Source organism: Phaethon aethereus (assembly GCF_964289735.1).
Source record: "Phaethon aethereus genome assembly, chromosome: 10".
NCBI lineage: Eukaryota > Metazoa > Chordata > Aves > Phaethontiformes > Phaethontidae > Phaethon > Phaethon aethereus.
The window spans coordinates 1,792,115-2,040,775 of record NC_138586.1 but is presented as its reverse complement, the minus strand read 5'-3'; the positions used below and the strand labels follow the sequence as shown (position 1 = coordinate 2,040,775).

Sequence of the window (248,661 nt, the reverse complement as noted above, 5' to 3'; positions counted from 1 at the left end):
CCCTGTCCGGAGATGTCATTAATGGAGCCCCTGGGTAGCACTAAATTATGTGCGAGGCTGAAACCACTCATCTGTAATCAGGCAACAAAATCAAACTTGTTTAATGGTACATACAGACAGTAAAAATAAGGCCGGCGTAACCGCGCTAGCAACACCGATAACAACAGCATGACACATCCTTGAGCAATTCGGCTGCGCGCTCGCCTCCCCAGCCGGCTGGCGGCACGCAGAGCCGGCGCTGCTGCGGCACGCAGGCCACACGCCGCTAGTCAGCCCCTTCTCTGCGGCACGCAAAAACTTCTTGGTTTTCTCCATCCGTTTCCTTTTGCCCCCGCTGATCCTGCCCGCACCTGGCAAGCCCGCTGCGAGTACCGCAGCCGGAATCCAGGCTGGGGCAGGCGCTGCAGGCGGGATACGTACCTCGCACGTCAAAGCCCCTTTAGCATCCCCTTTGCAGTCACCTTTACCGTCACGGCAAACAGCAGGCGCCTTCGGGCGGCGATTCGGCAGGACCAAACGCGGTGGCTTTGTGGGGAGCCTGCACGCTCGCAGTCTTTAGAGAACGGGCACGAACCGTCCTGGGAGCAGAACCAGAGACCTTGGCACTCACCACAGCTACGAGTATTTATTGTATTTGCTCCTATTTTCTTTTCCTGGTCCAAAGACTCTGGATTTCCTTTGTATAGCGTGAAACCACCGCAGCAGCAGGGCTGGCCAGGGACTCCTCTCTTGCCGCCCTGTATCTGTAGGGGAGTGAAACTTTGAGGAAATCAGTGCGTTGGTCACACATTCCCTCAAAAACCAGCCTGTAGGATAAGGGCTCTGTTAAGGCAGGCGGCAATGTGGTTACAGCTCCCCGCGACAGGACGAGACAATAACCCTCCCTGTTCCTGACCCACCTCGCGCGTACACGCAGCACCCACCCGTGTAAGGGGCACCAGTGCTTTTGCCTGTTGGAGCAGGGGTCTTGGTGGCTGCCACAGGCTTTTGTGTCACTTGGGTGTCCCCTCCGCAGCTGGCCGTGGACGCCAACGCGACGGAGCTTGGCTCCAGCCAAACCAAAAAATAAATTACGAGATACAAATGATGCGCTTTAGGTTGGATAAGGCAGCAGGTGACAGAGTCTTTTACAATGGCACTATTAGTGCGATTTGCCTGTCTCATTCTTTGCTGGATTTGGGCCAGTGAGGCTCTACTGGAGGCTTCCGTGTCCGCTGGGAATGGGATGGGGAACAGAGCATGCCGTAAGGCCGCTCGGTTTTGGCACAGGAAAAGCACTGGTCTGGCTGCTGGGGAGTTAACATATGGCAAATGGCACTTCTTTGCATTTATCCAGCTTCCAAACAGAAAACAAAGAACTAGCATGACAGCACAAATACGTGGAAAGCAATTCCACTTTAAAACGTGCTAAAATGCCTTGGACTCAAAAAAAAAACCAGCAGCCTGAGCTGCACGGGAGTGGCTGATGGTAGAAAAGCTATCAAATGTCCAGGTCAGCCGGCATGGAATTGATATTAAAATGACCTGGGCAATGTGGCTCAACAAAGCTCTGCTCTGATCTAGACGGGCCAGCTCTCGCCCGGGATGGAGAAACAGCCAGCGACTTTCTGAGATAACGGCAGCAGCCACTTCCACTTTCTGTAAATGACTTATTTGTTCAAACCTGCTGCTCTTTTCACACTTTGGCACCGTTTTGCAGTGAATGTGATATAGTATCAACCCAGCCCATATAAAACCTGCCCTAAAAATCACTGTCTTTAGGAGGAAGCGGTACGTCCTCTTAAATGGCTGAGCTAAACTATTTCCAAGCATTTCCAGTCTGGATCAGCCCAGTCACGACACCCGTGGATCACGTGCTGCTTTCAGTTACACCTGTAACAAGCCTGTGGTAGGTGATTGGGGTTGTTTATCCAATTTATACCAGTTCAGAAAACAGTCAGGAGGGGGATTTCATCTTTTTTTTTTTTTTTTTTTAAACCTCGAGTTCTAGGGAAAAATCCCACGGGTTCAAAGGAGGCTCTGGATGGCTGCTGTACAGGTAAGAGGAGCCCTGGCCCTGCTGGCACGGATGATGGCTGTTGCGTGTCTGGCGTCACCGCCCAGGGCAAACCGCGCTGTGGGCAAGGGCCACCTGCTTTCTGATTCCCTATGAACCTGCGAAGGCTCCAACGCGCCCATGCACACCCTCCGAGTATTTGCTTCATGAATAAAAGCTTCACAGCTTTTGTAAAAGTGAGCTAAAAAGAGAAGCAAATATACCAATACATCCTCTTAAGGCTGCTCCAGATGGAAAAAAAGAGAATAAAACTTCTCTTCTGAAGTTAACTTCCACCAACTTCCAGGGCCAGCCAACAAGATACCACTGCGTTTCTCGAGCCTGGGTTCTCGGAGGTTGTTCGTAAGCCAGTTTAGTACCATGGTTTATTCTGAAGAACCTAGATCCTAGCAAAAATGTGTGTCTGTTCCCCTCCAGACAGGCTCTAGCTGCGTACGTTACGGCTCTGCTATTACGGCAACGGGGCAAGAAGGCGCGCGGGTACGAAGCCCGGCGTGCGTACAGCCCTCGTCTGCGCTCGGGACGCGGGTACCGGCTCTTCTCCACGGCTGGGAGCCGCAGAGGTCGCCGGCGGTGACACGCGCCCGGCAAGATGCGCCTCACCAGAGCGCTTTTTCAAGCACTGATGTTTTCTTGATGAGGCAAGTGTTTCTGCAAGGGTTTAACTTTTTAATACTCCTAAATGAAAAATGAAAACCCCACGAGTGTTCCTGTCTCGGGAGATTCCTTGTTGCCGCTGTAACTAGCGCTGAAAGAAGAGGAAGGTGGCTCCGCGTCCCTCGGACAACGCGCGTGCCACCGGCCTGGCTTTGGCTGGTGTGTCGACAGCGGAGGTTTGGAAATGGGCCCTGGGGGGCTCTTGGAATGGGGAAACATTTTGGAGCTGCTGCGCGGCCCAGCCTGCGGAAAGGGCTGAGCACAGAGACCCTGTCGAACCTGCAAGAGGTAACAGATTACTGTGGCTCTGAAAGGAGAAGGTGCAAATCTTCACCAGGATGCATTTTGCCTGGAGCGAGCTGGAAAAAAAAAGGATGTGAACATTAAAAGCATTTAAGAAATATCACATATCTCTTTTCCATAGCAAAGGTAAGAGATTTAGGCAAATAAACAGAGCTTTGTAACTTGTACCTGCAGTTTTGGGGAGACTGTATTTGCAGTTAAACAGCTACTGTCCTTCCTTAGCAGCAAAGGGATGCGAAACCCGTGGTGGGCTGTGCTTAGAAATGCTCTCAAAAATGCCCGTTATTCCCGCTGCATCCCCAGCAACATGCAATTCATAACCCAGCATGGAGGGTGCGTTGCATGCTTTGGAGGATGCCGACCCGCTACTGTAGTTAGTGCAAAATCTGGTGCTGCTTCTCAGCTACAGAATAACAAGAAAATTTATGGTTTGGGGTAGATTGGGATCTGTACTCCCAGCACCGTCAGTCAGATTGAAAGTCGGATTCCTTAAAAAGGAAAAGCTCGGCTGTAATACCAGAGATATAGACACACGGATAAAAGAGAGATGGCTTTGACGTACGTTCATACAACATTCCTGTCGTGTCACAACCATATCAGCCTAAAAGCCTTGCTCAGTTACAGTTCCCAAGCGGGGCTGGGGCCTGACCGCATCGGAGCAGCATCGACAGACCATCGAAACAGGCAGAACCAATGCAGATGTTCCATCTAAGGTCGTTGCCCTACTGATCATCGTTCATTCCGAGGACCGAATTCTCTACTTTGACATGTACGTAATAAAAGCTTTGGTGCAAAACGGTGGACTTAGGCATGTGGTTCAGCGAATTTCTGAACGAAGGTCTCAGAGATCAGCTGGCCACATCTGTCCTGGTGTGCCCCTACTGCTACCTCGGAGGGTCCGCCCTGTTACCCAGAAATACGGCCTGAGCGAACCTAGCACCCCACAAGACAAATTAATTTTAACCTGGGTTTCTTTGGTTTTTGTTTTATGCAAGCAAAGTTCATAGCAGCTGGCGGAACGCTGGGTGGCTGGAGAAAGCGGAAAACGCAGGGATGCTGTCACTAAATGAAACACGTGAGCCGACTGTCAACTACGGGCGGCCGCGGCGTTCCCGGCCGCAGGGTGCTCTTCTCTCCGGCCACCGCCAGGAAAGCAAGCCAGGGTGGGAGCGCGTGGCAGTGGAGGTCGTTGATCGCTTCTGAGCACGCTTTGGTGGTGCTCCCGGTCCCAGCGCACGAGCCGGGTGATTGGGTTTCCTCCCCGTTCCCTCTTTGTCGGGGCTTCGTTTGGTACCTTACGGAATGCGCGTGGCTCGTGCGCTCTCTGACCACCATCCCTCCTTCCCCGCGGTTCACGTTTGCGAACTCGGAGGGGAGAGCACGGGACTGTTTTGGCCCGCGTGGAGGGCGGCGTGGGTGGGAGAGGTGCTCTTCACCGGGAGGCTTTACAGGGAACCGCGTTTTGGGGCTGCTCTCCCCAGCAGCCTGTGCCAGTCTTCCGCGTGACTTCAGCTACGCGCTACAGGAGAAGCAGGACCGTTTGGGCAGGTGAAGCCCAGCACGGCACCGACGTCCTCTTCGCTGCAAGCAATAATGTAAGCAAGAGAAAAAAAGCTTGGCTTGGGGTATTGCTGAAGCAGCCGGCAAACGTGAAGCTGTGATGTCTGGGGTCTGGGTGAGCCTGCTCCTGAACCTGCTCGAACTCTGGCCCCGCGGAAGCCTTCACGCTCTCTCATCTCTATCCCGTCTCTCTCCCTTTCTCCCGGAGCAGAGCTGCTTGGCTTTTGGGGGGGGGGTTTAATTCCCTTGTCTGAGTGGTTTCCTAGTACGTGTGGGCTGCAGACGCAGTCGGTCCGTGTGCCAGCAAACCGGCCGTCGCTCACCCGGACCCGCGCCCGCGGGGCAGCTGGGAAGGAGCGGAAAGTCAGCGTCGTCACTGCAAACGTCGCTCTTCGGCCGCCGTTTTTTACAGCGACGCGGGAGGTGTGCCTGCGTGTCTCCACGTGACGACGGGCATCGCTCCCACCCGCTGCCTGCGTGTCTCCACATGACGACGGGCATCGCTCCCACCCGTTCCCAGCTCTGGACGCCGTGGTGCGATAACCCCAGTTCTCTTGGCTGTATTTTTGGGCTGTCTAGAAATACGTGACTCGACCGTCTTACCTGTGAAAAGCCCCTGGGTTTCTGGAGAGAGCACTTTGCCTCTCGAACTCACCCGGTTCTGTCTCCTTGCGGGCACCGGCTCCCTCCGCGCCGAGCGAAAGCCAGGGCAGGAACCTGCTCATCCCCTCGGCTCCAGCGCTCGGCAGCGCAGCGGCGTCTGGCCGGGCTCCCTCCCCTCGAAAACCCACCCCCTGCTCTACGTCCACGTGCTGCGAGACGCTGCTCACGTCGCTCACAACGTATCTGCGGTTACGTGCCTGGCCGAAGGCTCCAGCTGTGCTCCAGCGCGGGAGCAGAACGCGTTTTAAAACCATGTTTCGCAGAAGATTTGAGCCGAGCTCCACTTAGAGCAACCCCCGCCAGCGCCTGCACGGCCGCATTTTGTCAGCGTTGAACCTCCAGCTACTCGTCAATCATTTCGCTCCGTTCCGACGGAGGAGACAACGCAAGGGGCAGGTGGGAAATTTCCGGAACAAACCTATTTTTTGGTTACGCACGAATGTCTTTGGGTCTGTTGTGCTGACAAGCTGGAGCTCCACCCCAGAGGTTCGTGCTCAGCCTTCGGGAAAAGTGAGACCGCTCTGAGGAAAATGATTTAAAATGCCTTCAGATGCCTTTTCACTTCTTTTTATTTAATTCCATAAATATTTTCATAAGGCTCAGTGTCTTTACAACACTTTTTTAAACACTTTTTTTGTTTTATACACACAACTTTGACACTTGTTTGACAGGGTCAAACAGTCCAATATAAACAAAATAATAAAACTGGCAAGTGCGGATCAGCTGGGTTACCAAAATCCTTTTTTTTTTTCTTTTTTTTTTTTCTCTTACTGTTAAAACCCCAAAAGCACTAAAATATCAGTATTTGGCTTCAAACTAGAATTTTAAAAACCTTTTTTTTTTTTTTTTTTTTTTAAATTCTCTGCTACAAGTCCCTGTCGTCATAGTGCCTTTAAACTCCTACAGCCTCTTCTTTTCTTCTTAAGGAAAAATAAGCTCGGTGATGCCATGCAGAACTTACAATAGCTACTAAATATACATGTTCCCTGAAATGTAGCTGCAATGAAAAGATGACAGAGCATAAAGAGAACAAAACCAGAAACCCAAAGCACCACAGTGTACTATCAATAACATTGCACTGGACGGCCAGCGACCGTCCGGAAACTGAAACAAATTTCAAATATATTTCTCTATGTATTGTTTTCTATTTACAACTGTTAGATGCACCTAGGTTGGTTCTTGTTTGATCTTTTTGGAGAGGGTGGGGAGGCGAAAGTCTTGAATTTAGATCCTCTGTTCTAGTGTCTAGGTCAAGGGGTAACGCATGTCATTTACCTAGGGAAGAGGGTACTTTTATTTTTTATATATATATATAGATTCAGCCAGAGAAATACCGTAAACATGTAAGTTTGTTACAACTCTCTTGTTTCTGCATGTGGAATGGTGAGTGGGTTCCTCCTGTCTGGCATCGAAATGAAAGTCTGTATCAGATGCTCGGTCAAAATCGCCCCGATCTGATTGCACCCGCGCTGCTTCCAGCGCGCTCAGACGCAGGAGGCAGCCCAGCCCTGCTCCCTACGGGGAAAGCCACGGCCGGGGGTAAAAGTGGGACCCAGTGCTGGTTCTTCTTGTGACAATGCTCCGTCTCGTGCTGCACCTTGGCAATTTACGGAGGGGAAGAGCTTTCTTGAATGCCATGCCCGAGAGCCAAGCCCCTCTTCCCTCTGGAACAAGCGCCTGCGCCTGCCGCGCCTGCCGCCCGGCTTCGGCAAGCGCTAGCAACGCGCGTGTGTTTTGGCTTTCCGTTTAAGAAAGAAGCTGCGAGTCCAACAAGTGGCCTTGTCAGATCAAGCGAGTCTTGATTTATGATGCAAATAATGGTGTGGCGGTGGTGTTTCTTTTTTCCTAGTGCTGAATATTTAGGAAGCATCTTCTCATAAAAATTATGGATGTCTCATTCTCACTCTCTGAGGCACAAAACAGTAAATGAACAGGCTTAACTAATGCGCTTGTTACTTTTCTTTCCCCCTAAGCAATTAAAAAGGCAAAGGAATAAGTGAAATTTTCATCATGTTGACAACAGTTTGTAATCTCTCTCTCTTTCTCTCTCTCTCTCTCGCGCCATCTCTCCAGCCATTCAGAAATAGTAAAACATTTCAGTTAACTTCTTTAAATACCCATTCTGTTAAAGAAACCACATAATATTTGCTACATAGTCAATATTCAAATCTGGCCGTAAAAATGCAAGGATACAAAAGAGCATAAAAATAAGTTCTGATATAAAACCGGGCTGCCTCCTGTTTGGGATTCCCGGTGTTTCGTTGCTGCCTGTCGCAGAGGGGCCACTTCCTCTCCAAAACACTGATCTGGCCTTGCTCTTTCTTTATTGACAGTTTCAGGATTACTAAAAAAGGCTGAGATTATTTTTGTACTTAAAAAAAAACCCCAACATAGCCACTGCCTATAATATGCCCTGAAATAAAACAGGCTCCATGGAAATACTGAAATCACACTCCCTGCTCTTCCCATTCCCTGATATTGCTTGGGGTAGGAAAAAAAAATGGATCTCCACACTAGCTGGCCTGGGGTGCTTATGTGGTGTATCGGATTGAAAATAAAATGATAAATGCCCTGATCAATCACTTCATCCCACATTTTCAAAGGAGCTTGCGGAATAGCTCTGCTAAGTTTTTAAGTTCATCCTCTAAAGCTGGTTAAACAGTCTCATTTGCCCTAGAAAAAAAAAAAAATCATCCTAGTGCACAACGATTTGTTTTACAAGCTTAAACATAAGCTTTTGCGCTTGCAAACGAACATACTTAAGGCTGAAAGTGTAGGAAGTGTCTTTGAAAATAGAGCTATGAATCTCCAGAGGGAGAAAAAGAGAGAGAAAGAGACGCGGAGAGCTTAGCTAATCACTCCCGCGCCCGCCGACACGGGTACCCCTCTGCCGAACCACTGAGCCCGGTTCGATATTAAACTGAGCCCCGACTTAGATTAGGTCACGTAATCGTGGGCCTGCAGCTCAACTTCTCAGGTCACAGCCCTCTCTTTCCTGAAAGGCAGCTCTCCGCTGCACCTTGGGTGCCTTAAATACCAGGGAAATACTTCCAATTCCTCAGGCAGCGACCCGTCGGCTAACGGGTCATGACCGGCGGCTCCCGTTCTGCTCGGGACCTTACAGGGACTAGAGGAGAGCAGGCAGTGAGCGCGGTCACCGTCCTGGCTTTTGGCATCACTGCTCCTGTAAGCGGCGATTAGCGGTTCATTAACGCGGTACTGTGCAGGCCTGAGTGTGGCCAACAGGATGGGACCTTAGTTCCTGAAGGAAGAAAACTGGCCATTCGTTGGAGCCCAACAGCCAATTTTCCTCTAGCTGGAATGGAGGGCATGAAGCCATCGGGTTTTAAGCTTTTTATCTTTGCACGAAAAACAAAGATAGGAGTGGGCTTTTCAGAGTCGTGTCTCAGCTTAAAAAGAAAAGAAATCAAAAGACAACCCCACAGAAATAAAACTAAATGCAAAAGAAATAAAAGCCCCTGATATTCTTTTCTCATTCTTACTCCGAGCGTGAACAAATCACACTGAATTGAGAAAAAGACAGTGCTTAAAAAAAAAGGCAAAAAATAAATTAGCTGAGGAAAACCCATCTCTCGCTTCCTAAATAGCTGATACCCCTTCTGCTTGTTTTCGCCTGCCCACAGCAAAACAGTTAAAGCCAGAGAACTACTGCGCAGCGGAGCAGGGTGCACAAGGGAGCACATCCAGACAGGCACGAGTCAGACCAGAGAATGCGGGATGGGGACGGGGAAAGGGTCGGTGCTCTTCATCGGAACGGTAACTCCAGGGACAGCCAAGGACGGGACGGAGAGGGAGGGAGAGGGAGCAGAGAGCTCCCGCACTCCAAAAAACAAACAACCCCCCCCATAAATAAAATCAAATAAAATATACACCAATGTAGTCCACGAGGAACTTCGATGACGAATTCACACAAGCGAGAAAGCTTTCTGGGATGCCAATGACGACTTGAATGAAAATGAAGAAAAAGGAAAAAAAAAAAAAAAAAAAAGATGTCCGACCAATGGAATAAAATAAAATAGGTCACATGGTTAGAAATCATTGGTGCTTCCTAGTATCTAGTAGCAGATTGCTTCCCAAAAACAACAAAAAAAGTTTTTGGTCCTTCTATATATATACATATATGTATATATATTATTATTTTTAAAAGGGGGGTGTGTGTGTATATATATATATATATATGTATATATATTTAGTTGCAACAGTGCTTCTCCGAAAAAAGGTCCATCTATAAATATAATTTTATTTATTTTTATTTTTAAATTTTAGTTCTTTTAAGTTAAAATTCTCCATCTCTCTAGGTATTATTTTTTGAATGGTGTTAACCTGCTGAAGTTTTGCCAGAATGGTGCCTGGCTGCGTCTGGGTTCGGTGAACTCGAAGACCTGGGACTGGGATATGCCATCTGTCACCATGTATTGTCCCTGATTTAATGGATCCTGGGGTGGTGGGTAGGCTGGAGGAACCGACTTGGAGTAGCTCACACCTGCATCGATGATTGGGGGGAAAAAGAAACAGATCAGTCAAAGTGCAATTGGGTCAATAGTCTTTCTTCGGCATGCTACGGCTTCTTATCGCTTAATAACCAGGGTCCCAAGCAACAGGGAGACGTGCCAGAGACGGCAAAGCAACGGAGCAACGCAGCAGCTGCCTACGCTCTCAGCGCGGAGGCTGCCTACACTGGACCACGAGTTGAAGATCTGGAAAAGATCCATTACTTTACTTTTGTATTGGCAGAGTTCTGCCTGCCCTCATGGAAAAGTCCTGCGTGGCCTAAGGAGGCGCGCACGCCTGGCCAGGCCGTACGCGAACCCGTCTGGTCCGAGGAAGGCAGACAAGCGCATCGCTCGGCCCGCTCGCGAGCGTAACACTTGGTGCTTCCAAGCTCGTTTTCACCCGCCCTCCCAGCTACGCCTGGAAAGCGCCTTTGCCCCAACACGCGCTGGCGACCATCCCCGAGCAGCCTCACCCCGAGGACCGCTCGGCACCGGTTCCTGCGTCGCAAGGGAGCAGAGCTGCTTTGGAGGAAGCGCTACGCTGCAGGGACCCGCACCGCCTCAGCGCTACTCTGCCTATACGAAGGGCAGCTCATTATTTTCTTTAGGAGAGTTTGTAGGACTTTTCCATAGGGTTCATTTTAAATTTACCAGTCTGGTTGCAGCCAAAAATGGCTGCACGCAACGCAGAAAAGGCCGATTCTGCTCAATCCAAACTGGGGGCGATGGACGGGCTGGCAAGGCTACGCTTTCAGGTTCTAGATGCACAAGTCCCTCATACGCGAGTCACAGCTCCCGTGCAGGAAGGGGGTGAGGGGATGCTGCTCTTCCAGCTTTCCCACGGAAAGGGGAGCTTCCGCAAGCTGGGACCTACACAGCCCGTGGTAAAGGATGGCGTAGGAAGGGCGGCTCTGGGCAGATGGAGCAGACCAGAAGGGAGACACGTCGCCACCAAAGCGTAGACTACAAGGAACAGTAATACAGCTACTTCTGTACTTCCTTCCCGCAACACCACTGATGAGGGACAATCCCTCCTTCAGCCTCAGGGCAGCGTGACCGGCTGGAAACCACAGCTCCAGAGAAGGGCAGGAAGGAGGGAGGAGCAGGGCTCTGACGCAGGCTGCGGTAAGCTCTGGCCATCTCTGGATCCCCTCTGCTGCATGCAGAACTGCTCTTCCTTCTGCGGGGAGGGCAGCCCCGGGCGCGTGATGGGTGGCAAGCTTCGCAAGGGCCAGCTCGAGGCCATCGCCTCCCCTGGTCTTAACCGCAGGAGCGAGGCGACTCTACCCAAGCAGATCAGTGTCCTCATCTGGAAAGCGGGATGGCATCACCCACCTACCTCACACGCGGGTTGTGAAGCTAAATTAATTAATGTTTGTAAAACACTTTGAGATCCTCGGCTGGGAAGGTGCTAGAGAAGGCAAAATACGGTGATTAGCACCCAGGTACCACAGCAACGTGTGTAAAAGAAATGCGACTCTTTGCATTCAGTTCGCGGTTCCTACCGACACACAAACACATGCTTTGCGGGACCAGTGCCGGCCGGCCCGGGCACAAGGAGGCTGCACACAGTCAGGTACTTACAGACAAAGGAAAAAGCCTCACAAAGTGCACTCACGGAGCTCATCTGACAACTTTGGAAGTTGCCGCATTATAATTTAGGACCTCTTTTCGATGCAAAGCTAAGGCTTTAGTATGGCTTTAGGAAAGAGAATTCATTCGCTTCCCCTTGCGCCAGCATTTACCAGTCAAGGCTTGTTAAAATCCTCAGAAGGTCCAGACCAAATCGTGATATCATCTTGACTATGTCTAACTGATTTCTCCTCCTTTACAGCACATACCATCAAATCATGCTGTCCACTGTAGGGAGTAACCAAGACCTTTCCTTACGGTGGACAAAACCCACTCCGTGATTCATACTTATTACCCTTTAACAAATTCATCACAGTTAGTATTTCAAACTTACTTGAAAAGAACCTGGAGATGTTCTGCACTTGTATCTGCATGCTGGAATAAAGTTACTCATCAACAAGTTTTCTACTCTGTCTTTCCCAAGCTCCTCTCTCCCGCAGAAAGCCTGCAGAGCAGGGTGCAGCCCCAGAGCCCTTGCCGTCCTGGGGTCAAACCTGGAACAAGGTCAGTTCTAGGATACCCGAGACAACTTCTGTACCATCCTTCTTGGCAGGCCCCCACCGTCAATTTGAATTTACCACACTATGTGACTTAAGCCGTAAGGATAGAGCATGGGTTTGAGCTCATCTCTGCCCTACCTGTTCCATCCCTTCTTCTACCCCTGTCCTGCTCTGAGTTGCCTTGTTGGAAGGAAGGTCAATGTGTGGACAGTGTAACCAACTGCAGAATCTGCTGTGGAGGGCGAACTCTAGCCCTGGCCCAGGCAAGACTGCAGACATTCTCCTGGAGGCCACCAGCTCTTGGTGCCTTGTCTACTTTTCCCAGCAGAGACTGGTGAGGAATTTTAGAATCTGGGGGAAGGTTAGCATCTGGTACAGGTCCCTTACATGGCTAGAGTCAGGAAATACATCTTCTTCTGCCTGGTAAGTGGTTTGGATCTTCGCCTGACCCAGAGGACCAGGAATTACTTCAAAGGCAAACAGGCCTTGTGCCACCGAGATTGCTAACGTTCTACAACACAAAAGAGCTGTGAATCTAAGGCTGCTCCTAAGGGACATACAGCAGTTGTTTCTAGCTTTGGTAGACCTTAAAACCACATTGCTTTAATGACATGGCCCGATGTCTTCTGCATCCTGTGGCCGCAGAGTGGCAGTCAACCTTGTGATGCATCTGGTCTGCCATGCCGAGCTGGGCTGAGCTCTTTATTGTCTCTAAACCAATTTGTGGAGGGTGAACTAATGCATTTTAATCATGACACAGAAATGCTAAGAAATCTCCCGGATCAGCAAAATGTGACGCACTTGGAAGGCTGCAGATGTAGATAAAGGACAGTCTGGCTGAAGTCCACTGACATTGATGGAGTTACACTGCAAAGAATGTAATCCATAGTCTGTCTTCTCCAAAAGAGAAAAAGGCAGACTCCCCTGGCCAGATCACTAGCAAACCCCATTCAGTTCTTTCCCAAAAATGCCTTTTTGGTCCAAACTCCTAAAAAATGTCTATCCATGCTTGAAACCATCACACACTGCCACCTCCCTCAGTAAAGAAGCTCAGACCCAAATTCCCAAAGTTGTTTGTGTGGCCCTAGGCTACTGGCATTAACACCTAAGCTGGATGAACATCAAAAGCTCCTGGCTGGTTCTACTTGAATAAGCAGCCAAAGGTGTGCATATTTATCATATTTATCATATTATCAAATGGCCTCCATGGCCTGAATGATTCAGACTGCGGATCTCGGTGGCATGCATAATTACCGTGCGCTTGTGGGCATGCAAGTAAAAACATCTGTGCTCCGGCAAGTCAGGCTGATAATGCCACAAGAATACATTTTCTTACGAAACTCCAATACAGCACTTTGCAATAGCTTGAGGTGCCCCAAGAATGGCTTTTTTAGTTCACTTTTGGACATACCCACGTTCTTGGCAAGGTGGAACACAGGAACTGCGGGGGGGGAGGAGGGAGATTCACCTAATCTGCACATCTTCAGATGCTGAGAAAGGGCAATTCTGGGAGAAAGTACGACAGGGTGGTATTTTTCTATTCTGCGGCTTGCTCCCTCATCAGAACTCGGGACTGCTGTGCAAAATTGTCTCTTGAGGGACTTTTTTTTAATATGCAAAGCCATAAGTCCAGTGCAATTGAACAGAAAGAAATGAGCAAAGCTCTTTTCTGATGCAATTTTGGGCTGCTGGGCGAACGGAATTCAAAGCGCAAAGGGAAAGAATCGATAGATAAGTAATGATTTCTAGACACAGCTGCTGCGCTGCCTTCCCAAGGCGTAAGAAAGCAGCTGTATGCCAATGACCAGACTTGGAGCTCCTTCTGCTGGTTCATGCATAATTCTGCACTGTAGCAGAATCTAAAGGCTGCAGCTGCATAGCAAGATCGTTCGGCAGGGTGGGGGTTGTGGAAATCTGTTCGGAATGAGAAAAAGAAAACTCCAGGGTTTATAATTTGGCTAGACAAAACTGGTGAAGAGAGATGCTGCGCTGTCAGTTGAAATCATGTCTTTTTTTAGTACTAGGCAACATCACTTGGCATCTTTCGGATTTCTCAGCTCAGAAGAAAACAATTAAAAAGATTTAAAACTGTCTCTTTTTCCCCTTCTAGTTCTTTTTTCAAAGTGCCTCTTCTATTTGAGGTTACATCACGACTTCAGTAGCACTTGAAGGTTGAGCATGCTATCAACTCACAGGCAATCCACATGGACACGTGCAGACAGACCCAGTTATAATATAGCAAGACAGCTACATTAACACTGCACCTTTCCAGAGTTAATACAGAACACACAGAGAATTCACTCAGGTTTGCCTATATATAATCATGGAAACTTGCCTTACAAGCTGTTTATTCCATCCTCAACCTTTAAGATTTTAGCTTGTACTTTGATCAGGAGCTATTTCATAGGCTTTTCTTCTACCTAGCTGCCTAGGTATCATGCCGTTCATTAGCCAGAGTTGAGTTGGAGACAATAAAATATCACCACCTGCTTTCTCTACTGGCCGAGTGGAGGCTGCTGGCAGGAAAGGAAGCAGTGCTGCGCTGGGGAACCTTTCATCTCCCTCCCATCTCAGCAGCAGCTGAGCCAACTTGCATCCTTCAGGAGCCGTGCTCAAAAATCCCGTAAATTCCGTTTCCTCCTGAATACTGTAACCCCTACACAACGTGGGGCAGCTGGGAACGTACCTCAAGAACACTAATTGTGGTGCGGTTAATTACTCCTGCAACAGTGACAAGTTAAAGAAATAAGAAGCAGTAATGCCTGAACAGGTACAGCCCTTCGCCTTTCATCAGCACATCTCACCAGAGGATCTCAAAGCACTTCACCACTATTAACGTTAGCAAACTACGCTGCGTCTGATAGCAGTTCTGTTCCCCAATTGCAGACCTAGTTTATACAGCCAGAGGTGCGGATGGCAGCTGTGCCCAGGAAGCATCTGCCTCCGAAGGCAGTCCTGAGCAGCCGGGGACTTCACCGATGACACTTCCGTGCTGAACTACCAGACGCAAAGTTCGTCATACTCGCCCAACTCAAGAGGAATTCAAGTGGTGCATTAGCCGTGGCTCTTTACACAGCCAGGGATTCTACTCAGCGGCCTGGCAGAGGTGGGTATTACCAGGGATGGTAGCGGTGAGGAGAACATGCCTTGGCTCCCTTTTCTAACCACTAGCCTAACTTCTCTGTTTGGGAGGAAGAGGGAGAGAAAAGGGCTAACTGCAGCTTCAGAAATGCAACCGAGGAAAACAGTGGTCTTGTGTCCTTGCTATTCCACAGCCAACCACAGTATCTACAAATACTGAGGTAACTTGACCTTCCTGAGTCTATTCATCAAGTCTGCAACGGCAACCCAATGTCATTAGACTAGACATTAAGATAATGATTGCTCATTGTGATAAGCAAAAACTAAGCAAGGCAAGATGGAATAAATCATACTAGGGCTTTATCAATCAAAGCCAGGTGAAAACTAATTTATCCCATCTTATATTTATGGAGCCTCCCTCTCCTCCAGCGTTCTGTACACTGATAGCAAAGATCACTCCATCTGTTTCCTTGACAGGAATAGATCAGTTCGTCCATCACTGCCCTGAAATGCAGCCTCTTCTGGGTAGCAACACTGCCCCTTACCTAAAATACCTCACCACACCCAAAGTGCAGGAGTATCTGGGCTGACAAACTTATTTCAATTGGAATCTCAACATGACGTTGATGTCAAGATCTTGGCTCTTTCAAACGAGGGCCAATGGAAAACCCAAGAGGCCTGTTCCACATCTCACCAAAAAACTCCCCTGGAGAATCTGCTCAGCAGCACGTGCCTGTTGCCAAGTCACCGGTACCATCCTTAGAGGTTTCCTAGCCAAGAATTTATTCATGATTTGCCTTAGCTTGTACATCTGATGGGATATCAGATGCTACTACTGACTCCAGCTGGGTTACTAAAGCCTTGAGTGAGAAGCCATCTATCTATACTCATCAATGAGACTAGTGCTTGTGGACCCAAAGCACGAGTGCTTGGGCGAGCCGCAGCTGGGCAGCGAGTCAACGCCTGCGTTTTGGAGGCTTTGGGTAGGGTCTGTATTTGACAAGCAATGGGCTAAGCCCTGTGATTTCTCCGAACCTGTGGGGAAATACCACCGAGAACATGATTAGCTCCATTCTTTCACCTGCGCTGTGGGAAGCTCTGTGAAAAAAATGGAAGTGACCCTGATTATCTGAAAATGCAAATGCCCCTCTTTGTTTTAAAGCATAGACTAACTAGCTCAGTCTCTTTCAATCTCCCTGAGGCTATGCCTACGTGTGTGACTAGGATGGGGAAACATGTCAGGGCCACGTCAATCTTGTTAGCAACGAAGATGCAATAAAATAGGCTGAACCACTCCGGAGAACCACAGGCGGTACCTACAGACTGTGTTACCCAGTAAGACCAGTCCTCGACAGCTGGCTGAGGCCAGCACAAGTATGCTAACACACAGTCACCTCGTTTTGCTATGCAGACTTACTGGGGGAGAGCCTGAAGTGCCGAAGTTTGAGAAGTCAAAGAAAAGCTGTTGGGTGTTTGGGTCAGGGTTTTTATGACACAGTTGGCCATGAGCTCAAGTGATCAGAAAGGAAGAAGTTAGCAGGAAAATTCCGTGCCTCAGAGGGTGTTTTACTGCAGGCCAAAGCAGTTCCTGCTGGCTGATGATTTAACTCCTGCTGGGTTTGCATAGCTGGCTATTTATGGGCAGATTTAATGACAGCACCCTCCTAAGCACAGGGCTAGGGACAATTGTGAAGGAATATATATTCCCTCCTTCTGCAAGTCGCAGACCACCAGCTGGAGACTCGTCTGGGCTGAGGGCATCTGCCTCGGTGAAGCTGTGGCACGGTGCAGAGGAGGATACACAGGACAGACAGACGGGCACGAAGGAGCTGGCTCATAGCATGCGTCTGAAGAGCTCTCCTGGGGTGGGAAACCCTCTCACCTAGCACTAAGGTCACATCTTTAAGTTTGAACAGACATTTCATTTTGCAAAATGTTATAATTAGGGGGAAATGGTGCTTTAAAGAACGGGGTCTCCTTCCCGAGCACTGGAATCCCTCTGACACGCCTGGCTGACAGCTTCTAGGAACACGAGCAAAAACCCCTTACGTGCCCATGCCGTCCTGCATGGGGACAGACGTGGCCAAAGCTGGGGATCAGACAAGTAACTGCATGTTTCTGAAAGCTGCAAACACTAATCACTGAAGGGGGGATTAAAAGCGGCCAGCAGAACATAAGCCGGTGATGGACAGAGGCCCTAAAGGAGCCTTCTGTCTTCAGACACTTACAAATGGAGAAAGCACCCTGGATAATCCTGTGTCTACGTTAAGGATGGACCGGAGATCCACAAAGGATCCATTTTCAAGGGAACTGCAGGCTTTTTGCCACTGCTTTAGTAACTAACGGGCACAATTTTGGAAGTGCAACTCAACGCTGTCTTAATGTCGCAGTGTCAGCGCAGGCAGCAAAGGTCCTCAGCGGTACCTGGACTTACCTGCAAAGAAGTTGCACACTTGACTGGCTGTAGCTTAAAAAGGGCTGTGGGGTTTTTTGTTGTTTTTGTAAGTCAAGACAAATAAATTTCTCTGTACTTTGCTATTTCTAGGAGACACCACACTGAATTCTATTCCCAGTTACCACACTGACATTGAAAGAAGCTAAAAGGCAGTAACCGAGAGGCAAAACCTTGAACAATCAATGCAAAAAGAAAAAAACTAACAACAAACAGTCCTTTTCTCTATCTGTTGGTAAGGTGCAGAGCCAACACTACCCATTTACTTTATGTCTAATGGACTTAAAGAAGGCCAAAAATTGGTTTAATGCTGTCTTAAGGCACCTGGTCTAATACCATTACGTTTTGGCCAATCCAATAAGTAGTGCAAATCCTAATATATTGCTGAAATCTGACCTTGCGCATCATTAAATCGCTTTGGAAGGAAGCCTGGCACTGCATGCGTGCACACACCTCTGAGCCGGTGTGAGCCTTAGGAGGGGGTTGCCTTCAGAGGGGCTGACTTGTGCCCCACAGAGGGCCCTGATTTTGGGATCAAAAACTTCTCGAAACACTGAGAGCTGTGTTCTCTCTTAATCACCTGGATAAAGCTTCCGTTAGTTTAAAAAGCTGAGTTTTAAGGTTTCTTCTCCTGCTACCAGCTGATCTCTCAGCGTCTCTCCCTCGCCTGCTGCAGCGAGCAGTACTTTAAGCGCTTCCTTTTCAAACGCACACCAGCCAGCTCCAGAGAAATACTTCTGGGAGGTGTGGTACAACTGTGCATGAAATAAGTAGCAGTTTATACTATTTGAAAAATGTTTTTCTGCTTCACCTCTAACAAAGTTGATTGCATTTTCCATTTCACCTCCTTCACGGCTTTTCTCCCTTCCTTAAGTATTCTGTGACAGGGAAATTACCATGGTTTCTCATTTAAGAGGTGGAGGGAACAACGGAGATAATCTAGAAACAAGTCTGTAACAGGCATCCACTGACATGGGAGCAGAGCTCTCGGCACGTCGGTTGGGCTTGGAGTCACCACGCCCTGCTGTAGCCACTGAGACCCCTCCTGCAAAGTCCGTACATTTAAATGAGTAAATAGTTCAGTCGAATGCAGTGGAAGTAATCCTGCTCCTAAAGGGCTTCACTGCTTTCCAGGTAGAACTGATGCTCCAAAACCAACTTAACGCCCCTTCCAGTGCTACTGTTGTGCTGCGGGAGGCTGCGCGGGGAGGGCAAAGGCAGCGCACGGTGCCTGCAGGCAGCAACCTCCTGGCGCAGGCACTCCCGTCTGCCCGCTCCCCGCCCCGAGAGCCGTACCTCAGCCCCAGCAACACAGCCCCAAGTGCCTGCCAAGGTCTTTGGCAAAAACTTTGTTGGCAATGGATGTGAAATGCATACGGCAAGATTCAAAAAATTGGTCACTAAAAGCCAACTCTCAGGAATTTCCTCCTGCCTCCCTCTTCTGAGCAATGCCACCAGCTCCCTGCTCCAGCAGCCCTGTGCCCCTCTTTGGGGCATGGGCACAAGACACACCGCAGAGTAAGAAAACTAAGAGCTTTCAGCAAAACGTTCAATGCCGGTACTTAATTAATCTGAGACTGGGCTATGATTACCACAATGTAGGACAAAAGAAACAGAGCTACTAATTTAATGACCCTATTTGTTGTTTTTCAGATTTCACGTCTTAAGTAGAACAACCAGGCTTCACTTAACTTGATGCTTGGGGTCTGACTGAATTTCTGTCTGACTCGAGGACTTCATCTCATTAAAAGAACTGCCAGTGTTATAGCATAAGCTCGTTCTTCATAAAAGAAGTGCTGACTGGTGTTTTAGGAGCTAATTAATTTTATAGTCAGAGAAGTCTAAGCTAATAGCCCCTCCTTTTTCACCTCAGAGAGAAAGAGAGAGAAAGAGAAAGAGAGAAAACAAGAGAGCAATTGCCGTGTAAGAAATAAGTAATGTTAGGCATGTTACATTTGTCAGGATGCAAGTCCAGTGATTTAAGTGGGAATACTGGTAGACATGCTCAGGCACCTTTGAACTGTGTCACTTAATGACTGAACAGTACAATTATTAATTAATCGATACCTTAATTAATAGTACAATTAATTGAACAGCAAATAGTAATTGAAAATGGTTTTGTCGTGGCCATCACACAAGCCAGTTTCTCTAATTTTCCAGTTGCCATCATCTCCGTGGTTGCCTCCGTGCTGAGGGACAAGCATGCAAGTGGTGAGGGGCGAACCCGCAAAACCGAGCTCGTGACGGTGTCCGCTACTGCCTGAACTACATGTACGTCGCGTAGGATACGCATTCCCTGGGCCCGTTTTTGGGTGCGTGCATACTTCGAGCTTAGAAAATCTGGCCAGGAGAGTTTTTCAAGAACATCTCAGAAGACAACAGAGGAAGTTAGTAGAGAGAAGACTAATGACAATGGAGAGACACAGCAAACCAAGGTGTTTACAGTTGGCCTAGCGAACCACTACTGGACCCGCAAAGCCAGTAGACAACAAGCAGGTGAGGCAGAAAGCAAAGAGCTCCTTCAACTTTTGCAAAAAACAACCCAAGGCCTGTACAGAGCAGGGATGAATCCGCCTGGAACTGACTATAGCCAAGAGCTGATGAGTTCTCTCGAAACCAGTTTATAGGTCGAGTTGTGCCACGGTACTTTGGTAACGAATCGATACGTCTACGACTTTGTGAAGCTTTGGAAAACTTGAAAAATGACCTCTCTGACTTTCCCTCCGTGTTTACTATTTCAAAACCTGTAGCTGCAAGAGTTATTGCGAGAGATAATGAACGCTGGCTCTTTCGCCAGTAGAGACTCTGTTTAATATCTAGCATGGCATTTATTAGCTGGCTGTAGCCTGCCTGGGTGGGGAAATGAATCTAACATCGGAGAGATATAATGTCTTTACTAAGATACTTTATTTCCTAGAGCTGATGCTACTGTGCTGTCCTTGAAAAGTTATAGGTAGCCCCAGGAAACATGAGTGTCCCCTTTCCAGGACAGGAAAGGGGTAGACCCCTCACCACCTCCAGTATTTCAGCCATCTTTCTTTTTTTTGCTCATGGGAGACTTTGGGAATTAGCAGAACCCCTACACATCTCCGCACTCACTCCCGTTTCAGCCTGAGATAAACAACTGAGATAGATTTCTGCCCCCAGGGACAGCTTCTGGCCATCAGACTGAAGACATGAGATCAAATTCATCTCTGGTGAAATTCCACTGGCTTCGACCACATTAGACCAGAGATTAATTTGGCCCACAGATACATTAAGAAAGGATACAAAGCACAAACGGTGTTTTATAAAAAAAGAGAAAGGGGAGGGGGAAATTCAAGGGGGATGCTGGATCCTAACCCAGCAGGATTCAGCCCAGCCCGCTCCACCCTCACATCACCAGGCACAGTGCGTGTTGCCGGTTACCTTTTTGCTTACTGACTTTCTTTACTGTCATTGCCGCTTGCCGCTTTTGATTTTCAGAAATTTCAAAGCCTGAAAAAGGGAACACGGCAAACACAATTCAGAAGGTTGCTTACAAAGCCTCTTTTTCTTTTGGGGAGGGGGGGATGTTCTGCACTGTTTGGCAAACACAGGACGCCCTAGGTGGCAAAGTATCACCCAGTGAGCTGCGTACACGGGCGGGTATTTTACTGAAAAGCCAATCTTCCTTGAAAGGACAGGCCTCTTTATAATCTCACTTGTGCAGGGGCTGTATGAAAAGCACGATTAGACCCATTATTATTTATACAGTATCATAAATATGCCCAGTGCTTTACAGCTGAGCAACAAACTGAGCCTGAACTGACATCGGTTACAGTCAATTTATGGGCTGATGCCGAGGGAAGGGCACAGCTGGTAAGTCGTTGACTTCGCTGCCCTCCTACCCTGCACCAGACATGCTTAACCGGAGCAGAATGATGCAGCCAGGAGACTCTGAAGTCAGAGAGCCAAAGACTTCCTTCTCCCACAACACCCATGGAGGTCCAGGCTTGAAGCTATGGGCAGAATTTGTCTGTTGAGGCCCAAAAATAACAGTAACTGAATTGGAAAAAGACCTGCTTATGACTATGAGCAACCAAGGACATTTGAACAAGGCCGAACCATAATACTACTACAAAAAAAAAATGTGGGCTTCTGCAACAGTTGGGGCTAAATTAAAATTACCAACAATCTCCTTTCAGATTCATTTCATATTCCTCACCTATCTTTTCATCTTCTTTTACCATCTTCCTTTCTTCTCTGAAAGCTCTAAGCCATCGTAACTTCTCCTCCAGTTTCTTGGCAAAGAATAAGTGCATTTCCTCAGTCTCCTTGTTATGAAGTTTGAAGGCATTCTTCATGCTGACATTAAAGTCATCATCTCTCCCATCTTCTATATCCACCACTTCATATTTATCCATGTCTATGCGACCTTTGTAATACAGAATATCTCTTCGTATCAGATCCTACAGAGAGAAAAGGAGAGATGGGTTGATTGTAAGATACTTAGAGAGCCTGAACTCTGCAGGGAATTCATGGGAGGGCTGAAGAAAAGAAAGAAGTAATGGTGAAACCTGCCGGATTCTTCAAGCCTCATCTGCTGGGAGTACGTTTGTTGCTGGCTAAACAAACAGGGTAGATCATAGACATGAAAGAACAAAATACAAATCCTCATCCTGCAAAGTTTTGCTTGTAGGCACGAAGAAATGCCTCTGAGTAGGGAACATACTTCCATGGGAAGTTCTGTTCCACAGGATGAGAAACCAGAAAATACATGCCGCTGGCCTGATGGGCTTCCTGTGCTGCAAACGAGGCTGTGTAGAAGCACAAATCTTGAGAAACCAGCTCGGGCATGTTTGGCAGTGCAGACCGGGTACTGCAGGTCTGTCTTTTCCAAAGATCTTCTCAGAGTCGAGGAGATGGGTCTCTGCCCCTTCGCCTTGGAACCCACTCCCATTCATACACAACTCACTGGCGAGGAAATCGCCCTGCTTCTCCGTTCAAAGAACTCCAGACCTACCTCTGTCCCATTACACCCTGGTTTGAACCTCCTGATCCAGCTTAAATTTTTTCTTTTTCCTTCCTTGATGTTTATAACCTTTACAACCCAACCTGTTCATCCTCATCTCCTTTCTAAGTTGATTATTCCTGCCCCTTGTTTTTCAGCAACAGCTCATTTCTCTCTGTCAGGAAGGGAGAAGAAAAATAGTCTTTGTTATTAATTTTTCAGAACTCGTATGAGAACACCCACAGCTCCGTGGCCCAGCGCAACCTCCGCTCTCTGCCGGCAGCAGCCCGCGCAGCGGTTCTGCGTATCGGCTACCGAGAGCGCGGAGGGTGCGCGGTCGCAGCAGCTGGGAGGCCGGTAGCGGTAGCTGGAGATGGTACTAAAAAAAGTGTTTTGAGATCTATTGTGTCAACTGCTCAATCACAGATGAGACATTGCGGATGCCGATAAACTGCAGTAAAAAATAGATAATTTCCTGTTTTCCTCCTTACCCTCTTTATACTTATTTCGACTTTGCCCATCAAATTTTGTACTGCCTTTATTAGAACTATTCCCAATTTGTACTCGTGTAAGAGGAGCATTGGCCCCACAGCTCTATATCTTTATAGGAACAGATAACAAAAAACGATCATCAGAAAATAGAATGTTAATTATAGAGTCATGACCACATAAGGCAATTCAAATTACAAGGCATACGTATTTAAAAAGCCAAATTTAGCAACACACAATCAAGATTTCCTTCCTCTATCCACTCTCAAAAGCCAATATTTAGGTGTATTAAATTAATTTAACTTAAATACTTTTTGATTTTTGAGAGTGCCCTAAAGATAAATGCTGTGTCAAAGGATTCATTTAAGAGGAAAAATAAAATCAATATACGGCATTTATTTACTCAAGTAAAATTTAGTAGTGAGTTTTTTTAAAGATAAGTGGTAGGTATTATTTTAAACAAATCATTAACCTTGGAAAATAAACTGTACATCATAATTTTGTAGCAAACTTGCTCATAGATCTGCCAGGCAGTATTAACGGTCAAGACACTGGGCACTGTCCAGAAGCTCGTAGCCTTTAAAACCTGCCTCCTTCCTCTGGAATGCTCTGGGGCGGGGGGGAAATTCCATTAACAAACGTATCGTACAAGTATCTTACTCTAGTATGCAGGCTTTGAGTAGTGATGCTGTCCAAAACATACGAAAAGGATATTTCAGGCTAAATATGCAATAGAAAATCTTTTCTGTTTTGTCTTAACTGGGAAAATTGCTTCTTTCCTCTCGCTCTGTGCCCAGTGAAGGGCTGAGAAAACGCTATACGCGTTACACTAAACCTGTTCAGTTAAATAAATACTGTGCACTTTGTTTAAATTTTGAATCTTGGGCCAGTTCTTAGAAATAGCATTTATCTTCACCACATTCTCAAAAAACTCGGTAACAAATCTCACTGGAAAAAAGACGTGCTCCTTAAATTAGCTAAATACCTAAATACCAGCAACTGTTCTTCCCAGACAGAGGGAACCGACTCACGGCCGATGAAAACTCCCGAAACAGAACACTGAACGGGCTGTCCTTGTGAGCGAGATGGGTGAAGTGGGACCAAACGTACTCTATGCAATATTCAGGATTATGTAGAGATTTGTCCATGAAAGGTGTTACAAGAATAAACAATCGCAATCCTCCTTCTCGCCCGGCTCTGGAAGTACAACACTCTGTGCATTAGCTTTTTTCTTACACATACAAAATACATTTTTTCCTCTCTTATCTCTCCAATTTTGATTTAGAAAACATTGCAAGCTATTTTTAATCGCTAACGCCAAGTGAATGTTTTAACAGCTTTGTGCTGTCGTTACACTTCCAGAGGACAACGCATCGGGTTTGGACGTGTCTGACCGAACTGCTCCGTGCATTTCCCCTCCAAGGCTGCAGGAGGAACAGTCGCTGCCTCCCACGAGGCTTCTGCAGGGTGTTTTAGAGGCTCACGTGTTTTGCAGGTGTTGCTGAGTATTGGATGGGAAGACAACGGTGTTGCTGAGTATTGGATGGGAAGACAACGGTGTTGCCTAGGAGTTACTGAAGGAGCCATGAGGAGATAATGGAACCATACAAGCGCTTTTGGAAAGCAGACAGAATATTATTGCTGGTGAGAACGCAACAGCGGGAAAGAACAAGCTCAGCTATCATCGAGACTGTTTGCAGAAAGCACACGAAGAAGAAACGCCGTGTTTTTGTCCTTGAGCGTTGAGCAAGCACATGGCGAATGAGGGAAAGACGGCAAGCACAAAGCTCCTGCCTGCCACTTCTTTTGCTTTCATTTGGAGAAGAAACTTCAGCAACGAATCCAGAAGAAATGAATCACCTTTTCTCCCACCGCCCTCCCCAGAGCTCTCAGCCTCCAGCTTGGCAGGAACGTTCTGATGGAGAAACAGCCCCTGGAGTGGGGGGCGGCCCAGAGGAGAGAAAGAGGGAACCGTTCAAAGAGGTACAGAAAGCCGAAGAGCTCAGAACAAGTCCAGGCCTGACATTACCCGAGTGCGGGTCGCTGCCCTGTGCCGACGGCGCAGTTCCTTCGTACTTCCACAAAAGAAGGACCATTCCCCACTCGTTGACTATAAACTCCAGCACCGGTACCCCAAGTTTTTAAGAGACGCTTTCGTTTTCACTGAGTGGTGGAGCACGTCAACATCTCGGTGAATAGCACGTGTCTGCACATGAAAGACACTTTGTACGCGCCTGGTTTCGAGAAAGTTCAGTCCATGTAGCAGATTAATAACTGTAACTGGATAATTTCATTTTTAATGGGTTAGGCATTTCCTACTACCACTTCTCCTTTCTTCTCCTCTTCTTGCCAACACTCGATAAATGGATATTATTTCCTAATTGACTAAATTTTAGCACCCATAGTATGGGAAACATAATTATTTGATCGGTGGATATTTTATCACATGTATTCGTATGGCTCTTAATGAATAACATATATTACTTAACTCCTTAGTGCAGCATGGGCAAATGCACTTGGCTTACACTGTAATTGATTTCGATAAAATTTAGGAATTCATCTGGGCTACAAGAGTCGTACAGCAAGCAAGGCCAAACCCCTGTTTTAAGGAGCTTTTTATGCACGTGGACAAGAGAATAAAAATACAGGGAACACGCAGGCAATAAAAGCGATGCTGCTTTCTGTGATTTCTGCAGGATGCAGACGGGAAGCCCGTAGCAGTGTCGAGCAATGAACCTCGCTGTTCCGTACACCGTTTTGTCGAGCGCAGGACTGTCTTTCCTTTGCTCGAGCACGTAAGCTGCATCAAAGAAGCAAACAGAAGATAAAGGAAAGCAGATGTGTGGCTAAGGGTGAAAATGGATTATTTAAACAGACGGGTGTAAGCGCTACGTGTCAGAAGGACAAAGCAAATACATATACGCAAAATGGAGATTTATCAGCTGTGTAAGTCGTCGCATTGTTGGAAGGAGCTCAGGCTTAGGGGAGGGCAGAAATGGCAGCTAGGACAGGCTGCTGCTATTGCTCCTCACCATCCCCCGGGATACCATAGGAGGGAATTGGGAAGAAATTACTGAACTATAGAATTTAGTTTAATTTATATGCTGGCTATATAATTATAGTATTATATATTATCCTGGACACAGTTAAGCCAGGATGATGACTAGCTGGTTTATGCTGTCCCATTTTGGATGTCATACAAAATTTTTTTTTTAATTAAATCAGGTAAGAGCAAGAAAATGAAAAAAGACCAAAAAAACCCTCTCAAAACCTGATCAGCGGGGGAAGACCAAAGAAATGGAGTTGTTTAATCTAGAAACGACATCAATAAAAGGGAATGTGCTATTGGTATGCCAATATGTGAAAGCTGCGGCTTTTCTAAGGAGGCTGGCGATCAATTAGTCTCCATTTTGACTATAGCTTGTCTTAACTTACCACAAGGGAGAATAGGATTAGATACTTGGGAAAAGATTTTTCTAGATATAAGAATAATTAAGCAGTAGAAAAGACAAAATAAGGAAGTCTTGGGACAGCACTCCTTGGAGATTTTCAAAAATAAGGTTAGACAAACATCCATCAGAGATGATCTGAGTATACTTAATCCTGCGAAGGGAATAGCTAATCTCCTGGGGTCCTTCCCGGCTCTGCATTTTGATGATATCTAAGAGGAAGGCGACAGATGGAGGAGAAAACAGGATGAGAGCAGGTAGGATTAGTATGGACTTCAGGGGCGGTGCTGGGAGAAGCCCCAGGGCGCAGCCCGGGGCAGCCGGCACCAGGAGCAGTGACATAAACCCGCGGTCTCCGCAGCCCGCATCCAGCTTGCATCGCGTGGCTCTTAAGGAAATGGATGCATCTAGGTCATTTGCACTTATTTGTCTAAATATGATCTTTTTTTACCCTACAGCTTCTGCGATTTCCTTTTCTTTCCCTAGCTGAGGTTAATTAAGCTCTTCTGAATAATGCCCTACAGTCTGTTCACGTAGTATGTACGAAGGATTCACAAGGAAAAGATGAAGCCAAAAAAAGTAATATTTGATGGGAGCAGAAAAGAAAGTTTTGACGCATTCCGTAAACCTACCACAATTCTGCTGTCTGCCTTTGCTCTGGCGGAGGCTTACAGCTGAAGTGCCTGTGCCTGCGGTAGTGGCTGTGCTCAGGGGGATGTACCTGTCTGCGTGACCTCCTCAGGCCGCTTTCTCCTGCTCTCGCTCTGACTTAAATATCCCCACTGCACTGTCGGCGCTCTGAAGGGGGAAGGTGACTTTCTCTAACGGTGCTTGAAAGAAAAAAAATCTCATTTGTGACCATCGTAAGGAAACCAAGCTGTACTTCCACTGGCAAACCTGAAGATCTGAGGGTGGGATGTGGCTTCCACAATGAATTATGCACCTACTCCCAAATTATTGCGGTGCGTATAGATATGTGCAGAAAGGATCGCACCTGTAAATCAGACTGTTCAATAGCTCTTACTGTTAAATTGACTTCTAGTTGTCCTTAGTGCTGCCTTCTCCTCCTGCTCTCTAGCTTTCATCGATCACTTTTTTCCTGCCATGAGTACCCCAGGCCATAGCTATGTGTGCCAGACCCTGTAAGAGTCAAACCCTCCCGTGATGCTGCAGAGGAAATATAAGATTAATCACAAGGAGGGCGATCTGCCTGTGCAGCCGATTGCCAGTGCAAAATTAGTTAGAATTAAAAGCTATTCAATGGCTTAAGCAGCACAAAGCACATAAGGAGGAAATTTTCCCCTCCATCAGAGGGCACAACTCGAGAGGACCTGGCCCGGGGTGTGTCCGGGTAATTTGCTCCTGCTAGCTTTGTGTGCAGCCATCTTCATGCTTTTCAGAAACTCCTCCTGATTATTCCTTAGAGGGTGGCGTGCAAGGATGGACAGGGAGGTCTTAAGGAAGGGTTATTATTTTAGGATGGCACATTTTTTCCAAGTGCTACGGTTTACTCTATGCCAGGTCACACTCTACTTCTCATGCGTAAAACACATCTGTAAAACACAAGCGGAGAAAGCGCCATTTCCAGCTGTGAATCATTGGATTCCTCTTACGAGCTGACAACAGAGAAGATGCCAACGACAGAGTAATCCACTACAACCTTCTCATTGCACATGCTATTGGTCCTCCTGGTTATCAAAATCCTGCGTATTCCAATGGCAAAGTAGTTTCAAAACGCCTTAGGGAGGAATTATGCACTCTGAATACGTGGACGCAGCCGGGGCGCAGCAGCGCAGCTCCCGGGGCTGGCAGGGACGGGCTGCAGGCCCGGGGGAAATGCAGTTCCTCCCTCAGTCCTTCCCATCTCTATAATGGGATGATGATAGTTGCTTATGTTACAGGGCAGCTGGGGGCTGTACATAAGTAACCTGTGAAAGACACCTTGAAAGCCTTTGATGGTGGATCTGTAGCAGCTCACAGCCCTCTAAGAACAGCTTAGCGTTACACACGCTTCGGGATTCGGAGCTGGCAGACACGGCATCGCGCAGTTCCCTCCGTCCCCCCCGCAAGGCAAAGGGTGGCCCGAGCGCTGCGGGGAGGTAACGTGCAACAGGGTGGCTCGTCACTCCAGCCCACCACAGCTTCACAGGAGACCATCCCAGTAGAGGTCTGCTCAGGTATTCTCCTCTTGCGCCGAGCACGGGTGACAGCGCGAAGTCGCATGAGGGGCTTCTCCCCTCACTCCTCCCTACCCGAGACCTTGGCTTGGAGCGCGGAGATGAAGCAACAGCCCTTGCAAGCGCTCCCGGGGCTGGAAGGCCGAGAGTATTACACGGCGTACACACAGCTAAAGCAAAGCCGGGGCTTGCCTGAAACGACTAATCGTTGAAAGGTAACACAGACAAGGCAGCAAAGCAGCAGCATGCTCAGTATAAAATGCAGGCTATTTTTGCCAAGAAGATGACGTGTTCTTCAGGTATCAAAGGAGAACGGGGATCCAAGGATGAGGCTGAAGAGACACCCACCTACAGGTAAGCTCTACAGCTCCGCGAACAGTTGATGTTGAAACAGTCGGTGAATGGTGAATAGTTGATGCTGAAATTGGGAAAAGACTAAACCAGGGTCCATAACAACCGCACCCAAACACCAACCCACGATTTGGAAAAGGCCGAGGTTTGGAAAAGGCCAAGCTGCCTTTCGCATGAAGGTGTGGGTCTCAGCCCCCTCCCTGATGATTTCTCATTGACCTGGCCTGCGGCTGCAGAGCAGAATGGAAGAAGCAGAGGGAACGAGCAGGGTTTTTCCATTTACTCCTGAAATTTGTCCCTATTTTCCTGCCTGCTCTCTACCTTCACTCTGCCCGGCCTGCCGTGAGCAATGAGAGCGTGGCACTCTGCCACTTCGCCACGTCTTTGGGTATCTCTAGTTAAAAAGGCTTGCAACGCTCTTTGACTTTTAAAAAAAAGATTCAGAGCCCACATTTTTAAAATCTAATTTACCTTAAAGTGACCCTTTGAAGAAAGCAGCCCGCCCTGCTTTTGATGAACACCAAGGACACAGTTTTACGTAGAATTTGTTCATTTAACTTCACGTTGCTGTGGGCTGATTTTTAGGACGGGACAGTTACGCACCATTCTCATCGGCCTCCCCGGAGCCCGAGTGCATTGCAAAACTGGGCCTCTCTTCTGTCCAAATGAGACCCTAAAACTCAATGAACCCTTCTGAATGCTTTTGTCCTAAATATTCTTGAGATCAGAAAATAAATCTAAGCCCTGCTAGATTTGGATGCCAGTGGCCGCGAGCTTTGCTATCACCCTGTCGGACACAGCAGTTTGGGCTGAGCCAGCCTTTAGGAGCAGGGAAATGGGGTCTGCACAGCACAACCTGAAAATGCAACGATCGTGTTAGATCACAGGGCTGGATCGTATTAGAAGCAGGGGGATGTGACACCACCTCCGCGACACAACCTCGGCCACTCTCTTCCTACCGCAGACTTCCTAGGATGGGCCAAATTATTTGTTACAAGTTTCCCCAGAGGCTGCCATGGGAAGAGGGGAGCCAAAATCTCTGCGATACCAGTTTACGTAACTCCTCCTCGCACAGCTGTGCTGGGGAGGTCGGCAGATTCCTGCCAAATTATTCAGCAGTGTCTGTCTCCTGAGTTTGGAAAGAGATGTTTGATTTATCCTTGCCAGCTCCATGGAGCTGCAGTGTGGGATCCGCGTGGGGGAGGACTGGAGCTGAACGCATTTTGTGCAAATGCTATTTTCATTCAATGTATTTAGCGGAAGATCAGTGGCATTTTGATGCCCTGTTCCACCTCAAGCCCAGTCACACTGGCTGCAGAGCAGCAAGCCGAGGGCAAGTGCATATCTGAAGAACTGGGAACAGGAAGAGACGGGAAACCCTGCTGCAGACACGTCACTTGGCTTTTCTCGTCTCTGGTTTGCTCCCAGGAGCTTAAAATTGGGCTGCTGAAAGGCCACAGTAGGAGGACGGTTAGATTTTCAGCTCTGGAGGTTTCACTTGTGGGCCAAATTTACACCCACTGCAATTACAGGGGTGATAAATTAGGCACAGAGTATATTGTAGAGCTAAACCTGTTCCCTATCCAGAAAAGAAAACACAGATTGTGAAGGACTCTAAATTCAAGCCCTTTCTGGATTTTACCACTGAATTAGCAACTAACAACCTAAAGCCTTCTCCTGCCCTCCTCCAGCTGGCTCCTCTGGCTGACTCTGATGTTCTTCTCCCTACACCTCCTGCGTTCCAGCGTCCCCTCTGGAGCTGCTCTTCCTCCTCTGCTGTTGCACGCCGGGGAAGTGAAAAGGCAGCTCCTGCCTCCCCGAGGCAGCAGAACGCCAGCAGGTCGCTGGCTGCGGTCAGTACAGCCCATCAGCGCGAGGCCTCCTGCAAAACTGCGCTCAGGGCACACAATTAACACGTGCGTATCCCTGCAAAAGCGTGACCGAGCAAATGCATTCAGGGCTAGCTATTTTGATTATTAGAAGGAGCGTTTTCTTTTCGCGAATATGCCATATCTGAAAGCTAAAGTACTTTTTTTTTCATAACTGTTTTGAATATATAACCAATCAATTGCTGGAATTCATCCTTCGTGTTCAGCTACCTGCCAGCCAGGGAGACTGACAGGAGGATCAAATTCCTGGCAAGGCTCTGTGGTCTGCACCCACAGAACCCTTTTATCTGCAGACAGCACCGACTGGATCAGCTGGGCACGAACGCGGACCTACCTCAGTGGGGCTGTGGAAACACTGTTCCTTAAAAACTTCATCTTACCCTTTCCTTTGGCTCTTTGGTCACCTTCACGCCCGTCTCGTGCTACCTCGCTAGCTGGAACAGCAGCACGCCTTGCCTGTCAGCGCAGCACGCTGCTGGCTGGGAACAGTGAAACACAGCCTGACCCATTTTCCCACCCCGCTGCAGGCTGGAGCCAGGCCTGACCCAAAGCGCGGCATTTCATGGAGATCTGCGTTACTGAGAGGAAAAGAGAAGGGGTGGGAGGTGCTGCAAAAGTCAAACAGTGTTCCTTGTGAGTCAAAAACACACTTGAAGAAATAAGAATTGTCCCAGTGCTGCTTTGTGTTTGCAAACAAGATTTTTGGCTATCCCTGTAAGACCTATTTAACCTGTAATAAAAGCAGGGCCGTTGTTCTGGTGCAAAGATTACCTCAGTGTTTGCAACAGAAGCGATACGGGAACTAGACCTTCTTACACTAAAAGGGCTCAGAAATGTCTCTTTTATCTTCCCATTTGGAAACTTGAACTGCAATGGAGTTTGACAGGATTATTTTATTTACTCTATCTCCTATAGCACAGCTATTTCTGGCTGACTGTCTGGCTATTGCTATTAAACTAGTCTCATTTTGCTTCTCATCCAACCTGCTTTGCTCTCAGAGCTCAAGGGAAGACAGGAATAGCAATAAGCCACACGCTGGAGTTTGCGTTGCCTCTTGATTACAAGAGACACATAAAAAGTGCAAATGAAAACTAAATGTGTTTCATGCAGTCACCGATCTTTCTGCGCTGTCAGAAAACACTAAACATGGAACCCCATCAAGGACTGTTTGACTACTGGGACAAGAAAAGCGTAATTTGGTGCAGAAACTCTGTTAACCCTTCATACTTCATACTGCCATTTCCAGCCTAATGCCACAGCGCTCTCGAGCCCACTGGGGAAATTCAAACTGTTACCCAGAACAGAAAAAAGAAGATCCTCATCTATTACATGATAAGCACCTCGAGCATCCCCCAACATAACAAGCTATGATCATAATTAATACCGTGTGTCTCAGTCCTGGATGTTAAGTATTATGATTTGCAAATTTAAAGCATCTCTGTGTCAAACTCTCTCAACTTCAGGGGGATAACAAAACTAGATCCTGTGCCTTGAAGGCAACATCTTTTAATGCCACCATCATCAAGGATTGACTTCATTTCTTGGTAATTACGGTTAGCATACTGGAATATGTATTGTTCTTTCCCGAGTGTAGACATATGGTAAGTCAAACTGAGGCCAGTCCTTGCTTCCTACACAGTTTATTCCCTTCTTCCTTTCCAAAAGGCATTTTTGCATTAGGGGAACCAGGGACAGTCTCTTCTGAAGAAAGCACGACCTTGTCCTCACGCACACTGCTATGTCCCAACCTCTGGTTCAGGAAACACAGATAGAAAATTCAGTAGGAGAGTCTGACATAAATCCAATAGCTGCAAGTTACCCAGCTTTGCAAAGAAAATCTAAATCATGAGCTCTTCCAGCGACCCTTTATCAGGAACTGCAGATGTCCAAACTAACTCAGTGCTCCCTTTCTGACACAGGTTCTGGAAGTGTTCTGCAGTACCTACCTACATCCACTGGTATTTCAGTATTCTATTTATTGAACACCGAAAAGGTTGACATGGCCATTTCATCTGATCGAACTTCTCACTTCCTAGCACCAGAAAATAATCAGTGGTGATACTAGGAAGTGACCAGCAGTGCCTCTGGTGGCAAAACCTAAGCCAAAGAGATTTATTTGTAAAGCTTGGAAACAAGTTTTATTTGCGAAAATTTTCCTACACAAGTTGCTTTGCGAGGTGTTTGCCAGAAATGAAAGCTGGCTGCCATGGTGTCAGCTTCTCCAACTGCTGCCACCGCTCTTATTCATGCAGCCCTCGTAAATCTTAGTGCAAATTTCCTGCTTCGAAGAAAGACTTAAATATACCCATACTGGCGGAGATAACATCTGTCAAGCACATTTGAATGCAGCAGTTTATAATTACTCATTTTCACAGCCTAGGTCTCTGTCTGAAGTCCTGTCAGTTATCCACAACGCGGTGGTCACGGAAATGCATTCAGGATTTCTCAGTCCGAGGGAGCGGAGCTTATGCTGGCAACCAGGGAAGGGTCTGAGCTTTGTCCCTGGATCTGACCAGTGCCATCTGCCTGACAGCTGAACTACATTAATGACTGGTTCATTATAGTCATATTAATATAGTCATAGAGGTCAATATAGTCATATTAATGACTATACTAATACCTGGTTCTTTGCATGCAAACAAACCTTCAGCCAGGAAATCACCCAGCTGCCCATTTGGAAAGACAGACCCTTGGCCCAGCTCACATTGCAAAAGGAGAAATCCTAGGAGATGCAGCCAGCGGGAAGACAACAAGGACGTTCACGTTCAAGGAGCTGCTCCCACCGGCAGCTCTCAGTCCATCCCACCCATTTGCTGAGCCGCAGATCACCTTTATGAGACGAGTGAGCAATAGGATAGACGGGGGTGATTCCAACCTGCAGAGATCTGGGAACACCCACAATTTCAAAAGGCCAGGCTGATGCTGAAACCTTGTTTGAAATATTTGGGAACAACTCATAAATACAGTGAACGTGATCAGTGAGCTCCTGGCTGTCAGATGGCTGGCCAGGCGTTACTGATGACCTTCCGTGGGCGCATCAAGCAGGGCAACACCTAGGTGGTAATCTCAAGAAGAATCACCCTGAGAGTTATCCTCCCTCACAGAAATGTCTTGGCCAGATGTCCAACAAAAAAAGGCCACATAACCTTGAAACATTTTCAGACATCAACAGAAAGGGACGGCAAAGCTTGTGGAGAGTAGGCCATATTCAAAGCAGACGGGTTTATCTGGAAATACGTTAACTGCTGCTGAAAGCAGATAGCTGGATACTAGAAATACCTCCGCAGCCAAGAGAGCTTATTCCTTAGACACAGGCAACACTCGACGGATCAGTAGGAAAGAGGAATACGGTAATTCTTGGTAGCATATGATAGGAGTCCTGCGGAAACCTTCCCGGGCCACCTGCCTGCAAAGCGGACAGACCAAACCTGATCCAACAGACAAATGGTAGAAATAAAGACGGTTTTTGAGTGCGGCCTGTGCCTTGTCTTTAGAGCAGACAGAGGACAGAGCAGTTGAACTGGAGCAGTCTCCGTTGTTTACTAGCCGATAGCAAAACTGCTACGAAGAGACCCAAACTTACATGGGGGCGGGGGCACACGTTACTTTGCACACAGCGCTCACCTTAAATGATGAGCACAAAACGAGTTGCTACTTTGGCTATAGATAGAATTTTTTAATACTCCGCCTGGGCTCAGCAGCAATACAGCCAGCCCAAAGGACCAGCAGCTTGCGATACAGCCACCAACAAGGGTCGCGGGCATGTACGCAGCCGTGTGCTCTCTTGGGACTGATACACCCAGCACATTGGCTGGCTGGAAGCACAACGCTGCTGAAATTTTTGCAGCAGAAGAAAAACTGGCTTTCACTAGCTCTTGTCCAGATATTAAAGGAATTCATACAGCATCTTCCTGGACCTAACAAGCATCCACCGGTATCAGCGAATGCCCCTAACACCTCACCTTAGCCTACAGGAGCGAAGCTGATTCCAGCCAGTTTCGCCACGCAGAAACTATTTCATCTTCCACTGCACGAACTAGTGAGCAGGAATCTGACAGTCTTTGCAATGCCAGCCCACTGTGTAACAAGTTTTGCAGAAAATGGAGTTCAAAGGGAATGACAGAGAATACCAACATCCAAAACTGTCACAGAGCTTATGATACCGAACTGTACCTGTTCCAGCAGAAACTTGTGTATCAGTGTCTGTCAAGCCACAGAATCCATATGCATTACTAGGGGATTCAAGCGCACAGAGCTGTTGCAGCTGCAGACATCTACCAGGGAGACAACAGGTAATGAAGGTGAGGATGATGTGCAGATAACTGCAATGAAGATCTGGAGGAGTGGGAGATCTTGTCTGAAATACATGCTTGTCTCCCAGAGCCTCTCATGGCATAGCATGCTCTCTTCAAACTAAAGTAGCTGTGATATATTTAAGTAAGGAGTTGGTTTTAGCTCCTTACTTCTATTAAAAATATCTTTTGACCAATAGAGGGTAAAATTCAACCATTATAATGAAAAAATAAATGTATTCTCAAATAGACTGTGTCATTATTAAGGATGATAACACCTACTCATTTACTACATCTGAAGAAAACCCATATATGCAGAAGATTTTCTGAAGAGGAAGATGCACTGAGATGTGCCATTGTAAGTGGTACCAAAGCTGAAAATTTTTATCAGGCTCATTGACTAAACAAACCTCACGCAAAACATAGGTCAGGTCGTCTGTGAATTTTTTCATTGCCTGTGTCTGGAATAGGAGAGGTGCTGTTCAACCTGCTGCTTTGGAAATCTCTAAAGGACTTAATTCTCCCTGCACCCAAGGCAGAGGAGTTGGCAGCCCTGGGCCAGTCTGAACTCTGAGACCTTCTGGAAATCTCAAACCTCCCCTTCTGGACTCAGACAACTCCAGTTCCCTGAGGGTTTGTTGAAGTGCAACATGAAGCATATTTCAAGCTCATGCCCCTCTCAAGCACTTTAAATCCCGTGACCGGCACCAGGCTGTGCTGCAGATGAGCCCAGGATATGGTGCTCTGCCCAGCCCTGGCCCAGCGGAGCGGGAGCACCAGCACCCCTGCAGACCTGCTGTCTTCTCCCTGCTCTTGGGGATGTGTGGGGCATATTTCATATCCCTGAGAGAATAATTTTAAAGCATGGAGTAAGGAAGGCTGGCCTCAGCTTCCCACACCATGTTATAAATGGTGCTTCACTAAGAAAGCCCCAGGATATAGTGCTCTGGCTCTAAAGCAGAGGTTATCCTGATAGACGGTTGCCTGTTGGGGTCTGTAACAGCAAAGCCTGACACAAGGGTCAAGACAACACAGGTTATAAATCTTTCAGATTTATTTTACATAGGATGCATGATCCCAAAATGTGAGCTAATGCTCCTCTGAATTCCATACTCCGACAATCTTTATTAATAATGTTCAAGGAAAGTATTATCAAGATGGGAGAGTCCAGCTCTAACCCTATCTCCCCTCCTACCCCAACTCTCTGAAAAATAACAACTGCACTTTGATGCTGGAAAAAGAGATGGAGAACGAGAATCTACAATGAGGTGTGAACCCTGGGCCCATGATATCGAGCTCAGCAGATGCGTTACCACCCTCCGCCCTGCCACCCTAAAGCTCAGTGGGCACACTGTCCCACAAGACCTCGGCTGGTGGCGGAAGAGCCTGCCAGATCCTGACATGGAGCCAATCTCTCTGCCAGGAAGACCCAGACAACTAAAATCTGCAGGGCGTCTTCCCGTGAAGGAATCTCTTGTGCAGCATTGCGACACACACACCACAAAATGCCTTTTGAATACGTAAGGGAAGAGGACAGTGTCACACCAACGCAGTTCGCATACTGATACAACCTCTCAAGTCCCCGGCAGCCTGCTGTGAATTGCTGAACGCTCTCTGCTCATACTGATGGCCACGGAAATCCCAGCTCTGATTTTCCCAGGAGTTAAGAGAACGCTCGATACCTCTCTGGATCAGGTATCTGATCAGTGCAAGCCAAACTGGATGTTGCCTTATGAATCAGAAATTCAGGGTCACACTCAAAGTGTAGGAGGTCAAGATTAAAAATTGAAACCAGCTGTGTACTTGCAGACTCGTTTTGACAGTTCTCTGAACATCTGACTCCGTTATTGTTGCTCTGTGGGGTTTTTTTGTTTGTTTGTTTTGTTTTGTTTGTTTGTGTGTTTTTTACAGAGCCGGGAGAGAAGTAAAAGGCACAGCAACGAGAAGGGTTAAAATAAGCACATGCATTCCAGAAGGCAAAATTTCAGTCAACCATGACTCAGGAGAAGAAAGTGCCACCCACAGAACTGCACAGGCCGCAGCTCCCTGTACCACGGCAGCGGGCAGTGATGCCGCGGTGAGTCAGGAGCCACCCACGCCCCCACCCACGCCGCTTCCTGCGGCGGCAGGGCACTCCTCAGAGGGCTGCCACGCGGCGCGGGTCTCGCTCAACCTTTCCTTAGCGTATGAGACGTGGCAGGAACACAGCCCTGGTGTGTTTGGCCAGAGACTTCTGCAGCTCACCCTCGCTCCCACTTGAAGCCAGGCCAGGGGATTCCCTCTGCGCAGTTATCTGTATTTCTGCGCTGAAAGTGTCAATGAATCCCCATCTGTCACAAGACAGAGGCACCCAGAGCTTAGGAGCTCAGTCACTTCGCTTCGGACAGTTGTGATGGTAATGAGCTGGGATCACCTTAGCAGGACTACAGCAATACAGCTACGATGCTGCTGCTTAACACAGTTGCTGTGAAAGACAGTTCACCCGCTGCTGTTAATACTGCAACACATTAGCATCAGTATTCTTCACTACCTTTCTCTACCTTCATGATGGGTTTTGTGGCAGAGATACGCCCTATAAAATCCAGCACAGCAGCTACATGAGGATGAGGCTCAAAATACATTTCACCAAGCGACAGCACATAAACCCTGCTACAGAGCAGGCTGCTGCCTGATATTTCTTTGAGAGGCAGCGATCATCATTTTAATACAGTAATTGAGTTGTCTGCCCAAGTGCCATGCTTCATAGTTCATATAGAAATTCTAGAGCTATCTAATCCTGGATCATATGCTGCAGCCAAAACCCAAAAGTAGGAGTGAGGCAACAAGCCGAACAGGGGGCACCTGAGAAAAGGGCATGAAATGAACAACTGGAGGCTGGATTTCCCGTGAGCATAAAAACGCCTCTATCATGGTATACTCACCGTCCTGTAATTCAGTATTTCTAGCATGTGGACTGCCCTTCCTCGGTGCTATTCCATGTCCTCTTCTGCACGTGTAGCAAACAGCCACCTTGCCCTAAAAACCACTTTGGACTGGAAAGCCTGTCCGCAGCATGTCCTTAGCTGTGCTGCTTTCTCCCTGGATGTCCTTACCTTCTTGCAGAGAACCATCTGGTGATCAAAGAGAAAGAAAACACGCTGCTGGTTCCGTCCATAAGGCTGGTAAATCCAGGACATCTCTCCCGTGTAGATCAACTCTGAGCTGCGGTCCAAGATATCGTCTCCCTAGAGGGCACAGAGAATGAGGCCGAGTGAATCGCCGCTCCCAGCCAGGGCAGTGGCTACATTTCCCTTTGCGGGATGGGGAGAAGCAATAATTAAATAAGATGTTGGCCCTTCTGCAGCGCTCAAAGCCACCCCATCTGACTTCAGACCAGAAACTAGAGATAGGGGATAATTCTGAAGGAAGAGAAGTGAAGTAAGTGTGGACACTCGAAGCACGGTCATTACGGTTCACATTGCAATGAGGAAAAGAGCTGCTCTGGACACTGACCCCGTTCCCCCCTCTCCAGGCACCCCCAGACCCTGGATCTCGCTGCAGGTGCTGGTGGCGTCCTGAGAGCGAAGCGCCTTCCTCCTGCCCACAACAGGGCAACTTTGCATTCAGGGTAACAAATTCCCTGGCACCCCCTCCCTTTAAGACAGCATCCCAAGGCACGTCCCCTCCTGAAATCTCAGGCCAGCTACCGAAGATCATCTACACTGGGATATCAATTCCCCCACCCAGGAGGCTGCCGAAACTCACCCCTCTAGATTGTCACCTCTCTTCCCACTCGTTCAGGCAATTACAGTCCCTTCTCCCATAGCTCATTAGAGCTCCCCACCTCCAAAAAACTGTCAGGACCACCCCAGCTCTCTGGCAACCTCCAGCCCCCTCGGCTGGCAAGGCCTCCCCAGCCGGCTGCCAGAATGCCCTCACCCTTTCTCTGCCTCCAGCTAACACTTGTTTTCCTCTCCGATTTTTTTTTAAGGATTCATGAGCAGATGGTCTTGAAAACACAGCACTCACTCTCCCACTCTCCGAGAGAACAAATGCAGTCACCCTCCACTAATTGGGATGAGCTGGACTTTTTAAAAAGTTAATTAAAATCTATTTATTAAAAATAGGCGAATTCACCACCACCTGCCCTGTGGGCATCTCGGTGCATCTCTCACTCAAACACCACAGAAGGACTCAGGATGACTTCAGCTAAAAGGTAAGGAGCAGGATTCAAGAGCAAGTGAGAGAAAAGCTTTTTTTTGGCTCTGAAACTAGTGCAGTTCTGGCTTTGATGCCAATGTAGAACCAATTTCTGGGACAAGACCATTCCAAAATCTCAGCAAACAGCTTGTAAAGGTTCAGCCAGCTCTGGGGGGCAGCTAGATAGACACGCTTCTCTGGTACCGCTTACACTTGTAGGTGCCAAAGCAACCGAGAGTCATCCCCACTCCTAATTTCTTGGTGAGGATTTCAGACTGCTGTTCAGGTAAATGTGTAATTAACCTCTCAGCATTGATTGGAAGCGACTGCCTGAGTCCCTGGGCCCTGTGACAACAGCAACTTCATTAAGTCGCTGCATCATCATGCTGCAGCACAGACTTTCAAATCGCCTTAGCGAGGTCTTTATCCACCTCTCTATCTCACTTCCGTGGCTGTGGTATCTGAAGGCCTAATTAGGGATCACTTCCCGGGAACACAGAGGGTCATTCCCAGAGGGGATGGGCCGTGCATCATGCAGTGTCTCAAGAGTGCGATGTTAGGGTCCCATTTCAGCCCTGATACCTCCTGGCCAGAAATCGGGGACCCGTGCGCTGCTGTGACAGCTCAGGTACACGCAAGCCCTCGCACAAGAAGCCTCTGAAGAAAACACGTCGGCTCCACAAACTGTGGGCTTTCCTGGTTAAACACGAGCTTATATGGAAAAGATTCATACAAGCCTATGGATGGGAGCTTTTATGAGAGGGGACAAGAAGTCTACAAGAGGCTGGCTGCTAAAAACAGAAAACCAGTTTTGTCTTTTACTCCCGTAGTAGCATCTCAAGCCTGAGGACACACGGAGGACTCTGTAAACACTTCTACTTGATTAGCCGAATCCAAACTGTGTAGTCCCTGCAAGCAATATAAAACAAAAAAAAAATTCAAAACTGAAATGATAGGATTTGTATTGCATTTTTTATGTTGGGAAAACAATTTATATATACAGTCTAGAGGCTAGAAATAGATGCCTTAGAATGCTGGGTTAACAAATTTGGAAATATATATTGCAAATAGTTTTGGACTAGCGCAGGGCTGGCCAGCCTTCAGCCCCCAAGAGCAGCATCTCCATGGCCCTGCCTGTTCCTCAAGCCCTCGGCTGCTACAGCAGTACACCGGCGTGGATGCGCCGCTAGAGCCTCCTAGAGCGGACGCGATGAACCTTGAAAGGCATTTTTTTTCCTGACACAGCTACTCCACCTCTCTGAAGAGCACGAACTGCCTTCTGCTAGTGGAGCCTTGCTACCGGAGCGGCTCAGGGGGTCAGCTGCAGGGTGGTGCGCAAGGAGGGAAGCGTTTGCTTTTCTGCTCCACTGCTACCCCAGCATGCCTCGATACTTGGTCCTGACTTGGGGCAGGCTTTCTGCAAGGCCCCTCCCAGTCCTAGGCCTGGATCCCTCCAATCCTATACAAAACTAGGAAGACGTTTTCTTTTCCTTTTCCATTTTTTGCCAAGCAACTCCCGGAGAGGCAGGATCACCTATATCCTTCTGTAAGTTAAGAGAAAGACTGCTAAAAAACGAAGAGGCTAAACTTTTAGTTACACTGAACTGGCAGATGTCCTGACTTCAGCAGAGCACAGCGGCAAAACGGCCAAGAGAAGACTAGATGACCTCCTGAGGTCTCTTCCAACTTGAGTTACCCTATAAGCCTATAATAAAAAACCTCAGCCCTCGCCAGCCTGCATCAAGGGCTTCCAGTGTGCATCCTGCTACCTACAAAGAGCAGCAAAAAGCAAGCCGACTCCTCTTTTCTTCATGCAGTCACAGGCAGAGTCCAACTACTTGGTGTGCAGTAAGGGGAGCAGGTCACCCAGAGCTAGGTTGGACGTGTGCTTCATGCTCCCTCGAGCCTGCCAGCGCTAGAACGGGGCTAATCCTGACTGTTGCAGCAGAGGGTCTGCTCCCCAATTACGCTACAGGTGACGACCACTTTCTGTAACGAGGAACTGGGAGGAACCGAAGGGTTTTTACCAGTGTCGTGAAAGAAACGCTGTTGGGAGCACGAACACGAGGGAAGGCATGGCACCGCAAGCTGCGGCACGTTACACCCCCCAGTCTGCCCCGCTCCTTCTTCCCATGAGCAAGCCCTGAGCAGGTGCTGTCCCAGGCTCAGAAACGCTCACCAGTCCATCGCACCCGCTCCCCTGCGCCCGAGCCCACCGCCTGACATGGCTCTTTGCTGTCACCGCTGGGCACAAATCCCCTTTACTAGTTAACATTCAGCGAGCAGGGCTCTCTTCTGCCTGACACTGCTGTTCTTTAATTAGAGATTGACAGGCTGATTAGCACTCTGGGCTATGGAAAGATCAGAAAAAGGAAAGCGAGAGAAATGTTGTCCTTTTCATCAGGCTCATTTTTTGATACCTTCTGTTGCTGGCGGGGGGGGAAGGAAACCAGAAGAATTAAAAAAAGAAGGATCTGTTTCAGTCCCTGATGCAATTTTTTTTCCCAGGAGGATTTCTCATCAGGCTGTCCTCACTTTGAAAACACTCCGTTGGTTGCACACATCTTTTTTTTCCATGTCATTCTTGGATGGAATAACGTAATATTAGGCTGAGGCCAACTATTATATATTACATAATTAAGGGCACCAAGTCTTAATTTAAAGGACCCGTAAATAACAAGAATGGGAAGACATTTAAAAAGACAGTGCTCATTATATTTCTCGATTACATATATTTTTCCCTTCATGTAAATTTAATACTCTTGAAACCTGCCAAAGTGGCAACCCATGGGAATCTTTGGTAGCAATATCTAGTTATCTACATAAACCAAAGTAATCTGTTTAAATAGCAAGTTTAAACCAATCCAGGCTGATGAGCAAGGCTCTCTCCTGTGCCAAACATCCCACCACTGGCTCAGGGACCTCCGCACATCCCCTCCCAGGGAATGGCTGCCAATTGCCGCCCTCCTCTGAGAAAAACCTGGGCTGAAAGGGAGGAAAGCATTGCTGGCAGCTGCCACGAGGGCTGGAGAGGGAGCCCGAAACGCTGCAGGGATCGCTGCTTCATTTTGTTTTGACGTGGTTCAAGAGCTGTATGAAAAGGCATAAAACGGAGCAATTCTGTGCCGAAGCGCAGACCCTTTTTCCATCTCCACATCTTCCGTAACGGGCGCTCAGCAAGGGTGCAGCCGCACTCGAGGCTGCGGCGGGCACCGCAGTCGTGCCCAAGCAATGGGCAAGCTGGCAACGCCTGCCCAGGAGCAGCGCCGCAGCGAGCTGGGCGCCGCAGCACGCTCGCCGGCATGCCTCCCGGGGCTTGCAGGAGCCGGAAGGAGGGCAGGAGAGCGGTCAACAGGCTCCTCCGATGGCTGTCCAGCAAAGGCTGCCCAGGAGCAGGCAGGGAGAGGACGGCAGGGACGTACCGCTCCTTCACTCCCGCTGCCTCATTTGCGTGCCTGTAACTACAGCACTGCCCAAACTGGGCTTGCAACGACTTAGAAATGATGATGGGCTTTGTGGAAATAACCTCTTTATAGTACTGGTGTGTGTGTGTGTACATACCTAGATATTACCCACTAACCTTTGAGATCTGTAACTCTCTCTGAGGGCAAGAGCCCAAGAAGGGACTGAGCGTGTACAGGCTGCCCAGGACGGGCTCTGTCTGGCCTGTTTGAAGTCTGATCCCGAGGAGACTTCACAGGCTGTTCCGAGCCCGCTCCAGCTAACTTTGTGTGCCAGCTTTGCCTCCCTGCCTTTAAATGTCACTGTTTTGATCTGAGGGTATTTAACGACAAGTAGGGGGATGACAGTGAGCGAAGGGAAAGAGAGGTTGAACATCAGGAAACACTTCATAACGAGGAGAGCTCTCAGACGTCAAAAGGTCTCGGCGGGAGGTGGTGGAAGCCCTACATTCTGCACCATTAACAACTGAAAGGACAAAAGGCACTAGAGAATTCGGTGGAGGCAGGGGCAGCACCTCTCTAGGTCTGTTTATATATTGGAAATTCAGGGTACAAAATAAAGAAGTGAGTCATACACGGCAACAGTCCAATCCAGGCTTTTTGGTCAAGACCACATTCCTACAAATTATACAGGAACACATTTCAACATGATTTGGATTATTTCTAATTTACAGCAGTCAGTGAGATCAGAATCTTCCCTTAAGATTCTGCTCAGTCATTACTTGTATAAAGCTGCCAATAATTCCTTAAGACTTCACGTCCTGGCTGCCACAGCACGCTTATCAGCTGCTACTAGTCAGGCCACCCTTTCTCGGTCCCATTCGCAATTTAAATCATCAGACCCTGCTTATGTGACTTCTTGGGGAAAAAAAAAAATAAATCTGGCCTCGGGTAACTCAAGGATATTCACATTTTTCAAAGGCTGACCCTGAAATTCACCTTCACGGGACCATGCAGAAAATCTTGAGGGATAAAAAAGATTCCTGAAACACACAGGCACAACTCCATGGGATTCAATAAAATCCCTTCTGCTTAAATATTAGCTAGGACATGCCACCTACTTTTTCTATTTGTTTTAGGATCAGCAATATGTATACATTGCCAGTAACACCCTCTCCTTGCAAGAAAACGTGTACACATGCTTTGTATACAAGACATTTCAAATATTCACTCAGTAAATATTTTTTGTTTGGTTTGGATTTTTTTCTTCTTCTTTAAAAATCTTTTTCCAACATCTCATCACAAAACGCGGGTAAATTTAGAAATGCAATTTCAAATCAGAGAGTCAACACCGTTACTCTAGAGATGTTGAGGAAAAACAGACCATTTCTCCAAATGGAAGATTTCAACGTGCTTAAACATTTAGCCTTGGCTGCTGCTGAAATAATTCACCAAGTGCAACGTACAGTGGGAATGAGGGATTATCTCTATCTTGTGCGCTGGTTGGATTTCTAGCAAAAGAAAATCTGAACTTGTAATATTTTCTCCTAGTTCCTGCTTTCTTGTCCTTAGTGTTTTTTTTCAGATTGTCTCAAGGAAGGCTGTGCTGTACACACATGGGCCCATGCTGCTATCGCACGCTCGCACTGCCGTGCGGCTGGAGAGGTCAGGAAGCCACTGTGACACACAGAGGGAGCGCTTTTGGGTACAGGCTCTAATTAGAGCAGGCATAGGGCCACTGAAAGATGGGAGACTAATGCTGTGGGTTCCTCTCCCAGTTTCAGTGAGCACTTACTACAAACTGCATAAGCATTTGTAGAAGCACAAAGTTGACAGCAGGTCGCTCTCCTGGAGCGTCCTCCAGCAAAGACGAACCGGGAGTCGTGGTCTTCTACTCTCTGACCCAGATAATAAATGCATGTTCCCCACAGACTGGAAGAGGCTAAGGAGACATACCAGGAAATCCCTCTTCTACTCCGTAACTGTCTATGTGTAGAAGATGAGAGCCTGAACTCCTACAGGCGGCATAAGAAATCAACCCCGATGGCCTGTGTCCGGGGAGACACGTCCTATAGAGGGACATCAGCTGAGTGGGTTTTTGGAGGTTAGCAGCTTGGGTTTGCAATGCCTGAAGAGAGTATCTGCACAGATCTAGGACGGATCTAAGCACCTGTCCTGCACAAGCACTGCTTTTGATTTCTCCCGCTCTCTTCCTGCATTATATTATAGTTAACCTCTGAGTATTTTGGGTTTTGTGCATGCTTCTGGCCATTACATGGACAGCTATGAAGTGGGGGCTGGATCTGATGACTCGGAAGTTACTTTAGAGGAAAGAATCAAGCTGTGAAGTCCACTGCTGGATCTAGCTGTCATCCACTAGTGTTCTCATCACAACTCTACGACTCTTCTTTATCCGAAATACAGAATAAAAATGTGAAGAAGGGTGTTTTCCTTTGAATGGGGGCAGTAGCTGTATTCCCATCGAGTCTCCGAGCAGCAGCAACAGCAGGTTTTGCTATATTATGAGAAGCTACGGGATGTAGCTGCAATATTGTGCTTAAAATTTGGAACAGTTGAAAAAAGCCTGGAAGAATGATTTGGCAAGTGCCTGAGGATAGGATGGAGATAAAGAACGAGTAGTGCTAAGCAGGAATGAATTATCAAGGATATGGCTAAATAAAAATGAATTATCAACTGAGCTAATGGAAGAGAAAAAGAAGCTATTCCATAGATCCTATGTGGAGGTCACCTTGGCTTTCCACTCACACATGAATATTCACTGACTTGGAATTGATCCATCCTTAATCTAGATTTATTTACAATGACGGTCTCGGCATTTCTTACAAATGACACGCATTAGCTCATCACATGGAACATACTGAAGGCTGAAGATGTATCTGATGGTCCTGTGCCTCCTTGAGAGCAGTTTTCCAGTTTTGAAAATGAGTCTGCGTGTCAGTGAGAGACCAGTTTCTTCGCAGTAAACAACAATAAAACAATCAAGCAAATCATCTGCATTCTCTGGTCTCTCAGCCACAGTCATAATTTAAGAACCGGCTATGATTGCTGCATTTGTGTGTTTTACCATGAGATCCAGGGTTGAATCCAACCTTCATTATAGCAATGAAACTAATTCAGTCAAGGAGGATACACAATCAGAAGGTGATACACCTGTATTTCTATCCCTCTCCTCCCAGCCTTCCTAGATCTCTTCCAGAAAAAAAATAATTAAAGGATTAATGCGTCTTTCCCATATACTAATTTACACAGCATGATCTCATGGACTTGAATGTGGAGTTATTCCAGATCATCATAACTGTGAGGAAGAAGAAAGGCTGTTCCATCACTTCAAGTATCTACTTGCTAAACACATGGATCAATGACAACATAGAGAGGGATTTACAAACACATTTGTCCTCGGTCTGCTTCAAAAACCCTATTTACAGATTACATTCATCCAATGATTTTTAAAAAAATCAGGGATGAAAAGGAAAACATCATTTAGGTATAGCTTGTATTTTAAACACATGGAAAAAATGTAGGAGACTGAAGGCCTGCTAGTGAGGAATCCCTCTGCTGACTTTGCCTTCCCTGTGTTTCTCAGCTCCTTAATTATACGATCACTACACATAGGGTTGGTTCAGAAATATCTTTAAGTGGGTACTCATTTAAAATGTGCAAATAGCATCTCTAACTTCAGCTTAATGTTTTGGCTTCTCATCATAAAGCAACAACCAGAAGAGCTTTCTCCATTTTCATAATGCATTACAATTTCTAGAGCTTTTTCCTACCTCTTTCTCTGCTTCTTCCCCAATGACAAAGCACAGAGCCAGAATGCATATAGAGTTTGATCCAAATCTCACTTACTCCCAGGACAACAGCATTGCAAGCGCAAAAGTTACTCCAGATTTCCACTGATGAAATTGAACTGGACCTTAGATTTTCTTCAGAGTACCATTAATGTTTTACATCTTAAGTACCATCTCTAAAGTCTGTAAACATGTCTTCTCTGTCCCAAGCTTAATCCCAAGACTAGCTTTTGTGAGATGAACTATGTGTTCTTGGATAATTCAACAACTGCATGGAATATACTTCTCCCAGGTTTATAGCACTTAAATCAGGGCTGAGCATTTACTGTACCTCCCAGTCCAGAACGGAGGCCTGCCACTGAGCTATCTTGTCAATGTTCTCCAATCTCCGCTTCCGCTCATTGATCTGTAGAGTCACGTTCCTCATGACAGCGAGAGCAGCAGCCACATACCTGTAGTCACTGTTGAACACAAAAGAAAAGTCCATGAAATGGAGCCTGACGTGCAGCGGAAATGCACAGGAGTCTATCATTAGTAGCAGCATAATCTCAACAACCTTGTAGAAAGAAATGCAGGCAGAATTTGCCACTCGTTACTAGGATATCGTATTTTTTCCGTCAGCAATGTATTTTTGGATCATCACAAAAGAACAGCTCGCTTGAAACTGAAATTGGGCGTGTATGAGACAGAGAAGCCAGCCAGCTCCTCAGCTGGCTTGCATCAGTGCCGTGAGTACACTCTAGCCTCTACCAACCCAACGTACAACAGTTGTGAACGTTGCTCTTTAAAGTCTTAAGGTGCTCAGCTAAAGAGCACGCTAAAAGAAAGTCTCAACATTTTTATAGCCTGTGTCTTTGGGCCTGGATTTTTCAATTTCTAAAGCAAACATTAGAAAATATTTTTCAATTACACGCGAGGCCAGAGCGCCTTCCAAGCCATACAGTACTCCAAGAGTGCCACAGAGCATTTATCCCATGGCATTCACTCTTACTGCAGACTTCAGGTGAACAAAACAAAGCAATTCTTTTTTTTTTTTTTTTTTATTTCTTCCCCAGACAGGCCTGTGAGTGTAATAACAAAGAGTGAAAATAGCCTCCCGCCAGGGCCAGCAAAGATGATGATCAGTCTTTTCAAAAAGTGATGCTGAAATCAATGCTATTGATTTCCACCCTGTGCCTTCTTTTCCATTCCAAGGAACCTTAATGTTCATTTCAATCGGAAAGACAGACAAGGCCAGCTGCTGTAATGCCACCATAATATATTATTAACTTAAGGGTTGATATTGATTGCTGACTAATGAGAAAAATGATGATCTCAGGCAGCTGCAGGGGGAATGGCTTTATTGATTATTGCTAAGAATTGCACCGGTGACAGCTAAAATAGGGGTGAATGCTGTGAATTAGATCCATTTCCCCATGTGATCCAAACAGGATAAATATTAAGAAACAATGACAATATGATATACAACAGAATATTATTTGCTCTTTTGCCACCCTTTCTTGGATGAAATCTTGAGAGACGTTTTCAATTTTTATTCAATTCTTACATCAAAACTCTAGCTGAGGTTAAAAAAAAAAAAAAAAAATCCTACAAATTCCAGAACGTCAGGACTGGTCCTTCAGCTAGGTAAAGGAGAGTAGAGGATGGGCTGTCTGACATATCTGTCACGATACACAATGAAGAAGTTCTTGTGCCTTCCTTTGTGGGGCCACCTCTATGAAGTGAGCACCTGGCTGCGTAAGGGAGAAACGGAGCTACGCCAGGGAGACCTTAGTCTGGTCTTCAAACGGTCCATGAGTTCTCGCAGGGAAATAGGTAAGTCACCATGGCCAGAAAGGATCTGTAGAGGTAGGGAGAGGTGTCGGGTTTAGAGACAAGTCACTAATAATCTCCTGGCAATTATGCTCACGCAAAGAAGGGAGGCTGATGTCACTGCTAACACCCGTTAGCAGTCTCTCCTCTTTCTCATAACGTGTTCATATGCTTCATAAGTCCAGTTCATTTCTGAAGCAGTAACGCTCAGGACACCAGCAAGCTGTGCTTAGGACCTTCATATATTTAATTCATATTAAGCTGGACTAAATCTTTAAGAGGTGAACAGATGTGGCTTTGTGAAAAATTCCAATGAGCCAATCTCAACACAATAAGCAATTGAAGGGAGCCAGGCTCTGAAAACACCCCCATGCCTGGCTCCATGCGGAGTGGGCCGGTGCCAATCAAGCTGGGTTTTATCTTGGTAATGCTAATTCACTAATTCTAGTGTTCTGTTTGAAGAGAAAACCCCCTGCACATTTTTCTTTCACGTAATAATGAAGAAAGAGTCATGACTGAACTTTTTGGGCTCCTAGCCCATGTACGTGGCAGAGCTGGCAGAAACTTAGAAGAAAAAATAACAGAAGCAAAGCATTTGTCCAGTGAAATGATAGTACAATAACATTAACTATGAAATTAAGGTAAATAAATTGTTTGTCAATTATATTTGGGCTGCAATGACCTCTTTCCAGTGCTCAAGCAGCACACAAGTCTAGACTCTTGCCAAATATCACATGCTAACATGGGGGAGAGTGGTCAGGTTTCCGGTTTCAGCTCTGTTGTCCCGACCTGGCACAGGGAAGATCCATAGTCTACAAGCTCGATATTAATGAAGAGGAAGAGAAAACCAAAAAGAATATAATGTCCCACTGCTCGATATTAATGAAGAGGAAGAGAAAACCAAAAAGAATATAATGTCCCACTGTTAGACGAAGCTAACATACTTGCTTTCATCGGGACCCCGGACGTTTCAGAGTTATGTCTTACTCTGTAAATGGTTCAATTGATTTGAACAGTATTTTCTACATATTAAATTCTAATCAGAGTGCCTAAGACACTCCTATTCCAGCCAACGATGAGCCTGATTTCATTGGGAGTATTAGTCCACTCTGTAATTTTCTAGCTTCTGTTTCAGACTAGCAATCGAACTGCAAGCACTGTCAAGCTGCAAGCGCATGAGGACAACTCGCCACCTGATTAATGGGCCCAGCTGAAGCTCCCCAGTTGGCTTCTCAGTTTCTCTCGTTCATACCTGACCCCGACGGTACCCCAGCCTGCAGGTACCTGGTTTTTCCCCGTGTCTGATATTGTCACAACATGACATTCCCCAAAGATTATTTGCTTTTCCATTCTCAGGCATTGCTCATCTCAGCCCCGATCCCAAAGCCAGGATTACAGGAGCAGAAAGGGTTTGTATTTCAGGCAGGCAACCAGGGCAGCCCGGGTTTTCTGCACAGCCTCAGTGCGGAACCATCCGGTGGTAGGACGCACTCTCTGCGCCTCACTTTCCCCATTCGTGGCATTAAGCTTGTCTGGGTTGCCTGGAGGATCGGTCCCTCCCAGGCTCTTTGAACGCGTGAATCGGAGGAGCTAGACCACAGCGAAGCATGGTATAAGCCACCCCATTTCTGCGTTATAACGCCGTTCCTCCATGAGCCAATAAACTCTCCAGGGTACGTCTCCGCTAGCAGAAATACGTCACACTCCAGGGCTGAGGTAAGGCACAGGTCTTTTGCTGGCTCTCCGTGCAGGCATGAGTTTCATATCGGCACTGTGTTACAGCTGCAGGGGGCTTACTCTTTACTAATGCAAGGCAAGCACATATAATCCTGCTTTCCCTTTTCAGAAAATGAAGCAGCAAGAGAAATAAAGTGTCCATTGCTGCATCCTATCACTGACACAATCCAGTAAAAGAGAGCTTTCATTCTGAATCAACTAATTGTTGCTTAACCACAGGAAAGGTCCGAGTCTCCTCAGAATATAACTATATCTGATTACTTAACAACATGTTGATTTTAAAACATCCCAAAGGAAAGAGAAATGTACTCCCAAAATAATTCAACCCTTGTGTAATCACACTGTCCACATCCCTTTTGGTATTGCTACCAAATAACCCAGAGAAGGTCATTTTAAACACAGACCTCTTCCCTCTGAGGCTGCTTATGTCTTCCCATTGTAAAGCTGCATCTGAATTCACACTCTAAGTACTGTGGGGACATCACATGGCTGGTAAGGAAAAAAAAAAAAAGCCACAACATTTGGGATCCTAGAGCTGGTTTCTGATACCCTAATGTTCCCATGAGTTCACTCCAAGTTTGGTTTGGTCTCATTATGAGGGGAAAACCAGAAATTGGATCTGGAACCAAACGCATGTGCAAACCAGTGATGTTGAACTGGGCATTCAGCTAGTATGAATCAAACTTGTGAATGGGGTCAAAGCAAATCAATGCATCTCTCTGCTCATATCACGCCTCGCTGCACTTTTAGAGCTGGGTTTGGGGAAAACCAAAAATATCAAACACTTGCAGAAGTTTCTGAAAGATCTGTGGTCTTTTTTGTTCTCTGAAGCACTTCCTTTTAAATGGGTTTTGGAAAAAGAAAAGTGGCAAGGCAGGAGTAGATCTACTCTTAAGGGGCCCGATTCTTCATTCAGCTTATTTTTATAGCAGTATATCACAAGTGATATCATAGGTACTACGCTTCATTTACGTTAGGTCAGGGAGTAACGTTGATTGCCCTCAGCAGCAGCAAAAGAGATCCTGGAAATTTTGGGAAGTAATCAGACTGCTGGGTACTCCTCTGAACTTAAACCCAATGGCAAAATCAGAGATGGCATGAGGTTGAAAAGTAGAGCAGGTTCTGAATTCTCCCCAAATCCGAGCATATTCGGGTTTGAGTTGCGGATCCTGGCCCCCTACTTGCTACGTGCGGAGGTCCTCTTCAGGATAAAGGAATGAGCCTTTCTGACCACTGAATGCTAATTAGGTAATTTTTCTTGCATAACCGGTAGCATCAGAAAGTACATCCAAGGGTAATTAGTTCACCTGTCTGATTATAAGAGAGATGAGTTTGGCTCCATTGAGAATCAGCGCTTTGAGGAGCTTTCTAACTGTCTGCTGAACCATTGCCCTGCTTCAATTTATACAAGATGTCATGAAGAGAAGAGCTGGACAGAAAAAACCCAAGCCCTGTGTGCGTGCAGAGGCCATGTAAAGAAGCAGCGAGCAAAATCCTCCCACCTAACAAGAGACCGGCGTACCTGTGATCCTGCGCGGTGTACTTCAGTAGCTCTGCGAGCTGCAGGGGGTATTTGCAGATCTTCTGCACTGGCGTCAGAAGGAAACCATCTATGGCAATATCAATCATCTGCTGCAATAGACGACACGCTTCGAAGAAATGCTGGTACCTGCTATCTTTCATCAGCTTGGAAAGCTCCATGCATGCGTCCAAATGATTGTTACAGTACTCCGAATAGATCCAGAAGCCGTCTTGCTGTGAGAGGCAGGAGAAAAGGGATGCGCACAGAGGGGAGCGCGTCAGACAAGTGCTGCGAGCAGTCAAACACCCGACTCGCCAACAAGAACACACTACAACTAAACAAGACAGAATACCCCAAGCAGGAGGAGGAAGGACTGATCCTAGGGTACTTTTCCTGCTTGGAGGTGCTGCATGGTTGCTCTGGGGGAAAAGGGAGGCAGAGGGACACCTGCATACTGACACACTGCTGAGGTCTCTCTAGGTACAGGGCATGTTAAAGCGAACCCCTGAGCAGTGTTGTGGGTGTTCTCGGTTTCAAATTGTGCAGTGGAATTTTCTTTATAAAAGCTGAAGGGAGAACCACACGCAGCTCTGGCCTTTAGTAATACAAGATGACAACCCTGTTGTTTCTACAGCTCTTTCCCTAAAAGATCATGAAGCACCTGGCAAGTGTTTAGGAGCCGGGTATATTTGAAATTCCCTTTACCAACAGGGAACCCACAGCATCCACCACTGTGTGGATTTCCCCAGGACCAGAGAGCCAGAAAACAGCAAAGACTGGAAAAACAAACACAGGGAAACAAAACCCACACACACGTGTGCCCACCCACCATTTGCACTGGTCTAACAAGCTTTTTTGTGGTAATTTTATTGGGATCTCCCTTTTTCTGCCTTCACGGACCACAGATGGGGCCATGGCAGTTCATCACCCTTAACTCAGGCTTGATTCCTGTGGGCCACATGAACAAGGCAGACAAAAGGTCCAAGAAAGATTACACTGGAAGGGAGCGACAGACACAAACTGACTGCCCAGTATTAAGACTGTAGTGGAGACAGCCCAGATATAACACCAGGTGTTGTAGGGCAACAGCCTGAGATGCTACATCAGGTTGTGGCTGATGCCTTACAAATTACAGAAAGGACAGATTCCTTTTTTAAAAAATACACTTGACCAGCAATTCTTATTTCTCAGTCCCATAAGGGCCCAAATAACCTGCCTTTCTGGGAACAGAGGAGCCCGGTTTCTTTCCCATCCCCACAGCTGACCAAGAGCCAAGTGGTGACACCTCTCTTCCTGAAGCAGATGAGGAACAAGATGCTTTGCAGATCCATGTAATGTCCTTAATTCCCTGATCCTCAGTTTCCCCAAATGGCTAAACAGTGATAATTTATTAGGAGTTTAGTAGGCAGCTTTCAGTCCCTATCTGATGACAGATAAGTGTCAGATATTCCTCCGAAAAACGGTAGTAATTCTTAGTGTTGTCATTATAAATGAATTGACAGCACAGCCTCAAGACATGAAATTTTAGCTCCTGATTCTCACCAAGATTTCCTACATCTTTTTAGCACAGAGGTGGAATATGATGCTGCTTTGGAAGCAAGCAGAGCAAGCAGGCTCTGATAAAAATGAGCAGTGTTACCACCATGCAACCTCTCAAAAAGAAAGCTGCTTTTCAGTTAGAAGACCAATGATGCTTAAGAGATGCTGTGAACCTTTTTAGGGATGCCCCGCTGAAGTTTCATGGATGTCTATCAGAAATTTCTCTAATAAGAAGTGAACTGTTGCCAGCTCAGCCCTGACTGTAAGTAATGAGGTAACACAGTACAGGATTTGCATCCCGGGTTGGAGCACCTCATACATAAGCTTTGATACAGCACTTCATTCTCCCTAAAGGAAAGCCTAGAACTGCAGGACTATAATTTTCTTGACATTTCCTGACATATTTACGACACTGGCCAATTTATCAGCTCCTGTAGTACATGGCTTATGTAACAGTACGATGGGCTGGGCAAAAGCCTCCAGGACTATATCAGCTAAAATGTCCCGTTCAGTGTGCACCGAGCGTGAGCGAGTATCTGCTGCCCTGCTGCCACCCGGGCAGCAAGAGGCTCAAGCTGGCACCTCCCCAGCCAGCCCAACAGCTCTGCTCTTCTCTCAACTGAAGGGAAGGCAACTGAAGCTGCTTGGGTTTTTCATCCTTTGCAAGGGCATCTCGGTGCCACAGCGAACAGCCCAATACTCTATTAATTGCCCTCCTCTACTTTTTTTGTGTAATGCACAACTAAGGCCTCTTTTTACTTCTCTGGACTCTCTTACCTCTTCCAACCTTCTGGTCATCCATGACCTGATTAGGATGGCCTGTGAGTGGGTTTAAGTCATATTCTGAAGAGCAAAAGAACATGGGGAGTAGGTGAGGGACATCGCACCTACATAACGTGATTAAGGGTGGACGTGAAAAGGTGTTGGGATTCAAAGGTACTGGAGGGTTATCCAACTATATGCTTCACTTCAAATTCTCCTTTCCCTATACCTCACGAAGTAAATGGATGGCCACGGAGTAGTCCCTGATAGGTAACTAGAACAGTATTGATGCACAAAAGTTATTCCGAGGGGTTCCTGCCTTCTGACTTTTTCTGCTACCCATCCCTGCTGCCCCCAAGCCCCCAAACCAATCCCAAAACTCCCAAACAAAAATGCCAAATTAACTTACGTGTTCAAGGAAACATGGTCCAATTTCACTGAGATGGGGGTCCTCGTTGTTGTACTGTTTTTCCAAGTCCCGGACAAAACCCATCTGAAATCTGTAGATATCTTCAATGTTACCAAAAATGATCTTTAGCTGTTCATCACTGAACATATCCCTCCTCTTCCGGCACTGCTTTAAGTAACCCTGTAAGGAGTAAGAAAGAACAATCCATAAAATAACCCAAACACTTATACTGAGGCTGCTCCCAGATTATTCTTGAAGAAGGGAGTAAGTAAAAACAAAATCCACTTATTAAGACATGACGGTCTCCATCAACTCCTGTTTATGAATAAGCATGCAATACGCAAAACATGTCTTGAAACACTACGAGTCCTTGTTTTTGACAGACAACATCTCATCTGCAACTGTTGTTCCCACCGCAACCTACAGCAGACCCACAGCACTGCCCTTGCTAAGGACATGCCGGACCCAGTCTGCACAGGGCTTCACAGACTGCGTCGGGAGGTGCTGGAGACAACGTGTGTACAGTGCGCTGGGAGGACAGTGCTGGGTTCTGCCTCGACGTCCCTCGGGATTTTGCATGAAGCAGTTTTGCAAAGGGAAGGTTCCCCAGGAATCTCAACCAGTAGAGCCTGAAATGGCTCAGTCCCTGCCTGTGCAGCAGAGAACAGCAGAATTTGTCTGATTGCCCCAAAGCGGTCTGTTACAGTATTATACGCCTGTTCCTTCAAAAATCACTGCTTTGCAATATCCAGGGTGGCTCCTGCAAACCTTGCTGCTTCCATGTCCTCTTCAGTGGTGCATGGCATTACAGAGAAAGCTGTGAGCGGCTGTTTGATCTGAAATCAGGCCCACTCTGATTTCTCCTTTTAGCCATGGCAATCAGGACAAGGAAGCTGATAATCATGCTGAGAAATACACTATTAATGTGTGGTTGCATGCCCTTGGCCTAGGAAGACGGTATGGAGGACGTAGCCATCCTAACCGTTTCAGCACCAAGTGGAATGCTGAAGGAAAACACTCTTGAAGTATTCCCTGACTTGGGAGGCAACGTGGTTTATCCCCCCCATTATTCATGTTCCTGAGTCTGAAACAAAAGTGAGAGGGATGTTGTCCAGTGAGTGCAATAATAAAAAGATCCTCCTCACTTATTCTTCATCTGCCCGTGATACCCGTTGGTACTGAGCCTGAGCCTAGCTGGACATCATACGAACACAAATCGGTAGGCAAGCACTGCTCTGAAGGCCTCCTGACCTAAAGACCGAGTGGGTCGATACTCTGGCAAAAAGCACAACACACCAAGTTCTGTCTGCCTCCCTGTTTTGCTGACCCTGCCTTATCCATGAACTCGCCATCCCAGTTCCGGCTGCATCACAAGGACTTCTTCAAACACGCTTGCCTGAAGCACATGTGGTCCAGGGGACGGGGTGACACATGGAGGCTCTGGAAGCCTGGGCTGAATTTCTGGCTCTGCCACCGACCTGTGTGACATTGAGCAAATCACGTCATCCCCCCCGTGCTTCGCCTGTCTGGACGATTTAAACTAGGAACTTTGCAAGGCCAAGTATCAGGTGCTACGCTGGCCTGGTCTGGACTGCAGCCTCATGATTGAAAAGAAGTAACACGGGGGTCATTGTGCGATGACTTTGCCTGCCTTTATTATACCGGAAGAGGAAAAAAAAAAAAGAAGGGAAAAAATGCCAACAGCTCCAGTTGAACGGCTATATTTGGGAACTCTAGATGCTTAGTCACACAGACGAACCGCCAGCTGGTGACACACAGCTGCTGGTCCACAATGCGAACTTTTGGAACGCTGTAATAAACTGCCCTTCAGCCTCACCATGTGGTTCCTGGGAGGGAGAACTTCAAAGAGATGAATGATAAATGCAACTTTGGCCGACCTGGCAAAGAACCAACGTCTGCGATGTCCAGCTTAGCTAGAAGGACACCATTACACTGAATTTGCTGGCTTTTTCAGCTGGGAAGCGTGGGTTATGGATTACATTCTGCATTTACTAAATCTAGGTCTCTCTTCTTCCAGGAGCTCCTTGATGACTCATTTCTCTGGGTTTCCCTCTCTCATTTTTCAAGGCCAGGAGGAATGGGAGCAGGCTGGTTCCCACGTTGCAAGAGAGTTGCAGGGCAAATAAAAATTCAAATTAGCAAGGAATAATGCAGAATATATTTCCACACTGCTTTTCATGTTTACTTGCTGATCTCAGAGCAGCTTTCAAAAAAAAAAAAAAAAAGGAAAAAAAAAGAAAAAAGATGTGCACCTGCCCACAAGGCCAGGCTCTTTTCGACACTGGCTTTGATGCTAGCAGCGCCGAACGACTGCCGCAAGCCGTTTGTGTTAGAACCTTTGCCCCGCTGCACGCTGCAGGCTGCCTGCAAGCCAGCCTCCCCTCTCACCTACTGTTCTGTGAAATCAGTCACTGGGTGATTTATGTGAACATCTTTCAGCCCTGGGGTTGCTATTGGCTGCGACTACCGTCTTGAATATTCCCTGTCCTCCCTGCGCTGGTTCATCACTTTGCCCGAGTCACGTGTTTCACAGAAGCTGAAGCAGCACATTTCTGTACAGGCACCTAAAAAACGACGGGGAAAATAAAAGAACACATGGAGTTCCCAAGCCTTATCCTCTCTCCAGCTTGTGCGTTTGGATGGTTGGTTTCCAGCACAAGCCAGCAAAGGGGAGACTGAAGATTTATATATACTACACATATTATATAGATAAAATATAGATATATATAAATATGCAGCAAGAGCCAGCTAGAAGGCTGCTGCATAGTTTTTCCAGTAAATTTACTTCTGTTACATAAAACAATGTCATCTTCCTTCTGCTCATCCCGTCAGGTTTGCTCAGAGAAGGGATAGCTGACTGATGAGCAGATGTTGGAGAGTGTTTTCCTCAATGAATACCTAAAAATAGCTGTCAAACTGTCTCTCTTTAAAGTACTTTTCCATGTAGTCCCTGAAGTATAGGTCAAAGTTGGAAAGCACTTGCGGGAGGTTAAGTGCTAAGTTTTCTCCACCCCAGAGTGGGTTCAGAGACAGCCAGGAGAAGTGGCCGATCCATCCATCCTCCTTCTTGTCCGTCTGAGAGCAAGGTGAAGGAGAGAATGAGGAGATGATAGCCACAGGCACGATAGCAGGCTATAACTTCAAAGGCAGCTGTGATGATACCCCAGTTTTTTTCCATCTCCGAGCCAGTTTGGGGCCTGTCTACACTGCCCACTAGACCATCCCTCAGACCGGACCAGCACCATTTGGACTATAAAAACACCGTTCTCTAGAGCAGTGCTTATAGCACCCAGGTGAGTGTTGTGCTGATATGCACGTACCAAGAATAAGCCCAAGAACAAAGTTGAGACTGTTTGAATTGAAAAGGCAAACTAGAGCCTTGTCTGGTCCCAGGCAGTCAGGACTCTAAAGCACTTACTCAACTACTGGTCTACAGCAAGTATTGAATGTCAGGCACTGTGATTGCACCGGGGCCCACCTAAAATATAAAATAAGGCCCCGCAGGAACACAAGCCTGTTCCTCAAATGGGCAAGAAGCAGCCAGCTCCAAACCAGAACAAGGTGTCCACAAGCAGGCTGTGAAAGACAGCTACAAATTGCACATTGAGGAATACCTATATAGTGTATATATATCCCCACTGATGCAAAGAGCTTTCTTCAGAGTTGCCGTCCAGTCTGGTGCCCATGGATAAGAAACTGTTCATACAAAGGGGCCAGCAGCTCCTCAGATGTGGTCCTCTGAAGGAGGGACACATTGCTGCCAAGAAGGTTTTATGCTGCTTCGCTCTGAGGCAGTACAAAAAAAGTGGGTTTTATCCATCTCTGAGAATGAGTGAGGCTAACGCCATCCAGACCACGTGAAAAGTTGTCCCATCAGCCCTGCACAACAGACTCAGCTTGACACGCTAAGATGCAATGGGGATGTTTTCCACGCGGCACTCAGAGTTGCCCTGGCACCAAAGCAAAGCTTAGGTGGAATCCAGTCAATATCATTAAAAAATAAATTCAAAGGGAAATTACTTGGAAAACAGCAAAACGCAGCACTGGAAGTTGGCTGGCCTTTCTAACCTCCCACCCCCAAATTACTCATAATACGGAGGTTTCCTTTGATCTCCCACGTGCCTCACTGTTCCTGTCCAAGCTCTGTCATTTCTCCCTCGAACACCTCCTTAAATTTAGGCTTGTCTTCCTAATCCATATGCTGGTCCAAATCCTGCTTGTTTCTCAAAGCATGGCACCCTGCTTTTCGTAGCCTTCCTGCGTCTCGTTCTTCCACCTGCGCTCCCTACTGCGCGCTCCAGCTCCAGCCACCTTCCTGGCCTCTGCTCTCATGGAGGCAGCCGTCGCGACCGAGCGCCTCGCCTGCTCTGCCACTGCCACTGGTGCCACGTCACGGACAGACCCTGCGCCCTCCGGCATCCCCCCAGGACCAAACCCCAGGTGGAGGGGCGTATCTTGTCAAGCCTGGAGGTGACCACACATATATGTGGTGCTTTACAGGACAGCGAGTGAGCAGCACTGCCTGCCAGTCAAGCTGGCTATGGCTACCCGTTACAAAAGCCTAGTTTTCAGTAGCTTATTATTTTTCTAAAAACTCTAATCTCTAAGCCTGAAATTCCTACTGCTGGATATTTTCTTAAGGCTAAATTATTTTTTCTTTCTTTCTGGTGACATGTCAGAATAATGATCCATCCACTCCTAATAATGCAGGCCAGGGAAAACTCCACATTTTACCTGTAATAAAAATCTTCACAAAACGGTTTCACCAAGCAGCAGCCAGTCCTTTATACTCTAAGCAAGGGCACAACAGCAGCAGTCATCAGGGCAGTACGGCTTTGCCGTGACGAGGAATTCCCCTCCAAGCCAGATGCTTCACGCAGGTCTTGGCTTGCGCAGGTAATTTTCATTCTGGTGCTGGCCAGCTTGTGAGCTCCTGACTTGGCAGGACTAGTGCCATGGGTATTATGAATAATAACATGGTGTATAATAACATAGTAGCAGGTAATAGAAATACATCCTGAAGCAGAAAAAGAGCAATTGGAGGGCTCTTAATCACTTAGCAGAGGCTACGGTCCTCTGATAACAACCCACATGTTAAGGTGCCTCGCTGGTATTAGGATTTGTTATTTATTATAGCTCAGCAACAAGAGTATAACTACACACTGCTAAACTCAGTACTAAATCAGGTTCAGCCTTCGCCACCCAGCCAGACCTCCTCCTTTATCCCCTCCAATACCTCATATCGCTGCCGTTTGTCCTGACACCGTAAAAGAAAGAGCAAAGGGAAAAGGGGAATTTGCCACTGTCAACAGCACTTCTGCACCTCATCAGCAGTTGTCTGGTGTCTACTTGTTCTTTGGCACAAATAACACCTCTGTACAAATTCATCCAGTCGCGCTGGGAGCAGCTCAAGCCGGCCCGCGTCTCTCCATCTCCAGCCCCGCTCCTCTCATGCGCAAACAGAAACAGTCATGTCATGCTGAAACGCCTGGGATGACTGAGCTGTCTCCAAGCCTTCTCGAGGCAAATGGATTGCTCTGATTAAACTGAGCACAAGGAGGCTCTCTCCAGCAAGGGGCAGCCCATCATTTTGCAGATAAGAATGCCATTTCAGTCCTCCTCCTTCTTTAAGAGGGGCAGCTGAATCACTTCCTGGTGCTCTACCTGGATTTATCCCCTCAATACCATTTTGCATCATACAGAGCAAGGCAAGAGCCTTTGAGATCTCTCTCATATCTGGCACATATCATTAGGTGCTGTAAATCAGCACTACCCCACAGATTTCACTGAAGCTATACCTATCTGTACCTCCTGAGAATCTGATTTGGCAAAAGCATGGTGACATGGTTGGGAAATGCAAGTTAAGGTTTATTTAGTTTTTCAACAGAAAAGTACAAATGCAGGAGAAGAAACAATATGTGGAAAAGTTCCTGCAGTTCTTCCCTTCTTCAATGCAAAGCCCTCTGACTGAAATAGCACAGTGAAATTAAGCTCATTTGTTTCCAAATTGAAATCCCAAGACTCTTCCATATTTAAAAAGTGTCATAGATGCTTTTTGGATGGCTGCTTTGCCTTGTCAATAGAGAAGTAGCAAGTATGAGGGGAGGAAGACATTCTTCTAAGCAGAATTCACAAGGGGCTTCAGCACATTGACTCTGCAAAGACTGGGCACAGGCTCGCGAAATCCTAAACACTCAGAGGGATGAACTGAAAGCCACAGACTTTGATTTTAGTGCTAACAAACTTCTGCCTCTTAGCGACAAGTATATGCTCTACACACATCGCCCAAGCTGTCCTGCAACGCTCTCCGGCGCAGCTGTGCATTCTCCTTTCCAGACACCCAGTACCGCACGCACTGCACTTTGGGCTTCGCTTGTGGCACTAATTCTGTACGCTGCAGGGCAGTAAGGGGTTGTAGGGGTTAACTGTAACATAATCAACAAAAACCAAGTTGAGGATGTCAGGGGTCACTCACCAAAGTTCATTTGCTTGCCAGTTCCCTTACACTGGATAAACGTAACACATTTCATTTCCCATGGTGAAAACACTTTGCTCTCAGTCTTACCATAGGAAAAGGCAAATGAGGGCCATCCTGAGCCAGGGGAAATTGTGAACCCAATGTAAAAGACACAGATGAAATGGGTAACTGATTGGTTTAATTACAACCTAATTTCCTCAATCACAAGTTCAAAAGTAGATGGCATTGGGTTTTAATTAAGAGGACTGCTTGAAGGATCTCAACCTCATCATTTTTTAGTCAAAGAGGTATGGGAAAAAGCTCAGAAAAATTGTACTTTTAGTTAATACAAACTAAAGGTAATTATCAGATCCCGCAGAAGATTCTCAGAAGTATCAATATTTATTGACAGATGTTGCTCCTCTATTAGACCAGTACTCAAAACACACGGCATCTTTTTCCCCCATCATCCAAGAACAAACCCAGTCCTGAGCTCTCCACAGCCCATCCCATGTCCTGCTGCAGTACCCCACCGTCACAACCTCCATGTACCTCGCAAATGTCCTTGAGGTGCTTGATGTAGTGGCGCTCCGTGCTCATGATTTCATTGATGACGTTGGCTCTCATCTGGTCTCGGTTCTGAACGGTCCTGCCGAGACAGAGGCAGTCGGCGCTTGGATCCAAATGGCCATTCTGCACATCGCTGGTTCCCTCCTCCACTCCATCTTCTTGGTTTACCCATAGCTGCGAGGAGAAGAGGGAAGAGCAACAGGCTTATTCAGGAACACATCAGGAAGCCGACGAGTGAACCAGAATGGTTCCCCGCAGATTGCCGAGTTCCTCTCCTAAGCAAAGGGATTTCAAGTGTTGACAGTTTCGATCCCAAATATAAAATAATCACGTGAAAGGGTACCTGGACTGTTGGATGCTGTCAAGTGCTCTGAACCGAGATGTAAATACGTAAACCAGACCAACCTAAAGAAAACTGCAGTTACTAATGTGAAGCACTGCTTGTCCCAGTTCCCGCACACCATCAGCTGGGGTCTGTCCCAACAGGAAGAAACCTCTGGGAGGAGAGATAAGTGCTTTACAGGTGACTGGTTTAAGAAAGTCAAGATACATCTGGTTCAGAAGCCTGAATGAATGTGAACATCAGCCCAGGCTAACTGGGTTGTGGCACTGAGTTTTCCAAAAACTTTCCAGGCCAGAATTTGTGAATGAGCATTGATTTTCATTTCACAGCAGCTTTCCTCATCATTTCACATGAAGAGCCTTTCTCGTTCCGGCAAATGCCCTATCTCAGCATCCTAAGATCGTGATCCCTAAACCGCACTGAGATCAGACCGGCTGAATAAGTCTCCTAAAACCTGGGGGAGCTGAGGGCAGCTTTGGATGGGGTACCAAGCAGCCCTGGGCATTGAATACTCTAAATTGGAACAAATTGCAAAAAGCAATGAAAAAGGATCGCTGCATTTTCAGCACACTGAATTTTCCTTCCACCATCAAATAAAAAACATATATTGACCTCGTAAACGAAAAGATAATGCTGCCTCCTGTCTCCGTGTCTCTGAACAAGGCTGTGCTCTGCACACGACATACGGATCAAGTGCCTTCTTTTGCTACCTTCTTCCCATAATAAAACCTGCTTAAAATAACTCTAATCAACTCAAATTGGGCTCAGCCTAGTTTGTAAATTAACATTAAATAAAGCTTAAACCAGACAGAAATACTGCTATCGTACACAGATCACCTAAGTTGTTATGTAAATGAAGCAACTTTTCTCCTCAGCATTTAAAGCCCCAGATACTGGAGACTTTCAAACATAAAAATACATCTACCTATAAACAGTAAAACTGTCCACACAAACAGCGTGGCGTATGGAAAACAAACTGCATCGTTAACCTGATCTTTCAGTCTTCTTTTCAGTGTTAATCGTTTTAAATACTTTCCCATTATTTAGCTTAAGTTCAGTTTTAAACAGATTTTAAAGGGCTGTGTTCCTGTAAATTAATAAAGTAAAAAACCTAAACCTGCCCATGCTCCTTCCCTGCTTTCCTAACCAATACCATGTTTTGCTAAACCACTTCTTACAGCTCCCACGTTTTGTCATCCTACAGCAAGTTATAAAGGCCAAGAAGCCAAGATTTTTCAAGAAAACCCATCTCTTCTCTAGCAGAATGACGCTGCAAACTTAGGGGATTAAAAAAGCCGCAAAGCAATAAAAAGGTGGACTTTTCACCCTGCCCACGACTGCGCCCTGTGTCCGGGACCTATCAGGGACTTCAGAGGACAGCATGTGGGGCAGCAATGCCTGTTTCAATGACAAGACAAGTCAAAGTCCTCTTTGCCTGCAGTGGGGCAGGACCCACGGGGGACATCGACCCCATGCTGAGCGTTGCAGAGAGCTGCTGACCCCAGGCAGCGCCAGGCACCCTTCCGGGCAGGAAACCCAGTGCAGACCGTTCGCCTGGAAGAGCGAGGGGCAGAGCCAGGATGGACCCGGGTGTCCTGCCTGCTCTGCCCACACGATCTCCTGCCTGTGCCCGACCCCGCGTTGCCAACATGGGACCTCCTTTTGCACATCAGGAGACCAGAGGGACGCGCCGAAGCCTGCCAAGGAGGTGAAATAACCCCTCCTGCCACCTCAGCGCTGCTCCCGTTGCACGAAGGAGCCATCCTTGAAGCACAAAGGCTTCATAACCTTTCCCCAAGACAGCGCAGCCGAGAGTCAATTTAACGTCTTAGGTGACAGAGCAGAAGTGAAACCCAGCGAATGCGGCTGTCGGCTCTCGTTCCTTACGTCATGATGCGCTCCAGGGGCAAGGGGTGCGTCCGGGCACAGAGCGGCCGCGCGGTCCTGCGGCACTGGCAGCACCCAGGGTGGCTCGGCTGCGGTCAAAGCAGGGCTGGTCCTCAGGACGAGCAGCCCTGGGTGCTGCAGCAGTGACCCCAGCCAGGTCCAGCTATGCCAGTTCAGACAACAATTTGTTTCATTTAAAAAATAAAGCAGGAAAGAGCTAATCATAGTAATGGAGGGTGGGGGCAAGCCTGAAAGCATGAATCCTAAAGGTTTTGAAACTCTAAGGCAAATAGCAAGCTTGCAAACTTTCATGATTTCTGAAAAACCTCAGAATTTGGTCTGCCTTTTGTGCGCTGCAGGAACACTCCCTACTTCCACATCTGGGAATCTCAGGAGTCCTGCTTTATTCCTTAATGAAATTTTTGCTCCTTCCTGCAGCATTCATGTTCCCAAAAGGAAAAAAATTACAGTTCTAGTCTAGATGACTTCTGCTTTAGATTAAAAACAAATACAACTTTATTGGTAACAGAGGAAGCCGAATGTGCCTTCCACCCCGCGCTCTCCAGCCTCAACTGCTGAAAGGACTAATCCCACTGCGCCGTTCAAACACTCCTGCTTTCTGCCTTAAACTCTAAATTTCTCTGTAATTCAAGCGAGGATCATTCTTCCAGGGATCTTTTGAAGTTTGGACCATGACTTACAAAAGATGAGGTACATTGGCAGCTCTGCTGCTGACCTTGGGCCAACCACTTAAACTGGTGGAGGCTTTCCCCATCTACAAAAAGGGATAATCTACCTTACCAATGCGATTTTTCATGAATATTTTTGAGGTTGACAGATGTTGAAACGGAGGGCACGGAAAAGCTCGTACATACTTTGAAATATAGGCTTAAATGCATCACTGAGGGCTGACCACACTCTCATACTCATCTGTGAGCGACAATCAGGATAGACGGACCTTTGGTCTGATGCAGCATGGCTGGTTTTGTAACTTCAGCTCTCAGACCCTCTTGTGCCTGTGCTGAGAAAGAGCCGGGCTGTGCCGGCGCAAGGGAAGGTCGCACCGAAAGCGTTAATTGTGTCCTCTGACCCAACACCCTGCCAAGCCAGCTCCTCTCCGCTTCACTGACCTGCTCGCTCAAACCGCGAGGATGCCGTGCTGCAGGCAACCGTAAGGTGGAAGAGGCAAACTGGGGGGGGCACTGTTTTTTCCCCAGTAACTTATTAAATGTCATATTTAGTCGATTTAGACAATGCTGCAAAGGTTCCTAGTTTAGCCCAGGCCACAGTCGCCTGTAAGTAGGGTGCTCGCTACGTTTTAGACACACACGACTCTCCCAAAAATGCTCTCCTGCCCGAAATGCCTGACCTCGGATAACAGCTGAGACGCCACTAATGGAAAAAGGGCTCTCCCTTCCCCAGCTTCTCCAACATGCACTGGACACAAGTGCACAGACGTACCTCCCTCTCAGTGCAAATACCTCTTTTTTTACAAAAGAAACGTCAAAACTCTAGTTTTCTCCCAGTTTCACCTCATCTCCCCAATCTTCCCTGCTCAGGAGGTGGCTACCAGCCCTGTGAAGCTCCCGTGGGGCTTCTCACCGAGCAGAGATGGGACTGGGGTTCCCTGGCAGTCCGTCAGCTCTGCTGCTCACTTGGGTTTCAAGAAGTGTCTCTAAGCTCCTGTCCTGTCCTCCTCAGCAACTCGGGGCTGTGGCTTGGCACCGACGGGGGTCTGGGATACCAGCCTGAACTACTGCATCCAATCCCACTTTTTTTTTTTTTAAGAGTAAATGATAACAGCTGTTCAGCAATCAACAACCCTACAATAATAAATCAGCCTTCAGTGCCTTTTTAAATACCTCTAGAATGCAAAAAAGCGTGGGCTCTGAATTAATACGGCACTGTGCGGGTCTCGCCCACACCATTAAAAAGGTCCAGCATGCCAAACAAGGATGCCTGCCTTAAGAACCATCTCAAATGCTTTATATTAGAGAATTAATTAAAAGAAGCCAAGAAAAACTATAGGAAGAAAAAATGCAAGTTCTATAATTCTAGACCTAAGTGATGTTTCACACTGAAAGACCACCCTACAGGTGGAGAAGAACAGGCTTATCATGAGGCTCATAGTCCTTCTTGAAAATTCAACCCTAATTAGAAGGTCATGGCCAGCTCCTGCAGAACATAATAATTTGCAGAGGCAGATAAAAGTAAAATAGTCAAATAAAAAAAGCCCCTTTTGCCTAAAGACCCAGTTCGGGGAGCCAGAGCAAGCCGATCATTTCGTTGTGCTAGTTAATATTATATGTGATTTATATAAAATCTGTAGAAATGCGATGTATCAATTTGCAGCTATACCCAAATGGCACATAAAATCACCAAATGGCACCGTTCCAACATTAGCTGACCTGTAATTATTATATATTTAGGCTGCTGAATGCATACACTGTATAGAGAGGGCATTTTACTTGAATAGGCACTGAGGGCCGATAGTCTCATAATAACCAGAAAGCATGATAAAACAAACATTTTACCAGCCATCTGGATTATTAATCTCCTTCCACTGGATATTCACAAGGACAAAACTAGCAGATAATGTGCCATCCTGGATTCTAGCTCACAATTACGTAATGTGGCAGACTAACGATACAGGCAGATCCTTGCAGAGAGCTGTTGCCATTCCACTGAACCTCTGCTCACCAGTGACTTTACAACAAATACCAGTGTGCGCAGCCCGACCTTCACCAAGATCCGGTACCCGACGGTGGTATCACAGCGTCACTAGCCCTGCAACAACTGCAAGGGAGCATAGGAGACTCCAACAGCCCCACAGAAATAAGCTGCAGCACAGAGCCTCGGGACTATTTTACCCACCTTGCCACGCTGCCCCGCTCAGCAGAGCTGCTCCGTGAGCCGCCGAGTTTGCCCCCTCTCCCTTCTTCTGTAAGCTGGTGGTTAGCTAGTGCTGTGCCCTTGCTTTCAGCCACGTGCACTGTATTATATGCATGCTCTGCTGGACTCTACACTGGATTAAAAAGATCACTTGCTTATTTGCAATAAAGTAGGGCTCACGGAGCAGAGCTTTGCATAAGTAAAACAACATCACTCTCTGCAAGTCAATCCAGTGATCCAGGCACAGCCTCTCTCTCTCTTCTTCCTCAGGAGGCAGCACAGACTGCCCTGCGCTCTACAAATGCCCAGGAGCAGATGCTTCTCCCTTCCCTGCCTTCGGAGAGGAGGCGAGGACCTGGCAGGTGGCACAGGGATGCTGCCTGTCCCCCCAGCAGCCGCCCCCGCCAGCCCCAGCCTCCCTGCCCTTCTGCGGCACAGGGCAAACGTGGGACTGTGGTTGGGATGCTCTTTGCTGGGAAACACAGACCGTCTCCTCCCTGTATCCTCTTCCAGGATGAGGAATAGGACATCTAGCAGTAGAAGCAAAGTCAGTTGAAGCAAGTTGTTTTTCCCTCCTGTGGTCCTACCACTGTTTTCTCGCACAGCCTGAATTTTTCCTTCTGTAATCTGGCTCCAGCCTTACCATCCTTCACTTCCTTCCAGGTCACAGGCTCTTCGATACCTTCTCTTTCCCTCCCGCAACTCCCGAGCCTCAGCAAACCCACTTCCAGCTCTTCCTTGCCCTCTAAAACTCTCCATTCCCAGCCTCAGAAGTTCACTTTACCCAAGGTTAGAAATATTCTTCACTCATTTCTGGAAAAAGAGAAAACAGCATACTCTACAGGGACAGCTTCAGACTCTGTATCCATGAAAGGTGAACAAAAACGGCTCCAAAGAACCTGCCCTGTGCTTCCTCCCTCTGCTTCCTGCAGCCTGAATGCACAGACTCCCATGGGCTGGAGCTCCACCACGTAGCGTGTAGCAAAAGTCCTGCGGACACTGCAAGAAACTGGATGTGCTACACTACAACCACCAAAATGCTGGGAGCTGGGGCTCAGCCCTCCCCATCTCCTAAACGCCAAAAGCCCCGGCGTGTGATGCTCCAAGTGACGTGCAACAAGGGAGAGCGGAAGCTCAGCTGCTCCAGCCGCGCATTGCGGACCCCCGCCCCGGGCCAGGCAGCCGCTGCTTCACTCCGGGGAAGAGTCTTTCTTCACAGTCAGTTCGGCAGAGGACAGGGAAGGGGCTGCGAAGACTTGTGCCTCATTTGCCTGGTTCAAAGAATGGCCGCAAAACACTGGATTTGCACCTGCAAGCCAGCTTGTACAAAAGGAAGCGCCCAAGCTCCAGCATTTGAACCTTTGGGGGCGGACGATGCTGAGCTGAGTGGCACGAGTTGTCGTGTTAACAGCAGCTGCAATTAGCACAGGCAGCATTTGGATGCTAAAATGCTGCCTGACTTTTAAAAAAAAAAAAAAAAACCAAACACAATTTGTCTGCAGTGCATCCTGTCACTGTGGCGTGCTGCTCGCACTGTGTGTGATACCTCTACCAGAAGCTATTTTTATGCTGGATTTGCCACGGGAGAATAAAATCTGCTTTACAAGGCACTGACTGCAGCAGACACTGCAGCACATTCCGTTTTGTTTGTCCAACAGGTGAATGCTACTTCAGCACCATCCCCTTTTCCCTGGAAAATCTCACCCAGATGCCACTGCGACTCGTGCTAATGCAACGGCTGCAGCGGACAGAAACGCAGGTGAGTGAGATGCTGTTCTGTCAAGATCCCTAAATGTACCGTGCGATTTTAAAGGGGGGAAAAAAGCAGACAGGGCTCTTGGAACAACACTTGCAATAGGGAGCACAGTCACAACTCCTCCGAGTAAAAGTTAAAACCCACCTACCCAGTAAAGCAGACGAGCTGCTAGGCACTCAGACGGGACTCAGGTTTAGTCTCCTACTAAACAGTGCCTTAGAAGCTTACATCGATTTATCTAGCACTTCTCCTTTAGCAGCAGAAAATAAAGTGGGTCAAAGGCAGCTTTTCAGCAGGAAAATCAATCTAAAATTTCAACACTTGGGGAAACCTAGGCGATGATGAGAGCGAGCGAGGAGCATTGCTGCACTGATCCACCCCTGCGTTTCCTCCTGTGTAAGAGGTACAGACCACAAAGCATTTGTACACCATCTTTGCTCAAGCCTTTGGAGGACCATTACTCTTCATTTCTGTACGAGAACTCAACAGTCACCGGGCACTACAAAAAGTTGTTGTAAAACCTCCTCAACCCCAGACTTACGCTTTAGCTTAGCTTAGCAAATATAAGGGAGGAAAAGTCACTGCTGTTGAGGTGAGAAGAAATGTATTCTGGAAACTCAGTCTGCCTCTTGGTATCCAAAGAGATTAAGGAGGGCTTTATAAGAGAATAAATCCCCCTTCTCTGCGCAGGATGGGTGCATTCTGCCTTCTCTCTTCAGAAAGATTTCACAGCACTAAACATCTATAAGCTTTCATTTTTTTATTTCTTTTTCAGTGGAAATATGTCAGAGCCCAAACACGATGCCATTTGATTTCCTGTGTTTGGAGTGTTTGAATCTCACGTGGGCCATTTTGGAAATTTGATGTTGGTCTCTGCAATCAAAACTTTGTTTTGAGACTTATTGTATTTTCTAAAGGAGACCTTAAGGTACAACAATTGATCCATTTGCAGTACTGGAGTATTATTCTGTGCTGTAAATTCCTCCCTACAAACACTAAGCCTTTTTTTTTTTTTTTTTTTGTTTAAGTGGATGTGGATGCTGGATGTGCTGGTATGCAAAACTGATTTGTACCACACCATGTAAAGACAGCCCAAGGCAAGGCCATGCCATCCACAAAGGACACAAGAGCAGCAAGTAGCATCACCACTACAAGTATATGAAATCCTGTTTAAAATTCCTGCTGTTTTTTTCCAATTCTACCTCCCAACCTCTCAGACCCCTAAAAGTTGACAGGACATTCAAAGACACTGTGCAGCTAATCACAAGATTGATGGTGCACCCTGTGGTTGTCCAGCATGCTTACTTGACAACATGCACTAAAACACAACACAGATACCTTCATCTGCCCTAAACCCAGCTCATTATTCAGCCTTAAACCTAGTTCTGGACTTCTCATCTGCCCCTCTAACGACTTACGGGTTTTCATAACTTTTTCCATGAGCACAGCATCTTCCTGCAGGAAACCATCCGCCATTGCTTACTAGATCCAAATTTTACTTCTCCTATGCTGTGCTTTTCTTCTTCCCCAAAAGGCATCGCTTTATCATCCAATTTCTCCTTGAAAGTTCCTGTGTTCCCAAAACTCTATGGCTTTCCTCTCCCCCCCTTTCTTCTAGCCAAGTCTCCAGCTACTAAGAGGATAACTGCAGGTGTTATGCACAGAGACAGTTCCTGTACGTGCAGGCAATTCAAGCGCGGTTTTTCTTTGTGACCCCCCCAACTATGCGTGTAAAAGAGGCCAGGGGCATCAGCAGGTTACTGCTTTCCTCGGCACTTGCAAATGTGAATTTCTCCTGCTAGGAGATTTTGAGAGTGCCAAATGCTTTGCCAAAGATTTTCATATGATCTGGCTGGAGAGCAAGAAGCGTCAGACGTCTATTGTAAACTAGGTTTCCAGCCCAGTTTTGTCCTCAGAAGTGACTCAAATGACTTTTAGAGGAATCTGACTTTGCAGTGATCATCTGCTGCACCCCCTGTTAGTACCTACAAGTGCCTCAGACCTGCAGTCTAAAATATCCTGAAATTAATCCTACTTGGTTTTATACCTGTCTGGTCTGTCCTGTCATCTCTTGCTTGAACTGCTTTTCATACTCTGCTATGCAACATGTTGTTCCCTTTTCCTCCTGTACTTGCATAAGAGAAATACAGATATAAAGGAAAGCAATTATTTTGCAAGTAAAACTAGAAACACCCAGGCTAAATCAGGCAGTTTTCTGGCATCATCTTAAAAAAGCTGGGCTCAAAGTACAACAGAGAAAAAAACCAGCCTCCTCATTATGAAAGAGTGATCAGCTGAATAAGAAATACAAGAAAAAAAATGGAGAGAAGAGCAAAGTAAAAAGTGTTCAGGTTAAACGCTCTTTGACAGGACCCTGAAGGATCATAAACCTGCCGCAGTGATCCTTCAAGCGAAAGAGGGGTTAGAGGCACCTTCTCTAAAGGCCCCAAAGGCTTTGCAGGCATCTGGTTCAAATTACTTACCGAGAAAGACAGAGAGTGAAGGGGGCGGGGGGGGGAATATGCAAGAATAGAAATGAAGAGGCAAGCGAGCGACCTCAGCCAGCAGAGCAGGGGAGAACATGACAGCCCAAATGGCAGTTGTTTTCTCGGCACAGGACAACCAGCGAGTGGGCTGCCTCGTGGCAGCACACCGAGAAGCGCTGCGTGGAGAAGGCAGCTCTGTTTTGTAAACCCGAGTGGCGAATTTTCCCCTTCAGCCTCCCTTGCAGAGCTGCAGACAAACTGTGCCAGAACTCCGCTTGCATTTTTTTTTTTTTTTTAAATGCCTGGTGCTTATTTTTAAATATTAAGTATCATTCATGGCAGCAAAACCACGCAGTTTCCTCCTTTGGGAGCGCATCGTTTGGTCCCAGGGCAGGTGTCTGGTCCCAGCCCGTGCTGGACAAGTGTCTCACAGATGGAATAACTGATCCGTCCTCTTGCAGAGCCGATGGAAGGATTGATTTCGTTGAAATGAAGTCAAGCTGTGGGGCTGTGACATTAGACAGAATGGGCAAGAAACTTGCCTGGTAAGGCCATCGTGATCCTAAGCGCCGCGGTTCCAGGATGTTGTTCAGACATTTGTGTACAACAGTCTGAGATTCATCGATTCCTCTCCTTTGTTTTTCCCAGCTTCTAAAAATCAGCCTGCCAGTCTTTGAAAAGTGTAGGGAGAGGTGGAAAGTTCAGCCAAGCTGAATGATCCATGGTTTTGGGCCTTAGACTAAATGGGCTTGTTTGTTTAGTTGTTGTGTGTTTTTTTAGAAAACAGGCTAGCACAAAACAAGACTGTTATTAAACCTAGCGTGAACAGTACATCTACGACATCACACAAAAAAGGATATTAAATCTTTTCCCCTGAATCACAAAACAAAACAGCACTAGTTAATGCACTGAGAAGTTAAACTGGCCCAGAATATTTCAGTCTCCAAAAAAATAGACAGATTTTTCTAATACAGCCTTTTCAGCCAGCAGCACAGATGAGATGTGCTAGGGACAGAGATGAGAATATTTTCTGCAGTAAGATTATCATCTCCATCACACCTGATACAAATGCATTTTCCAAACTTATCTCCACTGGCTGCGGGGTCAGCCTCACGGTGTCCTGTTCAACAAAATACTGAAGACTATTTGTTATTCTGGGCCAGAATAACAGCATAAACTTTTTCATGCAGGCAGCCCAGGCTCCAGTTCCAGTCACCGATCTCTCACTCTGAGCACTGGCCAAACCTAGGAGAAACACAAGAGCTGCATCATGAGCACCACAGGGAAACAAAAAATGGTGCACTGGGGAGGCAGAAACGAGCAGAGGTCTGGGTTCCCTCGTCGGTGGTCATTGCACATCACTAGGAAACAACCAGGTCATGTATTTTAACCCAATTTTCCTAATCCATAGGGCTATTTCCCAGATGAAGTGATGTAATCAAACAGGGATGCTGATGATGTGGGGCTGCCCAGAAGAGGGAGGGTTTAGAGGGAGAGTAAGACAGGCAGAGAACCAAAGCAAACATGGCATCTCCTTGGGATGCGGCATGGTCTTCAGCGTGCGTTTCAGAGAGAACAGTCTTCCCCTCGGCTGCCACGGAGCTTGTCAAATTGCCTGGGAGGCTCAGAGGAAAGTCATCTTTCACACAATTTCACAAAGCAAAAGAAATCTTCATTTTTTGAACCATATCCCCTAAGCTTCTAAGGGAATTAAATCTCTGACCTGCCTATTGAACCCTGCGCAGAAGGGAGAGGAGAAGGAAGTGCACAAGGTCAAAGACGATGTCTTGACTCCCTGAGGAAGGCTCGAGAGCGCCCAAATAATGTGGCAGGAGCTGACAACAGCAAAAAGGGCATCTCCTCGTCCCTTTGCTTTCTTAACAAATACTGAGCAAAAAAAAATTAAGTGCGCAAATCCTTCTTGTTTGTGAAAGGCCAGATCGCCACCGGAGGTGGCTGGATACAGCAAAACCTGCTTCAGCAAAAAAACAGGGACACGCAAAATGGTTCCTTGTCCCCTTAAAAAAACAATAACCAGAGCTGGTCACGGACTAATTAGTGAAGTAATTTTACATCCAAAAGTGCTGAAGAGTCAAAACGCAGCACTGCTTTTGGAAAGGGGAGGGCTGACACCTCCCTGTGCGACACACAGACCAGAAAGCTCTTCCGAATGCGGGTCGCTTGTAGCCAGCGTGAACTGGCCAGCATGTTTGGCCCCACCAAAACATCTGCTCATAGCCTACACAATACTTCACTGGTTTTCCAAAGAAGTGCTTAAGGAGAGAGGCTACAACATGTTGAGACAGACAGCAAAGGCCACCCCAGATCCCAAGGGCATAAAAAGCAGAGCCAATACGTATTCCAGCCTCCCTCTACCCCGCTCTCATTTCTTTTGAAACCTTATTTGCCATTTTCAGAACCCATTTTTCAGACAGAAAACAGACACACTGGAAATAAGCATCAACAGTAACAAACACAGACACCAGTTCAGTTCACCGACCGCTCTGAGCGGCATCGGCAGCGATTCATTGTAGTGGTAAAAAGAAGAAAGTCACTCACCCTCACGAAGCTGGCGGGAAACCATCCTTCTTCATCATCGATCTGACCCCACCACCAGTCCTTGTTGGAAGCATCCAGGACCTTGATAACGTCTCCTGCTTTAAACGCCAACTCCCGGTTGGCCATGGTGACGTGATCCCATACTGCCTCAGCACTTACAATAGAACCACCACTGATCAGCTTTGAAAACAGAAAACCAGCAGTCAATAAAAGCTCAGTTCCCCGACACAAGCACATGCACAGCAGCAGCACAGACAAAAGCGCTCAGCCAACGTAAACCAATTTTCCTCCATTCCAATCCATAACAATTTCACCCTCACGTGATGCCATCCAGTCTGCAACGATTTCTACGGACCGCTGTCCTGCTCCTAACCATGCCACGCCAGTGAGCACCGTGCGGATGTTCAGCACCTCTCAGGTCCTACACCCCGGAAAAGCAACACCCACCCTGCCTCCGCCACCCCATATTTATGAGCATGCACATCATCAAGGTACATGGCTTTCCGGTACAATTCAGTTAGCATAATATAGAGCTGGGAGGTCCCAAAAATGGCGGAGCCAAGCGATGGTGTCCTGCAAAGGAATTTTCGTTTTGGAGCAAGTTTGCTCACTTAAGGATCAATTGTCAGCTCGAGGCTCAGAAGGCTTTCCATGCAAATCCAAGCAAAGTTTCCAGACATATTTAGAAGAACACTTTTTTAAACTGAGATTTCAGTATTTTTTTAGTGCTGGTGATGTACTGACATCCCTTCCTTTCGAAACCTTCGCGTGTGCTGTGTACAGCAGATAAGGGCACCGTGGCACCCCGCTGACCAACAGGTCAACCTGGAGCACAGCCCAGCTCCACGGCCCATTCCAACCTCGCGCTGCCCACAAGAAACCTGCCAGCGCTGGCTGCTGCGACAGCCTTCAGGGTGCAGATGCCTGCCCACTAGAAACTGGACTGAGGCCAGACCTGTGTCCGACAGGACCTACTGATCGTCTCTCCACATGGAGCACACGGGTGCCTTAGAGCTGGACCAGCACCATGGCGGGGACCTAACCAGTGCTCAGTTTCCTTGTGAGCCGCCTGGTTTTGTATATATAAAACTCCTGCTTAATGCTCGCGGGAAGGACTCATCCGAACACTGGTACTTGTGCATCCACAAGACAAATCATCGATCCTTGCCTAGGACACCTGCTGCTCCTCAGAATGATAGCAATGTATTTTTTAACAGTATAATAAATTGTGTTTATGTTTTGGCCACTGCAGGAATTCTGCACTGAACAGTTAAGACTGCCCTAGCAAATACAGATTTTACCTATACGCTTATTAGCTTGTCAGAGCCATCCTGAACCTTGTTCATTAATTCTGCCGTCTGAGATGCACTGAATATGTACTTGGGCTCGCCTCCAAATCAGAATTTCAGCTCACAAAGAAAGAGCTCAGCGCTGCAACCATTACAGACCTTCCACATGGCAAGACTTTAACAGCCACAGATACCCTTTCAATTTAGGCAAGCAATACAAAGCATAAAGACAATAACCCGTCGCAGCAGTTATGTAAGTGCAGAAGCACTGGGAATGGTTAGAGTGCTCTTAACGGCTCTTTTATGTTTGGCTTAGCAAAATGTCTGCTAATAACTACCTGCACAGTAAGAACGTGCAGTAAACCTTCTAGCACTGCTGCAGGGTTCTCAGCATAAACAGAGCATTCAAGTCCCTACGGGCCGTTCAGTCAACAGATTTAAGGACCCGATTTACCCTTTTCCTTGAACTGACTTTCCTTTAAGGAATCAAGGTCCTTAGGTTTGTGACAATTACAGTTGCAGTTTCAGCTCTTCAATTATTAGAGTCAGTTGTACATAAAGCAGCAAGATCTAAGAGAGCCTAACTTGACACTTAGTGCCTTTCATCCTCAAAGCCAAAACGTATCTAGTCAGCGGACCTCCGGTTCCTGCAGCAGATAAAGTAAAACAATGTTCTTCCTACTTCCATTTTGATAAATTGTCCCTTCTAATTCAAAATTAGCTGTAAAAGAAACACGACTTCTTCAGATGTCATATAGGGGATTTCTACACACGAGCCTCACAAGATCACCTGATAGCAGACAGAAAACAAAGTATGAGTTAGTAACGAGCTCTCATTGAAGAGTCAAGCGATGGACCTAATCGATGGGCTGACCTTACCACAGAGGGCATCCACTGTATTAGCGTGGATTTATCTGACGTTTGGGCTTTCGATACAGAGCAGCAAGGAGCCAGGCACCAGAGGATTCCATCCAAACTGGGGGCAGCTGAAGCCAGATGGTGTAGGACCCTCAGTTCACCCTAGCTCTGGGCCCTCACTTAGCAAAGTAGGGTAGCTACATCTGGAAAAATAAGTTATCAAGATTGATTTCTATTTCCAGTGCAACAACTGGACGCTCAGCCCAGGCAGTGATGTGCTTCAGTGCTTCCTCACAACACCTCGCGTTGCTCTAATTCAAGGTTTCATAAAAACGGATCAGTTTAAACTACAAAGAACCCCAAGACAGATCTGGAAGGAATGAAGACTTCACAGCTGAAGACGACCCCCTTAATATACTCAAGACCAGTTAACAGTCATCTGTTCTTCCGCCAGGAGTGAGCTCTTCTCCTTCACTAGCGTTTCCCCTTTGCCGTGTTCATGCACACTGTGCCCCCGCGCTCCAGCCTGTGGTTTCCCGGGTGAAGCGAGCTCTGTTCTTTCAGCCTTGTCTTGGCAGACGGCTCTTCCTTCCCCTGAGCGTTTCACCAGCCCTTTTAGCCATCTAGACATTTTACCTGCATCTTTCTTGAACACAGATGACCAGAACTGTAAATACCATTCCCAAAGAGACCTTACCAGAGATGTGTGAAACAGCATGAAGTATTTATTCCAGCATCACAGAAATCTTGCAGTAATACGTAACATTTCCCCTTTTTCCCAAGGCTACCTCCCATCAGTGGCTCATTGTGATCTTGCATTTAGCTTATCTAAATAAACGAGGTAGAGTACATTCTCTTTGTCTAGAAAATCACTTTTCTTGTCACAAAATAAATCAGGTTGGCCTGACACTCGTTCCTTTTGTTAATGACATTGGGTATTTTAGTCCATTTTTCACCGATGATGAACCAGGAACGGAGCTATTACGCAGAAGCCGCATTTCTGCTTTTTCTGCTTCAGCTGACGCAGCCTTTGCTGTCACTTCACACACAGGCAGTTCTGGGCACGAACTGCCACAGAAACGTCACTGAAACCAAACTTCAGAGGGACTGTGTTTTACAGCCTCCTAGCCTACTTTGCAAAAGCGCGATTCCGAGCCCAAGGCACAAAATCCCAGCTCCGAGGAGCATGGCTTGGCCAGCGGGAAGGGCTGGCAGGGACTCGCAGGACTAAGGCCCCTTTAGCTGGTCCATATCGTTAGCCCAAGAAAGGGATCCATATGTCAGGAAGCCTACAAGAAAGCCTTGGCTTTCCAAAATACAAATACAGTTCAGCCTGTGAAAAAAGGATGGCAACGAGATGGCAGAATTCGAGTTCCAGCCGTTGCTTGAGCTGGGTCCACTGAGAGAACATCAGAGCCTAAAATTAAAAGATCCAGTTTAATTTATTTTGCAAGACATCTTGCTGCATCTGTGGAGCCGTCTGACTCTTTCAGGGCAGGGTTACAGAGACAGAACCTGACATATGCAGCAGCAAGAGATGATGAACTAGAGAAAGGTCAGGATAAAATATTATTTTCTAAGAGAATTAAACACAGGAGCTCTTCAGAAAGTTCACGTCTCTTGGTTTCAAGTCTGGGTCTTAGCACTGCATCCAGACACAGTCAGCTGAAGACCTTGAAAGGGACTTATCTCCTGTAATTTTGGATGTCTACCACACAGCATCTGAGACAGTCATCTGGACTCCTTTATAATTAGTGAAGAGAAAGACACACATCTGGAGTGTGATTCATCTTGGCTATTTCAGTTGTCTACCTTCGAGTGAGGTGAATCACGACCTAGAAATTACTATTTCTCTGTGCTTAATCGGGTGATGCAGAAGTTTATATTTCCAACATCTTACATTCATCCCATTTACAATTTGGCCATCACTAAAAAGGAGTAACAAAGAATTGGATTTAACAATAATAATCACAAAAGTAATAGTCAAATATTAAATCACACTCTCCCAGACACAGCAGTTTCTCAGTATGCGAACTTCTTGTATATAAAATGATGTTCTCCATGCCTATCAGCAGAATTCACAAAACCCCAGCCTTGTAAATCTACAATAATGAGGACTTAGATATTTGGGAAAAGCGTCCTACTCATAAGAAGACGGAGGTAGCTAGAAGAAATGCCATAGGTGATAATGTATGTTTGGCTTTGACATACCCTGCATACTGCTTGTCTTCCAGGTCAAAGTCCTAGTTCCCACCAAAATCAATTATTCTTGTCAGTTCATTGTTCAAACTGAAGAGCCCAAAGAGAAAAGTTCCTCAATGCTTTTGCCACGTAACAGTGCAGGAGAAATGCCCAAGAGCATTTCTTAACAACAGACATGAGAATAATTTTTACCGTTTTACGGGAGACTTCAGAGCACTGCCAACCACTTTCTGTCTGGGGTGAAGAAAACACTGTCTCAGTATGCAGAAGACCAGATTAACTACCATGATGCTGGGCATGGTCTAGGGACCAGGGTCACTGTTCACCGTGGCTCCTTCTTCACCTCCTAGCAAACACCTGGTCATGGCTGAAGAGAAGTACCAGGCTAGACAGATGAGGGGCCACTTCTATGTCCCAGCACCACAAATAAATTTACCTAATGAGGAAAAGAAAAGGGAATAAAGACAACGCTCCCTCTAATTTTATGCACTGCTGGCACGTTTCTGGAACACTCACTTAGAACAAGAAGATGGGGTATTATCACTGTATCATCAGGATCGCATCAGCCTTTCCAGGGATTTTCACTACGGGTTTCCAAAGCGCTCCGTAAACCTCCAGTAATTCAGTCACAAACCCTCACTCTAAAGACGCTTACTTAAGACACTTCTAATACCCATGTACGACAGGTGAATGCTTTCACAATAGCAAGTAGAGTCAGTGGAAAGGAATTAAATCATTCCTACTTAAGATCCATGTGGATTTTCCTTTCTCTTCTAGTCTGGTGTTATTTCCAGGATGGAACGTGGCCACTGGAAATACTGAATTACATTAGAGGTGCTGCCAAAACAAAACGACAACAAAAAACAATAAAAAAGGGTTTCAGAGGACTCCGCAAGTCACAGCCTCCGGGATGCAGTGCCGTCAGAGCGTGCCAGCTGGGAGCCCCTGACCCCGCACACCACAGCATGCCATGGCAGGGATGCTGAAGGCTGTACCACAGCAAACACGTGGTACATCATCGCAAAACCTACGCTGAGCTCACCTAGCTGCGATCGTCCTCACTCGTGTTGGGAAAGCTCAGAAATGCCCATCTGGTGAATGATCCCGCCTGTCTCCTTCTTCCTTCGCGCTTTCCAAAGGCCTCAGCCAAAGGGGAGGGATTGTCATTAACGCCACGGGGACGGCTTCTAAGGAATATAAGAGAGGAGCTCAAAAGTGGTAGTTCAACTCTGGAATTTGCAATTTTTTTTCCGACCATGGCTTTGTGGCACTGCTATCAAGACAAATAAATCTCCCTGCCAAAGTAAGCTGCAAAATAAAATTAGATGGAACAACAGGAACAACACCCCGTTACATGACAGGGTGGAATCACTCTGCCGAACCCCATTACTAGAGCAAGTCTGGAGCAAACTCCTGTGACCCAAAGGAGGGGAGAGGAAGGGGGATGCCACGAGAGACCCTCCTGCAGCAGCAGGTCCCACACACCTTGTCACTCCCTATCTCGCGGTCTCTATCTATAGCACATCCTGATCAAAAAAGGCCAGGATCACCGCCTAGCATGTTTTTCTAAACTGCATTTCAGAAAGTGACCTCTGAACCAAGGTTTACAACTTCTTCCAGGCTACTGCAGCATTTAAATCTACCAGCCATGAACCAGCTGTGTCATTGCAAAGGGACTTTGCTCCAGCTCTACAAGATGGGGCAGCTTGGAAGAAGAGTTTGGGGAATGGGCGAGCCCCTGCCTCCGCTCCATCTGGTCCCTTTTCCCCGACTTCGCTCACTTCCAAAGCCACGAGGCACAGTTGCAGGCCAACATCTGCTCCTTCTCAGCAACTGCCCGCAGTGAGGCAGCCGAGTATGAAATATGTTTTAGTGAAATCAGCCACTCTTGCAAATTTTTGCTAAGTATTCCCAACTAATCAACACTTACTGGCTTCTTAAAGGCCAACTTCAAAAAGAAACCAGGGACTTACTGGTCCCTGGATGCTGAAAGAGGCACAAAATAGCAGAAATCTTTTCAGGTGATTCAGTTTGAGGCTAGGCCACACAAATCACCATTACCTATCTGTTCCTCTTCCAGGGATAATCATCATTAGCTCATAAGATCCTGCACAGAGTTTCTCACTAGTCCAAAATTCACTTAATGAGGAGCAACCTTCCCCGAAAAACCCAAAGAAATCTATCATAGATCACCATCTCCTTAGAAAATTCTAAGTGCCTACAAAATTTCCAGGACTATGGCCTCTGGGTAATATGAATAATCTTAAGGCAGGGGTATATTTCTCTATTAGCTCGTTTATTAATGCATCAATAGAGTTACAATAGTAAAAAAGAAAAAAAAAGCTCTGGGTAGTTCCCTTTCAAATCAGCATTACATGAAGCATGTACTCCTCCACAGGAGCGGGAAGGCAGGAGTAGGGAGCAAGGTGTGAGGGGGAGAGGGAGAAACATGGTGAGACTATGTCATTTGTTCAAATTGTTCTTGCACAGACATGCCCTTTATTCAGACAACATAAAAGCACTGTGAAATAACAATAGCGTTTCCCATTGTATTCAACAGGCCTCCATAACGGCAGCAGCCAAAACATCTTCAAACAGGAATACACAGGGAGCTGGCATTCAGGGTAAAGAAATCAATGCTCCAAGTAACCCCAGCAGAACAGGAGGCACAAAACGATCTGCAAACCCCCAGCCAAACGAGAATACCACTTTGCTCCCCGTGGTCCCAGAAGAAAGGCACCTCACGCTGCTTCACCCTCCTGTGTTTTAATTGCATTGCTCCCCCACGAGCAGTGGCGCTTACAACACAGACTTACAACACAGACTGACATGGGACCATTATTGCAACAGCAATGCCATCACCTTAAAGATTCCCCAAGGAGGGCATTTATAGCTCTGCTGAGATCCACTCGCACGTCTGCACCGTGAAAACCCCGAATACGAGCATGGGTGCTGTTTGATGGGGTGCTCACCTAAACTGTGCAGACAACAGAAGCTGCAGCCCATGTTTTGGTCCAACATTTTGCTGGTTTTCACAACTAGGGCAGGTTCACTCAGTTGACAGAGCAGACAAAAAGTAAGCATACAAGAAAATGACACCCCTCCCCATCATGTTGTACTTTTGCTCTCGTATCATCTCCCAATAGTCCCTTTGATTGTGTATTTATTTTTAAACCTCTCGTCAGAAATTATACAAACTGAATAATGCCAAATCATAGTGAATTCGCTGCATGGCTCATTCACAAAACAAATGGGAGGGCATTTCCACTTGATTTGCTTATTCTCTGAAGAGGTGCAATCACACAAAGGTTAAGCACGAGGCAAAAGAATTTCCCTTTCTGCTTTCAAGTCCTTTGATGAATTTGACTAATGGCTGGATTTCAGCTGAAAGAGGCTGATTGGAGTGCTAGAGCCTCTGATATCCCCATATTCTGTCACACTTGGTTGGAAGCTTTATATATATATATACCTCTGAAGGTGGAGAATCAGTACAGACTTAAAAGTTCATCAGGATTGGGTTATTAGATTTTCCATTGATTTAGATTTTCTTGAAAAGGTATCACCTGGCACACGTGAAATCACCTGGCTTCATATAGGGTACAGTAGTAGACCCCAGGGTATGGTGTGAGTCCTGTTCTCCACCTTAGTATGGTTATTGTCCACGTCATTCCTATTAACAATAATAGCTGCAACACAGAGCTGCATACGGAGAGTGCCTATAAAACCAAGGCAGCAACAAGGAAAAGGACTAGTAACAAGGCAGAGCTACCCCAATAAAGCACTGCCCATGCGGTTTTTAATCGGCTCTGGAGCACCGGCGAGGCCTCCGCTTTGATGGTGCATATGTCACCGTAATTGCTTTCCAATCCCTTTTGCCTACCGCGCACATTAAGCCTCCCCTTGCCTGATGACATATCTTTCATGTACAGTAATTACAAATAACCACTAACCATAATCTTTTAACTCAGATAAATTACGAGATCGGTTCTGGGACTCAAAGTTTAAACTGCTCCGGGGAAAACAGCACCTTTTGTCAAACACGGCCAGAGCAGCTCACAGCGCCTACGGACTCGGGGCCAACACAGGCTGTCAGCGTAAATCCCTCATTTCAGCACAGGGAAAACAAATGTCTAAATACTCTTCAAGATCTAAACCTAAAATACCTGTACAAATCCCAGTCTTCGGCCACAGAAGGGACTCCTCACATTCCAAAACCAAGGCCATAACTGCCTCAAAGACCTAGAGTTGTATTGGAAATCCTTCCTGTGATCAGAGGGCCAAAGCTGCGCTTTGATTTATGCCCAGTTTAATCTTACCGGGCTGAGCCTGCAATATGCAGTATGGGTGGGGCAAGCGGTCAGGATTATCCAGCAATGTTTCCAGCGTTAATAAAGCATCAGCCCAGCCCCGCTGCTCGCTGCGGCAGCAAACGCTGTGCCAGATAACGTGGAAGCGTTGTGTACAGACCACGGCAGGACTTGGGAAAAGATTGATACGGTGATCTCTCAATTACCCAAGGTGCAGAATAGCGCAGATAAGGAAAACAGGTATTACCAAATATATACAAATTAAGCTCTGGGAATGTACAGTGAGGGGTGAGAGGCTGTTGTGGAGCAAGGGACCCAGCGAGGAGACACAGCACTCAGCTACACGGAGATCATCCTGAGCATCCCTATGCCCATGCTGTAGCTAATCTGCAACATCGAAACCCATTCATGGATAACCAAGACTTGACTGGAAATGTCAGGAATGCCAGATCTAGACTCATTTTACCCAAGAAGCCTGTCCTTATTGAACCTGGAAAGCAAAAGACTTCTCTCCCACGGAGCAGACTGGCTGACTGTAGGGAAACTGAGTTCATCTGAACAACTGAATAGTTTTTGCAGGGAGGGAAGAGAAAATTGTAATTGCTCTGAGGAAGGCAAGAGCACTTGATGGTTTAGAGATTACTTATTTTAAAATGTACATCACCTGTTACTCTGGGGCATGGGAGTTTCCAAAGCAAAAAGGAATTAAGGAGCAACTTACACAAATTCCTCCCAGTGGATTGCATTATTCAACACAATACAGCTACTCACAAAGGCAACAGCACACAGATCTGCTCATCCCAGACTGGGGTCTTTACCCCCGAAGCTTCAGGAGAACTGCCATCAGCCACCACAAAGCTGCTGATGCACAGCTAAGCCACCCCAGCTCTACTTAGCAGTGGGCAATGGCACACGGACACACAGCTGCGCACGCACAGGCACACACACCAGGACTACCAAGAGGAGCAACTTCACTTATCTAGAGTCAGGCATTCCCAGTGAAATGAATGAAGTGACAGGACCAGAACTAATGAAAGCATAAGTAGATACTTTGTCCTATGAAAGCTGACACAGTTGGCCAGGGTCTAAAAATCAGGAAAGGAAATTAATTCAAATGTAGGGCTGTTAATACAAAACTGAAACATTATTCCTGGATGGCCAAGTACAAGGAACAAGCAGCAAGAGGCTCTTTGTGATATCAATCACTGCAATGCGTTTTAAAATACCTTTTAAAAATGAAGCAGATGCTTGGATTATGTCACAGTAGACCACAATGTATTAAAACACATCTTTGGTAATAGACTTAATAATATATAATTCCCATATATTGGTATTGTAGTATAATGCCAAAATGATGACATAAAAAAAAAAAAAAAAAAAAAAGAATTTTAGTAACTGATGAGAACTTGGAACTTTAAAAGTAGTGGCTGTTACTAGTGCAAATCAGTGCCCAGGCTGGATTAAAGTCCAGATGAATGTATTACACTGACAACACTCATTGCTCAGGCTCCTTATTTGCTGTTCTTATCTCCAGATTTCTTAGAGCAGCTCACGCGTAATACAGCCAAGGGGTGGCTTGTTGGCAGATGAGCACAAAGAGGGGAATGCCATCTACAAATTGTTTTGCAGACGTGAGCTTATAGAAAATTTTAATTAAAAGTAAGCCGAAAGTGAGCAACGGCTGGAGAAACAACACATGACCCCCGGAAACCACCCCCGGCTTCGGGTGACTTTGCAGGGGCAGTAGCCGGCTGACTGCCAGCCAAGGCCGTGGAAAGCTGAGCCTGTCCAGCTGCTCTTGCGCGAACCAAGAGCCATCCAGTGAAAATCCCATTGCTTCTGTCTCGGGCAGCAAGAGGAAAAACCAGGATGAGCATCCAGAATAAGAAAAGGCCACAAAAAACCCTCTGGTCCCTAAATTATGATCTTCAAGAGAATTATTCCAGCAAAAACACAAGTCTTCCTCACATCTTACAGTATTACAGCACCTGGACCAAAAAGCAGCAAGAGGCATCCTGAGCTCAAAGGAAACACCCGGGCAAGCAGTCTCCGCTAGCCACCACCCCACGCGTGCAATCAGTAACGCAACGCAACACAACAAACGCAGCAAGACACAGCTCAAGTCGTTATAGCAACCGCATCTTGCATTTACATCTCACCTTTCACGTGCGTCAACTTCCGAGAGGGCATAGATGCACAACTAAAAGGTAAGCGATGTAAAGCAGCTTCTCCCCTTGGGACACTTGTTGAGCCAAGCCCCGTGGTGTCCTCTGGCTCTCCAAGCCCTGAGCTCGCAGCCCGGGCTCCGCACAGTGCCCTGGCTTGGCCTCGCCTCCGCAGGCTGAGACTCTCTTGCTATATGCGCTGCATCACTTAGAGATTTCGAAAGCATTTATCATACTTAGCGCAAACCCTGCCGTGACCGCTGCTTTTGGGGAAGTAGCACACATGGCAATGGAAGGCAGAGGGGTGGCCCAGAGGGGTGTGTATCACAGCACGTGTCTTTGCTCCCGTGGTTTCAACAGATATCAGGTATCTGGTCCCATAGTCTTATTCCATCTCATGAACTTTGCATTACTGTAGTTTTTTCCTACTAAAAGCTCAACGGACAATCCTGGATGTAAAAGGCTGTCTCATTGTTCAGGTAATACATTAATGTTAGTTAAATGTGCATAACTCTCTTGCAGATTGTCATCGGACCTTGTAAGCCTATTACATGGATTGGCCAGATCAGTAAGGGGATATGCAGCCTTCCACCTCTAAGCTGCTTTTCTCAATTCAGGTTAGGAATGAATGAAAGTCACTGTCTGATGGCTTCTCAGATTTTATGGAAAATTGCCACAGCCAAAATGTACTCTTTAACGGAGTAATTCAAAGCAGACACTTGCCACAGCCCTCTCCCTCAACCGGACCGCAGCTTGCATCTACACTTCTCATCCTCTAATTAAAACAGGGTGGAAAGCCCCTAAAACACCAGGTCTTCTTCCAAGCCATCAACCCCCGTTCTGAAACACGAGTTATCACCGCGGTCCCCTGGGCCGCTCAGGGAGACAGCAGCTATCTCCGTGGCACAGCAAGAGCAGCCACGAGCATCAGCGTGCTCCTGCGCTCCCCACTGCCCACCTCCCGTCCCCATAGCTGCCGGCTGCCACGCAAGCCCAAAGCCCCCCCCGCTGCACCCAAACCCCGGCGCAGGTCAGAGGTTCGGCAGGAGCTACGAAAGCCCCGGAGCAGCTAACACGAGCTTTGCCCAAGCACCTGCTAAGAGTGAGTCAAGCCATTGGCATGTCGCTTCTTATTTTAGTTTGCGCAAAACGCCGCTGCCAAAGCACAGCGGAGAGCAAGGCGTGATGCGTGGTTGGAGCCACCATGCCAAACCCGTGTCCTGTCTCCACTGTTGTGTAACTGGCCCCTTCCCCTCTCTCCAGGCCACGCTGCACAAGGCACACGCAAGTCCCATCCCTCTCCGTTCCACCTACCCTACTCGTAAAAGGCCACACTTGCTGTCTAGTATAACAAAATTATCACCTGGATGGTGCTGAAGAAAACGGTTATGTACCAAGATAATTCTATTCAAAGTCTAGAGGGCAAAGTTGTCACAGATGAAATATCGTTGTCTATTATCTGTTGGCAAACGTGGTACATAATGGCAGCCACTCAACTTAATGGCTTACATTCCAGCTCCTTCAGAGCCCATCACTGCTGTATGTAATCACAGTATATATTTAAAAGTATAATTTCCATCAAAAAAGACCATAGCTGGAGCAATATGACTCATACAGTTCCCCGTGCATCAGAAAGCATGTCATGAAGCCTGGGAATTTGTGAGCCAGTTACCATCTGTGTACAAATTAGGCCGTGGACACGATTCTTCCAACGGGTTGACGGCAAACTCCCTCTGACATAAACGGCGGCTTTGAGGCTGCGGAGACCCGAAAGCCAGGCCCTTTGCCTCTGCACCCAAGAGAACAGAAACGTTTTCTGAAGCTGTATGTGAAGTAAAGTAAGGGATACAAATATTAAAGAGAAATGCAATGGAATTAAAAGGCATCTCTCCCCATATACCTATTCCAGCACTTCATAGCTGAATAGTTATAACTGCAGACTCAGTTTCATTTCTGCCATAACAAAATCATCTCCACAGCATAATTAGTGTGTTCATGTTAAAATGGGTCCAAATGCGTGGAAAGAGGCATCCAAATATGATTTGTTTTGCAAGACAACGCGATGTTTTCCCTGGCTAATAGATTCGATTCATTAAGGAACAAGAAGAGTCAGGCAAACTATCTGCAGCAAACGTTTGCTGATTTTAGCAGCCTTTCCTCCTTGGTGGATTATCCGTGAACAGACTGGTTTTCACATTATTTTTTTTTACCTGCTACGATTTGACAACTTTTTTAGTCTAACTTGCTTATGCATTGCTTACAAACTATCTGTTCTGTAACTACTGCTTAAAATCATGATTATCCTTAATTTCCTTAATGGATCAATTAAGTCACCTGGCACTGTTCTGTTCCTGGGCTGGATGACATTCACACACAATTTTCAAGATAGCTGGATCGAACATTCATGTGAGCAGATATTTGCACTAGGATTTGCAACACTATCTTAGGGCAAACATCTGAGTTGTCCGAAGGGGTTTTGAATGAATAATTTTCTGCATTATTCACCTACCTCTAGAAATAACACTCCATCTGTTCATGGAACAGTTCCTTTTTCTTACTTAGGTAAAATGAAGGTCACGCAAGTGAAAGCAAAATTTGCACAACCCCAACTCCCTACAACTGTATACATCTACACAAACACACGCATACCTGGTCAAGGTCATTAACCAGTCAAAGAGAGAAATACAGCTGTCAGGTTAAGGGGAGTGAGTAATAACCTAGTGCATCATTGCTGCGACAAGCACCCCAGGACACAGGCTGGAGTCAGAACATGTCCTTTGCAATTAATCATTAATCAGGACGTGTTACGACAAAAGTCAAACGGCAACTCTAAAGCTGAACCAAAACATTACTTTTAGAACACCTACGCTTAAAAATAAAAAAAGTCAACGCTCAAATCAGAGGGGAAAGGCAAATGGAGTGTATATAAAATCTAGACCAGCCTCATACTGGGACATGATTCACCCGAGAAGAACTTACAGCAGTACAGCTCATGTGAAGCTAATCCCTGGCTGTGCGGGCTTTGCTGGTGTGGAAGATCTTTCCCCTGGCCTGTCCCATTTCATTTAGCTGCAGAGGACTGGAGCGAGCCCTGGCTGCTTCATATGACAGCAACTGGGCACTGCTTGTGCCGGTCCTCCCTAGTTCCCCGCACAGAGCTCCTGCTTGGGCACTATTCCCTGTCCCCGGCCTGCTTGGGATAACTGTTAGAAATAAGAGTCATTTATAGTAGTCAGAAAGCCCTCAACCCACGTGCTGAGCACTTACAGTCATGGTTAGTACTTGAAGGAGCATGTTAAATGCAAGCCCTGCTCTGGCTTCAGAGTTCAAAAATGGTATTCAACAGCACAGGAGGATCACGGACACCTGGGCTCATACTCTGAAGAAAAGCAAGCAACTTCTCAGTGCTTCTTCAGAGCAATCTAAACTTTTCTTATTTCCCCATAATACTATTCTGCCTAATTCTGTGTTGAGCACAGCCAGCCTCCTTTGCACTGGAAGGCTCTGTCCTTCCTCAAGTGAATAGTGACACCAAAGTCAATGGGAATATCTGCAAGCCTATGTTCATCAAACACACTGGGTTCTTGCTTCAAGGAATATATAACCCTAATGTCTGATGTATCAGCCAATTTCAATGCTGCTTTCAATTTGTAGAGGAAACTTTTAAGAGCAAAACTAGTGTAAAATATGAATGACAGTCCAGGGAGGTTGCTACACACAGGTACAGACAGATTTGAGGGTGCACGATGACAGCCCAACTTGGATTTGGATTGAAACTTGCCCAAATGCAGCTGTCGTCGATGGGCTTGTTAGAGTCCCTTAGCCCAGATCAATTCTCATCCAAGGATCTGCTCAAGCTCAGCTTCAGCTATACTACATATTATTTGCCTGGCAAGCAATCTACACTCAATCACATCTAGTATATAATTATTATTCATTTCAGAAATAGGTTTTCCTGACTCAGACCGCTTAAAGGATGCCTTAAACGATTGTTACTTCTAGAATAGAAATTTTCAGAAAAGAGACCATATAATGAAGGTGGGAGATTCTGACTTAATGGAAAACTCTCACAGTGATTTTTTTTTTTTCAGCTAAAGAAACAGAAGTCAAGTGTGTGGACTTCCCCCAGACATACTGTGTGCTGGGCAGCTGAAGCCAACTGCATCATGGATCAGGCAAGCATGGCAAAGTGGTAACAGTGACGGGGAACGATAGAGAGATATGTTGTCTAAACCTATGCCAACGGCTATGACACTCGTTGGCTACAAGGGCTCTGGGATCCACCCAGGGAATTCACAGGGGATTTGCAATGAACAGTGCCATAGGAGGGAATGTTAATCGGTACTGAAATATGCTCAAACCTCTGAAATAAAAGAACTTTAGCTAGAGCTATTTTGACTAATTTCTGAAAAAAAGAGCATGTACCCCTCACTGCTCTGCAGCCCATTTAATTTCTCCTTCCATCACTGGAGCAACTTCCAAATATTCCCAAGGCTTTAAAACGTACTACAGCAAGCCCTGTCCGCACTATCTAATCTAGCATCATTAAGAATTGATACCGTTTGTTGAAAGCATCCACGATGTTCTCTTTGGGGAAGCACTTGGTAAGTACCCTCTTGAAGACATCTGGTAAGGAATTTTTACTACTGGCCTAGATATGTACTCCACCTAGAAGAATTAAGTGGCTCTGAGGAGCTTTTAGTCTAAGTAAATCCTCATTTAAACAAGCCCTATGAAAATGGATAGGAGCTCCGATTGCCTGATTTGTTTTTGTTTTATGGTCCACCCAGTGAAAAAGAAACAGTAAAGATATAATGTGATCTGTCTCTCACAGGTTTCCATTGCTACTGTATATCTCACATCTCATTGCTTATCCCTCCTATAGCACTGGCACGGAAATGATAAATTATCGTACTCTCACAAATTTTCACATCATTTTTTATGGCCAGTATTGCTCAAGATGGCAGCTGCCTTCATTCAAAACAGCACAGCAGGAACAACCAGGACGTGTATCCAAAGGGAAGAAGTATTGAAAAGAGCTGATGGAGTGGAGAAATTTGACCATAGTGACATACACACGGCCAAAGGGTGCAACGTGCAACAGTGCAAGTGGCACAGTGGTCAAGTAAGATGGGGGAAAAAAGTAATTCTCCTTGCTATTTCCTCCATAATAAGTGGAATTGGGGAAAATCTCGACATGGAGGGTGGTGAAACCCTGGCCCAGGTTGCCCAGAGAGGTGGTAGGTGCCCCGTCCCTGGAGACATTCAAGTCCAGGTTGGATGGGGCTCTGAGCAACGTGCTCTAGTTGAAGATGTCCCTGCTCACTGCAGGGGGGTCGGACTAGATGGCCTTGAAAGGGCCCTTCCAACCCAAACTATTCTATGATTTCCTGTGATCTCAAAACCATGGAGAGATTTTTGCTTGGGTTTATGTCTGAGACAAAGTTCAGCTCCAGCTCAGAGGGGTTTGGCTTTGAGGCTGTGGTTCAAGTGAACAGAGACAGAGGTCCTCTCTCATCAGCTCCCCAGTCAAGGGACTTTGCCATTTCCTTGCCTGTGAAGCACCTTGGCTGGTGGGAGCCCAGTAGCAGTACCAACGTAGGACGATGAATCCAGGTTGAGGACTCACAAATGGGCAGGAGGTGGCTGGTTCAAACCCAACTCTAGAGAAGGCCAGAAATCTCAGAGGTGTGCTGGATGGTTTTACATCTCAAGTCCTGTTTTTGTCAGATCTAATACTTGACAGAAGAGCCTGTCCGAAGTCTGCTACTGCCTCATAGGAGAGTGTGTCATTTCTGCACTGCCATGATGGAAAAAAGGTAATTTCCCCTCCAGTTCAGTTGCACTCTTTGATAACCTGGATCACAGACTGAGTTTGCTGTCACAGAGGCTTAGGGATCCTGCAATGTAGTGCAAAGCAAGAAAAAACATATGCAAAAAACCAGAAACGGGACCTGACATTTGTTGCAGTCTTTGGTACTTTTACATGTTCACTGCAATGTGGAAGAGGTGGAATTATTCACTAACATTCCCTGATGATATCAAACAGGAAAACCTTGCAAATATATCTGAGAACAAAGAAATAAAGCTAATAAACAGGAGGCAAACTCATTCCAAACGCATATTGAATGGGCGAGATGCTCACAGGGTGAGGAAGCACGGGAGCAACAGTGGCAGGAAATCCGAGCGGAGTTTGATGTGCACTGAAATGAGAGCAAGGTCTGTAAGAAGCTGTAACAGTCCCCCCTCCCATGGCTTGTTCTGCACGAAGCAACTCATTTCAGACAGATATTGACAGCGTGGGAGGGATTCAGAGAAAAGCAACAAATTTTATCAGAGGTTCTGGAAGGATTAATACCCAGAAAGAGATTAAAACTGTTAAAAGCTCGGCTAAACTACCATTTCAGAGCCTGTGCTAACACAGTGTAAATAGTTCTGGGAGAGGTATTATTTATGTATAATGGGGAGAGCTAGGAGTCTGAAATGGAGAAAGGCTCCATTTTAATGATCTAAAATCCAAACACCAACAAAAGATTTAAAAGAAAGGATCTACAAGGTGAAGAAGCCTTTGGGAAAAAAAAATAGAACAAACAACTTTACCCAAAAGGAGGAAGCAGGACGAGAGCTGTGGCAGCCCAGGGAAGGCAGGAGGGCAGCACAGAAGGCCAAGCACAAGCACAGCAGTGCGAGTGCGCGGCTATAGCCAAAGAGCCTGGTAGGATGGAAGAAAGCCCCCCTCTTCGCTGCTGCCTCTACAGCAGGTAGGAGACCTGAACCTCTGCAAACCACGAAGAGCTTTGGGTGTGGATGTCTAACCATCTAGAAGAAGTTTCTGAAATGCAAGATTCGCAGGAGGAGGCTGTGGAGGTAGCCCGACAGTGCCAGCAGCTATGCCCAGGTGAGAGCTACTGCGCGACGGGCTGAGCACATTAACGGGCTCTTTTATGACTTTGCAGTCCAAGGACAGACCACTGAAAGTCTCCTTGGTGATGTAAGGCAAGGACCAAAACCATCCCCGATGTTTACAGTGGGTCCCATGATGGCCTAAATAATACACTGATATACTTGATACGGTCTCTGTTGCACAGGTGCTGTCATTCACGGGGCTGTGACAGTAAGAGGGTAGAGTTAGTACGGCACAACAGCAGTGCCATCAGAGCAGTAATATTTGTTCACATATTTCAAATAAGAAAACACTCTCAGTGCCTCGTTCTCCAGATCCACTCTCAAACACGTCTGATTTTGGAGAACCCAGATGTTCTTCCCTTCTAAACCGCAGCACGTGGAGCAAGGCAGAGGGTCTCAGCCCCCCTGATCCCAGCACATGCCACTGACTCCCCAAGGCAAGCTCTGCTTCGCTCCAGTGGCAACGGAGATGCCACCATGCCGGAGACCCGCACCTCTCCCACAGCAGCCCCAGCCTCCTTGCTGGAGGTAACATGGTGCTGCAGAAAGCTCGAGGCAATTTGCCACAGTTATCACCCCATGAATTCTTCCACCTTGCTGTGCTGAAGGGCCTGTGGCTTTTTGGGTGTGCAGCCTCACCTTTTTCCACCCTTCTGAGAACTTACTTGTCCTAAAAGGTATGTAAGTACTTGGACACATTCTCTGTCTCTCCTTAAGAAAGCAAAAATAATCCCATCTCCATTAATTTATATACCTTGGAAATGCAGCTCCTCAAGCAACTTTTAACAACTCAAGTCAGCAGCCAATTAAGTCCAGAGAAGATTTGTGAAGGTTTCGAAGCAGGTCATTTCAGTGCCCAAAACAGCCTTAATTAAATAAGAATATATAAATACTACAGAATATCTCAATAAAGGTGTCTATACTATCATTAGTGCCAAACTTACGGCATTGTTTACACTGTATAAAGCCCCCCAAGCCCTTCCTCCTTGGGTCACTTGGCGTTAGAGGGGGAAGTGTGAATATTTTTTGCACTTAAATTGAGCTGAGGGGATTGAAACACAGATCGTGTGCTGCTATCAGGTTTTGGCATGTTTGTTTTCAGATAGCAGTAGCTATCCAGGGGGAAAGGAAGGCGCTCCTTGATGCAACGTGCCTGTTTCACAGGGGTAATCATGTAAAGAGAAAACAAATGCGCTTACTTCTCTGCGAGCTTTGGACACATGGAAGACATTTTCAAGAAGCTCAGGCATCCATGCAAAGCTGTTGGCATAGCTGCGCACAGGCTTGGGGGACCCGTGGGTACCAAACATAGACCTGTGCACGTTGTCATCTGCACAAATGTGCGTAAGGACAGTTTTCCCAGGCGAGCACAGATATGTCACCAAGAAAGGTACAACCCTGCAGTGCCCAGGCGCTGCCAGAGATTAGGAGAGGCTGAAATCTCACGACGGAATCTATTCCAATCTCTCATTCTGTCTGTCCTTCTGCAAAACAAGGGGAAAGGCAAATGCCTCAGGGCTGCTCGGGATGGCACGATCCCACGGCACCCCAGCCACTGTCCCTGCTCACTGAGCCACCAAGGGTATGCACCACAGCAGCCAAACCTCAAATTTCCCTCCAAATGGCACCCACCAAAGCCCCAGCTGAGTGACACCCCAAGCGTTCCTGCCAATAGCCCCGGCTGCACTGGCTGCAGCGAGACAACTGCTTCGTCCTGAAGCCACGTGCTCTGCACAGGGCTGCCGCTGGCCACAGGAAGAAAAACCTCGTTCCCCAGCTGTAAATGGCTTAAAACCCCCAAGTGGCAGCGGTCAGAGACCCCAGGACCTCTCGGTGGTGAAGGCAGCAGAGTGTTTGGATGGGGCTGGGCAGAGGACAAGCCCAGCAGTACCACAGAGCAGACAAATCCTCCGGACCTCGCGCCCGTCTCCATCCCAGGGCTGCTCCCGAGCAGCCACAGAGAGCGAGAGCAGCAAGACTGCACAACCTTCCACCTCCCTACTCCCTTCTCCACCGACACGCAGCCACCATGGCAGCTCTCAACCGCTCCTCCAGCCCTGCAGGAACCTGGGAGGTGCGATCCAGCCAACTCCAGACCCTGCCAGTTGCAGGCTGTGGCCGGGGGTAGAGCGGATTCGCAGGGCACTTGCTGGCAGTTTTGCAAAGAGCCGGTTAGCAGCATGGTGCCCTCACTTCTGAAAGCGAAATCTCATTAAACAGCAGCTAAAATACACTCATTATTTCCCTAACACTACTTTTCCATGTAAGTAATTGCTGCAGTCACAACAGGATGGGAGGTAATCGCAAGATCGCTAGCAGGATGACAGGTCTCTACCAAACTCCCCATTAGGTTGTGGTCCACACGACACAGACGTTTGTGAGCCACAGCTCTATCTAATTAAAACTGCAAGAGGGGAGGATTCAGGAAGGCTGAGTACAATTATCTAAGGAATAATTTAGCTAGGACACTGTGACTTAACCCATTGCCTTGTGCTCAAAGTGCTAAAGCAGTTTAATTGCCGCCACTGATGGGGATCTACATTCGTGACTCATCTCCAACACACATCAGAAAGCTGCTGTTTTTCTCACTCCTGATTTACTTTTGCTAATGTGCTTCCAAGGCCACCGCTTCGGTGGTCAGGGCCACGCTGTGAAGTTGCATTTGGTTCTCTTTTGAATTTCAAAGCAACCGGCTCGATCTATGGTTTCATTTGGGCCCATCTCTTAACAGCTACTGCTGATTTCCAACGTCCGCTGCTTGGGGGAATTAGAGCAAAAAAAGAGCAGAGTAGGTTGAAATCTGGGAGAAGTCATGAGGAATTATTTTTTTCTGACATAATGTAGTTTTTAAATGTGAAATTTTTTTTTTCATGCACCTAGCTTTCTTAAAGTCACTGAGTTTTTATTTAATTTTTTAAACACGAAAAAAATGAGTCAAAATGTCTTACTAAAAAAGGGGACAAAGAAGCATAACTGTTTGAGTTATGCTCTTAGACATTTTTCAGGATAACTTTTTTCCTTCTGAAATGCAAAACCTTTCCAAAGTGCAAGAGTGCTGCAAGGTCAGAAAAACACAGAGATATTTTTCTTTTTCCTCAGTTATTCTCCTTATAAGCAACAAGCGTGCTCACATCCCGCCATACACCTTTGGAGTGTCTATTCAGAACTCTTCTCACCATAACAATCTTGTCAGATTAATTCATCATTAAGGACAGATTTTTTTTCCCTCGCCACTGTGCGTTAATTAGCAAAAGGGTTGCCGTGGAAACCTGGCAACACTCGTTAACACCACATAATTTTACCATGTTGGTAAAACATAGACTAGAGCCCTGCAACAGGTGCAACAACAGGCACCGATGCCTGGGGTACAAGTCGAAGCCAGATTTGCTCCTTTGATGGAGGCTTTGACATCTCTTTACTCAATAAAAATTGGAAAAACTTCTAAATACCTGGACATTAGGACTAGTTATTCTGCGTACGAGTCTGAGGGCAGGCTCCCCTTTTCCTGACGTTTTAGCAAATGAGATTTTTAGGACACCAGTAGGAACCAAAGTGAAGCCAAAGAGGTTCAGCTGAGCGGGCATGAAAAAGGTTAAGGCGCATGATCAGATCCAGGCACTCATTTTCAATAATTATCAATAAGCCATGGCCAGCTTAAAGCCTGTGGCCACCACCTGCTCACAACAGCTGTGCGAGCCACGGCGGTGGCAAGGCTGCACCAGAGGGGCCCCGAACACACCCGCCCGCTGCCATGACCCTACCTGGTGGGATCTCTGCTCTCCAGCCTCCACCCTTCTGGGCTCTTCCCCTCTCTGACACCCGAAGGAGGCTGCTCTGATGATCAGACTAAGAGCCATCTAACTAAGAACCTACGTTTTGCTGTCATCACCTACTCATTCTTTCATCTTTCATCTTAAAGCAATTGTTCTGCCCAGCAAGTCTTGGTCCTCAATGCATTTGCAGAGACCAGCTATGCTCCTGCTCAGTCGCCTCTTTGCCAGGCTAGACAAGGCACCCTGAAGCTTCCCCTTCCCAGACAGCTCCTCCATTCCCCCGATTGTCCTTGTCCCTGTTCCAGTTTGAATTCATTTTTGTTGAATATTGGCAATCAAACAGTCTACTCTAGTCCAAGTGAGGTTGCACCACTGTCTGGTACAGCAGCATTAATCTCTACTGGAAATTCATCTTCTAATACATCCTTGGATCATACCTTGCTTTTTTATGGCCATATCACACTCAGCTCACCGTCAGTCTTTGATCACCCTGACACAGCTCAGTCTTCTTCCTGCATGCGCGATAGAAGGCTGCAGCAGGCACCGCTCTCCCTGTGAGCCACATACTGCTCTCTGCTGTTGTGTGCTGCTAGTAGCCTCAAATCTGCTGTCTGGCTATTTGGTTACCCTGGTAATATTCTATATCCTTCTCTGCTAATATAAGAAGCAGAAAAATTCAAGGCCTAAACCACCTCTTTAAATAGTCAGTTTTCACTATCTGGGTAAATTTAGACCCAAATCTCAGCATCAGACTAACAGAGGTGTTTCAGAAGCAGAACAAAACCACAGCTTTCCCAGTGAAGAAAACCTGAAATAAAAGCAGGGATTTGCCTGCAGCTTGCTGAGCCAGCTCCTGAGGAACGCAAGACCAGGCACTTACCAGCAAGTCACCTCAGTGTGTCAAAGCAAGGCGAATTTCCCCCCTCCCATACTTACTGGAAGAGAAATAATTTTGGCTATTCCAACCTCTAAAACACCAGTGACCACAGGCAGAGCCCAACCGCTCAGAGTCAGCTCCCTGAATGCACCGTGCTGAGCGTAGCCATCTTCCCACCGCACGTACCAGTGCTCCACTTGTAAGGAGGTGGCCAGATAGGACTTTTTTTAACCTTCTTTCACTCCATGGGGATGCACATGGCTTATACCAAAGCTGCCTGAACAGGGAACCAGCTCTGAACCTGCTTCTTCACGAAGTCCTCTTGCTTCACACAGAAGCAGTAAGAGGTGTAGTGGAGCAGTGGTTTCCCACTAGCAATGCACAGCAATCCCACCTCAAAACACCTCCTCTTACTCCAGGCCAGGATTTGTTCCCACACCGGCAGACCGTCCTTCTACTCACATCTCAGCTTCAGCCGTTGCTACAGCTCAGCACGTCTGTGTAATCAGTACTAACCTCTAACACCTCTGTATTTTATGCAAAAGAAAAGGGCATTCAGGTTCACAAGAGCAGGATATGGGGGCAAGTTCAGCCCTTCCATAAGTATCCACATTAAGAAAACGGAATTTGACAAACCTATTGAAGAAATCAAGTTGAAAAAGATACCCGCTGCCAAGTTTCTCCATGCCTTCACATCATTCTAGCAATCCACCCGCAGAATTTTTTTCTTGTCCTGAATAAATAGTTATTTTTGCACTTAAGGAAAGATGGAAACATTTTCCATACTTTCAAACTTTCTCTGGCATTCCCATCAAGCTCAAATCCCTCCTCAAAATACCCTCCAAACTCTGGGGAAAAACTTTTATGGCTTGTGCTAAAAGCTCCACAAACCTTCTTTCACTGGCTGATATTTCTTCAGCGACTCACTTTCCTGTTAACAAGGGCCCCGTAAAGGCATAAACATAGCGAGGAACAGAAATGCTAAACTGAGGTTGGTCTCCAAAGCCCAAGTGTGAAATGAAGAGAGGCTCAGCTTCTGGAAAGACAATCTTTTGTCAGAAGAAACAGTCAATGGCACCTCCCAAGCCCCAGCACCAGCGCACGTTGGTCTACCTTAGTTCAGAAGAACTCAAAGCTTTCATGTCTCATAGTCAAAGCGGAGAGAGCTTTCCTCCAACTGAGGGCACTAAGCTGATTTTATGTTAACGAAGGCTTCAGGTCAATACACTCCCATCAGGCTCAAATTGCTGTTTCCTTAATTAATAGTTCTCAGTCCAGTTTCAAGTAGACAGGAATCCAGAAACCACCAGCAGAGTTGGGAAATCAATGTCAATATGCTAGATTTCCCAATTTCCAGTAGATTTTAGTTTTGCTTTCTAGGAGTGTGAATGAGATCAGGATTGGGTCTTCTTGTCCCAGGGTACGATTGGGTTACCTATGCTTGCAATATTTCTGGTAAAGGGAAGAATATTAGGGGGAGACCAAGAATTAAGGGAAACGAAGAAGGTAGACAGGTCATCTAAATTTGAGAAAAGGTACTTGGATAATTCCCAGACACTTCTGTGAGTATCCAAGCCAAATTTGATTCTCCCCTTACCCACAATAAAAGAATAAAAGCCATGTGCAGTATTCTGTACTGAAACAAATAGCAATACATAATAAACATGCACACACACCAAGGTCCACATACATGCACTACAAATCCTATACACTCCCATGCAAACATATAGGTACACAGCCACACATACAGACACACACTCATGCAACAGGCTATATCCAGATGTTTCAGATCATATAATTTCCTTATACCGTAAGTTGTGTTTATGGACTTTCTAATATGTCCTTTGCACAGAGAGTACCAACAATATTTTATAAAATTGCCTAGTGGTTTGTGCAGGTGTGTGGTTCTGCCTCTCAAAGCCAACGCTGGTTTCACCCAGGGGCTGGCAGTATCCGCCAGCAAAACTTCGCTCTAGACATACTCCACTGTCCTCTTTGGAACCAGTTCTTTGTCTCATCCACAGAGCAGTTACCCCAGATTTAACTGCTGTGATTGAGGCCAGGACCCAGCCCAAAGGAAGGGACAGGGAAAGACAGGCAAAGGTTAAAGAAGAGGAACAAAATGTGAAGAGGAAAGCAGAAGCAGAGGGGCCTTCGGTTGCAATTCAACAGTCATTCGGATCAAGCGACCTGACACAAAATAGCTGTTTCTCAGCAGGGATTTGAGGATCTGCATCCAAAAAGAAATCCTCTTCCTTTGTGTAACCCACTGAAAAGCTGGTTAGTTGATGAGTGCTTATGTTTTCAGACCAGCTTGGGCTACTGCAGCTCTGGAATGCATTAAATGGGGGAAAGACCTATGGCCTGTCATTTTCTTCTACAGGAGTGATTTTTGCTCATGTGTCTAACCGGAAAACATGAAATACCACCAAAACTAACCAGCCCTAGGAGACAAGGAACAGGCTCAGGGAGAGAGCACCAAGACAACGACGAAGGTAACGCAGCGCAGCAAAACCAGCCATATGCCCCAAATAACTTCCCTGCAGCCCTCTTCAGCAGTGCCTTAACAATTACTTCTACTTCAATGTCTTTTTTAGAGTTACTGAGCATGTCTAGCAACCTCCAGGTGCCTCTACTGCAAAGCTCCTGGATAAGAGATGAAAAACCCTCCTGATCCTTTCCTCCAGGATTTAATCCCCCTTTATTTTGGTCAGATTGGATGCTCTGCCAGTTTATTCTCCCCCAAAGCCCCCACTCTAGCAGAGCGCACATATGATACCACCCAAGCTTGGAGCCGCAGATCAGCTGCGTGCCAACAGCTCTGCAGCTCAGACACTCTCCTTATCTCCCCTCTCTGCTTAGTGCTCTTCCTACGAGTCTTTTCTCTAGCAGCTTTAATTGAAGCATTGCCTTGCACTAGAAGATGCAGTGCTCTTATTGACATAAACTTACTGGGAAATGCAGATTTATACTTCTGCATGCAAATGATTCAAGCGTGCAGAAACTTGCTTCGGACGTAGCTGGGAGTTTGCTCTGCGAGGCTGCGCTGAAAAGGTCATTGCAGGGGATCTGAGCTGGCTAACTCCACCAGCTCCTCACTCCCTAACACTACCGAGCTTTGTGCAATGCTATTTTCAGCTTGATGAAAACACAAAATAGTACCACCAAAAAAAATCCGCCCCAAAGATCTTACAGTCTCAAGGCAAACGCCCCAGCGCTAAGCCCTGAGGCAGCAGCACCGCGGCTGCATCTGGCCCCCCTGGGGCAGCTCAGAGCAGGGCTGCAGAGCATCACTTGGCACCACTTGTCTATGGTTTCCTCCCAAAGAAATCCCAAAGTTCTCTGCGGTGCCGAAAGGGTGATGCAGGGATCTGTACACAGCTCACCACGTCTCAGACATGTGAACTGCTACCGACCTTGCATTTTAAGCGTCTCATCCCAAATTCCTTGCTTCAACCAGGACAGAAACTCCTTTTCTCTAACAGCATGGATTTTTAATAGAAATTAAGCTTAACATGATATAACCTGCCCCCCTGCACCCCCCTAACTTGCTTTTTTAATACTCCAAATCCAGTAGAGCAGGGTTTACAAGCACAAGACAATCCTAAGAAAAATAAAGAAACTGAAGAAAAACCAAAGAAACTAAAGAAAAATTGCAATGAAAACTGGATTCCCCCAGCTGGACAATGAGGAAAGCACCTGCTGTCCATGGGGAAAAATGCTATGCACGTGCAATTCCTTCCACTGCAGCACCCGAGGCAGTAACAGGAGTTTTTAAATTACTGTTATCTCAGCCATCCTCTTTTTATTTGTGCCTTGTAGAAGGGAGATTTCTTTCTGTTATTTTTAAACTCTGCTGCTTGATACCCTGAAGATTACCACCCTTGCAACCAAGCTGGTAGACCTACCAGCTGCCCAGCAGCTGGCTGTTGCTCACTGGGAAGGCAGAGGAGCCGTGCTGGGCACCGGCCCCGGGCCCCGGCTCCCAGAGCCGCCGGGTGCTGGTCCTCCTGCGGCAGAGCTCAATGGCTCCTGCTGAAAAGGTGCCTTATTTGCTGCACCTCCACTTCCCATCCTCAGTGCTGGAAATAATACCAGACAGAGGGACCCAAAGGATATTTTTGCAGAGAAAACCATAGGCAGCTGATCCATCAGGGTAATTCTTGAATGAAACCTGGAGGGACTTTCCTTCTTCTTTGCTTTTTGAGTGGTTTTTTTGGTGTCCTGCATGAAATTTTCTTTCAGTGGTGGTTCTGGAAAATTTGCAACTGAGCTTTGCTCTGAGTTTCTAAGCTTCTGCTGATTTCATTAATTTCCAAACACTGATACTAAGAATTTTTCTTTTTTTATTTGCGTGTGTGTGTACACAAGCACGAGTGTGCACGCCTTGTTTCTGAAAGACCGCAAGCAGGATGAAGGTACCACAACAGTAATTACTCAGTCATCACCTATTCACTATGTAAGAGTTTTACACAGAGTGCAACGAAGGCCCCAAAGAAAGAGTGCACACACCTCCAACACTTCTGCCGTCAAGATCAAACCTCGGCTGCTTTCTTTCGCCATGTTAATGACACAGAAAGGCAATCGCCTTTTTTCCGCAGCAACTGCAGATATCGGCCACAAGCCTGGCGAGCGGGGACCAGGGCAGCCTAGCAGGAGGATTAGCATGCTAATGAACCCAGAGTAACCCAAGCCCAATCTCAGCTGGGGGAGGAGGAAGGACAAGGAGACAGTTGGGGTGGACAGTCGGCTTGGTTGCCTGCCAAAACCGTGAGAATTGCGGTGGCTCTGGCGAGCGACGTGCCAGCCTGCGAGCGCACATCCTCCACGAGACAGGAACGGAAAGCAGCTTGACTAGGGCTAACTGCAGTTTTAAGCTTGATCTCCCCCATTCTCCATCACCAACAAGATCTCATGGTGTGGTTTGCCGCACTCCGACTGGAAGAGCAACTCTCCTGCGGCTCAGTCCCCTTTACGCCCCAGCCAAACTGGCCAGTAGATTTTGCTCAGTTGTTTGGGTTTTTTCAAAATGTAATTTAATCCTTGCTTTCAAACAAAGATAATCGTGCAGGAGCACAGCTCCCTGGCACAACCTGGCATTCTGGGATTGCGCCGCTGACTCCAGAGCATGCGGATAAATCCCATGGCTAGCGCAGACGAGTTAACAAAATCACAGAATCATTAAGGTTGGAAAAGACCTTTAAGATCACCAAGTCCAACCATCAACCCAACACCACTGTGCCCACTAAACCATGTCCTGAAGTGTCATGTCTACACGTTTTTTGAACACCTCCAGTGATGGTGACTCCACCACCTCCCTGGGCAGACTGTTCCAATGCCTGACCACTCTCTCCGTAAAGAAATTTTTCCTGATATCTAGTCTAAACCTCCCCTGGTGCAACTTGAGGCCATTTCCTCTTGTCCTATCACTAAGGAAAGACACTGTGGTTTGCAACAGTGCCAGCATCCCCTCCCCTCGCCTGACAGATTCTTTTCTCTCAGGAAAGCATTTGTGTGCTAAACAAGCTTCAGACCAAGCCACTTCTTTTGACGCTCTCTTCCAAACACCTTGACATAAAGGAGAGGCTGTTATCTTAACTTACAGGTAACGTGAGCAGTGCCACTGCATTTCCTACCTATGTCTTGCCGCAGGTGGCCTCATGGTGTTACGGAAAATACCGCTACCTGTCCAAGTGGTTGCGGCTTCAACATAACCACATGCCAGACCTGAGCTGGAAATCACTCTCCCTTCTTACATGTATCAAGATAGCGCCTGAATTTCCTCGATCTAAACATGTGCCAGTCCTGAGTAGTCATTACTAGAGGTTGAAGGCTGTCCACATTCTGGGACCAGCCTCAGGGACAGAAGGAAGGTTTGGGGAAAGAAAGTATTAGGAGTAATTCATTCTCAGTTCAGACTCAACTCACGAGTAAGGCGATATTAAAACGAGGGAGGTGCTATGTGACCCTAAAGAAACTCACCATTCTGCACAGAACAGCAAAGAATCATTTGTCAATTAGAGAAAGGTTAAAAGACTAAGAACTCCTGTAGCACGCTATTCTCCAGCCTCTCTAAAAACTCACTTGAGCTTCTTGCAGGAGAAAGGCAGCCACATTCTTACTTCACCTTAGGAAATACTATGGATTGAAGAAATGCAATAATATTTATTTTAGCTGCTCTTCCAAAGTACCACTGACATATGTATGTACAAGGACTGGTGCTCATCCTACAAACACACAGAGCTTTGGCCCCAAAATTCACAGAACAGGAAAGAGTGCGGGAAACGGGGTATTCCGCTTGCAGGTGCCATAGTACTAGCGTCCTCTGCCTGGTGCAGCAAACTGGCAAATTTAATTTAGAAACAAAGAGAAAACATGATAAAAGACAAACCTGGCATCCCAGAGGAGGAAAAATCACAGCGCCACAGAATTCTGATGTGCACCATTTCTTATCTTAAACAAATTGGTCCAATTTTCAGACATACAGCATTTAAAATTCCAGCTATAGAAAAACACCTCTGTTGCTGGATTTCAGGCTTGCAGCTGACATGCTTTGGACTTAGGTCTTCACTGTAGGTCTGGTGCAAATGCACTGCTATCCCCGAGATGTCAGGTAACATCAGCTGGCAAATAACTGCTATGTCTCCTCTGTATCCACAGGGGTTTGTATTCCCTGAAACTCCCAAATAACAGTATATTCTGTTATAATGGCCAAAAATAACCTTGAAAATATGCAAAGACCGACAATTTCTGACTTTTGTCAAAATATTGTAGTTATGACATTTCACTTTGTTACTCCAGCCATGGACCAAATGATTCTGATAAAATATCTGTCACAAACTAGTCCCTTATGCCCAGACCACAATAATCTTTTTAGCAACTAAAAGGTTCAGTTAGACCGTTCTGAACTTAACTCTAGACAGAAAAGAAATGGAAGAGCTGAAGCACCAAGGCAGCAGCTATTCTTGTTAAATTGGTCTCCATTTTTCAAGTATCCTGTTGAACATTATAGAGGTCATAGCCCTACGCTGCTATGAAAACGTAAGAAGTCTCTAAAACCCGTAGAGTTTAATAAGGAATGCTATATTCCCAAATTGCCTCAAATGTTTTACAGGGTAGTGTGAATTTCAGTTTTATAGGTCCAAAACACTAACCAAATAAAAAGTCTATTTCTTCCAGATTTTCCAGCTTTGGTTTTTAAAAGGCCAGAAGCACAAGCACGGCTCCTGTGAACCAGGGAAGCCTCTGCCATTAGCTTTCATCAAAGATCCAGCTGCCTTTCCCGCAGTCAGGTTTTCTGTTTCCTCTGCACAAGAGTTCAACATTTCCCATATTAACTCTGTGTCATTTACTTTTTTCTGCTTTCCTCATGTTCTAAGCTCTTTGCATTGAGATACAACTTTTCCTGAAAAGCTAAAATAACCCGTCACGGGGCCCTTCAGACTTAACAGCATCAGAGGAGAAGGCTTAGTGTCACACGTGATCACGCTGCCCACTTTCCCTTATCCATTTTCCATAAATCTCCTGCATGCATGTAGGTTCCCGTTACCCATAAAGCATGCTCTGAATTTATTGAAGTGGCTCATCTTTCCCTTTTTCTTCCTCTTCCCGCCCTTACGGACATGCTGTTGTTTCGCTGACAGGTTGAAGTCTTGCGATACGCACAGAGCTGCGCACCACCGACTTACTTACCATTAGATACAACGGGCAATCTCCTGGGCTCGAGGCAGTTCAGTCTTTGGCCTTGGCAACTACATCTTCGAACAGGGCCATGAATTATGCTAGTGGTGGTGGCAGTGCGGGTATCTGTCCAGTTGGACTGAAGCAGCAACATCACTCGGGGTCAAACAGTAATGCTTTCCAGACACTGCCGGCCAGGGCTGGATTTACACTTTTCCTCTACTGTATGTTGGGGTTGTAAAATTTCATCTTTCTTTCCGTGCTGCCCTTCCCTTCCAGATTAATTTTATTAACAGCTCTTTTTATGGGCAAAAAAACAGCCTTCCACATTTGGGACCCTTTTCAGACGGCAAATTTCTACATAGATCTTCCGTTACCAGTGGGCGACTCTCAAGCACCCTCTGCATTTCCCTTGTTTTTTCTCACTGGATGCACATCCTCTCGTTGTCACCTTCAAAGGAGGTCGAACCAAGAACTAGTCAGGTACTGAAATAACACAGCTGGTTTCGCTTAGGTGCATATATTGCACATTATTACTCCCAAAATGTAAGCGAGGACACTGAGGACCCGTGGCCTTCAGGTCCCTTGGGTTAGCTCAAATCAGCTGCCGGAAAATTTAAGTGAATGCTGCTTTTTCGTGATTTGTACTTTACTTTCCCCACTCATGTTTCACAAATAAAAACCGATGTTTTATTTTCCACTTAATGATGCCACTGCAGTTCAGCAAATTAATAAAACAGCTCGTCGGCTCCGTATGTTGATTACTCCCTCTCTTTTATTATGAAAGAAAATGTCAAATCCTCAGGCCTTTAATTTGAATCTTTCAGAAACATTTGAGCAGTTTAGGAGCAGCTTCTCACCTCTGAAACAACCGGCTCACACGGGCTGCTCCATACACGACCCCAGATCTAATCTACGATCAGCTGCAAACCAAATCCTACCAGGCTGACTCCCAGCACAGCCCGTTTTCAAGCAGCGAGGCCGAATCTCCTCTGTCTGGGACTCAAATTGCTAAAGAACACGCTATCAGATACAGAGCCTTCAGGCTTGATTTTCATCTTGATGCTGAACCGCAAACCCCAGCCTTAGCTAAGCCTGAGCACCGAGCCCTCAGCTCGCACGGTGCTATCTAGTGGCCATCCAGCTAAGGGGTTTAGGAGGTCTCAATCACTGCAGTGCCTAGGTGTCAAATACCGTGGTTAAGATTAGCATGTCAACGCAGGTCAGTCCTAAGCCCCCGCACCGCTACCTGTGCTCTCCTCTGCAGCTATTTCACCACCGATAATAACGGCACTAGACGTGTTTTGCTCTCTTTGATTTAGTCTGGTCCATTATACTCCTCTCCCTGGTGTTTGCTAGCAGGCTGTGCGCAGCCGTGTGTCTCTAACTGAACGTATTAATGAACTTTTGATGGAGTGCTTGAATCCTGCCAAGTCAAAGAGGATGCTTTACAGAAAGCAAGCGAGACCACGCTGGTGGCTAAGGGCTGTGCAACGCAGCCCTGGTGCCCAGCCCCGCCGCTCAGCAGCGGTGCCAAGAAAACAGAGCCAGCAGCACGGTCCTGACAACGCCACTGCCTCGATCCACCCTGTGCCAGAGCCCCTCCTAGAGCAGACCATCCTCTAGTGATAATTTATATGAATAAAATGCTTCTCTTCTTGCTTTCCAAGCGCTCTGTTTCGCTAAGGCGCTGCACATTTTCTCCAAAACACATACATGCATGCTGCTAGATGTTTAGCATCTTGCTCCCTCCTCCTCTCCCTTTCCCTCTGAATTTTTCCCACCTTGTTTTAGCCAATCGTACAGGGGAAAATCCTAGCTGGAGCCTCATTAGTATAAGATATAAAAATAGATGTACATTATCTTTTGTAGTCCTCTCAGTTGATTTATCAGTGACATGAAGGTAAAATAATTAAATGTTTTTCTAGTAAAAAAACAAAAAACCAAGCAGAGAGGCTGGTTTTTGTGTTTTTCTTGAACTCTAGCATGGAGATTTAGGGTCTCTTGTGACACACAGACTTTGCCCTCCCAACTCTCCATAGCTATAAAAATGCCTGATGATGATACCTCCCTCCTTCCCTCCTCCTCAGTTCAAAAATAAACACATGATGGAGACTTCAATACAGGAGAAGCTGGCAAAATGTCTCTGCTGCAAAGCACAAACCTCCAGCAAATCTCCTTCAAAACTTTTAGCCACATCTCCCCAAATCGTGCCCGGCAATTCTCCCAGCACCTCCAAAAGCTCTCCCAGGGACAAGAGAGCCGGAGAAGCAGGCGTGCGACTGCGTGGACAAAGTTCAACACAGGAGATGCTCAGAAAACATTAGTGAGTTGACTTGATCCTTCATCAAAACACTTCTTGCTTTTCCTTCCTAACACTTCACTGCCCACGACATGGCAGGCTGAGCCAATGTGACAAACTGTCGAAACACATTTTTTTAAACAGAAAAAATTAAACCTAGACTTTAAAGGTAAAACTGGCCCCTTTGAGTCTCTCTATCATATGTGACGTTCCTGCTGGAAAAAACAAAGGCTCTGAGAGCAACTTGCTGGGAAAAGGCTCAAACAAACTGGTTAGAGCTCCAGTCTGCAGCAAGAGGACAAGCAGCAGCGATCTCCTGGGTTTCACCTTGTGTTTTCAGCTCACATTATTTAATAAAAGTAATCACAGAGGTACCAAAGCACCTGAGCGTTTGCCAATCCCCAGACATAAACCTACAGTAAGATGCTGTTCATTGATTCCATACAGTAACGAGCAAATGTTACTTAAATCATTCTGCTCGCACTAGAAATAATATCCGCTACCAAAGAAAAAGGACCACAAACACCATCATTCCTAACTCTCTAAATTCATATATTGTGGTTTATTGCTGCTATTGTATTAGTGATGACCTATTTACCACAAGGCTGTTGAGGGTGTCAAATCCAAAATGCCTTTGTGTTCCCTGCTGGAGTCCACGATTGCTATTGATGAGCTTCGTGATTTGATGTAAAGGAAATGAGTTGAGTTTAAGGCTATTGGTGCTGCTCTTGGATAAATGCCAGAGAATTTTGAGAGAGTCTTCAAAGCAACAATAAAATACCATGGATCTGCGTCAGGGTGGGCGGACATCTCCGTGTAAACCTGTGAGCAGCAGAGGCCTGTCCCTGTACATGCAATAACTGCATAAGAAACTACGCAAGAATCCCATGTATCCAAACTCATATGCGGTAACGTGTACGTACGTGGTTCTCTGAAGCTGCACGCCACTCAAGATCTCTCGCGTGCCCAGAGGGTCACCTTTCCATTCCTCTGTAGATGCGTGATTACATGTCCACACGCCCGCAGCACTTGTGCAGGTGTGTGCAGGTAACCTCTGCCGTGTGTGGCTGCAAATCAGTGTCTTGTTGCACGCTACGCATGTTCGTGAGCAGGCAACAGCCAACAAGCATTTTCTATTCATTGCTTTTAATTACATCAGGTGGTAAAAAATAGCCTTTTCTTTGGGTTGGATGAGTAGTGAGTACGTGCAGAAAGCACCTTACAAATGCCCCAGGAATAGGCAAACGTGTGGCCATATTCATTAATACAAACGCCAAAGAGACTAAACCACTACGTTCTTCTGCAGAAACTGGTTTCATATTTACTATTATTTCCAAACAATTCTTCTGAAAGTGGAGTGGGTAGGTTTAAATTATTGATATCTTTTTTCAATACATGGTAGTCTAAGATGAAAAATTAAAATCTGATAGCTACAAGAATCCTGTGACTTCCTAACAAATTAGGAAAGCTCAGAAGCATTAGTTGACTGAGAGTCTGGTTCACGGTTTTGAAGGTCTTGAGCTCATTTTACAGACTCCCAGAATCTCTTCCCATTGTTCTCCCACTATTAGGTCCATTAGGATTTGCAAGAACCCTGGAGTTTCAGCTCACAGGTTTAAAATGGCTGGTGCTACTGCAGGTAAAGAAAATGGGGGGAAAAGTCTGTTCTGTATTTATGCATCAGCATAAAGTAGGGAGAGTTTACGAATAAGTAGCACAGGACAGGACAGAATTATTTAAGAATTAAGGCTTTTCTTTTTTGTTCAAAGAAGAACCTGATGCTCTTGGAAAGGAATAGAGGACCCTTCTTAAAAACAAGATATTGAGGCTGCTGGACACAGATAAGACTCTATAGTCCTGTCTCTCTAGCTCTCCAGCTGACCAAATACTGCCTGTGCTTTCTAAGGTCATCCAGGGGACTTCTGACTACGCTATAGGGATCAGGAAGGTTTGGAACAGGCTATTGAACTGCCAAGATAAATCCTTTTCCTACAGCCAAATCCACCTCTACCAATCTTTCAAAATCAGTAATCAAAACACTGATTCGAGCGTATGAAATATGCACTTATTTGTTTCTTCTTCTTTAGGACTGGTGCCAAAACCAAGTCTTATTTGCAGCATAAGCTCCTAGCACCTATAACCACCGTCTACACCAGCATCGCCACCAAGACCAAACCTTGCCCTTTTACTTGACCAGTCTTTTCAGGTTCACGAAGCATTGGTGGACACAGGTCTCCGTAGCCAGAGTGACGGATGGGACTGACCGGCTTGCAAGTCTCCAACGCCCAGCTTTCTAGCACAGCCAAACCGGCAAATCCTACCATCTGTTTAAGGCTTGAATCCACTCCAGCTAATAATAATAAAATATTCCTTTCCTCTCTGCTCCAGTGTTACCAACAGCCCATTTCCAGAGTCCTTCTACTCGTGAATCCATCTGTCCTTGGGAGGTCTGCTGCTCCTCTCTGCAGTTATCATTAGAATAAACTCTATTTTGTGCAAATCCTGCTGGTGCTGCCCCTTCATTAAGCTGTGCTGCCCAGAGCTGCCTGCACATGAGGAAATGCAGTGCTCCTTGCAATTCAGGCGGCTCTGTGCTCGAACAAACATATTTGGATCATCTGTTCTGCTCAAAGCCAAAGACAACTGTCCCCTTGAGTACCTGTTCCAGTATTTTCTCCAGTCTCATCAGAACTGTCCCATGTGAAGGTACTTCAGTTATTTTCCAGAAATACAAATCCATGCCCTAGCGGTTTACATTTTCTGCATGTTCTAATTCATGCTGATCTCCAGCCCCAGTTTTCCCTTTATAACACCACTCCTCTATACTTAGTTTTACCTTCTCCCTCTTTCAACTGCACTCTCTCGATTTGGAAAAGCCTGCTTCTCCCCTTTCCTCACCTCCTTCTCAGACTACGGACAGTTTCTCTGCAATACAGTCTCTTCAGATTCATCGCAACTTGGTAAACCTCCTGCAAACCCTCTTTCCATTTCTCTCTGTTGCTCTAAGCCAGTAACTTAAACGTGAATGCATTTAATACCCCGTCAGCAGAAAGAAGGACTAGAGACTGCATCTATCACTAATGTGAAAAGACTCATCAGCCAAACCGCGCTCTGCTGTCCCACGGGGGAAGTGTCCTCCTTGCCCGGGCGGGGAGGTCAGCACAGCTCCCGCTAAGTAACGGTGTGTAGCACCACCATTCCCCAGATGGGATGGAGTGGTGACAGATACATTTCTGCTGGGCATGTAAGGACAGTCCCAGACAGACAAGGTGAGGGGGACACACCTGGAAGCGAGGAGGAAGGTCAGAGGAGACATTGCATATCTGGAGCTGACTGCTTGTGTTTTGGGCCATTCTGCTGGGAAATCTTCCTAAGTGTCTGGCTGTCAGGAAAGCCTCCTGTTGCCTTGGATCCCTCTGTCAAATTCTGACCTGTCTGCAAACCTGATTTCCAAACAGATGTCTGATCTGCGAGGAGCCTGGCTTCTCTCCTAGGTTGCTTGCTTCCTGCCCCAGCGCTTGAGGCCAGCTCCCAGGACGGCACCTCAGCAGTACGAGGGGCAGGAGGAGGCCAAGTCTGAAGGGACATTCTGGAAGCAGCCAGCGAGTGGTTAGCTCCTTGAGTCCCCGACAAACAAAGCAGAGGCACTTAGTCAGCAAGCTGCACAACCCAAAGTAGTTCTGAGCTTGGGTCAGCAACAGCTCACAAAAGCCCACGACAGGCAGAGCGAAGCAGAGCCTACATCCCAGGAGGAGAGGGATGCTTGTCCCGTGCGACAGGGTGGCTTGGCAGCAGAGCTGAGCTCTGCCTGGACACACCACTGCTTTAGTCTCTGCGTGGCGCTGGCGAAGAACCGGATTCAATGCAAATCACTGTCAGCAGCCCTGAACACTCCAGATGGACAAGAAACAAGGTAAAATCTCCTTCACAAATGCCACCAAATACAAAAGAAATGTCAGGTGCACCACACTGGCCTTTCAGGAGACTGCTGGGAATGACACTGATGACGTCTGTTAGATTCTGGACTTAATTCTGCCAAGACAAATGTACCATACCCAGCCAGATACCGGAAGCCTTTGACATTGATGGACTTCAACCAGTCCCTTAAGCAGGCTCAGAATATACATGGTGAAAGATAAATACTTGATCATTAGGCAGCTATAATGTCTACGTTGTATGATCTGATGTGTTTAAAAGAGGTGATCCGAGTAAATAGCACAGTATGGCCCCAGCTCTAACACTCTAGAGAAAACAGGACCTCCCTGCGTGTGGGCAACAGTCCATCCTGACCACCTCAGTCTAGCCTGGAAGACATAGCGTGGTCCTCTACAAAGCGGCGTTATCCTATAGAAACCTTGGGGCTTCCACCTTCCAACCCCCCGTGCTCACCAGTACAACCACTTCATGGTGTTTCTCAAGAGACAAGAGGGAAAGTTCAGAGCAGAAAGCCACAGGACACTCCACTCACTGTCCCACAGCCAGGGGGGAGTCTTTCCATGGCCACTGCAAGGAAGAAGGAATTCAAATAAACTGTGGAAGGAAGCTGAAAATAACAATCCAGAAAGCTGCAAACATCTGGAAGACCAATGCTTTGCTCTACAATTCTGAATTGATTTCTTGCCTCAAATAGATTTCTAGATGGATTGCAATTAAAATGAGTTATACAATGCTGTAAAAACATTACTCATTTCCGTTTCAGATTTTATTTTTGTGTCATTGCTTTCTAGATCCTTTTGCATTTCAACAGCCAGTCCTTGGATTTTATCTTTTCCTTTCCACTCTTCTTCTGGCCAAAGTGCTCTGCATCCATTTTTATGTTTTATTACTACAAGAATTATGCTGTCGGTGGCTTACACAGCCTTGTAACATTTCCCAATGAATAGCTGGTCAGCAGGGAAAATACCCACTGCGAGCACTGACTATGGCTGCTGAGAAAACTCACGGAAACCTCTGAGCTTTTATCAGAGGCAACTGTTTTGTGAGCTGCCCTGAACCCTCAGGATGCCCTTGTTGCATGCCTCCAGGACATACATTTCCATCTATTGTCCTGATTCCTGCTCATAAGCCACAGGGAGGGAGGGAGGGAGAACGGTGAGGAAGGATGGATGAGGGGAAAACAGCTTTGCTTTTCTGAAAAGCTTGTGAAGCAAATCCAGCTACCACTGCAAAGTGTAGTGCTACCATCAGCCCCACTCTAGCCATTTGCTGGCCAATGCTTCACAGGCGTGGATAAAAAACCAAGACGATAAAACATGGGATTTCCAGCCAGGCCAGCAGCAGGAATGTCAGACACCAAGCCCAGCCCTCAACAGCATGAGAGTTGAGTTTTACAGATGCATTGGGCTCTTATCAGCATAGCAATCCCTTTGCACTTATCCTACACAACCTTACTCTTGAGCTCTTTGTCTCAGAGAAAACTGCTAGTAGTCCCAGGCCTTTGATCTTCCATTTCACTTTTGAGGGTTTTTATGCACCCATTTCCAATTTAAAATAGAAAAAGTACTCAAGTATTTATATAGCAGAAATGTATTTAAGTAACCCAACTTCAGAAAACGTTTTTAAGATGCTGGAAGGAAGAATGTCAAGTATTGCTATTATTGCTTGACTTTCAACCTGATTTGGAAAACACCCTGCAAAGGTAAAACTGTCTGCAGCAGAAACAGAAAGGAAAAAAGGGAAATAAAAGAAACCTAAAACCACTGCTAGTGACAGTGAGATGTTTTCAGCTGTGGGACAACTGTTCAAAGGAACGAGTGGAAGTCTTTTGTGACCATCTGAGACTAGCCACTACAGACATTTCCTGCCAGGTTTGACAAAACAGGAGGGAACATGCCCCAGGGAACAACCTCCCTTTTGGGGAGAGGATGGCCAAACACAGAAGCTCTAAAAGGAAAGATCTGGGAAGCAAGATGTGAGCTCCTGTCACTCAGAGAACAGCACGTCTCTAGGAGACAGCACCTCCAGAGGGATCCCACCATCCAGAGCAGGGCTGGGCTGCCTTGGGTCTCTTTTTGTGCCACTCCTTTGTGCACCGTGAGCCTCTCCTATAGCTTATTACTGGCTGTAAGATGACAATTATTGGTTACCCTGAATAGTTCTGCCCTGGAGCTTACACCATGAAAGACTGAAAAGCTACTACTGCGAAGCTACTGTTTTCACTTAGGTGTTTCTACTTAATGCAGATTAATTTCTTAGCTGCACAGAAACACCACAAAAAGTTTAGAGAAACAAAAAAGCCTAATTTAGATCAATTAATAACAGAGAGCAACTGTATTATTAATGAGCAATGATTGAAGGCTCTAAAGAGGCATAGAGACCTTATCTAGCTGAATGCTATTTAAAACAGTTAAAATAATAAGGATGCAATCTGACGTTGCACATGCAAAATATTTGAGGCCAAATGAATCTTTGGTGGAACCCTGCTGACATCATTTGGCATCTCGTCCCTGCTGGGATCTCAGGTGGAATTCAAGACATTGCTTTTTAACTAAAGGAGGGAACAGCCCGGCCAGGAGCTGTGGTCGGCCAGAGCCCCCCTGCAAAACCTATCTCCCTCTCTCCTCTTGGCCTGCAAAGGGCAGAGTGGCATTTTTTAGCAGTCCTCGGTCTGCTATAATCCCATCTGCCTTAAATACAATACTTTTCATCCTCAGCTGTCAAACCATTTAACAGGAAAGGGCAATTTCCCTCTGCACGTTTTACAGAAAGAGAAACAAAGATGTAGAAAGATGAAATGGCCTCTGCAGCATCACCCATGGGGCTGTAGATAGGCTGGAAACAGGGGCAGTTCCCCCGAACCCCAGACCCAGGAGCACCCTATCCTTCCCCAACTGTTCCTAACACTGTGCAGACACACATAGCTCAAACCAGGCTTGTGAATAAAATATGGAGAGCCCTGATGGATGGTGGACTGAAGAGCACATCCCCTCCGCTGAGCTCATGAGAATTTCCTGGTTATAGCAGAGATTGTTGTGGTTTTAAAAATACAGAAGACTTAAATTCTCTTGTCTCCAAGTATCAGAAACCCACGAGCTAATGGGGGTGAAGACAAAGTGCTGTGGATAAACAGGTTATTCTGTCACCATCAATTACTGTGTCTCTCTCAATTTTCTCTACAGCGCGTCTCTCAGACACTGTCCCAGACAGGGCACGGGGCTACTTGCACTCCTGGTTTCAGCCAGCATGGCAATTTACTGCCTCCTTGAGAAGGCTTTGGTATTTTAAAACCACAACAGAGCTTTCCCTTTGCTTGAAACGCAACCACTAGCTTAGTCGCAGCAGAAGTGTTCGCAGCGCCCTGGCAGATGAAAGCAGTTCAAAACCTTTCCATTTTATTGGGCAAATTAAAAACAAACAAACAAGTCCTTTTCTTTATTTCCTTTAACTCTGCCAGTGCTCATTCTCATTCTAGGCTTTTGAAGCATCCTTCAGAAATGCAGGGATTTGACTGAACAACCTGGAATTAAGCTTGGCATTAGAGAAGGAGAAACTGAGATACGGCACTGTCGAGAGGATAAGAGCACCCAACCGCCGTGCTCTGCTCTGTGCCCACTGCTTCCTGTCCCCCGCGACTCACAACACCCGTTGTAGCTTGGGATGTAGGATTCAAAGCCCTGATGTTACTGCTGTCTGACTTGAAACAGATCCATCTTACTTGGTGTTTTGTTTGCGCTCCTCTGTCTCTCCATAATTCATGATGCTCCCCCCTCCCCGCAATGCTTAGCGAACAAGAAGAAAACCGCATGTCCTCTCTCGTCCCCTTATGTTAAGGCATATGATAGCACGACCGCGGATGGGACCAGACAAGTGCTCTTATGGCTGCAGAAGCCATTAAAATGGTGTTCAACCTCCTCCGAATTTCACCCTCTGCGCGTACAGCAGGCACAGCCACCGCGCTCTGCAAGGCGCTGGAAATGAGCTCGCGGGGAGAGCCGTGCAAGAGCAGGAGACGAGGGCTAAAAGTGGATGTTGACTTCACTCTCCCATTTGGGCGTAGGCAGTGGAGGTGGGTGGCCGTGAGCAGAGGGGAGGCGGAGGGGGCAACATTTATTTCCAGCTGCACTCATGTGCGATTTCTCTCAGCGCTGAGATTTTATAGAAAACAGCAGGAGGTGGGGAGTGGGGGGAACCAAAAAGGAAAATCGCAGCGTCTTTGCAGGAAAACATGTTAAGGAAGAGAAGAAAAGTCGTTATCATCATTACAGCCCTGAGACTCTGCTATTGTTACTGTGGGGTTTAAAAATACAACAAAACCCAAGGCTACCGGGACTACATTTCTGCATTGGACACAACTGCGTACGATGGAAATAAGGGCGCTTCACCGAGAGGCACGCACACCAATGTGTGGTAACAAAACAACATTAAAAAATGCTGCTTGCAGAAAGCCTGCCTCCTAATAAACTGCAAGGTTTTCTTCACTCCCAGAGATTATGTAATGTGTTCTTGCCTGCTGCTGACTCATATTTTCCAAAATATATCTGGGAAGGAAAACATAGGCACATGTGTTTTAATCTACATGTTTCCCTGCACATGTAAAAAGAAATATATACCAAGATGCACAAACGTCTGCACACACATGCACACATATGCACGCTGCTGCGTGCGAAGACAAGAGAGAGGGACAGCCTGGCATCTGTTCTGAAAACACACACTGGAGATAGATTAAACCATCACCATTTTCTGGGGCAAAACACAGCAACTGTTTAACACGGGGAGCGTGGGAGGAGAACAAGAAATCGGGAGACGGCAAGATAAGAAGCACTGGGAACGCGCTGTCTACAACCTCCAGCCAGACCTGGGCTCTGGGGACTAGACACGGTCTCATACTGAGCTTAGAATTGAGCTGGAGAAACGGCTTTTGTGACAGTTGGGGCCACTGTGACCGTTTGCAAATGGCAGCAGGCTGAGTGCCGTCCCGTCTCAGCGCGGATGACACCAGCACCTGGCTCGTCAGCACCCACTCCTGCAGCGGGTCCTGGGTGCAGCGGGGGTGCAAAGCCAGTGCTTTCTAAATTCCTTCAATCTGGGGTCTCGATCCTGTTAAGGCCTGGGAATACATTTCCCAGGCTCCAGGTATGCACCGAAGCAGCCAGGCTTCTCCTGGTTGAAGACTTATAAGGCAGACGGTTAGTCTTAAGCATGTTTGTTCCGAGCCTGCAGGTTTGTGCGGTTTAGTTTCTGCACTCTGCGCATGTGTGTACTTTTAATTCTTTAGGAAGGACTTTTAGACGCTTCAGCAAAACCCTCAGTGTCCAGGAGATGGGATCGATCTGCTGCTGGGCATCAGATGAGAGATTCATGTACCTTGGACCAGAGGAGACTGAAAACCTATCCAGATGTCAAATCCTGATCACGAAATGAAGGCAGATGCTCTCCACCGATGACAGCTGAGCTTCCTCACCACCCCAGCACGGGTGCCGCTGCCTGGCAGGGGTGGGAGCTGCCCGCGGCCCCGGCGAGCCCCCTCCTCGCTGCGAGCGAGATGGCTGCACCGCACAGACGCGACCCTCTGCCTGGCACCGTCCCCTCCTCTTGCCTGTGCGTTTCAGCAAAGGCGGGAGGCGGTTCCCCAGTACAGCACCCTGTGCCCCCACAGCCCTTCTCGATGGTCTATCTCGTATCCCGAGACACGTCAAGCTGCTCCTGACCCCTCCTTACTTTATACATACCTATGGAGAGGGAATAGTCCCTCTCCTTCACTCCTGTATCAGATAGGTACATGCATTCCTATATTCCTACATATGAGCACCATTAGTATTCTCTGCTTTATGCATCCAGCTTTGCATATGTACAACACTAGAGTAATAAAATTCTAATTTAATACATAAAACTACATCAGAGTCAACTGCCATTTAAAGGATGCTCTTTCTTGTTTTACAGAAACTTTTAAACCTTTCATCTGGATTTCAAACCTGTTCTGCAATTTTTTCTTTTTAACTTAATTCTCATAGACTTTCACAAAAGACCAAACATCCAGCAAGTCTAAAAGGCTTTGGAATAAACCTTAAAAACAAACATTCAAGATTGATCGCACTTCCCCAAGATTACACTAAAACTGACTGAAGCTCAACTAGATAAGGAGAGAGAGTTGCATAAAATTAATCAGCACCTTATCAAGCCAGGAAGAAAGAATTTTAGATAACAAGCCTTCCCTGAATTTGGTATCAGAGAAGAAACTTCAGTGCACAACCTACTAAGAAAACCTTGTCAGATATACTGAATACAATACAGAAGAGTGGAAGCATCAGAAATAGCACGGGGAACGTGGCCATAGAAACCCTTTGAAAAAAAATTATTTCTGATAATGCCAGCAAGAGCCTGATGTTTTTTTTCAAATGGAACAATTTTACTTGACAAAACTTTTCTACAGATACGCCCAGCAAATTAGCCCACTGCTTATCACGGTAAAAGATTGATCCTTAAGTTATTTCTTTACGTTTGTATATGTGTAACTGAGGCCATATTGCATTTCTTCTGTTATAAGAAACACTCCCTACACAGTTAGGATCTTTGCTACTTTCAAAATCCTCGTGGTTCAGCTGATTGCTCTCCCGGCATCTTTTGGGCGTGAGCTGCGACGGCAGCCACAGCCGTGAGCCCTGAGCTCCCTTAGAGTGGCTCACAGACCCAGGAACTGGCACCAGGAGAAGCTTAACCCTTCAGAAACACACGCTCCCGGGGCAAGCATCCTGAGCGTCGAGAGGGAACCGATGATGTTCAGCAACATCCAGGGCATTTTACGTGATGGCTGGGGAAGCCGAGACGCAGGAAGATGTGGCACAGGCCGCATCCAGGATGCTCAGGTCCCTCCCTGCCCATGTGGCAAACCCGATGACAATTATCCTCGTCGTTCCAGGCAGGACATGCGCCACAAAGGTCACCACAGGAGGCAGGTGGGGAAGCAGATGTGGGGACAGAGGCCACCATCTTGAGAGGCAACAGGAGAGTCGGGCACGCTGCTTTCCGCACCGGACACAAAGCGGGAAGGGCCACTCCATCGACAGCCCCCGCTGGCCCCACAGCAAAACGCAGACCTCCCCGGGGCACGCCGTGGCATGGCAGCAACGCGGCGCAGCAGCTTAGCTCGAGAAGGAAAGGATGCTGGAGCACACAACTGCCCGTGCTTGTGGTGGGGCACTAAGATAATTTAATAACCATAAATCACTCAGAAATTAACTTTGTGTTTTATCAAAAAAAAAAAGGGGGGGGGGGAAAGGAAAGGGCCAGGCTGCCTTACCCCACGCTGAGGCGATGGGGTGATGCCACCTATTGAGACTGCGTCACCTCCGTGGCCGTAGCGCTGCCACGGCAGGGCTGCCTGCTCTCACCCGAGCACCCGTCGGAGCTACGACTGTGTGCTTTGCAAGTCCTGGTCATCCTAGAGGAAGGCAACAGGGCTAGAGAAACAGTTCATCCCTCAGAGACTTAAGCAAGATCACAAAGTGGCTTGCAGCGTAGCCCATGCTTTACTTAGTCAGAGATGCTGCCTAAAATAGAAACACAATTGTTGCCAGCAGTCTGTACGTCATGTTATTCTGGGAAAATAAGGGAAGATTGGTGAGGAGGATTATAAACACGCTCAAGTGACCCGCAGCCGAGGTGTAGAAAAGCACACATATCATACTAATTGTTGTTTAGCCGTGTGTGTTGGACAGGTAGAACACCTGTGTTTCGATGACACAGGCCTGTGATAGACTTAGAGGCACGCTATCGAACGTGCTTGAGATTCCTGCCCTGCCGTGGGAAAGATCAAAGCACAGCGGTAAACCACGCCTGCGCGAATCCCTGAAATACAGGCGAAAACAGCAGGTTCGGTGATCCTCCAGCACGGACCGAGCTCGGCGGTGCCGGCGTCCCCGCCTCTGTGCCTCTGCCCGGTGCTGCTTCGGGGATCCCCCGGTTGGCAAGGTAACGCAAATGAATTTACTCTTTGCATTGCACCCGTGGTTTTGTGGTTGTTCCTGCCTGCCCGCTCACACAGTTCTATATGTCTGAGCTGATGTGAAAGAAGGGGCAAGCGCTAAACCACATGGGACCTTGCACATGGGCACGGACAGACTTGTCTGCTATGCTGGGAGCGCCGAAATCCCCTAAAAGAGACCCTTCTGCAAGCAGCTCACTCCACGGCTCCCCAGCAGAAGGCTGTCCCTCTGTCACTTCCAAATGGCAAGGTTCAAATAAAAACGTACGAGCCAGAAACCAAGCGGCACGCTTGCGCACCCTGCTCCACCGAGGATGAGGAGGAGGCAGCACAGCTAAGCGGGCAGAGCGACCGGCAGACCCCGGCAGACCCTCCGCTACTAACCCCGCCCCACCACACGCTGCTCTGGGACCGCCACGTGCCTCAGTTTCCCTGGCTCTGTGATGGAAGCAGGGGTAGCTCCCCGAAGGAGCACGCTCCTATGACATTTTCTGTATGAATAAACCAGAGTCAGCTGAAATCCAGACCTGATTCTTTAAATCACGCAAGTGCTCCTTCACCCCCTAAGGCCCTCTTCAATTTGGGTGGTAAAGCTTTCAGGTCTGCCCAACACATTCATCAACAGGAGAGCTCTGAGGGCTTCTTGCCCTGTCTTAGTGAACACATCGTCAGCGTGATGTTTCCGACAATGTGGGAGCAATACTCTACAAAGAGTGAGAATAATCAGTCGAGGCTGCATGGTCCTTTGCTGGTGAGTAGGACAGCAGGGTTAGAGGCCATCTGTGGGCTCTTGTAGATTAAGACTCATTTTCATTCAGGAAAAAAATTCAACCATAACCAATAAAACAAAACAAAACAAAACAAAAAAGTCATGGTTCCTCCAGCAGCTCTTCCTCCAGGAGCCTCTATTTTTAGTGAGAAGCATAAATCAGTACAGCTCGTCATCTCCAACAGTTCCAACAGGCAAAACCCAGCTACGGATAGTTGGGTCAACATGGGCACACACACGTCCACCTGTACAGCCATACCCTGCCGCCTGACCAGAACAACGCTTTGCAGCTACAGGACACTGCAGAAAGGGAAGAAACAGGAGTCGATCGGTCTTGGCTACACTTGGGTAATGGGTAATATTCCTTTCCTACAACTGGGAAAGAGGAGTCACATGGCACCGAAGGAACGTGCCCAAGGCCATACAGAATCAGTGGCAAAGCCAGGACTCTGCCACCGCTGCAATCCCTGAACAAACATCCTCTTCACAACAGGACAATTATTACACAATTATCAACATCAGGGAGTTTTCCTCAAGCTTCCTAACTTCTAGTCTTTGGAGATTCCTCATTATAAGAGGCAAATCCCTGCATTTTATCAGAATAGCTCTCATAACATCTCACTGGGAGATACTCATTGAACACCATCATCACACCCAGTTGAGAAAGATACACATTGCGAATGCAAAATACAGACCCCCCCTCTCACTGACACAGATGCATTATTAACAATATATAGCACATACCAATACAGGCATAATACATACATACATGCAAGCAAGCACCGTACACAAAGAGCACCGGATCTCCCATCAATACCAGCATTCATTGAACACAGAAATCAAAGCACAACAGCAAAATGAAGTGAACAATACAGAAGAGGGATTCTATTCACAAATTAAAACAAAACCAAACAAAAACTTACATGGATTTTTGGCAATTTTCCTTCAGACATTATACACAGCAGTTGGGCTGTGTACTGAATACCTGATCCAAAAAGAAATATAACCACATTATGCAAACAGATGGGGGCAGGAGTCAGGTGAACATGCAGCTCTTAACAACATTCATCTACGGGATGAGAAAGCACCTCTGCATTCCCACAGAAGGGCTCGAATCTGGGCAGATCTTCATTCACTATAAAGCATAAGCAAGTGCTGTGCTGCTGCCATCCCGGGGGAAAATCCAAATGGCAGGACAGCAAAGAGCCATCACGTCAGAGACCTCTGAGCTGTCCCGTCCCCCTTTTAACTTGTCATGTGAGGTTTAAAACAGAGGTGGGAAATATCCAGAGAGGGGGAGGAAGCCTTTAAAAGAGAGAAGGGAAGCCCTCTTATTAGCCTTAAGGAAAGAGCATTAAAATCACAGTGAACGCTGGACTAGCAGGGATCATCCTGACACGTATGCTTTTTTTGAAGCATCCGAGGAGGGAGAAACGCAGCCTTTCCCCATGGCGAGAAGGGTGCCTGAATCTTTAAGACAGCGATTGCCGCTCAGGAGGAGTGGACTTTTTGTGGACGGTGTGAAACAGGGTTGCTATGATACAGTCAGAGGCATTTTCATGAATCCTGTGGCAAACAACACTGAATCCTGCTTAAGCAGACAAACAGCAAGGCAGGTCTCCCATCACCCAGCCTTAGCAAATACACAGGAGCAATCAATGAAAGAGATTTTATGCATTATAAATATGCTATTTGCATACAAATGAATATTTTTTCTTTGGGGCCATATTTTCCGGGGGGCCAGTGCTTTGATTTATTTAAAGGAATGATCTCTCTTCCCCATCCCTGGGCTTGAGCATCCCCAGGAACATGAAGAACTCAACGTCCACAAAGAAGGGGGGAATTACAGAGCCAAACTACCCCCAGGAACCCGACCATGACCAGCCACGCGCGTGACCCAAATCGTCCCACGGAGCTTAGGGAGAAGTAAAGCTCCGCTACATGTTGGTATTTTACAGTGTGCAAATTACACCCTGAATTTTGCAAGCGCAGTCACTTACGAGTACAGGGGATCTACTGCAAGCAACTAGGAACGCTGTCACCCCAAAAAGCTGCTAATGCAGACTGTCACGGATTGAGCTGCTCCTGCCAAGTACGGCAGGATGGAGTTGTTTAACTAACTAATTGCTCCCGCAGACCAGGCAGTTTGAGGCTCCACTGCAGGCTTGGAACATGCAAAATTGCAGGTGCAAAACTACAAAAATGGGGCTGGGGCGGGTGGCTCAAGGCCTGTGTGAGAAGGTGGCCATGGAGGACTGAGGGTGGGAAACAGGGATCAAATTAAACAAGCAGGAACCTCAGCCCTTGCTCAGTTTTTAGGCTTATTTCCTCTCTTTCCCCCAAAAGTCCAACGGGAAGCCCGATATAACAAGAACGGTGCTGCTACAATAACAAAGTTTTCTGCTGCCAACTTTCACATTCATATTGCTCTGCATAAAATTGCTTTCTTTGACTCCATCAGCCTTTGGGAGAATAAAAGGCGAGAAAGTTGTAACAAAATTACAGTAATTCTCTCAAGCATGTTCCACAATGGAAAAAAATAAGCTCCCAGCAATAACTCCCCCAGTAGCTGAGCATGCACGACAGCCTCGTCCTCCCCATGCACCCCGCCGGCCGGCGATCCCCCCGCAACACACGACCCCACCGATGGAACCAGAAGGGGCTCGCGGGAATTGGCGACCGGACGCGGCAGCTCCCGCGCGTGCGGTAACATAGGCGGTAACAACGCGCGCCTCCCGAACATCACCCGAGAAGTACAAGCTCCGGCTCGAGGAATGCACTTCGCACGCACTGGAAAACCACATCAGGTACCAAGCATTCCTCACAGAAATCTTATTGAAAGGTAAACCTTCATGCCAGAGAGCTAACCTTGTGGAAAATAAACATTCAGACACAGTTGCACCCCATTTTTAACTCGCTGTTTTGTTTCCGGTTTTGGTTTTTTTCTCATTCTTCCACCCTTACTCCTCCAAATCACTATGTCACTGAAAACTGTTTCGCTGAAAGGATTATTTTGGCTGCTGTTTGATTGATTCCCTTTCCATGGTGATCTTTGCTTATTTATTACATATTTCCAGGAGATTCTGCAAGCTATAGAACTAATGACATATTATAGCTAACAGGAAAATAAAGCAAATTTGAGCTGTTTAACAACCCAAACCATCCTCAGGATAATTTGTGGGTTTTTTTAATAAAAAGAAGATTCACTCAGTCTCTTATGAAATGAAGCCAATACTTCTTGCACAGATAGCTACAAGTGGAGGGAAACAGAGCCAGCACGCACCAGAGCATCTTCGCTGAGCTTTTATCACTGGGTCTTGGCTTTTCTACCCATTAAAACGGGCTATTGCCACTAACCACTTCTTGTCAGCTTTGGGAGCTGACTTACCACCCCAGGACTCAGAGAAATTTTTTTTTTTTTCTATTTACAGCTAAAGCCACTTTGAAAGTGCCAGATTTGCAACATTTAACTCAATTTCCGATCATGCCACCAGCCAAAAAGAAATCAGCTCGTAAGCCCAGCTTTGCATTTAACTTGCAGCAGACAGACTCTCACATGGAAATAACTATATGTTTCCATCTATAAGCTCCAGCTATGTCTTTATGAATCAGTTACATGTTTTCGGGGGTTTTTTGGCCTGATTAGTAGAAGACAACAGATCAGTAACAGACAGCTGGAATTAGCACGAACTAGTTAAATTATCAAGGCAATATAATTCCAGTGAATGCTAGTAAGAGACATAAATATTTTCAAACTGTGATATTTTGTTTTGTTTTGTTTTGAGCAATTCCAATTTTTCCAGAGGGGAAAATAATATATAAAAAAATCCTTAAGATTTCTAACAGAAACACAGTACCGAGACATATTTTCAAGAGGAAAAGACATTACTCTTTTCAGGCATTCCCTTCATATTCTCTCTAAACTTCATGCACTGACACTCAACCGACCCAGCCAGCTCTGCTTCCAAGCTGTAAACATTGCAATTTTGGTCTAGACATCTTTCAACAGAAGGACCTCTAACTAGTGGACACCTTTTCAGCAAGCCTATAATACACAACTTAGCACTTCATTTTCAAGAAAATCAATATAAATAAAGTCACGCAAAACAACCCATCTCAAAATCTTGTTATCCTTGAGGTGGGCAAAGATTTTTCTTACATACGTTACCAAAAATTATGTATATATACATCTATATACACACACACACGAAATAAAAAAAAAAGCCAAAATAAAATTTCTAGAGAAATCAAAGGAAAACTCAACCCCTCCGTATCTGTTGCTTTAGCAAAGCAAAACAAAGCATGCATTCCCCTTTTTCTCTTTGATCCCTCCTTCCCAATTTGCAGAGATATAAACCACATACAAACAGCAAAAAAGCCCAGCAGGTTACATTTCGGTCCCTCTGACATCTTTAAAGAAAGGAGCTAGGCTACATCAGTGTGGACGTAGAATTTGGAGGCGTTGGGTCTGAATATTGAGAAATCAAGTCAGATCATCAAGGCAACACAGATAAATAAAGTAGAATTTCACTCCCCCCCTTTTTTTTTTGTGGCTGAATGTTATTTTAGCAAAGATTTAATCCTTTAATATGATTTCTCATGCCCCCTTAAAAATGTCTAGAGCTCGATTCAATTGCACACACCACCACCTCTCACCTGGCAGCTACACGGTTACCCTCACGGACATTGCACATTAACTGCTTGCTAGAAATTTCACACAAAATGACTTATTATTAACTTCAGCCTCTATTTTAAAGGAAGCAAAACAACACAGCCAGTGCTTACACAGACAGATAATTTCACTCTGCTTCTAACTAAATATGTATAGCTCTATCTCGCTAGCACAGAACGATATATGAATGGATTACTATTATTCATCACATTTAGAACCCAGGCAAAAGCAGCTACACTTACAGGCATACTTAAAAGACAAGACATGACAAAAGATTTAGGGAGAGATAATATACCAACGTCATACATATCACAGCGAGGCCATGTTGAAGCTCAACGCGTTTCCCCCCTCAGTAAGAAAGCTCGCTCTCTCTTTCTCTCTCCCTCTCGCCTTTCTCTCTCTCTCTCGCTCTTGCTCTCTTGTTGAATTGCTAGTGGTAGTAGTAGCCCCCAACAGCTCAGGAGAAAAAATCCATTTAACGAGTGCCCAGGAAGAACATGAGTATGACATTCACAAGCAATAGCACCACAATCACTGCAAAAACGACCACCGTTTGAACATCCAAGGTCATGGTGCAATGCAGAACACTGTAGTGTTCAAGATGTGGGGCTGGTAGATTTGGAGAAGTCAACCTCTGCTCTGTAAGACTGTCCATACATCCACCATGCTAGAATAGAGGAGAAAACTGTTCCTGGTTTTGGTTTTGTTCGTAATGCTTTGTGCTCTGCTTTTAGCTTATCCCCTATCTGCTGCCTCTAGCTCATTCTGGAGCCTGCTAAGTGAAGCATCATCACAACCAGGGAGCACTTAAGATGCAAAATCCTTCCTTTAGGAAAAGAAAGCGAGCGCTGTCCGCAAGCTTCTCTCTCTCTCTCTTCCCCCCTCTCTCCCGGTCTCTCTCTCGCTGGCTGGCTTGCTTTTTAATTCGTCAAGCCAGTGCAGATAAGAAGCCCGTGTGAGCGTGACAGCTCTGCGAGCTGCTGCGGCTGCATCTCTCGCTGCGAGGCGGACCCTTGCGCATACTAATCAGCTCCAGTGACCAGGCAGCGAAGGGATCCTGGCTGTCAGTCAAACCCAAAAGGAAGCGCTGGCTCCATAAATACGCGAGTCTTCCGCCCACCGTGACAGGGAGCGCCACGCAGGCATGTTTTTCCCCTCGACTTTAGCAGCAGTTCGGAAAACAGAGCTGTGCGGGGGGCCGGGAAGCCGGTGTCGCGGTCAGATGCCAACGCTGAGCTCCAGGAAGGCGTCTCCGGGCTTTCTGCGCAACGCAGATCCCCGTCCTCGCTGCCTTTGTGCGGCGGGGACGCGTCTGTCCCGTCTGTACCGCCTGTGCGAAGCTTCCGATGGAAAATACTAAATGCCAGCAAAAAGAGCCAATGCTGCTAGGAGCCTGCTCAGACCAGGTAGGGGAGCAGGAGAAAGAGCGGGGAAGAAAAGCAGCCGAAATAACAAAAAGGCAACCCCTCGTTACTTGGAAATTCATCGTCAGCCTGTAGTGTGGGAATCTTGTAGGGGGAATCACTTTTTAGCTCTGTATAATACTCTATGCACATCATCCTACCATAAATTTATTGCATAGCCTCTCTCCTCAGCACTGCACTGGGGTTCTCCATGCGAAGAGTTAAATTGAATTCTGATTCTATAGATAGATATGTATAAAAGGGGGGTGAGATAGCAGGGGGGAGGACAGGATGGGGGATCTTTATTCCTTCTACAGCAGCCAGAAAAGCTCATTCCTACATTAAATTCACATACACGCTCAGGGTTTATGGTCCAGGTGCCAGCTTCTATCCCAAATCTCATTCTCAGGTCCCAGAAACAGCAGTTACCTTAGAGGGGTACCACACACACACACAAAAAAAGATGTGCTCAGCTGGAAAAACCAAATTATTTTACAGGCAAAGACAAATATAGACATGTTGCCAATGCATATGCATTAGACACCAAAATATGCATACGGGGGCTGAGCACCAGCACCTTCCAGGAAACCCGCTCATTCGAATGCACGCGGGACATTTGCACGCAGACACAAGGCCAACATGCACCAAACAAGCACTTATTTTCTTCTCCTGTTGCAAACAACAAGAGTGCAGGAGGACTTTAATGTTTTAAACCTGAACGGACAGGGCCTGGAGTTGGCTCGCGTCAACGAGAGGCAGCCTTTCCTCCCATCGCAGCATCCTTCCAGGGCAGGTATTTTTTGTCACCGGCATTTGGGGAAGGGACAGGTTGGACTACGCTCCTACCCCACCTTACCGTTCAAACCAATACTGAACCCAGCTGTTTACTGCAAGGCTCATTTCATTTTCCTTCTTTGCTACTTGGGTTGCCGGAGGGCTCCCTCAAAAGGAGCAGGCGCTTTCTACATCCACCCCCAAACGCCACCAAAGGAGAGATCGCACCGGGTGGGCGAGGACTGAGTGTCCACATTGCCCTCCCTCCTCAACCTCCACTGAGACCCAGCAGTTTGTGCGAGACCAACGCTCCTCCAACGCACCGTCCTCCTCATCTACGACCGGCTTCGTGGCATGTGTGGGACAGGATGTGCTTGCAGAGGGTGGGTTGTGTCAAGCAGTGTTACAAATAAGGATGGCTTGGGTTAGCCGGGTGGTTTCTTTTTCTCTCTTCTTTCTTTTGTGCAGTAACTACAAGCCAGAGGCTGTCTCCAGCAACTGAGACCCCTGCTCTGTTCAAGCGGAGAATTTCTCATTCAGGAGGACGGTGAAAGGGGATTTTTCACCTGCATTTTTACAAGAAGATGCTTTAAACCTGCCCAGGCAGGCAGCCCGGCTGCCCTGCTAGCACATGTGTGAGGTTGTGCCCAGGTGACGGATGTGCTGCATCACCAGCTTCCAGACCTGCATTTCTTATCAAATACGCAGTTTTAGGACAGTCAGTCTGTCTGTTGCAATTTTAGACTAATCAGAATAGCAAACATATAATAGATGTGGAGTATTTATTCTTGTTACCACCCTTCCCCAAAACAATACAGGCAATTTTCCAAAGCCCAAGCCCGAACTCCCACAAACGTCCAGGAAATTCCAATTTCAGTCTCAGCAATAACAGTGACCTCTCCAAAGCCTACAACGGGCGCAAATTTAGAGGCATCTTTACAACCATTTAATCTTTTCCTCTAAACTGGAATGAGCAGAGAGGAAGCCTGGGTCTAGCCCCAGCCTCAGGCTCAGCCTTACTCCTACAGAAGGCGCAGTGGAGGTGTCCTCCCTGCCCACAGCAGCACCGAGGGCCTGCAGACACCCCCACAGACACAGCCCGTCCCTCGCCTGGTCCTGTGCTGTTCCTGTCCTTCCAACGCCACGAACGGGAAGTGACCAGCAGGGTTTCAAGGCAGACTCCTCCGTGCCTTTGCATACAGACAGCGGGAGTAAAAATTGGGCAGGTAAAAGCAGCAGAGACCTAAGAAATATCCAGAAAAAAAGGTGCAATAGCTATCACACATGCTCAATAGCCGCTTCCGTAACGGAAAAAGAGGATTTCATGACGAGCAATGTGCCTGGCAGGTCTCAGGCAGTCATTCTGCAAGAGCTGAGCCAGTCACAGTGCAGGGGAGGGCAGAGATTATAAATAGAGGCAATGAAGCCAGCCCCCTGCCCGTAACTGCCTGCCAGCTGCAGGCAGGAGGTCCCCCACTACCCCGCTCGCCTCGTACAGCTTGTGCGTCACGAGCAGCTGCAGACCGCAGGGCGATAGCTGCGGAGACCCCGCCGCCATCCTCCCTGGCCGGAGGGGCTGGCAGAGAGGCGCGCAGTGCTGGTACAGCTCGGGAGGCTCCGACCGCGGCATCCGTCCTCCCTGCGTCACGCTCCGGAGCAAACACCCCAAAAGATCAGGCAGGAAAGCGCTGGGTGCCTGATCGCATGCAGATGCAAATATTGGGCTCCAGTGAAAGTTGTGTGTGTAACAGCTACTAAGCACAAACAGATTTACTGCAGAGAACGTCTATTTAAATTATATTCACAGTATTCCCAATAGCACTTGCTGCTTTATATAATTTCCCATGCCTTCCGCATGCAATAAATGTTAATTTTACTATGAAAATGGATGATACTTTCTCTCAGAACCCTTACTGAAAAAGAACACCTACACATCAACTGTTTATGTAAAACCACCGCAAAGTTTAACTTCATGTAATGCCTTCTGAAGAGTTCAGTCTAACCTTCTGTATAGAGCTAAACTGAGGAACAAGAAGAAAAAAGACTTGTAATAGTTATATAAAATACCACCTCCCCTTACAGGACAGCACATACCCTGACTGTACAGTAACTTGCAGGAGCACAAGTTGTAATGCACGATCAGCGATGGCTTCTCTGTGAGGAAGCAGTTTTGAGCTTCAGCCAGGGATTCCACTAATACATCACATACGTACACCTTTATGTATACATAAATCTGTATATACACATACATATAAAGAGGCAGGGCATTCTGGACTCCCAACTAACAGACAAATCAGAAGGGCCACTACAATAACGTTAATTACAATATGGTAATTTTGAGGCAAGCCTCTGAAGCAGATGATGCCAAGTCTTGACTCCTTATGTGCGCAATACATCGGGCTCAGCCATGTGACCATGACTCCCTCCAATGGATGTCTCTAGTAATTAGCACAACCCACTACTCCCAGCTAACCAAATACAGCTCTAACTCAGGAACGAGGATTTATAATTCAAATGCTTAAAGGTCCCATATTCCACTCCCGCTGACAGGTACGCTGTCTCCGCATGAGCTGGCAGGATGGGCCAGGGGCGCGTGGCAGTACAGGGTTTCAGCTCCAACTCCCTGTTCTGCCGTAGATCCCCGGCGCAGATTAACCACCTCCGCAGCAGTGATCTCTTGGACATGCAGAGGCATCTGTGTCTTCCTAACACGTCAGCTCCATCTTCCATTAACTGCAGAAAAGCAGCACTCAAAATTCATAGGCTCAGTGCAGACCCAGTGAATTCTGTTAATGCTGCTGTAGGAAGCAGCGCGGCTGAGCTCTGAGATTCGGCATGAGGACCCCAACTCTGCCAGGACAGGAAAACTGCTCACCAGTCAGCCAAAGGAGGTCAGTCTTTCGGCAAATTTGGGTAAGTTTCAAATAAATCCCGCAGTGGCTAGTGATTCTGAGCGGGAATAAAACCACAGTCTTGTTAGGCTGGACTGGATGAAACCCATGGCCCAGGGCAGAACGGTTGCTGGCGATCATCAGTCCTGAACTGCTTGCGTTCTTTTGTATTCCCTCTGCGAGCACAAGCCCCATCTCAGACCTATCTGGCACCGTGAGAGAAGTTTAAACCTTTCATTTGAATTAATACTGCCCCTAAAGAGGAGCTAACAGCAACAGTACCCGGCGACATGCAGGCAGGAGATGGGCAACTGCTCTTCCATTCCCAGTCTCATCTGCTGGGCACTTGGTCACCGCTGCCTGCTATACCAGGCACCAACGTGGGATCTGAGTCATGGACTCTATTAGAGAATATGAGGAGACCTTCAAATTCTTTTTTTTTTTTTTTTTCCCCTAAATCTAGCCAGGGATTGGTGTGGTGGGCTGGCCGGAACAAGTGCAGCTTCCTCCAGCATCTTCCACCTTAACCACACAACACGCTTTAGCAAATTCACAGCACAGCTAGGCAAGCAAACAATTCCATTGACAGAACTAATACAAAATACAATTACAGAAAGACAAAGGGGAAAGAAGGAGAGGTAGGCAAGGATAAGATGATGATCTCAAAAACTGGTAAGGCATAAATAGACTTCAGAGGAAGAACTGCATAAGAAAAGGCTGAGTTGAGAGCGTGGAAAGCAGTGAAATGGCAGAAAAAGTGGATGGGGAAGACGGCAGAGCAAGACCTGTGAAGCAAGCTGCTCTTGTAGCAAGGCTAAGTGCTGGCAAAGAGAGTAAGTTAAGTTTTTAAGCCCACTTTTGCAATGTTTAGAGAGCACAGAGCACAGGGCACTGCTGGAGGTTGAGTTTGCCACGCTGCTTAACGTGCATAACCAACTGGCCAAGACTAGAGGCTACAGGGAGGGACCTAAGCATCTCAGGGTCACTGTTCTAAGTGTTCCATGAAAAAGAAAAACAAGAATTTCACCGAAAGAAGGAAAGCATCACATTACCTCCACAGCTTGACCCTTTGTATATGTACTATATGCTATATACAAAGACACACAGAGCTCAGGAAAGCTGTAGTAGGTGGACTCTTTCCCATTCTTCACCAGTTCTAATTTTGTCTCAGAAAACAAGAAATGATACACAACAGAATTATGTCCCCAGTGTAGAGATTGATTTATTTATAGCCATTTTATGCAATACTAACAGCCAGACAACAATCAAAGGTAGGCCAGGGAGGTTGCAATGTATTTGTGCACCAGCCCTGATTAACCACCCTCTGGAAAACCAACCATGTTCCAGATGAACAGGCCTTAACCCCTTGAGCAAAGGGCAGTAGTGACATGTCAGGTACTAACCAAGGCTGGCCTTGGACCACATCTGGAGACCTCAATTAATCCTGACTCCTTCTACAAACAGTGCCAGCATCTCAGCAGATGGTGCTCTTTCCTCTGCTGAAGAATCAAAGCACTTAGATGATGCTGTGAGGGGGGAAATAAACCCAAAGCCTTGTCACTGTTGTCTTACAAGGCGCCCAGATGTTTCTTCCAGGGCACCCTAACTAGACGTCATCTGCATCCTAGCGTGCCTTAGTGCGTCCCTGCTAATGTCCTGCCCTCAGCTGCTGTGCCGTGCCACGCGTACGCAGCTGCAAGGCTCAACCCCAGCAGTGGCTGCGCTACAAGGAGTGATGTACTGATACCATCGGTTTTCATAGCTTTTGTAACACTGTACGAATCAGGCTGAAACGGCATGGAGAGCCTGTCTGGGGGGTTGATTCCATTGTGCTTGTCTGGATCACAGTGAGAAATAATAAAACTTCTATTTTTAAGTTTATTTGAACTTAGAGCATCAAAGACAGACTAAGATCCCTTGCCCCTGGCAATCATGTTGCAAGCGCTTTCTCTTTTTGCATCTGCTCCACATCCCAGCCTGTACTCTAGAAGCATCCTTAGACTCCCAATTTTGAAAAAGAAAAGAAAAAAACCTCAAATGCAGCAGAAATCAGATGTGGTAACACCAATTACCCTGGTCACGGAGAAAGCCTTCAGGGACCAAGAAAGTTCTGTTTAAAAGATGACCCATCAAATTCAGGTACTCATTCTACCCTTACATAAGCTCTCTTTTGTCTGAAAAAATGGCATAAAAAATACACAGACATTTACTTCTTAAATTTACTTCTCAGGCTTCTGGGCTTGCAGTTGAACCTGTAAACAAGGCTAAAAACCCAAAGCCCAAACTGCAGGAAAAAACAAGACAAGTCCCCTCCTTCCACTGCTCCCTCCAGGCACTCTTACAGGAGCTCCAGTGCTTCTGCTCTCATCTCTGAAACTATATTGCACAGATCTTCACATCAACGTATGCCTGGACAAAGTGGTGAGGGGGGGGGGGGGGAAATCATCACCCACTAGTGACTACCTTACCAAATCCAGGGTCAGTGTCCCCCAGTGCGGTCCCTGAGAAATATAGCTGCACGGACACAGAGAAGAGGAAGCTCTTTGCCGTGAAAATCAAAAGGTGTATTTCAGCTTTTCCATAACACAGGAAGGTCCTTTGAAATCCAACGCATCACATTTCCTATGCAGTTAAAAAGCAAATCTGATAGAGTATTTTCATCTGCCTAAGCCTGCAGAGGTCCAGCAATTATCAGTGCAAGAGTGAGATTCTGGGCAGAAAGGAAACAGCGCGATCCATGATGCACATACTAAACAGCAAGGTCAAAAACTACACAGAGGAAAAGGCAGAAAAGAAGAAAAAGTTTCTGGTTCTGCTTTGTGCCTTTATTGACTGACCTTGCAGAAAGCGTGGGGTTAATGAGCAGTTCGCCTGCACAAGGATTCTCCCCTCTTCACCAAGCAGATGATAATCGGCTCCGCTTAGGGGCATGGCCAAATCAGGCCCTGCCCCAGCACACTGTGAGAAATACAAAGGCTTAGGAATTTGAAAGTCCTGATGCAGTACACTCCTTGGGACTTGTTACTCAACTTTTTACTGCTGCTCTGTCAGCCTGAGCTTACTCTGAGGGAGACATGAAATTATCCACCGTGTATATCTTAGGAAAGCTGAGCCCAGGCACAGTCCCACGACTTAGGGAGAGTGATGACACAACGCCGTGGCAGATGGGAGCAGAAGCCATGGCCCTGCTTCATGCAAGAAGGGTGAGGATGGAAAGAAATCGCCTGCAGCTCCTTGCAGCCCTCCTCATACTCCTTCTGTGATACTGTTGACTTTGGCTTTGCTAGATTTCTTCTTGTCAAGATATCAAGTACAGAAAAAAACATCTTATTAGGAAGCTGACCCATGGGTCTCGTGTTCTTCACACAAATTAACCTAGAGAATTAGATGTATTTCATATAAATCATTTTCTCCCCCTCTCTCTGCCTCCCAAAAAAAGGAGAGGGAACAGCTTACTGAATCCGGCACTCTTTTAATGAAGAGAACAATGCAAGACAACCTAATGAAGTAGGAATTCCATCTGGATATCAGTAGATGTATGCATAGAACACAAACCACTAATTTTTATCAGCAATAATATCAGCACTAAAAAGGAAAAAATGTTTATAGCTTTGTCTTTTTTTTTTTTTCCCCCTCCAAATGAGGCAAATGAGTGGCAATAGGCTTTCATTTCCTATTCCACCCTGACTCAGTGGGACCGCTTGCAGCGAGAGCTAGCATAGGCTGCGGTCCCCATCTGATGCTACGCAACAGCCTTCCAGGAGCAACCGGCGCTGCCTTCCTGCCGACTGCTCGTGACAGTGTGCGACCGGAGTGAGCCAAGGGGATACTCGCTGTGCGGGATCACACGGATAAACCTGCCTGCTGGACGACACGGGCACAGCAAAGAACCTGGTGTTGCGCTGGCCTCCTCGAGAAGCACAAATTGCATCTCTGCCTCATTAATCAGCAACACCAACGTAGAGATGCGCCGGGATAGAGCCGAGGTTCACTGTGCTATCCAAAACATGGCATTTCAGGAGTTCTGAGCACTTCAGTCTGCAACCTGAAAACAACTATGGCAGAGAAGGTGCGGTGTAATTTACTGCATGCCCAGCATTATCCTGGGTGAAATCCACAGAAATCCATAGCATGGCAGAGCTGGGGAGACAGAAGTTGGGATTCCCTCTGAACAGAGCACTTGTGCACATGAACACATCTCTGGGTTCAGTGGGAGTTCAGCAGAGCTCTGGACCAGCAACTGGGCTTTACTTCTCACCCACACCCTCCTACTAGACCCAGTTAGAGATTTCACAGCCTGAAACTGGCTCCCAGATATGATCCTCCCACCATTCTCTAACAATATTTGTCTTTCCTTTCCCTGCCCACATTATCCAAGAGGCAACTTTATTTATTTTTTTTTTATAAGACATCTTTTCATAACAATAGAAACTATTGGAGACCAAGATAACTTGATGAATTTTTCCTATTATCTAAGAGCTTAGTCACTCAGGGAATTAGTCATGTTCAAAATAACAGCCAGGCTCAAAGAGATTCAGAGCAACCGTTCTGGAGCAGAAGTAGCTAATGTCATAAATACATTAAGATGTTAGCTTGAAGCATTTCAGAGATTTTTCAAGAAGTGTTTAAAAAAAGAAAAACCCCTTGGACTAGATACAAGGAAATCAGGTTCTTAGCAGTTAAAAAACCACTGCAGTTTTACAAAGTCTGCTGTGCTCAAACACCGAAACCCTGAACACAGGAGGGACAGATGGACGTTGTGACCACACGGCGCGTGTCGTTGCCCAGCGAGTGCATCTTGCTCGATGCTCTGCCAAATATTGCTTCATATTTCTATGGCACCCTCCAAACAACCGTCTCGGATTTTTCCAGACATCCCCAATGAATCACCAGGACATATCTCAGGAGACAGAGAAATTATCAGCATGTCCGTTATCCAGCAGGTAGGAACTGGGGCACAGAGCCATGGTTTGCACATGGGAGCAGAGCCAGGCCCCTCCTAATCACGCTTGGGAATGACGCAAGGGCAATCGTCAGCATGTATCAGGTATTCATCCAAATATTTTTATTTACCACAACATCCACTCTTTCTTAACCTGGACTTTTTTTTGCATACTCTTAGAGCAATGCTAGTAGGAGGCTATAATTGAAAGACTAAAGAAGCTCCAAACTGACAGTGAAATGGACAACAGAACTGAAATGATGTGGGTGAGAAAAATCCCACAAAGAAACACATTCGGTAGCATTGACTTAAGCTTTGGGAGCTCTATGGCATTGCAGCACACACAAAATTCTCTAGCACATGCAGAGCTCATTCAGTCCAAGTATCAACCTCCAGCGACAAGAGATCCCAGGATGAACAGGAACAAACTTGCAATAAGCCACTCTTTCCTGGAAAAAGGCTCTCCTTGCTGAGGCTGCAGGGTACAGAGATGACAGACCAAACAGCATCCTCTGCAGGACACCCAAACCGTTCAGCAGGCCACTGTGGCTTCCCGGCCATGCTTCATTGCAACATGCGCCATCAGCCGTGAGCCGAGTGCTCGCTCTTCCCTTTGATCTCCGTGGGAGTTCAGGGTGCTCTGGGCCTCCTAAGTCCCATTTTTCCCTAATGCCTGGATACTGCAAGATCCTTTTTCCACACCGTCCTGGCCTGGCTTCTCCCCACCAACTGCATTTGCTTATCCAAACTTTCAGAAATGAAAACCAGACCAAAACTGCTTTCTTCCACTTCTCTTTTTCCGACTTCACATTGAGCTTTTTAGGATTATGGAGTGCAAAGCGTCTTTGTACTTTAAATACCCATGATTTGCAGACTGACAAGTGGAGAAGAATTAGTAAGGAGCAATGTAAGAAAGTTTTCTGGCTGCTGAACTGCTCTGCTCAAACAGCTCCGCCACTTGCCGTACTCAGCTCTTTTATTCACTGAACTCCTTTTCAACATATTTTAAGTTGTGATGATTTACAATAGCTTACTTTTTGTTTATGACAACAATGTAAAATATCAACAGATTGATTTTTAAATATTTGAACAACAGGCACTGTAAAGATATGGCTATGTATGCCTGTAAAAAAAAAAAAGACTGAGACTCTGTATCTACTGAAGCCAATGGCTGCACTCACTTTGACTTTCACAGGCACAACATTAAGCCCAGGATTAGATCCTGTTGTGAGGAAATGCCAAGGAAGATGCATGCTTGTCTTTCCCTGCAGTATAGCCAAGGGCTTGGGGAAGATCTCCACCCTTGTCAGATAAAAAATTATTCCAGAAAAGGCTGTACTATGGCAGGATTTAAACCAACTCATTTGATTGTCATGCCAGATCAATATTCTCTGTAAAGAATGCCCAACCAAATAATCATCTCACTTAGAATGCCGATCAAATGTGTAGATTTATTCTCATCACTACCAATGACAATTAGTTTCATCTTTCCATGTTAGAAACGGATACTAGCAGAGTTTAGCAACTTAGTACCAATGAAGCATGTAAAATACCCTCATGGGATGCTAGCATAATTGGCAAAAGATTAATTGTTTAAAAAACAGAAAGCAGCACATGCAAACAAGACAAAAAACAGAAGCCTCGACAGCTTAATATTATGGAAGAATAGCTAGGTTTACAGAGCTGATTCAGAAATAAAGAACCACCTGCCATGAGAACAAAAGGTACTATCACTTGTCAAATATTAGTGACACGCTTCTTAGAGATGACTAACTCTGAAAGGGAACAGGTCTGATTCTTTAACCCAACCCAGCACTGAGCACGATAGAAAACAGCACTTTCAATAAATCAGTACTGTGCAGAACTTCTGAGAAATCAGTCTAAAATCCAGGTTTAGACCAATGTGCCCGAGCAGAACAAAGTCCAGGGACGCTATCCAAAATAAGTTTCTATTGCTGTTAGTAGATACACAGAAAAAAATGTCAAGAGTGAAAAAAGACAGCTGAAAACCCATAATAGAGGCTCAGTGCTCATGAAAATTGGTCCAGTGTTGCCCTAGATGAAAGGCGAAGGTTCTTCACCGTGTGGTAGGCAGCTTAATGTGTGTGAATGGACCAGCCAACCTTTGCTTAGGAGTAAACTAAGCCATTTTAGCCAGTAGACCGAGATGCTAATAGTCACAATGATTTGCTGAAATGCAGCTACTTCTGGTATGGAATAACTCATTTGTTTAGCAGAGCACACCAATATGAGCCAACATTTTAAGTACTAAAAATTAAAGTAACACCAATGGGAACAGCAAGCAAAACCTGCATTAGATGGAACATGGCTATCTGCATTGGGGTTTGGCCAGGACAGCTGGACCAATACGCCCTGTCTTGCAAAAAGAGAGCAGGATTTGTACGGACCAAGCCTCACCAGGACCTTGGCTTCGCAGCGCAGCCCCAAGGGAGCTCCCAGCCGCCCAGCGCCTCCAAGCGCAGCAGTGCTGTTCGCCCATCCAATCTCTCAGACCACAGCCCCCCTTCCCCGGGCAACCAGGCTCCTCGCCCGCAAGCAAGGATCTCTGTTGCAGTGATCTTATTTGGTTCATTTTTACTTTGTTGTTTTGTAATGATTTTTTACCGTATTTTCACAGGATCTACAGATACGTGGAGTATCTTCAAATACTGCTGAGGTTGTTAAGCCACTGTATAAAATACAGAAAACACAGCCCTCTCCTTTTTTCCCTTAGTAGAAGGAGCAATATTGGGAAATTTCTGTGTAGAACCTGCTTCAAAAATCAATCATTGGAGCTTCACTTTCCCCTCAAAATATTTTAAGTTACAGGCTATTCAGCAACCACTATAATTTCTCTCTAAGAGAAGGCAAATTAGACTAATCAGAACAAAATAACAAAGTCTCCCTTATTGCCAGCAGCAAGAAAGGGAGCCAGAAAGAGGGCGAGAAGTGTCAGGTCTTGGGCTATGGCAATTAGAAAAGCCCTGAACCATATCCCCTCCCCACCAGAGCTCAGCAGTCACCCAGGAGGAAAGGAAAAAGGATGAAAGAGCCACATCCAGTTTTCCATCACGACTTTTCTTTCAGCGTAGTAATCTCTGAAAATGTAAATCGGCAAACGGGTGAAAGGCGATTTGCGTTGCTTAGACACCGGCGGAGAGGGGAAGAGTGCTACGCTGGCGTGCGTGCGGGGACAGGGTGGCAGAGGGGAAGGAAAAGCCTGGATGCTCAGAGGGTGGGAGGAGGCAGCAGAGCCCCTAAACTATTGCTAGGTGGTAGACAAGCCTTAAGCAGGACCCTAAACAAATTCGCTATCTGCTGCAGGCTGCTGTCTACACCCCCACACTACAGCTTCAGAGTCTTTCAGAAGCGTAAACCATTAAGCTCCTGTTTGTATTAAGTATCTTAGAGGGGATGGAGGGCAGGAGCAAGCTGCACAGGGTGACACAGAGCTGGCGGCCGGGCACGAAGCGGGAACGGGCAGTGATTTCTGCGCTGGCTCCAAAATCATCCCCGCCGCCAGTAACATCTGCCGAGTGCCCCCAAGGGAGCCGAAAGGCAGGGGCTGAGCCAGGTGACGCCTGTGGCCTGATGCTGCCAGCGACCCGGAGCAGGTCTGTGCCACAGGACCAGCCCATAGGGATGCCCCAAGGCTCCCTGCACGATGGAAAATGCCCAGAGAAGGGTGAAACAAAAAAACCCCACAAAACACAGCCCAGCACAGAGAGGGGAAAGCAGAGGGAAATGCCATTGCAAAGCAAAGCTGTAGGAGGAGGGAGAGCTGGGGAGGAGGAGGAGTATCTCAATAACAACTAGATCTCTTCACGGAGAAGTTTCTGAATGAGAAACAGAGACCCTTGCCGAGATGGGGGAACTTCCCTGCTTTCCCTCCCTCAGAGCTGTACTCCAGGCACAGTGAGGGCATCTGCAAATTAGCAGGTTTTTGCATTGGGTTTTTTTTATTATTATTATTAAGCAGAGCTGTCACTGTTTAAAGCGCTTTTCTGAAGCCTCTGCACTTCAGGGGAGTGTTTTACAGCCTGATGCAAGCGAAGGCAGGGATGCTCCGGCTCGGCAGCAAATTCAGGCTCCCCCTGCACCGCAACTCATCATCCACAGAAGGGGCAGATCTGACAGGTCCCAGTGGCAGCAGCGCTGCCGACAGCCAGCGTCCCCTTCGGCACTCCTCTCCTTCCAGTCCTCTCCCCAGCCGTTACACCACACACCCCACACGCGAGCACCTGGAAAATCCTTTGCTTTCCCCCACAAACCCACCGGTTCACCCTACCAAAACCCACCTCCCCAGCCCCTGCCAAGCGCCGCTCCCCCCCTCCCACGCCCCAACGCATGCACACCCTCCTTCCTTTCTTTTAATTTTTTTCTTTTGCTCAGCAGTTTGGGAATGCAGAGTCCGTAAAATGGCTCCAGAGTGATCAATGGTTTCAAGGACAGGGAGTAAAGGAGGAATCAGGAGATAGGACGGAGGCTTATTTCCCCACCGAAGTACTGCAATAAGAGGAAAAGAGAAAGACATAGCTACCTGAACTCACCATTCCTGATCCATCCCTTAGCCACTGCATCTTGCTTCTGATGATGTCCTTATTATCAGGGAGGGGAAAAAAAAAAAATCCCTACTGCCTGGCGAGAGCTGGCAGGAAAAAAAAGAAGCCCCCCACCCCCACCCGAGCCTGGAGCTTTCAGTCAGACATCCCTCAGCCCGGCAATCCCGTGCCTGTCAAGAGCACGTTATTAGCAGCCTCCTCGCTACCTGGGATTGTATTTATTTATTTCAGTCACAGACCGAGGGATTTGAGGGGAGGGGGATGCCTTTTTTTTTCCCCTTGCCGCGCTTCGAAACTCTGCAGGAAAGGAGGGAGGGAGCACCTATGAGAACTTCAGGAGGGTCCCCACAGGCTCTCGGCACCCCTGCCCTCCTCCCACTAGCCGCTCACCCCCAGCACTATGGGACTCCCAGATCTGCAGAGCCAGCACATGCCTCCACTCTCAGCAAGGGGCTGGGGATTTTACCGATGTTCAAAGAGCAGTAAGTCCTCACTCTGCCCTCCGCATGCAGGGTAAGTCCCCTTCCCACCTCCCAGCCCAGAAAAGTGCTGCACCTGCCCAGGGTTATCCTCCCCTCGGCACCCACACCCTGCTCCCCGCTAAAGGTTTTAATCCCCTGCCCACTTCCCTTGCTTTTTCCTGACCTTGTGGTCAGAGCAAGGCAAAGACAGCCCCCCGCACAGTTTAGAGAATAAAAGACGCTCATTAAGTGTTCATCATCAATACGCCGCCCACCACGCCGGGTAGATAAGATCAGTCAGTCTGGCACTAGTTAGAAGAGGCGGTGACAGCATATGGGATGCACACAGCCAGCAGGAAACAGGATTGAATCCTCCCAATTCCTCCAGCTGGGACACGTATGTCAACATGGTTCTCCCCATTTTACAGGGCAGACGTGGAGATCAAAAGGAGTTGGCCAAGGCCATCCAAAGAGGTTGTCGCGCTGCCGCCGCAGCCCTCTGCCATCCCCCTGACTGCCCGCAGGAAGGGGCAGCCCGTCACAAGGGCTGGCACACACCTGAATACCATCAAAATCCCCCACCAATATTCCTAGTATCTCCTCTTCGGCACCTGATGAAGTCTGCAACTAGCTTCAGAAGCAGGAGAGGGCAGGTACAAGTGGTAGAGACAGCGTGGGAAATGGCTGACTGGGTACAGAAGACCACAGCCAGGATACACATACGCTGGGTACGCTGGATATACCGGATCCATATGCAGGATTATACTGCAAAACCTGTAGAGAAGTCACAATCTCCTCTACTACATTTGCAGAGGATTTAGTGTTATGTCTGAATGGGTTTTTTTTCCATGCACTCCTGCCTCAAGGGCAGAAGGGCATCTGAATCTCCTGCTCCTGGCCTCCAGAGGAGTCACCATTTTTCCTGCAGCTGGAGATTCCGAGTCAGGAAACAACACGCAGGTCCTTGTGACTGCCACTTTCTGCTAGTCCTGCGCCATTCAGCAGGACGCGCGAGGGATCGGAGCCTTGGTGTCTTCACCTATTTATTTAAATAGGACAGAACAAAAGCACAGGCAGGAGTGAAGGGATGCTGCCCAGCATCTTTGCATGGCTTGGGCCCCATGTAGCCTGCTCCAGTTACATCAAGCCATATTCCATCACCTTTTATGTAGGCACTGACAGTCATCATTATTCCCAGGGATGGCTGACAAAAGAAGGAATCAGGAGGCAAACGCTTATAGATGTCCAAACTCCGGAATTCTGCCTAAGTTTCCTATGTTAAGTGACAGAAACCCCAGGTAAGTTATTTACATCCAAAGGACGACTCTGGTCTGAAAATCTTATCTCTGAAAACAGTTCTGGAATGTATGTGTTGTCAGTCTGGGTCTGCTCCTCACCTTCCTCACCAGGGAGAGCCCAGTCTCCCCACTGCATGTGATGGCCACATCTTTGCGCAGCCCCGGTTTTCACAGAACTCATAGGCACATTGTCTGTTGGGGATGTCAGTCAGATCCAGAGCAACTTCCCCAACCAATTCAAAAGCCCGAGGGGTTGGGGAGAGCTGGGACAGAAGAACTGACAGACATCCTGAATGCATGGCATTGATTCCTTCAGAAAATTGGACTGAAAATAAAAGCAATGATCAGGTTATCTGTAATTAAAGGGTAAATGTTTTTTCTACAAAGAAATATTAAATGAGAGATCTTCATTACTGTCAAGGACACACACAAATAACACAAGACCGACCCTCTTAAGTACAGTATCATCTTTAAAACATGCACTGCACCATCCCAGTAACTCCACTAACTTCAGTCAAAGTTACATCCATCTTAACCTTGGCAGGGCAAATGGAGGCCGAAGCTTTCTGGCACATCCCACCCTGTTGCTCTCATCGGTAAAGTGGATCTGGAGGAGGAGGAGGATTTTTGTTGAGCCTTGTTACACCCAAGCAGAAATTACACCAATTTCTCTCCTCCCGCTGTCAGCTGCTGATTAGGCCTGTCAATAAGGCTAAGATTCCACCGTTTCACTTCCTATCCCTTGTTCACACTAAGCCAATTTGAGAAGTAAACCAAAGGCTGCCAGGCTAACTCTTGCTCCCTGCAAAGGTCACAAAAGGCAACAAGGACCAGAGATTTGCCAAATCCCCGAATCAGCATCAGTCTCCACACAAATCCAATCTTGCCCAGATCAGTGCGGCAGCGATTCTCTCTGGCACATGCAATCTCAGGAAGAACCCAGCTATGTTTCCCTGCCAAGAAAATGCATTTCTCTTGCCTCACTCTTTATGCAAAGCATGTTGTAGCCAGCCAGCACGCAGGGGACCAAACCCAGAGCCCCTGCCAGAGCAAAGGGCACAATAGGAAGAGCCACCTGCGAGCTTCTCCACTGGAGCAGCCCCGCAATGGAGGAAAATACCTGCCTTCCAGGAAAGGGCACCACATCTTGGCTCCTCTGCCAGGCATTCGAATGGGGACTGCACAGTGGGCAGCTCTACCAGCACATACTGGACATGTAGTATTTCAAACGACACACCAGAGCTGCGAGTCACACCGAGCACTATGGAGTAGTGCTATGGGCACTGCACTGATCCTAAAATCCATACGATTTTATGTATGGAGGAAATGGAGGCAACTTTCAGTGTGTAGTATCTGGGCACAGTTTGCACTGCAGGCTCCTGCCCTGTGATTCAGCTTACAAAAAAAATGTGATTTCTACTACCAGTGATAGTGAATAATTCAATATTGCTTGAAATAATTTGAGGAAATGCCCCTATTTCTAGAAAGGCCTGAATGCATAGGTAACAGAAGAAGGTTATCCCTTCCCCACCACTCCATTGGCCACGGAAGGTGGGGATGTGTCACAGCCATGCGTCAGCACATTCAGCATACTTCTGCAGAGGTTCACATCAGCTGGGGGTCTGCCAGTGCCACCGAGTCCCTGGGGGCAACTCGCACACCTGAGAACACAAAGCAGCACCAAGGGAAGGCAGGGAATAGATTTTGCTTAGGTGAGCAAAGCGGGTCCTTGGTTTGTCTGGGGGATCGCTCCACGGTAAGTCCCCTGTAAGGACTCGTGTATTTCTCATTGATAACACAACATCCCATTCATTCTCAGCAGAGCTGTGGTGGTCTGGTCATATTTTACCCATCACAGACTTCTAAGAAGTGCCCCAGACCACACGTCCTGTGCCTCCAGCCTGAGTGGACCATCCCATGCGTCTTCATATGCAGCAGCTGGCTACAGACAAGGTAATGCCAGGTCACACGTACATCTTCCCTTTGACAGTCCAGGCCAGCTTGGGCTCTACTGCTGATTGCCAAGTGACTGGTATTCATGACGTGTAATAACCTTGCAGGTGAGTAGAGGTGGGAAGGCAGGGAAGGGACAAGGTTTGCCTGGAAACTGCTCTGCAGATCTAAGGACTACAATTATTAGATTAATGCCACTTTTCCATGTGTAACTTTTTTCTCCTAATTACTTGCAGCTGGAGAGCGATTCAAAAGCAAAGCAATAGGTATAAGCAGAAGGACACTTACTATCACATCACACTGCTGAAGAAGCAAAAAGTAATCTCCATCCTTGTACCTCATCCAATACATCTGGAGTCATGTAAGTGACGCACATGAGACTTTAACAACATTCCCACTGCAATCTGCTGTCCAATCCAATCCATGCAGACACCCACTCGGCTCTCCCACTGTTATTTACTATTATGCTGCGGTATCGCAGGGCAGCTTTTGGGTGCAGATACCTGGTTTGAGACCGATCCAAAACACAACACTGGGATCACAAACTTGGTGGTTAGTTTTCTTGCAACTTGTGAGAGCAGTAGAGGAAACACAGCAGCATTACAGGATTTTACCTGCCTCTAACCTTTTTTCTTCACTATATTGTATTACCACATCACCACTGAAATCTCCTTTAGATCTTCAAGGCCTCCCTTCTTTAATCCCACCATAAGAATACTGCTATAAACTGCACTCTGGATGTGGAAACTTTTTCCAAGATGCTTCTCTCCCTCCCCTGCTGCTGCCTTCACAAGGGGATTCCCCTTCCTTTGCTTTTCACCCACTCTCTCTTGCCACCCCCACTACAATGCTGACTGGAGGCGTTGGAGAACACCCCCCAGCGAACGCCTCCCCATCGAAATTCCAGCCCTGAATGGCCTCATTCACGCGGGAGCCTGACAGTGCTCTTTGGAAAGCCCGGTCACACAATGGGTATTCATTGCTGCAGAAGGCAGATGTTCTTCATTACATATTGGGGAGCACAAATATGTTCTTGCAGCCATTGTCTCTATTGAACTGCAAAGAAAAGGCACCAAATCCTACAGGTTAATTAATGAGAAAGGAGGGGAATTTGTCTAACCTCTACTAGGAATTATCCAGCCCGGCTTTACAAACCAATCAGCCACGCTACACGGCTATGAAATAAGTACCTTCCTTCAGGAAAAAACCCCAAACCCTATGGAATACTTTCATAATGGCCCAGTGCCTCTCAGATTAGCACAGCAATAACACAGTGCTTCAGGCTCTTGCAAAGTATTATTATTATTTATGGTACATTACAAGATAGTTTGTTTGTTCTTTAATAGGAGATGACATCTGCAGAAGCCTCAGATACAAGTGTCCTCCTGAACTAACTCTGACACAAAGGTAGTTTTAGTCAATAAATTATAGGACTTGAACAAGTGGATAAAAATAATTTGCTCTGATGTAAGTGATTGGGATCTTGCTGTATACCACAGAAAGGGAAAAAGATTATTATCTCCCTCTTGCAGCTGCAAACCAGGGCCATAAGGTCTTCCCCTGACTTGCCCAAGGTTACACATCAAAACAGTGGCAGGGACAGACAGGGGAGCCCAAACTCATCTCTCTGTTCTTCTCCAGTCCAGATCAGCTATGTGTATGTACACTCTATATGCTGGCACAAACTGGAGTTATTTCTATTTTAATTATGCATATGTGGTTTTATTAATTATTCGGAATACTTATATTTAGCAGTCACAGTGCAAACAGACACCAGTCTAGCTCCAGGCAGAGGTGCGTATCACACACAGCTTGCTCCTGTGGTAAAGGAGGTAAATGATGGAATGGGCCACAACCACGCTGTCCACAGATTGTCCTCGAAAGGACTTTTTGTTTGATTTTACTAACAAAATGACAGGTTCAATTTTTGAGAGGACAAAAAACAAACTATAACTTTTATGAAAGCCCTAGTGGAAAACCACAGTTCGGAAACTTGTTTTTAAAAGATGATTTTTTAATAAAGTAAACTATTCAGTTCACAGCACATCTCCAGATATACAGACATTCCTCCCACCCCCTCCACACTGTCCTGCGGGATGGCCGGGGCGAGCCACAGCCCGGCCCCTGGGAAAGCGCCGAAGCATGCAAGTCCCGTACCTGCCTCCCTTCCAGAAGCGCTCCTTTGCCAAGGTGCCGCCACGGTTTGCATCTTGTTTACTATTCCTTTTTCCTTGTCACCCCCATCTTACTGACAAGACGACTCATGCCTCGGCCCATTTGATTTGCTAATATCTTTCAACTTTTTTCCAACAGTGGCATTTTCAAAACTCCCACACCTGCTTTAATTAAACCATGGCAGTCTGTTGCCAAGGAACGCGCTCTGTTGCTAAGACCTCTGCTTTAGAGGTGAAAATTAATAACCTGCAGTCAAATTACACTCTTCGGGCGATGAGGAAAGCACCCCAGTTCAGATCCCCAAGCCCGTTAAAAGTCTCTCCAGCATCCGAGTCTTCTTTATGTCCATCTGTTACTAGCACTGCCCTAGTTCTGCTTATTCAGGGAAAACCCTATGGAGATTTAAACAAAGGAATAAAACTAAATTTATAAAAGAAAGGGCTTTACAAGTAGCACAGTGCTCATATATAAATTCATTTCATTTGTGTACTTAGATCTGCAGCCAAAAAAGATTTTTTTTTTTTTAAGAAAACTAGAGCTTAATGTTACTATTCATGAGAAGATGTACAGGGAAACAATAGATGCTCCCCCAGGTAATACATTTCAAGGTCAGAAGGGACTGGCAAAGCCATATACCCTGCAACCGTGCTCCTCCCTCTCACCTGGAGAAACGTTCCCTTGCAGGACATGGGGACAGAGCCTCGGGCCCACAGCATGGCCATGCCTCACAGCCTAGGGGCTCTTACAGCCCCTGCCCCGGCACAACAACGAAAGCCAGATTGACACCCGAGCTCCCGTCTGTCTCCTCTCCCCCACCCAAACCCAGTGGGGATCTCACTGGAGCTGGGTGCCTTCAGACAAGGCAACCTGACCTGGTCCTACACCCACAAATATACTCTAAACCCTGGACCAGAAATGCTTTTCCTCCCATCAAGATATCTGCACGAGCAGAAACCACAGTGGTGAGATGGCACGGTGTGATCCAGGCAAGGCAGAGCTCCCACTGAAGTCCACCGGATTACTGCTTGAATAACAATTTTACAGCCTGGCTCTCAATAAACAAGGCTATTGTACAGAAGGCAAGTAGATTGTTCTCCCAAGACCTCACATCTCCATCAGGCAGGTGAAGGCTTAATGAGCAGGTCAGATTTATAAGGTTATGGCCACAGTTCATCAAAATGCACAGAGTGATGTGGAGAAGTCTTTCATATTCACTCGTCGCTCTTCTAGCTCTATTATTTAATACAAGCTGTGACCCATGGCACTGGATGCTGAGCTTAAGCAAGTTTCAGTTCACAGCCATATTTTCATAGCTTCAGTTGGTCTGAGTTACAAGTATGTGGTAAGAGACCCTTAGCGAAGCAAAGCGCACAGATAGGAGCGCACAGTGGAGTAGGGAGGGCTCCTGGAGCAGCCGAACCTTAGCCCTACAAGTATGGGTTGTCCAGTGATGGACACCCAGGAGTGTTTTGACCGCCTTCTCTAGGATGATGTGTATTTAGTCCTTGCATGCCTATTTTTCTGATGTGCCTGGGTCAGGTCAGTCTCAAGGTTTCTAGTGCAATGGGGCAAGTCAAATAGGCAGGGGAAGGAGCAGCTGGGACCAGCCCCAACCTCACCAGGAGAGCTGCTTGTGCTGGAGCATCACCTGAAGCTCCAATCAGCAGAAGGAAACCTCTTTGCTGAGTCCCTCTATTAACTGGAACTATTGACTTTCAGAGTCAGGAAGATTACCCAGAGGCATGCTCTCCTTCAATACTTCAGGCTGCTAAAGTACCCACGAGGTTTCCCTTCCGAGAGCATGCTGCCTTGAGTCACCCACTGGGGTCAAAAGAAAGGCGGAGAGACTCTCTCTTCGCCACCCACCACCTGCAGATGAATGTAAATTCACCTAATAAATAGTACTGCAGACTGAAGGCTGCAGCTCTTCAAACCCACTGAGCATGCTGCTTTCATCCCAGGCTACTTTTCAAGACCCCTCCAAGTCCCACAGTCCCCTCATCAGACTTCCACTGACACAGACAGTCCATGGGTCTTCCCCACTGAGCTCAATCTGCAAAAGAAAGCTTTAATCTTGTTTCCTTTTGAAACATATACAAAATTCACTTTCTGACACTGCCTTTACTAAAACTTCCATCCTTGTTCCCCTCCCTAAACCTAAAACTCTTTGCTAGCATCCTTTGAAATTGTTAAAACTCATCTGCCTACAATAATTACTAACTCAATGGTTTAATTCTAAGTGAAATGAGAACCCTCTTGGGCATATTTTATTATTGCAGAGGAAACAGGCCATAGGCTCAAAGAGCCTCTGGCTTGCCAAGAAGAAAGCAGTGGGAAGGGGTATTGCTCTCCCGCTGTTCCCATGTCTTTCATTTCTGCACTGCCACACTCTCTATGTTATGTCGTATCAGTGCAGCAGGGTGTGCAGTAACATGAGGAGACAGGCAGATCCAGGAGGAGCCAAAGGTTTCCCCATGGAAGCCATTTCACAGCAGGGATGCTCAACAGCAAATACAGAGCGTAAAACATGGACAAGGACCATGTAACATCTTCTAAAGCATTTACGTTTTTAGGTCATAAACCAATGAAAGTCTACAGAGGTCATATCTCAGGAGCAGTTAAAAAAATGCGGTCAAATAAATAGAGGGGTTAAAACCACCTATAGTACTGCCTGGAAAGCCTTTCTGTAGAAAAGCAATTCCTTTATTAAATGAACATCCCCACACACATACAAAGATATAAATATGTAGCATTCTCTCCCTCTAGTGGCTGGAGGCTTGGAAATTAAGAGGATGGAAAATGACCCTGCAATTCCTGGAAACAAATGGAGTTGTCTCAGTGTGTCTGTCCCCCAAAACCCTCAGGGAGCCAGCAGTCACCCCAGCAGGTACTAAACCCAGAAAAGGTGTAATATTCCTTTCCAATAGTCGCTCCCCATCAGCACTGTGCAGAATAGGATGCAACGAGCTGGCATCTAAAATCGAGCCTGCTTTCACTAGATGCCTACAGGTTATTGCGCCAGAGTCACTTACCTACACGCTTTGCATGTGTGCATTTGCTTTTCTTCTCGACAGCGTTCCACTTTATGAGACTAGTACTTGTTAATGCACCATTGCCAAGAACATACAAAAGCTGCTTCATACTTACTCCCACCGTATCATCCCACACCAGTCAGTCTGCCAGGTCTGCTCACACCTTACCATGTCAGCGAGCCTGTAGTAAAGCACGAGGCATAACAAAAGTCACCCTGAGATGGTCTGACCGCACGAGGAGAGCACCAGTGAGATAAACCAAGTGTATAACTCGAGATGATATAATACCAAAAGCTCCACAATGAACTGTTTCTGAATATACTTATCTTAGTGTTAGTTGCTCAAGGATTGCTCAAGGATTTTAGAGATCACAAAATACCAAGCTCTGTACCACACTTTAGGTTCCCAGATTCAATTACATGGTTTTTCTATTTATAGGAGTGCTGGGATTTGTTTTCACATAAGCCTTCTGCGACTCAACCCATCCTCTAAGGATAACTAGCATGGTATATGACCTTTATTTTAAGTAAATGTAGCACTGTTTAGGACAGCATTCTTGGAAGGAAGACAACATGGCAATACCAGTTTGAGACAGTTCCTTTCCACTAACTGCAGTACAACTCTACCATTTCATTTATTTTAGCTTAAATGCCTCAGTAACAGGCATTGTTACATCAGCACAAAATATGTGTGTGGGTATAAATGCTGGATGAATATTCTCAACAACAGCAAAAATGTTCTTATAAAAGGCTAAGGAAAAAGGAAGAAAGAGGTGAGGGATGCTATCCAAGTGAGTTGGTGGTTTTGATTCAAAAGATAACACTTGCAAATATTCTTTGCCGTTCTTCCAGGCTTGCATGCCAATCAGAAGTGTATCTGAATCTGTTCAACAGCCTTGGGAAAAGAGGGCGAGTTTGAAGCGGGAAAGTCTCAAGCTTTGCACGGATTTGCACAACCAGGAAAAAAAAAACCGAAAACATCCAGAAGAAAAACCTGTTTTGAAGAAGCCTGGGAAAGGTTAACAGAGCTCTCCACAACCCCTCTGGCTCTCTAGCCACTTTCTCTCCCACTGCCCCTAAGCACATGTGCTGTGAGAAGCCTGGCAGGGCCTTTTGCGAGATCAGTCTCATTCTATGACCACAATCATTTAAGTGTTGATTTTTGAAGAAGTAGGTGCAAACCAGAATACACTGACCCAAGCAGATGCCGGTAAGAACCAATGAGTCAGGCAGATGTTAAAAGCCACATTTATGCCAAAATCCCATTAAACCATATTTAATCCAAATTCCATTAAACTGTTCTGGCCTTTTCCTGCATCTCCTTCCCAGCTACTCATGATTCAGGAGAGTCAGGTCCACCCTTTGCCTTCCAAAACTGTCCTTTGCCATTTGGTACTTTGATTGGCAGTGAAGCTTATAATTAGGTCCCCAATGAGCCACAACATCACTGCTGAGTACAAGGGGATTATACAGAGGTAAAGACTTCAAGAGCGCATGTGATGTGAAGTCAGAACACCATCTATCACCTTCTGGAGTGCTAAATATACCCATATTTTACTATATACTTGTCTACTTAGCTATCTCGAGAGCAGTCTGTATCAGTCCCTAAAGAAGGCGGTTTGCTATTTATATATAATGTGCTTAGCAACTTTTGTCACTAAAGTTGCATAGACATATTCTACATGGGGCTTTTCATCCTTATAAACTTCAACACGGGAAAAATCTACACTACAAACTAATCTTCACAGGTTCTTAGAAAGGGATGTTGTCAGGCAGGATGAGTGTCCTAACACCTCCGAGAGCGTAATTCCTGTAAACTGACAATTTTAACAATGTTTAGAATATGGCACGAGAAATAAGTTATACAAGCAGCCATTGAAAAATTTTCCTGTATTCCATCTACAAGAATGGTAGGTTTTTGTGTTTTACCCTAGATTTTCACAAAATAAAGATGTACATAGAGCCCCTCAAGAAAGAAATATGCCAGATTACTTGCATAAGCCAGGTGAGACTGCCAGATCATCTTTTCAAATTTTTCCCCAACTCTAAAGCTTCTGGAACCACAACAAGCAGCCACATTGACTCACGTGGCTGAAGACGATCACCAAGACTCCTTAAAATCTCAACTGTGAAAAAACAAGATAGAATCAAAGGCACAGTGCTAAAATAAATGCTGGGGGTGTGGCCCTCGCTTGCTTAAACTCTGCCAGACAGGACCTATAATGGCATTTCAAACACATGAAGTGCACAACACTGTTCAACCAAGCTGCACCGGAGGCTATAAATGCAGCCAGAAAACCCCTCCTGAGTGTGCTGAACCAAGCAGTCTGCTCGCCATTTACCACCCGGATCTTACTGGAGTATTTTTTTTTTGAAGGGAGTGGGTTTGAAATGTATAGTATTGTTTATAAAACACAATTTTTCTTAATTAAGCCGTGTTGTGAAAGCATAAAAATAGCCTTTTGGGGATAGCAGACTAACTGTAGAGACATCACAAAAATATTCCTGTGTGATGTGAAAAGGTGTGAAATACATGTTTTAAAAAGAAATGTGTGGCTTATGTTTTACTCTGCTTCCACTATGCAGCTGTATGGCTGCTTGTGTTCTGTTAATAAACTCAGTGCTCTGCCATTATCCCACTTAGTGTCTGGATAAGCACAACTGGTGCACAATTTTGGGTACATAAATACTTAATGTCAATACCTTTGGTGGATAGCAGCGCTCAGGTGTCAGCTCTGCCACAAAGAGAATTTGATTAAGTCTCCTGCAAACCGCTCTATTAAGAACACACTGATCCCACGCCATTCACAACTACGAAGAAGGGGGGGGGTCCTCTGCGTCTCTGAATGACTCTCTAATCTCTCTCTGAAATACGGGCCTTTTCATTATAAGGACACATAAAACCATACAGAATTTTTTCCAGCTTTGAATCGCAGCCACATCTTGTGTAGAACGTCCCAGCTCCCAGGCGGCACAACGCAACACGAACACAGAAAATAACAGCGTCCCTGAGAGATGCATCTCATTGTCAAACAGCGGCTAGTGACTCACATATTAGGCACTGCATAATTACTTAAGCAAATTTTCAGAGTAAAATGTTCCATGTTACATGGTAGCTCACTGCTAAAGCTCCTGGCACAAAGACGCCTTCACTTACAGCTGCATAACCTTAGCTACTCTGGTCGTACATTAAAAATGTCAGCCAGTGGATCGATATTACACATGAACTCAGTAGGTAAGTAAGTTTTGAAAAATCTTTCTATCTTCTTTGGGACGAAATGTATTTAAAAGATGTCTTCCGAGCACTCTGTGACATACCCAGGCTAGTTACAAACTCACCAAATGGGGAATGGACATGCATCAGCGAGGAGCTCTTCGCTGCCTGCCCGCAGAGATGAAGGGGATATTCACGCGGGAACTGCTCAAAACCACTGACCACACACCTGGTTTAAAGCTAGTTCGAGCGGATGCTGCAGCCTCGGCAAATGTATTCTCCCAAGGATGGCAAAACCTTTTGTCACTGGGACTAGTGTTATCCATTTACGCAAAGTCTGGGGCTCTGATCTAGTTTCACCTAAATATATACATACTCTTTACTGGAGATAAAATGCATGTTGCTTGAAGTCATTACAGGATGATATAAATTGCTAGTTATTGGTTGATAATTTTTCCTTGGTGGTAAAACAATCAGCCTCTTCATGTTCAGTCACAACACACATTGGTGAGAATATGACCTATTATAAAAAGTGGGGAATTTAACAGAGATATTGGTATTCCATGAGAGCCCTGCATGTGCACTTGATGTCTGGGGGGACACAAGAGATGTTCGATCCTTTCCTGGATTAAGTATACTGAATAACTTTGATTTCCCTCCTGTTCTCTCTGAAAATGACAACATGGTTGTCCCAGCCAGGACCAGCAAGGGCAGAACGTTGTCGTAACATCCTTCTAATCACATTTCTCATGACCAAGTGACATGACTGTGTCCTAGACTAGAAACAAAACAGTTATCTTCTACAAGGGGAGAAATTTTGCTTAATCCAAAAAGGAAAGAGTGAGTTAACTTTTCCAACTCAAAATGAAGTAGATAGTTTTCTAGGCATGTTCTGCAATTACACCAGCAACTCTAACTGGTGCTGAGGTGTATTTGGTTATGTTTCCTCCAAAGCATTTCCCTGAGTTTTTTGAACTTGCAAAACTTTACTGGAAACAAAAGAAAAATTGGATTTTCGCAAAGATTCTCAGAATTGCTGCTCATTAGAGAACGTTTTTGTTAAATTATTTGCTTTCTTATCTACAGTTCCAGCTGGAAACCAGAAAACCATTTTGCTGAGTACTTCAGCAACAGGAAGGCTGCATTTTCAGGAGGGACCCAGCACTGCGTGATTATTCACCAGGAGTCTTAGCTTTTCTCTCCAAAGTCCCCAGCAGCAATCTAGACTTTCCCCTCTGACTTTGAGGTTTTACAAGAAAAACAATAGGAAACCTCTTTCAAAAATCTATTAAGTCCCCCAAAAAACACCAACAAAAAGTGGAATAAGCACTTCTTGCCCTGTATGCATCACGTTCAGAATAGCAAGCCTGGATTTGACATATCTAGGCACCACAGTGTATCTGCTCAATCTTTCTGGTCTGCCAGTTGTTGTCCCATTCATAGCCTGCACTCTTTCATTTCTTACATGATGCTCAGGCTCTCTTTTCCGATGATACATAAACCTCCCAGTATCATTTTGGCCCTGGTGGCTATGAAAACTGCACGAAGAGAGAAAATGGCTCATTAAGATCTCTCCCCCACCTGAGTTTTTTCTTTTTCTTTTTTTCTCCCCGCACCCCACCCCTTGCCATTTTTCTTGTATTTCAATGTTATTTTTAATATTTAATAACAGCTCTGGTCGCCCATCCCAGAGGGGCAACTGCTATAATACCCCAGGCGTTCTCTCCCTGCATTGACTTTGAGCCTACGTAAAACAGACCAAGCAATAGGGCTGAGCTCTAGTGGCTCTTAATTATTCTGTTTTTTGTAATACTCTTTATGCCGGATCTTGTAAGACCTCAAATCATTTTACACCCATCTACAGGAATTATATACAAAATCACTTTCTCTTTCACTGCAATGGAGCTAGTTGTTGAAGGCAGCCATTATTTGACAGCCCACAGAAATATCGTACAATAGATTAAGTAAAGAACACTCAAATGCACATTACACCATAGCCATCACAGTGAAAATTGTGGCTTCTGCACAAAATGCTCCCAGATATTAAAACAAGCTTAGGTTGTGGAGGGATTTTGTTTATTTTTTTGTTGTTGTTTTTAAAAAGCTTTCTGAAGAAAATTTTCAGTTTCAGCTAAAACCTAAGTGTGTCTAACAGAGACACTTGATTACAGTTCAGAGCCTTAAAACTTTCAGATTTTTCTTCTTTGAGCCTTCACCCTCAAAAAGAAGGGAAAAACTTCCAGGTAGCAGAATGAACAGAAAAATTGGTTGCAGATGTATTTTTCCAACCAAAACCCACAATCTCAATGGAAAATATTCAAGCAGCCCTTAACGAAACTGTTCTGCATAAGCCTCAGTGCACACTGGTCCATCACTGCTGTGTTAGTAGTCATGATGATGGTGAATAAACAGGACAAAATGGGGAAACGTCTTGTTGGACATTGCAGTCCTACTGGCTCCAACAGGAGTTTTACATTGGGATTTATTGCAAAACCCCAGAATGTTATATTTCTGTTGTGCTCATTCAGTGGCTTTCAGTTTAATGACACAGGATGGGCAATAGTGCCAGCAGGGACGTTCCCCAAGGTCACACACACAAGTGGGACTCAAAAATCCCTGGCCATCTCGCATAGCTCTGCAGTTAGAATGTGGGAGCTCCATGCTGGCCCCATTTCTTTTGGGGATCTCAAGTAACTTGACCAAGCCTAGGTACACCACAGGAGTGCAAAGGAAATTGGAAACTAGTCCCCTCTCAACCATCCTGGATGCGATGAGCAATCCTGGTCCACTCCTGTCTACTGCCCCGCCAGGGACAAGGCAGTGCCCCACAGTGCTGCCACCAGGGAGCTGCTGTTTTCTGCAAACACCCTTAATTTCAAAACCTTTCCCCAAACATGAGGAGGAGCGCACGCCACGCTGAGAAACAACAAAGCCCAGCAAGCTTTGGCAGCCCTGCAGTTTCCTCGCCGGGAAGCAGTTCCTCCTGCAACCTTTCCCTACAAAGCATACAAGTTTTAGTACTACTTTCAAACACCTAGAGAGTTCGTCGGCAAGGAGTTATTCTTGGTGATCACAGGAGGATTGTGGGTCTGACCGGCCTGGGGAAGCCAAGGTACACTGCAAAAGCTCCATAAGAAACAGCTAAGGCTCTACGACTAGAGCTGTTTGAGAGCACATTGGTAGGAATAACAGGGCAATTTATCCTTGATGAAATTTGGTTTTTTTGTCCACTTGCTTTATTTGTTCCCTCAAGGAGATTAGTGCTTTCTTAAGTTTAGGAAGACTACTGAACCCTGAAAAAATCAGTGTATGTGAAGCTTGCTGGAAAACTACCTCTGGTATGTTCATACAGTACACTACATTGATTATGTTGCATACACAGTCTCTTAGCACATTAAATTGCTTCTCCCTGAAAGCTCTTCTCCCACTGAGTCTGCTAATTGTTTCTGCTTTTAAAAGTTATTAGTGAATTTAGAGTTGGGTATAGATGCTGGTTTAATAACCCCCGAGACTGAAAAACAGGTATTGGATAAGCACTAGCAGCAAAAGCCTCCCTGCACCGTTTATTAAACATGACTTAGAGAGACCACCCCCCAAAAAGAGGAAAGCATCAGTGCATTCCTCATCCTCCCGCGACACTGCCATAATAAGGCCAACTTCTGCCCCAAGGTAGGGCCTCAACCAGCTCCTCCCGAGAGCAAACCAGCTCCTCACTGACACAAGGACACCATGTACAGTGCTCCTGGACACAGAGGTGGACGAGTCTGTGCCCTCAAAGCGCTTTCAGTTACCATCTGTGCACAGATATTGGTACCTAGGCAACGGGACAGGAGCCACTGACACTCCCCACCACAGAGGAGTTGCCAAAAAGGCACGGTTCCCTGTCGGCTTTCCCTCCTCACCACCAAGCTGGGCAGGACAGACTGTAATTTAGAATGAACCCGTTTCTCAGCACAAGCCCCCTGAGCCATCTGTCCCACCCATGCCACCCCCACTTATCGTTTCCAAGAATAAATCACCATTTCTTTACCCTTTTAGAAGAACATTTTTCTTTAGCAGTGTGGTGATCAACACACCCCTTTCTCCACCTGCCCAAGGTGCAGCAATTGTGTGATGCCAAGCTGGAAGCTGCTTCCCTTTCTTTATAGTGTATAGTGGGAAGACTTGATTTTGATTCCTCGTCTAGACCCCCTTGCTCTCTCTCCAAAGCCATTCAGCAGAAGCTGAACATGTAGTGTCAAGCTTCAATGTTACAGAAGCACTTTCTGGCTGAAAACGTGTCCCACAATATCACATCCAGGCTGAGCCAAGCTTTGGGAATCCCAAATCATCCCTGGGCTCCCACTGCTTCTCCCACTCTTACCCGCCTTCTCAAGCTGCTCTTTCAGAGATGAGATGCTGTTCCCTTTAACAAGGCACATTCTAACAAATCAACAAATATTTTTCCTTGAACAGGGCTCTTGCTCTTATTCCCAGGTGTGCATTCACGTACATCTCCCACCTGCTTTGGAAATCCCATTTGAAACTGCACACCAGAACATTTTAAGACTCATGAACTGATATGGTGGGAGGGAGAGAAGAAAAAAGAAAGTTGCTTGAATACCTTTGAGATGATGAAACAGCAGGACAAATACCCCCAAATGCAAAAACTTCTCCAGTTCAAACAATAATTGAAAAATATTTAATAGTTCCTTTGTGTCTGCTCTAAAATAAGAGGTGCCCAGGGAATGCATGACCATGCAAAATGTTCCCCCCCACAATTCTCTGAAGCATCCTCTCTAAAAACGTAACACCACGCAAATCTGAATGCAGCCTCTATGCCAAGGGCGATGCCAAGTTCTAGTGGGCACCAAAGTGTGTTGTCCCCACACAGCGTCTCAGGGAAGCGGTTCTCTCAGCTGAGAAACCTTGGGCAGATGACCAAAGAGGTGCTCCAGCCATCCAGACCTCCAGAAAGCTGCCAGCAAGATCACAAGGCAGAGAAGGGATATGAACTCTCACACTTCTATGCTAACCTTCAGCTCTTCTGAGGATGTAAGCAGAGGTGAAAAGCACTTCATCCCACATATGCCTCCCTGTAAGCACCTGACACAAGGCACCCGCAGCAAAAGGGTGCTGGCAGAAGCTGGCTGTGGTTTGCCTGTTTTGCTCGCACAGTAAATGACAGCATTTCTGAAACACAAGGCTTTAACTTTTAAAACCAGCTTCTACTTTTTATAGAAGCAATTTAAATACAGCCACAGTGTCCTTCTATTCCAGAAAGCCAAATGTAGGCCAAGCACAGCCTGAAATGACGTGTCAACATGATGAAAACCTACGCAAGTTTGAAGCAGCAGCAGCCTGTGGTTTAGCTATCGGGTGAGCATGAGGAAGACGGGAAAGGCTATCCACCAGTTTTCTGCCAAGTACAAAGCTCAGACACCCTTGAATGAGAATACCACAATGCAAAGAAAATACCTTCATTTCAAACCAAAGGGGCTCTAAAAGGTGTCACATTTTTCACTTTGAATTATTTTTCTAGACTTCAGTGTTTTCTGAAGATCTGCACTGCTAAAGAGTGAACTCATTTTGTTTTTAACCCTGAAACTGGGGCACTGGCTATCCACACACTGTGCTCCCTCCAAGCGGTACCTCAGGACAAGGCGCAGGCACCCTCTTGCAGTGCTGAGCACCCAAAGCAATGGCAGCAAACAGCAGGTTTCTTGCCAGAGAAAGGAGTCTCCAACTGGCAAACGTTAGCAAATCTCCCAATACGTGCCGGAAGAGGTGAAGAACGAGTCTCAGATGTTTACACACACCCTCCAAGAACATTACAAATGTGTAAAATACCTCATTATGTAGGGGCAAAAAAGCAAGAGAAGAAGGGTTTACTGAATCAGGCCCTTGGGGGTGTATTGTATAGACATTTCCTTCATGCATAATATTAGCAGCCATCTTCCTAAAAATCAAGGCACTGATACATTCCTACACAGAAAGGAAAGCAGGTAAACAAAGGAGCATGTGCGGGCATCTTCCTCTGCTAGTCATGTCTTTCATCTGCCCACCCTCAGCCAAATTCAATTACTCTTTCTTTTAATATCAAATAATTCAACCAAACTGACTAGAAGTTAAAATGACACACAAAACATGAAAGCCATAAAATGCTTCCGAATATACTTCTGCCCTCTCATTTTGCTTTTATTTTAGTCTCTTGTGTATTGATTAAGCCCATCTCACGGTGTTCGCTATTGAAATTAGACCACCAGATCCTTGGAGTAAGTGCAGGGGCTCTTCTAAACGGCCAAAGATTTTGTGGCATTTAGGTAGATGATCTTGGTATTCACAGCACTACGGCCAGTCCAGTAAAGCAGACTCCAAAGTATTCAATACTTAAACTGCATTTATCTCAACCTATGAGTTTTCTCACTTTTACTCTTCTGATTCTCCCCCCCATCCCACCAGGGTGGGAGTGAGTGAGCGGCTGTGTGGGGCTTAGTTGCCAGCTGGGGTTAAACCATAACAAGTTGTCAGATTTTTTTATTATTATTAGTTTTAACTATTTAGCTGGTTTTACAGCATCTTTGAGATCTCTCAGTGCCTCAGATGGCTCCGATGCCAACTGCTCACCAAACGACACCACACATGTTTTTCAAGATGGCTGCTATCAGCAAGCTAGTTGGGAAAGGCTTTTTTAATTAAAAACTCTGATCCTGACTGCCACTCATTATTTATTTATAAGGAGAAGCATCTTCCCCTGAGCTTACACACTCCTGGGAAGAGACCATGCTCTTCCAGGCGTCTCAAGGCAGTGATGAGGCAGACGTGGCTCTTCCACACCAGACCCGCCCTTCACTGACACTTTGGGTTTGATGCCTCTCCGCAAACAGGCAGCAGTTACCTGAACATTCAAGCACTATTGCCAGCAAAGCAGCATCCTGATGGACCACACAGCCAGCCCGGGTGGGGAGACATGTCCAGCCCATCTCCCTCCTGGCCCCGGGTGCTCTGGTCCCACCAGTCCCTCTGCAACCAAGGGCAGCCCCAGTCACATCCCATCAGCTCTGGGGAAGAGTCGGTCCAACATCATGCCTTGCTTTCCTTCCCTTAACCTGAGGACAACCTGTCCCTCCTTCCACAAGGGTTGCCATGTCTTTCTCCACCTCACCAACGGCCAGATGAAGGGAGAGGCAAAGCACCGCTTGCTCCTCTCATTCCCCAGAGACATCACAGCTTTGGGAGAATGAAGTTGAGTTGATTTTGACCTGTGTCTCACTGACAAAATCACCAGCTAAAAGCTTTTAACTGGTGATATTAAAATCATAGAATTATAGAACAGTTAGGGTTGGAAGGGACCTTGAAAGGTCACCTAGTCCAACCCCTCTGCAGTGAGCAAGGACATCTTCAACTAGAGCAGGTTGCTCAGAGCTGGGATGTTTCCAGGGATGGGGCATCGACCACCTCTGTGGGCAACCTGGGCCGGGGTTTCACCACCGTCATTGTCAAAAATTTCTTCCTTATATAGAAGGAGCACACTTGTCTGCCGCGTCCCAGGTAGAGTTGCAGAGTGGCAGTTAGTCATCCTCTCCCTGTAATCGGAGCAACATTGCTATGGATGTCACTCAGGGAATAAACATGAACCTCTGCAATCCATTTTTGCACTCGCTTCCCCATTTCTAATCTGGCCTTAAGCATCCTGAATACACTGGGATGTGAAGCGTTACGACAAGACACACTGTCAAATCCTGGATAAATATCCTGCCAAAATTCTGACTTTTAGAAGCAAGCCTCTACTGAAGCCATCTCAGGACCTGCTTTTTTACAGCAAAACAAAGCAAGCATGTTCCACAACTATCTGTATCATGCCTGGGGAAGACACGGAAAGTAACTCCCAAACAGTCTGTCACTAAGATTAAATACATTGCTGTATATTTTTAATCCCTCTCATGCTGCCACTTCCATAACCACCTATTTCAATGCCTCTCCACACCAAGGGCTGGTGATGCAAGAGCTCATCGGGTTTTTCAGGGCCAACTGTACAGACCAGTCATCAGTTCACCTGGAAACAAGGACATTCAATACAATTTTTTTTGTTTTCACAGCTTCTAAGAAATAGATGGGGGGAGCTAATATTAGCTCTTCCAGGAATAGTTAGGTGGCTAAAAGGAGAACAAAGGTGATAAAACAGACTGCCTGCAGCAGCTGCAGGAGAGGTTTTATTCCTCCAGCCTGTCTGTTGTTATCCCCAACAGCCTCTGCCTTTTGTTGTCACTTGATGGAAGACGTGGACAAAACCTTTGGGTCAGCTCTGAGACACCCACCGTCAACAGGGGATAGGATTAAATGCACATCAGCTAAAACTGATCACGCTGGTAGGTTTGGCTTTCTACAAATATATGTCAGTTGATAAGGAAGGAAGAACCTCTGGCCAGCTCAAGCAGCTCTTCCTATCTGCTTTATTAAAGACCATACATCACTGCACGCCAGGGTGGTGAACAATAACGTGAAACACTTTGCATTCCCATGAAAGCCCTCACTGTAAAACCTCAAGGTGCTTTAGAGAACTGAACATGTATTTTGCAGATTCCTTACTGGGGAGATGCTACCCAAAGAGACAAAGGTGGTTTTGACCCGAATCACAGCAGTACACACAGAGCTGCAGTGGGACCCTGAGCTCCAGTGTCGTCTCTGTGCAAGCAGGGTGTGTTTACCACACACACTGAGGCTGCTGCCATCCCCTTTTCCTCATTTCTGATCCCACCACACAGTACTGAACATGGGATCCCTGGGACCAAACGAACGCTACCCTTTCTGTGCCTCAAAATTCCCAATCAGATGGCTCCACGTTCACTCTTTGCTCGCCCTGGACAGGAGGGAGAAAGATCCTGCTCTGCAACAAATGGAAATGAAGTGGGTTAACTCCTGCCTTGCAAAAGCCCTGCTACAACTAAGTTAGAGCATCAAAGGCCATGAGTTAGAATTCCTCCTGGATGTCTCACTTGCAATGAGTTGGGTAACAGTGGGGAACTGCATAATTTGTTTCCATTTTTGTGACTGCGTTCTGTCTTTTTGGGCCACCACCAGGCCTGGCTTTAATGGCTTGCAAATTATACAAAGGAACAGTCATAAACTGTACTGAAGTACTAAAGGACTTCCCCCGCCCCCCCCCCCCCCCCCCCTCAGAAACAAAGGCTTGACATGTTGCTGCCTTATTAAGCCTATCGTGAATATGCCTGCTTGGATGACTATAATTATGGGAATTTAGTAGGGTCTTTTGTTTTGCTGTATAAGCTAAAAAAAATAGGGGGCTGGAGGAAATGGAAAATAAAAGACTACTGGACATAAAAAAGGTTTCCAGGGACCACGAGAGAGTGGGAAGAATTACTGTTAGCAGAAACGTGAGTTCTGGATGGGGTTAACAGTGCTGGACAGTCATTAAGCAACAAGTATTCAGCAAGCAACAGGGCTACAAGGAAGATGCCTGGGAACCACATCATATCCCATAGCCTCTTCAGTGGTGCAACTCGATTTGAGCTCATGGGAAGGTACGGCTCCCAGAATCAGACCACCATGCCCTGGGCTCTAACATACCTACAGCACCATTTTCCCAGCAATGTCCTCCAGAGTCATCTTTGACCCCCATCAAGTAACATCCTTCCAGTGCTCTGTCAGCCAAGAACAAACCTACTGAATCCTACGCTGAGTGAAGGTGGAGGCTGAATTGAATTTTGCCTTTAGAAGAGCTCCACTGACTGCCATGCAAATCTCAGCTTGGAGGTGCGCTCTGGGGGCTGTGCATCTCAGGCCAGGGCAGAATCTGCTTGTGAAGGCAGTAATTTGGCTCAGCGGTGGACACACTCTATCCTATATACGTACACAGGTTACCATGAGAGGAAGGTCTGCAATCACTCTTACAGCACGAAAGGGAGCCAGCAAAACAAGCATTGGCAGCACTGTGAACAAGGTGGATTTACTCCATAGCATAGATTGAGTTACTGAAGATCCTCAACAGGAGACCTCAATGCTGTGTCCTTCATTCCCTCAAACGCAACCAAGGAAGGCAACACCCCAGAGCCAAACGGGGATATCACCTTGCAAAAAATATATCAGTCACAGAAGCAGCTTCTAGTGCCTCGCCATTGACTTATTTAGTGCAACCACAACCTCAGCTGTGTGGTACAGTCCTGACATCAGCCATAAGAACAGCAGAGGCAGACAGTCCTGGCATTTGGGGAAAGGCAGATTTGTTACATGAACAGAAGCTTGGTTTCACTCATTTCTGTATTCCTGCAAACTGCACAACTCTGAAATAGAAAGACATAGATTTTCCCAGATGAGCCCCGAAACTCAAAAGCTAGCTCCTGTCCCAATTTCTGCATAATCATCACATGCAGACAGGGAATGTCTGCCTGCACAGGTATAAAAGCTAATAGCTAATTACAGAATAAAACAGCTTCTGGAGTGGTATTTTTTCCTTGCCAATTTGGACAGTTGAGAGCAAATAATGGCTTGTCACTGCTGTATTTTCCCTGCAATGGGAGCAGGCCTGAGAATCCCACAAGAAATGTGTGGATCTGATCCTGTGATGAGTGTCTGTTTTGGATCAGCAACCAGCAAGGTACCTTGGTGCCCTGTGTGCACACTCTTTCCCCAGACAACCCTCTGCATCTATTAGCAGCATCTGCTGCTAATAAACAAGAAGTCAAGCTACCAGCTCACTGCTATTTTTGGATTAGAAGCCTGTTTTGAAAGCCAAGGAAATTTCCAGCTTTCGCAAAGGCCTTTAACCTTCTTTATGTGGGAAACTACCTGCTGTGTATTCCCACCAGGCATATACTCACATACAGATTCTTTAAATTACTTGAAATGCTATTAGCTTAATTTCCAAATCAGAAGCTAGAGCACGCTGTCAGAAGAGAGAAAACAGGTTATAAATTAACATTAGCCGCAAGTGTAATATAAACCCAACTCTATGATGCTGACAGACAGATGAGCCATCAGTTGTTCATACAGGCGGGCACTGAGCAGTGAAGGAAGACCCCTTTTCCCATGCCACTGGAAGCTCTGGGAGCTAAGCCACACACTCTCGAGATCTCGGCAGTGAGCATTTGCACAGTCCATGCCATGACAGTCCTGTGGAAGCAATAAGCTCGGAAAAGCAGCAGTGCTAAGGTCAGAAAATCTGGCATCTTATGTCCTTACAGACAGATTTGCAAGAAAACACTGAGCTCTCTTTCCACTGCAAGATATCACATAGCATAACACCAAAACAAGCACTTCTGCCACAATCCTCAGGGTCAAGATAAAAAGTCATTGCAGATTTAAGTTGAAGGAAGGCAGTGGGATTATTCCCATGATGAATAAAACACCTTGTCTTGCACTGCAACTAGCCCTGACACTTTTCTCTAATACGTATAATAGATATAAATCGGCCTCAAACAAAACCACAGATCCTTAGTAACTCTCTTTCAAAATCACGATCTCAGTTTGGTTTCTCAATCCCTTTATTAGCACTGGGTGTTTCCAGCAGAATTCTGCCAGCATTCAAATCTCTGCACGCAGATCTCAAGGTATGGAAGGGTTTAAAGCCTGGCTCAAGTCACAAATCATCTAAAAGTCATAGACTCATCAAATGCTAGTTTTTAGTTCCTTTGTATCAAGTGCCAGCAGTCTGCACGTGCCCAATGTGAGCAAAATTGGAGGCACAAGAGCACGGGACTGAGACACATAAGCCAAATGCAACACAAAAGCTCCAGCTCAAAGCCCAGTTTAAAGAAAGAACTCAAAACTAACATGTTCCTTCTATTTCTATTCAAAACAAATATGCAGTTTTTCCATCAGTGTTATAATTTGGGGGTAGGTGGTGAGGTCTGACTCAGGACTTGTGAATGCTTCGGGCTGGCAGTGCTGCAGCAACAGGGGAAACCACCAGTAAATGTCCTTTCTTCTCAACCCTGCAGAAAATATTGCAACCAGAGAATCAAAGGGCTGCAATACCAACAAGGGACCAACTTAGAGGGGTTCTTCAGTGACATTTTGCTGCTTCCCCTCACACACACACAAGCCCAAACTCTCCTGCCTGCTCCAATGCCCCGCTTGCCCTCCCTCCTCCCCATGTATTTGCTGCATTGTGTACAAGCTGGAGCCCTGAATATTCCCCCTATTCCAAAACTATCCGGGCTCTGATTAGGGAATGAAACATGCGTCACACTATCTGCACATCAAAGACCTCGCAGCCACAGCATCTGCAGGGATGGGAAAGGGAAGGAACAGAACAGAGGTGACAGTAGGGACTGATTTTGCGTAGGGGGAGCTCCCCATTGAGATTTTTGTCAGCGTATTTAAAAGATCTGGGAGGCTGCAGTTCCTCTGAGCTTTCACAATTCCTGCTCAGCACAAGCCCAGCTTCACTGACCCTCCTCCCTCCCCTTGCAACCCTTCTTAGTATCCAAACAAAGTGTCAGCTAGAGACTGACGTCAGACTGAAATCTGCTGGTGGAAAGTTGTTGGTTTTGCATTTTTATTTTTCTACTTAAGTCTGCATTATCCACAGCAACTCAAATATGCAGATAGCTTAGATAACAGAAACCAGTGTCTCCAGTACGTGCTAGAAGGAGATTGTCAGAAAAGAGAAGCCAGACTCTTTCAAATGCCCCGAGATGCTCAAATCTTTTTTGCTTTTCCTTAACAGCCAAGGTCCTTTTTTGCCCCCTCTCCCCACTTCTTTGATATAATTACAAAAGAAAAATACTGGTCTTCAGATACTAATTTCACTGCCAGACTCTCTCAGTCTGAACACATCCTTGCAGTCACTCAAGGATTTTATGCACCACCCGCAGAAAATACCTGGTGTTGTCTCCTTCCTGATCCTGGTGAAAATCTCCCCAAAGTTCAGCATTGCCAGAGGGGTGCAGCAGGTTTAATTCTGTCCAGATCTTTGCAGCTGATGGACTGCTCCATGAAGGCCATGCCTGAGCAGTCAGCTCAGTTGTAGGTGCCTAACCTTGCAGTATCCAGCCGAACTGGCTTGTAGAGCACTAACAGATTTCCAGGGAGAGAAGCACAGGGCAATAGATCACTTGAAGATAAATTTAAGCTGCCTGTTATTTAGACTCACTTTTCTTGGTTATTGTTTAGAGATCCCTTCAAAGCAGCACATGGAGCACAGCTCAGAAAGCACTGCTTTAACTAATACACCTGAGACACCAGTTGCTGGGGCTCAGCAAGCCTGCACAGCTTGAGGGCCGCCCACCAATCCTCAAATTCACTAGAGAGAGAGAATGCCTGGATGACAGGGAAGGATAACGTTCTAGGCTCTGACCTCTCTTTGAGATGATACCCTAATTCTCAAATCTGCTATCTGGTAGTCCTCCGAACACTTAAGTGAAGAATCCACTTACTTCAGATGTACTTGAAGAAGCCTGTCTTCCCTCTGTGCAAACCAGCACAGAACTTGCAAATACTGAGATGCTGCAACTCAGTGATGAACAACCACTGCCACCTTCTCTATACTTCTGCAGAAAACTTTCAACCACTCATCTAGAGAGATCTGATGGTGCACGGATTTCTGCAGAAGCAGTACTGAAGGTAGGGTGCAGAGAGGTGATGGGACTACTTCTGCGCTGCCCAAGCAGCCAGCAGCACATCTCCAGCCTCCTAATTCCATGCCAAAGCCTTCAGACCTTGTCACAAGAGTGTGCTCTCTAATGAGATGACTTACATGACTAATCAACACAGTGTGAATTGTAAATGTCATCTAGTGTGGTCTAAACCACGGTTCAGATTTCCCTTTGGGAGAAGCCTCCTGCTTTAGAGACTGATATTTATTTTTTAATGAACACACGACTATGGGTATTCATGTGGATACTGGAACAGATCGGAGGAGGAGTGTGCACATACCTTAATCATCACTTCAATCTGGTTTCTAGTATTTTGTAGATTTTTCCTATCCTTTTCACAGCTCCAACAAAGAACAACCCATTAGCTGAACTCAAAAATAAACCCCAACAGCTTCAAGCTATAAATAACCAAGTCAAATATGCAGGATGCTGTAAACTCCTATTTTCACCATGCAAGGACAAGAAAACAGGAAAGGCAAGGAGAAAGGGTGGAGTTAGATTTTTTTTTTTTTTTTACAGCATATTGCTGTAACAACAGATAATGCTTATATACAAATGCTGTGCAGATTGTCAAAAAGACACATGCATGAGCTGCAGAATCACAAACCACCACACAGGTTGAGTGTTCAGATATCTCTGACCAGCCTACAGCCATGAGACTGAGAACGGTATGAACGCAAAGCTTACAGCAGGAAAGCCACAGCACATGTAGAGCTGTGTGACAGGAAGTCTTGAACTTGCGAGCTCCTCGTTTCCCAAAACCATCTTTTTCAGGACTTGAAGGTTGTGAAAGTGCAAAGTGCTGCAGCTGGAGCAGTGGTAGAGAGGGGAGAAAAGATATTTAAAAAATATTTTAAAAAATTTAAAAAGAAAATCTACACACTTCAATGCTGACATGATCACCTGTTTCCAAAAACCCCAGAATTATGTGCCCCGTTAAGTTTGCCAAGTCCACAAAAATAGAGGATTACTTCCTGCCTGCCTAAACTCCTCCTGTAATTTCTAACAGGCTGCCATAAGCCAGTGACTGCAGCCACCACCATCCCTTGGAAAGAGGCCATGGAAGCCCCTTGCGGATGTTTAGGTGTCCCCCTCACAGGTAAATGTCTCCGTGACCAATCTGGACGGACCCATTCGGGTGAGTGGAATTTGGTCAACCCCAGCACCACTGAGGCATCTAGACGAAGCACATTGCTGGATGCTGAGGATGCCCCAGAGGTCAGTGATGCTCAGCACCTCTCTTTGGCCAAGTGGGCTACAGGCTTTCTGTCCTGGCATCTTAGCAGTAGTTCTCCATGCTCAAATACCCTGCAGGACACCTTAACAAACTCAGTACCTTTCTCCCAATTTGCTCCTTCTCCTGTTTCATAAGACGAGCTTGCATACCTTGTTTTTAAAATAATGGTTCTCATTATATTCAGGCATAACTATTTCTGTTTAGGGATGAAGCAAAGAAATGGTATAAATTATGCGTAAGAAAACCCTTTGGCATTTTAACAGGCATTGGGAAGAACCAATTTCAGAACAATGTCTTATAATGGATGTCTCCATGGATACCTCTTTGTCAGCACCTCATTAGATAAGAGCTCAGACATGTACAAGTATCTTCTCCTGCATTTCAGAAGGTACCTCAAGAACACTAATTATGCAAATATCCATCCTCTAACTGACAGATACTTATGAGTTCAGGTGACAAAATGGATAAGCTAAGCCTTGCCAGGAAAGGAAAGCAAGGTATTTCATTTACGAATTTCTTCTTACGATTGCTGACACTTCGACAGTTACCAGAGACCAGGGAACCCCTTTGGGCCACAAAACTGCTTCCCCCCGACCCTTTTCTTTTTAACAGCGAGAAGATAGAAAGGAAGAGACAAATGGAGAAGCAGAATTCAGAGAGCAGCATCTGGAACACCTGTGGTGGTTGAAAGAAAGCAGAAGAGTCTGCGTGGCAGAACCATCACCAGGACTAGGCAGGACCCACTAGCTGGAGAGACACAGCCCAGAGGAGTTAAGACGAACACTCTTGCTAGATAGTTCACAGATTAGTGACTAATTAGTCTCCATAAGGACAAATGCTTCAATTAGAACAAGAATCCAGCTCTGGTAGAAACACAGGAACCACAAAGATAGCTTGACTTCCAGAACAGTATCAGAGGCACTAGAAAGACAAAGACAGCATTGAGAGACCCTTGTTACCTGTAAGCTAGACACAGTTAACAAAAACCTGAGAAACAAGGTGAATTGTAGGAGGCGGGTCACATCAGGACCTCTAGATTGTTCTGAGCACAGCAGAGGTTGTAAGTGCTGCAATCTCCTACTCCTGAAGCAGCTGGGAGCTCACTCAGATCCTAGCATGGCTTAGAGCTGCTGCAGGGAAAGGTTTTTCTCTATCCCTGAGCAGTCACTGTAAGTCAGTCTAATTCACATGAGAAATCCTTTGGACTGCTCTTAATTATGCTGATGTGCAACAGTCCAATGGGACTATCTACCCGCTGGGGATTGCTGGCATGCTGCTTCTTGGCTGCACTGCCTTCCTTGCTTCCCAGGTGGGAGCAGAGAAACTGGGAGCTCTGTAACAGGGGAAAATCTCCCACCACCAGCCTGCTGGGTGTTTGAGCCCCTTCCCATGGCACCATGACAATGCTCAGGACTGAACCTGCAGGGATGACATCAAAGTAGAACAAAAAGTCTTACTGAATCCTTAGGGGGATAATCCAAGACAAGAGTTGCCTATTGGAAGTAATTTTTACTGGAGACCTTCCTGTGAGGTGTTTCTATTTCAGGCATGCTACTTTGAAAGCTCAGGAACAAAGTGGAGCCCTGCCAGTTCCTCACATCCAGAACAAAGATAGCTCACCTGAGAAGCTGCCACTGCAATGCTTCAAACAGAAACTGGTGTTCAGTCTTAGGACTGGGAAGTTTGGATAAGGCAGGAAGTTGGATCTGCGCAGCAGGTTTGTACAGGTAAAAAGTCAGAGCCTGGGAGCACTGCTGTGTCCTCAGCACACTTCTGACTGGCACCAGCTCAGACCCAGCATAGAATAGGGTCCAGACTAAGAGAGGTGGATAGGAACATCGAGAACTGTCCCGGAAGTACAGCTGTCTGCAATTAAAGCTGACGGATATGCAGAGATACGGTTTACTGGGAAGGGTTGCTGAGTTAGAAATAGTTACCCTGCAAGCATCATCTTGCTAGCACTCAAACTGCTGCTCACACCCTTGTCCAAAGTTCATATGAAGTTCAGCTTATGCGTCTCAACTTAAAAATTAAAGGTCAATTCTGAGTGTCCCCATTATCCAGGTCTACGATGAGGATACCGGCACTTCACCATTCCCACAGGAAAGGTGTGGCAGCCTGTATCAGGCAGACACAACATCAGGAGACACTGCATATATGTTACATCACCAACTTAGCATCCTTCGTTCCTTGATGGCTGTTTCGTCAGAATTCCTCTGCTGCTCATTAGCAAAAGCCTTCTTTAATCCCTGGGAAATTCAGAGCGTCAATGGGAGAGATGCACCAGAGCAGGTCAGCCTCCTCGTTTTCTCTAATCAGTCAACACCAGTGCTCTCTGCCACCGAGATCACTGCAGCCGCCTGATGCATGGCCCTCCTGCCTTCCACACCTGGCTGAAGCCACCCTTAGCTCCCACTGCACAGTCCTAAGGCATGCCAACGCTGGGCACAGTAATTGCAAACTCTTCTTTCTCTTCCTGACACATGATTTTTGACTGAGCAGTGACTGTATCCTCACTGAGCAGACCAAGTATTCCTGTTTCATCTGTCATACAAACACCAGTGGATTTAATTATGCAAGAATTGGGTCCCTTATGGCCTATCTTCATTACTAGTCCTTTACCTGAGGCTGTGTGAGCAGAAATATTTTCAGTTTTTCTAATGACAATTACTTTTATTTATATAGTGCCTGTCATCCCAAAGATTCTCCCAGCACCGTAAAAGCAAGGAAGCACTTCACTTATCCCTGAAACATAACCACCTCAACACTGCAACGTGGCACACAGTGATCTGGGCAGGAAGGGAGGAAAGTTTCCCTAACCTGTGACATGAAGGGAAAAGAAAAAAAACTTTACAGTTTTCAGCACTGAGACCTTTAGCACAGTCCTCCCAAATTAGTTAGTCCCTTCAGGACACTGCCATGCAGACACAGGGGCGGCTCTTCAGATGCACAAAGAGTACAGAAGCTTTCATGCTCTGATCATGTTGAAAACAGATTTTTTTGGTTAGACCTTCAGGCTGGAGACAGTGCTGCAAGACACAGATAAAGCTGTTGAATCAGGTACCCTAAAGTAAACATGGACGTCCTGCAGCTTGTGGAGAGCTCAGAGGAGGTTCAGGCACTTCTCAAACACAGGAAGGAAACGGTGCAATTTACAGAGAGCACGAGAGCACTTCAGAGTCTCAAATGCCACTAATTTTTAAAGGGCAGACTTATGCAAACCTGAATTTGGAGCCTTTTGTCTCCCGGTTGTTTTCTCTAAGAAACCCTCTCATAGAACAAAGCCTTGTTGTACATATGAAAGAAGATATATCCATTCCTGACAAAAACCTTCCTTATGTAAGGAAAAGTCACTAAAAGATTCCTGGCTCCTACCTCTGTTCCACTCCCCCAAGAATGGCAAACCAGGGCTTCCAGCTAGAAACCAAGCACCATTAGACTGTGATTTCCTGAAGGGTCGATCAGAACAATTATTATGCTCATGATAGGTGTGGTAGCAATTTTCATCTAAACATCTCCTCTGCAGCGTATGTGAAGAAAGTGAACAGCTAAGGTTAACCAAAACTAGGTTCTCAATATTGAATACGACATTAGAAAGTTCGGCAGCTGAATAAAAAGGACTGTAACCTATACAGAGGTCAGAAGGTCAAGAGCAGTTAATTCATTTCTACCACAGCCATCCTCTGTGAGCTGGAGGAAATCATACGGCTTTTCTGAATTACATTTGCCTATTTAGCCACACAGAGTCGTCGGGGTGATTGGAGGAAAGCACTCTGAGCGCAGACCTGCCAGCTACCCTCCATGTATACTTCTATGATATGACATCCTTTTTGTCAGAGGACTTCTTTTTATTCTTCATTAATTTCCTCAATAACTACAGCTTTCAGAATACATTTTAAAACAAAGACGTGCTTGAATATTAATGCTATCGAAAAATAATGGGATTTGAAAGTATGTCCTTGATCACGTCTAGACAGAACCAGATATAATGGATTTCTAGTATCTAGGTAGTAGATATAAATAGATTAATATTACTCAAAGACCTATGCATTATCCAGAGAGGAGTGATCCTATAGCACAAGCCCTTACCAAGTATCTATTGTCTAATGAAGAGTGAGCCATTGAGCTCCCGAATCACTACCTGCAAAGTGAAGTACCTGCAGGAGAACGGTCAAGGGTTGCTGGGGAGTTACTCAAGAGTCCACTTGCCAATCTCTTCTCTTCTGGTAAAGGGAGTGACAAATGCCATTAGAACCAACAACAAAACTGAAGCTCAGCAAACTTTAAAGATCAGGAAGCTGCATCCGAAGACTGCAGGCAAAGTGCTCTGCCAGTCTCTGAGTTCAGATAGGAATGTCAGTGTTCAAATAAAACAACTTGCCGAGAAAACGTGAACGGCAGAGGTGAGGTCAAACCCGTGTCTGAACTCCGTGACTGTGTTTCAGAAAGACAGCAGATGAATTCCCAACTCTGAGCTCCTAAGAAATTCATATTCCCACCCTGTTACAGCCAGCAGCCCAGTAAAGACATAAACTGAATTCCTCCAGCATCTTACACAGTCATAGCGGAGACTGTTGTGATCAGCTGCCCAGGCCCCTCTGACTGTTCGGCAGAGGTCCATTGACAGCAGGTGCCAAAGAGGGATTTGGATCCAGGTGCATCAAAATGAGTAAGGGCAGAGACAGTATCAAAACCTTCTCCGATCACTGTTTCTTGTGCTCTTTCACAGAGGTGTATTTTTGATTGTGAGACTCATTCAGCAATGGGTGACAGTAATGTTATCCCTGCAGACTAGCCCTATTTCTTCCTTTTGGAAGAGACACAATTCCCATGAATGTGCCCCAAATTTCTCCTGCATCCACCTCTCACCAGCAGTTAGCTGCAATCCTTGGCAGCCTCACATCAAGCTCATTACGCTAAGCTTCCAAGTTCTTCTTTCATTGAGAAAAAGCCACCATCAGGAACTGCAGACTTTTCTGGGGAGGCTTTGAGCCATGGGCCAAAGCAGCACTTACTCCCCCCCAGAGCTTGAGTCTTGGTACTGTTGAGTACCCTGAATGTTAACATTTGCAGTAGCAAACAGGGAATCTCACACAGACCTAGCTGTTGAGGAGCAGAAACATGCAGGGGTCCAGGATCCCTGTCTTGTGTTTCAGACAAGCCCTATTCTCATTACTTACGTCCACAAATTTGTTTTCCTAAGGGTAGCGCAGAAATGCTTATTTGGATCCAGAGCTGGTTTGGTAAAAGCAGCAGAGTGCTGCGATAAGAAGCATTCACACTTAGCCAGGAGTTCAGCAATATGAAAACCTTTGTCAAGAAAGGGGGGAAAAAAAGAGAAAGAAGGGAAAAAAAAAAAAAGAAAGAGAGCAGGAGTAGGTTCATCTATGAGTTAAGGCTGTTTTAGGTGTAAGCCTGAGGGAATTAACTTTAACACTCCATTTCAGCTTCTTTTTCCCTTTCTCTTTTGCACAAACTTGCATCTCTCTCCTTGTCAGACTTTGATGGCTTTATATAACTGTTTAAAAATTGAACAAGCTTCTTAACTTGGGTTTAGCAGAACACACTTTTTTGCCCCTCTCTCTCAAATGCACATTAAGAATAAAGATTTCCACAGAAAACAAGACCTTTTCCATCCTCTGACATCAGCTACTGTAGTACACAAAGCCACGTCCTTGAGAACTGTATTTTTTGTACATTCTGTTCCAATACAAGCCAACACATCTGCAGCCCCCGTAGGCTTTACAACTGGTATCTGGAAAGAAAGACTCATCCCAGAGAAAGTACACAGGTTCATCACCACAGCAGCACCCACAGTGCAACACTTTGACAGGGAGGAGAATCCTAGAAAGCAGTAATGAGGAAAGAAATCCCAAAACCTTGGCAGTAAGGTATGGCAGCGAAAGCTCCAAGTGGCAGGCAGGGGTTCACCCCACGTTATGGCCTGAGCAACAGTCTGTCACCTGCTGCTATCATGAGAAAAATTTTGTTTTGTTTTAAGACAAGCTGAAAAAGTTTCTGCTCTGTGTGACTAGATGAAAAAGCTTGAGAAGAGACTCCCTCAAGGCTCAAAAAACCCCCACCCTTTTCTGTGTGTTTGTATTTCTTAATTACATCAGTTTCTAAGCCAGAACCGTATTTGTTGATGCTTCAGGTTGGCTATGCTAGTGGAAGAGGCTTTCAGGAAACCCAGTAAAAATATTGAACAGCAAGATTTGTAATTAAAGCCCTTCTTTTGCTTTGTTGATTAGAAAGTGTCTGTGTTTGCACTGTGGGCTCTTTAGGGCAATCGTTGCTTCTCACTGCACAAGCTCGGAACGACAGACTCAGTCCCAACTGGGGGCCAGGAGCTCTATTCAACAACAAGCATCCTGCACGGGCATCTCTCGCTCAAGCTGTTTTGCTCCCAGCTTGGAGCTAAACCACAGGGCTTGCGGCAGCCGGTAGGCCTGCGAAAGGCACCAGCCACAGACCTCACCCAGCTCCAGTTTTGGGAGACAACGAGCAAAATGCACCCAATTCTGCTCCTGGTCATTGCTGCACCACCCCGGCTGCCATCTAGCACGCGTGTTCATCCTCTCCTCCTGGGTGCTGGGCAACTCCATAGGCCATCCTGCAGCAGCCTCTTTCTGCTCGTTAACCCTGAGCATCCCTGGACACAGTGATCCCAGCCAGCAAATCCAGAGTTCATGCTGCACACCAACACTACTGGCCTTCCCCCAACGCAACGGTGCTGTGCTTCCCTCAAGTCGCAAAAAAAATCCCAAGGGACACAACTGCATTGAGCACTGCAATCCCAGCAGCATAAAACATTAAACATTTCAATACCCAACATCTCTTGCATCCAAACAACTGGGACGCAATAGTCTCTCAACACCGCTGCACAGAGACCAGCACTATATGCTGCCCCTTCTAGGGGTGGGGGCCAAAGTACGGCAAAAGCGAGGAGTTTTCCAGTATCCCACACTGAGTCAGGAAGATGATATTAAAGAATTTACTGTCATTATCTGCTGTTTATCTGATGGCTGTATAGAAGCTCTAACCCCTTCCTGCCCACACCCCTGGCAGCACATGGGTGGGCTGTTAAAGACCGTAAATGAGCTATTAAAAAGACTGCCAGTCATGAGCACTGTGTTTTTTTCTCCTCTGATGCTTTTGACTACCACATTCCCACACCAAGTTTCGCACATCCCCAGCCTGATGCTGTCCCTGGAGGAGGTACCCTCGACACCCATGTAACCCCATGTGCTGTTGGTTATAGGGTGTCATATCCGTGCATTCGAAGTCAGTCCGTGGTGCATGTGGACAGTCATGCTGGTGTGTCAGCATCCCACAGTGGGCCAGAACAGAGGCAGCCCAGCCCATGCCCATACGTGGGACAGTTTTGCCTTAGGGACTGTCTAGGCACAGAACAGAAAGTCTGAAGTATAGACCCAAAGTTTACACTGCAAAGGGAACCTTGGAGTCTAAAAGCTAGATGGAGGAGCTACTAGATCATGGATCCAGAAAACAGAGCAGTGTCTCAAGGAAAACCAGCACATTTTTAGAGCCCTGACCAAAAGACTGCAGCTTCACAAGGTTTTGGAATGTGGCCTGCTTAGGCATCTGCACTGTGCATCCAGAGTTTAGCATATGGATCTAACCAGACAGCAGAAGCGTCATCAGTGAAAGGAACGCCCAATGCAGATTTGCAGAACAGCACCACATGTTGCAGCCACATCAGGCAAAAAGCAAATAATGAAATAATAACTGGAAGAAGATCCTGACCCTGCCTCAGAGGGTTGCCAGCACAAGAGGCATGGCTCTACAGCACATGTGGAGGAGCTGACAGGGTGCAAAGGGAGTACACATTCCCCGCACAGCCCAGGGCTCACCGTTCCAAGGACACTGCTCCCCAGCGTGTCGCATGCGGCTGCAAAACGGAGCGCGACGCCTGCCTTCCCAACTAGAGCTTAGAACTGCACAAAACCTGCCCCCAAACCCAGCTGCACTGCTCTCAGCCACCCCCGTTTCCTCACCCATTCTGTACAAAACCACGAGGGATCACTGCCCGCCCTTGTGACTCCCACAGAAGCGGATGTACCATGCTCCGTGCCACAGAGGTGACATGATCCAGTGCAGGTCCTATGCAGCACATTATATAAGCTGTATGGGAGGTAACTCCTTTCACACCACCATCAATTACCTGGTTAACCCCAAAATTGCAACAGACCCATGGCTGCCTACAACGGCACCGCTCAGCCCAATTGCTCAGTGTCAAGCAAGAGTTATCCACCGCCAAACTTCTGACCTACTTCTGTGTTGTGTTTCTGCCCCTCCCTGCTCCTGCCCTCAGTCCCCAATTAAATCTGTGTGAGATTTCCTCAATTATCCTCTTCCTGCTAATAGATGTGGAAAGAGGATGCCATAACAATGTATTCCCCTGGCAATGGTTCAAAATAAATCTCAGAATTAATGTTGAAGAGTGCAGGATGTAAGAATATTTTAATTAAACATAAATGTATAGAAACGAGCAGCTACATTTAAGAAAGCTGATCTTTTGCTGTCACCACAACACTTAACCTCTCAGCCATGCAGTGAGAATCCTAGTGTTCTTATTAATTGACAGGCCAATACATCAGCACTAATCTCCCTTTCTGTGTAGTTGTGCATGCTGATGTTCAGCTGAGGTCAGCTATTTCGGAGTACAGCAATACTTAACTGGCACAACCTAAACAGTACCATGCATGGGGATGCTGTTTGAAAAACACTCAAGTTTGGAAGAGGCAAAGCATCCTAATGCTTGAAACAGACACATAACAAAACTTGGAGGGGGAACCTAAACAATAAACATCTGTGTTTGGAGATTTTTGCAGGAGAAAAAGTTTATACATACCTTTCGAGAGAGGAGAAGCAGGAATAGAGAACTGAACGCATTAGGCAAGATAGGCACTTGCAATTCTGCATGAATACAGAGATAATTTGAAGAAGATTTCTAATTGAGACAGAAAACGTCTGTGAGGAATAGGTAATGAACAGTGCCTGGGAATCACTTTGCCCATTATAGAAGACGGCAAGCCTTTGTTCGACTTTATAGGCCCCTTTCGACTCATTCCAGAAAAGTATTGTGAGATAAGAAATTGCAAGTCTTCATAAAAAGGAGGTTTTAATCCAATGGAAACCACATCCGCACACCTACAAGCTGCATTTTCCATACCTGAGTTCCTGCTTTATCTCCTCTATTTATCCAAAACTGTATCTTGGGCAAGAAACACTATACAATCTCCTAACAGCTAGATAACAAACTGCAATTAAATACATCTCTGCAAAGGGACCTCAGTGTAGCAATATTGCAGAGGAAAGGAAAAAAGTTTATTTTAAGCCTGGTGGAGAGTAACATGCAGCATATTAAAGGAAGCCAGACCACATCCCTGCTGCAAATGCCCAGAAGACTTAACAGGCAGCATGTCTAGCAGCACAGAGCAAATAGCTAGTAGGGTGCTCTCAGAATTATTTAGGGCACTGCAGTGCTGGATGAGGCTGAAATAAAAAGAGATGAAGACTTAAGCCAAAGTAGCAAAGGAAACATCTTCACAATGAGGTGTGAAACCATCTCCCACAACAAGGAATCAACACAAGACTGCAGAAACGAACAGGCTTTTGCTGTGCTAGAGATGGAGTGAGTAGTGGGAAAAAAGAAAAGGAAATAAAACATTTTTTAACCGTTTTCCAGTATTTCTTCATGCTCTGTGTGGGACCTGGATGTTAAAAATCATAACACTGCTGGGACCAGAGTGCCATCTCTCCAAACCCTAGTCCCCTTTTTGTATAAGAAAGGCACCAACTCCTATCTCACTGAAATTATAAGCAGCAATACTCTGCTCATCTCTGGAAAACACACTTTCTCTAAATATATTTTGAGAGGCTCTAAACAAAAAGCTCCAGCTTCCCCTCTCGCCTCCCTCCCATCGCTGTTTGCTGTATGTACACCAAAGGCCTTCGTTTCCACCTTAATGCACATGTACTGAAGCTATTTTTGGCCAAGAGTGACGTGGCTTTGTTTGCATAACTGGGTTCCCACCTCATAATCTGCCGCTCTAATAGTTTGCAAAATAATAGCTGGAAAATATCTAATTCCCAAAGAAGTGCCAGTAAAGTTCAGTTGGCCTTTATCTTAAGGGAAAACAAAGAGGAGAAAAAAAGTCTTTCTGCAGAAACACTTATAAAATGCTTCAGCAAGATGTAAAGCAAATTATTTAGTGATGACCAGTGGGGATGCAGGGATTTAATCCTGCTGTTTTGGGGAAAGAGTATCAAAACAGAAAAGACAAAAGAAAACTTACACAGGAAGATAACCATTTTACGCGGTGAAGTTTTAAACACTACAGCCAGATCCACTGTAGACCTGATTTGTAACAACTCACGTCAACCCAAAATATCATCCATAGGAAATGCAAACTTATCACTGATGATTAAAAACAAAAGCAGAACTCAAAATAGCAGCATTTCAGACGAAGTGAGTACGTCGGTTGGACTAGTCTCAACTGTCAAAACTGAGCCGTAATGACAGATCTCTCGAGGAATATATTTGATATTTGTCCAGTGTTAAAAATAAAAGTGAGATATCTTAGAAAAGAAAGAGATAGCCCTAATAAAGAATGTAGGGCAATAAATCATGTGTACAAAAAGATCCAACCGCTGGTTCTTCTTGTCCAGTCCCCAACTACTGGCAAAAGACAGACAAAATCCACTTCTGTAACAACTTTGTCACTGCAAAATGGTGAAGAGGTGGAACTGAACATTTTCCTAATCTGTGCAGCTGACTGAGCCAGAAGAATTGACTGTTTTTGTTTTAGTACATTCTTGTTTTCAAAGTACCAATGCTTCAGATTCTTCCTTCACTCCCAAAGCTCTGCCTCCCGGGATGGTGTTGCCTGAGCAAGAACTTCACATTTGGGTAGGACTATTGCTCAGTTTATGCTTGAGACATCTGCCTTCACTATCTTCCTGCCTCATCCATCACCCTTATTCACCCCTGCACCCAACACTGAAAGGGCTTGAAGTATTGCACTTTGCATACTCATTGAAGCCACACGGATAAATGAGTAACACAAGACTACAAGCAGCTCAATCCCTTACAAGCCCTGGCCGCAATAAAGAGCAGGGACAGCGACTGTGGTGAGGAATAGCTCTCCCTCCTCGTCTCCAAGAAGAAATTTCTCACCTGCAAAAGTCACCGAGGTGCCAGAGATGGGAGGAGAGTCTAGAAACATCTTTCTTACCCTGTGCTGAAACCACACATCCTGGGAGCTTCGCTCACGGTGTTGGCTGGCCGATGGTGCTGCGTTACATTTCAGCAGGGGAATTACACAGCAAACACCACACAGTGCAATTACAGGAAAAACATCCAACAGCATGCTGTTCGGCAGGCTTGATGGAGAAAAAAATCACATACCCATTTGCAAAAGGTTGCATTAGCTTCTTAACCATTTCACAGAGTCACTGTGGAGCTGAAGGACTCACAGTGCAGAACCCAGGTCTGTCGTACTGCAAAGACAGTGGAAATGTCCCAGAGGTGCCCAAGCCAGCAGTGGCCCACACAGTTCAATGTCTGGGGGTCAACACTCACAAGACAAAGGCAATCCCACAAGACAGCTTCTGTCAGCATTGCCCTGTGCAATTCCAGGAACACAGACATCATTGCCAAGACACCTGAGTGCATCACTGCTATGATGAAGTCTCAAAGTTTTCATTTACCTCTTTCTCTTTATTTTCCCACTTTCTACTGGGTATCACCTGACTGCAGCCCATTTAAGTGCTTGAAAGACAATTGTTAACAAGGAAGCCCTATCACTGCTTGGCAACATTGTGCTCACTATTCAGCTCAGTCCCTTCCCCAGCATTATGCTGACACTGATTTGACATGCCCACTTCCACATCTAAGCATCTCAGAGAACCAAGCACCCCTACAGCATAGCAAGTCCCCTTTAAAAGACAGTCACAAATCACTGCCTGGCTGCAGTGGGACCTGCTTGTTTCTCCAGGCAAGGCTAAACTCACCTAAAAATTTGGAAGCGTGTCAACAGACAGAGAGCTAAAGAGCACCTGTCATACGAAGGGCAGTGGTGGAGTTATTTCTGCTTTTAGATATGCAAGTTCTTGTATGAGGAGGAGTGTAAAGGGGAATCATTTCAGTACTGATTCATCTCTCTCAGAGGAATCTGCTTCTTGGGCATCCCACTCCAGCTGAGGTTTAGAGCAGGCCTTTTCTGGCTTGCAGCAATTATTTTGCTTTCCCTTCCCCCACCAAATCATTTATAGCATCACTGGGGAGAAACCCTACACTTGACACCATCACACAAAGCAACAGCACACAAGCAGAACTGCAAAAGACAACACTTTGTTAGCATATAGATTCACAGGAAAATACATCTTGACCTGGGAAGCGACCAGTGCCCAAGCAGACCTCCACATTCAGCATAAATTAAATCCACTGGTGAAGGCGAGAGTGGTTCAAGGCCAGTGCCCAAAGACCCCTCCGACGACGGTCCCAACGGCCACAGGCTCTGTGCTGTGTCCCTGGCAAGGGGTGGTTTCTCTGATGCAGTCTCATGGTGGTTCAGGCTCTGCAGCCTCCCCCACTCTTCAAAGGATGCTGCAATGCACCCTGCTGATGCAGAGCCTGTCTTGGTATTGTGACGGCAAATGGTATCTAATACTAGTAACAGCAGTACTGCAACCAGCTATTATTCCATCTTTTTTCCAGCTCCACAGGAGTGCAACTGCTGACCCTATCACACCAGACAGAGCTAACATGAAATGTCTATTCTTGTTCAGAAAGACTGATCTCTCAAGGTTTTTGGACAACAGGATAATATATTTCCCTAGATATTAGAGACTGAAAGAGATTTATTAGGGGAATTATTCGCTATATTTTGTGCAGTCCATTAAGAGATGAATCAGGGAAAACTTCATCAAGGAGCTCATTGCAGGCTGTGTGATTTCACTAGTATAACACCCAAGTTCCCTTTGCAGCTTCTCATCCTGTTAATTTTATACTCCTCATTCTCCAAATACAAGCACAGTGTTGGGTTAGTGTCCTAAGTTTAATTCAGGTATGAAAACCACTATAATTCCATAGGACAAAACCAAGGACAAAATTAGACCCTTTATTCCTCCCTGTGGTACTAGATAGCAGCAGCTTGCTACCCAAACCCTACTTCAGCTTCTTGATTTCAAAACAGAGCAATATCTTGCCAACGCAACTGCACCTTCCCTGCAAGCCCCAAATTTTCACATGCCAGTCAAAGCATCACAGCAGTGTGGCTGTATTTGTTTTTTATGAACATGTCTTCTCCACATTACACAAGTATCATCAGATTAGAGCAGTTGGGGGAAAGGAGCAGCGGGGATGGTCCCAGATCTTCCTTCCAGAGTATCAACGGAAACAAATCAAGAGCTTCGGACACAGCATGGTACTGCACACAGCTCACACCATCACAGGAGTGAGACAGCCGTCCCACCTCCACACTGCAGCTCTCCATCACAGGAGCCGAAAGGGAATTGCCCTTGGCCACATCAGTCTGATGATGCAGTGAAGCGCTTCCGACCTCATCTCTGAGAGTACAGGGAGCCACACACATGGTAACTGCTTCCCCTTCATCCCTTGATGAGTGTCTGGATGTATTCACCTAGCCAGGGACCACTGGCTTCAGCAGCACTTTCGTATGGAAGATGCATCTCAGAAACACATCTCAGCAGCTACAGAAGAGATTTTGAAGCTATGACCTGTGCTTTCGCCTTTCCCTCCCAAATTTAGCTCCTTTTCAGCTAAATACTGGTGACACTGCAGTGGCCTTGAATCACAAATGCAGCCAGAGCTTAGGAAGCACTACAAAAGCATTTGTTCCAATATTTACTCAGAGATTTTTCATGCTACACCTACCACGGACTTTAGTTTATTGAGAACATAGTGCACTGGGGAAGGGAAAACCACACAGAGTATATACTGCTGCCAAGCAAAATGTCATTAAGGTTTTAGCAATGCAACACAAATTGAGTTTACATTAAGGCTTCTTTTGTATAAACCGTATCCCAGAGTGAAACACAGTGACGGAGCTGAGTAATGAGTTGAAGCAGAGCAATCAAGGTGGAACTACTGAGCAACAGGGAAAAGGATCCACTCCAAGCTGATATTTAAAATGAGGATAGAGAGCTTAATTTGAACTATAGAAGAGGTGATTATGTACAGTCACCATTATACACACATTTAATACTATGTAGGATGCAGTACCTGCCACCTGCAGTTGCACAGAAAACACCAAGTCCAATTGCACTATAAAGACCATCACAAACTGGAAGATTCTTCTTAATGTAAGCTTACACGTAACCTCTAAACATCTGAGAGCCTCTTCTAAGTCTGGAACTTCAAATCTCTCTATTGTGCTACCCAGAACAGAAACCCACAACTCACAAGTTCACCACTTTGCCATTTCAAGCTTCTTCCTGTAAGGATCCACGCTTACCCCCGGTCCCTGGGTGTGGTGGAGAAACACCCATGCTATGGCACTGTTGGGGTAACACCGAAGTAATCAAGGCTTATGGCCCCACAGCACTGCTCTGAACATAAACACAGCACGCTTAAAATGTTATTTCTAAGCAAGACCAAATAACCAGAGCAGGGTAACTTTGTAAGTACTGCTCACTTGTGGTACCAGGAATCCTAAAGTGTATTTTGCACCAGTATTCACTGCAGTCACTGGGGAGCAAGTTCAAAGCATGGTCCATTCATGTGAAACGGATGCAAATGGGTTTAGGGATGACCTAGAGTTCACCAGCGACTATACACATTCATTCCATGTTCTCCATGCTCGGACCAGTTCATAAACTAAATCGGATTAGACATATCAGACCTCAGGTGCTTAAAAGGCTGCCCACTGCTGCAAACCCCACTAATTCAGAGATCCTTGCTGAGCACTCTTCACACAGACAGATGGGGACCATATAACAGCATTGGGGAGTTATGAGGCATCAGGATCTGTCAGCCCGGACTGAATTGCTGTTTCCTCCTTGAATGAGCAAGCCAATTTTTTTTTTTTTTTTTAATCAATACCACACAGACAGAGTTTTTTGGAACTTGCAAAAAAGATTTATAAATGCCTAAGAGTGGCTTCATGGAGGAAAGCAATGGAAAAAAATACATAAAGATTCCAGAGCACTGCTAAGTAGAGCAGTGTAATAGGTTTATCAAGATATAAAACAAACCCCCCCAAAAATATACAGATCAGATATACCCTGCCAGCAGAAGTACTGAATGTTTAAAATGAGGGAAGAGAGATGAAAAGAGGATGCATTTTCCTGGCAGCCCTCCATATGTGCACATAAACCTCTTGTAACCAGCGCACTGATATTTAAACTAATTAGCACCAGGAAGGCCACGGGACTATGCTTTTCTATCAGCCTATTCACATGGACAGAAGGACTAAAAAATGACTACAATTACATACAGCTCACGTATCCGAATGCAGCAGTCCACGATCCCTCCCACACCTCCTTCCTCCCCTAAGTAGCAAGGCAAAGAGAAACATGGTGCAGGACACATTTCAAATAGAAAAAAAAGAAAAAAATAACCCCGCTAAACAAAATGCTCACTCAGCATTATGCTAGAAGATAAAAATAGAAAGCAGGAGAGCTGGTACTGAATATCAAGCGGCATTCCCTATTCATTGCAACACAGTGTGGGCAAAAGAGAACCCAAATCAACTTTCCCTTCACTCTGTTCTCTTGGAGGCTGCACATTGTTTGAATTTCCTATTCCTCATAAACACGCCGGTGGGGAATTAGCTCTGGGGAGCCATGGACTTGCACAGCCAGCACCACTGCAATGGCAACCCCCCACCAGCCTCTGAAAATAGCTCATAAATTAGTGAGGAGAAAGGACAGGCTGGGTTGGTGGGGTTTTTGTGAATATTCAACACCTTTCACAGCAGGCCTGCCTATTATTAGCACAGGGGATGTTAAAGAAGCTGGTTCTCAAGCAAAGTTTCCATTCTAACTAATTGGACGGTGGCTTCCTCCAGCATATATATTTGTGCTTTAGCCCCTTGTACAAGAGCACACAGGACAGGAAGGGGGAAAAGGGAAAACGGAAATGTTTGCAGTCATCTTTGCTAAGTTAAAGGCTAAAAATCAAACCTCTAGTCACAATTAAGACAGAGAGAACCAACGCACGCAGGCCTCCACACACTGAGAGGATGGTTCCCATCTTAGGATGGGCTGAATATCCCTCTGGTGCATGTCCCCACAGCATCTGTCTATGGAAAGATCTGACACTACTTAGACTGGACAGCTAACGAGAAGCAGCAAGTCTCTTCACAAACAGCAGCAGAGGCCAGTAACTTGGGCCAGAATGAAGCCAGTCCAGGATGGAACTGTCACCCTCTGCTTCTGCCATCCATACCATAAAACATCTCCCAGAATTGCCCCGGGTCTGGAGAAAGTAACTCACTTCTCCCCTTGTCCATTGTTCCCAGGGATCAGCCATGTTCCAGCTGGCAGGACCTGCCTGAGGGTAAATCACAGAAATATGATAGGTGCCAGGGGCCGCATCAGAGCCAGAGTAGCCCTTCAGGTTACTCTTTGGCATTTCAGCTGTCTGCTGCAGCAAAGCCTGCAGTTTTGGGCACTTTGAGGTTCCCTGCAAGTTGGTCTTGATTGTGCCAAACTGCTCCCGTAAAAGCAAAGGCTCTAAGTGACCTAAGTGCTAAACCAAAATGCTTTGCACATAAACTGTTTCAATTCAGAGCCTTCTCTAGGCTGAGAAGTGTACTTCTGGAAAAAAAATATACTGAAAGCTTTTAAAAGTCGACTCAGTTTGACCCTATTTGCTTTTTCCCTGGTCCTTGAAATTAGGAGAGAAATAAAACAAAATATTGCATGGCCCTACACGTACCACCCTCTAGTGCTTCAGTTTTCTTATTCCCACCTACAAAGTGGGAACAATAAACTTTACGTACTCAATAGAAAATTTCTAAAGCTTGTGCCCAGACTTGCAGACACTCACTTGTCAGGACATGGGCACGACTGATACGAAAAGAGAGCCATGAGCAGTAAGAAAAACACAGGCTTGTGCATGCACATGTGCACTCCTAGGATGAGGGTGAGATGCAGCACAGGATTAGACACTTGCCCTTCTCTCCTTTCCTGCTACCACCACTTCTGCGACTGTGTTTTGCCATTCCTGCTGTCTGGACAGGTAGATTAAGCAGCAGCCAGCTGCAAAACAGTGCCACTGTTACCAGATGTGACAAACAACAGTGATAAACAGTGGTCTTGGCAAGGGAGATTCCTCCTTGGGCTTAGGATCAGCCTCTCAGACCACACTTCTGGGTTAGCAGGTAGTTAAGAGATGCCATTTCTAAATCACGCATACAACTCAACCCAGAAAAAAAAAGAGGAAGGGAAGCGGAAAGGAATGTTTTTTGCCAAAAAACTGCACATTGCACAGAGCAAAGAATAAGCAGCCTCCGAGGGTTCACAAGGCTGCTGCTCATCAACAGCTCCACATTTTTGCGTGACATGTAGTGACACCAATACTCTCCTTGCACAACCACCCACATCTCTCCAAGGGCCAAGATGGCACCAATGCCGCGTAGACAAGCACACTGCTTTGTCAGTCTCCACTTGCTCTCTCTCCACCTCACACATTCCCATTCAAGATGGAAATCAGGCACAGTTTCTGCAGAAGCCTGGTCTCTGGTTTGGAAATATAAATCACTCCTTTCTGTGCTAGCTCTGCCACCTGACTGGTCATCAGCTGTCAATGAATGCACCTGACAAGAGATACCCAAGCCCACAAATCTCATCTCAAATTTATAAATCTTGCCAAAGAAGAAATTTCTTCCTGGCAGAGGTGATTTACAGACCTGTAGATCTTCACTCAGCTTGGGGCAGAGGAGACAGATGAATTTTCCAGCACTGCTGTTGTGAGCCATATTTATATATCCTACTCTTGTAGCACTTAACACAGTACCTCTGATTTATAAACCCCAGCACAGATTTCGCACCTGACTTTTTGCTATAATTCAGGCTGAGCAACAAGCTGCCTAATGGCAGTGCTGAACAAGTCTCCGAGGGCATCTTGATCAGCACCCAAAACCAATTCTCTGTCCCAGGTCTTTGGCATGCCCATGCCTGAGCCAAACATCACACACATGTCTCTGCGCTCATGAGAAGCTCATTTCCCTTTCCAGTTCCACATCCTTCTTATACCACCACCAGAGAAGCAAAGTGCCTTAACTAGCCCTTCCCAAACTTCAGCAGTATTTTTGGTTTGCTGAAGTTTCAAGGATGCTCTAATATCAGGCTCTATTTGCAATCAAAACCAGGTCTGGTTTTATTGAGATGATACAGGATACAGACCACCTTGTTTCTCATGCATTCAGTAGCAATACTGTGTCAAAACAGAACAGCACCTTGGTTTCTACACAGGGCCTGTAGGACAGCTATGAAGGCTGCAAAACATATGGCTCCTCTTAAGAGATTAAGAAAGTGTTTAATTAATCAAGGTAGACCAAATATATCATGCACTGGTCAGCACCAGATGCTGCACAAGGAAATGGTTTATATGAGTAACACATCTGATGGTATTCTGAGGTAGGGCTTGCATACTGTACAACAGGCTACTTCACTGCTGTAACAGCAACTCTGCAGTTGCATGCCTTTATCCCGACCCCGAGGACAAAGAGCTCTGTTGCATTTGGATCATTTTATCTTCCGGGAGCTTAGATGCCTGTAACCAAAACAGCATTCCTGAATTGAAAGAAGGAGTTTCTGCCTGGGAAGCAAGGTAGGACCCTGAGGGAAGGGAGAGAAAAGGAAGGGCTGAACTCTGTCTATTCATCCTCTGGCTTGTATATCAGCCCACAAAAAAAATCAGGAAAGAAAACACAAATGATACAAGATGTCATTCCAGAAAGTCACAAGTGACTGAAATACCAGTGGTCTACCCCTGCACACGTTCCCTGGAAGCCAACACCCAACACAAGCAAGCTGGAGAAGTCAGTCTAACTGCCGACTTACTGTTTTTTCTATGATGGGAAAAGACATGGAGGCCAAGCCCTCCCTGGAACTCACATTTCAGGAAGACAGTTCGTCAGTTATCAAAGGGAAAATGAATACAATAAAGGATTGGTAAGGACAGTAATGGGCAGGGAAAGAGCCACAGAGACACAACCACATAAGGTCAGTTCCCCCTCCTGATTCCAGCAAGGAAATTCCCGGCTCCCAGATCATCCTTTGTTTGACTTCCCTAGAAGAACAACAAGGGCTAAACCTCTTCTGTCCTATTCACCAGCAAACTCTCCTTACAACATGTTCGTTGTCAGCTAGCAAATCTATTGCTTTTTGGACAATCCAGAGTCTTATATATTGGGTACCAGTGAAACCAGACTCACAAATACTACAAATCCGAAACAAGACCATGGAATAACCAAGGTCTCCAGACTTCAAACTCATGGCACAGCACAGATGAAAAACAACCCCACACACAACAAAGGAAATTTATCAGACAAATGGTAAAATTTTTACCATCTTTTCTAAATTTTTCCCCAGAGAAAGACATGGACATCGCCAGGCCCACAACAGCTTTTAATTCCCCCACTAGAAGCATCATTCACAAAAAAAGAACAAAGTGGATTGTGCCTATACTTGCAGAACACTTTGGGAAAGAATCGGTGACATGAATTTGTCACTGAGATGGTGCTGCTGGCAGTACCAAACACAAAGGACACATGGTTAAAAAGAAAAAAAAAATCAAAACCACAGAGCAAATCTATAGGTGACCTTAAACATCACAGTTCCCTCCACCTGCAAAGGAACACTCAGCCAAAGAAATGGGAGGCCCAATGCCTCTAGACCATAAAGCCTCCAATATACATCGAAGGGAAACTAACCCAGCAGGAAAAGGATAATGCACCTATTCTTTTACTGCTACAAAATAGTAACAAAGTAATCCCCATCTGTAGCTGAAGGAACCACAGATTCAGGAAGCTGTTAGTAAAGCATATTGTTAGCTTCCGAGGCTAAACATGCAGCAGGTAAATACCACCCCTGAAGCAGGCAGAGGCATATTTCAAGCAACACCTTACCCTACTGATTTGCAGCTTCTCAGCTCCAGGCTTGAAGAGGTTCCATCGACGTCCACCGTTCCTGCAGTTCCCGCGCACCTTCAGAGTCTTTGAAGCCTGTTCGTTCTCAGCTGCCAGGATAAAATCCACAGGAAAAAAAAAAGGAATGACAAAAGATAAATGCTGTGCTTTAGCTCAGGCTGGGGGCGGAGGCTGTTCTTTTAAATGAAAGAAACAAAATTGTTTGCAAGAGACTCATTCAACCTCTTCTTTTGAAAAAGAGAGCAGAGAGTATATTTAGGTGCTTTATTCGGTGCTCTTGGGATACAAGAAAAATAGTGCAGCTTGGATACTACAAAAACGCAGGCACAAATTAAGAGCCAAGAGCCAAATTCAGAGGCGGCATAAGCAGATGGGGTCAGACAAGCTGGGTGTGAAGCCAGAATCCTCTCCCAGGAGCACCAGGCAGCCCAAGAGCCTCATCTGCATGCACCAATATTGAAAGTGCAATAGCTCCTTGGGTCATAACTGCTAACAGCACCCCTGCAGTTTGGACCTGCAGAAATCCCAGCTTTACACTCATTGTGGTCCATACGATGCAATGCCTTGAAAAAGAAACAGCTCCTCAAATTTATTCAGAAAACAAAAATGGGAAAGTCCATAAAAGACGTTTTTCAAAGAAACTGGGCTACTTCTCACCCCAAGCATTTCAGGCCAATCCCTCACAGATGCAATTCTGATTTGGCTTTACGCAAGCTATACCATTTACACCAAATCTCAGCCTGGCCTTACAGTACAAAATAGCTCGTAAGGAAGAGGCAAATGGTGGAGGAGGGCTGGCAACTCACCTTTCAAAATTAAGCTCTGCTTTTCTAATCAACCCAAATTTTCAGCTCCCCATCTTATCCCTCTCTTTTTGGGGTGAAGCTGCCGTTCTGTGCAAGACCAGCGTTTTTCCCTCCCACATTTGGCAAGGTTAGATTTTAATCCCTTCCTCCAGCAGACTCTTCATGTCACCCAGCCTGGAGTGACAGCCACTGGGAGGAAGGAAACAGAGCTGAGCACCGCTCGTGTCCCCACGGCAGCCTGCCAGCAGGTGCATGTGGTCCGGCCAGCGCACATATATGTGCCTGTGTATGCACACACACCCACACGGGTGTTCCCACCCCCTGGAGGCTTGTCATCCTGTTCATGGAGAAAGGCTTCTACAGAAAACAGCCAAATTCTGGAATTCTTCACTGAAAGATGCACAACACTAATTTTCTTTTTCCTGACGGGCCTCTAATCCAGGCAGGTTTCAGACTGTGTCAGTCTGAGGGGTCTGAAACCAGATAACAAAGGAGAAATGGTCCCAGGCTTTGGAAGAGTGGAGATCCACACCCCTGCTCCTGGGGTACAGGTCACCTTTACCTTACAGGGGCAAAACACACCCACGCTACATGCTCCCTGCCCCCAAATCAAATAGGTAGGGACTCCACTCTGCCCAGGACAGCAGCGCAGCGTACAGCAGAGCTGGGACCCTGCTGCAGCCCTGGCACGGCTGGGTGGGCAGCAATCCTGATTTTCTTCCAGCGTTGCTGGGAGAGAGACTGCACTGAGACCTATTTCCTAAACGCGATGCTGACGTAGGCAGCCTGCTGTTATTTTTAGCAACACGCGTTTCACTTTCTAGACTCGCAGAAAATCAAGCTGCAGTGCGAGTGCCGATTATAGCAAGAAGCTGCTAGCAGGCTCCAGAGGCAATGTGCCGATGTAGTAGCACTCAGGAGCAACGTGCAACCCAGTAACGCTCACATTTTGAGAGACTCGTGCGTTACACCCCACGTGCTACAATGTGAGCATGCCAACAGAAGAGCCATCAGTTAAAGAGGCAGCCACTTTGCCTCTTCTTTACTAGTTCTTCTTAACCCTGATGTGCTGCCACCATCCATTAACTGCTACGGATCCCCGGTGTGCTCCTCAGCGATGCCAGCACCGTCTGGCAGCACTCCGGTACTTATCCACTGCTAAATCACAGGATGCTTGGTGTTAGCAGTATCCCTTCAGGAAATAATTACCTTCCTCTAATTATCAACCTTTTTAATTAGAGGTTCAAAACATGATGTCATCTATTCAACTATCAGCCTATTTACCTGCCAACACCAAGACCCTTCCAGCAAATACATTCTGTGATGCTTTCTCTAACGTCATTTTGAGCAGGACAAATGCAGAGGATAGCTCATCATAGTCTTTGCCTCATGAGATTCTCTTCTTGATCAGAAAGAGTACTCAAGCATAGGAGAAAAAAAAAAACCTCACCACTTGCTGTGTTTCCAAGCAAACATCAGACTTGAGCTGTGATCCCAGTACCCACCACTACTTGACACATCAAAATGACACGTACTCACAACAGAGGCTGGTAAAAGGAAACTACCAAATGAAAACTCACACAGAAGTTCCTGAACAGCTTTTACACCTTACATGCCTCTCTGCTCATCTTCTCATAAACAAATTATAGGGACTTTCTAAAAACTCTGTTCAGAGACACTAAAGAGAGAAAACAGCCTTATTTCATAAATACATTGTATACAAAAAGATCTTATTAGGTAGCAAGAAACTCCTTAGCATGTGGCTATCAGAGCTTCCTCACCTGGCTCCAGGTTTGTAACAGGCATGGATGCAAGCCAAGTTTCTGACTTTTCAACCCATACTGCCCTTGGCTTGCTCTGCAGGATGGAGGACACCAAAAACAAACCTGGGAGAAAAAACACCGCAAAGCTACTCACCGCGTCTCCTGAGCAAGTGTTGCATGCGCCCTCCCACCTGGTCCAGCCCCATCGGGGTGCTCTGGGAGAGGGGTTCGGAGCGACATCTCTCCACAAGGACTTTGAAGGGTGGTGCTTGTGGGGATGGTTGAGAAGGATGAGACATGGGCTGGCAAGAAAAGGGTCAGAGAAGAACATCACCAATATGTGTCAAACCTGAGACAAAGCAATCACAGAACATATACTAATACATATAATTTTCAAGAAAGTGCAACATACCTTAGACTTCCTCACCGCAGTCTGCACCCACTTCATTATTTTTGGCTGAAAGATTAAGACTTGCTGGCTCTGGTGTTGGAGAGCCCTAGCTCCCATTGCACGGGGTTCATACCTTGAACACAGCTCACGGTGTCCAACAACTTCCAGTAGCACTTAGCCTCTGAGGCACTTCTCAGAGTAACACACGATGAAGATGCTGCTTTCTGCGCTGCATTCTGCCTAGTCTCACATTACCAAGTCCCAGAAGGAGCACACAGAGGCAGTGGATTAGCTGGTGCCTAGGACCCAGTACTAGCTAAAACGTTTTGGATTGGCTTCATGACGTGCAGTGAGAGCTGGCTGCTTTCTAAGGCACAGCAAACCAGCAGCCAAAGAGATAACCTGGCTGACAGGATGGGGCCTCACCTGCCAGCCCCATGCCACAGTGCCCAAGTAAGGGACCAGGCCAGGTCTAGAGATGGTGGCCAGGGTCAACTAGACTTCAGATCATTAGGCGCAGTCATGGTGATGAAGCAGGTCCAAGGTAAAAAGGTAAGTCTACAGATCAGGGTCTACCAAAGCCCCATGATCGTTGGGCAGGTCCACAGTGGTGAGACAGCTCCAAGGTGAAGCCAGGAAATCAGGCCCTAGGTTGATGTATAGCCCAGCAGGACCCACGGCAAGGCAAAGGGCAAAAGGCAAAGAGCTAAAAGACAAAAGCTGGAGACCAGCACATCTCCCACATTGCTCAAAGAAAGACTGAGCTCCCAGGGCAGAGCTTAAATAGGCTGCCAGGCCCATGGGTATGGGGTGGAGGCCCCAGGTGAGATTGCTTAGGGCCATTAAGAGCAATTAGTGCATTCAAAGCACAGTGAGGGTGGGCAACTGGGAGGGTTGCTTCAATGGGCACTCCTGAACTGCACTAGGAGAGGTGTATTTCAGCAGCCTACAGGAGACTTAATTTATGGACTTTTTTTTCCAGGTTACAGTTATCAGTTACCACTGGTCTCCATGTACAGCCATGCTGAAGAGATATGTGAGTAAGAAGTAGAAAACAGAACAAGAGGATTTTTCAGAAAGATTCCTAGCACTTGAAAGACATAGTCATGGAGTAGAGCAACAAGTCCGCAACGGTGAGGTTTAGGAAAACAGTCTGTTTATGGGTGTGCTCATCCAGCAGCGTAATAATAGAATTTTTATTTTATTTTATAATAGGATCTGCCCATCCTATTATAAAAATAAAAGTTGTACGTTCTTAGAATAAAGCTGGGACACCCATCAAGAACAATTCCTGCAAAACTCAAGGAGTCTTCCTGATAATAAGATCCGTGTAAAAGTGAATTAAATTAGTAACAGGATGTCATTTTCCTCATTCCCAAAAACCCTAACAAAACACTCCCTTCCAGGTATTTTCAGAGGTCATATAAGGTCTTTTCCAACTCCATAAACAGAAGCCTACAGATGGTCTACAGAGAGGACAGGAGGTAAATAAATGTAACAGAATTACTGTTATTGCTGTGCTGCTGGAGTCATCAGGAGGGTACAGAGAACCTTCTGGGCAGCGAAAGGACTCTTCACCTGTAGATGGATTTGATTCACTTTGGTGGAATACGTAACTGCAAAAGAACATACCAGACCCACTGACTGTCCCCCTTCAAGAGCCAAGTCTGACATCAGTTAGATGCTAACGAAGGTGTAATACAAATGCACCATCCCTCCTGCAAACTAATATTTGTAAAATCAAGTTTCTTTATAAGCACAGCTGCTTTTCTTTCAAGATACCTCCTACCCACCCTACATCTTCTCCTGGTAGCTTCTGGTGTGACTTAGGAGATGTAACTAGCTGCTTGCAGACGGTCTGGCCTTGCTCTGTACCAAATCCACCAAGGACCATCGGCTTCAGACCACATTTCAACCCTCTGTGTCACCCTTAGGAATTTTTCTAGGTCTTTTCCCAACATCCTGGTTTTTAGTTTATTGTAGGACATGAAACACAGGTAACACTCCCTGTTGATCAAGACAGGTCCAAAGTCCTGCTACTGCTGCTAAAAGGTTAGCTCCTAATCGCATTGCCCAGCAATTCTAATGCTCTTTACAGCATCACCATTTGGACCAGAACAGGGTCCCGAAGCACCCAGCGCAGCCACACACCCAGCTGGGCACGACGCATGTGACGGGGTTGGTGTGCACCTTCCCCTGAACATCTGTTTCAGAGGGCCACCGACAACACACCCCTCTACAGCATCTTCTCTCTAAGGTATGTAGCACCTACCACCACAACTGGGGGTTTTTTTTTCAGTTATTACAGCATGCCTCATCTCCAGGGAGAACACAAGTTACAGCCCTTGCTGGGTTTCAGATAGTCCAAATGCAAGGATGGGGCAAACCACAGCACTTAAAAGTAAACCGGGACCTCTTTCTTGTCCTCTGAAAATGCCCAAGGTACATTTTTAGCAAAACTAGAACAACTCCTTTTCCTGAAAGATTCACAGAGGAAAGCAGAAATTATCACAATAGTTTCTCTGGAAGCTGACGGATAACAACCGCTAACAAGACGTCCTCTACATCACTAGCCTACGAAATATTACTTGAAACAGTAAGGTACTTGCAATTGATTGAACCACCCATAAAGTAGCCAAATACCCCAGTTATACCTTAACATTCAGTAACATTAATCCAGAGAATGAATTAGCATTTATAGCTAACTGGAAAAAAAACTTGGAATTTCCCTCACTTTTGGGTGACTCCAACTTTTATTATCCTATTTCAGGAGGAAAAGATCCTGAAAGAGACAACTTACACAGCGATATTTTGCAGAATGGAATTTTTTTTTTAAAAAAAAATCACAATTCAAACTCCTATTTTTCGTTTTATTCTCTGTGACATGTGACACCGTGGAAGTCTTGAGTATAATCTTAGAGTCAAGAAATCAGCAGAAAAATCAGCTTACAAAGGTCAGGAGAAGAAAACAGAAGGAGCTCCACACTGGGAGGCTTCTGGCCTCAATTAGAGACAAGTATGTCATACTTCCACGGCCTGATAATAACCGAGTGCCTCATATCGTTTAGTGTGTCTGTCCTCAAGACTCCAGCAGCCCCAGTTTCCACTGATGTGCTATTATCTTTATTTACAGATAAAGAACGAAGCGGACAGGCTATAATTACCCCAAAGGCACAGTGGGAGCCTGTGGATGAATTAAGGCTTGATCTCCTATTCCCTCCTCCTAGCACCAGCATGGTGTCCAGTGGCCCAGTACGCTTCTCTTGACTAGATAACAACTGGGAGGATGTAGAAGCCAAAGAAAACCTTCCACCCTGAGAAGTTTTGGACACATAGTCCCTTTAGCATATAGACCAGCAGTGCCCAGAGGTCCGCATTCATATCACTACTGCGATGGCACCAAGGATGGCAGGAGGTGGCCTGTTGTAACTTTGAGGCTGGGAACTAGATGAAAGCAAGACCCAACAAGTATTTTAAGAAAACATGTGGAAATCTGAATTATCCATGTGTTCAGTGGCTGGTTATATATACATGTAAAGCCTATCAGCTTTTCAAACTCAACCTGTTTTTCCCTGACAATGCTAAAAATGTTTCCCCAAAAAAACCCTGCCCCACTATAGATAGCACTAAATATAGGCTTTAATTCAAGATTTTGCTAGCACCTCATGGTTATTAAAAATGCAAAAATCTGAAAAGCTTGAAGATAGGCTTTAGAGGTTTTGTCTCCACTAAAAGTAACATGATTGTCAGACATAACCATATTAAAAGCCATAAATACACAGAATCTTCATTCTGCAACTAAATCTTGCCTCGCTACAGACAGAAGTATAATGCTCTTTCGGCAATGGCAGGGTTTAGAAAGTAAAGTACTATTTCTTAATTTGGAAGGACTATGAAGTCTTTTGTAAGCACAACTACCAGCAGTAGGCTGAGACACAACCCAGTTTACTGCCAATAACCAGGAGGTGAGAGCTCTGAAGATCAGATCTCAGAAATACCCATTTCCTGGTTAGTGTCTTTCGGCAGGGCACGGAGGGAAAAGGCAAATCGACTCAGCAGCCCCATTTTTGCAGCTGCTCCCAACATGTTCTGTAGCAGAGAGACAACAAAACAATCTCAAGCTGAAGGTCACTATGCGAACGTGTTGCACATCACTTGCAATTGCTCATCAAACACAGAAAAAGAAAGTTGCTGTATCTTCCACTCATGAAAAGGCCCTTGCAGCTGCTGCACTGAAGTAAAACTCCAAATCTGTGGGAGGATCTGAGATGTGCCCCAGCTATCAGATCATAAATCTGCCAACACATCCTCTGGCATGCGCACACTCAGGCAAATCAGCAATCCTGTGCTTCCAGTTAGACCCACCACACAGGGAGAGTCTCTGATTTTCCCACACGGAGCAACACAGCGTGCAGCTACCGCACAGACACCACAAAACCTGTAACGCCGCAAAAGCACCGATCCTGCGCCATCAGTACGGGCCACTCCGTAGCAGAGAGCACCTTTATGGCACCTGGACAGGTTGGCTCCTAAGTGGGGACTCAGAGGAACAAACTCAATGGCTGCTCAAGAGAAATATCTGCAACCATCTGCTGTGATGATGCTGAGAATGGAGTTTGATCAGACAGCTCCTTACAGGGCTCTGAAACCAAACCGGCTGGGAAACCCGGGGCACCCCTGGTCAGCCTGGCACCTCATCCTGTGGGACAGACACCTTTTGCCTGGGTTGACAAGCCTGTAGAAATCTCATTTGCACACTTCTGGCAATCAGAATTCCCCCAGAAAATGGCATCACAAAACCAACTGGTGTCTATGTGCAGCCACATCAGCCAGTGGCAAGCTGCAGTCTGTAAACCTTTTGGAGATAAAATTCAAAATCCTAAGGAACAAGACAACGTTTTCTGTACCGTAAAAATAAACTCTTATTTCACAAATAAGCCAGCAGAGGGCATAGAAAGACTGCAGTGAAAGCCCTCTGCTCCTTCACTGCAAGAGCGCTCTGCAGCGGTCCGTCCCTCTGTGTGCCCCTGAGACGAGCAGGGAGGATCTCTCTGCCAGCAATAAGCCTGAATCAAGTTTCTGGGTCCTAAAAACTGGAAACTGACGCCTAAAATACGAAGTCAGATGCATATTTTGCAACCTTTCCTCATGTCATTCCCAAAGGTGGTCTCAAATCCCCCACAAACCTTGTCCAAGGACACATCAGGTGGTTTAAAATCCTGATGGAAAAGCCAGAACCACAACGTAGTCTATGTGGTATCAAAGCTTCCTTCCACCTAAGCATCAAATCAAGCTGCTGGAAGTGGTCAAATACAACTTCTGGGGCTATGTCTGACCCCCTGCAGCAGCATTTTCCCTGTTCAGATGCTGTGGCGTTTTTAGAGGTGGGATGAGGATAGCTCACTTCAGTGAGGACATGGAAAATGGAAGCTTTTATAGTTTGCAACTGTCAAAAATCTAGTAAAACCTCCGTATCATCTTTCAGTTCATTTCTCATATCTACCTCTCAAAATAAGAAAGGCATTTTCATTCCAGAGTTGCAGCAGTGAGAATGGTAATATCAGTAATTCATTTCCCATTGACAAACTATTTTGACCTTTACTGTTCTTTCGATTCTTCAAAATGTTTTTATCTTCACTGTTTCACAAGTTCCCGGAACAAGCAAGAATTTGGGATGGGGTCTGAAAGCAACTAGGCAGGGGGACAGTTTGAGAAGTAAGTGTTTTTCTATCTTTCTACAGCTGGTCTTCTTATTAAATGCTGTTACAATGCTATTTCCTCTACAGCATAAAGATCAAATCCCATTGAGCTGTTACTTGCCTGTAACATCATGCAGCTCCTGCACAGAGACATTAAAATTTTAAAAGGCAAGACTAGGAAAGCAAGAAACAGGGGCATTAACTGCAGGAGAATACAGCTAAACAGGTTTGCTGTACCGCTAGGACCAATGCGCAGGTCCCATAAATCCCACTCCAGCATCCTTCATGCTACACCAGCCTCACTCTCATACACCATCTCCTAACACGTTTGGGCAGGGAGCCTCAGTGAGAAACGGTGCTTTTGTGCTTTTTGTGGGGCAATGTGTAGGTTGTTTTGAAAATACTTGCTTGAGCTATTTCTGCTCTACACTGCTAGCACACTTTCAAACTGCCGGAGCACTTGCTTACAGCAGCTGGCCAAGCCAAGCCACCCCATCCTGGCAGCACCTTCTTCCACTTGTGGTTGAGCATTTCACTTGAAATACAAATCCTTCAATTAATGCAGAGCAGCCTGGAGTGGAGGCAGGAGGGTCAACAACTGTCCTGAGGAACAGGTGCCAGCAAAGAGCTGGATTTAGCCCTAAAACACTAAGAGGCTGGAGTTTGCTGTGACTGTCATGCTCAGGCTGAAGTTACTCCTCTTGCATGTTTATTTTTGGTAAAATGTTTCCGAGTGCCACTCCCTGATGAGAGATAGGCAAGCAAATCCCTTGGGTATCTCAGGACATGTTACTGGAGCTGCCGGTGGACTCTCTAGGTCTGTTCCTATGCCAGAGCATCCCCCCTTTAGCCTCACTCTTGACTGCTCCGGTTTTGATGCTGCCGCCAGATCACTGCACATTTCTAAATCTCCACTCTGAGTTTCTGGGATGCAGAAGCTGTTTACAAACCAGGGCGGGCTGTACGCTTTCCCTTCCATCCTGCTGCTGCTTCTGCCTAGTGAGGCAGCAGGCCTTCCATGAAGGCAGAAGCCACTGCAATCCGGAGGTCGAACTGCTATCGCCACACTCGACGGGAACTTGGGGGAGGTTTCCTGTCCAGTTATCTCAAGCACCATATTTAAGTTTCTTGGTAGTGTTTGTAAGCTGCAACAGCTGAGCTGGGACTTACCGCATCTCCTGTTCACACAGCTGACCTGGGAAATCACTCAGATTTTGCCCTAAGAGCTCTGCGATTAGGCATGCAGCCATTGCTCTCAGCTAGCAGAGATGCGGCTGCTTTGGAAAAGAGTGCCACTATTTTCCTCTGCTCCACTCAACCCTTTCGTGCCTCTGTTATCTTGCTCTTGCCCAGAATACTTTCAGTTTGGTCCCTGTGAAAGGGTATCAAACCACAGCCCTCTCATTCAAGCTCCTCCTAAGATCATTTCTTCTAGAGACCACAAGAAGTGACTAACCACTATTCACCCCACTTCATAAGTGCCTGGAATTACACAGCGAGCTGTCTTTATCTTTTTGTATTACACAAAATGGAGCAGAAAAACAAATCCAGGAATAACTAACAATGGTACTGCCCATTTTAGCTGGGAGTCAGAAGTTCAGATTTTTTTCCCCCGGCATTTCTAATCTGCTGCCAATTTTCAAACACTCCCCTCTTGGCTCAGAAGTTACAGTGACCCCTTTTCCAACAGGGAACCATGTCATCACCTCTGTAACATCTCTGGTCTCTCCAAGCCCAAAAGGAAAGGAGAAAGTTTCTTCACAAATTGACCCAATTTCCCTACCTGGCACCTTTAAAAAAAAAAAAAAGTCATCATTTCAGCCTCAGCTAATCACATCATTTCAGCCTCAGCTAATCACAGGGACCCAAAAAAAAACGAGTTAGTGGGGGAGTCTATCAGTTTCAGGAGGCCTTTGTCATCCTATACTTCTGAGGTTTCCTAGTGTTGAGTTGGACAATAGAGATGTGTAACACCCAGAACCTAGTCCAAAATGCAATGTCCACTTAAATGTTTTGACAATTTTATGATCTTTGAAAGACTTGCTTATAACAAACAGGAATGCACTGCCATAATTACAGCCACCACCATTGCCCACCTTTCACTTAGGGCTGGGTATTCAACATCCCAAAAGGCTATGTCATTTTGTGTAGCGACGGATGCAAGGCAGCTCAGCTCTGACCAGACTCCCACTTGGCATGTAGTCACATTAGGAAGGCATTTTGCTCGCATTATGCACCCATGCGCTTAGCAAGGCTTTCTGCTACAGTCTCAGCACCAAGCTATTGAGGCCACACGACTTCTGACAGGTTGGGAGCTCATTTCGATCTGCCAGAGAAATGATCTGATGAGTTCTACAAGACATGGGCCTTTTTTTTCCTTTTCTTGCACTGTGTGCCAGGACTCTGACTGGTATTCTAGATGCTGTGTTGTAACCAACATCACCTAATAAAAATCAACCACCACCACCCCTACTACTTTTTTAGGTAAGAAAACACAAGGGCCATAGTGCAATTGCTGCATGCCATTTGTCCACGACACACTGCAAAACTCTAAATTCATCAAAAGCACTCTTCTTACAAGTTTCTACTTCAAATCAACTAAATGCAGAGAGGAAAAAAATTAAAGGTAGTGCCTAGAAATACATCAGCTTCTGCTACAGCCCTCTTCTAGAGGTACTGATACAAACACATGGCTAAAGAGTTGTAGGAGGAGCAGCTCTGGGGGTTTACACTAATAGCTCAGGGATATGCCAGTTAACTGACTTCCCTCGGGCTGATACAAAAGCTGTGTGTGAACTGCCATCATTCATATGACAGTCTACTTAACTGAAAATCCCAATGAGGGATATATAAAAATGCTTTCAAGTGCAAACCATCTTCATAACACGTATAACAGTATGGTCTTTTTGAGAACATTATAGTAAAAATTACTCATACCTTTCCATTTTTGAGCCGTCCAGAGGAGACAATTCTAGAGACGTGCACTTGGAATGGACGGCACTTGTCATTACAGTTAAACTGTTCCCCTCCATGCATTAGCTCTACAGAGTTTTGTTCTACAAATGAAGTGGTTCCACGCTTTTTAATGCGGCGATCAGCCTGCTCTAAAACCTGCCCTTTAACTGTTGCACATCTTAAAAAAGTCACTACAGAAAAGTCAATATCAGCAACTGGAGAACAGCCCAGGTCCACAGCATCCAGATTATTCATAGGAAGATCTTGAGAACATGGCAAATCCCCGCCCACGACCTGTGTCTTCTCAAGAGTACTGCCAGTGTCTTGAATCTCTTTAGTCAAGGTTGTCTGTGGAAGTCGGATCAGAGCCTCAGTCCCAGCAGAAAAGTCACCATCTGCAGCTGGAGAACAGCCCAAATCCACAGTATCCAGATTATTCACAGGGAGAGCTTGAGAACATGGCAGGTCCCTGCCCACCACCTGTGTGTTCTCTGGACTACTGCCCAAGTCCTGAATCCCCAGCTCACCTCTAGACAAGACTTGCGAAGGCAGCTCAGGATTTCTCAAGTCCTGCATATCCTGTTCTGTGTTTGAAAGCTCCTGAGCCACTGCTGGAGATGGATCCATGTCTTTAGCAATCACTGGAGCACAAGCCATGTCCTCAGTATCAAGTTTAGTCAAAGTCGTCTGTGGAAGGTGGATCAGAGCCTCAGTCACTGCAGAAAAGTCACCATCTGCAGCTGGAGAACGGCCCAGGTCCGCAGCACCCAGATTATTCACAGGAAGACCTTGTGAATGTGGCAGGTCCCTGCCCACCACCTGTGTCTTCTCTGGACTACTGCTCAAGTCCTGAATCCCCAGCTCACCTCTAGACAAGACTTGCGAAGGCAGCTCAGGATTTCTCAAGACCTGCATATCCTGTTCTGTGTTTGAAAGCTCCTGAGCCACTGCTGGAGATGGATCCATGTCTTTAGCAATCACTGGAGCACAAGCCATGTCCTCAGTATCAAGTTTAGTCAAGATCGTCTGTGGAAGGTGGATCAGAGCCTCAGTCACTGCAGAAAAGTCACCATCTGCAGCTGAAGAACGGCCCAGATCCACAGTATCCAGATTATTCACAGAAAGACCTTGACAATATGGCAGGTCCCTGCCCACCACCTGTGTCTTCTCTGGAGTACTGACAGAATCCTGAATCTGTTTAGTCAGAGTCGTCTGTGGCAAGTCAATCAGATCCTCAGAGGGGTCTTTAGTATTTAACTCAGTGAAAGAGTCATCTGTGAGCGCTGGCAGGTGGGAGATGGATGGTTCTGGCCCCAAGGGAGAAAGTGATGTTTCATTAAATCTATCATTCTCACTGCCCAGGGCAGAGGAACCAATGTCTTGTGACACTTCTGGGGTTTTGCAATGCTGCATGGGCTCCTTCCCCATCAAACTCTCAAAGCTTAGATTGTCCCAGGTGCCTGAATCTGGGGACTGCAGACATGCTCCCACCGTGCAGAAGGCCCTTGCACTCTCGTTCTCGATAACCAAGCCCTCTTTGTGGGACGTAGCATCCTGCCTCCAGCTTCGGAAACTCCGCTGAGGCCTTTTCTCATCAGGTGAAAATGCCTTTGAGGAGCCTCGCAGTCTCCGAGCTGCCTCGGCCACACTGGTGAAGAACCTCACAACACCCCCAAAGTGAGTGGCTTTGGTTGTACTGTTTGATTTTTTCCGCTGGCTGAGATTCTCCTCACATCTCGTATCAAAGTCAAAATAAGAAGTAAAATGATCAGTTATATTTTCTAAGTTCTGGAAATTGGTTTCAGCCCTTTGATCTGGAGGCTTTGAATTATCTTTGCTAGTTAATGAAATTCCTTTCAGATAGCTCCAGACATCAGAGCTTCTTCCTCTTCTGCTCTCCTGTGGGAACACCATACACCTCTTTTGATTGTCCCCTTCTGTAATTGCAAGACTCTTAAAGTTTTCAAAATTCAAAGACTCACTCTTTCTAGCTGGTATTTTATGGCAGTTATCATTATCTTCACTGTGTAATCTGACACTAATATCCCTGAGACATTTACTTTCATTGGCATCAATTTCTGGAATGCTGATATTCAGCTCTATGTCTTCAAAAGAAGAATCCAAATCATCAATGTACCCCGCATACGAGTGGCGGGAGGGCCTCCGACCGTCACCCAGCTTCTTAACCCTGTAGACAGCTCTTTGCCCACTGGCATGATGGTCCTCCTCAGGGTCACAAGCAACCTGGACTCTGGATGCTCTCAAATCCACATTCTTAGGTAACCTGGAGTTTCCTCCCTTTTTTAATGGCCTTACTCTGTCCATGAAGGATGTTTTTTTTAATTCTGAGACCTCAGAGGTAACTCCCAGTAGTATCATGGACTGGGGTCTTCCTTTATTTGTAGAGAGTCCTTTCCTTCGTCTAACAAAATTCCAGATCCGATTGCCCTTGGTCATCTTCTTATACCTGGGTGCTTCCTCCCGTTCATTCGGGATTGCATCACTGGAGTTGCAGTGCTCAGCACCACACACTTCCAACGCGTCAGTACTCCCTTCCTCCATGTTTGCTTGGAAAATCCTGTTTGCATATCCATTTGGAGTTGTCACGGGACCAGTATGCCGGCGGCCCTCTATAACTTCCATCGCCCCGTCTCGCAAGCTGGTATCAGGGGTCACAGATGCATTGTCTTCGGATTGTTTTCTTCACAAGACTTAAAGAAAAAAGAACAAAGGAGTGCAATTAGGAGCAGAAAGTTTTTTTAGAAGACACGTTTGTTAAAGCATCACAGCTCAAATCTTATCCCAGTGGCAGTGGTGGTTTTGCCATTGATTTCAGTGAGGCTGAAGTTTTGCTCCCAAACCGTATCTATTTTAAAGAAACTTAAATCTAATTTAAAAGACTGAAGATTTAGTGACTGTAAATAAACTTCCTGCATTAATAAAGTTACCACAAAGTATACGCAGAATACCGTAAATCACATCTTCATTTTGCAAATTGCTAGGACTGTAAATACGTCAGTGTACATGACAGAGAGGAAAAGAGGAAATTACAGTAAAGTGTCCCTGCGCATGTCACTGTCGTCTTCAGCAGGCCCATCGGCCAGGAACCAGCAATGCACTCCCAATGAGTTCAGTCTCTTTCGGCAGGCATTCAAAGAAAGTCAGGATGCGCCTTTTCCTGGAACCAATGCAATTCTGAAATACTACAATATCAGAAAACTCGCAGAATATCCAAGCCAGGTTTTTCCTACTATAGCAATGGCACCCGCGTGGGAATCCCTTGCTGGAACTGGGCTGCTAAATGAAAGCTGCTTGGCTGCCACTCAATGCTACACAAAACACACGTGTTCCCCTCAAGTGAGCTCTACCCTGCATGAACAGGATTAAAGCTACAAGTACCCCATACGCAACAGCAATGGAAACCACTCTGAACCCTGTGTGGGGAATACATTTGAACTCCTGCTCATACAGATCCTAAAGCTTCCCTTTCACCGGTGTACCTCTGCCCTGTCTTGCTGCTGCAGCTTCATAAGGTGGTCCTGGGTTTGCTGTCTGCCTTTGTGACATGCAGAACTACATGCCAAGCACTAAACAGTGTTGAATTCCTTCGATTCCCAATCCTACTCTCAGGAAAAAGACGGAAGCAAGAGTAGGAACAAGAAAGGGTACAGCCCCAGAGACACAGATTTGACAGCGGAAAAACTCCATTTTCCCCTGAGCAGAGGGCGAACAGGCAGTCACACTGCAGCTCTCTGACACAAAAGCATGAAGCTCATTCCTGTTCTCATCCATTTTACTCTCACTGCTCTATAAGGAGTCCCCTATAGCAGCAGCTATAGCCCTGGATGCCTCATGGACAAGGAACGGCATTCAGTCAAATAAGCCTCTGTTTCTACCTTGCCACCACATCTATCTTCAATAAGCAATAACCCGTGAGACCTCCACAGACGGCGGAGGCACCGAGGAACCAGACCACAGCCAAGTGAGGTTGAAAACCTTAACAGAAACAACTACTGTCCTGCTTTTTTATGAACAACAGTCATCTGGCTTTCGCTACAGCCACAACTCAGGGGTTGTGCCAAGCATTTTTGGCACCAGCGGTGCTTAGGGTAGCAAAAATGAATGTTTGCTACTGTGGTGGGTTGACCATGGCCAGCTGCCAGACATCCACCCTCCAGACGTCCACCCCACCGCAGTATCACTCCCCTTCCCCAAACAGGACAGGGGGAAAAAGCAAGATGAAAAAGCCCGTATCATGGGCTGATATAAAGGTATGGAGATCCCTTCCCAATTACTGTCACAGGCAAAACAGACTCAACTTGGGGAAAATCAATTTGATTTATGGCCAATTAAAAGTGATTTGGATAATAAGAAACAAAGATAAAACTAACACAACACCTTACCCCCACCCACCCCCCTTTTCCCATGGCTCAGCTTCCCTCCGTCACTCCTGATGGCTCTGCCTCCCTCCCGAGGGGTGCAGAGGCATGGGGAATTGGGAGAGGTATGGTCAGGGCGTAATAGTTCCTCTCCGCCGCTCCCTCCTCCTCGTGCTTTTCCCGTGCCCCTGTGCTGGGGCCTCCACAGGCCGCCATTCCTGTCAGGGAACATCACCCTGCTCCAGCACCTCCTCCCCCATCCTCACTGAGCCCGGGGTTCGCAGTGCTGTTTCTCACCTTTTTTTTATCCCCCCCTCACTCTTCTTTGGCGTTATTGCCCTTTTTTAAACATGTTTCCAGAGAGAGGCTGCCAGGGCTGCTGACAGGGCTGCTGACGGGCTGCGGTGCGGCCGTCGTGGAGCCGGCCATGCCCGCCACGGGGCAGCCCCGCCTGTCCTCACAGCGGCCCCGCTACCAACACCTCCCCAAAGACACCCCACGCTCCTACACAGCCTAACTGTACCTTGCCCAAATACACCCCATAGCGTCACACAGCCTAACTGCAGAGCGATTGTCTTCCGTGCACTGCTTTGGCCATCTTCTTACTCAGCCCACTGCCTTTCGTACTCGCCATGATGGAGATTTTAAACGAGAACCTTCCTTCCCCAGGCAAAGGCCGGTTGTGGGGCCGCGGCGCTGCCTGCCACCATGTAAACCCTGTAGCACAGACTCACACAGGAGCTGTGCGGCCCTGGGTCCGTACAGAGACCACAGAAAGCTTTTGTTCCTAAAAAAACAAGGGTTTAGTGGAACTGTTCCTCCATCTGGTGCTCGAGGAGGAGACCAGCTCGTCATTCCCCGAGCTGTCGCTCTGGGTCTGCGAGTTATTCACAGACATCCCTGCTGCAATTTAAAGAGTAACACATTTGAATGGATTTGAAGGAGTGAAAAAAAAAAAGAGCATTTGAGTAGTCTCAAGTCGTGCCGCCAACTGGCAGCAAAAGACAGAAATCACAAGAAGTCCCTATTTTTTTTGTTTGTTTTCTCTTTCCAGTTTTATATTTTATTGGTTTTGGCTGGGTGGATCCTGCATGAGGAAAGAGGATTCAAAGGCTTGTCTGCGAAGTCTTCGGAGGGATGCTAGCACAGAGCAGCGAGAGGCTTTTTCTCATGTGTCAAGCGAAAGGAGGGACATCCTGTGCAGCCCTCCCCGGAGCAGGAACACCACCCATAAACACAGGGTGCAAGGGCAGCTTTAAAAAAAAACCCAATATATATATATTTTTAATTTTTCTAAAAGCAGCTTTAAACCAGATGTAAATTAGAGCCACCACCACCAAGCCAGACCTGAGTGCTCCAAGCAGAGAGGGGACGAGTGCTTGGCGGCTCCTCTCCACCTTCCCCTCCACCCCAGCATCTCCTGAACCTCTCCTAACCTTTGAAACCATCATCGTTGCTTTGACAAAGCCCTCCCTGAGGGATAAATGGAATAGCAGGACACAGGCGTGGTGCTCAGAAGGCCTTTTGACCAGCTGCTAGCAAATATTCAGTGTGAGAAAAGCACCTTGTTGCTGTCTAATTTACACCAATTAAGCCTGCAGGACCGCACACACTGAAATCACTGGCTAACCTTGGCAGGAGCCAACGCACAGCGCCGCGGCTTCGTTAGCGCCCGCGGTCCCAGCACCGTCACCTGAACCAGATCCAGCCCGAGGACTGGCATTGCCCCAGCCGGACCGAGGCCTCCCAGCGCCGAGACAAATTCTCTGCATTTGAAGAAATTTCAGCCAGCTTCGCTCAGTCTTCCCTGACCGGGTGCCAAAATCTGCTAGCCTCGGATACAGCCGCCGAAATTAGTGGCCACCACTGTGCAAACACACAACAGCACCGTGCCTGTGCGAAACCTACGCTTTAAATAAGCCAAACAGAGAAAAGGTAGCCTTATCAACCAAACCACACCGGCTCAGGGGCATTAAGGCCCATAATGACAAAATAAAATTTGAATATGGAGAAGAACAGCCACCAGAGTATCTGATGAGCCACTACTCATCTTTCTGGGGCGCAGGAGAAGGAGGTTTTGAAGAAACGCTTTGAACATATTTTCGAGAACACCTGCTAGCCAGAAAACTACAACAGTTAGTCAACCGCCTTTTTGTTTTCCCCCTCCTTGGTCTGCAGGCACAGTTGCAGATGTCAAGTCGTAGCACGTTACCACCTCACAGCTAAGCTGTGACTACCATCTCCTGTGTGTAGGACTAACCACAGAAAACATGAGGCAACGCTTGACCTTACACCTCTGCCACTACCCTCTGAATTACTTCGAGCCCAAAGAGGGTGGGTGGTGGCTGTGGCTGGTGTGTTTGGTCTACAAAACACACAACATCTCGCCCAGCAAGGAAAATGGTTTCATAAAACCACAGCTATCAATCAAACACTGAAAACTGCTCCAATGTACAGGAGCTACGTGGGTCCCTACCCTGCTCTCTGCACAAGACCCTGTTGCTCTTCTCGTCACGCACACGGTAGCCCTTCGTTCGGAAAATTCACCGTCCTCTTCCAGGTCCCTGAGGTGGACAGGTAAGTTAGGACTGCACCAAATCCCAAGCAACAGGCACCAGGTGCGTTACACAAACATCTGCATCTATGGCCATGATTCCCACTCCAAATTCTTTCCATTTTTTTTGCATTATCCAAATCTTTAAGAAAGAACTAGGTATTTTGTAACTCATTCACAATTGCATAACATTTCCTTGGCAACAAGGCTTTTCTTGCATGATACAGGTGGGAGTAATAGCAATTTTGCTCCTTTTAAGGGTGCTTTAGCAGACAGATACAAGAGCAGAAATAACACCATGGGCCCAGGTAACACCCACTGGAGTTAACAGCTCCCATAGCCTCAAAGGACACTGAACCAGGCCCAAGCAATCGGGGCTGTCGCAAGCCAGCGTTCCGAGACTGGTTCTTTTCTTGGACAATCTTTATTCTGTGCTGGCCCTTAGTAAATTTACAGGAGTTACCCACAACCATAGCAAAATAAGGGTGTCCATGTGCCTACCAGAGCGAGAGCAGCTAGCAAGGAAGCACCAACTAGGAAAGGTCTGATCCAGGCTGAGATGAGTTTTCTCAAGAGTCCCAACGATGGAAAGAAAGCGCCCGTTTAACACCGCCCAGTTAAGGCTGTTTGCAAGGCTGGCAGCATACAATTCCTGAAATCTACTTCAGATCACTGCAGTTTTCAGGCAACTGGCAGAAGTCTGTTGTTTTTTGAGGTTTTTTTTAATATTTAGTGCTGTACAGTTGCCTCCTACCTAGAAGAAACACCAAAAATGCTGGACAGTTGGGACCTCTGTCAGGAAAGGGGACCTACAATGGGGTTTCAGGCTTTAATACTTTGGAAGGACTCTCAGCCATGAGAACATTAAAACTCAACTGAACCACAACCCCTATGAGGACAATATAAAGGAACAGAGCAGATGTTTTGGGAAACATCTTTGCAGGGGATTAATTTCACCCACACTCAGACCCGGCACGCGACTGTAAATCCGAGCTCGAGTCACACTGCCTCAGCATCAGGCCTCTGAGCCTTCGTTTAGCAGAGCAGACGGACACGGGAGTGCTCCAGCCTCCACCCAGGCAGGCAGCGAGCTCGGGGAGATGCCGAGTCCCAACCCAGCACAGCTCCCCGCTGCCACCAGTCGCTCCCATCACTGCAGCTGGAGGTTTGCTCGCCCGCTCTCGCACCAAGGGGAGCATTTACGGGTGTCAGCAGAGCTAGATGGGGAAACAACCAAACAGAAGATACGTTGACCTTGCTTTTCACCCAAAAAGCCACAGGAACACACAAGCTACGGGGCAGCAGGAAAGGGCTTGGGTGGGCAGAACTACCTCCTTCCCAGCGTACTGAGTCTGGCTCGGATGAAGTTAATTTTCTTCATAGCAGCTTGTATGGTGCTGTGTTTTTGATTTGTCACCAAAACAGTGCTGATAACAGGCTAACGTTTTAGCTCTTGCTGAACAGCACTTGCACAGCGTCAAAGCCTTCTGCTTCTCACGCTGTCCCCTCAGTGAGACTGGGGGGGTGCGCAACAGGTTGGGAGGGGGCACAACCAGGCAGATGACCTGAACTAACCAAAGAGATATTCCGTGCCCTATAATGCCATGGTCAGCAATAAAAAGGGAAAAGAGGGGGCTTAGAGAAGCCAGCCATCTTTTGCTCTGGCACTGGCTGGGTACCAGTCTACCCCTGGGAGGTGGTGAGAGACTGCCTTTGCATTGCTTGTTTTGTTTTTTTTCCCTCTTCTTCCACTTCTCCTTTGTTTATTGAACGATTTTTATCCCAACCCACAAGTTTTCTTGCTTTTATTCTTCCTTTCCTCTTCCCCATCCAGCAGATGTGTGGTGCTTAGCAGCCTACCAGGTCAACCCACAACCTTTCTGGCACCCACTGCAGGGCTCAAGGGGTTCAAGATAGTAACAGATGTGATTGATGTGTGCTAGATTAAACTTCTAGCTGTTATACCTGTTCAGTTATGTGACTGATGCTGTGGATCATGACGCTGACATATTTACTTCGGGAGCCAACGTACACATTTCCTCACACAGTCCAGCGCTTGATCCCTTTTTTTGCTGTACAATGAACTCCAAGAATTGTCAATGACTGTTTTCAGTTTGTGCTGTTTGCTGTGTTGTCTGTAACTTTATTTCACTTTGCCTGGGAGAGCTATGATAAAAGCATTGGCCTTGAGCCTAAGCTACTATTTGGGTCCTACCTTGCTGCTGTCCCAGTACTCTGAGAACCACCGCATGGAGAAAATCAGCAATTACCCTCTTTCCTCCTGAGACACACTTTGTGGAGAGAGGAAAGAATGGCACCTACCCCTTCCTCCCCTCCAGGACGAGTCTTTATAGACTGGCTGTAATGGCCTTTCAGTTCCTCGCACGTCCTTGCGTAATCAGACTGCTCGTACTAGTGCATGTTGTGAGCCTGATTTCGATTATTGTTTGTAAGGTTGAACAACTAATTGGGAACGCCACAGGGGAACATGCTCCAAGGCATGATCGATCTCTGAGTGGTAGGGTGTACATCCCAATAGATGCGCTCAGTAAGATAACACCCATGTCCCCACCAGTCAACAAAAGGAAACCCAGGCACCCCTAGGCGTTGTGGGACTCTGGAGAATGCATATTCCAGGTTAACTCGTAAACTCCCTCTGTCAAGTGACCCGAAAGAAGAACTATTTCGACTGAGGCCCTGAGGAGCAACAAGCCTTTGAAGAGATCAAAGAGGAAACTGGTGGTGCAGTAGCCCTTGGGCCAGTCCGGAGAGGATCGCATGTGAGAAACGTGCTCTCCACCACAGAGCCTCTGGCAGAAAGCACCGGAGAGACCCCAGGTCGAGCTCTAGGGTTTTGGAGCCAGGGCTAGAGAGGGTCTGGGGCTCGCTACACCCCGACTGCAAAGGAGATACTAGCAGCATACGATGGGGTTCAAGCCACGTCAGAAATTGTTGGTACAAAAGCCCAGATCCTCTTGGCACCATGACTACCTGTGCTGCACTGGATGTTCAAAGGGCAGGATCTGCTCTTGCTGCGGACAGATGCTCAGGACACCCCTCGGACGCTCGCCATCCCCCTCTCTCACCCTTCAGCGGTGCTAAATCTGCTTCGAAACCCATCGGCCGCCCCCAGCACCACACGGGGCTGCCGATTCGCACTGAAGGCCTGGGCACGGCACAGCAAAGGCACCAGCAGCCTTGCAAGGCGGCAGCCGGAGCTGGAATGCACCGAGGGCCCCCGGGGACACGATCTTCCACTCGGCTCTTCCTCTGCGGGATACAAAACAACAAACAAGAAGGAGCCTTTGGCCATTGTTTTTCGGTGAAGGGGGGTGACGGGGAGAGGGCACGCAGCGCAGCCTGCCAGAAGGCATGGCTGAGCTAAGGAAGTCCTGCCTGGGCTTCAGTGTATCCGCTCCTCTCCAGGAGGGGTGGGGGGAGGCAGGAAGGAGAGAAAATAGAGAACAAATGATCATATAACCCTTGAGAGAAACCTGTCTGCTCTCGGAGAGCATATTTAGCCCAAGCATGCAGCGCCTCTTGCTATACAAAAGAAAAAGAGGAAAGAAAACCCCGCCAGTTCTTCCGTTACCATGTTCTACCACTGAAAAAAAATGGGAGGAAACAGATGTTAAGTTCTCAAGCGTCAGGAAATTATCTCTTTCATGAGGGTACAGTTACTTTAGTGTATTTAGGTCAAATAAATAGCGAGAGAATCGTGACTTCACCCCCTTTCTGTTTATGTCTCCACCGACGTTTCAGCCTCTCTCGATGCCGCTCCGAAGGACCAACCGTAAAGACGCATCCACGCTTTTGCAGTGCGCTCCCAGATGATGCAGGCAGGAGCCAGCCACGCTTGAGCCCCTGCCCGCCCGGCAGATCCCCACCAGCAGATCCCCAGCTGACAGCCGCCCACACCACGAATCGCTGCAGCCCCTACAGAAATTCAGCATCTCTTGTTTACGGGACAAGAAGGACGGTTTGCCACCGAGCTTCAGCCAGGCATGGAAGTACTGCAGCCTGAATATTAATTTTTTTTAAATAGAGGTGGAAGGAGCGTGGACAAGAGACTTGGGCGAAACATCTGCAAAAGGGATCTCCAGGCCATTAGCAAGCGCAGTTACGGCTTTCCGGTGCTGGGCTCCCCAAGGAGCACTGAGCAAGCGCCCATAGGAAGCGACCATAGAATTTAACCAGCATTTTACATGCTCTGCAAAATACGTTACACAGGAAGTTAAACCCCCTCATTAGGAGCAGGAGGCAGTTCGGATCCCTTTCCAGTCGGAAGTGGACAGACCTTACTGAAACACTGAGTTTGCAGTGGCAGAAGGGAATCTGCAGCAATGGCCTCACTCCATCGCTGAGGGCAACCTACCAGACAAGTTAACACCAGGCAAACGCGCCGCTTCCCCTGTGGCAGCATGCATCTGCCCCACAGAGTTTTCACTGGTTTAAGCCAAAGCTTTTACAGTACTGGATCTGCATTTGTGTTTCTGTTAATTCAATATTCACCGGGCAGATGGATGGATGCACAGACAGATAGCTCCATCCCTGTATTCGTAAGGACGGAACTCAAAACTTCAGTTTGAGTAAATCAGTTCACTCATGTATAATTTAAACATTACTTCCTTCCCATTTCAGGGAGCTTTAGAGTTTGTGCGATGGTTAAACACAATGAAATTAGAGCAGGAGACTCATTTTGCCTGTGGCCGAGGGAAAGACCGAGTTGCTCAGCTGCATCTGTCAGATAAACTGGACTTGTGCTGGTGCTGCCAGGGGAAGGACCAGCTCACCGCAAACACGAGTGGGCTCCACACTCGGGGCTTGCTGGGCCTGATGAAATGGTGTGACGGTGCAGAAGAGGTGCCAGGCAGCTTACCAGGGTACCAGCACTTGGCTCTGCATCACGCCAAGCCCTAAAAACTTCCGCCAAGCCAGCAACAGCTTTATATATGCAGTGCCTGCAGAGAAAAGGGGAGAGCGCCACCATCTAGCTCCTCATGCAAAGCTGAGCAGGAGAAGCTCAAGAAGAAAGGTATAAAAGCCCGTGTTAATTGGAAGCAAAAGATGAAGATGTGACAGATTAGTTCCTACCGAAGCTGAATTTCAGAGCAAGGCTCTGCACAGAGCCCAGAAGGCTTTGGCATTGTACCTGTTGCTAAATGTCTCTCCAGACTCGCACAGCTGACCCATGAATCGCAGGTGAGAATACACCCTTTGCCCATTTCACCGGCATTGTGTTTGTGGCAGCATTACCCCTTGCACACTCCTTCACGTTTTCATAAGCCCTTTTTTTGCCATTCTAGATTCTTTTGCTATACAGAAAATAAAACTAAGGTGAGTACCGAATACTGTCGCTATTGACACCCAGGACGCACAGGGACCCCCAACAAAATGAGGGAGCCTGAGAGAGTAGTCATCTTCTAGAACAAGGTTATGTTTTGATGCACGATAGCTGTCTCCCCAGTCTTCTCAGGTATTTGGCACCGACTGTCGCCATTATACAGAAATATAGAAATATCTGCTGTTATATGTAGATTATTTAAGCTGTTCATTAGTCAGCTGCAAGTAGTTAATTACATGTAAGAACATTTAATTACTATCCAGTAGCAGATGTAGGTACTCTAACACCACAGTGATGAACTAAAATGCAGGTGGATTCAAGGGTCTACACCCATACACACCCTATTAATGTCAGCTGAACGTCACCAAGCCGCTGGCTCCTTCATGAGGATGCTGGGCAGCAATGACTTCATGACGCTTGTGACATTACTTTGCATTCCCAATTAGTCAATTTAGTAGAGACTCCTCAGGAGCTTTACAGCTGTGACATTTCTCTGCAATCGACCCCTTAAAAATCCTTTCCTTCTCCAAAAATCCTTAAGTAAAGAAGGATGGCTGCCCATAGTCTGAACATAAGAACAGAAATCAGTAGCCAGCATCTAATTGTTTATATCTTGAGACAAAGATAGTGTCTAAATAATTGTCTATTGTATCCCAGAGACAGTACAGGAAAGCTCTTCCTCTAGCAGGGAGCCTACAGGTCACACATGCTTCTGCCATAACATTGCTATAAATAATCTTCAGTTGAGCAAAGGTTTGTGCTAGTTACAAAGCAGAGTAAGGCAGGCACTGTGCTCCTATCGGTTTCAGCCATTAGCTCTCCCCAGAGAGTGCATATCCTACCCTATTGTTCCTGCTCAAATGTTTGAAAGAATTATTTTTTCCTTGCTTCTTTTGTTTAGGGAGTTTATTTATATTTCCTCTTTAACATGGAATTACTACTAGAAAAAATAAGTGCCATCTTACAAGGCAGCTCACCAATGCCAACACCGAAATTAGGTGCAGAGGGTCACATCTGTAGATATATTGCCATAGTTACAGACCTTGCAATCTGTGTTTCTGCGTTAATGTATGTTCAGCGCATTCGGCACCATATCAGAAACAAAGAGCTGAGTGCCAACGACAGCCCCAAATTCACATGCAAAGACCAGGAGCACATGCAGCAACTGGTTCTGCTCAAACATTTCCAAGAATTATTTCAGCGTATTACTCAGCAGCTCCCTTACCTTGCCCTGGCGATGTCAAAGGGCATCTCACACATACTTAACTGCCTCCCTCTAAGCCCTATTTCTATCTCCAGACAGATGTAGTGACCTATTCTTTTTAGCAGATATATGGGTGGGATTTCCCCTGTACTACTTTCCCCCATGCTCTTTTTCCTTATAGAATCACAGGTTGGAAAGGAACTCTAAGATCATCAAGTCCAACCGCCAACCCAACACCACCATGCCCACTAAGCCATGTCCCGAAGTGCCATGTCTACACATTTTTTGAACACAAAAAAAGTCCTTACAGCAGTTTGAACAGGAACCATCACTTCTTTCAGGTTTCTCCATCAGACAGGCCAAACACATCGCCACAACGAAGGAGTGAAATGGAAAGGCAATGACGTGGGCTGGAGGGCTGCTCCCAGCTCTCATAAATAGGCTGCTCGGAACAAACCTGCCGCACAACCTCACTTTGTACCGCAGCAAACTGCAACGACCAACGCCTCCTTTAAACAAACACAACAGCATAGGCCTGAACAGTTGGTTGCTGGTTTGCTCTCAATTCCCCAAGCACCACATTATAAGAAAGCCCAATTCATCAAGCAAAGCCTTTTGACTGAAAGATGAGGTATAGCCTTATTGTGCTCTGAAATTGGTGGCAAGTCTCAGATTGGAGTCCAGGGTATCAGGTGTACAAGTGTCTTTGCCTTCAACAGCAAACGATTGCTTTAGGAGTCTTCTGCACTGCTTTTGAGTAAAATCAACCCAGTATCTGGGTATTTGGAGGTTTCATGACACCTGCTGTGCATTCGGCCAGTGATGCATTCCAGGATATCCACCTTGGGAAGGCAGGTGGCCTTGCACAAAATTGCTTTTAAGCATGTGAAAAAAACGGATCTTGTGTTTCTGGAAAAGCACTGTGACTGGTGGGTGCCTGGCCTGCTCTCTGGGCTTTTCATCCCAGAGAGCCACAGAGCTTTTAGCAGTCTGACACCCACCCGCGCCTTACTCTTCCCTCACAAGGCAAGCGTATCATCTAATCCATGCCCAGAACCCTCAAAAGTCACAAGGTGCCTCCTAGACATGCAGATACCTTTCTCCTGCCTTCCCCCTCAATAGCACCAACAAAAAATAACCCGTATTTGCACCCAGAGCCATTACTCGCTAGCCAGGCCCATGCGGTGAGCCCAGGCTGGCTCATACAGTGGTTGCTTTGCAGGAACTATCGGTGGGTGGGTGATGTTTGGAGCCCCGTTTTGGTGGCACTGCTGCCGTTGCTGTAGGTGTTATCCTGCATTCGTCCAGGCCAGAGCTGGTCCTGACATGCACATCTTATAACCCAAGACTTCAAAACCTTAGTTTGTCAATGCAAGCCTGCCCTGCTGACCCAATACGGATACTAAACCAAACAAGCAGCTTTTAAGCAGGCACCACGAGCACATCCCCTGTCTGGACCGCTGCATGGTCTCACCGACGGGGCTTTTCCCTGCAAAAGGGGCTGTCAGCTCGCATTCCTCACGCACCGGGGCCCTGCTCGAGCCAGCCACACTCCGCTGGGCGACGGCGGCGGGAGCCAGCTCTGAACATAGGGAAGCAACATCGGATTCAATTAGCGTCATTACTGACGAGCTTTTTCATCTTTCAGCTGTGCCCCCGCCACGCACCCCAGCTGCCAGGATGGGGCTGTGCACACACAGGTGGCCACCCGGTCCCGTCTCCTCTGCCCTCCCACCCTGCCCTCCTCAAGGCTACACCCATCCCTTTGGTAGGGTTAAAAAACCCCAGCTGAGCAGGAGCAGCTAAAAGTTCCCTTTATCGCCATTTATGGAATGAAGCCTGAATCTTCTTTACATGGGGCTAGGGATTCTGTTCGAACTATTAGGCATCTTTTTATTTCACCCTTTTCTATATTTTGTTAAGTCGCTCTAATAACTCCCTTTCAACAGCAAGTGAATTTATTGCTATGGGTGGCAAGGGACTAAACAAAAACCATAAGCAGGAAAAGACAGGACCAGTCACCCCGAAGTGCCCGTTGCGTCCCCTCTGAAGGTGCATCTTTCCGAGGATGAGCCCCACGCACCTCCATCTGCACCCGTGCTTTAAAAGCACAAACGGTTTGGGAACACACGCAGGCAACAACGGTTTTTTGCAGGAAATTGCCTTGCATGGATATGCAAACATTGCCATCACACAAAAAACCCAACATGCTGTTTTGCCAGCTCATGTCACACAAACCTAAATTCTTTATATACTACAGCGTTTGGCAAACACCGAGCAGCAGTGATGCCCTCGCCACAGCTCTGAAAAGCTCTGGGCCTTCACAGAGCAGGCCACAGGCATCAGACTGCAAATACAGTTTCTGCGAGGACATGGACCCGGTTGGAGGCACAGGACCAGCCCACAGCGAGTCAAGGCACACTAGCTCGTGTTTTCTCAGTGATGAGGTTCAAACCCTGCTCAGCTGGTGCAAGAGCTGCAGAAACTCCCACGCCGGCGCTCGACCTGCCCGCACAGGCAGCGCAGGGCCGGCCCTGGCTCCAGCGCACCGGCACTGCCAGGGTTTGCAAAATCTGCTGAGTTTTCTGGATGTTATTCCTGTGTTATGTCTTTTATTTGGCTGGAGCTAGCACTCGGTATCGAGGCAAAACCACCTTGACTTACGGGCCATATTCTGGATCTTTGCTACGTCCTGACACGTTTCCTTCCTGTAGTAAAGTGAACGGGCTCTCCCATACATAGGCTATATCACTCCCTTGAAATAAAAATCTTTAAGAATTCAATCCTTCCTGTCCATCCCACTTGAGAAGCATCAGAAGAGCACTCTGAACTGTGGTCATACCCAACCATTTGGCACACGGGCTGCAACACGCCTGAGGACATCAGGATGCAGATGGCAAATATTTTGACAGATTACTGGTCCCAGTAACAGCACTTTTCCACAACAGTTGTGATTCACCGTTCACGTCAGCGGCATGGAAAAAGTGACCCCTTCTTCCTTCAGAGGAGACAAAAGAAGTGCTTAAGAAAAGCTGTTTAAGAACATGGGCTTGTCCAGCAGAAAACCTGAGCAAGACAATTCCCACAGAAGCCAGAGGGATCTGCCATTGACTTTCATCGCTCTCGGGCTTTTTCTTGTCCGTCTTTAAATACGTGCTCTTTCCTCCCCGTGGCAGCGTGCAACCGAGAGCGAGGGCCCCAGCGGATGGCAGGGAAGCCATCGCTAGCATTAGCAGAACAGCCGCTATTTCACAACTACTCGCAGCAAGAAAAATCGAGAAACCCGACGCAGTCAGCGTGCCAAAAATAATCTCCCTGAAAGACGCGGCAACTGGGAAGGGTGGCAAAGAGCTACCCCCTGCACATGGGCAGGCAGATGCTTTCGGTCCTGACAGCATTGGCTGAGGGTGTGGATACAGAAACACATGTTGGGCAGCGACCACTCTGCCCATGGCTCCCGGAGGGTGATGAAAACAGGTCTAGGGACATCAGGAACGAGGCAGCAAGGGATGTGCCCGTGTACCCAATTAACACCCAATCTTTTTGATCCTCACGTCAAAGGCATACGCCCATGTTCAGTTTGTTTTCAACCCTGAAAGAAGACTGCGTTGAGCTTTCCTCCCGAGCCGCACCTCCTCGTTCCATCGCCGGGAAGGGGGACTCCGACTCCCTGCTTCCCCGGCCTCAACAGTGGTTGGATGCAATAGCAGAGAAGGGGCAAAGGAAGAGATAAATGAATTAAGCCTCTAATTTGGGAGCTTGGTTATATGCTGAATATGAAGTTCTGACCCATCGCTAGAGCAATGTGGCTCTGCAGCCTCCAAGCCAAATCCGGCTGTCGTTTATCCAGCTCAAAATGTGGTCACAGCTACCTCATAGCTAGAAATCACAATTTAAGCCGCGTGCAGCTGAACCTCAACTTGTTACCACCAGCAGAAAGAAATGGCAGATACTAACACAGGGCTCGGAAGGGTACGTCACTGGACTCTTTGCAGAAGATCTTGTCCCACATTACTACTTCTCTAGAAACCCTCCAGCCCGTCCGTCTCGCAGACGCCCCTAACCACAGCTCCTGCACAGCCGTGCCCCAGCTGCCAGGGAGGGGAGCTGCACCTTTAGCATAAAAATCAGATTTTCCACTTACACGCTCAAACATGCATTTAGGTGCCTAAACTAAACTTGAATTGGGGATCTCAATAGTCATTCTTGCAACGTATTTATCCTCATGCAGCAGAGGGTATATGAAGAACCAGGGAAACGCAGCACAGAGGGGTTTCTCCAACACCACCAGACAAACCTGGTCTCCAAAGACAACTTTATACCTAAACCACTGGCTCCTCCCTGCTCCCAGCAAAAGTTGCACCTCCTTTCATGAGTGTGTTTGAAGGTAGACAGACAATGATTTTGCTTTTCTGAACAGTGCCCCAAGAAGTATCTAGCAATCAGGTCCATGTCCCCTGGCTGTAGCACTGGCCAGATCCATGGAGTTGTCCATCCTGCAGTAAACCCGGTCCCTCAAAACAACTTCTTCGTGCTTTCAACTCTGTCTTATTAAACATGTTTACCCTATAGCTCTAAATAAAGGTGAAACTTTCCAGGAATCAAAGCAAGGTGCCTGGAAGGATTAGGCAGTAATTATCACTCAGAAAGCTCAAGCCTGAAACCATATGAATAGACTCCGTTTGTTTATTATAAACCATTTACGTGGCATTGCCCTAATTCTTTATGGGTGCAAAACCCACTGATTACAATCAGAGGAGCATTAAAGAGTACAAACACACCAGCCTGGATCACACAAGGCTTCCATATAACTCACTGTTTCCTCCTATGCTCTGGACAAGGGCAAATGCTTCAGAGAAAGGAGGCAAGAACCTCATTAATGAGCAATTATGGAATAATCTGTGCCTTGGAGAAAATTGCTTCTAGCTGTGTCAAACACAGGTTGGCTTATGCCCTGAAATGCATTTATTTACTTCCCTTTTACACAAATGTTTCTACCTAATGCAACTCATTATCTTCATAAAAGTTTATTAAAGCGCATGGCTTTAACTTGTTATGGCAAGAAGTCGCAGGGACCAGTTATAGACCCAAGAGAGGCCAGAAAGGCAAGGCCGAGAGAACATCGGCCACTGAGGAGTCAGAAGCAAAGACCTGGCTATTGCTCCAGCAGATCCCTTCTGCGGGATCCCCGTTTGCAAGCACCAACCTACTTCACGCGGTCCACAGCATCAGACCCGGCAGAAGGTCCCCTTGGGTAGCCTAGATGAGGGATTCAGCTCCCTTACCGCCTGCAAAACCACCCACACGCTCAGATGTTTGCTCATTTACATTGGGCTTTTGTGGCCCTCTTTTCTCTTGCCTCCCCACCGTGCCGCCTTTGCTGCCGGCAGTGGGAAGCGCTCCGCACAACCCGAGCGCCGCCAGGCGTGAAGCATCGCTCACGGCAGAAGTTGTGGCTGGGCTAACGAGGTGATGGAGAGAGCAGGAGACCAGTAAGGTCATCATCATTATTAATTAGACAACAAAGCTGTTCCACTGCCAAACGCTTCTTAGGCAAGCCCCAAACGTGGGGCAGTTTGCGGCACCGCCTTTGCGCTCTCGCTGCAGCCGTGTCGGCGGGTAACCGCACCGGAGATGCCGTTCCAGGCAGACATCCATCCCAAGCCTTGCTCTCCGTAGGTGAAACGCGACCTGCAGTGCCACAGGACTGCCCTGCCGTCCCTATTCAGAAGGGCAACACCTCACCCTAGAGATTCACTGACTTTTTTTCCTGTTTTTCCTTCCTCTCAGCAGCCCACTCTTAGGAACGGGAGCGGAGCCTATTCAATTCAGCCAAATTGTTCAGCGGTGGCGAGAGCCCTCCCAGCTCCGGCGCCGTGTTTGCAATCGGGAAACCTGAAACGATTTCTTTATTGTAAGCAATTGCAGCTGATCCCACGCCGCCTGCCACGGGCCATGCTGGAACCCAGCACACTTTGGGGTGCCTCCGCTCTTGCTTCAGTTCATTCACTCAAAAGGAATTAAAAGCCAAGCAGAAGGGATTTTAATATCCATCTTCATTCCCATTAGAATATTTAAGGTTTGGCCTTAATTAGGAGGGAAAAGAAAGGTTCTTCACTTTCCAGGGAGCATGAGATATCCACACAGCCCTCCAGTCAGAAGTAAAAACCTACCACGGTCATTACAGCGTGCAGCAGCCTTGAGAGCAGGGCACCGCTGGATCCCATTCAGCGTCAGGAAACAAAATGGTGCGGCAACACGAAACGTCGGCTGAAGCCACCAGGTCTGAGCTGGGGAAGTGGCAAGACTTGCAGCACTCTCCCAGCTCCAGTCCACGTCCCAGCAAAGTCCCACGTTCTCTCAGCTTCCACTTCAATATATTTTAACACAAGCCTTGTCTTCAAGTCCAAGGTCTTTGCCATCTGTAACTACCTCCTCGGGCAACTGAAGAGATAATTCATGGAAAATATTACCTAAAATGAACCCGATTCATTTGGTTGTGAAGAGAACCTACACAGGCTACACTCAGATGTTCCTCTTATCATTTAACTAAATGTAACTTTGCAATTTAACTAAAGGACTGAGGAAAAGTCACCCTGGGAACTGCTGCTCAAAGCTCCCGGCTCAGAGCCGGAGAGCCCCTGGGAGTAACCAGCTCCCTGCAAAAGGCTCTTATCACTCCGCTAAGACTGGAGGAGCAATAACAGGAAGAAATTGTTTTGGCAGGACTTACACCATGTAAAGTAAACTCACCAGCTGCCGTTGTATAAAATCTCACTGGAAAACAGAGCGAGCCGTCAACCCGTGTGGCTGCGGCGGGCTCCCACCCTGGCCACGCTCAGCCTTGCCAGCATTGCCTGCACCGTGGAGCGGCACACGGCACGGTGTGAAAATGCTTAGAGGCCACCACCTTGAGCCCTGCTGCTTCTTCTGGCTTTCCCCATTATCTATAAGCAGACACTCCGAGCGTGATTGCAGAGGGTCGCCAAGAGACACGGTACGTGTTGCTCGCCTGCTCTTGCTGCTGCTGGTGTCTTTTTCAGCTCTGGTGTACGGTGTGGAAATCAGAGAGCAGAGCAGAAGTTTAGGATGTGCTCTGCACCCAGGAACGTTGTCGAACTCCCTGCAGCCGGAGGGATGGGAAGATGGTAACGGGCTCTGGGGCTGGTGCCTTTGCTCACCGGGAAGCGCCCTTCCAGTGCAAATCCAACTCCTTGTGCTGCTCAGAAACCCGGTGGATGCTCTCCTCCTCCTCGCTCTCCGCAGCGCTGCCCGAGCTCAGGCAGGACCCTGGTGCCACCCTCCAGCCACCCAGCCGACGGCATCCTCTACACCAGCGTGGGCCCAGGAGGCCAGGCGCTGCCGTGGTGAAGCCCAACACCAACTGCCTGGCCGAAGCTGAGAGTCCAGAGGCTCCAGGACCACACCACTCCGGCTAGACGTGTGACTTCATACCACTTCAGCTAAACAATTCCAGCGCTGAGGGCAGACGCTCACATCAGTGGCATTGTTTTTACGCACAATAGGCTTTTTTTTATACTCGCGAGTGAAACGGGGCAGTTTTAAACTGATTAATAGATCTCTCAAACAAGTCTCCGAGTGTAGAGGAGGGCTCCAGCAGACAATGTCAGCCCAGTTCCAGTGCGATGGCATCAGCTGCTACCCCGCGCCAGGCTGGCATGAGAGGAGCAGCAAGAGCAAACAAGCTACAACCACTGCCAGTGTGGCTTGTTCAGACGGGGGACACAGGACCGCCACCGCCAGGCTCCCCGTCCCTCTGCCAGGCACAGCGCTTTGCTCCACTCGTCACCGCAGCGTCAAAGCTGCCTTTTGGTTCGCTTTCTCACACCGGCACGCAGCGGCATCAGCCACCCTGTTTCCACAAACGCAGCAGAGCCCTCAAACTGAAGCCGGCGCCTATCGAAGCAAAGCTACCAGCAGTTTGCTGACGCAGCAAAGGCACCGGCATGCATCGCCTGCTGCCTTGCCAGCTGGGTGGTAACGTCCCCACCAGCCGGCACTGCACCCAAGGGGGCTCGCCTCCTCACCTACACACACTGAAGTGCGGCATCTAGACCGAGACGAGCCTCTGGCAGCAGATTCACTCCCAGCACAGGGCAGGTCGCTGGCGGCTCGGCGCAGCCCGCGCACAGAGTGGCTGGCTGCCTGCGCGGGCCCTCCGCAGCCTTCCCGGGGCAGCAAAAGCTCCGCTCTTGGGATGCAGAGTTTGCAAAAGCCCTGGGAACTTCCACGCTTAATTCTGCCCTGGCGCGCAGCGGCAGCGGAATGTCACGCGTGCGGCTTCGCTCCTTACACCTGCCCTGGTTTGGTGTTTTCCCTCTTTTGGGATGGAGCCGAGAGCCCGGGCGGGCAACCCGAGGGGTGAGCAACCATCCCCGCAGCGACGGGGAGCGCGATTCAGATGGCAAAGCTTTCAAATCCTCTTGCTGCTACCGGAGGGCAAGTCATAGCCAAGACATTACAGGTAGCCCTGCGCGAGAGGACCTGCGGTTCGCACGGGTGAGGAACGGTGTTTTGCAACTCGGATAGCACAGCCTGAGAAATACGGCTATCGCTGCCAACCATCTAAGCCACAAAGATTAGTTAAGGGGAAAAAAACCAAAGTGAATGCAAACACAGGCAGCTCAGCGTTCGCTCCAGCGCTCAGATAAGAAACTGTGGCACGGACAGGTTAACAGGCGTCCTCGGTCACGCCACGAGACTGCGGCAGGTGAAAACACAGCCTGCCATGTACCGTACCTGCCTGTTTACGTCTGTGCCATCCAGGCCACGTTTTTCGGCATTTCAAAGACAGAGTTTTGATGGGTTTCTGTATCCCACACACACCCGCACACGTTGATTTTGCATCACTCAACACGCCCGCTACACACTACCCGCAAGCAGGAGAGGGCTAAGCACCAAGAAGCTGCAAACAGTGATGAGAGACCATGCCCCGACTCCGGTTTCACTCCAAGTTTTCCTTAACCCTGAGGATTCCCGTGAAAAACCCGAGTGGCGAGTTTCAGCAGAAACACAGGGATCTGGGCTAAGCACGAACGCGCAAAACTTTGCTGCTCCACCGGCGACCCTGGATACTCAGCGACAACCTTTTAAAGCAGCGAGACATTTTAGGATGTGAGCAAGACCGAATCCTGCTCTTGCCCCAAACAATAGTTTCTGCAATAATGGTGCAACCAGAATTTCCTGTGCGGCGGCGCACGCCAGCTCCCGGGAGAAAATACCATGGGAAAGCGCTGCCATGAGAAAAGCCGCTTTGCAGCACACTAGGGCAACTCCTCCAGGCTCCCGGGGACACCGTTTTTGCAACAAGTAAAGCACCGCAACCAAGTCCAGGCCGGGAAGCAGGCAAAACCGCACCAGCGGCTCAAAACAGAAGCTGTCCAGCCTGGGAACGGCTGTGGATAATTCATTATCGCACCCAGCCTTTTGCAACATCTGGATGCGGCTTTCTCTCACGGATATTTCACTACCCTGCAGCCCTTGTGAAAACGTCACGTCAGAGCGGGCTGTGATTTGGAAAGCTGCAATCTCAAATCAGCTGGGGTGAACCTGAACAACTTCGCCACCCTGGCGGTGCGGGAAGCTTGGGAGCAGGGCTGGCCCGCTGCATCCCTCACGGTAAGGCGTCCACAGATGGCACAGGTCCCAGCAAGAAAAGAGCAACCACTGGCACTGCATCAGACACCATGAGGTAGCAGGTGCCTTCAAAATGCTCCGGCGTTGACCTGTTGGAGCTTCTACCAAGAATGAGGGATCAAAACAGATTGCAATCCCATAAACAGAGAACAGCAAATTAAAGACTCCTAGAGCAAAACAGGAACTGGGTATTCCACAGCTCTGCTGGGCTCAAGGATTTGAGGACAGATGGGGAGAATTATTAGCGAAGCAGGAGAGGACTGAACCAGCGTGCTCAGCACAGCTACCACCTGCGCCTTGCTCCAAGCTCAGCAGATTTTTTCCTTTCCACCCGACAGCATGACGCAAGAGCTCCGGGCTTGAAGCTGCAAAAGTCACGTGCCTGGGCTCTGCTGCCATCCCCTCCCCAGTCCGGGGACCTCCGACCCTTCCCAGCTGCAGGAGGTGCAACGTTCAGGATGCAAGACAGGGTGGAGAACCATCCTCACACACCCAACACCTTTCTAACACCTCATCGATACCGTCTCTAGCTCTACTTTGTGACACGTGTCATCAAGCATTGGTGTCATTCATTTTTCTATACTCTTTGAAAAAGAGGGGCAGAAACCATTCCTATGAGGGTTTTTTGGTCCTGAAGTTACTTACCTGTCTAAAAGTATTGTATTGGGTTCACATGGCCAGGGTTCGGCAGCGGGGGCTGCAGGGGCGGCTTCTGTGAGAAGCTGCCAGAAGCTTCCACCATGGCCGACAGAGCCAGTGCCGGCCGGCTCCGAGACAGACCCGCCGCTGGCCAAGGCCGAGCCCGTCAGCAACAGTGGCTGCACCTCTGGGGAACGGAGTGAAGAAGGGGAAAAGTTGCTGCACAACAGCAGCCGGAGAGAGGAGCAGCCCCGCAGCCCCCAGCTCGGGGCAGGAGGGCTCCAGGCGCCGGAGCAGAGGGTCCCCGGCAGCCCCTGGGGAAGCCCCCGGGGAGGCCGGCTGTGCCCCTGCGGCCATGGAGCTCCACGGGGGAGCAGATCTGCACCCGCACCCGGGGAGGGCCCCACGCCAGAGCAGGGGGATGCCCAAAGGAGGCCGTGACCCCGTGGGCAGCCCGCACTGGGGCTGGCTCCTGGCAGGGCCTGTGGCCCCGTGGGGAGAGAGAGGAGCCCCGGCTGGAGCAGGTTTGCTGGCAGGACCTGGGACCCCGCGGGGGCCAGGCTGGAGCAGCCATTTCCTGAAGGACGGCACCCATGGGGGGGCCAGGCTGGAGCAGCCTGTTCCTGAAGGACGGCACCCGTGGGGGACCCAGGCTGGAGCAGCCTGTTCCTGAAGGATGGCACCCGTGGGGATCCAGGCTGGAGCAGCCTGTTCCTGAAGGACGGCACCCATGGGGACCCAGGCCAGAGCAGCTTGTGAAGAACTGCAGCCCATGGGAAGGACTCACGTTGGAGAAGTCCGTAGAGGACGGTCTCCTATGGGAGAAACCCCAGGCCAGAGCAGGGCAGAGGGTGAGGAGTCCTCCCCCTGAGGAGGAAGGGGTGGCAGAGACAGCATGTGATGAACTGACCACAGTCCCCATTCCCCGTCTGCCTGCACCTCTTGGAGCAAGGAGGTTGAAAATTCAGGAGTGAAGTTGAGCCCAGGAAGAAGGGAGGGGTGGAAGAAAGGCGTTTTTAAGATTTGGTCTTATTTCTCATTATCCTACTCTGATTTGATCAATGATAAATTAAATTAATTCCCCAAGTTGAGTCCGTTTTGCCCGTGATGGTATTGCTGAGTGATCTCTCCCTGCCCTTATCTCGACCCACAAGCCTTTTGTTGTATTTTCTCTCCCATCCAGCTGAGGAAAGAGCGGCTTTGGTGGGCACCTCCAGCCAGGCTCAACCCAGCGCAAGTATCCATAGTAAAACATAGAAAATACAAGCATCTGCTTTTACATCCAGCAGCACCTGCCCTTACACCACATGGCTATCCCTTCCCCATCAGCCCAGGAAGCCCCTCACCGTGGATCTGCAGAAAGCTCAGCATTTATGTCAACAGAAAAAAGGACAGAAAACAGGTGATGGCACCGGAGCCTGGCTTAAGCAGCAATCCCGAACAGATTCAGGATGCTTCAGGACCTCAAATGACACCTCTTGGAATGAAGACAACTGGCCAAATTTAGTCCCTTCCTGGATTTAGCACATATGAAGCACAAATTGTTGCAAAGCACATCGCTATGGGCTGTTTAGAGATGCAGTGCTTGGGGCCTTTGCTCCAGAGGTACACCAATAGGCAACAAAAAGGCCAGTTTTTGAGGAAAAACTCTACACGCAGCAGCTGGCATGTCGAACAGGAGACCGCTAACGCGGAAACAAGAGGTTTTCATCCCATTTCTTCCATCAGCTCACCTAACTTGTCTCTGCCTTGTTCTCCCTGGCTACAAAGACGAGATGAGAGGTGTCACAGCCCCACACAGCAGCTCCCATCACCTGGGCTGGGGCCGAGCATCCTGAAGGACAGGACTGTCCCCCACCAGCCTCTTAAAATAGCCAGCTGCACCTACAGCAGATAAGCCTTTAAAGACAAAGAAAGCAAACCCTCGTCCCCAAGATTAAGGAGGGCCTCTAGGTTTGGGATGGGGCCAGAAGAGATGGGGACAGAGAGGGTGCAGCTGGAGAGCACGTGCTGGCTGGGACCCCAAATCCACCACACACCTCACCCAAGAAAACCAAGCACCGGAGCAAAGCTCCTCGGTGTCTCCACAGGGAAGGACCGACTTCACCAGCCGCGTGCATCCGGCTTGGGGCAGGAGGAGCAACAGGCGGCTCGGCAAGGTGTTCAATGAAGGAAGACGCAGAGCTGTGGGCTCCAGACGGGGCAATGCCCTCCTTCCAGAGAGGAAGGCTGGAGAAACCACACGCAAGAACACCAGAGCAACATGATGCTCTCCGAGCTCAACCTACAGCAAAAAAAGCCTTTTACTGGGAGATACATGGAAAACACATTTTTAAGTGGCTCCATTAAAAAAAAAAAATTCCAAAGCTACTCCATGATTTCTTATTTTAAGGACCACTGGGTGCCCTGCAGGCTGCAGTGAGGCAGGTAACTGGTCTCCCCGCATTCAGCCCCCCCACACACAACGCCCCAAAATTCATTCATTAGCGTGTAGGAGCACAGTAATTTTGTTACACCACTTAGGCACGGAGAAACTCTTCCCCAAGAGGCTGTGGCTTCCAGCTGTGCATCGCTGCCTGCTTAATTATCGAGCAGAGCTCACTCTGCCCATCTCCCACGCTACTGAAATCCTTTACGATGTTTGCAAAATGCCCCCTTCTGGCAAATTATAACTCGAAGTTTTCGGGTCGTATTGCGTAGATGAGAAGAAAACTCCAATAAATCTGTCATTTGACAGAAAATTAATGCTGCGTCCTAATGTCAGCACCGAACACAGAAATAACCTCTTTTCCACAGACAGCTATTGCGTGTTTGACGTGAGAAGGCCAAAGACAACAAGCCTTAAATTAAAAAAGCCCCGCAAAAATCAAAGTTGATGATGCATATGCCCTTAAACACAGCTGGAAAGAGGCCACTGGGCAAGACACGTGTTCAGATCCCCGTCTCGTGGTGCTGGCAGGAACCTGGTCCATGGAGGGGGCCAGGGTAGGAGCAGCACCCACCCATCCCGGGGCAGCAGTGGCCATGCGGGCGGCTGAGCAGCAGCAGCACTCCTTTTGCATTGTGTTTGCTCCTTCTATTTCTCCATTTTCTTTTTTACCCATGTTATTTATGGGAGCCTTTTTTTTTTTTTTAAGTGAGGCAGAGTAATTTTATTAAATGAGCTGATATTCTTGCAAAAATTGGGGAAGTCTTTGAGATCACAAGACACAAACAGCCAGGTAAATACAGGCAGAGGTAACTGCTGCCAGCATAACCAGGTTGCAGTAATTAGCTGGGTGGTTTTCAGCTCCCAGCCTCAGATCCTCGGGATTCCCAAGACTGAGAGGTCTTAAGTAAGACAAGTCCAAAAGCAAACCCGTTCTCACACTTCACCTGGAAGTTTCACAGGAGCCTGCAAGCTGAAAAGAATAAAAAAACCACTGAACAAGATGGTTGAGAGCAATTAGCGCTCAGGAAAACGAGCGGTAACAGCAGTGGGAGTGGGCAGGAGATGCTGGTGCTCGGGGAACCAAGATGGAAAGAAAGAACGTTTGCAACAGGTATGGGAGGAACCAAAACTGGAGCAAAGGGCCAGAAAAATCAACCTATTGCACCTGTGACTTTTAGTACCCAGGATCAGGAGCTGTAGCTTCCAGACTCATCTTCTCAAGGCAGACCTTTCCCCAGTGCTTCCAGCTTAACCCCCCAGGCTGTTCCCCTAAAGGAGACGACGCGTTTTCCCTTCCCGTGCTTGCACATGTACATGCGACACGCCTGCTTCTTCCTCCGCCCACAAGCAGCTTCTCCCCCCGGACCCCCATGCCAAAGGGCTCACGTCCCACCTTGCCCCAGTGATGGCCACCGCACAGAGCTCCAGTTTGAGAGCCCCACCAGCAGCGAGCTGAGCTCCCGGGCTCTGGGACGGGTCTTCTTTTGCAGGAGGAGAGCATGGCAGCCAGCTCGCTGCCACCGCTCTGAATGACAGAGCCCATCCTGAGGCTGCACAGCCACCCGCCCTCCCCGCCACGGCCACCGGTGACCCAGGAGGGCACGAGGTTTTGCTCAGAGCGGCTCTTGCCGCATGACCTCCCTGAGCAACGTGGACCCCGGGCAGCACAGCACGCCCCGACACGACCACCCCGTCGGTTCTCCTTCCAGGAACGTGTAGAAACCTAATGAGTTAACTGCAGCCGTGCAGGAGGGTGTGAACAGCATTCACACCGCGGCAGGGAAACGGGAGGGCAAAGCAGAAATTCAGCAGCGCCAGACCCTGTCTGGTCACCGAACGCCGCTCACGTGAGCCGTCCGGCCAGCACTGGGGACCCTCGGCACACGAGCAGCGCGGCCCAAACGTCTCTGCACAGGGTCTCCAGCAACGCATCCATCGGGACCAATTAACTTTAACAGCCGTCAATTTGGCACTTTTATTTTGGCCAAAGCCAATCAGTTGAAGATACCGTGGAGGGAGTGAGCAACATTCCGTAAATATTTGATTTAAACAGTGCGTTTAGACCCAGCTCGCTCCATCACAGACCAAGGTTTTAATAACCTGTAACCAGCACAGCCGCTACGCCCCGTGCAACAGGACTTGTGCACCGCAGCCCGGCCCGGTTTAAAAATGGAGCTGGTGCTGGCTTTGCCATGAGCTGCCGCCACTCGGGGAAAAAGCGTCATGCCTCATCTTATACTAAAGCGCAAGGGAGGAGCAGGGAGGTTATATCAGCTATTAATCCCTGTATTTTGAAATAGCTCATCTAATAAATGTTAAGGTGTAAAACAAAACCACAGAGGTGGAGATCTGAAGACGGCATCTAACAGGAACCCTCCAGCCAGGCGTGGTAAACACATGAGTAAGACCTTCTCACTGAGGTTGCCCCATCAGCTTCCCTGGGACGACTAAAACCAGTAAGGACTGAACCTTCCCAACCAAAAAACATTCACCAGAGCCAACAGAAATACTCTCCTGGACTCAGACACACTTTGAGTCAGCCCGGCTGAGTAATGACCCAGTTCTTAGGCAGTTCACGTGAGCGTAAACTGGGCATAAAACTACCAAAATCTGACACATTACAGCAGAAAATAAAACCAGGCTCCGATCAGAATTGCGCCCACAGGAGGAGCTGCCCGGCTCGACTTCAAGCTGGTACTTCCTCAGTAACTCAAACAAATCTAAGAAAAGAAAAATATTTCCATTTTACATTATACACAGGATTCTTTCCTCCCCCCCCCCAAAGGAATCTGAACTTCGTGGCTTTATGTTCATGTTTGGGGGGGGTCTGTCCTGCAGGTACCTGTGCAGGGGGGTGGCACGTATTTATCAGGTTAAATTTATCATTTAGCACCCCCCGAGAGTCCCAGTCCCGGCCCCGGCCCCGCTCTTACCTCGCCGCTAACACGGTCCCGAGAAATAACTGCAGCTCTGCGCTGGCGTCCTTAAGTTGAAATGTTAAAAAAAAAAAAATTCTTCCTCTTTTTTTTTTTAAAAAAAAAAGCGACTAATGGTGCGAGCTCCTTCGAGAAAAATGAAGTTTAAAAACAAAAAGCTGGAAAAGGGGGTGCTCGTGCCATGCACGGGCCCGTCCGCCGGGCCCCCCCCCGGGACCTGCCTCCCGCCGCCGTCCCGGCTCTGCCCGGGGAGCGCTGCCCCGCCGGCCCCGGGCCCGGCCCGGGCCCCCCGGCCCCGGCAGCGCGCTCAGCGAGCGGCGGCGAGGGCCGCCCCGGGCCGGGCGAGGGCGGCCGGGGGCCGGGCGAGGGCCGCCCCGGGGGCCGGCGGCCGCCCGCGGGGCGCGGGGCGCGGGGGGCGCCCGCCGAGGCCCGGGGCGGGCCGCGTTGCTGCTGCTCCGCCGCCGCGCATCCCCCGCAGCCCCGTCCCGTCGGGGCCCGCCCGGCGCCGGCCGGTGCTCGCCGCGCCCGGGCGCTGCCCGAAAGTAACAACAGAAGGAAAATTAAACAGCAGCCAAAAAAAAAAAAAAAAAAAAAAAAAAAAAAAATTAAAAACTTAAAACCCCACTATTACGGTTTTCAGCAGGGCCCAGGCCGGGGTGCGAGCGGGAGCCCGCAGGGGAACTTTCTGCTGCCGGTGCGGCCAGGAGCCGTCTGTCCCGTCCCGCGTCCCCCCCCGCGGCAGCCTGCGCGGCGCCGCCCGCCCGGCGCTCCGCGGGCGCGGGGGAAGCGCGGGGGAGGCTCCGCGCCCGCCGCCGTGACGGGGGCGGCCGTGGCGAGGAGAGAAGGTGTTTTTGGGGGAGAAAGATACTTTTTGGGAGATGCTGACCCCGCTCACCGCAGCCCGCGGGGGTTCTGTGCGTGTGGCCCCCCCTCGCGATAGGGACGATCGGAGGAAGCGCGGCCACGGGGTTACAGCCCCCTCCCGCCCCCCGGCAGCCCTCCCGCGTGGGGAAGCACGCCGTGCCACGGCCCTGCCCCCGGCCCCGCGTGGACCAACACCCCAGCTTTGCAGGTGCGATGGCAAAAAAGACACTTAGCCTCAGCCGCAAGTCAGACCAAGCACCAGGCTTCTCCACGCTGCTGAAGAGCCCGCGTGGTGGGATTTGAAAACTACCTCGATTCTATCCAGGCTCCTTATTCCTGAATGGGGTTACCATCGTGGGTTAGGCTCACTGTTAAACTCTTTCCAGCTTAAACTTTTGACTCCCTCTTAGGGAGGAAGACCACTTCTTTATCCACCTTCCTCCTTCTCCTGCACAAAGACCTTTTACACAGCCACAAGCCCACCTGGGTAAAACCAGATCGTCAGGGCATGGCCAGGTGCTTCAAACTACTCATCTGCCAACCCACAGACACCTGGGGAAACAGCACCAAGCTCCACCAGTCCCTTCCTCAACCCCGACACAAGGAGAAGTTCGGTTTGCAGACAAAAAAAAACACCCCTGGAGAAAATAAACTTCCCAGCAGCGCAGCCTGAAAGCTTATAGCGACGAGGCAGGGCTCTCCATAGAGCCTCTGCAAACCCAGCGGTGCTTTCCATCGGTGCCCGGTCTGGAGGTGTCCTGCACAGATAAATAGGAGATCATGCAAATAAAAAATTGCTTTTGTTTTAAGAAACAGCCTTTATAACATTAAAAATATTGGAGGTAAATGAAAGCGTTATTTAGGCAAGGCTTAGTGGATTTAATTGCTGCTTTTCCATTGCGTGTAATTGGTGTTTTAAGTTATATGAGTAGTGTTTCCCATGGAGAGGCAGGTGTGTGCTACAGAAAGAGGGTGTTATTAATAGGATAACCACAATTAAGTGTAATTGGGATCATCATATCAATCACTCCATGGAGCAGCACAGGCTCAGAGTTTTGCACCTGCTTTTTCTGATTCTTTTGGTAATGCGTTGAATTGCAAATAATTTCTTTGGCTTTGGGCACAAGCAGCAAAAAGCCCCTTACATTTTTACACCATCAACCCATTCACGGAGAGTTAACCTGCAGGCCAAAAATCCACCCCACTTGCTCCAGCGCTCCTCCAAACATTTATATCCATCCCTACCCAGCTTGGGGTAGAGCCGAGATGCCCCCGTGCCACAGAGCTCATGCAGTCTGGTGCTTTGGGGTTTTTTTTACTTCAGAGATTTATCAATATACCCGTATAGCAGGTACTCCAGACTTCCCTGGCTGCTTCTGTAGAGATGACCACACTGCAAGAAAACCAGTAAACCATGAGATATTAAGTGGCCCATAAAGAACACGGGGCCACTTCTACTTTTCCTAAAGATACCAGGCTTGTGTTGTGGGGTTTTTTTCCTATGGACTAGAATGAAATCTAGACCAGAGCCACCTATCACCAGCTGACCGCCAGCATGGTTCTGTCCTGCCTTCAGGAGGGCATATAGCCCTGGCCTTTTCTGACTTACTGACTTTTGAAACTGGATTTTGGCATTTGACTGTCAGTGGTGTCACCACAGAGCCCTGAGCAGTGTGACTCCCAGGAGGTTGGTTGCACGCCCATGAGAGAAGAAGCGTATAGCTATATGGACACAGCAGCTGTTTCACCACCCATCTTTCCAGAGATATCCTCAGCTTCAGCATCCCAGGATCACCCTACCTTACCCAGGGATGAGGAGGCCAAGCCACACCATCCCTCCAGGACCAGCACCCTAGCAGCTCTAGGCTCCCCTTTGATGAAGGCCCTCCAGAACAAACTCTTTTACCCAGCCCAGGAGTACCACCACTGCTTATCCCCAAGCCAGAGCCACCATTCCCCACCTCCCTCTGGGCTCATTAATTTCCCTTCTCCTAATCATGTGCAGGAGCAGCCGGGCAGCAACCTCTGCAGCTCAGGTGCAGAAGGAGACCTTCACCCCCCCCAGTTAACAAAGGGGACCGGCACCGATTCACACACCTGAGCAAGGTTTGCAGGCTCAGACCTTACGAGCACACGCTCCATCGAGCAGCACCCTGTGCCCTGCCACAGTGCTACACCCCAGGGGAGGTTTAGACTGGGTATTAGGAAAAATTTCTTTTCTGAAAGAGTGGTCAAACATTGGAACAGGCTGCCCAGGGAGGTGGTGGGGTCACCATCACTGGAAGCGTTCAAAAAATGTGTAGAGGTGGTACTTTGGGACATGGTTGAGTGAGCATGGTGGTGGTGGGTGATGGTTGGACTTGATGATCTTAAAGGTCTTTTCCAACCTCAATGATCCTATGATTCTTTTTTCGTGTGAACCGCAGTCGCTGAGCTCCAGGCAGCCCTTGGCCATGCTCCCCACTGGCTCCTGCTCCCGGGCTTTGCTCGGAGGCAGAAGGAGCAGAACCATAACTGGGTTCATCTGAGTAGGAATCTAAAACGTGCAGAAAATACTGAGGGTACTAAAATCAGCAGAAAGACCTTAAATCCAGCTTACAGTGGGGAAATTCCTGGGTACTTACTTCCAGTGCTCTATAGAGAACTAAATGAAATTGCAGGCAGGTGAAGATGGTCAATTCTTGTCTCAAACAGGAGGTGAGGGAGCCCAGGCAAGAAATAAATGACCGCAGCAAATGGACTTTCCTTTAACAAACTTAAGGGACCACAAGACGGATGAAGGTGAAGCCAAGCCCAGAAAACCCTGAGCTGGCTTATTTATTTTTCTATGTCTAGCAAAACTTGGCAGCCCAAGGCGGCTCAGCTGGGGCCATCGGCAATGTGGTGGCCTCCCCAGTCGCCGTCCCTTCCCTCCTCACCTCTGCCCCAGCAGATGCCTTGCTTCAAATACCATCAAGGACATAACTCCCTTGGGGCCGCCTAAACATGACTCCTTCGATATCCCTGAAGTGAGAAAAAAAAAACAAAACAAAAGTGATAAGGAATTAACAGCTTCTGGGAAACCCAAACAAAGTTTCTGTAGCAATGAAGGCGTCAGCAATTGTGCTTCTATAATTAAGACAGCCCAACTGTTTCCTGCTGGGATGCCTATAGGGATCTCAGCCCTATAGAAATGCAAAAGCAGCTTGGAACGGCTGCAGCTGCCTTGTAAAGGACACCTCAAGCATCTGCAGGGGTGCAGATTTACAGCTGGGCCCCATGGACTGGGTTGGGTCAGGAGTGGGTTGCAAAAGCCCCTGTTGGAAAAGAAATGGGTTGTATCAGCAGTCTCTTCTAGTAGATGCCTAGTGGAGGGATGCCTAGTCACCACGGTGTTGCACCATCCCATAAGCTAAAGTCCTTTCCGCTCTCCGTAGCCAACCCGCTATCGGTCTCATACCACTTCGTATGTGATGTATGCACTGAAATCAATGGAAACATGAGATCATAGAATCACAGATCCTCATTTTTTAATTCAGACACCTTGACCAGGTGTTACAGGCTCCTTTCCCCCTCCCAGAAGGGTTAAGTTCTTCCATACTGCTATTCCTTATCTTTTACTTTATAAAGATCCAGCAGCGTCTGGTTCGTTTTCTCCTTTCATTTTCTGTTACATTTAGTTCAAACAATTTCAGCTGGGATAGGACGCCTGGCCCCAACCTCCTTCCACCAAAGCTGGGCATCAAATTAGACTGCTCCCAGGCAGGGGACGGGTTGCAGTTGTGCCTGGATAGCACCTTGCCCCACGTACTGACCCAGGGCAGGGAATCCCAGGCACTGCCCAACTACCCAAAACACCCCCGATCCCCCCGCCACGGAACGCGGGGCTGCTCGGCTGCGCCAGCTTCTCCCCCCTCTCTCTTCCCGAATCCCCCGTACTGCAGCTGGATGTACCCGCCTGCTTGTTTTGGGGGGAGAAACACCCGACCACCCCACGTTTGGGAGTCAAATCCTAAAAACAGGCAATTTCCCCACCCTGTCATTTCTCTGCTGCTCACTCCGGCTTCCAGGTTAGACCTGGCACGGGGTCAGGCAAACACCCGTAACAGGGCAGCGGGAGGATTGAACTCCCAGGATCTTGGTTTGCGGTCTCAAAGGAGGCAGGCACTGGGTGGCTTAGTCCAACGCCCAATTTTATAGCCCACGATTAATTCATTGAAGTGACCCGTAGGCCAGGCGAGATGGCCCTGATGAGCTCGGGGACATGGATGGGGACAGCTTCCACTTAGCCACCACCGGCACGATGCTGGGTTAAGGACGGCGGGCTGGAAGATACGGCCTGGTGCCGGTCAGCGGCGTTTATTCTACCTTTTAAATAAAGCACAGGCCTGGGGCATCGGCCACGCCAGAGTGCGGTGCGGCCGCAGGAGGTGACCCTCTGCCCCGCGGGGCAGGGGAGCGAATGCCCGCGCCCCGGAGGCAGCAGCCCGTCGCCCGAGGGGTTGGTTTTCTCTCAGGTCCCAGCTGCACATCCAAGATCAGGCAGCAGCAGATCACAGACTTGCGGTTTTTTCCCATTTAAAGTTTTAATGGCTGGAGGATGGGGCAGAAAAATGTTGTGGTCTTGAGCACATCACCAAACCGTGCTCGTTAACTCCTGATTTGTGCTATAACGAGGGTTCATTTGCGCTCTCACCTACGGGTGACTTTTATTTTTGTTTTGGGCCTCTCTTATTCCTCATCTGCAAGTGTAATATTTTAAGGAGGGGAAAGAGAGGCTAGGAGTATGTTCCTGGACCAACACGGGAGCCCTCACAGCATCGCCCGCATCCCGAGAGGCAGCAGGAAACAAATTAAGGATGGGAAACCTGGAGGAAAGGACGAAATCCCCAAGGCGAGAGCTGAGCACAGGGCACATCGCTGACGTGGCCCCGCTTCCATGGCAGCTCAAACGGTTTTCGCAAATTCTGCCCTGCTGCAATCCCCCGCTGATTCTCTGTCACTCAGCGGCGAGTTTGCAAGACGTATTTCTTGCCGTCTCGGCTGGCCGGTGCTTCGCGGGGCAGGTCTCGCTGTCTCGCAGCACCGCGGATTTGCCGCTCCGTTTGTCGAGGTTTGTGTAGGTTTGGTTGCTCGAGCATCCGCCGTACGGGTCTCCTTGCACCTCCCAGAGCGCGGCGTAGACTTCGGCTCCGTAGGTTATGGCTCTGCCCTGCAGCAGGCGCGGCTCCATCCGGGAACGCGTTAAGGAGGATCTTGTCTTAACAAGAAACCAACTGGCAGAGGAGCAAACAACAAACAAGAGTTAGCACGTACCCCAGCCGCCGCTGCCCGGCGCCCCAAAGCCGCCCCACGGGGATGGCGCCGTTTCTCTCGCCCTCTCGCAAAGGCGGGCGGGCGCTTCTGGCCGCAGCCCGCGGTGCGCACCGCGGCGGGGCGTGGGGTCTGCAGGCGAAGCTGCTCTTCGCTGAGCTCGAGCCTTGCGCTCGGACTCGGAGCCAAGGCTCTTGCCCCAGCCCCCTGGGAAAGCATCCCTGGCGAGCGGCGGCCACGGGGCCGGCTGGAGAACGGCGGGACTGCTCAGAAATAACGCAGACGAGCTGGGGAAGGGGAGCCGGGGCTTTATCGCAGTCACACCCGGAGACCCGCGTGCCTGAAAGCGGGCAGAGCCGGGCAGAGCCCGCGCGCTGCCTGCCCTCGGTGGTTGCAGGAAGGGCCTTGCCGGCAGAGCCGCGGCGCGGGAAGCGCGGCCGGGCTGAGTCATGCCGCGTCGCCCCGGCCCCGCGGAGCCCGTCCTCTGCGCACGAGCTGGTTTTCCAGTACCCAGCTGCCACCACAGAGCTCTCGCACGGGACCGGCGAGGAGGCAACGCCTCCCCAAAATCCACAAATAAAGGTGCCCTTTCTCCCCTTCACCCCCAAGGAACAGCCCCTAAACCCCTCTCCCTCTTTCTAAGCAGCTCAGACATGCCTTAGCAGTCCTTTGCTCTCTTGCCGTTCCCAAAATCCCTATTCTTCAAAAGTTTTCCCCAAACTGGGCTCTCCCAGAGCTACCCTCCAGCCCCTGAGCCCAGCCGCAGCCTGGGCTGGGCGAGAAGGGCAGGGAGCAAGAGGCAGGCCGCCGAGCACCGCGTGGGAAAACAAGGAAACATTTCCACGTATTAACTTAATTTCCTTCGTTTCCTCCAGCCCGGCAGCCTCGCTGGCGGGTTATTAATAGCACGCTGCAGACGAGTGCCGGGATGGCTCCCAGCGCCCGCCGCGACGCCCGCCGCTCCCGGCACCCCTCCGTGCCCGGGGGGGACGGCGCCGGGGGGATCCGCTCGCTAAAGATGCAGAAAAACTGCGTCCCCCGCAGCCGCGCTGCGAATACCTCGCAGGAAAATAGCATTGAGGAAAGATCTGGGAAACACCCAAGTTTTCACTGCTTCTCCGCCGTGGGATGCTGGAAACCACGTTCTTAACGTCAAACCTCCTGCAGACTTATTATTTTCTGCGCGTGGAGGAGGAAATTATGGTCTCCCGCGTTTGCAAAGCAAATGCCGCGGGGTCCAGGGCGGCAGGAGGAGCGGAGGGGAGGCAGCCGGAGGCGAGGCTGTTGCCCAGGCCAGGAGTGTGCCCCAGCAGCACCCACAAAAGAAAAAACCCTCGGTGGCCCCGTCGCTCACGGCACAGACATGAGCGTTTGCAGGTTTCTTAAAGCACATTACTTTTAGCTGGAGGGACGGCCTTTCGAGCGAGCGGTGGGCGAGACGGAGCAAAGCTGGGTGCTTGCAAGTCAGGCAGGGAGGCTTTGGGTCCCGCCTGATGGGTGCTTTTCCCCGACAGCACCTTTGGGATCGATCAGCTCCGATGCGCTGCCCAGGACGTGCCGGTGAGGGGAGAGGGACCCCTCGGCGACTCGGCTGGGACCGAAAGCCCCGTTTCCCCACCAGCTTCCAGCTGAACCGCCTCGTCCATCCTCTGCTGTTCCCGTGCCGTGGCCTGCGAGGACACATTTCTCCAGCAGCGTCCTCCTCCCGCTGCCGGCGCTCGGCCCACGGCCACGCGTCTCTGGCGAGGGGCATTTGTGAGACCACCGCCCGCAGCCACGCTGGGGATTAGAGCCGAAAGCAGGAGGGAGAGCCCGAGCGGGCAGGGGGGAGGTGGGCAGGAGCCTGTGGGTGTCTGCCCGGGGAGAGGAGCGATGCTGTCTCCCCAGCCCAGCTCCCCTCTCCACGGTGCCAAGCCGCTAACCCAGTTAGGCAGCTCTGCTTGAACCAGTGCAAACGTGCACGCCGGAGATGGGCAGGATCTCCACGCGCCGGAGCCGGGAGCAGCCCCGGGGAGATGTCTGCAGCGTGACTCACGCTCGCCCGCCCCGGCGCAGCTCAGGGACCGGGCGAAGCCACCGGCAGCCCAGAGGGGCTGGAGCCCCGCAGAGCTGCCGGCACGCCCTCGCCGCCAGGACGGCTCCCGCTCGGCCGCGATCACGCCGGTGGGCTCGGGGCAAGGGCACGGCCAAACTTCAGTGACGCTGCAGAAGAGGTGGAAAACGGAGGGGTGCTGGCAGAGACCCTCTTCATCTCCGGATCCTCCAGAAGTAACCCCCAAGGACCCGTCTCCCTGGCAGGCTCTGCAGTATTGCGGCTTCAGCAGGGAAAAGTGAACGAGCACAAGTGGAGGAGAATGGAGGGCAAAGCGCTCCAGCTGATTTTAAGCCTGGAAGAAATAATTTTATTCATCCAGCCTGCCCCGAGTCCCCTGGGCAGTCGCGGGAGTTTCACCGGCCGACGGCTGCTGACCTGGAGATGCGGCTGGAGGGAAAACCCATGTGGGAGAAAACACCGAATTTGAAACGAAAGCTTTCAGAGCAATGGAGAGTTTCTCACCCGCCTTGTAAAGTTCTCCCAGATGCCAAATAGCCTCTGAAAACCTCGGAATTCTTGTTTGCAGGAGGTTACTGACCCACAGCTTCCAGCCCCAGCTCTCCAGCCCCAGACTGTGCTTTCGGACATGGCAGGATCCTAAACCCAACCGTCCTGACCCCGGCACCGACTCCGCCGCCTCATCTACGTCATCTATGGCGCTGGCCTGCCCTGACGCTGCGTCCCCACTCGTTTCTACAAACCAGCACTTAATGGTTGAATACAGCGGCGGCGGCAGCGTGGCCCCCCCCCTCAGGTGGGTCTCGGTAGGGTTTCCCGGAGACCTGCCCGCTCCTCCTGGGATGTGAAGATGGAGCCGGCGCTCCCCAGGGAAGGTTTGTAAAGGAAGCGAACTGCTGAGCTGCTGCCCGGGACCACCCCGCACGGCTGGAGGGGGCGACCGGGAGCAACTTCACCCAGCACCACCGGCCGAACGCTGACGCAGCGTCGCGGCGGGATGGCTTCTGCCACCCCGTCCCTCCAGCTCCTCTCTCAAACCCCAGCCAGAGGGGATATCCAGCACCTCCAGCGCGGAGCTTCGGTGACTAATGCACTCTGGCACAAATAACACCCTCGGAAACGTCGGCTTCGTGGTTCACCATTTGGGTGTAGCGTAATTTCTAACAGTAAATAGGGAGGAGGAATGCGCGGCACAGATCAATGCAGGATTAAAATTATAGGCAGGGTAGAAGTACGGGGGTCTGCTGCCAGCATAGCTCAGCGGGTAAAAAAAAAAAATAATAAATGTATTATTTTGGCTTACGTTTGCAGCCCTTGCAAAGAGCCCCCACGGGCGCTGTGCTCCTGGCTGGGGTGGCACAGGCAGGGAGACGACGTGACACAGCATTAGCGGCACCATCGCCCTCCTGATCACCCGCCGGGAAAAGATTTCAGAAAAGAGGGGCTGGAGAAAGCCAAGGCATGGAGAGCCAGCCTCGCAACGGGAGGAAGGCACGCGGAGCTGCGTAGTTCTCCCGGCAAAGGCTAAGATGTACCTCGGTTGCAGCCAAGTACTCCTGCAGGGAGAGTAGCCAACAAAGAATCCCGCAGGAAAAGTGCTCCAAGGCTGTTAGTCCTTGTCCTGGAAGACCAGGACTTCGCGGCCGCAGGAGGGTCAGTAAAATGGCGTTACAGCTGGCGGGGCCGGCTCCGGGCGAGCGCGCTGCCCTCCTCCCCAGTCAGCCCGCGACCATCGGAGCCCCAAACCAGCCGGCCGCTGGCTCTGAAAAGCTGCGTATGTAACCGGGCAAGCCACAGGCAACGATACCCGCCTTGCTTCCAACAAGCATTAATTCTGGGGCCAAAAGCTGGTGATTTATTTGTCAGGCTCTGTTAATTTACCTGTCTCGCCACAGAAGCGCTCAGCCAGCTCCGTTGCCTACAGGCTCAGCTGCCGAATTGATTGCCTCCCGTGAAATTGCTATTATTCGCTTTTACAAAAATGTAAACGATCCTTCCATACACCCGATTGCAACCGGCATCCCTGCGCCCCCGCGCAGCGCCGACAAGGTCGGCTCAGCCTTGCGTGAGAAACGGCTCGGCCAGCGGCTGCGGCAAAACCAGGAGCAGCTTTGGTGGTTTCCACCAGAAAACCTTCCCTGCCGATTCCTCCGTGGGGAAAAAGCAACGGCTTCGCGCAAGCACCCCCCCCCCCGGGGCGGGCTGCCGAATGTGCGACGCTGCGGCCGTGGCACAGATGCTGAGGTCGCTTTATCCCAGGTTTAAAGCCAGTCCCCAAAACTGCCTGTTCGTGGCCGGTTTTGCCTCTGGTACGCGGTGCCTCGGTCACCGCCCCTCTCCTAGATGCTAGGAAATTGTAGGACCGGTTTTGTTCTGTCTAATGGGAAAATCAGAGGCGAACCTCCCCCCTGGGCGAGCCTGACCTAACAAACCCCCCGGCTTCTCTCATTCTGGGGGTCTCGCATCCCCCTTTCCTCCTCGGCACAGGTCTCTCGCCGCCCTCAAAATCCCCCAAAGAAGGAGCGGAGAATGGGATGCGGCAGCCAAAAATATCCCCGGGGGTTTCGACGTTATAAGAGGATTCAAGAGGAGGAAAAAAGGCCCTAAATAAGGGCTGACAGTTGGCGCGTCACAATAAAACACCAAGCGCCCGGTGCCCGAACCCGCGCTGCTCGCTAACGCGTCGTTACTCACCGCGCGTCACCAAAGGGACCTCACCTGCAGACCAGGTCCCTGCTCCAGCGTTCGGAAGCGCCTGAGCTCACGCTGCTTTGGGTCAATGTTGGGCGGGGGGAAGTTTCTAAAAACAGAGCACAGCAAAACGGCAGGACCACGTCGCCGGAGCAGGCTCCAGGCTGCGGCGGGCGGGAGCCTGGAGAAGCCGTGCTCTGCCGTCCTCCCCGAGGCGCCCGAGCAAGCAGCCACCGAGCAAAAAACATGCCCCGTGAGGCCGGGAGAGACATTTTGGGTGCAGAACAGGAGCCGCAAGCCCCAGCTTCGCTCCGGGCGCTTGAACCTCGGCGCTTCCCCGCAGCTGGTAGTGTCACGCTAGTGAACAATCTATAGGCACGCGCCAGGGAGTTTTCTTTTTTAGACTGGTTCATGGGGTTTTTAGGAAGAAACAATAGCAGAAAACAGCACTCCTCCCTCCCTGGGTCTGGCTCAGTTCCAGATTTCACTTTTTTTTTTCTTTTTTTTTTTTCCTACACCAAGAGGCACCTTATTATTGCAAACAAATGGTTTCTCCAAAAAGGAACGGGAGCACATAGGAGGTAACAGCACATCCTTGACATGATGTTAATAGGCACGTGGAATTTAGCTTCCCCACGTTGCAGAAAGTCACAGGGAAAGACGTAGCAGAGCACGGCAGGGAGGCGGGAGATCAAAGAGATCAGATCAAGCAGAGCAAACCTCCCGATCAAAGCCAACACGGCTTTGCGTGTCGCCGTTCGACGGCAACGACCCCGGGGGCGGAGGAGGAAGGTCCTCAGACATGCTGGAAACGCATGCGGGCACCGACATGCGAGTTCCTGCCTTCTTTCGCCGAGCCTTGTGCGAGAAAGCGCCGTTTCTTCCCGCCGCCGAGCCCTCTGCGCGGACACGCAGGCAGGATTCGCGCCGGGAGGAAGGCAGGGCGCAGCGCCCGCGGGGCTGGGAAGGTGGGGTGTTCCCAAGGAATAAAAAACAAAAATATATCAGGGTGGAGCCGAGCACGTGAAAATTGAACGAAGCAGAAGCCGCCCAGGGAACAGGGGCGAGCAGGCAAAGGGAAGCAGCAAATCCCCACCTCTTGCATCGCTGGAAGAGGATTAACCGAGGCACAAGCAGAAGACGGAGCGCAAACCGCGGCGCCCCGAGCTGGAGCCTGCCCGGGCTGCATGATGTGGGGGGCAGCCCCGATGGTCAAGGTGGAGCTGAGCTCACCACCACCCCCCCAGCAGCAGGAGAAACCTTCCCTGCAGGTCTGGTTGAAGCAGCACGGCCTCGCTCCCCCATCTGCAGCCACCCTCTGGAGATGCTAAGTAACGCCCCGGAAACCTTCCCGCGCCTTTCCGAAGCATGGGGAAGAGAAGGGAGCCTTCCTCAGCCAGCTCTTGGCGCAAGAACAAACATAACCAGCCTTGTGTGGCTTTATAAAGGATCGGTTTATTTATACGTTGGCGGGTCTCTGGCATCCTGCCCTTTAGACATCCCTTCTCCAAATAAAGGAGCTCTTGCCTGGCCCCCGAGCGCCCTTCAGGGCCATCTGAGGTCAGCAGCGATGGCACCAACTGCACTGGCCAAGGGCCAGGAGCGATAACCCAGCTGGCAGGGCAGGTACGGGCCGCGTGGTACCTGAGCAAGAGGAACAGGACAAGGATGGTGGCCAAGGCCAAGTTCATGGTGATGATGAGGTAGCTCCATGGCCAGGATGGGAAGTCAACTCATGTGTCAGGGTCTGGATCAATGGGGTCCGTGGCCAGGGCTGGGACTGAGCTGGAGCCCCGCAGCCCTCCAGGACAGCCTAAGGAGGTGTGAGGAGCCAGGGCTGAGCTTAAATGGGCTGCTGGGCCCATGGGTGGGGGTCCCAGGCGAGGCTGCTTAGGGCCATTAAGGGCTGTCAGTGCCCTGGCAGCCTGGCTCCGAAGCTGCGGGAAAGCAGGGAGAGAGAGGTGCCATGGCCAAAAAGGATGAAACACAGCTTGGCTTCTCTCGCCCAGCTGAAGACCCTCCCACAGTGGTTGTAGTCGATGCAGTTTCTTGAGGAACTCGGACCCACATTTATTGAGGGGGGGCTTTGGGGGCAAATTTCTGCTTAAAACCGTCTCATTAACCGCAGGCAATGCGTGGGCATCTAATAACTATTCTTCAGTTATTCTTCTATCTGTAAGAGCTGCCTTTGGCTAATAAAACCGTAACTACTATTTCTCATGTGCCATCAGGTAGCTGTGTCACAGCAGCGTCACGGTTGCTTGGCTTTTGCCGTCCCCCTGTCCCATCCCCGTAGCGAGCCAAGCAACTTTGTGCTGTTGTCCCACGAAACCCCCACGGGCACACGGTGGCATTCAGCCACCGCAATCGCATTGGTGGCCATTTATCTACCTGGGACCTGAGGACAGGAGCAGCCCCAAGCCTGGCTGGCCGCGAAGGCTGGGGGCAGCCGGGGCTGGATCCGGCAGAGCCCAACCCTTCGCAATCGCTGGCGATGGCCACGTGGGAAAGGTGTTGCCATCTAGACGCAGATCTCCACGTTGGTTCTACAGAAGCTCCAACCTGGATCTAAAGGGGCAACCGATATCCCAGAGGAAACCCTCGAAAAGCTCAAGAGAGCCTGAAAGTCAATGGGAGCTGGCAGCTAAGGTCATCTTTTGCCCTCCGAAAGTCTTCCCCTGTGGTTTGGAGATGCAGACGGCAAAAACAAACTCAGGTTCACTTCAGTGAGTGCCATGAAGACCGTGAGGGACTACTTGCTCCTGAGGCTTCCCAGCCGGCCGACGAGCAGAGCCGTAACACAGCGGCAGCAGACGTGGCCGCTCACAAGCGCCCGGGAGGGAGCGGTGAGCTTGGTGAGGCTGGGTGAGGGGGAGCAGGGCGGGGAGGTGTCCTGCCCATGACCTGCCAGTTTCCACCACAGTTTTCATGCTGGTGACAGGCAGATCCAGGGCTCCCCAGCCACAGCTCCGCTTCCCAGCCGGTCCTGTGCCGAACCGCGCTGCCTTGGGTTCATCGGGACCGTGGAAGTTGTTTTGTTTCTACGCGCACGCCCCGGTTACGAGCCGGGGGGACCGGCAGGAGGGAAGCGGGGTTCGGGGAGCCACGGCTGGTCCCCCAGGGCTGCGGCAGGGCTTGGGCTCCTTGGTGCCTCGGCCGAAAAGACCTCCTAGGAAGGAGAAGGATGCGGGGAGGGAGGAAATCCGGTGCTTGGCACTGGCGGCTCCCAGCGAGCGAAACGAGGCAATAATGGGATTTCTAATACAACGCGATCCTCGCGGTCTCCAGAAGCCTTGTGGTCTCCGAAAGCGCGTCCGGGGAGGCAGTTCGCAGAGCAGTGGCCCGCGCGTACCCGGACCGGAGGGTCGGAGCAGAGGGGGACGGTGTCCCGCGTCCCCAGACCCCGCGCCGGCCGGTGGGCCGCCAAGGAGGCTCCGCTTTGAGCCTCTGTGAAGCTCAGAGGAAGGAAAAACCAAATAAACCAACTGGACAGATAGCTAAAATAGTAAGCATGCACGTCTCGCCGACGCTCAGCTGCCTTTTAAAAACAGGGCATGTTTTCAGGCTCCCCGGACAAAGGGGGTGGCCGCAAGCCGCCGCCTGCCCAGTCCCTGGGGCACAGCCCACTGGTCTCACTGGTGGCGCTGGGCCGAGCGGGTCCCCGATGCCTTCTGGTGCCCGAGCACGCCGCGGCGGTGGCTTTGCACGCCTGGGTCCCGCTCGGCCACGAAGATTTGGCAGCCAGGGCCCCCCCGCACGGACCGTGCAAACCCCCTGCTGCACCCAGCGCCTGCCTCCCGCGCGCTCGTCCCGCAAATTCGGATGGCGGCAAAGCCCCCAAGCCCCTCCGCGGTCCCCGGCCCCCTCCCCAGCTCTCCCGTAAAGACAGACGTAAACTGCCAAGGGCCCTTGGGGGTTTTGTATCTCCTTTTTTTTTTGTGTGGCTTTGATGAGGGACGGTGAAAATGCCAACGCGTGTGGCTCGGAGGTGACAACGGCTTTTCGCCGGCGGCACGCGGCGCTGGCGCGTTCGTCCCGTGTGCGCGGCGCAGAGCCGCTGCCGCGTCCCCACGAGAGCGACCAGACATCTCGGTGCCCAAACCCTCCCCTGCCCTCGCGTCTCTTCACTCGGTGGGAAAATAGGGGGGCAGAAAATGGGGAAAAATGGAGAAACCCGTAAGGAAGCCCAGGTGGGTGGAGTAGACCCACGCCGAGGTGGGCATCCGGCCGACGGCGCTGCCAAGCCCGCAGGCGCGTGCCCGTGCGGCGCGAGGGAGCCCGGCTATCGCAGTTCATAGGGTGCCGCGGGCCTCGCCGCAGGGTTACGACTCGGCGCTGCCGAGGCTGGAAGCTCGGGGGACCGAGGGCGGCCGGACGCACGGAAGCGTGAAGCTCCAGCTCGCCTCCGCGTTCCCCCCGGCGTGTCCCCAGCAAGCGCCCCAAGCCCCCGGGCTTTCGGGAGGACTCTGGGGGAGACCCGGCTCCAGCCCAATAACTGCAATAACGGAGCTCTCCCTTAGAGGTCAGCCCAGCATCAAAACTGGTCCAAAAACCCCCACGGATGGATGCGATGCCCGCGAAGAGCGGGATTTTGGTTAGAAAAGCCATTCGGGGAGGGCAGGGGGTGGTCCCGAGCACCTGCAGCCCCTTGCTTTGCTGATGCCGAGGAGTATTCCCAAAAGCCGAGCTCTCCTACCCGCTCCCCAGCTCCTTCCCAGGCGCTGGCTGCCCCGAACCCCGTGTCCGCCCCCGCTCCGGGGGAGCCCGCTGCTCGGGGAAAGCCTGCCTGGCCCCAGCGGCCGGTTTTGGGCGAGCAGGAGGAGCGGAGGCTGCTCTGGCTGCTGCTGTGAAATTTTCCCTGCCCAAAGCGGCCGGGACGCCCGCTCGGCAACCTTTCCTTTTGGCCTAATTCCCCCTTCCCTTCTCCTTTCTATCAAGCAAGAAAGGCTAGCGAGCGGCACCCGGCCGCCCCGCAGACGGCAACAGGACCTGGGGGCTGAGCCGTCGGGGACCCAGAGCCCCGCGGCGACGCCAGAAACCCCCAAACCTGGTTGGTGCGGCGATGCCGGGGCGTCGCCACGTACCCAGGACAGGAACCCCGGGACCGTCCCGGCTGTGCCGAGCCGGCTCCACCTTTCATTTTTCCCAGCCCGTTACCTTCCAGACCTCCGCTCGTCTTTAAAATGAAGGGAAATAGCTGGAGCTCATCAATCAGCGGCAGCCGGCGCCTGCCCTCTGCCCTCTTCAGCGGCTACAGGCGTCTACGGCCGGGCAAGACAGCGGATGGTGGCTCTGCCGAGCCTGGCACCGGGCGCTTGCCCCGATAGCCGATGCCCAGCTGCATCTGGTGGCCCACGGGCGTAATCGGTGGCCGTGATACAGCCTGTTTGCACCTAGAAGTAAAATACCGAAGGATTTAGGCTTGGCACGGGAAAGTCCTCCGAGGAGCAACGGCGGGGAAGGCACGGGCCGCAGAGAGGGGGCTTTGAGCGGAGCGTTACAAGAGAAGTCACCATTTTCAGAGAGGACGCTCCCGTCTAAGGCGGTTTGGGGCAGCGCAAGGAGCGGGACAGGCGATACGCACCCCGGTTCCTCGCGAACCCCGAACGCCGCAGCAGAGGTTTGCCCTTCCCCTCCAGCCTGACGGGTGGCCGGGAATCTGCAACGGATGGAGTCAGACAGGAGGAAGGATCCCCAGGGCACCCGCCTCGCAGCCGGGGCTCGCTCCGTGGCCGCTCCGGCTCATTAAGGCAGCAGCTCATCAGGCGTTACAGATAATTACAGCTTTTTACGAACCCAATTTTTGCCCGAGGAAAGGAGGGAGGGGAAGCGGGACTCTTCTTTCTGGGCCCTTTGACGCATTTTGAAAGCGTGGGAGGTACCCGAGGAAGGTGTAAAGCAGCGTCCGAGCTACGGCCGGGATCGACGGCGAGCTCTCCGGTGGCGCTCGGAGCAGGCCGGCTGGGAAGGGTGCTCCTGGCACCCGCAGCGTCCTTACCAAGATACCCACCGTCACTGCCGCGGCGGTGCTGCGGCAAACCGAGAGGCTGCTGTCATAAATAGAAGCGTTTGGCTGGGGCAAAAGCCCCGTCTCCCCCAAATCTTGTTTCAGTTTTTCCTTCCGAAATCCAGCACTGACATCAGCCGGGTCGGGCGCTGAAGAGCCGGAGGAGGAGCGTGAAGCGGGAGCGACGCCGCAAGATGGGTTTCCATTGAACAGGAGCACGGGGAAGGGCGGGCGCCTCGGCTCGGCCCCGCGCCCTGCCCCGTCCCGCGCTCGGCCACGCGCTTCCTCGCCCCAGCTACGCGCTTCCGAGCACCCCATCGCCCGAAGCGACGCTGGAGGGGCCGTTAATTAAAAGCCATCGGAGGGATCAGCTGTTTATCAGCTATTAGCCGGGGGAAGGCGCAGTTCCCAGCCGTGCCCGCGAGCACGTGCCTTTGCCCCAGGGGACCCCGGGGGGGCCGGGATACAGGGCTGCAGCAGAGACACAGCCCGGAGAAACTAACAGCCCGGGAAACTAATGCTATGGAATAATAACGCCGGTAAATCCCCTTAGAAAGGCTTATTGCACAATAAAAACCCAAATTCAAACCGTGCCTTCAACCCCTTCTCTTCTATACCAAGGAACCTACCGGTGAAAGCCGTCAGCGGTTTTCCTGCTCCCGTGGATGCCGCCGGAATTCCTCTGTTACAATAAATTTGGCTGAAAAGGAAGGAGCCCGGCGAGGTCCAGCCCGGCTCCTCGCGGGGACGCGCCCGGCCAGCGACGCTTCATTAACTCGGAGCCGCGCGACCTCTGCGCTCCCCGTCACCCACCTCAGCCCTGGCCACCGCTCAGCCCGGCGCCAGCGGAGCATGAGAAACGAGGAGGAAAAATGTGACTCTGGGAGCTGGTGCCGCGAGCGAACGCTGGGTATTTCGCGGGGTTGGGTTAATGGCGCGGGGTTCGGCCAAGGAGCGTGTTACGGAGCAGCGGCGTGCTGTGCTCTCTAAAGCATCTCTCCTGTTGCCGTCTGCCGTTGAAAAAAGCCACTTCACTTGCCACTAACCAAGAGGTAGGAGGGGAGCGGAAAGAAAAAGATTAAATCAAGCATAAAATAAGCAGGGGGAAAAAAAAAAATCCACAAGTGAAACCCAACGTTCTCTAAAAATCCGAAGTTTATTCATTAGAATTCAGTGAAAGGAACATCCATTTTGAAACACAATCAACACAGTAAAAAGTATAAGGACTAGTGGCGATGAGACCAGAACGAAAACGGAAAAAACCCCAAAATCCAGACAAGTTGGTCACCTGGGAGGAGCCGCCTCCACTCCCAGGGCGCCGGCAGACCAGCTCCGCCGCCTGCGCGCGGCGGGACGGCGGAGCGGAAGCTCGGGGCGACCCGCGGCGAGGGCCAATGCATTTTTTTCCTTTAGAGCTGAGGGGGTTTTCTAGATTTTAATGTAGCACTTCACCCGACCGTAGCTTGCAGGACGACTCAGCGCCGGGGCGGAGAGCAGCAAAGGGAGGGAGGGAGCCGCAAAGTTAAGGGGCAGAGGGAATGTGAAACGCGGCGCGGGTCCGAGCGCCGCGGGAATGTTTGCTGAGCGACCTGCTCATCCAGTCCCCGTGGGTTTCCACGTAAGAAAAATTTTTAAAAGCACTGTTAGGTGAAGAGCTATTTAATTAAAAGACAAAAAAAAGAAATCTATGCAGAGCCAAATGTCTCAGCGGCAACCGCCGTCTCTGCCGGCGTTGGGGGCGGGGGGTAGAAGGGGAAAAAATTCGCTTTCGGCTGTAATCTTTTCGCTTTAAAACATTTAATTTTCCTTTTGCACGTCACTGCTTGACATTGGTCTTGCCTGCGCCGTGAATCGCCGCGGCCTTCTGCGGAGAAGTTGCTTCAGCCCTTACAGCCCGCGCGGGGTCGCAGACTCTGCGGGGGCACAACTCCTACCGAGCCGAGCAAACAAAGCAGCATATTCCGTCAACTAAATTAAAAAAAAAAAAACCCAAAGCCACAAAGCAAGAAGAGCCACATCAGCCGCTGTGGGGTGTTCAGCTTACCAGAAGCTCTCCTCGCCTGGCCGATCCCACGGTTCGGGGCAGCACCGTTGCGGGGAGACGCTTTGCGGGCGACGCGGAGCGCCCCGGGCTCCCGCCGGGCGCGGAGGAGACGTCGGAAAGCCCCGCTCGTCCCGGGATCATTCGCAGAGCCATTTCCAGCCACGGAGCAGGCGATGCTGCCTGCGCAAGGGCGAAAGCCGAGCTCCCAGCCCGGCCAGGGAGCACCAAGGGGAGAGGAAAATTCTCACCGGTTTCGAGAGCATCGCCACGCGCCAGCCGACAGCATCTCCTGCCCGGGGAGCGCGGGAAAGCCCCAGTTTTGGATAAAATCATTTAAGCACCCAGAAGGGAAAGCCCCGACTGAAATCTGCCGTTTTCTAGGTTAAAGACAGTCAACAATACTTTCAGGGAGAAATCACCGAAGTCCACAAATTCAGACAAAAAACAAAGCTCTAAAAAAAAAAAAAAAAAAACCCCCCCCCCAAAAAGAGCAATAACAGCTGGCGAGTGTGACAAAGCAGTATTTAAAGACGTCCCAGCGGTGCCCGCAGAAAGAGCGTGTGTGTATCGGTAACCTGCCGGTTTCAGAGCTGGCCCTGGGTGCGAAGCGGAACGGCGCGCTGCAGGAGGACGCGGGGAGCGAGGTGGTTGCCTCGCATTGCACGGGCGGCAGCAGCAATAATTGCCTTTTCTCCATCGGAACGGTAAACCACACCACTTTAAAAGACAACGCAGACGAGTAAAAGAACAGTCCATAAAATTTCCCTGTGAATATAAAATGCAAAACTATACAAAAATAGATAAAATCGACCATTTTCTTATGTGTATAAAAACAACAACAACACAAGTCCCCCAAATGCAATACAGAATTACTTGGTAGACTGACCCGAACGTCAGCGGTTTCATCGCAAGTCAACAGCCATAAATCATCGCTTTGAGGCGAGACCTTCCCTGGAAGGGACGTATTCAGGCGAGTCCCTCGAGGGGAGTTTTTCCTTAGTATTTTGGCACGGCAAACTGCCATTCCCGACTCTTCTGACTTATTTCTGGTTCGGAAGCCCTTTTTCATAAAAAGCCTCAATGGCCGCTCTCAAATTGGAGTTCCTTGGGTAAGGCAGTGTTTGACTAACGGCTTGATCCAGATCAAGACCTGAAGATCTGGTCCTGTTTATCCTGGGACAGACGGGGATTTGAGGAAGAGCAGTACATTAGGCAGGGAAATCCAATCTCTCTACAGCAGTGGTAATTCACGGGCTGAGTTAGCGCATTGAAAATTCTTATTTCTTTGGGTTAATGGGGCAGAACGCACCAATAACCCAGCAAATTAGCTCCAAAAATGCTTTTAGAAAACTCATTTTCAATCAATGGATATTTGCTTCCTTTAGTTCACATCAAACGAAGAGGAGAAACCTTTGGTGTAAAGTCAGATTATCAAGTCTTGGCTGTATTGCTTTCACACATTCGAGTCTAGAAGCTGTTTTCACTACGCCTTTCCGTTACGTACCTACAACCAGAAGAATTATTCCTAGAGACATGCGTTTGCAACGGAACATTCATTTTAGCACCGAGACGCTTTCACACCTCACCAAGACTTTGGCAAAGGCTGCACCGTGTCTCAACAAAACGCTACGCGAAACCCCCTTAACCCGCGAGACGCCTTTGGTGACGCGCTAAAACAAAACTGTAATTAAAAGAAAACCCAACCAAAACCGAACAGTAAGGGGCTGCTGCTCAGGCCAAGCGATTACGGTGAGCGCCCGTCTGCGTGACGCCAACGGCGTCACCGGCAGCATTTGCTCGTGGTTTTTACTTTGTGAGCGGCGGCAAGATGTGCAGCGCCGAGACCCGGCCCTTGCCCTCGCTCCGGGCGAGCGGGGAGCCCGTTCCGATCAGGCAACGTTCGTTAGCAGACGCTCACGCGCCGCGCTAACGAGGGGAGACCGCACTCGCAACCTCGGAGGCGAGGGGAGCGGCATCAAGAGCCGCGTTTGTCCTACGAAATCCTCACCGGTTGCGCGGCGGGACGGGAGGAAAAACGCGGCACCGTTGCGGCGGTAGCTCCCTGCAGCAGTACCGCTAGGAAAACGCTGAAAAAATTAAGGTTTAAGCCCACGGATACGCAGATGGGTCTAGTCCAGCCTCAGCATTCTGCTCAGGAAAGGGAAAAAAAGCACGTAAGTAAGTCACAGCGCGGGCAAGCGAAGCCTGGCCTCGCCTCTCCCTGCTCCTTCAGGGATATACCAGGACAGGACGCTACGGAGTCTCTTCTTGAAAAGAAATACCGGGACCTCATTTTGCCTGGGGGCAAAAAAACCCACCAAACCCCAACCGGCTCCTTGTGCCTGTCGATACAGCGACGCCGGGGAGCTGCCGGCGTTTCCAACCGGAGCCACATCCGTACGGGGCCGCGGGTTGAGAGCGCGGCAGAGGATTTCCACGCCGCGGGCTGGAGGCGGCAGGAAAAGCGGGCTGGGGCTGGGCAGAGCCGCCCCTCGCCCCGCACCTTGCTCCGAGATGGGAGAAAAACTCCGCTATTTCCACGCCGTGAATACTTTTTTTTAATGCTACAAACTCTGCTGCAACGAAACGCAGAAAAGGGGCAACTCGGGGAAGGGGAGAAAGAAAAATCGTCATCGGTAACTGAATGAAAAAATCAGAATACGGAGCTTGGACAGAAGGAGGAGAAGCTTTGGAAGTCACGGACAGGGAGGTTTGGTTTAGAGAAAAGCGTGTTTGAGATCACGGAGGACACGGGAGACGCCTCGAGGACCAACGGCCCGAAACAGATGCTTCCAGGAGCTCATACGACCTCCTCGGACAAAGTCTGTCTCCTCAGCTCGTGTCCCTCCTCCACGCTCCTTCAAGGAGGAAAAAGAAATCACAAACCTGCAGCAACCTCCAGCTTTTTTGTTCCCTCCAGTTAGGAGGAAGAAGACGTGAAGCCTAATTTAGGCTGCGTTACATCCTGTATTCCAATTAACAGAATATTTTCCTCGTATGAGTTTATGCAAAGAAAACAGCTGTAAAATAATTTAAAAAAAAAAACAAACCCAAACAAACAAAACCACAACCCACAAAACTTCCTTTTGAAGAAAGTAACAGCATCTGCAACTTCGCAGCTACAGGCACGACGCAAACTGAGCTTATTTCGAAGCCCTCGTCCGCGTGCCCATGGCCCAGGAGAGGCGAGGAGCGCGGGACAAAGCACGGGAAAGGGTTCAACCGGGAATTACGCACCATGAAGACAGACCACGACAAAGAAGGGACCGACACTTTGTTCTTAAAAGGGACACCATCGACAGCACATCTCCCCGAGCGCGGCATCTTCGAGCAAATTAAAACTAGACCTGGAAAATGTCATCGGCACGCACACAAAAGCTCCTGCTTTCCTCTGGGGCAAGGCGGGGTGGAATAAATAAATAAAAAGGTTACTGCAAAGTTCCCTTTCAGCTGACTCGCCTCCCGTCCTCGCTCTGGAAATCGCCGGCATCCTTCGTCCCAGCCTCCCCAAACCGAAACCGGGATGGAAGACACTCAAAGCGAGTCTGAACCAAAACCTTTCACCGAGAAGAGGAAGAAAAAACCCAGTTTCTCTCAAGGGTTTCCCCAGGGCTTCTTCCCCCAGCTCCAAGCCTGCAGAAAAAACCCAAACCTGCCGCGCTAGCAACGGGTCTGTTCCCAGCTTTTATTCTAGCAGCGCCGGGAGCCGCTACCGCGCTTGGCGTTCGAGAGCACGGCGGCTCGCGCTGGAAAACAAGAAAGTGCCTCAGCGTTAACGTACGAATGCCGGAGACGGCTCGGAAGCCCGCCAGAGCATCTGCCCCGGCGAGACCCACGTACCATGGCTGCAGGAGAGGAGCTCAACCTTATCAGTCCAGGTCTAAATTCAAGTCGCTCACGAACTGCTCGTTAATGTTGATTTTTCCCCCTCCCTGCACTTTTGCAACCCTTTTCCCACCCTCCCCAGAGCAGCTATTTGGCTTCGGCGACATTCACGGCGGTGCTCCGGCAGCCGGCGGGCAGCGCGTGCCCGGGGGCGGCTCTGCCCTTCAGGGGCTCTCCGCAGCGCTCCGGGCTTTTTATGGCGTCGGTGCCGCCGGCGGGATGCTGAGGCATGCCCTGGGCGATGCCGACGGGCTTGCACTTGGCACGTTTCTCCGGGGAGCAAGCAAAACTAAAGCTCGGGGGCGGCTCGGGCTCGGTTTCTCCCAAGGGTAACAGGCGGGCCAGCTTTTTGGCGGCGACTTCTCCCTGGTACCCGTAGGAAGCGGCCGCCTCCCGGCACCGCCTCGCCTCGGGCTGCAGAGGTAAATTGGAGGGCCTGAGTGGGTGCCGGTTCAGCTCCGGCTCCTGGGGCCGCCTGTCCGGAGC

General features: G+C 47.9%; 3 protein-coding genes across 5 annotated transcripts in view; all 3 read right to left on the bottom strand.

Moving 5' to 3' along the window:
• Positions 1-7,921: 7,921 nt before the first annotated feature.
• On the bottom strand, positions 7,922-138,407 carry ARHGEF9 (Cdc42 guanine nucleotide exchange factor 9). 3 transcript variants are annotated; one of them, XM_082004278.1, is made up of 10 exons: positions 137,459-138,407; positions 73,179-73,358; positions 61,238-61,429; positions 54,208-54,387; positions 51,498-51,730; positions 46,758-46,887; positions 38,130-38,261; positions 21,605-21,848; positions 20,827-20,895; positions 7,922-9,743 (listed from the first exon to the last, which is right to left on the bottom strand). In XM_082004278.1, exons 1-10 carry the CDS (start codon positions 137,486-137,488, stop codon positions 9,562-9,564), a joined length of 1,572 nt encoding a protein of 523 aa, XP_081860404.1. In that variant the 5' UTR covers positions 137,489-138,407; the 3' UTR covers positions 7,922-9,561. The 3 variants fall into 3 exon arrangements, with proteins under 3 accessions (XP_081860404.1, XP_081860405.1, XP_081860406.1); XM_082004279.1 differs by lacking the exon at positions 38,130-38,261; XM_082004280.1 differs by lacking the exon at positions 73,179-73,358.
• Positions 123,374-123,553, bottom strand: LOC309408207 (uncharacterized protein; the record flags this gene model as incomplete). The annotated part of the gene is made up of 1 exon (XM_082003993.1): positions 123,374-123,553. One exon carries the CDS (start codon positions 123,551-123,553, stop codon positions 123,374-123,376), a length of 180 nt encoding a protein of 59 aa, XP_081860119.1.
• A 109,855-nt stretch (positions 138,408-248,262) lies between the features above and the next one.
• The window catches only part of AMER1 (APC membrane recruitment protein 1), a gene marked incomplete at both ends in the record, with an annotated part of 3,354 nt that continues 2,955 nt past the window's right edge, over positions 248,263-248,661 (bottom strand). The window contains one exon of the mRNA XM_082004166.1: positions 248,263-248,661. This exon is cut by the window's right edge and continues 2,955 nt beyond it. Within this exon, the coding sequence (XP_081860292.1) occupies positions 248,263-248,661 (399 nt within the window).

Excerpts from the sequence above, each read along its gene's own strand:
- ARHGEF9 (XM_082004278.1), bottom strand. The coding sequence starts at position 137,488 with ATGCAGTGGCTAAGGGATGGATCAGGAATG. Across the intron at positions 21,849-38,129 it reads AGATGGTTCTCTGCAAGAAG|GATCTGATACGAAGAGATAT; the intron begins GTAAGGACATCC and ends TTCTCTCTGTAG. Across the intron at positions 9,744-20,826 it reads GAAAGTCAGTAAGCAAAAAG|GTGTGAGCTACTCCAAGTCG; the intron begins GTAACCGGCAAC and ends TCATCGATGCAG.